The following is a 243,793-nucleotide window of genomic DNA, read 5'->3' on the forward strand; positions in this document are numbered from 1 at the left end:
GCTCCCTACCTTGTCTCATGCAATAGGAATTTGAAAACCCAGAATGTTTAATGGTTTGTTTGAACTGATGTCACCAAGATATACAAACACCTCTTTAAAACAGTGCCCTGAGAACAGAACAAAAATCAATCCTTTCCATGTGAAAACTCACTTCTTTAGTTTTTTCTTTCGGGCGGCAGTGTTCTTGTATCCTCTTCCTGCAATAAGCAGAAGGACACAACCCAAACTAGAGGCAATGTTTCCAAGCATGTTTCCTTTCCTTTTAGATTAATCCTTACAGCTCTGGAAAATGTATGCTGCTATAACTTTGCAGCCAGCTGCTGCTGGCTGTAGCAGCCCTGTCTGAACCCAGTCCAGTGTAGGTCACCAAGAGTCAATGCTGGAACAAGCACTTCTTCACTCTTAGAATTGCATCACCACATCACTTCCCAGCACTGTCTTATCACTGATCATCTGGGGACAGAGATTTTTGTTAATTTGCCAGATGGAGCTTAGTAAAGCAAGAACTTCCTGGAATACCTGAAGGAGACAAAAGCTATGTGTGGCCTTCTCTCTCTTTTTTATTTTTTATTGAAAAGTAAAGCAATCACTGTTAGCTTTGCAGGAAGATCCTCAGGGTTAGCCACAAAACCAGAGAACCTCAAGTAAGTAAAGGTCTAAAATAAAACAAAATCCAGTAACAAATGCATTGTTTTCTCTTGCTTCTAACACAATACATCCCACTAAGCCCCTAAACCCAATCCTGCATGTATTTAATTGTGATTATGCTGAACGCAAGATTACCGGAGCCAGAAAATGTCTTGGACTTGGATCAACAATTGTTTTCCATTTTGAAAACTTCACAATGAACATGGCTGGAGACTTGGCTTCCACTCCCTGAATGAAACCCAACATCAGCTCTGGGTCCTGAGAGTCCCAAAACTGAAGCGACTCAGATACTGCAAAGGTCAGTGCAACCAAGAACCACTGCTGAATTTACTATTTTTGCTATCATCATGTCTTTAGCCCTTAGCCAGGACCCCTACTGCATTAAGGAATGTGCAAGTCATCTTGAAAAAGTAGTCCCTGCACCAAAGACCTTACAGTACAAGTTTCAGCAGGCTCTATCAACTACACAGAACAAGCAATGGGGGCAGGAGGGACCTGGTAACCCAAACACAAGCACATACTGGCACAATAAGCATTAGTCATGGCTTACCACCAACTAATCACAAAAAAAAAAAAAATTTCCAGTAATAGTTCTCACTTTTACCAATAAGAGACCCAACAGAGCTTGTTTTGTTTCTTTTTTTAACCTCTCTGCACTCTCAGTACAGAACCACCTACAGACAGAAAACCCTTCTCTTTCATACTAGCACCATGACATTTACTGCATCTTGTGCACTGGGCAGGGGGAGGGGAGGTAAACCATGGCAAGCCAATCAATTAGAAGCAGACTGGCCCTTCTTTTTATAGTGAAAAGGGTTTATTTTTTTCTCCTAAGAGTGAGAAGACTCCAAAACTTATTCTTATAAGGAGGTGTCCATAAGGTCTTTGATGTGAAAGCTCTGGGCAAACCTACAGTTCTCAAAAGCACACTAATTTTTCCTCTCATGTGCTTTGTTCTGTGCCTGCTGCTCTAAGTGCACTCACCAGACCAGCTTTTATTAATAAGATTTAGTACTCTGCACAATAGCTCAGAAAGAGTCGATGATCTTCTATGTGCTATTTATTATTTTACTAAATTTGAAGCTTATATGCTTATGCTCCCAAGGTCCTTGCTGGGTTGGAAAGGCAAGCCACCAATGATGGTGCAAGGTACAGTTTGGCTCCAAAGGGGGTTGTGAACACATCCTGAGGGCTCTTCTCCTGATGGGACATGAGCACAGAAGACCAGCTTTGCTCAGCCAAGGTCTACCTCGTGTTGGCTGGAAGCACTGTAGTTATGTGATTGAGTCCACCAATTTTTGTTTCTGCCTTGGGCTGGGAACTGCAAAAAGGGGTTTACCTCTGGAATTCCTGGATCTTGAAGCAGACCTTCAAAAAACGCAGAAGGAGAGACTGGACTCACCTTGAAAAGTCATGTTACTGTAACACACAAGCTTCTATCCTCTATCAAATTAGAGAGGCCTTCTAATTATTAAATTATAAAGGGCTGTCTCCATTTCTCCCTAAAGTGAGACTTGCTAGGTGTGCCAAGCAAAGTAAGTGGATTCATGTGCTCTAAAAGCACACCATCCAAGCAGACATTAATCCTTTTTCCATTCAAAGCAAGGCATTGTTTGTGAGCTAACTATATATTCCCCATGGTCACAGGGCAAGAAAAATGTTCATTCTGTCTTTGACATGATACTATAATTCTCTAGGCTTCCTCACTGTAGCGGGTTCAGGGTAAATTCCCCGTTTGTCCTGGCCTCACAGTTCCCAACAAATGAGTCCTAGAATGACAGAACACCATTTCACTGAACTAACTAGCTGCTTTTGGCTTTCTTCTCATTTCTCCCCTGTAACACAGGGCCTTTTATCTTGGGGCTGTCTCCTCCTGGGCATGCCTCCAGCTAGCCTCAGTGCCTGCTGCACACGAGCACTGTCTAGGCAATATCAGCATTGCTGTAAAGTGTACCAAATGCAGCAAAACAGTTCCTTTCTCTCCCTCCCACCTCCCCTTTTAAATAAGAATTTTTCCGTGTGGTTAGAGAAATAACATCTGGAATTACTGAAGGCTGCCAAAATGAGAGAATTAAAACAATGAGTTGAGTCACACTTGAACCTGCCAACTTCATATAATTCAGAACTTCTTGAGGCAGTTTGAAAAAGAAAAAAAAAATTAAATGTTTTAGTTTGCCTTTGACAATGCAATTAAAAAAAAAAATCTGCTGATGTCAGTTACAGAGTTGTCCCAGTCATAGCACTGTGGTATGGGCATTCATCCTTGGAACACTGACATCACAATATTTCTGTATTTCATCTGTACATATGCAAGAGCAGATCAAAGTTTCTCTTACTAAGCAGAGACCCACTGAACTAGTAGAATCTCACACAGGAAGAGATGTTGATCCTCATTGGACATTTTTACTCCATCTCACAATGCAGTACAGAGAATTTGAAATTGTCCTAAAAATCCCTTCATTTTTCACACTCATGAACAGTACTGGGGTGCTCTAATACACTTTAAAATGGTTGCATACTGTTCCAATGTAGTCTCTGTAAAAGATCTGCTTCTGTATGATACCCTAACCCTTATTAAGGACATTATATTTATCTGTCTAGTCTAGGAAGGACTTTCAAGTGCTTCCATGGTCTGAATTTTTCACTTCAAGCAGTTATGCTGTGCCAGCACACAAGCCCAGTAAGGCTGCACTGCCAGGACCCATAAAATGGAGAGTTAAGCTGTTTAATGAAACAAGAAACTCAGGTGGTACAAAACACCCACAAAATATTCTGTGAAAAAAAACCACAATATTAATCAAGCCAGGCAGCCTGAGGAGTATTCCTTGGAATTTAAATGCAAATGTAAGTGCGTCAGGTGGAGGAAGAAAAGAGCAAACTGGAGCCTTGCATATATGAGAGAGAAGACCAGCAAAGCACAGCAATCAATAGAGAGCAGAGAAGGACTTGTAGCAATACTCTGGGAAAACTCTAACAAAGAACTCTGGAGGACAAGTTTAGCTAGAAAGAAGTACAATCAGGCAGGAAACTTTCCGCTGCTGATTAATACACAATATGTTCAGGGATTTATAGATATTGTTTGTAATCTGCTTGTATCCAAGACATACCAAACTTCATCATACATCCATTCCATTATTTTTTTCTCTTTAAAGAAACCACTCCAAAGACTTAAGTGAAGCTGACTGCTGGGTCAAGCAGGGTTGCGTAGTTCATATCTCAGCAAAGCACAAGAAATTATTATCAATCCTGTGTGGTATCATCTGACAATGGAAAAAGATGATGCAGAGTCATGCAGGATTACCACAGGAGATGCTACATGGTCATCATGAGAGCAGCTACAGTAGCAACCCTTTTACAAAAGTGCTTTAACTGGTGTTTCAAAAAGCCCTTAGACACAACCCCATTATAATTTGTACTAACAGTCCCCTTGTCTGACCTTATCTTACTGCTATTGTTACTCTTACTCCCATGGCAGGAGCAGGAGACACTCACAGCAGCTTCCACAGCAGTGCACCAGTGTGATAACTCCACCTTGGCTTCACCAGCCCGTTACTGGCTCAGGCAGAAGGCACACACTCCCCTCCTTTCCTTTCTCAAAAGCTGCCATTTCACCAGGCTATGGCAAGGTACTTTCTGCACAGCTATCACAGTCCCCTTCCCTCAGAGCAAACCTACTGGAAACTCTTATCAAGCTTGCCCACTCCATTGTTCCACGCTATCACGTGTTATCTCAGAAGTGACTGCACATTCAGCACATGGCAGCTTTTTCTTTTCACTAGGTCCCCTGGCAACCGTTCCAGTAGCTCTCCTCACCTCAAAGGCTTTAAACAATCCTACCAAGATGGCTGAGCAGCTAGAGATCCATTAACACAACTCCATTACGTGGAGAGACCTTTGTTCCAGGATCAGGCAGGGTAAGACTCACTATTTAGTTTAAAAGGCTTCATAAACAGTAAACTAAAAGAGCCCCATCTGGTTTAATATCAAAAAGGGAATGTCTACAAGATGTGGCTACACTGATGGAGTTTTGCTCTTTTAAACTCACTCCTTATCTTACACCAAGAGGTTTCCCATTTAGACAGTGCTAGGCTGCTAAACGGTACTTAACCACCCACTGTTTTGTACTTATTAACTTACTGTCATTTAACATAAAATGCTTAGGCAAACCATGAGAGAGATCAGAATTCTGATCCTCATATTAAAAAGAAAAGGGCTCCAGGCATTAGATTGTGAAATATGATTTCCCAGGATATATTAAATTCTGGGTTAGTCTTCTTTTTGATATCACAGAAAGTCAAACCTCATTTCATAAGAGGGCACTTCAATATGCTTTGCATACAGCATGCTTTCCCTTGATAAAGGCTCTGTGCTGCAGCAAACTTGGAATTCGACCAGAACCTCTGGAGCACCCAACAGTGGGTGTGGAGGAGAGCAAAACCCACACCATGAACCTCACCTCACCAAAGTTCCTTAGATAATTCTACAACCAACACAAACAAGAGGAATGAGCCAAGGGGCTCAGCAGAAAGCACCACAGACTTGCACTATGCTGCAGGACAGACTGCAGATGCAGAGCTAGCTGGTACAGCACACATCACCTCTGTAGTACCATGTTAACTGTATTTCTGCAAGAGCCACAGCAGAATGGCAAACAAAGCATGCATTTAGGATCATTGGGAACCAAAAGCATACTGAGGCCTGGACTTTTTCACATACCATCAGTCTAGCTGCAGAAGATCTGTTGAGAAATGCTTATGACCAAACCCTAGTTGCAATATATATGTTTGGGACTCAGATTCTCAGAGTTTCAGAGGGAAGTTCTCCTCAGTCCTCACAGTCTTGCATAATTTGTTCATATGTTCCTTTAGTTTTAGCATATTTCAAGGTGAAACATGGGTTGAAACACAAAAGCACAATTGTTTACAAGATAACCTACCATGACTGATGTTATTAGAGATCAGCAGGAGACTGCATAGGGAAGGAAAGCTGGGAACAAAATGGAGAGAATGCCATGATAATCTGGGGGTAGACAAATCACTAAAATGCACCACCAACCACTCTAAACTCCTCCTCCTCTTTTCCTGCTTGGGCACATAGTTCTCCAGAAGCAGAGGGTTCCTCAAATTAATGGTACTATCCTGAGGTCAACAGAGTAGGTTTTTACCCAACAAGTTTAAAGTGAAGGTCCACCACTGACAGTCTGACTTTTAGATGTATTACTTCGATTGTGCCATGCTCTGAACCAACTCCCTGTATAGGTGGTTGCTAAATTTGCAGGCTGACAGAGCCACATGTGGCATGTTAAACAAGTCCCTTCACAGGGCCATTCTCATCTGGCTGCAATTGCTGAAGAGGGGCAGCCAAGCCAAGGGTGGCATGGCCAAGAGCCTTTCACCACCCTCCAGCTTTCCTCAAGCTGGAGCATCCTCCCTGACACACACTGGCACACCCCCTGCCCTCCAGTGAGATGCTGCTGGCAGAAAGATTTCAGCTGCCCTCCTGCAAATACCTGCTCTTCCTTGGCAGAAAACCTCGCTGCTATGGGACCTGGTGTTGCTCTAATGCAGTGGCTGTGGTTGGGTATTTCCTGTGCTTCTCCCACAGCAAGCTTGGAATAGGCAAAAGTGAATTTTCAGGACATCCTTATCAGCAGGTCACGACTTGTAGCAAAAAGTAAGGTCTTCATAGCAGACCATATGGAAGAAATAAGGGACAATGCCAAGGCAGGGCTTGCTCAGAAGTCAGCAACACTGGGCTTTGTTGCAGAGCACTCTAGAATTGGACTCTGGGCAGTGGATTTTAATAACCACTTAGCCAAAGATCCCTGTATCTTCTAGATCAATTTATATACTTATTGAAAACTCTTACAGATAATATAGATAAAAAGCAATAATATGAGATTATTTATATTTTATTAACATCATTTGTTAATTAATGAATTTCACTGTGTTTTGTAGCAGATTAAGACTCTTCTATATTAATTCTTGTAAAACAAATTGCAAGCCTCACCTCCAGTGAAATTTTATTCCCTTCTTTCACCTTCCCATACAGAAGCGTGCTTTGTAAATTGTGATTATCTTTTATCACACAGTTCTTTTATTTGTTATAACTCACTTTTATGGATACCTTGATGTGTAATGTGATACTTGCTTTTTTAGAAAAGAACACATGCAGCATCAGAAATTTTCTTATATTAAGTCATTGTTCTATTGCTTCTTCCTGTGTTTCAAGCTTCCCCTTGCCTGCCCTTACTGATGATCCTTTCTAATGAAGGAGAGAAAAGGAGGGGTAAAGGGAATATTTATGAGTATCATCAGGTTCAGTATTCTTTGTAAGCCCACATTTAGTTTGAAAGAACACGAGACCTAGACAGACTCTCTCTCTCCGTTTTAGTAGTCTCCACCACTGAAAAATAAGAGTATTCCCAAGGGAAAATCACCATTGCCAATTAAATTGGGACCACAGTCTTGTCAGGCGGGCAACCTACTCTGCTCTAAGTTGTGCTATTCTAAGAAATCACAAGGTCTTTGTTAGTGGGCTACTGCAAAAGTGGCCCAAGTTTCCATGTGCACAAGAATGCGATTAGCCACTGCAATAATTTCTGCATTTAGAAATTGTTACTGCAAATATTTCTGCATAGGTTTAAAATCTATTTTTGGCCAACATATATGCCATGGATGGAAAAGTAAACTATGAGAGGAACTAAGCAATTGTTTAACAAAGAGTCAAGTGAAAACATTTGAACAAGACAAAACACTTTTAGTTCACTTTTTGTGAAGAGTAGCTATTCAGAGAGAGCCATGCAAGACAAAAAAAAACCCAAACAACTCTGAAAAATATTCATGTTTACACCAAAGTTCTTGTAATAACATTTTTAAAGCATCTTGCAGACTTTACAAGCCATTGGTGCCAGTGCTTATCAGAGCCCTCATATCAAACAACAGGTGCTTTACTATGAACTAGAGTACAAATCTCATTTTGATTACCCTTTTTTAGTAGTTCTTATGCTATTCCTGAAGTTTCTTCAAACCTTGCATCTAGATGATGAGTTGAGCTACTCAGCTTTTGTTTGGGGAGTGGGCGTGGATGGATTGTTTCTAAACAAATACAGCTCTAGCCTTTGTGGCTGTGGCAAATAACTTAAAAACATGACCAAGGATGCACCTCCACAACCTCAAATGCATAGGGGAAAAAAGGGAAAAAAAGAAAAAAGAAAAAATTGGTGGGTTTTGAATTCATTTAACTGTAATAAGGATGAGTTTTACAATGCGAGGACATAGTGTAGAGCACAGCTGTAAATCAGAAACTCTCAGGCCCCATGAAGCAAAGCAAACTGTACTTCCCTTACCCTCAGCCTGAAGACACATTAGGCAGTGGTATCCTATACCAGCCTGGCCCTGCTTCATGGCTAAGCAATCCAGCCCTTTTCATTCTTTTGCCTAAATTCTTTTCACTCTCTCCAGAGACAGCTCAGCTACAACACACTAAAACAAAAGAGCAGGGAGTAGATCAAGCCTCAAACAGGCTTTTGCCTCTAAAACTACCCACAAACATGTTGGACATATAACACTACAATTTAAAGAGTCTCTCCTCCATCAACTAGTACATCACCTTTATTAACCTGACCTATGGAAGAGACTGTATTTAAAAAAAAGGAGGGGTGGGAGGGGAAGCAGGATCTCTATGTATGAGTTCCTTTCTTCTCTCAGATAAACAACATACTTATGTTGCATCTGGGACAATTATGGGACTTTTCCCAAGATATTAAAAATAATTCAACGATTTATCTCTGTATCATGGTTAATGTTGTGTAATTATTACAAGGAGACAACATACAACAATCCTAGCTTGTAGTCAGATGTCCAGTGTGCCAGTAGCTCCTGTCACAATAATGGAAATAAGAAGAGTTGCCATTATTAACTGAAATCTAAGCTCACAGACGCCTGAAATGCATGCCAGGTTAAAACAGACCAGGTGTTCCTGAACCCTAGCCTCCTCCTATATCCAGTGGTCAGCAAAGTCCCCCCTGACTGACAAGAAGTTTGAACTGTGTTTTAAGACTGAGTGGAAAAGTGTCTGGGAGGGTTGAAACAGATTAGCACGGAGCTGTGAGGTGATGAATGGAGCCTGCCCCTGCAAGTCTTCCAGGCTATCTTCATCTTCATGCCCACTGGGGACTGACTCACAGGTGTTTTAGGAAGAAGCAGCTGCCTGCTTTGTGACATTTCAGCTTTTGCCTCCAGGTTGAGAAGAATTTACAGGATGAGATACGCAACAGAGAAGAGACAGTCTGCTGGAGATATCAAACTGCATCTGCTACATCCAACATGCAGCTTGTCTAGCAAGTGAGAAGAAAGGTTTCCACATTTCAAACTCAAAAGGAGACCAGCCCCATCCCACTGACAAAGGGCAGAGATTCTGAAAGGGGAAATGCATTTAAAGTAAGTTAATGCCATTAGCAAATTTAGAGCTGCGGAAAGCTGCTTGACACGGGCTGACATTTCTGGAGAAGGGCATTCTCCACTTGCAGGGCAAACAAAACAGGAGGTGGCATTGCCCAGTTTCCCCCTCTGCAGGTTGTAGGGCAGAGAGGGAGGGTGGGAACATGCATGTGAAAAGTCCAGCCCAGCACGGAGCAGGACCTCCACACTAAGCAGCTGCGTAGGGCATCGCTGTGCCGTGCTCCACACCAAGCCCCTCAGCTCTTCCTCCTGTGGGTAAGAAGCACACAAGAAAACTGCACATCAATTGAGCATACTTATTTTCTCAGTGCAGTCTGAACCAGTGAATTTAAATTTAATCTTAATTTAAAGCAATGGATTGAGAAATCAACACAACTTAAAGGAAACTCTAGAAGTTGTATGGGTTTCTAATTAATTAGTCAGTCATCAGTAGTCATGGCAGTATTCATGTAAAACAAGATCACACTTTTTGATGGAGTTTTCCTTTTCACAAGCATAAAACAGACTCATAGCATACCTGCTAGTTAGAAGATAAACCCAGCAGATATGAATCTGAGCTTGCCTTGCCCTACGCTAATCAATATGGTATTATCCTATCTTCTAAGATAAATTGGTGAAGAAGTAAGTGAAAATGTGATTATTCTGATCTGGCACATGTTCGGTCTGAGGTGTGAGAAAAAGTGAAAGAACAAAAGAAAGAACAAATTAATAGAAGAGAAAAAGAGAGAGAAAAGGGAGAGAGAAAGAAAAGGAAAGAGAAAGAGAGAAAGAGGGAAGAAGGAGGGAAAAAGAAGGAGGGAAAAAGAAGGAGGGAAAAAGAAGGAGGGAAAAAGAAGGAGGGAAAAAGAAGGAGGGAAAAAGAAGGAGGGAAAAAGAAGGAGGGAAAAAGAAGGAGGGAAAAAGAAGGAGGGAAAAAGAAGGAGGGAAAAAGAAGGAGGGAAAAAGAAGGAGGGAAAAAGAAGGAGGGAAAAAGAAGGAGGGAAAAAGAAGGAGGGAAAAAGAAGGAGGGAAAAAGAAGGAGGGAAAAAGAAGGAGGGAAAAAGAAGGAGGGAAAAAGAAGGAGGGAAAAAGAAGGAGGGAAAAAGAAGGAGGGAAAAAGAAGGAGGGAAAAAAGGAGAAAAAAAAAAGGAAAAAAAACCGAGATTAAAAAAAAAACCGAGAAAAAAACCCGAGAAAAAAATGAGGGAAAAAAAAAAAAAACCGAGAAAAAAAAAAAAAGAGAAAAAATAAACGAGAAAATAAACGTGAAAAAAAACAAAACCCGAGAGGCTGCGTTTTAAAGACAGTACGACAGTACTGAACTAGCAATATCTGTAGCCATAATCTATAAAATTTGCAAGTCATATGGTTTTGCAGTTTTACTGTAACCTTTGTCTAGGAGGATTACTTTATCTGCAAGTCAAGAGCAACACAACTTTATGAAGCATTCAACAAAATCAAAGGAAATTCTCCCCTCCCCCAGCCTTACTCCCAACCACACAACTCCAATCTCCAAAGTCACATTAAGTCCAGAACCACGCTAAATCCCCCCAGAAGCGTGTGAGCAGAGAAGAAAGAGCTGAATGACCAGGAAAGGGGCGTTCCTTGGTTCAAAGAGTCACCGAATCTATTTACAAGGGAGCCTGAGAGGTCGGGGCAGGGTCCGTGCAGACATTCAGAATTACCCCGGCCAGAAACAGACCCTGCATCGCTCTGCAGTGTGCAAACCTTGTTCTGTCCGTGAAACTATAGTAACTACATGACCACTGAGGATTAGTGTGACCCTGGGTCATAAAACTTGATGGCCACAGATTAGCGAAAGATCAGGTCTGCACTGGACAGGAAGGCTTTTTTCTTTCTTTTAAGGAAAGAGCATCAGAAGCGGGATGCTAATTCTGCTTCGGATCTGCCGTAAAACACACCCATGACAAACCAAATGTGTGCTTACAAATATTTTGTCATATTAGATTAAATTATAGCATACAGACTAAACAGAGAAATCTGAAAAGCAGGGTCCTATGTTTGGGATATCCTTGGAGCTTTTATACAAAGAAAGAGAGAAGTTTATACTTTGGCATTGCACGGTGCACAGTCATCCCATACCTGCTGCCTAACACAAACACAGCTCACTGCATGGCAGCAATGTATCTGTCAGTGCAGGAACACAGAGGTTTAACACTCAAAATCCTTCTCCTTGGCTACCAATTAGGCTATGCTGCCTTTTGTGGTGCTTCTTGTCCTTTCCAGATAAATAGCAGCCTGCCCTCTCTTCCCCAAGGCTGAGTTTTAGTCCATCTGCCCTTATTTTCACCTTGATTTTGTCTATTTTTATCTCTGCACATACTGCATTGGCCTTGTCTAATAGGTAAGGCAGCCTCCTGCCTTCTCCCTGCCTTGGTCTCTTGTGAGCACCACTCCCTTGTGTGAAGCTTCCTGAGGCCCATCTCCTCCCCAAGAACACTTGCACACACTCCTACCTGTTGTGTCCCTGCACACCAGGGTGGTGTGAGCCAAGGGAAGCCTGACAGGGTGGTGAGCTGGCAGAGGCAGTGACACACAAACAGGGTCAGGCAGAGAGCCAGCTCGGCCAGGCAGCAGGCACAGGGAGCAAGGGGTACCCAGGCACTCAGTTCAGCTGGGTGTGCAGGGGAACATCTCCTGGAAGCAGAGATATGGCACTGTTACCTCTGTCAGGCAGAGGAAACTGCAGGACAGTGCTACATTTGATGTCAGCTTGATGTTGGGAGGGGTGCTGGTGTTAAGAATTCGAAGAAAGGTACTAGTCACCATTCTGGTGCCCTGACTTCCTTGTAGGGTTTTGGCCCAAAAAAACAAACATACTTTGCTTTTAGAAAAAAAAACTCATGAATTTCAGAAAAGGATCACTCACATGCAACCTGCCTGCTGAGACAGGAGTGCCCAGAGTCATTAACCCTGGAGGTTTTTCCCAGTTCTGCATGTCTCTTTTCCCCAGAAGCAAGAGGTGAGGAGTAAGGGATCTTGTTGGACTGGTATAGTTTCACAAGGTGGAAGGAGGAGGAGACTGCAAAGCAGTGACTGAGCTTCAGGGCCTTTTTTAAGAAGGAAGTTTCAACCTTTTCTTCTCCTTTTTTTTTTAAATACCTAATGACCCAGCTTTCTGTTCACACTTATCCTGTAAAACAGTATGCACTAAACTCCCAAATGAGCCCTTTGCTCCAACATCTTCTGTTCCTAGGGCTGCTGAAGGATGAAGAAGAGTACGGTGGAGTTCAGTGGGGCCAGCACATCCAAGGAGATAAACTGGGTAGTCACCCAGGCTGACAGAACTGGAGGGGCAGCATTTCTGGGATGCTTTCTTCAGAGCTGCTGACTGGTCAGCACGGCTGACTATGCAAATGTGGGGGGAATAACAACAAAAATTGATTTTGCCAGAACCGCAAAATAATTAGGACAATTCCTGCCCTGCAGAAAAGGTATCTAGGAGAAGTTAATTGCATCGGTGGAGGGTTAAAAGCCTGTGCTAACTGTACTCAGAACAGCATCAGCAAGAGGAGCAGAGCTATACCAGCTACACATGCCCAGAAAGGACTTCTCTTCCTTCTGGCTGCCCACTGCCCAGAATTCCCCCTCCTGCCTCACCTCCATTTCCCCAGTGCCTCCTCCAGGAGGGCACCTCCTTTCCCAGCTGCTGATAAACACAGGCAGGGCTCCCATTCTTCCTCACAGAAAAACACCTCTCCATGTTGATGGTGCAGGGAGGAACATTGAAGGGCAACCAGGAGGTCTCTGGCACAGCAGCACTAATGAGACACTCAGTCATTCCCTAGAGGAGAAATAACCCAAAATCCATGGGGTTAAAAAACTTCCCAGAGGAGGCCTGGTGGAGTCTCAGCATTTCTTGTCAGCATCCAGCAAGGACATGTAACCACAGTGTACACACTCCTTCCTTGGCAAAAGGAAGGGCAGGTGCCTGGAAATGTTTGTCCCACCCCTATGCATCTTTCCCCTTGCCCACCCTCACAGCACTCCTCCAGTCCTCTGGTGCCACTGCCCCCCTGGCTCAGTGTTTTCCACCCTCCTCCTGCCAGCAGCACCCAAACACAGCCACCACTGCTGGCTCTGGGTGCCATGGCCGCTGCCTCCAACCCCTCACTACAACTCACAGCAACCAAAGCCCAAAACATCCCTAAATCTGCCAATCTCCCTCTTCACTGTGAGGCCTCCTGCATGGGTTTGTCTTTCACAAGGCAGACACCTCCAGCATAAAATACTTTCCCTACTCCCATCTGCAGAGGTGTGCCTGAAATGTTCTCCTGTTCCCCCAGCCCCAGGCCCTGAATGCCCACTGAGGAGGGTTTGTGAGACCACTCAGGCTCCCACCTCAAGGGTATAATGGCAATGCAGACAGCTCTGCAGAAATGGCTGATATGAATCGGACCATAGAGTCTTTGGTGTCTGATAACTTCAAAAAAAAACCCTCTTCCTGATGTCTGTGGTTGAACAACGTTTGTGCCAAGTGCCATTCATCTGGTAGCTATAGCTACATATATATATTTATATTTAACTTGCACTTAGCACCACACGAACTGGTGACAGTGAGAGGACATTGATCTCCACAGCTTTGCTTCACAACCAAGGCTGTGATGACACAAGGCATGGGTGCACCACAGCATGTTCTTGGAGTGCAGTTTGGGCAGAAACAGTTTGTAAACATCAGAAGAAACAGCAAAAAGCCATTTGTGTTGTGAAACAGTAACATGTGCCACTAACAGACAGTTTACTTTTCAGACATGTACAGTGCTCCACATTGTTCCCATGCTTTTCAAAGGAAATTATTAGTGTTATTAGCACAGCAGTCCTCCTTTACAAAAGCAACTCTAGCCACAGTTAATGTTTAAGAAGGAATTAAATATTAACTCAAAGGAAAGCATAGAAGTCATGGTTTCAGACCATACATCAGACACGCAAAGAAATATTGCTGTGAAAGCAGGGGGGAAATTTAAATTAAAAAAAAAAAAGAAACCAACAAACAAAACAAAACACCCCAGGTTTGGTTCGCAAAGCTAAAAACAAATTTAAAATAAAATCCAAGTTCTCCTGCTTCATCACCTTCAGGTTCCCCAAGACTGAAGGACAGCATTGCTTTTCTGCTTTTCACCCCAGGACAGGTAATTTTCCTCCTGCATTTGGTTTAGCAATGACTCCTTAACAATAGGAGGTGGATCACAGTGACTTAACCTGCTGAGGAGGGCTGCAATTTGATTCTCAGCCTGAGATTTGCAGGTAAGATAAAGTGCAAAGGTGACTAAACATCACAACAAGCAAGGTCTAGCCCTGTGGCTTTGCCTGGAAGGGAAAACGGATTATTATTATTATTATTGCAGCAGCAAACCTACCAAGATCTGTTCCTTTTTGCCTGTTCCAGCTCCAGTACAAGAAAATCCTTGCAGCTGTCTGAAGATGGTTTTATAGTGGCAAAATGACTTGTTAAATGAGTTCATAACATACATTCTGCCATGTTCTACAATAATCCCTTATTCTCTTTCACATCTCTGCATTCACTGCAAACTTATGAGCTGAAAAATATTAATGAATATTAACTAACTGCACCACTATGAATGGACTTTTTAAATATTGCATATTGTGCTGAACTTCCAGAATATTATTCTCATTAATAATTGTGTTTGATCCTAGACTAAATCTAAAGCATACTTTTCATCTTCAAAATTTAAAAAATTTAAAATATATTAACCAGTTTATCCGTTCAAACCCTTGTGGGGAAAGCAAACTATCACCATCATGTTGCTGTTAAGTTTTTAGAGGGAAGAGTCAGAGAAGTAAAAAAAATAAAAATATTCAAGAAAAGCAAAAAGAGAAAAGGAAAGGGAAAGGGAAAGGGAAAGGGAAAGGGAAAGGGAAAGGGAAAGGGAAAGGGAAAGGGAAAGGGAAAGGGAAAGGGAAAGGGAAAGGGAAAGGGAAAGGGAAAGGGAAAGGGAAAGGGAAAGGGAAAGGGAAAGGGAAAGTAGAGGCCAAAACAGCTTCATAACCAAAGTGACAAACCACTGGGACCAAGCCAACTTCATGGGCTGCCCATTTCAGCCTGGAAAGACACTGGCAGGGACTGACCATTACCTGAGTGGTATGGGCTCTTAGTGAGCAAGTGGATGAAAAGCCCCCTTATCTAAAAGATCCAAGAAGTACAAAATGAAATTTCAATCCAGAGGATTTGTTTATAGGAATGGATATATCTGTGGGCTGTCTCTGAACCCAGAAGGGCTACTAATGTGCATAAACAGAAATGCTACATATTCCAGTTTAAAAGATGAAAGAAAAAGCTTCCATGATGTTTCATTGCCCACTAAGTGCACGTCTCTGTGAGGCCCAGACCGCTTGGAATTTTGCTCTGAGAGGCCTTTTCCTCTTTCACCAGTGAGTTTGTTATATTTGTCAAGTTTCTTTAATCACTTGTCTTATAGGCAAAATTAGCAAAACTACTACTAAGTTTCTTCCCTACAGTTCACCCTCTGCAAACCAGTGCATGCTTCATCTTGAGGCATGAAAAACTAGGTTGGTCCTTAAAAGCTAATCTTTTAGGAGTCAAAGGCTAAATAAATAATGATTTTCACAGGGAACCACCTATACAGAACCTGGGAATATTTGTCTAAATAGACTTTACGTAGCACTGAGACACAATTGTTCCTCAGACAGTTGTTGCAAGTTTGAGTAATAGGCACCTAAGTCCAAGCACAGCTTGACATCAATTTTTGCAGCAGGATGCTCTTATATTTTCTCCAAGTGCTTTCTGTGGGCAAGAAAAGCTTTCCGTCTACTTCCTTCCCTTGCTGCAGCTCGGTCTAGGAGAACTTTAGCAGCCTAGAAATGCAGGTTTAGTCCCACCACTTGAACAGTTGCAGAATGACAACAACGTGCTATGGCCAATTTTTCTTTGCCAAGCAAATTGCTGAAACTCAACACCAGCACAGTGGAGTTCACCAATGGAAAATCAAAGTCTGGAACACCACATTACCTGAAAACATCACTGATCTACAAGGTAAAGCTGAGTGAATTGAGTTTGCTTAGCCTGGGAAAGAGACAGGGTGACCTAATTTGGGGCAACCCAAATGCAGCCTTCTGGCACCCAAAGGAAGCCTACAAGAAAAATGGAGAGGAACTTTTTAGAAGAGCATGTATTGACAGGACAAGGGGTAATGAACACAAGCTAAAAGAGAGTAGGTTTAGTTTAGATTAGATATTATGAAAAAATTCTTTGCTGTGAGGGTGGTGAGGCACTGGAACAGGTTGTCCAGAGAAGTCCCATAATTGGAGACATTCAAGGCCAGGTTGGATGGAGCTCTGAGCAACCTGGTCTAGTGAAAAGTGCCTGTGCCCATGGCAGAAAGTGGGTGTGACTGTGAGGGGTGTGTGTGTGAAACTACATGATCTTTAAGGTCTCCTCCAACTCAAGCCATTCCATGATTTTATGATCTGTCCACTACAGACACAATAACAACATCTAACAATTCAATGGATTTCTCAAAATCCAAACAGCAAATTGCAACAATGAGGCAATTCCTATGGCTTCAGGTGAAAAGGTCTCCAAGGTCTTTCAGAAACTGTGTACTTCTTTATCTTTTTTCCTTTGGCTTCATTGCATCATGCTTTACAACTGCTCATCAGGTGTTGGCTAACCAGGGTTATTATGACAAGAATATGACATCGCCAGCATTTTAATACATTGCTTCACTATATCTTTCTTAGATATTTTCTGCTCTCAACAGACTGATCCAGCTGCTGTCAGATGATGTTATCGTGGGCTTTTTGTTCATTGTAATAACTTTGGGAGACACGAGCAACTCCTCCCCTTCGTCCATCCCCCTCTTACACATCTGTCTGCACTGAGTGGCTTGTTCCACAAATCTTCCCAGTCACTGCCCACACACTGGCCCATATCTGGCTTGGCTTACTCTCTATCAGGCCAGAGATCTCCCAATCTCAGTTGCACAATTTCTTACTACAACCTCTTTTTACACCAGGTTGGTAATCATATACTCATCAGTCTCTTTTACAGTACTCCACACTTTGTTTGAAACGCTGTTCTCCCCAAAAGTCTTGTAGGATTACTGTCAGGAGCTCTAGTGACCTGTTTTCTTGTGGCTGATGGTCATTTTTTGCTCAAATGCCTTGACTCTCTTACTAGAGCAGGGCAGGTGAGCAGATCTGCAGCTAGACTCACCAGGGTAGCACACAGGGCTGCTTCTCCAGCACGTCCCCAACCACAGCAGAAGCGCCAGGCTAAGGCAGGAGACAGGCAATTCCCAAAAAAGCCTTTTTCAGAGAAAGTAGAGCTGCCCAGTTCAGGGGAGACATTTCCATCATTAAAATTCACACAGCCTAGTGTCAAAGTTTCCTCAGGTGCTTACATTGCCTGTCATCATTATGTTTATATTACAATATATGACTGCCTTCATATAGATGAATTATAAAGGGCACACACAGCTATCAAAATACAAACATGGGAAGCTAAAAGCTTAAAAAGCTTTTCAAAACTTTAAAAGCTTTTTTAAAAGCTACAGGGTGCAAATGGTTCAACGTCCCTGTACCCAAAATTCACATTTCTGGCCCAAAAAACCCTCCCAACTTACTACTAAAATCACTTTTCAACATGCTTGACTCTTCCCTCTGATAATCAGAGCAGTATGATATAAAAGCAACTAATTAATTTTTTTCAAGAACATCTCAAGAACAATCTCCCTGGCACCATATTTGGTATAATTCCAGAAGAAACAGCAGGGTCACCAGCACATTGATGTAAGTGATGGTTGTACCACTGTCTGTGGGTGGCACAGGTAATTGTATCAGGTGCAGGAAGTCTGGAAAATATCCCATGATACATGTTTGCATCCAGATCTCCAAGTGGCTGCTGAGAAGCTAGGAATAAATACTCTCAGGAAGAACCTGAGACAGGGTAAGAGCTTAAATTGATCAAGGAGGTATAAAATACCAGTTCACTGAGTGTAGCTACCATGGCACTGCTGGGTCAGGACGTCACAAACTGGAAACTCCACCTTAAACAGATTATTGCAGACAGCCATGGTTTTGTCTTACTTCCATTCTGCCATGGAGTAACATCCCTGTCTCCAAGGTGAGCTTGAGATTTTGATTTGAAACAGTTTCCACTCCTGTGGAATCAGTTCCTGTATCAGTCTACAAAAGCATCATTAGCAACAGATCCAGTAAGCTGAAATATATTATTGGCAGCCCTGTTAACCTTTATTTTAGCTTTGATCTTAAATGCCATCCTCAACCACCTCCATTTACTTGCCAATGCCCAAAATGTGGTAAGGTCAGTGTTATCTGCATCCAGTAGAAATGCTGGATATTTCCAATACCCTCAATACTCAGTGTCACAGATGGTTGCTTTTCATTTCTGCCATTGGTTCCCCACTCACACTTTGTAGCTCAGCTTCTCAAAATTACAACTCAGTTGTCTTTCCATGATGGCCACATGCTGATTGCCTGTGTAGACTTTACAACTGGCTTTACTACCTCCCCCCCGCCCCACAATTTCTCTATCTCTCACAGTTTTTCCTCCTCATACAGCAATTACTCTGTGGGGCAAACCTTATAGAAGCTTAATTCTTTAATCTTTTTCCAGGTGCAGAGTGCCTGGAAGAAAACTCAGACTTTCAAAAACATTTTGATAAACTTTCAGAAGTTTTGCTGTAGGGATATCACAATGTATGTCTGCTCAAACTAGATTTTTAGAGATCTTTGTCTCTTTATATGAATTATTTGTCTGTCCCATACTGCATGCCACAAGTATTATGAAATTATTAGTATGTAGATGAGTAGTAACACAAGGACTAACTGCACCTCCCCTTGGTGTCTGTCCTGAGTTGGTCATTAGCAAATATTGACTAATATTTGCAGTGCTTGATTATATTTTCACATTATCCCTTTAACAGTGCAACGACTTTGCTGATAATGCCCTCACCACATGACAGTTTCCTGTCTGCATGCAGCTGCCCTGTCTGGCATTACATTCAGGTTTACAGCCATTCCACGTTGTTATTGTAGAGCTGGAGCACTATCTTGTACAGACTATTTTTGTCCACACATGCTTACAAAACTTTTCAATAGTGATAGCATCTGCTACAATCGATGCAGGTGGCACTGCACTTGGAGCATTTTTCACTACAGCAGCATTTCTTCTCCCCAGAACTTCCTTTTCATTTGTTTATCTTTTCCTGCTTTCTTCTATGTGTTCGTCCCTACAAAAAACTTAGCTTATATTTATTCTTTTTCTCTCTTTGTTTACACTGTGTTTCATGTGAGCTGCCTCATTCTCTTGGAACACAAGCTGTCATGTTTGTCAGGTTTATTCATAGCTTTTGGTGCAGTCAGTTCTGTTCAGAATTACCTCATTTCTGTCCTCATCACTGAAGCACACTTTGAGATTTGCTGTTCACACAAATCATCTGGTTTGCACCAATGATATTAATAAAGCACTTTCCAGCAATGGCTGGTGAAAGCCTTTTGCATGTGATACCTTCTGAATTTCCTTAGTTTGAAGATGTTTCTGGAGTGCACTTGGAATTTTACAAAGGCTCCTTCAAGCTTCCACTCCCTGGTCCTTCTAGAATCTATAGCAGGTACTGTGCATCAATGTTCAACAGGATCTGACCCTCCCTTTCTTTTTCCAGCATACTTAGAGCAATGTCAAAGCCTTCTTGGCTCGTACAGTTGGCACTTGGGTTCTTTTCTTATGTGCATTAGAAAGATCCCAAAGCTTCTGATGTCACATATTCACAGGAGGCCACTTATTTCTGACACCAAGTTTGGTGAGAAATACTGATGTTATAAATTCAAAACTTCTGCTTTGACAAGTCTCAGAGTGGAGTCTCTTAACATAACAACACATATAGGAGTACCAAAGATATGTCAGAGTGCAAAAGATATAAGACAAATTTTAAATAGGTCCTTCTGTAGTAGCACAGGATGTGTCTACTCTGCCTTGGGTAACCTGACAGCTTCATGTGTGAAGCTGTGCTGTGAAATGCTGTTTTATTTCCTGCCTGCCTGGACCTTTTCAGACCCTGAGTTTGGTCTGGAAGGACCAAAAGCATCATCAAGGAGCTTTCCTGATAACCACAGCATGTATTCCTTTATTCCTGTATCAAGTAATCTAACAGCAGATCTTGTTCATCTGCCTTGAGCAGATAAAGTAAAACCCTTTGAGTACAAAATGGCCATAAACCACAAGTGAATATGTTGCAAGACTTATTGATAGCAGCCCCAAAACTTCTAGAGTGTATTACAAGAGTTACAAACATACCAGGTCACACATGAGCTCAATGTTTCTTCTACCTGTGTTGGTAGAAGTAACAGACAAAAAGGAAGAGACATGCAAATTTCAAAGTCTTTGCTATCTGATAAGGCCTGTCAGAACGAAAACCAGGAGGTACTGCCAGAATTAAATTATTTCCTCAGGACAAATCCTGCATTTGCAATCAAGCAACACGGGTTGAACAGATAAAACCCATTTGTATAACATAATAATGGACAGGCATATATTTCACCAAAATAGTAAATACATACACTCTGTACCAACACAGGGCAAAACCACAGACATGGCAGACAACACTACATCCTTTCTGCTGAGACTTGAACAGCAAGACACAAAGGAAAAGCTAAAAAGCAACTGGCTAATAGATATGCATAAACTTTCTGAAAACCCTATGCCTCTAAAAAAAAATTCAAAAAACAGTCAAAGCTGTCTCCCCTCTTGCAAAGAGGGATTACACTTGCCTCAACATGAAACTACCTTCAAAGACTACTCAAGAATTTCTAAAATACCAAGGCATGAAATTAAAAAGAAAACAAAAAACACAACCAAAACCCAAACTAGAAAAAGGAATTTTTTTCAGGTAAATGAGGGCTAGTCAAAACAAACAGTTCAAGCATAGAGTGTGTTGCATATGTGATGAGACAAATTTTAAGGGACCATAGGTAATATGTAAGCAGCCTTCAGTAATTACATGGAATTTTCCTATCTTGATGGAGACAAAAGGGCTGCTGCAATAGGCGTCTCTACAGGAGGGCTTTATGAACAAATGGGGCTGCATGTAGGAACTTGGAGTGCTCCCATTTCAGAAAGTGTCCGATAAGGACGGGAGCCTTCCCAGGTACACTGTCTCCACTCAGCAGGGTGGGGCAGGAACCAGGACCCTACCAGAGGGCTCTGCCAGGCCATGTCCATCACCAAACAACCAGGCCTTGCTGCCAGACCAGCTCCACTCTGCTCTCTGCTCTGGGACAATCACATATGCTGCAAATTCTGCTCCTGTTTTGCCAGTACAGAGAGGTCTTATTTCCAGTGAGCAGTGATGTGAAACAGGCAGGATTCACCCTGCTATTGACCCTTCATTTCTCCAAAAGCATCTGAGCTCAATAGCCCAGAGTTCCCCTTGCTCTGTAGTGAAAGTTTAAAGAATATATTATTTTCAGCTCATGAAAATACATCCTTACCTGTGATAGGTGATGAAGATCTCATTTTTAAAAGCATAGAGGTGCTGCTTTTCCCAGCTACATGTATATTGGAGGAAACAGTACAGCAGGGGAAATCAGAAATATCTACAGATATCTATTCCAGAAACCCCTACATATTCTCAGTGTTCAAGCTTTCTTTTCATAAGCTTACTGCAAACATGCATAACAATTTAGTTCCATCTTCCAGAAGTTTCACAAACATGGATAACACTGAGGTTCTCGTGCAAACATATATCCATTCATGAAGATATGCTAAAAAACTGGCATAACAATTTGCATTGAAAGCATTTGCAGAGCTAATGTAAAAGTTTCTTGTGGCTTGGGAATCCCCAAGGCACGTATCAAAAAATGAAGAGGAAAAAAAGGTAGTAAAAAAATTACAGCTCATTGCAAGCAACCAACAGAGGTAAAACAAATAACAAATATTCAAATCACGTACAAGTACTCTCCAGACTCAGCTATGCTCCCTCTAACCATTCACTGAGCAAGATGAAAAGCTGGTTAAAATAAAAAAAAAAAAAGTTTGCATAATACTGGTAAACAGAAAGGATATATCTGCCAAATACATGTTTGCTGCAGTTAGTTCACCTTTCTTAGCCAGATCCTTCATTGTTCTGCCTACAAGAACCTCTGCTTATTCCTTCATGCTCAGCTGCCCACTGGACTCAGTTTTGTTGCAGGTAAATGAAGACAAGGGTGCGCTAACAGGGTGGGATGAGCCAATACAGGATGGCAGCATCATCCAGCCTGCAGCACCGCACCCCAGGGTTTGTGCATTCTGGTTCTGACCCTTCAGAAAATGCCACCTTAGCACTGCGCTTCCAACAGCAAAAGGACAGACAGGAGAGATCCCTGCTGCCTACCCAGACCTTGGGAGATTCCTGGGACACCAGGAACCTTTCCCCCTCTGTGCTGGGGAGGAGGGTACAGGCCACAGAGAGAGTTTGCAGCTGCCTTTGCAAACCATCCCAGCCCTGCAGTGGTGGGCCAGCTCCCTCTCTGCACTGCAGGTCCCACAGACCTGGGGGGCTGGTCAGGATTTAATTCAGGTGTCTCTCAGCAGGTCACTCAGCACCAGCACACAGGCTGGCACAGCCCAGGCAGCAGCAAAGCCTGACGTGGGACAGGGAGGAGGAGAGCAGGGCTGGGAAATGTTCTCAGCCAGGTCTACCACTGAAGCCTCCACATTGTACAGCCTCATCCTGCAAGGCTGCAGCAGCTCAAGGACCCCGAAGAAATCATCCTTTGCTGCCAAGACATGTTTCTCTCTAGCAGGGACAGAGAATTTCTATTTCCTGGGAACAAGGGAAGCTCACTAAAAACTGTTGCATGTGTATGACCTGCTGTCCATTGTAGCTTCTCTAATAAAAGAACCTACTTCAATCAACATTCAAAAGTCAGGGCCTAAAAAATTTATAATTTAACTTGAAATCAGGGATATTTTTCTTTAAAATGTATCAAGAGGCAAACTTAGAGCTCTGTTTTTCTCTTTACCTCTAGATTAAACCAAAAGCCAGCCACATCTGTTTAACCTCAGGCTTTGGTGGGCTGACATGCCTGAGCAGACCTGAACACTGCCAGGGCTGCACATGCTGAGGTAACAGGAGAAGAGCAGAAAGCTCCAGCCTGTTGCTAAGATCAGGCAGCTTCCAAGTCCTAACCACGACCACAACAGACATCCCATTTAAAGGAGGAGCACAAAGGAAGGAGAGAGCAGCTGAGTTTATGCTGGATCCTTCACCAGCACTCCTAAAAGCAAGCAGAAAAAGGAGGGTGGGGAAGGGATGAAGGCAATGGGGTCACAGGGAAAACTCTGGAGAAATTTGATTTTGTTCTTTAGCTGGCAAAAAATTACACTATATACATCTACAATGACTTATGTTGTTAATTGTGCATTGAGATAAAGTGGGTTTCAAATACTAAGAATCTAAAATTACAGTGTACAGAAACAATTTCCCCTTAATCCTTACAGACAGTTAATGTCCTCCTCCTCAAGATGCTAGTAGCAATAAAAATATTGGATTGGGTTTGAGTTGTGTGTATTGCAGGAGAATGTACACGCAGAAAAACATCTGGTTTTCAAAACTTCTGGTTCCTGCCTACACAGGCACCAGTCAGTCCAAAGGCAGTCAAAACTGATAGCAAAATTCAAGTTGAGTTGTGTTGAAACTGCACCAAGAGGAACTATTTTAGCAGAAAATATAGGTGGGAGGGGAAAGGGTTTCAGTTGAAGGAGCTCCTCACTCCATAAAATTGGAGAAATACACCATTTGGGTCAACTGAAATCAAACATTCTTCTCCTACTCAACTAAAACTATGTAAATATTTATGCCAGATGGGATACCATTTCTCTTTTTTTTTTAACTCTACAGCCAACCAGCCCTGCAGCCATGTGCATGCATGCACCCCTCCATCCTGTGTTACCAGTTATTCTCTGTAAGACTCTCCTAGATACCCACAAAAATAAGAAATTGGCGCTGTTTGCCTAAGCGTGGCATTTCTCAGAGCTGAACACATAACCTGCTTACCAGCTTTCCTACTGCCCTCCATCTTTTAACTGTACTTAACTTTACCAGGTACAAAAATATTTAGAGTGGGAACAACAATCAAAGCTTATTAGACAAACTGAAGCAGCAGCATCTGTCCCCATCCAGTTGGAAAGCTCAGGCAGAGGAAGGAACCTGAGTGATTGGGAATGGATCATGGCAGCTCGCACACAAGCTGCAAACACCTCCAGGGTGCTGGGTCCCCAGGGCCAGCAGCCTCAGCCCTGGGCACACACATGTCCAGCACCCTGCCAGGAGCTCCCCACGCTCCACAGGCACGGCCAGCACCCCTGGATGCGTGCTGGGCATGGATGATTCACTGCCGAAGCCAAAAGCAGTGCACAATTAAACAGCAGCTCATTTAGCTCAGCAGTAAATGCTGCTTGTGAAAGGGCTGGGGCAGGAGGAGCTCTAACCTGAACACTCAGGCTGTGATGCTGCCCCAGCCTGATTCCTGCTGCATGCCACCTCCTTGGCCTTCCCTTTGGCTCTGGGAAAGTGCCCAGGCTGCACCTCAAACTGGGTTATCAGCAACCTCATTACACCCAGCACAAAACAAACCGGGTCTGGAAAGGGTTAAGGAGGCAGCTGAAATCATCTATCTCTATTAAAATATCAATAACCTCTATGCAGCTTTGGGCCACAGATACAGTGGGAAAATAACTTGTTTTTTACCCGTCTGTGCTTTGTGAGTGGCAAAATATTGCATGTACATTATACCTTTTATTAAAAGGGACTAACTGCAGTCAATAAATTTTCAAAAATGCATATGCATTTGTTTTAACTATTGTTTTAGACAGACTGAACATTTTTGACCAGCATTAACATGCTAACCAACATATTTTTAAAATTCTGTTTTCATGGTCTAAATATGACCTGCAGGAGAACATGTGTTTAATATGGTTTATGATGATGGTTAAGACCTGGTTGAGGTCAAATCTGCATTAGAAAAAAGATTTTTCCAGGAACTCAGGGGATACTGGTTCACCCACCTTAAAGCCCTTTCTTACTGCAGAGGAGGTCAGTCACTGCACTTGGGTTTTGCCTCTCCCTTGTAACAATGCTGTAGTTACAAAGGTGGCTCAGCAGGTTCCTCTAATATCATAATTCATTCCTACTACCTACCCAATTTTCAGCAAGCTTTTCATATGCTAAGTGACAGCAAATCAGATATAACCATCCTTCTAATGTATCCCCTCATCCTCCTATACAAGAGGCATCATCATCATAGAACATTGTCCTTGTGAAGGAATGCTAGGCTCAGCAGACTGTGCTATCAGATCTTGTTTTCTGCTTTTCTTTCTAAAAGGCATGTTTTGTTTCCCTCCCAGAGTGCTCAGGAACATGGGCCTCCGTGCATTTTCTCATGTTTATTTCTAAGGGCACTTTGAGGCCAGGTGAGCAGCTCTGCTGGCACAGGGGTCATGCCCACACAGTCCCCAATAAAGGTGTGTGTTTGTCTCAGGTAGCTGCTGCACCCGTGTCTCTCAGCGAGCACTGAGTCACGCAGGCAAAGGGCTTACCCTGCAACTTCTGCTGTGGCTCCCCAGGTTTCCCTCCCACACCTGCACCAGAGATTTTCACCCTTCCTGCCAGGACAGCTCTGCTGCTCCTGAAATAACAGCTGATCTGCCACAGCTCACAGTCCAAAACATGACAGCAAACCATACCTGGCAAAGGTGCAGCGTCACAGTCCTCACCGCAAGCTAGGCTGTCCCTATTTCTCCATCTAACCCTCCATGAGGTACTGCTTCTTCCAGGGGAGTGGTTACAGAGGGTTGCTGTGGCTAAAACCTCCTTCCTGGCTTAGAAGATACAAATCACAGCTGCACAACATTGTATCTGTGTTCTTTTAACTAAGGAGCTAAGATACAAATCTCTTTTGAGTCACGTCACCTAGAGCTCTCTATGTGCCATGTAAGTAACCAGCATCAGCTGAATTCTGTCTTTGCTTATCCCGGGCAGTTAGCCAAAATTGTTTCCATTAAGTGGAAAAGTTTATGACAGAGTCTGTTCTCTCATTGATGCAATAATATTTCTGTAAAATAATAATTTCAAAGTCTTACTGTTTTTGAACAAAGACTTGGGAGATAGTTACTTCGCCAAGCTTCAAGCCTCAGAGTGAATATTTAGCACACAAACCTTTTTCTGATTTTTACTTCCTTTAGTGCCATTTAAACAGACTTCAACAGTTATGTCTACCTGGCAATTATTGTTTCCCTCTGGTTCAATTTCCCCAAGAAAAATCCCACAGAGCTTTAAGCTCTGCCCCCCACCCAGATCCTTCTTATTTGCTCATATCCATATCTTAAAGGAAAAGTGGCTGGTTTTCATCAGATTAGAAGCCAGCCTACAAAAACATGCTGCCTTTCATCCTGCTTCCCTTCAAGGCCCACTTTGTGCTGGCAGTAAGGAAGCACAGGGGTTTCTAGCAGAGCTCCAGCACTGTCACCCCTGAATGGTCAGAAATGACAAGGTGAGCCCCGCAGGACTGTGAATTTACAATGTCGTGAAGGCCAGCAACACAGCCAGATGGGCCCTGCTAACTTCTTTCAAACTTTGAAGAGTTCAGACACTAAGCAAGAAGGCGAGTTTGCCATCCTATGCCATGGAAAGGGGCTCTGGCCAGTCAGGATCCTCCCCCACACTCCTGGCTTTCAAATGGCAAGCTGATGCCAAGAAAGTCACAAGGAAAGGGAAGCTTGGGTTCTTCCTGAAACCCAGGGACAGATTTTGCTGGCCACTACACAGGATTGAGTCTCACCAAAATACCTCCCTGCAGTCTGTTTATGTACACAAAGAGCTGTGTGCCACAGAGATCCTGCCACCCAAACCCCTGTTCAGCATCAGGTGCTGCTGGAGGTACCACTGTACAAGATTGTCTCTACTCTCTTTCTAGACTTTTCCCTTCATGTTACTCTCACTCAACTACCCTCTCCTTATAACTGATTTGAAAAACCTATTTTTTTTTTTCCTTTATGGGAAAAAACAGCATTGCTATTTAAAAAGTAAGAAAAAAAAGGAAATAAATCAAACACCGCTAATTAACAAATGCATTATTAAAAAGAGCAAAAGTTAAACAGAAATTGAAAATCCCAGCTAATCAAAATTTCAAAACAGCCTGAATAATATCAAAGACAAAGTTGCAGTAATTTCAAAACTTCAAAGGTAGACTGTAATGTTATGGAAGTGGTTTTCAATCACTCCTTCTAAATAAGGTTTATTTGAAATTAACACCTTTCGCAAAGGGCTGGATGAATCAGCATTTTCCATTGGAAAAAACCTTCCACCCAAAGATTTTCAGCTCGTTCTACAGCTTTCACTGAACTTGACTTTCCTGCCTTTCCTACACCATGTTTATTTTAGTATTATTACATCATATTTTGTCTCATTCTTGAAGTTCTCTTTTCTGCTTCTTCCCAGCTTGACAGGATCAATATTTAAATAAGGTTTAGCAAATATAACAGCGAAGGGCTACTAGAAGTAGCAGACAGCAAGGCACAGGGCTCAACACATTCCCCAGTTACATGGGTGTAAATCCCATAAGAAGAGAGGAATGAGTACAACTGTCCCACTTAAATCATTCACCTTCTGCTGCTAACCAAACACAGTTTGACGGCTTTCCTAAAAATTCCTCCCTCTGAATTAATTTTGTATATGGGTCACAGAAATTGACTACTTCTCTATATGACAATGAGCACCACATGGAATTTCATTTGATATCATATAGCTGTTGAACACATTCAAATGTATGCAGACTGAAGCACTATGTTATGCTAGAGAAAGGAGGAGAAGGGGAACACAAAGCAGCAAGGGATAAAAGAGGAGTGATGGTAATCTAGAAAAAGAAGCAGGTCTTGTGTATGACCAGCCAGTACCTTCTTCACATAATTATGGATGTTCTTATTCATCTGCTCGCATACAAATGAGCTTCCCTTTCTTTACAGTATCCTGCAAAAGCCTTGAGTTTGTTGATTCCTTGTAGCAATAAGATCCCCAGCTTAGCTACATGTCATAACTTGGAATCAACACTAGTCAGCTCTGCCAAGTTCTTCTAAGCCAGAAGTATCAGGCAGAGGGAATATGTAGGGGAGAACAATGATCCTAGAGACCACTGTCTTAAAACTCAGGCAAAAAAGGGAATTTCTATGGCAGGCAGAATATAGTTCTTGCCCCTCTAATAATTAAACTCCAAGATATTGGACATAATATGTAAAATATGCAAGTGGCAAAGTGATCTCTGTCTTACAGAAGTCCCTGATTTCACAAGTTCCTTTACAGAGTCCCACTAGAACCAGCAGTTCCTCATAACCCACTGAGGGCTCACACCAGGCTCAGACCAGCAGCACCATGGCCTTCAGCCACAACCTGTGCTCCTGGTGAAATCCTACAGCTGGCTATATTGTTGTCAGTACACTCCAACACATATTAATCATCAAAATATATATATATATATATATTAAAAATGCAGGTAACACTAGAAAGTGATGAAACACAATAAGCACTAACAAAAACTGACCAGTCTAGGGTCAACAGCATAGGGTAGGTCCTATGAGGAGCAGCTGAGGGAGCTGAGGATGTTTAGCTTGGAGAAGGAGGCTCAGGGGAGACTCTATTGCCCTCTATATTTCCCTAAAAGTAGTTTGTGGGGGTCAGCTCCTCTCCCAGGCAACCAGCAGCAGGATGAGAGGACAGTCCCAATCTGCAACAGGAAAGGCTCAGGTTGGACATCAGGAGGCACAGAGGTCATACAGATAGATCTATAATTTGGCAACAAATTACAGTGTCTGGAAGCTGAAACAGAAATAGAGCTCAGATCAAAACAGAGCAACAAGCCTTGGACCAGGAAAGAAAGTATCAGTAGAACAGCTTAGCCTGGAGTGTGATAGCACTCCACCACCTGAGCTCCCCTACCACCCATGCCCTTATAACATTGAAGGCATAATTATTCTCTTACAGAAACAGACAATTCCCTTTGGCCTGCATAATACAGCAATTCATAGCAGCATGTGCCTGTGGCCCATGTTATCCCCATTAATAATGCTAGTGCTAAAAGTTCCAAGCAGGAATTAAACACAGGATCAGGACAAGCACCCCTAGTGGCATCCTACTACTACTACTACAACATTTGATGTTTCAGACAAAAAGAAGCCCCGAATCAAACAATGAAAAAAAACCAAAACCATACCAACAAATAAACAAACCCAAACAAGCCCTGCAAACGGCATTTTCCAAGTGTGACCAGCATTTTCCAAAAGCACAAAATGAAAAAAAGCTCAGCAGATAAATAATAAGCATGGTCAGAACAGCTTTCCAAAAGTCTGATTTGATAAAAGCACAATTTCTTGTTAAAATTCAGCTAATGGCAGGGAAAGCCTAATTGGGATAGGTATATAAAATTTAACTGAGGAAATTTCAGGAATGTCATCTAAAATCCTGGTGTATGACCTTTCTTCTTTTTTATTCCTATACTATTTCCTACAACATGGGCACAGAATAGCTTAATTAGTTCATGCCTATGTGTGTTTGTTAGGAAACCTACCATGATTCCAATTCATCTATTGATTGAAATAACTTTCCTATTCTAAGTCAAAATATGATGTGTTTGGCACTGAAACACCTTGACACTGTCTCAAACATAGAAAAGAACTTGGAATTTAAAACCTATGGGAAATGGTGGCAAGGGAAGAGTCAAAAATGTTTCAACTGCAGAGCAGGAACCATTTTCAAAATGTCATGATTCTTCACAGAACTGATATTATAGGGCTGACTGGCTCTACAGGACAGTTTTGGTTGGTGTTTTTGCAGGGGGGGGTGGCTGGATGGGTTTTTTTTTGTGTAGTTGGTTGATTTGGTTTCTTGGAGTTTTTTAGGGAAAGCTGCCCATTGCAGAGAAAAATAACATCATTGCCTACTTGATTGGGCTTGAAGAAATATTTGATCCAGTAATGGCTAGCTTATCCCCACTTAGAAAGATAGTTCAGATTCTTCCTCCCACAGAAAAGTCATCTGTGCCCCTCCTTTTACAGTCTATATCTATGAATCAACAAGAGAAACAGTGTCTGGTCAAAGGAGTCCTTTCTTATCTTGCATTTTGTGACCTAATCAAAGACCTTCTGTTGAAATAATGTTGAGTGACCTGGCAGACTCAGAAAATTCAGACACATCTCTTGTGTATGCTCAGGAATGCAAAGCTGGTTACTGTCCGACCATAACCACAACCACATAAACACAACTTTCCATTTGAGGGTATGCATGTGCTCTGCTCTCCCTTTCACCTTACTATGCATGTTGGCAAGATGCTGGGGAGATTGAGCTGCAGATAAAAGCACCAGTCTCACTATTACAAAGGGCCTTGCTGCAGTGTAATATCACGGATTTCATGGAGGCAGGAGCTGAGTGAAAACTAGGCCTGGGAGGAGAGACAAGAAATCCTGATATGCATGAGCCAGGATGGAATAAAGAGAGAGGTGGGTCATCCTCAAGAGCATTTGTTTTCATGGGGTACACTCCAGACTTACTGAAGAACATGAAATAAATACAGTTTCTTTCATCTATACTATCCCTGAAAACGATCCTCATAGTACATGCATTGCCACAGAGGGGGCAAGAACCTGAGACCTCTCTGCTACAAACGCTGTGTCCAATTACAAACCAAAATGAAGTGGGTGACAGCAAACACAGCTTTTCTTGAAACCTCCTAGAATATCAAAATATAGACATTTTGTTATTTATGGCTATGTAAGGGACTTTTTCTCTGTATGTCTGCATGCACACCTTCCCTTAAATCTCTAAAAGACATGTTTATAGAAGGAAGGATAAATATTTTTCCATAGCTTCATGGAAAATTACTATGAGAAACCTTGGAGTAACACAGCTGTGGGGTCCCTCATTACCTCAGCACTAGCAGAGCCTTCTACACACTGAAATTTCATTGTGCTTTGCTGGGCATGGGCCTGCAGTTGCGTGCCCAGCCTTTCCAAAACACCTCATCAAAAGGATCAATCATTTTCAGTCTCATTCGTATTTTAGAGGGAACCACCAAGGGACAAAACTGCTTTCTGACCCAGACTGCGTACTGCTTCCCAAACCTATATCTGATTTTATAAGCAGGGAAAAGGGATCAGGGAGATGCCCTCTCTCAGGTAACACTCAGACTTTGTACATCCTCTCTATTTTCAGAAACTTAACATCCTAGAAATTCACCTCCCAGTGCTCCATGCTCTGAGTTCAGGCAGATATTTTTGTCACACACTTTGTCCCAAGCTGTAAAAATAACACCTTCTTCCTCAGAGGTGGCTGCATTTTTGCAACACATTAAAAACTTGTTTGGTGCTTCTCAGTAAATTTACTGAAGGTGTCAGGGATTCTGCAAAGAAGGGCTCTTTATAGAAATAAATTTTTTAAATCCTATAAACAAAGCCATGCAGTAGAGAAAAACCCACACAGTTTTCACTGTGTCTTATCCCTCAAATGAGGGTGACCAAGGCTGGCATGAAGCTGATGGGCAAGCTGTAAAATAAGGAAATGAGAAAAAATAAAACAAAATTGGGATTAAAAAAATATTTATCATTACAAGTTTGCTGCCTACTTAACAGTTGCTGACACAGATGAAAACACTGTTCACACTAAAATACACTTGAGCCACTGTTCCTTCATAGTGTCCCTGTCAGTGCACACATCCAAACAGCTGACTGAATAACTAGGAGGATACTGAGGTTTATATACTAAAAATTTTATAGTGTGAATATTTTCATTCTGTATAAATATTGGTTTAAATGGAAAGCCGGAAGCTTGAATGTACAAGGCAGGCTAGTGATTTTAGGAGTGAATAAGACCTTGATATCTACCTGTAGCCTTCTTTAACATCTTTGTATGTGCTCACTGACACATCAGCCTGACTCTCTGAAGTGCTGCAACTCTGAATTCAGTAACCTTCCAGTTCTGAGCAGCCCCATGGACAGTGACTGCTGAACTGGAGATGGATGATAAAAAAATTGACAACACTTTTGCCCCATAGATTTCAAATTACTTGGAGATCTGAACAAACTGAACTCCCCTGCGTGCTGTCAACGTGCCTGAGGGATGAGATGCCATGCAGAGGGACAAGGACAAGCTGTGGAAATTCCATCAGGTTTAACAAGGCCAAGAGCAAGTTGCTGCACCTGGACTGGGGAAACTCCCCCATATGAATCCATGCTGTGGAATGAACAGACAGAGAGCAGCCCTGGGGACAAGGACTTGGGGGTGCTGCTGGGTGAGAGGCTGGACATGAGCTGGAAATGTGCACTCCCAGCCCAGAAAGCCAAACCTGTCCTGGGCTGCAGCCAAAGCAGCGTGGGCAGCAGTGCCAGGGAGGGGATTCTGCACCTCTGCTCTGCTGAGACCCACCTGGAACCCTGCATCCAGCTCAGGAGAGACATGGACCTGCTGGAGAGAGCCCAGAGGAGGAGCACAGAGATGATCAGGGGTATGGAACAGCTCTCCTTATGAAAACAGGCTGAGAGAGTTGGGGTTGCTCCTCCTGGAGAAGAGAAGGCTCTGGGGTGACCTTATTGCATCCTTCCAGCACATAAAGCTGGCTCACAAAAAGACAGGAACTTTTTAGCAGGGCTGTTGCAACAGGACGCAGGTTAATGCTCTTAAACTACCAAAAGGTAGACTCAGACTAGAATTGTTTGACAGCGAGGGTTGTGAAACTGTGCAACAGGTTGCTCAGAGAGGTAGCAGGTGTCCCATTCCTGGAAGCATTCACAGTCAGGCCAGACAGGGCTTTGAGCAACCCAATCTAATTGAGGTCCCTGTGCATTGCAGGGAGGCTGGACTAGGTGACCTTTCCAACCCGAACCATTCTAGGATTCTTCCTCCTCCTCCTCCTGACTACCTAGAATTCCTATGAGCTCTACTTAAGTCAGAGGGAAGAAGTTGGTGACACTGTATAAACGGATTTTTTTTTTTCTTTGGGACTCTCAAGACACTCAATTTCAAAAGCCTCTTACTGAAAAAGAAGTTAATAATTACTCCTTTTATTCCTTCCCTTATAGCTTTTTAAAGGGGAGATAGGACAAAATAATAAATAAGAAATATAAACACACCAAAAAATCTGTATTTTTTTCATTCAATCATAAAAAATTTCCTAAAAAAGTAACCATATTTATGCAAAAATATGCATTCTGTTTTTAAAAAAGATATTTTCTAAAAAGAAAAGGTTTTTTACGGACCAAAATTAATTGCAAGGAAAGGATGCTGAACTGGCCATTGCCCTTCTGCTCACCATGACAATCATGAAATATTTGGGAAAAAAATATCCTGGCCCTAAATGGCACAATCCCTTAAGTCAACAAGGTTCTTCTGACTTTACTGGAGCTTGGACTAGCTCCTACATGAGAAAAGGAAACTAATTAAGTACACAGATGGTCAGACATATCCCTCCAAGCTCAGCCAAGTTCAGTGATTTGTTTTACCCATCCAAAAGCAACGCACTTGACACGTCACCCCAAATGTAGCTGTGCAAGCAGCTGCCTCTCCAGCCTTCCCACCACTAACCTCAGGAGCTCCCTCCATCTCTAAGTTGCTCTGGGCCTCTCCCAGGGACATGCCTGCACTGCCTGTCCCATTCCCTGACACCAAACCTTCCAACATCACAGGCACTCCCTGTTCTCCCACACTCCCACAGGAGTTGTGCAAACTTTTCCATCCTCTTCTCAGCCCCATGGAGGCCAGCTCCCTCACCATGCCTTGTGCTGCACAGGCCATGAGCTGGGGGGGGCTGGAAAGGCCTCTGGGCCTGCTCTGAGAGAAGCCATGGCCTAAGCTGGGCAGGGCAGCAGCGATGCTGAGGCCATGGCTGAGCAGGCAGAGGGTGCCCACCCAGCCCCTGGTCTTTCCCCTGGGGCAGTTCTGGCTCTGCCCCACAACAGAGGTGCACCAGGCAGGGCTGAAGTGAGGCCACCAGAGCTGATCACCACATGTACACAAGCTGACATCACCAGCAAAGGAGCCCTTGGCTGCTGCTATGAGTTACTGCTTCCTCTGCCTCCTCCTGCTCTGCATGCAACTCTGGACCTGCTGCTGAATTTCCTCAGCTTTCATTGCTCTAAGCCTAGGCCTGAATGCTGTCATTCTCTCTGTCATTCTCTCTTTTCTCTTCCTTCATGCATAAGTAGCAGGCAGCATTAAAATGATAAGATTGTCAGAGAAAAAAAAAAAAAATGTTTCCCCTAGAGCCTCCCATTTCAGGCCTGTAATTGAGAAAAGCAAATACATATTATATTACTTTGATTGGTATTGAGTGAAACAAGCTCTCATCTTCTCTTTCATCTAAGTCTTTTCATGGAAGACTGCAGATAAGCTGTTCTCTGCCTGCAGAATAGGTTGAGGCAGGTTTTCATATATGCAACTACTCAGTACACACCTTCATAGAAGGTAAATAATACAGCAAAAAAGGGGGGAAAAAAGGAAAAAAGGGTAAAAATGCTGTCACTACTTATCTTTGCTGCTGAGTGCTGCTGTGTTTTTACCAACAGCCAAGAGATGGGAGTCCTGCCCCTTCCCCTGGCAGAGGCTGGCTTAGTGGCACTCTCTTGTCACAGACACTGAGTTGCCTCGAGCACTTGGATGATCTGGAGCTATAGCTACGGTAACCAAGCAAGTGTTTAAGGCCTGCTCTCTGCTAACCAGCTCATTGCTGTAATTTATTACCAGCACAGTCCTATTATAGGCATCAATGGCAGAAGCTGCTGCTTGTTTGAGGCCCTAGTGTTCTCTGTGAAGTGACAGGGTTGCAGAAAGTTAAAAAAAAACAACAAACCAAACACTGCACGTCTTCCCTTTTCTGTGTGTGCTGATACACATTCACACACCAAACACTCATGAACCAGCATGCAAAATGTTTCCCATTCCCTGGTCCCCTTCCTTCTTTCCCCCTCTCAGCAGCAGTGGGAAGCCAAGAGTGCATTTGGGCCTGCCTTGCTTCCCAGTGTGGCAGCCCCGCTCCAGCCATCTCCTGCAGCCATGGGAGGCCGGCTGCACAGACTGAGCAGTGAACTCTGAGATGTTTATGGGGACCTCTCTGACCATTTGGCCGCTTGTTTTATTGCCCTGTGCCTATGCAAAGGCCAGTCCAGCCCCCTCATCTCCTTCAGGGAAAACACCAGGAACATCTGAGCAGATCCCCCAGTTCTCATTGTAGGGCAAAAGGAATTATTTACACAAACATCTGAAAATCCAAGTAATGGATTTCTACTTTTCTGACCTGCAGGATCTGAAATGGCTTAAAATTACTGACATGGAATTATTTACTGGCAAAAATAGCCATCTGAACTCACAATTTTCACCAGCTCTTTTCTTTTCATATTTGAAAGTATTGGTTTTTTTTACTAAATAAACAAAAATACTCTATTAATTTAGTTGCATTAGTCAAAAAGCATATTTTTTTGCCTCACAGGGTATTCTTTTTCTTCCTCTCTGTGGCTATGAAAATATGGGAAAAAAAAGAAAAAAACATACAGCAGAGAAATTATAAAAGGTGTTATATAAAAATAAGAGATAATTAGAAGGTTTTCATTTGTGCATAGAGGTAGATTTCTTCCTGGCATTGCAAATGTGCTGCTCAGTCTAAGCTCTGTGGTATTCAGAGAAGGGGAAAATGCTGAGCATGTCACAGCCCTCGCTGTTTAATTAGGCTGTGGTTGCCACCGCAGCTGAGCTTGGTCTAACAGCCACTGTTGACTAAAGGGACAGCCCTTCCTCCTCCTCCTCGCCAATCCTACCACCTCTGCAAGGCTGCCCCCCTCACCAGCCCCCCAGAGCCAGCTCAGATCACTACACCTAGGGGGGAAACAACCAAACAAAAACAAAAAGCAAAACCCAAAACCCCAACGCAACTCAGCCCCCTAAAAACTAATATCGTTTTTTTGCTCATCATGTTAACCGAACCAACAGGTGCTAATCCCACTGCAAGGAGGAAAGACCACAAGTGAAGGGTGGGAGGGAAGAGGAGGGACATCCCTTTTGGTGGTGAAAAGCCACTGGACTGACACAGTTGTGTCACCACAGAAGAACCCTCTGGCACAACCCCTGCCAAAGTCTGCCTGAGCCACAGCTGCTCACCCAGGCATCTGAGATGGATGTATGCCCTCATCCTGTCCCACCTCCACCTTTACCATTCTGAAATCTTCAGTGGAAAAGCAGCAAGAAACACCTGGGACAGCAACTTCTTCCACTCCCCCCTGACCTTTCTTAATCTGCTCTTTTCCTCAAGCACACCAAGGGATCCGTGCCAGGCTTGCTAAATCCATCACTTCAGAGGCATGCCAGACTGCAGAGGTGCACTGTGGTGGATCATTTCTGTGCAACTCACAGGTATTTAAGGAAAGTCTTCAGAGGAAAGAGGAGAAAAAATAAACCACAGCTGGCCCTCGCAATATTTTTACCGCTGTTTGCCAGAGGAAGAGGTTATGGTTGTGTGGTGTACCTGCTGCAGAGGGCCAAGCAGCAGTGCAGGAACAGCAAGTGACACTCACAGCCCAAGGCAGGCTTGCCAAGGGGAGCCCTGACATGGGAGATTCAGGGCAATCATTGGCAAGAAGCCCTGAGTCAGAAGCACCACCACCAGCACCTTCTCGGGGCAGAGCTTCTCTTGCTTTCCATGGAGTGGAACATCAGCCTCAGATTAAGTGAAATTGAAAAGCTACCAGCAACACACCCATCAGTGAGGAAAAATGATGATTTTTTTGTTTTTTTTTTAACATTAAAAACTGGGTTTTGGTCTCAAAGTGAGCTTCAGGACCCTTGTGAAACCCATGCCTCTGGGACCATTGAACAAACAGCATCTGACACCTCAGCTTGCAGCTGCCACATGCCAGCAGCTGATGCTGGCACACCCCATAACAAGCCAGGGCAGAGGGCAAGTGGGAATTTTCCATGTGCCATTGTACTTGATGTCAATAAAGCAGACCCTGACAATACCAGACTACACTTTTTGCTCCAAAAGTTGCCCTGGACTTCATCTTCTCTGCTAATGCATAGCCATCTATAGTTTCTCTGAGAGATAAAATAAAAAAGTGGTTGAAGACCAGATAGAAACAGGAAATGCAATGTCAGAGACTCCAGTCCTCTGTCTCCTACCCTGTGAGCCCAGCCTGGAGCCTGTTTGAAAGGACAGAAGAGAATTCTATGTTTTTCCTTCCCAATTAAACCATTGTGCCTTGCATGAGACAACATTGACCAGGCCAGGGAAAGAGAGCAAGACAGACACACACAGCCCCCATGGATAAGGTGTGCAGGGAGAAGGGCTGCTGTCCCCTTGCCAAGCCATCCTACAGCAGGATCCTTCCTGGATCAGAAGTGGGACCCAGTAGCTTTCCCTGCTGAAATCAGATTAGATGACAAATTGGGACAAATGCTGTAAGCACTGAGTAAAGCACTGATCTCCTAAAGGGGCATTGCCCTTCTCCCTCCCTCTGCTGTGACCTGACAGCAGCAGCCACCAAAGCAGCTGTGGCTCATTGCAGGCAGGGCCACCCAGCTGCCACCACTGCCACCAAGGAACATCTGGGCACAAACACATGGGGCAGAGGAGAGCTCCACGTGCCTGGGGATCCAGAGAGCTTAGGCATCAGGCAAGCAGAAGCTTCCATAATTACAACTCTATCTCTCTATCTCTCATCCAGAGTTTCTTCTGGCTCTGACGCAGCCTCCCTAGAGCTTTCTCACCGGCAATTTTTCCCCAGGTATTTTTTGCAAATCCAGGACAGAGATTGTGTTATCTCTCAACAAAACATAAAATATTCAAATATCCTAGCAGCTGGCCCTGGGACATAATCTATGGGACTCTGGTTGCTTATGGCCCAGTTTACAGTCAGCTTCCCAGAAACATTTGCATGGCTGGGTAGAGTTGAATACAGCAATTAATCTTCAGTTCCAAGTAATCAGAAACATTTAGTCAGAGGCAAACTTATTGAAAGACAAAAGAGGCTCCAGGACTGTCAACAAAACAGGATAAATTTCTGAAATATCATGCACTTAATATTCTCCATCATTGTTTAATTGAATATGCAAAACAAGAAAAAGAATATTCATTATCAGGAAAAAAGGCCTTGTTTAATTGAGCCCAATACTCCAGAGCACAGAAGGATTTTCTGGATTGTTGTTATCTGGTTAGAAAGTATTTTCCCAACTATAGCTTAATTCCCATTTCACAGCAGCCCTTTGCATTCTAAATAACATTTCTGGATTTCAGAAGGGAAAATGAAGGATAACTGGCCAAGATTAAAGGTCTGAATCAATTAAAATCTGCCTCTCAGTTTCCCAGGAATAAGTGAACTCAGAATTAAATTTCCAAAGACTGGTCCTTTCTGACAGCTGAAAGCAGCCATTTGCCGGGCTGAATTTGGAACATCAGCAACACCACCACAATCAAACATCTGGGGAGGAAATTGGCTCTTCTGTGAAGGGTTTGGCCAGGACACAGAGAGCTCAGCTTTGCTCTTCTCCTCTTTATGATAGCAGCAAGGTGCAAAGCAGATACTAAGGCGTTCACAGCTCCTCCAAGTGTGATGGTTCTAACACCTCCCAGACCTGATGCTAGCACTCTATGCATCTATTGCCAGATTTGCAACTCTGCAGTACTAACACAGAAGTCATCAGAGTAAGACAGAGGGGAAACATCACATTTTCCAAAGCTGCTTGGGCAGCCAGCCCTGTCATGCTGCTGCAGAAACACACCATACTGAATGACTCCACCACAGTATGGTGAGAGCTGCATTCTCTGGTGCAGTTTATAAGCCAAATGTCTCCTATCAGAGTAGCAATTAGGAAACTTTTATACTGGTTTAAGGGTAGCATTAAGCCTGTGGCTGACACAATACAGAAAGCATGACTCTTTGAAGTACAGCTGTTGGAATTTTCCCCTAAAAGACACAAAAGGACAGATTTTTATCTGCCACCAGGTGTGTAGCTCCCACACAAAGCTACACCAATTTATACCAAAAAAGAATGTATCCCACTGTCTCCAAATCTGTCCAGATTAGCAAGGTACACCATTTTTTGAAAGCAATTAAATATTACCACAAAAGTGAGAGAATTTTCTTACAGTACAAGCAACAACTTTCCTAAAAATTCCAATATTGCCTGCTTTCCCCTTTCTTCCTTTGCAAACTAAAAATATCACTTGACATTTTTGCTGTGACAAACATCTTCAGAAGTTTTTTACTGCACCTCCATTCTGTCTCTTTACCATCTTTTTCCTTGAAAGAAAGAAGACAAGCCCACAGACAGACTGCCATTAACTGCAGTGGAATTTAGGCCAACTCAGATTACCCACTTGCCTTTTGGCAATCCTCAGACTTGTACCAAAGCCACAGGAACTGGAGGAAACTGTAGATAAGGTAAGTATCAGGGCAGGTTACATGGACACTGTCTATATCCATGTACAAATTTAAGCAACAGTGATACTCAAGTCTAAAAAGCTGCATAAAAGCTTTAAACCAAGATTACAGCCACGATAGCTAATGTCCTCCACACCATGGGTTATATTCCTTAATTTCACCATAGCCTGGCCTTGGCATTCTGCTGGACTTCCTGAAACCCCTTTGATGGAGTGGTCACTGGAAATGCTGTTAATCTGAGGATGCAACAATCATCTCCTGTTGAGGGACTGTGTAAAAACGGCATTGAAACTGCCTTATGAGACAGATAACCAGAACTAGAGCAGTCACCACCCAAAACAGAGGCCACATGCAGGGCTGGAATAGGAGCAGAGCTGTGCTGAGTGTCTCAGGGTGTTTCTGGAGGGTTTGAGAGCTATTGCTTAGAGCTGCATGTGTGTAAGAGATAAGCAGCAAAAAAATACCACAAGAGCACAGAAAGAAGGCAGCAAGGACACATCAGATATAGCTGGAGAGGCATGTGACCAGGAATACCAAGATGGGACTGATGTTTCCACTAAAAGGTGGGCAGGATCTATGACAAAAGTCACTTTCCCTGAACACAGTGGGATGATTTACGCAGCAGAAGAAAAAAAAGTTAAGTAGTGCCCCACAAAAATAATCAGACCCAGAGATACTTAACTAAGTCATCAACAAACACAACCCAGAAAAGCTTCCAATACTAGTTTAAACAAAAAGTGTGACACCTTTTTTTTTCTGTTTCTCTCCTCCCCACCACTTTAAATCAGCTTTGTTACTCCAGTAATCATGAGCCTCGTTTGATAAAGAGTGGAGTCCAAGTTGGCAAGGACAGTTAGGCTAGATTTTGGTTGGCAGCTTCACAGCTATCTTTATTCTCCAGACTCCTGAAAAGCACATCCAAAAGTATGTAGTTACACTTGTGCATCACCACAGACACCCAGCCAGACACTCACAGGTCTGGGTACCACTGTCTAATTCCACTGCAGACCAAGTCAGGAGAAACCTTCCTCATGGAAAGATACTTTTAATGGGATTCCTCCATCTAAGCCAGTGCCTGTGAAGAAGCAGGAGCCAAGGCACCACAAATAGAACCATCATCCATTCCACTCAGAGTCTCTGTGTAGGCACTGGGGCAATGATGACAGGCCAAAGAGAGTTGCCAGAATCAGGGCACAGCAGCTCTTGCCAGAAGCTGAGGCTCCCATGAGCAGTAGTTCCTTTCAGCAGCACCCAGCAGAACAACGTGCAAATTCAGGGCAGCTCCATCCCCACGGGAGCCGGAAAAAGCGAGAAGCCACAGGCAGGACCAGCCTTGCCCAGAGCCCCAGATGGCCTCTGCTGTGCCCTTTGCCTGCCTGCTCCCATAGGGGCTGTCTGAACTCCTTCCCTTCTCCTCCTCACATCCTGTAGCTTCAGCTCCCACTTTATAAAATTAAAAGCTTAACTTTACTATTTGGGCCCCTCATCACAGTTGATATCCATGGCCTGACTTCCTTCCAAGGGGCATTCTCCCCTTCTCTGTCAAGCCTGAAGCAGCAAGACAAGTTACTCCTGAGAAGGAAAAACAACTGGCCTGCAATGTCAATAATGAACTTCAGTACCTCCAGGGTTAAACTTGGTAGCAAAGCAAAGCTTAGGTCAGCAGACTCTTAAATATATTTATTAAGCATGTGTTTAAGCAATCAGCTAAAACAGGGTCAGAGGTGCCATAGTATCATCTAAGGAAGCTCCTTTTATTTTCCTCTCATTTTTGCCTTTGGAAAAAGCAGAGTCATAGCTAGATCTCATATGTTGCACAATAATTGAAATTTTCATAGAGAATTCCAGAGTAAATTGGTAAATTGTTAGCAGACTGTATTGCCACAACCTTGTCAGCGTTTCTATTTTCTTTTTCTTTTTTTTTTTTTAATTCGGTTTAAATTTGTGCTCCATCATCATTTTGTTTCATAATTTGTGTGTCATCAACTCTGGTCATCTTGTGACCCTCTGATTTGAGAAAAGCATTTAAAAAAAAAGCTATTTCTAAAGCAAACAGGATTTTCCCCCTTCACTATTCCAGGAAAATTCTTCCCAAAAGCCATCATTAAGGAAAAGTCAGAAAGAGTTCAGATTTTTATGAGAGAATAAATAAGCTGCTACAGTATTAAAAACAATCTGGAATTTAGCTTACAAAGTTCTAGGTCTTTTGGTAGAAAAGAAACCACTGACTGATAGTGTTTCCTTCTCATGAAAATAAATTTTGTTCAAAGTATTTCAAGCAGCTTTTGGGTAGATTTTTAGTTAAAGGTATGGAAGTAAGTAGTGCTTGACTTTGCTCCTCCACTTGCCATCTGTAATCACCTTACCCAAAAGCAAATATTTTTTTCTTGACAATTTTGGTCCTTGTCTGTTGGAAGTGGCAAAAGTCTCCACCCTTTGGGCTGTACTGACTCTTCACATAAGCAATCAAGACATGGCAATTTTGGTCTCTGTGGATCAATGCCCAAGTGAGGTCTCCCAAGGAAAATTTGGAGGTGGAATGAGAGCCAGCAGAGGGAGTATCATAATAGCTCCCCTGTGGGAACATTTCTTGCAGAAGAATCCAGAGACTTCAGTTGGTCTCAGGACCCTATTGTGTTAAGAAATATACATGCCTACAAGTAAGCACGCTTACATTGTTCCACTACATTTTCCATGCAGGCGATGGATTTTTTGCAAAGGTCATTGGGTCCAAGCCAGTCACCACTGGGAATATAAATTGTGTGTTCTTCACATTGAATCATAGAGAGTGGGTGGGTGGGAGAAGTGAGAGACAGATTTGTAGCTTTCTTCTTATTATTATTTAAAATTAATACAGCTATTTCTCATTATAACACCAATATTCCTGGTTATTATATAGCATTTGATATCCCCTAGTCTCAAAATATATTAAAAAGAAAGTAGTACTGCCCTTGAAAAAAAAAATTTAAGCCCAGAAAAGCGCTTCGATATTCATGCACCTCAGCAAATCAAATATGTACCAGGAGGAAGAAAAACTATTTCAAGAACAAACATATGCTATGCCCTCAAATATCTGAAAACAGTTTTTGCCCTCCAATAAAACTAAGGATGCCCATAGGGAGAAATCCAGACCTTCACCAGTGGGAACCTGACTTCAGTAGAGTGGCCATTTCATAATGGAGGGAACTACAGTTTATGCTCATCTACCACCTCCATAATAAGATTTTTTTCCAGTAGATCCACCTATTTTTTGATTTTCATCTGCTCTCAGAGGTTTACAGGCAGTAACTCCCATTTGATTTCCCTCCCAATGGGTAATTTAATGGCTTCAACTCTGGGACCAAGTTTGCAACTGGAAGAAACTCATCCCTGATGAGCGCTGCCATGAAGGAGCCTGGCCTGCAATGGGACACCGAATAGCAATTCCACTGCCTATTCAACAAGCTGAAAGCCCAGCTCTTATACATCCATCAAAGTCCATTTTAATTGGGAGCCTAAAGCTATTTTACTCATCAGTAATAAAGGAGCAATTAAGTTCACGGCCAAAAATGAATTAATGAGATACTGCAAACAAGTTAATTAACTCCTTCATGGGTATTCAGATAGAAACCACACAAAAAAACCCACAGGGTGCACTAATTACTTCAGGGGTCTGACTAAAACGAAACAAAAATTAGATAACCACAACATTTGGAGCAAAGGCTAGAAGTCTGTCATTAAGCCATCTTCTCTGCCATGCAGTGAGCATAGGAAGCTGTGTATGACACTGCACACAGGGGAACTCCCACATCCCTGAGTACAGCTCATCAGTAACACCAAATTCCCTAACACTAAAACTGAACCCACTTGCTCCACTTGCCTTGGCAAATGCTCTGCTGGGGGGCACTCTCCTTACCCTAAGGAGAAGAGTTTGGCAAAAGAGTTGGTCTGTTTAAACACCCTTTAAGGGAAAGTAGAGGTGTGGGAAGGATGGCCTGGAACAGACAGCATGAGGTATGTGATGTTGTGCAGTGCCTGGCCAAGGCTGACTTACGTGGCACAGCTTGAGGAAGAACAAGAGGGTCTCTGTGTATATGTTTAGGAGGTTAAACTGTCATCCCTGACAATTTACATTAACTTTACAATATTTCATTGCCATGAGCTCAGGAATCCATAAAACCATTGCGCCAAATTTGCTCATCCCTGTGTTTTGGTCATTTATGGCCACACAAAGGACGGATAAAATTCCACCAGTACAGGCAGAGTTTTACTGAGGCTTTTCTTCCCTGGTCCAAACATTATACTTGAAATTTGGAGAAGCAGAAAAACAAGCCCTTTCCACATGGTGGCAAAACACAGCTGCTTTTAAAATCTCAAAACTTGGGCTATTTTTAAGGAAAAAGCTGAAGGTTCCCAGGGCTCACAGCAGAGTGTCAGCCTGCAGAATTCAATAACCAACCCAGGAAACCCATTTTGACATCTAGTTTCAAAGAGGGTATTGTAAACAAAGAGCAAGCCCACAGAACAATATCATTCTTGATCCCCATTTAAGTAGCAGGAACACAGAAAAGCCTCAGAAGTGGAGACATCTGTATTTATGTAGAGTGCTTTCCCTGTCTCTTTGTACTCCATTAAATTGCAAATGGCAAAATGGAATTTCTTTTTTGAGTAGATTAGCCCTTGCATCTTAAATCACCCCAAACACAACAATGCCACTACTAAAATGTGAGAAGGACACTTTCTGAAATCTGCAGAAGCATTACAGTATTTGTTTACAGTTAATATCATGGTATTTCAGCCTGGGCTCAAAAGAGCTCTCAGCAGCCGCTACCGGCTTTATTGGGGTTTGGTTTAAGTTAGAGAGGAATGAGACCAGAATCAGACCATGAGGACAGCATTTATATATGACAGCTTGTTCAGAACCTCACCTCAAAAGTATTTTTCTTTATTTGGATTTAGTCTGGAGAAGGACTTCTCATTCATATACATGTACACACACTTTTTATTTTTTCCTGTTAGGGCAAGCTAGGGCTAAAGGCTATCACACAAAGCCAGGTGTAACAAACAAAAAGACAATGAGTTGTTATTGACAAGACTGGGAGGAAAAAAAAAGGTTTTCTTCTTACTCTCTACATGTGCTTAGCTAAACAAAGGCTACCAAGCCTATAAAATAATGTTTTGCAAGAAATAGAGCTTGGGATTCATCTTGTCAAAATGATGTTTAAGTCTTCTGTCTGCCTGTCAGCACAAGTATTATCCATAGACTGACAGAAAGCATTTGTCAACTAACTTGGGTTTAGTATAGCAAAAACTCTTTATTGCATGCAATATGCTTTTCTACAGGAAATACGTTAATGCTTATTGTGGTCACCAAACCAACCTGCCTGACACCAAGTAGGTTGGGCTTAGGGACAAAGACATGATTTTTATTGCTGCAAATCACCTTCATTACCAGATCAAAATTATTCTGCTTGCATGTATTTATTTTCCTTTCTAGTGTATTTTGGCTGATTTCAAAGGGAGGTTGGTGAAGTCACCAGCACACCCAAAGTTCATATGTGTTCTGAGCACCAGATTGTGACCCCACTGCTTGCATGTGTGCATTACTGCTATAACTCTGCACTGTCTCAGTGACTAGTTTGCTGCAGTTTGCCCTGGGGAAGATAAGCAAAAGCATAATCTATGCACCCTGTAGGTCTTGAGGCTGTTGAAATGCACATGCTATCTCTTAGGGACGAAAAAAAACCACCCCAAAAACACAGGGCTCCAAACTGATGTTCAGCTGTATCAAAACAACGAAACAGAGGCAAAATAATTACTGACTCCTGTTTTTACTATTCTCAAAATTTCTCATTCAGTGCAACCAGAGAAAAAAGTGCGCCTTTCTGGCCCATTAAAAGGATGTGTGACTATTTTTTATTTATTTATGAAGTTGCCAGCCAAATTAACGGCAGTAGGACATTAATGGTAGCAGGGCTTTTCTTCTTGGAATCAAGACAGAGGAGTAGGAACTCTTCCCTTCTGCTGAGAGAAATACTCACATGGCTTCCATGCCTGCCTCTTGAGGAGGCGCAGTTATAAAAATATAGCACCACAGTCATGCTAAATAAACACAGCTTAGTGGAAAATCTGGTGGAAGTACCAGATTCAGGGGCACGTGGACTTTACTCCAGTATGGTCATTGACCTTAGCAGCATGGAGTGACTGCCTCTTTGTCTGCTCCCCTCCCCCAGCCTCTAGTAAATAAATTGTAGTCATAACTGCTTATAAATAGCATTTAGGCTGCAGAAATATTACACTGACCTGCAAGCCTACTGTCAGCTCTGACTAACGTTTGAAGCACACAGTGAGCAGGGCAAAGTGCTGCTGCTAACAGTCATAAACTGCTGGGCTTGGAGCTGTGCTGATATGGCAGTGCTTTGGTCTCAGCTTCATGTTTTACAGCCACACTCTCCTGCTCTTATCAGAGTGTGGTGTATAACTGCCAGCCCTGGGGAGTTCCTGCGCACAAACCCCTGCCAAGCTGGTGCCACATTCCCCACTCAGCATCACCTCCTGAGCCCCTGCTCTGCACGTAGGAGACAGGGCTCACTCTGACAAAGAAAGCACTAAGGATTATTTAAAAAGGCTGCACAAACACTTGCTTTCCTGGCACTTCCTTTGGGCTGAACAGTACTCACTTCCACTCCCTGAAAGCAGCAAAGATATTCTTTTGAAATTTGTTCCTCCTTCTCTGACTAATAAATATACATATTTTCAGATAAATCTTGTGGTTTTCTTATGGAAGAATCAAAAACCTGCATGGGAAGTATGAAGTGTGCTTATCAGTGGTCAGGGAAAATAGGTCTGCTCTTCTCTTGAAGGTGTAGTATTTCAATATTAACACAACATAGACACCCAAAAAGATCTAACCCTAGTCTATTCCCAATAGCAGACCTTCCCAGCACAATGGCAAAGAGGAAAAAAAAAAGACAACTTTAAAAAAATAGTAACAGATCAAAGCCCAAGAAGACTAGCTCTTTTTTCTTTTCCAAACAAAGCTTTTTTTTTTTTTTTTCTCTCCAGACCACATAATTCTGGATTTTTCCCTGCTGTGGAAAAAATAAATGTTTTAAACAAAGTTGGTATTCCAATGGTTTAAAATTAAACATCTTCTTAATTTGCATTGATATACATGCTGGTCTCAGGCCATGAGATTAAGGACCTGTACCTAGTATTTCAGTTCTTTCTAGGGACTAGCTTTTGGAGAGGAAGAAAAAAAACATTGGCACCACAGCTATGTCAAAAGTTTGTTAACCTGGCTTATTCAGCATTTTCTATTCCTGCCTTGACTCACTCTATCTGCTGTCAAAAACACCACATTTCAGCACCATCCAAGGGAGATCTGCTCCTTCTCACAGCACAGGACCTTTGGTTCTGACAACTCCTAGGAGTATTTTTCACGTTGCAGCAGAGACCTGCGATCAGCATTGCCTCTCTGCATTCTCTCAGCTGTCTCCTGCTCATAGCAGCTTAAGCAAGATGAATCTCCCTCTGCCTCCCCTGCAGTAATGGTTTATTTACATTGCCTGTCTGACACAATTTAGACTGGATTAAACCTCTGTGCAACCACATCTCAAACTGACTTACAGCCCTATGGTGCTCCCACTCCCTGGCACGCTCCTGACCATGCAGAAAGCTGTGCCAAGCACCCTTGCTATCAGAAAATTAATTATCAAAATTAAAAAAAAAAAAAATTAAAGAAAGGCAACTGGCTTTCTGCTGGCTTAGAGAGCTACATCAGCTCCACACATGGTCGTGGGGCAAGAGCAGGGCGGGGAGGAGTGACTGGGGAAGAGCCATGCCAGCCCCCAGTTAGATCAGCTGCAACAGAAACGGCTCCCTAACCTCAGGTTATTTGGAAAATGGGACTGTAGCTTTAAGTGCCATTGTCAGGAGTGGCCAGGGGCACAGACACAAACCAGGTGCCTCTGGCTTAATGAATTACAGGCCAGATCATCCATTCAGGCAGGGTCTGCCCGTGCTCTTTGCCCACAGCAAGTACAAGGCAACTCGAGCCATCCTCACCTTCGTGCTCAGGCTTAACCTTGACACCCAAACCCGGGGTTTAACCCTTCAGCTCCCCTGGCTCAACTCAAGGCACCTCCCACTGGCCGAGGGCAGGCAGAGAGCCCAGCTGACCCGTGTGCTGTCACACAGCTGCACAACACACCTCAGAATTCCTATTGCGGGAGCAGCAATTACTCAGTGCTCTCAGGGCAGACTGGCACCCATCCCTGGAAGCCTCCTGAGCAGGGCTGGAGAGCAGAGACTGCACTAGGACAGAAGGAACAGCTCTGCAGCTGAGGCACGGACACACACACAAAGCTCTGTGGCTGAGCTTATTTTTCAAAGCTAAATTCAACATTAAATACAGAAATATACTTAGAGTTATTCTCTTAAACACACACACAAAACTTTTGAGCCCTTCCAAGCGATTCTCCATGAAAATTTAAAGAAACACAATCTAAATATTCACAGACATAATAAGCAGGAGTTGAATTAATGTAACCATTGAAAGCAGCAGTAGGAAAAGTAGCAGAGGAATAACAGGTTTCACTTGTCATTCTAGAAAAAGTCTCTCTGCAGTTTATTAAACTAAAACTGAAATAGCTGCTTTTTCCAAAACTATTTTGTGATCTCACTGAAGAAACAGACAGTTGCAGCTCAGTATGCCACTAAAAAAACTATATTTATTTCTCACGTGCTCCATCAGATTATCACAATTAATTCACTTCTAGAGAAGAAAGGAAAGAAATAATTCTTAAGGTTATACAAGTTGGTACAGTGCACCACCCTGTAATTTTAAAGACTTTAAAGAAATCCCTCCATACTAGAGCTCAAGGTGTCAGAGCTGCCCTCTTCAACAGTTCCCTCACTGTGGTTTGCAGCAAGGAAAAAAATAAATCTTAGAACAAAAATAACCCATATAGCAGCCAACAGATGGGAAAAAGAGAAAGAGGGGGAGCAATATGGAAAGAAAAAGGAAAAAAAAAGAAAAACATAACCCAGAGAGCATTACATCAGTTCTCCTCCCAGTTTTATTTAAAACACACGTGCCATCACTCACAGCTCTGTGGTTACTGGAAAATATGACTGTAACTTCCATGGTGTGGGTGTGTGGGTTGTATTGAAAAAAATAAATTAAAAAAAAGGACTTTTCTTTGGCACAGCTGACTTTGGCTACTGATGGAAGGAAAAAGTGTGGCATATTTGTACAAAACCCTTGTGTTTTGGCAGGGAGGATAGTCCTGCATGAGCCACCTAGCTATGTTTTGTTCTTTAGCAGAAGCATACACACCATTTCACTTCAGCACAAAGAACACCACAGAAAGACCACAGCATCAAGCACAACAGAGAATGTTTCCACCCCTATGCAAACAGTAATTCTATTAGATTACCAGTGGGAAAAAAAGCCTCTATGAAATAAATTATTTAGGCCAACATTTGTTTCAGATTTGACCACCTATGGAGCAAGGATAGGCAGGGTAAAACATTCATCCTGAAACCAAAACACCACTCAATTTTGTGCTCTAAAGATGAGTCAGCAAACACCCCTCAGGCTGTTACAGTACAGGCAAGATGCTCAAAATAAGAGCCAAAAAGAAATGAAGAATTTTTTAAATTCCAGCAAAGCCCAGGTGGTACCCCACTTCACGAGAGACTTGATTTTGTGTGGCGCATACAAGAGGAGCAAAGACACAGGGTGAAAGACATCTAGATGATTTTCTGTGCTTATCAACAGCTCATGGTGAAACTAATCACCATGTCAGTTGAAGTCTGACTTCAGAGACAAGTATTTTCAGAAGGGCCCAGGCTAACCATACAAAGTCCTTAGCCAGCTATTTTGAGAGGGGCTCCAAAATACTCTTGGGACTTAAACAAACAAACAAACAAACAAAAACACAAAAAAATCCACCAAAAAAACCCAAAAACAACAACAACAACAACAAAAAAAAAAAAAAAACCAAAAAAAAAAACCAACAAAAAAACCCCAAACAAATAAAAATAAAATACCCCACAAACAAACAAACAAAAAAAACCCCTGTAATTTTCTCCTGCTTTTCTTGCAGAGGTTTAGGGCTTACATTTTCAACTTCTCCATTCAGTGTTTTTAATCAAAAGGTGAATTTTTTCAGGCTTCCATCTTTAGAAAAGCACCAGGTAGCAAGAAAAGGCAGTAAACTGGGCAGCCCTGTGCCTCCCCTGACTCCAGCTGCAAGCACAGCACAAACTATCCCTGCTCTTGTAGGTTCCCAGGGGCTTTCTATGTCAGGAGTTCAAGCCCAATTCTGACACACAAATGAAGTCATACCCACTAACAGCAGCATTTCTGGCCTCTGCTTGCCACAGGCTGAGTCACAGTGGTCCATGGAGCATTCCACACTTGCATTTCCAGCACCAGGACTGCACAACTCTCAGGGGAGAAGGACGGGAAGCAGCTGGCTGCTGCAGAGGGGTATGAGGGTGGACTCCTCCCAGGGGATGCCCTCCTCTGGAGAGCCATGGTGAACCTGCTGAGCTGTCTACATGCATCCCTAGGGAAGATGGGGGAGCAGGTCTTAGCTGGCTTTCTTCCAAGAATGGCCCTCCTTCTCTGCACCTGTGTTTTGTTTGGTTTTTTTCTCCAAGCCACAAATTAGGTGATGTAAACACACAGCAGGAGCTGTGGCCTATGATTATCATTTTTCCTCAGTGAATGGGTAGCAATGATGTCTAATTAAAAGAACAGCTATGAGGAGCAAGGCAGAGTGAAGCCAGCCCTCAACTTCCAAACTCATTAATGCTCTGCACTCTCAATGGAGACATCACACTAAAGTGACCTTGGCAAAAGGTGCCTCAAGTCAACATTTGTGTTGGTGAAATCTTGGTGCAGGTACTGTCTTCAGCTACAGCTTCTTGCAAGCTGCCCATCTACAGCAGTGGCAGTAAAAACATCTAGCTACATTAGAACTATGAGGGAAGTTGTCCTGGTGACAAATTTCCAACCTGAAAAAATGGTGGTGAAGGAAAGTGACGTGGTTTTAATTTTGTATAGATCTAGGATGCCAATCTCTTTCACACAACTCCACTGCTGCTCCTTTCATTATTATCCAAGAACACCAGACAAAAACAGACAAGAGACCTATGCATAGGGGTTTTTTTTTAAACAGTTGCAACAACCCCCAAAACTTACTGCAAACATAACACATGAAATGCAAGATCACACACAGCTTTTCTGAAATGTGATCATACTTACAGATACGAGTCAAGAACTGTTAATTACAACTGGGCACAATCTCAGTGAGCTTTAAAACAAATAATGAAAGATAAAATTCCAAGACACAAGGAGGTTTTTCTAGCTGTTTCTTTTTTTTTTAAGACTTGCCAAAAAAAAGGCCCGTTCAGTTGAGGCGTTCACCACTGGACACTAACCTATTGATGAGCGTCAAGAGGGCAATTATCTCTAAAATAAAGACTTTTGTATATCATGGGGTCCCACATTCTAAATTCAGCCTGAGAAGCAGGAGGAAAAAACGATTCAGACGTCAAGAGTGAATTGGCCAAAGGTCTCAGTGTTACAGATATACCACTGTTACATTTTACATGGCTTTAGGAAGCGTGGCAGTCACTTGACCCACCAAACAGCAAGCACTTTTGATGCAAAGCCTAATTGTCACTTATACTTTGTCACGCCATTTAGTTTCAATGATTTTTCTCAACTCTTCAAGGAACTATGCTAATGCTCCAGTTTTACTTTTGTCAGCACCAATGAGAGCCTCATTAAAACCAAACTCCCGAAATTGTTTTGATGCCGCTTTCCTTGACAACATCTGCTCCGTTTCCCCTGTTGTTTCCTTGACTGTGGGAAATAAGAGAAAAAAATCTTGACAAAAATACCATGACTATATTTTATCTGCAAGAGACATTAATCAGTGTGGGAATTGAGGTTTGGAGTGCTCTCTTCAAGAGCACAAGTCTTAAATGAGAATTAATAAAATGGTATTCCATGGAGTCCTAATCTAAACTAGATTTCCTCCATGCTGATTGCAAGAAAGAGTAACAGCTTACAAATCATGTCCTCATTCACTCTGTTTAAGGAACCCAGAATATTTTACTTTCAATTCTGTTCCCCATTTTCCCCAAGCAGATTTAGGAAATGGAAAACTGACCTGGCAAACTACAGCCAAAATGCAGTAGAGTTTTACATGCACGGTATGAACTGTTGGGGCTGGGAGGAAAATCTCATCCAGCCAGTGCAGCACAAACACAAGAATCTCAGGGACAGACACACAGCCCATTGGGATGGACGACAGCTTGGGCATTTCCAGCTAAATCCACCAGCAAACATGAATTCAGCATCTAAGAAAGGGTGACTGGAAAAAGGTTTAGCTATAGTTTGCTTTTCCTCTAATGACATTCACCACCATTTATAGGCTTCTACAATCTCTTAACACTGCCTCAAGCTGTGTGAATTTAAGAATGGAACTAAATTTCTCTACATCTCCTAAGAGAAATCAAAATTCATTATTTTTACAATATCTGATTAATATAACTAAAAATTAAGTCACTCCAACAGGAAGACTTGCATAGAATCACTTTAAGTTTTCCTGATTCTAACACCCATGATCTCCAGCTTGGAGATGGAGGGAGTAAGACATTTCATGTATTAGGTGTTCAGTCTCTGGTTTCTGTCTCATGTGACAAAGATGGAAGTGTTTGTCTTGGCTAAAGTCTTTGTCTTTGATAAGTCTTTTCTAAATTAAAAAATACAAACTAAGAAAAAAAAAAAATCCACACCATTTTAAGCAAGGGTCAGTTACCCATGGTTTCAATTTGAAGTCACTTTGTCTAAATGTGAAGCAGTACCAGCTTTGAAACAGCATCTTATTCTGTATTGGATTTTTATCGCAGATTTTAAATATGAGGCTAAGGGAGTCTAAACAGCAATCTTTAATAAGTTAAGCGGAAAGTTTGGCTTAAATGGTTAAATTGCCTAAAAATAATTTTCAAGTCAGTAAATAAAATTTCTTTTTCAAAGGACATTAACTTCAAATGCCTTTTGTTAAAATCTGGAAGCCTAAGTGTTACAGATGTTCTGGTTTTCAGTGGCCTTCTCCAAATCAGTATCCAGCCTGATACATCAGCCAGCCTTCTTTTTTAAAAAGAGCCTGAAGGTGAAGGTACTTCTCTATTCAAGTCCCAGCTTCTGCATTTTTTGTTAATACTCTCAGTTTTCATTTAAAATACAGGCAACATTAATATACTAATCTATTTAAGATTTCCAGATAAACCCTAGAAAATTCCAAAGGTGCAAACAGGGCAATGACACCCCCATGCCAAACTACCAAGTTTTTAAACACAGCTTCATGATTCCCAAATGGACCAAATTAGCAATACCAGCTACAACCCTAACCCTTAACCCTGGTGATATCACCACACCAAGCACTTGTGAATCACAAGCCAGCATTCAGGAGAAATTCTTTCCCTGTGCTTTACAGCTCCCTTAAACCAATTGCATCATGTAAGACTGCAATACACTTACAGCTCTGATCCTACTGCTTTCTACAGTACTTTTTGTAAAAAAAAAATTAAAAATTAAATTTCTAAGCAGATTTAACAGTTCATTCCTAAGTAAAAAATAAGGAGGACTCTCCTAATGATGGTGCACAGTTGCATGCTGTTCTATATGAGCAAACCTCTTCAGTGATGCCACCGGGAGCCCTGCAGTGTCTGAGAGGTAACAAGGACAGTGGGGGATGTCCACAAGATTTAAAATACAGCGGCTCCCTGCCTGGGCTCACTCAGCAGTGCAGAACAGGCTCCAGACTCACAGCAGGGAGGGCTGAGGGAATACCAGGCAGGATGAGCCTTCCAGGGAGCAGCACAATGCCCAGTTTGCTGTTCTGGTGGGATATGGATTACACCAGAGGAAGGGTCCCTCCTACTGAATGTGCACAAACTGTTAATGCTGCTAAAACATCAGCATTCTGCTGCTTGGCCTATGTAGAGTCCCAGCTGAAATAATTCTGGCCTCAGCTGGCCCTAGGGGTGAACCCTTTTGGAAGAACAGACTGGTATTAAAATACAAAGGGAATAAAAAAGTGAATAAAAAGGTAACCTACATGTCACCCAGTCACACACTTTACAGACAGTATGGCCTATAATTAAGGTCATTAAGGCTTGGCATCATAAAATTCTACCAATTAACAACTTTGCTATATTCTTATTGTTTAGGCAGAAGTTCTCCATTCCAGGCATCTGCCCTTGGTTGGTATTTCTGTTTTCAAGAGAAAACTTTAACTCTGACAGCTTAGTACTAAAAATGTGATTAAAAAAAAATTAATAGTCTCTTTCCTCAGCCTACCATATTCCCTATAGCCTTTTTCTTCAAGCAGTACTAAATATCTACAAATTCTGAAGTCAAGAAAATAAACCTACCTTTGCCTCTTCTCTAGTAGTTCCATCAACTAAAGAAAACAGAACATAGGAACTTCCCAGAAACCAAACTGAGCTATCCTGCACAGTCATTAAAAGCGTATTCTGATTTCCTGGGCAAATAATTCAACATTATGATGCAGTTTGCAGAACTGCTGAACACTCCCAGTAACAACTGATGTCCAGGTAAGGGGCTTTGACAATATTCAAGGCTTAATAAACACTGACACAGCACTGCAGTCCATACATTGGATCTGCTCAAGTAGTACAATTCATCCTTCTGTTGGCTTTCCCCACATTAGTGTCTTTCCCAAGCAGGCTGTCATGGCCCCTTGTCACAGCCACATCTAACCATGGCAGACACGAGGCTGACATGCACAATAGCCTGGGTAAAGGCTTTACCTCACTAACCTTTATTGAGGTAAATTCTGTCCAGTTAGGTGTTGTCATGGCCATTTCTAGCAAACAGGTAACACAGAGCTAAAACAGGAAAAGCACTGCTGCAGGGGTTCCCTCAGGAGAGGAAAAGGGCAGGCAGGCCAGCCACCCAATTTAGAGGTGTGTAACACCCATCTACTCACCTCACCCTCTGTTTATCACCCCTCTTGTGGAAATGAAGCAAAGAACGATAGTTTACTTCTTTTTACCCCTGCAATTCAGGCACCTGTCCGTGCCCTGGTAGGATTCACTCCTTCCCTGTCACTCAACACAGCAGCTTGGCTGCACAGAGGGCAGAAAGGGGAGCGAGTTCCCCTTCCACCATCACAGGTCACAGATTAGCATCCGCATTCACACTGCTGGGAGCAGCTGAAGGCTGGCCCCATGCCATCTTCGTGACACCTCTCCCAGAGGGCAGCAGGGCAGGGCAGGGCAGCAGCTCACACTGCCAGCAGCAGCCCTTGTGGTGCCCTTTCTTATCCAGACAGCAATCCTGTACCTGCCTGGGGCAGTGGAAAAACCTTGCAGACATGCACTTGAACCAAGTGATACACCACAGTGGTGACATTAATTACTTCAGCTGCTCTGGGCAAAAGTGTAAACTTTTGCAATGGCCCCTAGTGACAGGGAGATTATTTTGCTGTGAAACCAATGGCAGCAGGAGTAACTACAAAACATGGCCATCCTACTCCCTAAGAAAGGAAATGTGCCACTACATGTGCATATATATTCCATATATAGAGAGGTTATAGACACAGGCCCATAGTATAGCTCCCTGGCATTTTTTTAATTATTTCTTCTCAGTGCCATCATGCTGATTAGATAATACGTATCATAGGAAAATAATGAACAGAAAAACAAGCCCTTTGAAAACCTCTCAGGATTAATTTCCCCATTTTTTTTTAATGCACAAGCTGCGATTTTGCCTAATTTGGAAATATATCAAGGACAAGTCAAGCTTTAAGTCAGCACTTGCTCCCTCTGAAATGCCTGAGCTTAGCCCAAAGCTCAGCTTTGATGCCAGGACTGCTCACTATAGAGCTGCTAGGCAGAAGATGGTAGGGAAGCGGAAGGTTCCAAGCTTCCAGCAGAGTTCCTGGAAAGTTAGGGTACCTCATTAATTTTGAGCAAGTTATCCACCTCTAAGACCAGGTGATGGGTGATGTTTTAATTCAAATTATATTTTGATAGTATTTATTGAATATGTTTTATATTAACATATCTATGCACACATATATAATATCTAAGAGAAATTTTATTATTTAAGTTACAAAGAGTAATTTCTCCATTATTAACTTAAGGTGCAGTTTCTTCTCTTTGGGGAACCTAGAAGTAAAAATTTTTTGGTTTTGGAAAATTAAGCCCACCTTCCCCCAAAGCACTGTGGACGCTGGCCAGGAGCTGGTCAGCTGGCAGCTCTCCAGCCAACACAAACAACTAAAGAATATTTGTATCTGCTCCTTTACACCTGATTTAAAGTTAATAATAACTCTGCACAAACAGACTGACATAAAGGGCAACGAAGGTGCATATTTTAGACTGTGGAGATACCGCCCTCCCCCTTGCAATGCTGCCTGCAAGATCTCATGCTGCTGAAACATCACCTCCTCCAATCTTACTCAGCTGCCTCTACTAAGAGCCATAGATTTTTTTGCTCCAGTACAAAGCTCCACCCTTCAATGTAATTAATATACAAAACTGAGGAGTCCTAACCCTAACTTGCAACACTTCTTCAGATGCTGTCACACTCCCCATCTCACTGTCCATGTTTGGTTTACTTTGACCATTTCTGACTCACAGAAGTCAACAACTCCTAAATCTATACAGCAATATGTTTATCACCAATTCCATATACACACATCATCCTTTCATCAAGCTCGCAAAATCCCTGACAGAAACCAGTGACCATTATCTGACAACACTGCTCCACTCATCCTTGAGCAAACAGCATGAGCTTGGCATCCACCAGGAATGGATGAACATTCATGGACAAATGCAGGAACACAGCCGGGAGCATCTGCCTTCAAGCCACACTTACAGAAGGACTTCCCAAATGCTGATGAACTTACAGATTTTAAACACTTTGGTGAATCAGTTAATTAAGTCACAAACCTTATGGAAGCATGTTCTAGATACGTATTCGTACAGGGAAAAATGCAACTTATGAAAACTGCTGCTGTACCCTGGAGAGGGAAAACAAGAAGAAAGCCGAGCCCAGGGCCCTGGCTGAAGGCAATGCTCCCACAGGAAGGAAAGCACCTTCTGCAAAGAGAACCATGCACTTGTACAACCAGTATCATCCCCAGTCCAGACAGGCATGGAGTTGGCCTAGTAAGCACTGTGCCAGCCAAATACTCATACCCACAGCACTGCTGCAGACTGGCACAGCTGAAATGCAAATGCACTGTTATGTACACAGCCCATGCCAAAACATCAAGGTGTCCCTGCTCAAGTAAGCTTTAAAAACATCCCTGCTTCATTATTTTTCTGAAAACAGCAGGCTGACCATTGAAAGGAAGAGGGAAAGGTCATATGCTCAGAGCTTTCCAGCCGCATCCCACGGGCACAGGAGTCTCCCCAGGATGGGAACATGAAGGCAAGATTTGTCAGCATCCCTCACTGTGCCTGAATGTGCCCCCCAGCAGAATGGGCAGCCCTGCAGCAGGGAGCTGGGCCTGGGGCAAGGGGAAGCTGCAGCCTGCAGCTGTGTACAGACACACACCCAGAATATGTGGGGCAGAAACATTGCACAGATGGAGGCTTGCTCTGCAGCTTCCACTGGTGGTGAGACACTTGTGGTAGGAAGGATGTACGAGACTCCCTTATAGCCTTCAGGAGGAGACAGAGTAGGAACTCTTGGGGAAAAATTTAAAAAATAACCAGTACCCAGATAAAAATCTATTCTACCAACATGTTCAAAGACTTTAATACAAATTGCTTTCCAATGGATGAGACTGATAGATAAGAAAACAAAGGAAGAAGTTTTAGGCACATAAAATGCAAGTGCCTTGTCTACGAAATAGGCATAGGAAGCCCTATATTCCACTTTTCTGCTTACTTTGAGACTTACGGTCGGGAAAATATATTTATGCATAAATGTATTTTTTTGCATAGTTTGGCTGATTCAGTTACAGTCTTACTGCTACATGAAATGCACGTGGGCAAATGATACTTGATTTCCAGGGAACGTAGATCTTCCTATTGGTTCAATTTCCTAAGCATTTCTTATTAATAATTGAGTTGGAAAAGACCTCAATAAGGTTTCTCCTACCCAAGGGAGACGCTCCACACAGCCTTTGGCAGTATCCAGCACCCCTTTGTGCAAACCACCATGGGAATTACTGATTTCAAAAGCTACACACAGGCACTGGCCCAAGCACTAGTGACATAGGTGACATAGTACACTGACATTAGCCCTTCCAAATCAGGAGCCAGCCTTTCCCAGCTGTTCCTGCATCCAGAGATGCCACAAGACCTCCAAGCAGAGCCGGGCATTGCAAGACCTGGAATAGGCAATGGCACCAACCCAGCTCCACTCACGGTCCCTGCCCCACTCCAACAGGCATTGCAATCTTAATGAGAACCTGGTACCAAAAGTTTACTCTGTTCCAAAATGGTGTCATCTGTTGGTGACATGGTGCTGCCACCTGCCCTGACACCTTAGAGCAGAGAGCAGGGGTGTGCAAGGAGCAGCTCTGTGCTGCACCACCGGCAGAGCAAAGGGGACACACACACTGTCTCCAGCAGGGACAGGAGCCACCAGCTGCTGCAGGGACAGTCTATCCCAAGTGGCCTTTTGACACTTTTCTGGGCTGTTTGGTGATCCTGGATACATCTTGGCTAGTGCTGCAGCCAACAGTCTTCCCAATCCAAGCCTAAGTCTTACCTTCCTCTCAGTCCCACACCGTCATGGGAGATCTGCTCCCACCATGGTCTATTCCCACCACAACTATTACCATTCCAAAACACCATTTTCCTTTTCCAGAAAGCTTCAGGGTGACCAAGATCTCACTTGAACAAAGCTTGTTAGAAAGCCTTTTTCCTTTGTACAATGGAGCACTGGTCCAGAATGGAGGTGCCAGCATCCCGCAGGAAGGCAAGCAAACATCTGGGACTGGGCAAGGAAAAGTCTGTCAGACACAGGCCCTTCCAGCAGCCAGGCAGGAAGACAGAGTGGAAATGGAGAGGGGAGAAGTGTTCATCACCTGGCTGTGCCAAGCTCAATAAAAAACAATAAGAGGCAAAAAAAAAAAAAGTTTTAATTGCCCTGGGATTTAGTAAACAAGCAGTTGAGTCTGGGAGTTAATGCCAACACAACAGCTGGCCTTCAGAAGGCATTTACTAATATAGCAACTTGTAATTAACACAAGGTCATCTCTAAAAATTACTAGGCCAATTTGCTGTAAAATAGCTTCCTCCAGGGGACGTGGCCCTGTTGGAGTACGAGCGGCTGCATTGTGTCCATGAGGACAGACAGCTGGACAAGAGCCGTGTTTCCCTGAGGAGACAGGGTCACCACACGGGGCTCTCTGTGCTCCCCACATCAATTCATGCCCAGGCCCCCTGTTCCCTCACTGCCCCACAGATCAAAGCAGCCTTCTGTTCCCTTGCAGAGGGATGTGCTACAGCACCCACGGCATCCGAGCCCACCAGAGGCCTCTGTCGAGGATGACAGCAATGAGCCAACTCCTGTAAAATTGTGCAACAGCCTTTGGGCTGGTTCCACCAGCAGTCACTTGCCCAGGCATCACAGCCATATAGAGAATCATGGAATGACAGAATTGTTTAGGTTGGAAAAGACCTTGAAGATCATGGAGTCCAACAGTTGACTCAGCACTGCCAAGTCCACCACTAACCCATTTCCCTAAGCACCACATCCAAGCATACTTTAAATACCTCCAGGGATGGTGACTCAACCACTTCCCTGGGCAGCCTGTTTCAGGCTTTGACAACCCGGAGAATTTTTGCAGAATGTCACACCTAAACCTTCACTGGTTCAACCTGAGGTCACTTCCTCTCATCCTGTCACTTGTTTCTTGGGAGAAGAGATCAACTCCCACCTCACCATATCCTCCTTTCAGGTAGATGCAGAGAGTGATATGGTGTCCCCTGGACCTCCTTATCTCAGGCTGAACAACCCCAGCTTCCTCAGCTGCTCCTCACAGGACCTGTGCTTTAGACCCTACGTGTCCCCATGACCATCAGCAGGACGTCACCACAGGCCATAATGTATTCCTCACACAATTCCTTCTGCAAGGTGCTTCCCACTGTGGATCAAGGTCTTCCCAAACTACTTCATCTCTGAGTCACTTTATCCTGGAAACCTTCCTCTGAGATGAAGTGCACTTACATGGAAGTTCCAAGCAGCTGATGCAGAGGAGCATTTCATTTTTTAGGCAGCAGGTTTTCTGCTTCCTTCAGATACACAAATTTTTGTACCTAATTTTATGCAGAGGGCTGGCATGGCATGTCTAGGAGAGCATTATCACATTATGGCTGTTTGCCTAAACTTTGCAACCTCACCCCTGGTTTCAATATGCAGATTAGAACATCCAATTTGTCACTTATTTTCCAGAATTCAGAAGAACCCTCTTGTGAAGTCAGGCAGCCAAACCAGTCCTTTTTCTGCCCTAAGGACAGAGGCAGCTTGAGCTGCCAAGTGCCTTTTGCCTTTCAGAGTCTTTCTTACACAATTGCTGCAAAGGATGTCCAGCACTCACTGCCTTTGTGAGAGAGAAATTACAGAGCCACTGCTAATAGCAGGAGGTGGATAGATGCTGAGGTCCTTGATTGCCATTCCCCATGCTGCATCAGCATGGAGGCAGGATAAAAGTTTCACAGATGGTTTCTGTTCCTGCACGAAGACATGGCAGGATCAGTGCCCGCTGCTCAGCCAGACCTGACAGCAGGATGGCGAGAGAGAGAAGGCAGGAGGAGAGACAGGGCACCTGAGTGGGGAGGATTCCCCTCACCCTTTGGGGGCAACTCCTACCTGGACTTTTGCAATAGAAAGGAGCACGTTAAAACAGCTATAAAGTGAAGCAAATCCAAGACTGGAAGTACCAGAGGAGAGGAAATCCAGAGTCCATCCATTACTGCCATATGCCAGCAGTAATTGTCCCAGCAATCTTCTCAGCCTTGCCTCATCATCTACCAGTAAACCACATATCAAGGTCCAGGTTCATTACCTCTGTACACCCTTGTGCTCAGGAGAACAAATAACAGATGATTTCATAGCACTTAAACACCAGCTTTAGTCTTGCTTGACTCTTTCCCCTCTGCTTCACTTAGAGGCATTCAAAAAAGGAACAGGATTGGTAGCTCAAAAGATAAAGTTTTCAGAAGTCTTTTATGCTAAAATAATTACCCTATAAATCAGGGTAGGCATGAGGAACTAGACTACTCGAGACCAAACCCTGCCTTGTACCTTTTCTCAAGTAAGTCAGAAGATTTGCAAAGGCCTTTGACTCCAGGGCAGCAGAGTTAAGTATTTTCCAGTTTTGCAACATACTGCACTTTAGGGGTAAATAAGCTCCTTTCCAGTTGTCAATTCAACATGTAAAACACCTCACAGAGATTCTGCTAAGCAGCTCTTTATAGGGCAAGAAAATAAATGATTCTTTTTATCCTGTCTGAAAACTTCATATTCTTGAAACCCTTACAAGTCAGGGAGGGTGGAATTCATTTGTAAATAAAGTCCTGGGAAACACACATGGCCACAGCTTGGCAGGACCCCAGCCCTGAATGAGTCCTTTCATTTCCAGCATGTTTGGCAACTTGGGTTAAAGAGCAAAGGGGGGGTTTGACAGAATATTTCAAACACAGAGCAACTAGAGTGCTACAGTCACCTTTCCCTAAAAAAAAAAAAATCCTATAATAATAAATAATACCTGATTTTTCAAGGCATTCTTCACCATATCCTCCTAAAGTAAGCAGAGGTGCTACAAAAACACTAGCAGCAGTGGTATCATTTAGCTGGGCCAAGTGCAAGGTTGAAAACAAGTGCAGAAAAAAGGAGCTTTGCAGTAGATTAACCAGAACAAAATTCACAGAAAGTTGCAAGTGGAAAGGTTTATTCATTTGCTGGTTTCTCTCTGTAAATTACCATATATCATTGCTGCTAGGACAAAACTGATGGGCCTACTCATGAACTGCACCAAAACCACACAGGTTCATTGATTTATGACCTTTATAATGATTCCCTCTGTGCATTTAGAGATAAATCAGGCTACTCCTGGATGCTTGGCTAGAAGAATTCAGTTGTAGCATTGTTGTCTGTATTTGGAAAAAAAATATAAGAAATATAGAAGGTAATAAAATACTTCAGGCTGCAAATAAAGCTGGCTGATCTCATGCTGTAAATGCACTGAAGATAAATCCACAGAAGGAGCTGCCAAGTCCTGGAGGGTTTGGGGTGCAACACACAGCAAAACCCACTCATCCCCCCGAGAGCCAAATGCCCAATAAAACATTTGCAGATGGGAACTGTGGTGATTCCATCCCACATGCTCCATCTCGGAGCATCATTTGAAGATCTGAACCTCACTAATTCAATTGTAGTTCAAAATGAAATCTGAATTTAAAGAACCTGGAAGTGAAGCTCACCCACACTGAGAGCTGCAAGTCAAGTGGCCTGCCCTGAAACCTGGAGAGAAAGAAAAAGAAATTCCTGAAAATTATAAGCACAAGCTGCAACCTGAAGTTTATAAAAATATCAGCATCAAGTTACTGGATGGTCCAGAGATTCTGTTCTTCAGAGGATCATGTTATATTCTCCTCTTTATAGAATATTTTTATTCTAGCTTTGACTGTATTTACATAATTTTTTAAAAATTATTATTATTTAAAGGTATATTCCAGGTCAGCTGTTTGAACAGCCATATATCTAACTAAAGCCTAAACAGGAAGTAAAGGAGAAAAAAATTAACTTTTTCTGGCTAACTTCAAATTATCTCAGGTAATTTTTCCCAGAATGTCAAAGCTGGAGAAGACTATTAATAAATTTAGCACCAATATCCTGTCACAACTGTTTATTCTGGCCAGATAAAACCACATTTAGTGGAAAAAACATTGATTTCCTTTCAGCATCATAGTCTGGAACAGCAAAAGCTTTGTTTATAAAAGCCCAAATAGCTTTTTCTCTCCAACCTGCCCAGTTGGCTTACATATAACAGCCCTTGCTGTAGGGGACAGAATGAGCATTTACAGTCTGAATTGCAGACCATCCAATTTCTGCAACTGAATTACACCCCAAAACGCTTGACATGTACTGGATAAAGATTATCAAGGCTTCAGCATCCTTCCCCCTTCTAACATGAACTCACTAGATTACTGACCTTAAAAAAATAAATTACTGTATTTATGGGAAGATGCTTTTCACGAGATACCTCAGATAACCATTTTGTTGCTGTTCAAAAGGCAATCTATACACAAGAGAGGCACTGGAGTTGGGGCAAGAGCAGCTGCCAGGCATCTGGCAGGTTTGTCAGCATTGGCACACACGCTGGATATCTGGCAGTTGGCTTCTGCATCTGCTAGTTTCAGCCACAGCCATAGCTACATCAAAACCCACAAAGGCATGTCCTGGTTATTTTTCATGGTGTCTGCATTGATCTAACACATTCTAGGTTCACTGCCCAGGTTTTTTGTTGTTGTTGTTGCTGTCTTTTGGGTTTGGCTTCCCCCTGCCAAAAAAGAAAGTGTGAAAGAAGAGGGAAAGTGCTGGGTGATAACTGGAAGCAATCCACTCTTACTATACCAGGGCTTTGTACAGAGATGCACATATATAAATATATGTTTGTCAAGGTCCTCTAAACAGGGGAACGAATGACTGTCTCTCAGAGGCAGTTCTCCACACCAGAGTGCCCACCAAAAATAAATGATCCACATTAAAAAAAATTGAATAATTTCTTTTAACACAATTCCACGTGGTTTAGCTTGTAACATTTTAATTGATTTTGGGCAATGTTATCCTCTATAGGTGTTTAATTAATCTGTTGGCTTAATGCTGTGATGAACACTGCTGGCTAGCCTAGGGCCACTAGTGCTCTTCCCTGAATACTAAAGAGGCAAACACTTCACTAAAAAACCACATTTTAGCAAACCTGAAGTCAGGTTTCAGGAGAGTCTTGGGGGCAGTGTAAGGCCATACTGATCCTGAATGCACAACCTGACCCTGTCCAGCTTCTCACCCCACTGTGAGACCAGCCCAAACAGCCAGCAGGCCACACAGCACACCAGAACTGAGAAGCTAATCTCAGCAAAAGCAAAGTGCTTGGGCTATATTTGCTAAGCTGGTTTCATTTGGATCAGTTTCCCCAGCTGCCTTCCAGGTGCGTCTGTGCACAGGGGATGTGTTTGGGGTAGGGGCTGCGCCTCTGGCACTGTCACAGAACAGGAGCCCCGGGGTGGTGAGGGGCACGCTGAGCCCTGCAGGGTGGCAGAGGTGCTGGGGACCCTGGCCCTGCCAGCACAGCCCTGGCTGTGAGCTTGGAGCAGGGCAGTGCCCCCAGAGTGCCTCAGGCCAGCAGGGAGGCAGTGCCAGCACCCGAGTCACGCCGGCTGCGCCCTCAGCAGCTGATGGCTCTGTGCTTCCACCAGGCAAATCCCAAAGTCTGCACTTGTCTGGTGCCTGTGCTTGGGCGCACTCAGACCAAAGAGCCCTCACCCTGCCAATGGTGTCAGTGTGAGCAGACCAGTCTTATCAGGTAGGTTGTGAAGTAGCTGAGGCCAAATTGACCTTCATGCCAAGGTGATGTTTTGCACTTCTTGTCTCTCACACAGCTCCTGCACACAGAAGAGAGATCATCAAGATATCTGGAGAGAAGCTGGCCCTTTACCTATGTCAGGTGTTTAAAATAGATGCAACTTTTTTTAGCTTTCTAGTTAAAGACTGCTTTCAGAAATACAGACCTTGCTAAGGACACTGCCCCAGCATGTACCAGTGAGGTTCTGGGGATTTTGATGTCTCTACCAATATATCCTTGCCACTCATGAATTCTGCAATGTTCTACATTCCCAGAGAAGTTACCTGTAGTGGCTGTCTAAGGTGATTTGATTACCATGATACTGCATTGCTTGCCATCACTATACTGCAAGGAAGTATTTACAGTCAAATTTGTAATGCAGAGAGAAGTGAAGTTGATTTTCTTTGCTGTTGGATCAATAGGGAACTCATCAGATTTAATACTTGCAAAGAACTTGGAAAACATATCGAAGAGAAAAACAGAAGCATACTAAGCCTGGTAATGCTACAGGATAAGTATAGGTAGGGGAAAACAAACAACCAAACAAGACCTATGCAGGTTTTTTTGGGAGTGCTGTTTGATTTTTTTATTTGTACTGCAAAATCAAGAGATCCAGAATTAGAGCAGATACTCTTTACATTTCTCACCTGCCCCATCTTTTTTTAGCACACTTCATGCAGCTCCCTAGTCAGTGATCTCTGAGCCACTTCACTCCTGGCCCCCTTGGCAGGACATGAAAGAAACTGTTTTTCTACCTTCACTCTTGGCAATCTGAGGCTCTTCAGTCTGTGGGTATCTCACCTATTTCTCCCTCTTTACAAGCATCTTCCCAAAAGTTTGGATGATGGTAACGCTCCCTCCACAACCTCGACCCAACTCACATGCCTGAGCACAGAGGGATAGGGTTTGCCTCATCCTAGGCAGTCCTTTGTAAACCTGGGAATGGGGGCGAAAAGCCCTCAAGCCTTAAGTTATACAACAGATAGCATTCAGGGGCAGCTGTTTATACTAGCTAGAGCTCTAGAGCTTCAGGGGAACGAGTCTCAGGCAAGAAAAACAAGGCTTTTAACACTAAGCCACAGTAAGATCACATTCGACAGCTCAGGTTTCAAAACCTGCTCCAGCAAAACTGTGTGCACAGGCACTCGCTGCAGGTGTCCCAGCATTTAACACTTCAAGTGGTGCCACCGGTATCACCTCAAAAACAACCAGCACATTCATCCTGCTCTCAGGCCTGTGGGGGATTTCTCAAGAAACATCTCCAAAATCCTAGGTGTGCCCTCAGAGCCCGCGGAGGGAAGCTCACACAACACCAGTTTCCAAGAGACCGCGCTCTCAGTGTCATGGGCAAGCAGACACAAGCAATGGCAAACAATGAAGGGAGCTAGGACAAAGTTGATTTACATTTTGCCACTTTTCATCTGTCTCTTCAGTGACCTATAGTTAATCAAACGAACACCCCTTCTCCCTGTGTCACAGGCGCAAGAAAGGAGGAGGCACTGTACATCCTTCCTGCTATTCTCTTGCAAATGGGGCCACAGCAGAATTCAAAAGTAGTGCACAGAGGCCAAGTGAATTATGCATTTGGCTCCTCTCAAAAGCCAAGGAAAACTTAAACGCCAGATTTTCTTAAAAGCAAAACATCCCGTCAGCAAAACGACACTGACTGTCTGTATTGGGGGCAGGGGGCTTTTTCTTTTCAGAAATAGCATCCATTCATCGGTTGTTTTTTTTTTAATTAGAAAAACTGATAAATACAAAACCAATGGGGGAAAACAAATACAAAAATAACAAAGGCACATTTATCTGCTAAAGGGAAGTGGCAAAGAGCAGCTGTCCTTTAATGATCACCAGGCCTGTGAAATTAATCCACATCTTTATTACAAATTTAAACCAACAAAATAAATAAATCTCAAATTAGACCAGGAACCCAGGTGGGGAAGGAATAAGCAAAGCTCAGTTTACTCCCAGCCTGGCCAGTCATCTCTGCAAAAATAAGTACCTTTGTCTGCTGCCACCACAATTACTCTCTCATCGCCCTGGCTGAAGATGAGATAGGGAAGGCACGGCCCCGCTGGAACAACGGCTGCTCTGCGCCAGCCCGGGAGATGAATGGCTCCAATTATCCACAGCAGCTACGCATACATGTGGCCTACAAGTTTCATTTTTAAATTTCCATGAAATGCGTGCTTTTAAATATAGCATAAGGAACAATAGTGCATTGATCTAGGCCTTCTCCCAAGTCAGGCTTTTCCATTAGAGGCATCCAATCTGGCACTAGCAAAATTCCCACTGAGTCCGGGGAGATTTGCATGAGGGAATATTGCATTGTTCAGCTGCACGTCCCCCATGCTAGATCCTGCACACTGAGGCACCAAACAAGGCCCAAAGCAGAGGAGTGGCTGCTGGCATTAAGGGAAGGAAGGGGACAGCCTCCTCCCTGTTCCCAGTAACCCCATCCTGCAGACAGACATCCCTCCAAAATGCTCCCGGTGAAAGCCCATCCACATGTCATCCTCTGCATCTGCAGTCCAGCCTCCCCTCCTGCAAGCCCTCACCCATCCAGAATCAGTGGATTTTTCCCCCAGTGGCTGAGGACACATTGAATTCACACTCAGCAAAAGCCTGTGGGTTGTTTGAGCACCATCCTGCCAAGTCCACTGCATCATTTTATTATTTATGAGTTCCTCAGTTTTTAAACACTGGCAAAAGGAGCTTACCAAAGATTTTAATACAGATTCTACTTGTGCCTACAAGTCAGCAGAACATTTAAAAGTACACTAGATACATCTCAATTCAATATCAACTGTGGTGGGGAAAGGAACAGGATTAGCTTTATTTAGTGAAAAAATTTCAATGGATTCACGCAAATAGATGTGGTTTTGGTCTTTTCAAAAAAAATAGTAAGGTCATTTGTTTCTATAAAAGGCCTTTAGAATGTACCAGACAAAAGTGTCAGTTTTATAAATCAGCAATTTTAATACATTTGAAAAAAACCAAAGAAGAACAACCCAAAATAACCAAACAGTAGATAACTCCTAAAAGCTTTCTTTTTTTTTTTTTTTTTAGTTCTCCTAGAGCTTTAGAATCAAGCTCAGAAATTTGTATTTCACTACAAAAGCCTTGACTTTTATTATAGTACAAATGGTAGCTGTAGCTTCCACTTTTTTTTTTTTTTGCATGAGGACACTTCAAGGCAGCAGGACACATTTGTATATGGAGAGTGAATGAAGTAATGACAGGTAGCATTTAGCATCACATAGATCATAAGCCACTCTGATTATCTCATAATTTTCCTTGAGATGAAAATATCCACTGCCCTCACCACACGCTTTTTGTGGAGCAGTACCCCCAGCTCCTAACCAGAATCAGAATCTCACGCTCAGCAGAATAGGGCACAAAAGAACAAAAAACAACAATTAGAAGCTAATCCGTGGTGGTTCTGGAGGGGCTGCAATCTAAATTAAGTAAGAAGACAACACCATTACTCCATTTAACAAAAGTGGGGCTGAAAACCAGAGAGATTAAGGGTTTTTACACACTAAGGCATTTCACAGTTTTGCTTTCTTCCCTGCTTCGTGTACCCTGTTTATTTAGATTTCAACTCATCAAAACAGGATTATCTCCCATTTGTGTTTATACCCTGTCCAACACAAAGCAGCCATCAATAAATAGCTACACAAGAATTGGTTTTCAAGCAGCAATAGCTACAGGTGATTAATAACGACACGACTGCAGGCATGGCGCTGGCAATACGGTGTTTTCTTTTCTGGGTTACAAAGATTAGCACTTGGAGTCATGATCCACTGATACTTGTGTAAACAACCCGCACAGAGAGGGAAGAGGAACGCTGCAGCCCTGATCCTGGAGCTGGGAGGGCTCACAAGCTGACAGGAGAGGAATAAAAGAAATAGCTCAGAAGAAGTCTCTATCCAGGAGAAGAACGTGCTCACCAGCCCTTGCTTCTAGACTTATTCCTCAGGGATATTAGAAAAGGAAGAGCAGAAGGGAAGATAATACAGGGTTAATAAGTGCAAATTAGCAAAGAAACAGAGGACTGCTGATACCCCATTTTTACAACACATACTTATATTGTCATCATCAGGGGCTCTAAGCTCCTCTCCTGTCTTTTACCAGGCTGTTACACTTACTACACGTTACCTACACAATGCACCAACATGTAGGCATTTAGTGTCATTTGACCTGCCCTGATGTGTCTGGGGACATTTGCACAGGGCTGACAGATAAGCCCTGAGAGCTGCAGAAGACCCAGCCATTCTGGGGCAGCAGCTGCAAACCTGCTCCGCCAGGTTTGACTGTCCTTACCCCACAGCAGACAAGTGACATTAAATGTCTGCACTTACAGAGCTGCATCACATCCCCACTGAGGACCTGGGCTTTGGCTCTGCAGCTCGTGCCAAGGTCTCAGGCAGCCAGCTCCCAGAAAACCAAAAGGATTGTGCTGCCAGGATGGTCCATCCAGCCCTGGCCCTGCCCACCCTGCAGGGTCCCAGGACAGGCAGCACATCAGGGCAGCACTCCTGACCACACAGCCCACACCACTGCCCCTACTGCCAGCCCTGCAACGATTCAAAGGCCTTTGCTTCACTCAAAATGCACAAAAAGGACTCTCAGAATGAGGGGCATTCTTTCTGCATTGCTCTTGGGGTGCAAAGAAAGCTGTACAAAACAGATTTTATTAATCAGATTTAAATGAGTTAAATTTAAATTAGTTCAGGGCACTCCATTAAGTATCTGGATTGAAAACACTGTAGCATCATCCCTGCCCAAATTCCCAGTCTTTCCACACAGAAAGTTACAAAAGGAGTGATATATATATATATATATATATATATATATATATATATAAACATTGAAAATACAGACAAAGAGAATATATTAAAGAATGATATTTCTTATTTACAACCCAGAGTTCATTTACTTTGAAATCAGGACTTCAGGCAGATACTTCAGCATGAGCACAGCCCTCAGGAATGCTGAAATCAGCCATCAATAACTCTTTTCACAAGACAAGCCTCCCGAGGGCAGAGGGATAATACCAAGCTGGGTGGTAGTTTTTAAGCAGCTGGACACAAATTGGGACTTGTCAGTTGTTGTTCCCAGGCACTGCATGTCAAATTGGAATAACCTGTTGTGCTCTTGCTAATTTTTTTCCATGACTGCAGAATGCAGAAGAGGCACCTGTTGACTCCTGAGTAAGTTTCCCTGTGATGAACAGCTCTTATCAATCACCACTCATCAAAAGATTTCAAAATAATAGTTTCTTCTCATCTTCCCCACAGTGAGAGACATTCAGTGCTCACAGCAACCAAGCTGAAATCTGCTTTTGGGACATCTGAGCTCTGCTGAGAAAGATTCTTCATGGACTGGTTTTAGATTCTTGTTGCCATAGCAGGAACCAAGCTCAGGAAGCTTCCAATTCGCTCCCTCTCGCTCAACACCTCCAAACTCCTTCACTGAAAATGGGTTCAACATCATCATCTGCTTGAATCTCCCAACTTGCTCTGAGATCCAACATGGCCCAATGGATAACAATCAAGTTACCTTTCCCATGTCCAGTGTCAGTAGCTCCTCACTGCTGTGCCAGATATTTGGCATTAACACCTAAACAAATCCTACAGAGCATGAATTTCCACAGTAACTCGTGAGGCTGCTTTTAACAATCATCTTTACAACAAACAGTGGCTGCTGCAGCAGAAAACCTTTCCAAGCCTTGAGCCCCCAGCAAACTGAGGATGCTTTGTCAGTGCAATTTACTCCTTTGAGTGGTGGGTGCCCACCCCAGGCTTGGCTTGGTCCAGCTACTATTTCCCTGGCTATTGCACCTCAGCTCTGTATCCTAAAGATGCAGGCACAGCCAACATACCCCAGTATTGAAAAATTAATTTACTCTCCTTTGAAACCTTAGCTGGAGAGACTCTTGGAAAACTCAAAGGAAGAGTTTTGCTGCAGGAACAACCCACGGATGGAAACTGCCCAGCAGGACAGAGAACATGGACAGCCAGACACTGATGGAGATGTGCTGATCAATCTCTTAGCATGAGCAAATACTTCCATTATTTGTGTAGGTGCAATCTATACTGCTTTGACCCTCTAAGTAAGCTCTGTTAGACAAACACTGAGCTGAAATGAGATTAGGCTAAACAGCCCCTCTGGGTTTAGCAAACAGGAGGCAAACAACCACTCCCTGTCTTAATCCACCAAAATCCCACATATAAAATATAAGCTCCAATTTACAAAAAAGTCAAGGAAGACAAAATATTATTTGAAAGTTTAAAAAGGCCCAACCACTGAATGCAGCTCCCAGTTTGAATACAATTGTTCTGGGTGGTCTGCAAAGCACTGAGCTGGCTGTGCAGAAAAGAGTATTTTAAGAACAAAGCAGTGGGGTACCAGAGTGTAGAAAAGATGAATTCATGTTAGAAAAACACTTTGTGAAGTCATACACAGAATGCAAATGTTGAAAAAATAAATAATAGCTTCCCTTACCTATTTATTTTCATTTCTTATGCCAAGGTCATAACTCCTTTTTATATATTTTGAGGATAAATATTAAGATTAATAGATCATCAAAATTATGAAGGCTTAGTCTGTGGGACACAAGGTCATTGGGAAGCTGAGATCCGCAGTCACTGAACACAGCGGTAATAAAAGCAGAAAACTCCATAACTTACTTTCATTACAGACACAAAATGGTTTTGCATCCCAAATGTGCAAAACAGCTAGATTCCTGCCCTATAGACCCTAGAAGTTTTAAAGACTTTTGCCAAGGCTTTGTAGACTGGGCTTTCTTTCTGCATTGGTGAGTGCATATGTAGACCAAGCTCATAATGTCAAGTGAAAAACAACCAAGAAAAAAAACCTGCCTGGAGGGATTGTTCTACATCCTTGTCATTGGGGCACAGTCATCACAACTCTAGCCAAGGCTTATTCTCCAAAAACTGCCCCACATGCCTTTTGCTCTCACTCATCAGAGCTGTGGCACAGTCCCCAGCAGCAGCTGTGGCTCCTCCAGCCTGGAAATGCAGCTCACAAGGTTCACGTGGGTGTAAGGGCTGGACAATGGATACACAGAACACAGAAGGGTGATTTTCCATGGCAGAGGTGTTCCTCTGGTCTGCAGCTTTCAAAATGCTTTGCAAAGCAGGTGTGCATTGGCCCACCTATACTGAGGGGAAATAAACACGGGAAAGGGCAAGTTTGTGCAAGATGACAAAAAACTAAATATTTAGGAGCCTAGAGTCAGTACATGGTATTAAACACCACAGTGGTCTTCAGTAGACACAGAGTATAAATCCTAAGAAAGTAGAGATTTTGACCAGAACTGGCATTAAACATACTGAGGCATTAAATGAAAACATGAGCTATTGTTTTCCCACTCTCACATCAAACCACATCCGCTGCTCTTTAATGATGCCCACTTCCAACAGAGCCAGCATTAGCAGCTTAGGGAATGTCCTTCATGGCTACAGACCAAAGGAAACTCCTGGGCAATTCTGCTCAGAGATGCACCTTGTATGCCAAACTCCAATTTACAACTACAAGAGTCCACAGTTCCCTAAAACACTAATTGTCCCTAAAGCAGTAACAGTTTCACAGGTAAGAAAGGTAAGGATGGAAGGGAGCACTGGAGGTCCTCAAGTCCCTCCCCAAACAGGTGCCTAGAAAAAAAAAAAGGAAGATTTTTCCTTCAGGTCAGCAGAACAAAGCCCTGTACATGCCACAAGTCATCCAGTTCAAGATGAGTCTCTGGCACAGAGGCTGCAGATGTGATTAACTCAGAAAATTGTGCTCCTTCTGGAACACCAGGTTCCCAAGAGCTGATAGGAAGAGGCAGGCATGATGGTCTCCAGTTGGTTTCTGACATCTGAACGTCCTGACTAAGGACTACTTTCCCAAAACTCATTGATGACAGCTGAATAACCTCTTATTAGAGCTGGCATCAATAACAACATCTCTGAGTCCCTCCATAACCAAGAAAATAATCACTGACAAACCACTCAGCAATTACAAGCACCAAGTGTTACTTATACAGGAGACATTAGGGGCTGAGGAGCCAGGGATGAGTCAGTTTGGGTGGATGGAAGGGGAGGGAAAGAGGCAAAACTGTGCAATGTCTGCTTGAATTAACCTTGTTTTCAGTACAGCACTTCAGACTGAGAGGTGAATATTTTAACATCACATCCACCTAGAAACTGCCACATGAGAGGCACTGCAATGTCACCTCATCATGATAATGACAAAGGGGCGATTGAATATTAACCATGCCAACCACCAGGGCTTCTCCAAACACAAACACACCTAAATCAAAGCCTCCAGCCAGTCCCTCAATTTCTTTCAATAGAGGTCAGTGAAAAGATAGGGATATGATCTACCTGGTGTCTAATAGGAAAACAGACACCCCAAATCCTGCTGTTAAAACTTTGTCTCAATATAAAGCAATACACGAAGAAGCTTTCTTCTCAAAAAGGCCTTTATAAGTACAGAGTAGATTTCAGCATCCCACACCAATGGAAGAAAGAAAAAAGTGAGGACTGAAGCACTCAGACTGTGCCAAGATGAGTCAGAACAGCAAAACAAACAATTGATTCCTTGAGGGCTGCAAAAGGTAGCACCCAGCACCCCAGGTTAAATAATTAGTAGATCAGGAAACTCATCATTTTGGGGCACAGCATACATAAATTGAACTAGACTAGAAATAAATTACCTCAAGAATGGCAAAGCTGCCACTCTAAACAAGGTTTGGATAAATAGTTATAATGCTGCAGAGCAGAGTCAGGTGCCTGGTGATTCCCAAATTATTAATATGCCTTCTCTTCTGTTTGAAAACACAGGATATACAAGGCAAGTACACTCTTTTAAGTCATGTAAAGTTTGTTTTGGAACTGCAGAATCTCTTCCCTACTTCTTCACAAATGATCCAAGTTCACCTTCAGCAGCACCTCAGCATCTGCTGGAAGTTGTGCCAGCAGAATAGCGAGAAGTGTCCAGCACTTGTTTTTATCTTGATGATGACTCCAAGGGGGCACAAGTGTCCCATCCATAAACCTGTCACACATCGTGCCCATGACTCATCAGCCACACACCCAGGGTGGTGAGAGCTCATCAGGCAGCAAAAGTAAAATGATCTGTTGGAAAAACAAAAACCCCTCCATGACTTTACCTCAAACTTTTCAGGAAGCAGAGCTGGTGTCCCAGGTCACAGAACAGCCACAATTAAATGACTTGTGTGAGTACTATCAAACAGCACCATGAGCAGCCATGGGCTCTATCCTCACACAAGGAATTTTACCTCTGTGAGTATCCTGTGAGCACATCATGGCCAGCCAGGGTGTTTGCCCATACTGAAACCAAAAGGACAGCAGGATTCTCAAGCTGATATTATTAAAAGCATATACATTACTAATCTACATTAAATAACTATGCAGCTGTACTTAAATATAGAAACTATAAATAAATAAGACACATGTAAATCTATACAGCCACACATACCACACACCAGCCCAGCTAACACACAAGCACCTCTTTCATTTCTACAATCACAAGATCAATAAACAGCTTTGCACAGCTTGGTACAGGGTAGCTCATCCACTACCAAAATCTGCTGTTCCTGCCCCTAACACCAGGCTGCACATTTCCCACCAGGGAACGTGTGAAAAGACAAAAAGTAAGGTTAATGCTAAGAACAACATGCTGAGGAAGATGATAAATTTTAAATCGGAGGCCAGGCAAATAACCCCACAAACTGCAGCAACTGCACTCAGATTTTAGCAACCAGATCCGAGTCTGGCCTGGGAAAGTTCAGTCAGCACATGCAAAGACAGACAGCAAACAAGTGTCATTGCACTTATGCATATCTTTGGTCAAATAAAGTGGGGGGAAAAAAAGCTTCTGCCTTGGTCCTTCAGACATCAAAAGGTAATTTTTAACTGAAGCAGAACATACACAACAGAGATACAAGGCATCCAACATTACGGGTGTGTCCTATAGCCATAAGCTAGAAATTGTTAAAGCAGTTTTGCTGGAAGGCAGAGGGATTTACAGCACTCTTTGGAGAGCACTGTTTTTGGAAATAGGAAGGTGACAGTTCAGTGTACTCAATGACAGACTGGAAGTGACCAGTGAAGCTGCTGAACATCCAGTTGAAGACACAATTAAACTATTCCCATAACTTTGCCCAGGTCAGGGTTGGCAAGAGAACAATAACAGACATGAGCAGAGCACACAGCCCATGGGAATGAAGGACACTGGCCAGCACAGGACACCCTCAGGGTGTGGGACTGGCAGGTGTGGGGCTCCCCTTTGATTGAGGGAAAACCATGCTGGATGGCAGCAAGCCACGAGAAGCAGCTCTGGCTGCACTGCCTACTCCAGGATGCACTGCGGATGAGAGAGGGGCTGGTGCTCATCTCCCCACATTGCTTTGGAGCCCCAGCCTGACCCAAGCCCTGCAGAATGGGGCATTCCTTCCCAGGCCCACCAGAAGGAGTTACAGCTTCCTGAGCGACCACAACACACATAGGCAATCTCTGAACACAGGCAGTGTCACTGGAATGCTACTAGTGGATGAGAAAGATGAATTCAGCAAAAGAGTTCCCCACTCAGAGGTACTTAATAGTTTTGATGGGGCATTACCCTTTTCGTCCACCTCTTATTCAGAAAGAGAGATTCTCCAAACAGCCCAGTGAGACTAGAGAGAAACAGGAGCTCCAACAAACATGGAGATGTAGGGAGCTCTATCAACAGAGAAGGATCTGGTGTGACCCATTCCATACAGACAGTGAACCAGGATGGACAGCACAGGCTGCAGTCACAGCCAAGGAGAGCTCAGTCATGCAGGAGCTTTATCTTAGAAGCTTTCACTTTACTCAGCTTTTCCCATTTGTTTCCATTTGGTTAAACAACAAAACAAACCACACAACAAAAACTCACAAGGATTACATTATTCCAGGATTTCCAGAATCTTCCAGATCCTAAACCACCACAGCTCATTTAGGCCACTCCCATCCAGGTACATGGCACACTAGAAATTAAATTTATTTAAAAGTCAACAAGTTCTGGGAAGGGGGAGTGTGTGTTTGAAGCCAACAGAGACACCAAAGGCTAAACATGAAAGGTTTGGGCTCTCCCAGGACAGGGTCTGAGTCCCTGTCAGTGCTCCCAGCAGTTTGCCTGGGGCTGCAACACAACTCCAAGCTCACCCTTGAAAAGAGCTCATTCTTTGAAAGCAGGTTTTCTCTCATTTCACTGAAGCACTTACATTTATCAGGTATCATGATATTTACCAACTAAATTAGGATTTCTCTTACTTTTCTTGGCCCTCTCCAAATACCAGCTGCATTCCTCTCATCCTGAGTGATTGCAGAGAGCCCTTTACAAGAGGGCTTCAGGCTGAAGGAGAAAACTTTCTTGTGAACCCAAATCCACCACTACAGCCCAGCTCTGGTCACTGTGAATTCTGCCACACCAGAATTCAAATACAAATTCAAGCCACATGTACAGCTGACATTACAGAACACTGATGGTGGGATAAGAGAGCTCCACCAACAAGGGCACCAGCATTGCCCTAAATTCCCCCACTCATCCCAATTAGTACAACAAATTCTTCAGAAAATCAAGACTTGCATTCCTCAAGATTCTCAAATTCCCCAGAGAAGATTTTCTAAGAAATCACATACTTACATATTTTGTTGAGTCATGGCAGAGCAGCCCCTGGAGCTCACAGACACAATTACAGAGCAGGTTTCAGAACAGCCTGACCTTCCTCTCACCCAAACCTCCCCAGGACAGCTGGCTCTCTGCAAGTCATTTTGAAGCACAAGTATTTCCACCTGTGCTTAATCAGGCTCATTAAGAGAACTGAGAACAAATTAATTCAATAAGATTGAGTTCTGTTGGAACATCTTAGTCCCTGAGAATTGTCCATTTCATAAAATGATGGACCATTTGCATCATAAAAGCCAACTACACTAGGAAGTTGTGGGGTGCTTAAATTATTTTTTTTTTATGCTGGCTGCAGTATGAGAGGAAGGGGAAGTTGCACACAACAGTATTTACATTTTTTTTTGCTTTTCTCCCCGCAGCCAAGGCAACACACTGCAGTTTGTAACTCACAAGATGCTGTCCCTCACTTCCGTAACGCTGGCACCATTAGGACATATTTTCCTGTGCTATTGTAATCCTAACCATCTGATTTTCACCCTCCCTCTTTTTCCTTTTCTACAACTAATTCTGGAGTTACAGAAAGTGCATTTCCTATCATTTCAAGAAAACTTTTCCAAGGCAGTTAGCATGTGCTTTTCCATCTGGATAGCACTATCTGCTTGGTCTCCATGAATTCCACACAGCTTTAACAATTGCTCTTTCCAGTGAGCTTCCAGAGCTGAAAGGTGACAATATTCCATGTTACAAAGTGCTTTTGGAAGTGCTCAAGGCCAGGTTGGATGGGGCTCTGAGCAACCTGGGAAGGTGTCCCTGTGCCTGGCAGAGAGGCAGAACTACATGATCTTTAAGGACCCTTTCAATCCAAACTATTCTGTGATTCTATAAATTTCTGTGTTCTGAAAAGCTTTGGTAACATGCATTTTAAGAAATAAATCTGTAAATCACATCTAAACTGCCCATCCCTACAGCTATTAACTTTAATTAAGAAATCATTTAATTTTATTTGTTCCTACCAACATAACAGCATCTATTCTTCAATAAACTAGAAGGAACTGCTCCCCAGATCAGAATTTAGTACCCACTAACACACCTATGTACCACTGTACATTCATTTTATGAATGTACCACTGTCAATGGTACTCCAGTTGCTTCTTTGAGAGCTGATATTTACCAGTGGTTTGAAAGAACCCCTTTCCAAACTCTCACCATAATTCTTGCAACAATAGGTTATACTCACCAGTCAGGCTGCATTTCTGTAATTGCTTTAAGAATAAGGATTTCTTCCACAAGTCCTCCTAACTCCCCAGGTGCTGAACTTTTGGGACATATTTGTTTTAGTCATAAGAACCCAATTCACACTCGTCCCTCACTGTGTGCTCATATCTACTGTAGGATGGGAAGTCAGAGGGAAACTTTTAATGTTACATTCTTCTGTAGAGCTGGAGATTTCAGGTGAATCGTCCCTTCACTTCTTGTGATTGTTCATTTGAGAAAGTCAAAGAGTTGCATTTTTGCAAATATTCACTGTGCTTTGTTCAAGCAAAGCCTTAAATTTTGGCTTGCCTCATATTTGCAGATGAAGATAGACCCCTAAAAAGAGACATTTACTACTTGCTTTGCAACACCCTTGTAGTGAACAGTTTACTCACAACTTTTGTGCTGTGAATTCTAAATTCCATCTTGAATTTTATTTTAAGATGCAGGTTACTATAAGAAATATTTGGAATAAACAGGAGAGGTCATGACTCGGTGTTCACAATGGTGACCAAAGCTGTGCACCATTTCCCAAGGAGTCAGCCTTTCCAAGTTTCTGGGCTTCTCCTTCCTCGACATCATTTCCCCAGTCTCCCTATCCACACATGCCCAAATGCTGAACAGCAACACTGAAGTAAAATATTGAGGTTCAGCTCTAGAAAACTCAACACAGCTCAATGAATGAGGCTCTGCCTCTCCCTGTTCTGCGGATATAATTTGATAAATCCTGGGATTTCAGGTGCATGTGAAGAAAACAGAACACAGCTTAGGCTGTGGTTTCACGGGCATCTCAAGCCAATATAAAGTTGCCCTGATGGTGAAAGCAGAGCTCTGAGCCTCATGTAACTCACACACTCCTGCCCTCCATCCTGCTTTTGTTGCACAGCCATAAGGCGATGGGATGAGTCCAGATCAGAGCACTAATCTAGCAGAAAACAAATTCCTGTCTTTTTTGAGTTAGTGCTCATTTGGATTGGCAAATCACTGCATTCCTCATCTAACATGACCTTTAGAAAAAGTATTTGTTAACTCTGAAGTCATCTCCTGAGATTTACACTGTCCTGTTAGCACTCTTAGCACAGCAGCAGAGCCAGCACTGTGGCTGGAGCCCTCCCTGTCCGTGCTGCTGTGCCACTTCTGCAGCAGAGCCAAGGGGCACCCACACAAGGAACAATTTGCCTTCATCCAGGTGCAGGATGGCACAGGACAGGCACAAACTGACCCAGGGCTCTGCTGCCCATGGAGGGATATCTGGGCATTCCCTTTGGCAGATGCCCACCCTTCCCACCACACTGCTGGGCAGCAGCAAGGCATCAGCCCAGCTCATGGACACTCCCAGGGCAGGCAGCTGGAAGGGCAAGAGTCCTCCTCTTCCTTCCCCATGCTCCCTCAGCCATGGGAAGAGTAAACCACTGCCCAAGGGCATCAGCAGGAGTACAGACCCTACCAAGAAGAGGAAGCCCAGTTTCAGATTTGATGGTATTTAGGAGGTTCAGCACTGTACCTGTATGCCCCAGCCAGCCAGAGCTCTGAGATCACTGCAGGGCCAGAGCCACCTGCCACCTCCACCAGCAAAGCCACAATTTTAAAGCAATGAAAAATTAAGGTGAAAAATGTTCATCCACAGAAGACCCAGAAGGTTCACATATATAAGTGAACACAAGATAGGCTAAAAAATTACAAAAGCCAGTTGTTTGTGCTCCTCTATAATGAGGCAATGGTTTTCACAATGCTATTCTGCTCTCTCTGCATACAGTACAGGGAATCCTTTCCCAACATTTAGGTGCAGTTGAAGGCTAATCAAGATCTCATAAGTCACCAGGCCTCTTACTGTTATTGAATTTCCTTCCATTTCTTATCTTGAGTAGCTATTACGATTCCAGGTATTCAAGTGAACGTCATTCAGAAAAGATAAAGTAATAATCCATTGATACAGGACCCTCGTATTTAGATTTCAGCATACCCAGCTCCCTGTTTATGTTATTAACCATGGCAGAAAAAAGGGGGTTTGAATTACCCTGTATTTCCTTCTCAGATGGTGTACAGAATGGAAATTACTCAGCAGATGTCATCTATCCCTCTTCAGCAACAGAGAGGAGATTTGTCAGAGTAATTTTCCCTGGTTTCCTGAGGAATGCAAATTTTGCAGGGTTCACCCCAAAATGCCTCCATTAACACATCCATTATAGCCCTTTGAAAAGAGAGATGAAATGACTCATATAAGTTTGACTAAGCTTTGAAACAAAAAAATTCTTTTTAGAGACAAGGCCCTCTAGACCTTAAGGGAGGAATCTCATTCCTCCACTCTCCTCTCCAATATTAAATTAATTTTAATAAAAGAATTAGACCTATAAACCAATGTTCTTTAGTACAAAACTCACACAACCTGCTAAATCTATGTCAGCTGATAACAAGTGTTTCCTTAACACTGAGAACTTCTCAGAAGATGCTGTGTATTGCCATATAACCATTGCTTGATTTCCAGTAAATCAAACTATTCAGGGATACAGTCACATTAATCATTAATTAAACTCTGTGTTGAAATGAGCCTTCCCTTAAATGCTGGTGTGTGTTCAAATGGCACAAGAAGTACTCAAGGTTCCTGTGAGTGATTTATAATCACCAATATAAAAAAACCAGTTCTAACATGGGCACACTGAGGATTTCCCAAAGAGCTGTGAGGAAACAATGTTTCTTCAAACAAAACAAATCTACACAGGAGGAGGGATAAACCTATCCAGCAGCTTGGTGGGGAGACCTTGTCCTCTATCCCATCACTCCTGCCTCTGTCCAGGATGTGGGGCTCTTCCTCATCCTCCTCCTCCTTCTCCCTTGCACCAGCTCTGAATCAGACTCCTGACTGACCCACTTCAACTCCACTCCAGGAGAAAACACCAGGGTTTTTTTGCCTGGTTAATAAAATGCATCAACACCCAGGCAAACGTGGCAAGCAGCAGAGCTGGCTGGGGGCGAGGGGACCTTGTGGTGGCAGTGGACAGAGCACCCACGCCCCTGGGCCCTGTGGTGTGAGCAGGGTGCCAGGATGCTCTCCCAGAGCAGGGTCAGAAAGGGCCAGGGAGGAGCAGAGTGGAGAAACTGCTATATCACCTTGAGTAAGCAACTTTCATCCCAGTCCTTCGCTTACTTCTTCAGCAGATGAGCACTCAGGTCCCTGGCTGTGGTCATTCGGGATATTCCTGCCCCTCCCTGCACTGGTACCAACCTGCTGCACACTTGGCAAAGGGAAGAGGTAACTGTATTTCAGATGCAATAAAGCAGGAGGCCCAGTATCTTCACCTTAAAACTCTGAGGATCTGAGCTTAAGCTGAAGGGTCAGAAAATTAAGTTTCAGTTTCCAGAGTTAATATGCTGCCGAGGTCTGTAGGCTCAGCAGGCAAAACCTGAAATGTTCTGTCTTATTAATGACACAGCACCACTGCCTGAAGCTCCTTCAAATATTCACACTCAAGGTCAGCAAGAAGAGATGGACAACACGGTTAAAAATATATAGTGGAAGTCCTTTAGCTTTAATGCTATAGTAGCAAAAGGAAAAAGATAAAAGCACATTTTGGTCATAAACATAACTAAAATCTCAGGCCTTCTTTGAAAACAAGGTTGTCAAATGCACCCTTTCTTTGAAAAAATCAAAACTGCACACCTAATGATGAGATGGGGTGGGGGCAGTAAATGGAAGGAGGGCAGCAGCTTCTTTTTCAAAATGATGTGGAGTTGCACTGGACATTTAAATGATGCTCCGGAAAAGGGCTCCCTTCCCACCTATGTATTTAACCCCTGGTTTTTTGCCTTCTGCATCCAGCAGCACAGCAGAGAGGAGCCAGCAGCCCATCAGCTCCTCCTGTGGCCACTGCCCTTGTGGACGAGTGACACAGTGACACAGCCCGTTCTGCACCCCAGGCTCTAGAGCTGAAATGAAGGGAATCCTGGATTACAGTGGAATCAGCTCATGCTTCAGCCAGGATGCAGCTGGTGAGGAGCAGCATCCCCCTGCTCCATGGCACTCTGCTGGGAGTGTGTGTGTCTGGTGGTGGGCAATCCCTCCACTCAACAGGAGTCACAGCACACCACTATACCTGACACAGGCGACCTGAGAAAAGCCAAACAAATAAAAATGCCCCCAAAACCTTACAAGATTAGGGAATAAAAATCAAAAGTAATAATTCAATAAATTTGAAAATCTCCTAATGATCATACCAAACCATTTAAAATCAAACCAAATTTTGAAACCTATACCATTACATCCATTTCTACCAGTTTAAGACTCTGACACAATTCCTTTCAGACTATAAAATAAAACAAGCATGCAAGCCTCAGTCCTAATCAATGATTAGTAAAGGCCCCATTTTCCAGACTTTTAAAGTAATTTTAAGTGCTCCAGGGATTAAGAGATCTATCACAACTCTGATGGGCAATAGCAGAAACCTTAGAGTTCCTTCTTAACACAAAGCTCTTGAAAAAAAACCAGTTTATTTTTTACACAGTATTTATCGATTTATTGCAATGTATCAGAAAGTTCTGAATGGCCTGACCAGCTTTACACGCTTTGCTGAATTTTGAAATGAAAGCAAGAGAACATTTGCTTAAGCCAACAACATAAGTCACCAGTTTAAAGGTTAACACTTGATTGTGCAGCACAAGAAACAGATGCTTTATCTTCCCAGTTCAAGGACTCGTGGGTTTCTGAGCAGTGGAACCCAGAGGGGCCAGGCTGCAGCACCCTCTGGGACACACACAGAGCAGGGTGCAGCACACAGTGTCACTGGGGCACAGAGCAGCAGCTGTCCCCACACGCTGGCATGCCAGCAGCCAGCTGGGAGACACCGCTGGGCCATCACCCCTCCTGTCCTGGCAGCAGCTCCCTAACACACAGAACACTGGCACTGACACCAGCACGGCTGTGATTCATGTGGGGCAGCTGCTCTAAAGCTTCCAGAGCTCCTCTTCCAGCCAGGAGACACCAAAGCCAAGCCCAGCACCCTCACCAAGGTCCCGTTCAACCAACAGAAAACCAGAGGGAAGATGGAAGTACTGCACTGTTGTGAGTACAGCTGTCCCAGATAAGAGAAATACAGAAAATAAATCAGGTCCTTATCTACCGTGGCAAGGAAAAGGCAGGCTCAGGGAAATGGGTGGGTGAGTGAGAGAAGCAAAAACTGTACCTAGAGAAGAAAGAAAATCTGAAATTAAATGAGGCATGCACTCCTTATATATGCAGTTTTAGTGTGAAAATTAATCTCAAAATCCCAAAAGTGAGTTAAGACATCAGCTTAGACACCGGTCAAACCAACAGCCACTCTCTGTTCCCTCAAAACACTGACATGGGCCTGCTCCTTGCAGCCAAAGCATCTGTACCAGGGATGCCTGGGGAAGGACCCATCAGAGCTCAGTGCCACTGTGCAGACAGCAACAAAAAGAAGTTTCATCAGAAGTCAGTCTGGAAATCAAAGGGAGCAATTCTGAGCCAAAATGTCAGACTGGATCCATTAAAAAAAGAGGTGATTGCTGTAGCTGGGCTGTGTTGTCATACATTGCTTACGTTTGTTTTAATTTTAAACTAAGTGTCAGTCCAAGGTTTGTTACACAAACATATGGCACTGGTATTACATTCTATCTTGTATTTATAGAAAGTGCTGTGGCGGCCCAGGCAGCGCAGAAATTCCATAATGTTAACAACATTTATTATTAGTATGACAAAAGAACAAAAATAAGCTGGTAGAAATCGTGACTTAAAAGTTTAAGGGACTGATTGGAATAGGGTGCCAAACTGTGGAGATATTAGCTAAAATTCTTCCAGTAATAATACTCACACAGTCCCCAGGCTGCCAAGTATTTAGTTATATAAATACAGCCTCGAAAAGGTAATTTGTTTAAAACCCAGGCCCTGAAAACTGATTAGCACATTTAATGCTAGCCCGATTAACACAGATATGCCCTCAGCTGGGTGATGGGAGCATTGAGGCAGAAGTCCGCATTCCTGTGAGTGAAGAGGAACAAAGCTTTTGGGACAAAGGGTAAACCTTAATTATGGGTTTTTATTACCCAAACTGCCATTTCCTCCTTAGCCCAAACAAGGCAGGAAGGCTAATGGCACATTCACATAGCCCCATAAGCGATGTGATTTATAAATGCCACTGCTAGGTTTTTCCACTCCAGCTGTTACACTAGAAGCAGCAGAGGTTTGATTCTCCATCCTCTTAAATATAATAAAAAAAATTGAGGGAAAAAAAAAAAAAAAAAAGGAAAAGAAAAAAGAAAAGCAAAGCAGGATACAGTACAGCGCTGACATTCCCGAACCTTCTGGAAGCGTTTATTAACTTTGGCCAGGGACCAGCGAGGGCTGCAGGAGCGGCAGCGCAAACTGGTTAATCTGTAGCTAGACATATCTGTGATTGGGGGCGGTGGTGTTCAGCAAGAAACACTCCTGCCTGGCAGCCAGGGCACTTTGAAGGGTTACTGGGGTTGTTGATGTTTTTTTTTTTTTTCCAAAACATTTTATTGGGAGAACTACAAAACATTTACAGTACAAAGTTTACAGTCTCACATAATCTGTAGTGAACTGACTCCCGAAAAATATATTACAACTCAAGTTGACTTATCCTTTAGTTACATTCAAAACATACTTCTGTTAAAGTAGTCCAAAAGAGTACATAGTGCTCAATCTGTACCTATGTACAAACAAAACTAAGCTACTGCTCATTCATCCACCGTCCAGGAAACTTTTGGAAAACTCCCAACTTTCTACATAAGGAAAAAAAAAATTACAGGTTTTGGAATTCAATAAACAAGATATGTTCCTGTATTATAGAAAGTTTCAGATCCAAAGATGGCCTCTGTTCTTACAAAATAGAGTGGCGAAATTTTGCTGTACTTAAAACCCATCCCTACATTCAAATTATCTCAAGCATTAGAAAAAATACTTATTTGGTTGAGAGATATTTAAGGCAAGCGTGGACCCTCAAGAAGGCACTGTGAGACATAATACTGGGACCCCCAATTATTGCTACATACTTTGAGACTATATCACAGTGTGATTCGTGGAGCTAGGCAACAAAAATACTTTTTGGTTATTTTTAACAAGTCTGAATTAGATTTGCCACTTTGAAGTCTGATTGCTAAGTCAGTCTTTTTTTTCTTTTTTTTTCTTTTCTCTCGTTTTTCAACTCGGACGGGCTACAACCATTTACATTCTAAAAAAAACCCATAGAAATTCCGCAAACTACTTCCACAGCATCGAGACCGATTTCTATAAAGAAACCATGCAATCTTTCAGATTTACGTAAACAAAGAAAGAAATTAATGAAATAAATATTACATACCATCTCTTAAATTAAGAATTTTACTCATTTACAATAAAATAACCAAGTGAAAGTTACAAAAAGGCATATATTACTGTGAAAAGAACACACTCCACATTTTGCCGATTAATAATGAAAATCATAATTTAACATAATAAAAGAATATATATCTATTGCTTTTCATCATACCCGATAAATACAGTATGAACAAATTACCAATGTATACTTTTCACAAGATAATAAATAAGTTAAATAGTTTCATATTGAGTTGTGTGCAGTGACTCATACATGCAATCAACTCAAACAGCTAAAAAAAATTTTAAAAAAATCAGCAGTTATTCTCCAACAATTACAAACTAAACTCAGTTGAGTGCTTCCAAATAAAGCAACAACAAAAAATTGTTCTAAAAGCCAAACATCCACTAAGTGGTGGCAATGGAACCAATATTAAACTTTGGAATGAAGGTTTTAGCATTTGTTATAATAATAATATATAGATATATATAAAAAAGAAGGTTGTTATCAAGGCATATTCTTGGCAGGATGTTGGATTTTTCTTTTTTTTTTTTCCTAAAAAAAAAAGCTTATAGGTTTAGTATGTTCTGTGTTTTTATTTGAACTGGATTGAAAGACAAACTAGTTTGTAACTTTTTTTCTGTGTGTCTGCAGGATTGGAGGAGCTGAGCTGGCGAACCGGCGCTCCCCGGATTGTTTGTTGCTTTCTGGTGCTGTCTTTTCTAATGCTGTTTTGTTTGTTTCTTTTTTTTTTTTTCGAACACAGATGGAATGGCTGCTGCTGGTGCGTATCATAACTTGTCTCCAAAGAACGACAACAACAAAAAATCCCGAAACAAAAATCCCCTTCTTCCAAGGTCTCTCTATAAAAATAGGTTTGTTCAGTTCGTGTCATTTGCCCTTTTGCAAAATGCTTTGTTTCTCGTTTTGTTCAGCTCTCGGTGTATAGATAGATAGATATATAAAATAAAACCAACCAAAAATAGAGAGGAAGGAGAGGTTTCGCTTTCTTCGCTCGGTAACTTACTTGCAGGGCCGCCGCGGGGCCCCCCGGCCGCCGCCCCGCGCTCCCTCAGTCGTCGGAGATGGAGAGGCGGCTGAAGATGGGCAGGCGGCGGCCCGAGTCCAGGCTGGGCGACTCGGAGCCGCTGAGGGAGCCGGAGCTGAGCGAGCCGCTCAGGTAACTCTCCCGGTCGGAGAGCGAGTCCGGCGGGCTGGGCGGCGCGTCGAAGACGGGCGACTCGGAGAGGCGGCGGAGGGGCTGGAAGCTGAAGGGCGGCGAGGCGGGGGGCGGCGGGCAGGCCCCGCCGGGCGGCGGCGGCTGCTGCTGGCAGCGGTAATAGGCGGCGGCGGCCGCGGCCGCGGCGGCGGCAGCGGCGAAGTTCTGGGTGTGCAGGGCGAGGGGGGCGATGAGGCTGCCCAGCTCCTGCCCCGAGAAGGCGAAAGCGTTGTTGGCGCAGGGCGGCGAGAGCAGCTCCTCGCAGTAGGAGGCGGAGGCGGGCGGCGGCGGCGTGCGCGAACCGCCGGGGCTCTCCAGCAGGGCGGCGTCCAGGCGGCCCCCGGGCGGCGGCGGCGGCGGGGCGGTGCCGTGGGGGTGCGGAGGGTGATGGTGGTGGTGGTGGGCGGAGAAGCCGGAGAAGCTCAGGCTGTGGTGCAGCTTGGGCCGCTCGCCGCCGCGCGGGTGCCCGAAGCCGCCGCCGCCCAGCGGGTGCTCGCGGGGGGCGAAGGCGCGGAGGTCGCCGGTGCTGCCGGCGGGGTGCGGGGCCGCGTGGTGCGGGTGGTGGTGCGGCCCGGCCGCGGCGGCGGGCGGGGGGGCGGCCGTGCCCCCGCCGGGCGCCGGGCGGCGCTCGTCGGCGTTGTGGATGAAGTGGCAGCGCGGGCCGTAGGGGCAGAAGCCGATGGTGTGGAAGGTGCGGCAGAGCTCAGTCTTGTACTTGGGATGGCGGGTGAGGCTGCGCAGCTCGTGGAAGCCGTGAGCGAACTGGCACTTCTCGCCGTACTTGCAGGCGCCGCTCTCCTCGAAGGGGCGGCACAGCTCCGTCTTGTAGCGCGTCGAGTTGATGGGGGCCCCGCCGCCGCCGCCGGAGCCGCTCCCCTTGCCGGCCGCCTGCTGCTGCTGCTGAAGCTGCTGCATGAGGTGCTGGCTGCGCTCGCCGTTCTCGCTGAAGGAGCGGTCCCGGAACTTGTTCTCCTTGTTGAGCAGGGCCGTGGGGCTGCTGCTGCCGCCGCCTCCGCCGGAGCCCGTCTCCTTCAGATTGCCGAATGAGGAGGAGGAGGAGGATGACGAGGAGGACGAGGATGTGGAAGAAGAGCTGGAGCCGGTAGGGCTGGGGAACTTGGAGCCGCCGGCCAGCGCCGTCAGGTTGCTGGTTGAGTGCCGCCGCAGGAAGCCCGGCGCGAAGCTGGAGCTGGGAGGGGTCACCGGGGTCCCTACGGCTTTCTTGTCCAGCATGCTGCTGAGGTTGGTCAGGGACTTCTCCGTCTGCCGGGGCGGGGAGAGGGGAGGGGGTGGGGGAGACAGCGGGAGAGAGAGAGGGAGTTGCGGGTGACCGCCTGCCCACGGCCACGGCTCCCCACCGCCACGGGAGTCGAGGCGGGGGTCGCGCCGCCCGGCCGCCCCGCAAAGCGGGTCTGCCGGTAGCGCCGGCGGGCAGCACAGCGCCGGGGAGAAGCTCCCGCGCCAGCTCTGCTGCATTTGCAACTTTTTTCAAAAGTTCCTCCTAGCAGCGCAACATGCGGGCAGGGGTTGCAGGGCGGCCCGGCTCCCCCGCGGCTGCAGGAGCAGCCCGCCCCGAACGCGGCCGCCGGGAGGCCATGGGGCGGCATTCCGGGGCTCGCAGCCTTGCGTCAGCCGCTGTCCCCGGCCGGCTGTCAGACCGTGACCCGCCCGCAGAGCCCGGCCCGGCACGGGCCTCCCGCCCCGCCGCGCTGCCCCGGTAGCCCGGAGCGCCGCTGTGCACATGGCGGCAGACCGCGTCCCGCCCAGCCAAACGCGCTCGTCCCTACCTTGCACAAGAAGTCAATGTCGTAGAAGGCAGATAAAAGTGTCGTCGACATTTCTAGATCCTGTAATGGTCGGATATACAGGAAGGACCGAAAGATCCCGCTCTCCTCGGAGGGTTTGGAAAAGCCACGACTAAATAGGAGAGGGCCGTCTGCTTGAGATCCGAAACGGTCCCGACTCCTTCCCGGCGGGACGGCGGGTGCCGGGCCGAGGCGGCGACGGCGGCTGCACAGCAGCGGGCGAACTGCGGGAACTCGGCGGCTCCCCGCGCCGCTCCCATATAAACGCGGCCGCCGCTGGTCGCGGGGGCGGTGCCGCGCTCCGCCCGCCCCGCTCCAGCCCGCCGGGCCCGCCCCGCTCCACCCCGCCGCCGGGCCGCCCCGAGTCTCACAGAGGGCGCTGGCAGCGGCGGCGGGGCAGGTTCGTGGAGAGTGTCTGTGCTGCAGTGCGCCCGCAGCGCGGGCGGGACGAGGCGGGGGCAGCGGGGAACCAGCCGGGGCAGCGCTCACGGCACCCTACGGGCTCGGCCCCTCGGAGCGCCTCGCTTCTCCCCGACGCTCCCGCTGCCCGCGCACGGCGGCCGCGTCCCCGGCCGGGTGGCGGCTCCGCCGAGGGCAGGACGCGCGGGGCCGCGGGAGAGGCGCGGCAGCGCCGGGACACTTCTTCCCCGCGCCCCGCCGAAAATAAACTTTTGCCACGTAATTGCTTGAAACAAAGGTCGGGACCGCGCTGCCCCGGTGCGGCTGGCGGGACGGGGCCAGGCGCGGGTTGCGCGCCCCGCCGCTTCTTCCCTCTTTTCAGGGACCTCGGGTTTGGCGCTTACTTTCTTTAAAAAGTTTGGGAGAGATTGGCGGCCAGGCGCGGAGGCGAGCTGGCATTATCCTCCCAGCGGCCTGACTGATAAACTACCCCCACCTAACCCTGTCTGCATCTCCTTCCCGCGCCCCGCAGCCCTCCCACGTCTCTCCTCCACGTTCGGCCCTTTCCTCCCTCATCCCCGCCAAGGTCCTGTGAGACCCATCCGAGTCCCCCGGCCGCCGCCCCAGGTGCCCGCCCCCGCCGGTGCCCGCGGCGAGGCGCCCTCCCGGGACCGAGCCGGCCGCCGGCCAAGGCGGGCCGGGAGCCGCCGTGCAAAACACCCCCGCCCCCCCCCCCCGTGCCGATAAGGCCTCGCAAACACGACGTGGGAACGGCGGCGGCTCCCCTGCACCCCCGTCCCCTCCCGCGTTTGCTCGGCCCCGGGACAAATGGGAAGGAGAACAGAGCCGGGCGGACGGACGGACGTGTAAAGTTTTATGGCCGCTAAAGCCAGCAGAGGCGTTTGATCCTCTTTAGCTTCCGAGCCGGGATGGCAGTCCCGCGCACTCCAAGGGAGCAAACCCGACCACGTCAGCAGGAGCGGGCGCTGTGCAAACACATTTGCAGAGGAAAGGAACCTCGGGCTGGGGGCGGGGGTGTCACCAGAGCCCCTCGCCACGGGTTTGGCGCTCGCCCCCCGCTGCCCGGCGGCTCACGCGTTCCTCTGCTTCCTCCCCCCGTCCTGCACCTCGCACGCCGCTGCGGGAGGGAGGCTGCGGCGGGACCCCGCCCGGACCCCGCACGCCCGGGAGCCGTCACCCACGGCCGGCCGAGCCCGGAAACCGGGATCGAAATCTCCCGGGAAAGACGAGGAGCTGGGGGAAGGAAAGCCCAGACCTCGCTCCCTCCCGCGTCCCGGCAGTCCCCTGGGGCCCGTCCCCCGCTCGGCGAGCGCTGCTGGGCCCGGCCGGGCCGGCTCCTGGCCCCGCTGCCGGCCCCTCCCGCTGCCCGCCGGCCGGCGGGGACGTGCCGCCCCCCAGCGGCCGCCGGCTCCTCCGCCCCGCGGTGCCGGGACACGTCCCACGTTCCTGCTCCTTCCCCTCCTCCCGCCCTGCCGGGGCCACGGCTCCCGGCCCGGCGACAGGCGCTGCCCCGCACACGGGGAACGCGGGGCTGCTGCCATAACGCGTATCGCTTCCCATAACCTTCTCCGGGCCCGGTCGGAGTCGCCTCCGCACTGACCCGAGTTCAAACTCTTCCTCCTCCCACACAACTCTGCGATGGAAACATCACCTCGGAGCTGATCCTGCCCGCCAGACAACCGAGGGAACAGTTTACTGTGACAACCATGCACGGATCAATGTGTCAACGCCATTGGGAGGAATACTTTGATAAACTGACTTTGATCAAACACACGGCCGATAAGGGCTCTGGCATCAGGTTTTGCTCTCTCTCCTGCAATCGCTCCTCGGGGTCTAAAGGTTCTTCATTGAGTAGTTACACAGTAACCCATCATCAGCACCGTGTGGTAAAATGTATGTGCACTGATATAATTCTTATTTGCTCTCTTATAAACTCAAGCGGGATGACAGAGGTTCCAGTTGCGTCTTAAAACCACAATAAGGAAGACCAAGTTTTGGAGCTGTTTGGTAACTGATTAACCAAGTCCTCAAGGCTTCACAGAGTTTTACAGTCACTGTGGGTCTATAACTGTGCTGTCACCTGGCTGCATGTATCGATTTGCCAGTATCAAATATATATGTATATGCATTTTAAATTCTACCCAGTTAAAAAAGAAGCCAATGTTACTACATAGTCTTATGCTACCCACTGACATGAGCAAGGTCTCAGAACTTTACAGTGATTTTGATACATACAAAGTTCTTTTTGTCTCCTACTACAGAAGCTGTTGCCACACTAGTTCAGGAATGATGGAAAGATGTGGCAGAATCAGCAGCTGTTAATTAATTGTACAGGTCTTGACTATTTTTTAAGAGTGGCTTCCAGACACAATCTGGGCTATTCTTTCCCCAGGAGCTCAAACCAGATGCATACAAATTAATTTTTAGCCTAACTCACAGCATGGCTCGTTAAGTTGGATAGCAAGCATTCTATGAAAGATCATTTCAAATTCCAGCATTTCTCTTTTGCCTATTGAAGCCTCAAGTTTCACCATAAATTACTTCTTATATAAGTAACACTGAATCCTGGAAACTTAGAGCAAATACTACACTTTTATTCCTAAATTCTGTTTGTTGGTGTTTTTTTTAAGTGGTGACTGCAGTGTTCAGATGTCCACTAGACCCAACTCGGCTGCTCAGCTCTACTTTGAGCAGAGTATCTAAAGTCAAGAGAGCAGCGATCGGCTGTGGGGCACCGCAGCACTGCGAGCAGCGCCCCTCAAGCTTTACCCTGTCCGGGCCGAGCCCGATCCCGATGCCGGCACTCCCGGATCCCGATCCCGTATACCGGTGGGAGCGCGGGCCCGGCCCGTGCGCGGCGGTGCTGTGGCGCCACCTGGCGGCCGCGCGGCGCACCGACCGAGCTGCTGTGGCGGGCCCGGCCGCGGGCCGAGCGCTCGGGCAGTACCGGGGCGGCACCGAGATTTGGGGCTAAACTGCGCTCATCACCATCAGCTGAAGAGGCTGAAAGCAACCAGGCGTTCATCGGACATGTTCTTCTTCCAAGGACACCGAAATGACGGCGTACAGGGCCGCACATCCGTGCTGTGGCGGGCCCAGCCACACGTCCGGTCACAGCCCTTGGCTATGGGAAGGTAACACATTTCACATCACTGTTTATTTATTTTTGATGTCTCATTTTTATATCAAAACCCAATTCCAGTTCAGAGAAAGAAACCATTCGGTGCCCAACAAGCTTTTTTGTGCTTTAGACACAGCAAGGCCCTGGAGCACTCAGAACAGTCCCTACAGCTGCCCCAGCTGGTGGAGCATCTCCAGCATCTCCCAGAAGCGAGGGCAGCAGCGCAGAAACACCTCTGGAACCCTTCCCTGCTCCTCGGCAGGACTTGCTTTGCAGGCCTGCTTGCAGAGCAAGGTGTTTGAAGGAAAGATGGAACTGTTTCATTTGCAATGGAACAGCTGCTTCCTTTTGAACACAGCAAGTCTTCATTTCAGAGCCATTTTATGAAAGTAGTTATTTGATTTAAAGGAGAAAAGAGACATGCAGAAATCTAACTAGTGCTGTTTCAATGTGCAAAACAAGGTTACTACCAAAGTGAAAATCCTTGTCTTCCTCCAGAGGAAAATGCAGTAAAATTTAAAATATACTCTAAAAATTGCCATAAACAAAGAAGTCACGATGTGTTTTTCTATTAGAAACACTTAAAGGTTTTTAAAAAGCATATTAATTTCATAAGTCACAAGCTACATCTTGAAATGAGACCAAAAAAATAAACTTTTTCTTGGTATTAAAATACAGGAGGTAAAAATGTGGAACAAAACATAACAGAACTACAGGTGGCCTGCACCTGGATGAATGGAAAATATTAAGTTTAGCTGCTTTACTTCCTACAGTAGTTGTAATAAACAATGCTCAGCTGAATGAAATTAACAAATGCATTTAAAAGGAAAAGTCTTCCACTGCACGTCCCATTAAAAAAAAAAATCAATGCACAATTAATTAATACAAAAAATGTAGTTCTAGCCTGAATACTGAAGGTACTGCAGGTTTCCTGAAGTCATCACAGCAATCCCTGATTCCTTGAACATTGCTGGAATACAGTCTCCCTGCCCATCCAGTAATGTGTGCAGCTCCTTGAGGATGAAGTTTTAGTAATTTACTTTTCCAGATTTTCAGTTTTGCAAGTGTCATCAGGCTTCAGCAGATTTAATATTTTAAGACAGACTGATACTCTCTCCCTTTGAATAGCCAATCTTGTGAATTCTGGAGTTCTGGAGAACTCTGGAACTGGAGGTAGGGCTCCAAGAAGGTGTTCAATGCGCTGGGCTTGGTCCAGTGCTATTCCTGATAGATGATTAAGCTCCCCATGATCTGGTAAGGTGAGGTGAGTCACTGATACAAGATGTAGAAGGTGCTTACTCAGTTGTTTCACATGAGTCAGCTTCTCTGCCCAAAAATTCACTTCTCCTTTATCAAACAGGGAATCATCTTCTTCCTTAACAAAAAGAAAACCGACTGTGATTAGAAAATGACTTGTGGTTTGATAACAACATGAAAATCATAAAAGATATGGACAAGGATATATATAGAAATGATGACTGAGGCTGTCATAGAACAGCTTTTTATATTAAAAAACAAGGTAAACATTTATATGCCTTTTCTTAAAGGTGTGGGAAAACACAGTATAAAGGTTCCTACTTTACCCAAGAAATTTTACCTTCAAAGATGAGGCAGTTATGGCACAAGTCTTGGGAAACAGTGGAAGTAAATAGCAGCCCTAATCCTTCCCATGTGCTTGCCTTCCCCTATGAAATAGTTTTATATTTCACAAAGACCTCTGTAAGCAGTATGGTAATTTGCTATATCATGGAGCTTTTTGACTGGATTAAATGAAAATTGCATCAGTCAGTCAAACATCAGAAATGCACACCTAAACTACAGACTTGAGAAAAGATTCATTATATATTTCATGGGTCATATTAATTGCCAACAAACTTCTAAAAGATGTAGCTGCTTCTGCTGGTTTACCTGCCAGCATTATTTTGACTTTTCCAGTCTTTTCAAGACAAAAAGAACAAAGTGTATTTATACAGTAACACCTTTCACAGAACCAGTGTGGCAAAGCTTTACAGAAACAATCCTGAAGTCAATGACTGATGTAAGCAAGACTGTTTCATGTGTTGTACAGAACCAGTCACATGGATGATGGCATAAAGTTACCAAATATTTAAATGCCATCTCTGGGAAAGCCAGCATTGGTAGAACACTGTTCTTGAATACCCAGATGTGCCTGGCATCCCCAACAACAGTTTAAATTCAAGGGAAACCATCATCTGCAATAATACTGAATGTAATTACATCACAGCCTCAGAATGTTTCGGTCAACAATGCCTTATGAAGTAACTTGATTTATTTCAATGTTTGCTTATTGATCTCTTTAATTTTATGCTGGTATTACCAGGAAACAGACATAAAACTCTTTTCATTCTAAATAATATCCATGTGAATTCTTTAAAAGACTGTAAATCAGTTAGTACTGCAGTAGCAATTATCAGGTTTCATCAGATGAGACATTTCATTCTATTCCTACCACAAGACTGCAGAACTGTAGTGCTTCTAACATGCTCTAGCAATGCTTGTTAAAATTACCAGGGCAGAAGTGTCCCCATCTCTTTGCAGGTCAGTGTCTCCCAAAAGCCACTCCAGCAGGACTGGGACACCGGCATGGATCTCCCCCCACCGCTGGAGCAGCTCACACACAATGCCACAGGCTAAATCCAGGGCCATTGGAGCATTCACTATCCTAAAGGCAAACTCTGTTGAGAGAAAATATGTGTAAGAATATAGAGTAAGACCGCAAACATTTTCAAATAAAATCAGCACAAAAATGATTTCTTGAAAACAGATGCTGAATTTACACAAACACGTGCAGAATGATAAATTATACTGCAAATAAATTAGACGGGTGTTTACTTCTGTGCCACTTGGGGCCTTCACTCAATTCCAGAATAATACATGAAGCAACTCAAAATGCTGATGCTTTATTTTTTTTCCTCCTGCCCATGTAGTGACATTTATTAATCTGGGTTTAAATATACAGATATGTCTCTTAGAAACATCTCCACACAGTCCTGTCACTATTACATGGTGACCAATTTTGCCATACAAGAACTATGGCTTAGATCTCATGTAAGGTTTTCACTGGAACTCAAAACCTACAACACATGTTATGTTTTTAAAGGGCTGGGATATAAAATGAGTAATTATGCAGTGTGTAATCTCTTTATATATAATAAGATATACATATACACACACACACACATGTAAGAGAGATCAGGCATGAAGACAGGCTTAGAAAAGATGTTTGAGAAGGAAAAGGCAGACACTGTTGATGACCCCATCACAGAGCTATATTTATACAGGTTTTGGCATCATGCCAGAGCTGTACACAAAGCTATCATCCACACTGCATTTCTTCCTTGAACTTCCTCACTGCTCTCATTTGGGGACATGCTGATTTAGCTCTCTGGGTCCTACTCTGCTTTGAAAACAGAGTATATAAAAATGCCACAAGTCCTGTGTGTCCACAGGTAGGAGTTTCTTCACTTGTAACTTTAATGCAATTTTTTTTCTTTTTAAAAGGGCTGCAGGAAGAGGACCAGAAGAGGACAGTTAGTGGACAAGCCTCTTTAAAATCCCTATTACTGTAAAAAGGATTTTGGCAAAACTAATCCTCGTCCATAGTTACCTGCAAACTGAAAAATGTTCATTGAATGGTCTAAGTGGTGGTACATAAGGACATGCCATTCTTGATGGCTGTAATCTGGGAGCAGACAACACAGCAGAGTCAGAATTTGGTAAGAATCCACACAGATATGGAAGGCACACTTTACTTTTTTGTGTGACTGTATTTAGGAATTTCTCCTGAAGGAGAACAACCATCTACACGGAAGAGGCACAGCAGTGCCACCCAGACTTCTCCCTCAGAACCCACATTCAGAGCTAGAGCATGGACCCCTGTGCTGTGACTCCTCCCAAGGCCTCAGGACAGCTGCAGCTTTTCTGGGGCACATTGGCACAGCAGAGAAACTCACATTAAAACACCAGGATTAGGCAAATACACATGCCAAAGAGTAAGGAAACATCTAAGGGCACAACAGACCGATGGAAAGATGAGTGCATGCACTTGACAGACCAGGCAATGTAGTGAGGGGGAGAATGAATTAGTATTTGAGATGATGAGGACAAAGGACCATAATAAGGAAGGGAGTGAAGGAGAAGGAACAGATGGTCCCTTCTTTATCTTGGAGTTAGATGAGGGTAAATGGAAATCTCCTTGAACAAGCAACAGGAAGGCAGGCAGTCAATCTCTTAGTGACACTAATAATGTTACATACACAGTTTGTCTCTGCTAGACAGCAAAATCAAATGTTCAAATCTGTTTTCTTCATATCAGGAATTATCATATTATCAGGACACCCCTGAGTTTTTTCTGTGAGGGAGTGCTTGAGAAGTGGTGTAGTGCAACATTTCCATCCCATTTATTTTAGGTATTGGGGTTTTTAAGTATTGTTTTTGATGACACTCCTTTCCAGGAATTTGTTGGGGATTGTTTTTTTCTTTTTTTTTTTTGGGGGGGGGGTGGGTGTGTTTGTTTGCTTGAGGGGTTTTTTTTGGTGGTTTTTTTTTTTTGTTTTTTTGGGTTTTTTGTTTTGGTTTTTTTTCTTTTTTTTTTTTTTTTGTTTTGTTTTGTTTTTTTTTTAAAAAACTTGCTTTCCCTGTTGCTGTGTCCCATTTGGTACCAGTCTGATACTCTAAATAATGGACACAGTGATTGTCTTCTTTGTTTTGGCTTGCTTAGGCTTAGATAGGAAACAGTTTTATTCAAGTGCAATAGGGACACCTCAGCAGTACTGGCAATCTTCAGAGCTGAAAAAACAGAGATCAAAATGGAGTGTGGTGTTCTGAGCCTGAAACAAACATCCTGGTTATGAATGCTTACAAAACACAATAGTTTAAACTCAGCTTGTTTGAATTCTTACGATATTTTTGAATTTTATGATGATTCCTGAATGCCTAGGATTTTAAGTATTTATATAAGGCCTCTTTCCTTATGCCACTTTATTTGTATTGGAATACTTAGCAAATTAGGTGATGTTGGGAGCTAGAAACCAAACATGATACTTCCCACTGCTGAGTTAGCTGTTGCTTTGGAGGACCAATTATAGATAGCACTGCCAGTTCTGGGGCCTTTTTAACATTTAGTCTCCTTAAGTGTAAATACATACAGTGATGCTCTTTTTGTGGATGAGAACGCTGAACTGCTGAGAAATGCATCAAGAAATAGATGGGAGCCTCTAATTGTGGTATTACGTGACCATGCTGAAAACTACCAAGAGGTAGCAAAACAAGTAATGCTGAGGTTCTGCTTAGACTAAACTTGCTTGCTAGCAGTTTTTCAACAGTATGACACAGAAGAAAAGGCAGTTTTGTGGTCACAGAGTATAGCAGTCTAGTAGAGAATCCTACAAGTTGCAACAAAGGAAATGGCAAGTCCTTTTTTCTTGCCTTTTTTTTTTTTTTTCTTCAAACTAAAAAAGAATACAGGAAAGGATATGTAACATCCAGGAAAAACTTGAAGATCCTGAACACACTGGCCACCTTTCTGTGAACTGCAGATGCCATTTAACTGATCAACAAAACTTGTGTGTCAGTTCTGGTGTTGGGACCAGAGAAAACAAAGCAACATCGCTTTGAAACAACTTTAACTTAGGGTTCCAAAATCTGGCTAAGAGTCTGCCTACCTTGCAAGGGCTTTGTGTTAGAGAAGCTGGTATAGCAGTATCTTGGTACTTCAGGTGCTCACAGAGACTCATACATACCAGTGTCTGGCAGATGAAGAATTTTCACTTCCATCTGCTCATTCCATCCCACTCCTGCAGAGTATCAGGAATGGCTCCGTGATTTCTGAAATGCTGCTGTTACTTACAGAACACCCTGATATTAACTGACTTTGATATCAGTTTACACAAATCTGATGCTAGACTATTTCAGGATTACATTTGTGGACAGTCAATGCTACACAGATAATTAAGAGATATAGCATAAATCCAAAAAAGAAGTGTATTAACTCTCCTAAGCTTGGAGTGCTGAAATAATGCAAATGGGTAACAGCAAGCAAATTTACATAGGTACCCATGATTTAACAGGTAAAAAACACTTCTACAGGGGGAAAATGTTTTATTGCAACTCTAAAAGTAACTGCCAGGGATGCTGTAAGCATGCATAGAATCTTTGAAGATAGCCACAAAAGATGTGTGTCTTGTCAAAAGAAATGTACAGTCTTCACTGTTTACAAGAAGTGCTCCTCACATCATCATCTGCCTGCAAAGGCAGGGCTGATTTTCAGGAAGCCACATATTACACATGATGCTGTGTTTGTGACTCATGCTGTGACTTCAGAGAGTGCTCTGAGCAAGATGCAAGTTCACCAGGGGCAAAAAGGGCAGGTGGCTTCCCTTTCACCACAGCCCCACAGGCCCCTGATGCTTAGCTGGGAGCCAGCTCAGGTACTCTGCTGATCACCTGGTAAATGAAGGCTCAGAAGAGCACAAAAGGCATTTGGCATGCAGCTCTGGCGTGTGGGCTCTTCTGCTTGGCTGGCAAGCTGAGCTGGTTGCCCTGCAGTCACAACTGGGGTAGCTGGGGGCCGGGGAAGGGCAGATCACAGGACAGCAGGAGGAAGGAGAGAAGCCAAAGGGAGAGCGAGACCTCCCCGTTCAGCAAGCTGCTAGCCCAGGTCAGCTATCATCCCAAATGCCCCCATCAGAGCCTTGCAAACAAAATGCTGAGATTATTTAAATGAGTGAGTGTTAATAGCCTTTCATAATGCAACTATTTAAAGTAACTGAATAAAAACCCAATTCAAATAGCCAGGGCTCACAGCTGATTACTGCCACAAGAACTAAACCTGCAAAAACAAAACCTGAAGATGCAGCTAGTGCTATAAACCAAAAATACAGCAGAGTTCCTTCCACAGCAGTTCTACAGACTATCAAAACTGTGTTAAAATATGAGTTTCTTTAAATTTGAACATGTGCATATGTTCCAACATGCAAAAACATCATTAGCAAGATAAGCATCTTAGTAAATAAGCCACTACAGGGGTTGAAATACTAAAAAAATTCTCTATGACTTAAAACAAGTAGTTACAAGCAGAATAGTTAATACTACTCATCGAAATGAAAAATAAAGATAAGAATCAGGTACTACATACTTTTTTCATTTTGAGGAATTGAATTTTCATAAAGGGAAAGGGGTTAAGTACTGCAGTGTTTTGGTCTTTGTGAACCCGCCCACATAAAAATTAGACCTCCCACATACACATTCATATAGTCCAAAAGCTTTGATCATGCCAGATGTAAATATTTCTTCTAGTAGCCTATTACGTGTCCTTCAACTATACAATTGTTCTCTGTTAAAGCCTCAGTGATATTATGGGGAACTGAAAGGATGTATTAAGAGCATATATACACATATTTTATGGACAACCATGATAAAATATAGACAAAGGAGAAAAGCAGAACATATTCCTTGCCTAACAGCATTTTGTAATTTTTATACCACAAATTGTTCACTGAAGTTCATTCTAGATCAAAGAGCAATCCAATTTTTGTAAACATGTACTGTGTTTGGAGGAAAGAGAGAGAAGTGAATCTGCAAGGAAGCTTTGTATAACAGCTCAGAGATAAAATCTCACAAAAAACAGTATACCAACAGTAGTGATGTTTTCAAGGAAAATATATAGGGTATGTTCTTCAACTGAAATTACAGAAAGTATTTTAGGTAGACCATTACCATCTGAACTGGTAAAACAATTTTTACTTTCTTGCACAAAGTGCTGTCCAAAAAGTTATAAATATTAGTACATCACTATCATTATGGTACCTCATAACATCCCAGTAAAATGAGGTAGGAAAACTTCAGAGGAAAGTTGACAAAGGCATGGATCTTTAAAGCAACAAAGATCATTGAATGATTGCTTGGCAAAACTGGGGATTTATCTCATGTTTTCTGATACATCACTGTAAAAGATGATGAGTATCAAGCAAGACATCAGGTTTCATCCAAATGATGGCAGATTCAGCATCATGGTCACTAATACCTTTGCAAATGGAAAATTTCACCTAAACACTAATCACTTCTTTGTTGTATAAAGATAGTCTTCCTTTTGGTGTTCAGTAATAATCAAACTTATTCTATTCTCAGCATATGAAATATAAGAGAGCTGAGTGAGGCAGTGCTACAGATATATTTTTTACTTAAAATGGTGTGTTTATGTATGCCTAGACTTCATAAAATTTAAAAAGCCTCCGAATTTAAGAGAGAAAAACATCCCATTGGCACAACCCAAGAGTTAAAAGAGCTGGTAAATAAAGTGAGGCTAGAAAATGCAATTCCTATGTTGAAATACATTCTACTTTGAGGTAGGCAGGAATTGTGTAACTCCACAGCAAGACACTGCATAGGTGTCACCAGACATGAAATGCTCCCACTGAAAAAACAGCAGGGCAGAATTAAAGTAAGTAAAGGGGTGTTCATACCCACCCAGTCTCCACAATATCACCCTTCTGGGCACTAGGATTAAAAGAAGATAGTTGAGAAGCAAAACAAAAGGAAAAAAAAAAACACCAAAAAACCAAAAAACTAACCAACCAAAAATAAAAAGAAAGAAAATGCAGAAATGGTAACTGTTGCATCTGGATGGTTGGCAGATGGCTCTTGCAATTGCTTGGTGTCAATTTAAGTTACAAACATCAAACTTTCCACTTTTTAAAATGACCATTTATGTAAAATCTAATATATAAGCAGATTCCTTTTCATAGTGTTTCATAAAATCAAAGGCAATTAGATCATTTCTATCCTCTCGAGAAATACCATTCCCTAGATGACGTACAACTGCTTCATATGTTTTCCATTTCCCTGCCTGAGTCTGTTTTATAGCCAAGCTTTTTCAGGATGGCTTTAAAAAGAGGCCCTTCCTGACATCACGCAACACGATGTCAAAACACAACACCATTACAAAACAAACTAATCAAAACTAATTTCTTAATAGTTGCAGTCCCTGACTAGAGCGGCGGTGATGCTGCTCTCAGCTTTGACTTTGATTATAAACAGATCTGAGTTAATAACATGTCTGATTAGCATGGAAACTTACAGCTCAGGACTCAACAGAAAATTAAAGTCCCTTCTTGTGCAAAAGAGCACACACATATTCATCATCTTTTCAAGCTCTTTTTTGGAATGTGAACCGAAGAGTATTTTTCAACTCAGTAACTACATTATTTTTCCTTTTTAGCTATATATGTATGTATACATAAGCTTTTCCCATGTAAGCCATGCTCCTGTACACGAAGGGTTTTATTACAAAACAACCACAGCTCACAGATCTGTCAGAGGAAATGAGCATTTGGACTTTACCTCTTACATTACCACTTTTGCAAAGCCTCCCCCACTCCGAGCCATTTTCTAATTTAAACAGCAAAAAGACAGTATCCCCTGCCTAACCCCACAGAACTCATGCTTTTCCTTTTTATAAGGTAAAAATATTATTCAGCTAATTTTTAAAACACTGCCAGTGAGAACATATGGTTTTTTAAAGTCAAATTATGTACTTACTGGAAAAAATGAAGGTAAATATGGCTTCTAAACTATTACCAATGACTAGAATTAAATGTATAACTGAAGACTTGTTACTGCATGTACCAACTATACAGAAGTTTTTGCTTAGCACTGATGAAGATTACTAAATGTGAAAGAGCTCTATGCTGTAGGAACACAGGAGACACATTTACTTCTGTATCATAGATGGAATTTTAGAGTGACATCTGGGGAATGATGGTAAGAGGCTTATTATTTAAAGGATAAAGGAATAAGGAAAGAAGGGCTAATGAGTATAAAAACTTTAAAAAATATTATAGTTATTATTATTATGCATATAATTTGGACATAGCAAAAAAAAATAAAATAAAAAGGAAATTATTTAAAATGCAGTAATAGAAAGGCAAACTTTCCTTTATTGCTGTGGAGCCACAGCCATGACCATCACAGCCTGCATGAGGAGCCTATCAAGATCTGTAAGCTGCTGTCCTGTTTACTCACTCACAATTAAAATGCTGATAAGAAAAAGCACATTTAATAGATTATTCACATGAACACTCTGTTTAACATTTACCACTTCCAGACTCCAGCACTGAGTGCATAAAATAATTTTTCACGTATTCTTTCCTAATTTTTCAAGCATGACCTTTACATAACAGTGCCACTGAGTAATTAATAGAGCTAAATGAAGCACTGTCAGTAAATAATCAGTAGCCAGTCTTTGATGGATGAGCTGATTCTAATTCAGTCCATTCACTTTCAACTTTAATTAGTGGCATTGTATTCTAGAAAGCAAACAGTTCCTTCATCCATGTGATGATCTAATGTTGTATAAGTGGGCTGACAACAACTTTTTAAGGTGTTGACATAAATTTGGGAATACAAAGTAAAAAATCACAGTACTCACACATTTTCTATATAATATAATTCTTAAAAAAGATGTAATATAAAGTTCCCCCTGCAAAACCCACTGATTCTAATGAGTTCCAGAAACACCAGTAAATTTTGCTAAGACAATTATAAGTCTCAATGCAAAAGTTCTCTCTCCTCCTTCTTTAATTAAGCCAATTCATGAGAATTATTAAGTGTATCATGGTGAATTTTCTGCAAGACATAAAAACAAGCATAAAAATGCTGTTTATTTCTACATGAGTACTGATACAACACTAAACCTTTTTGGCACTATAACTCTCGTTCTAGATGCAAGCTTGACTTAGCTGATGACAACTGCTAAGGAAACTCTGCATTTTTGAATTACTGGAAATTAATTTTACATTATTGAAAAATGTTCTGATTTTCAAGGTCTCTTAGGTTACAACATGTTTTGATCTTGTTCTACACTTTCTCCTAAATGCTACCTTACATTGTATTTCTCATCCTTCTTCCAGCAGTTCTCTCTAAAGGGTGGAACAAGGCAGATTTGGAGATTCCTGCAAACTGTGGCTACGGAGCACATCTGAGCAGAGAAGACACTTGCTAACTTACTGCAACACATCTGATTCAAGTGCATGTGTGACTTACTGAAGGAAGGCATTTTTGAGCAGAATAGCAAAAAAAAAAAAAAAACAACTCAGAAACCTCTGTAACTCAGTCTTTGCATCACTTCTGATACCTCCTATAAAATGCTATGGGGGGACACTGTTTTTAGGATGGTTTATATTTAATTTTTTTCTTAGTTTCATATTACTTGTTAAAAGAGGGTGACATTCAAAAAGAAGTGGCCATAAAATTGCTCTTACAGAAAGCACCATAAACCTTTTGTATAATAATGTAAAAAATATTCATAATATAGCCTCAACTTCTTTACTGGCCAATTTTCTAAACCCCTTTCCTCACCATGTAAGAGAATACACTTAAAGAGCAAAATGCCACAGAAACCATTAACTACCTGAATGCCTGATGGAAAAAAGCCCAGCCACCCTTACATGAAAAGCTTCCAATGCAGTCCAGATTGTCTTTTCTTACTGAGATGTCATCTAAGGGATGAAATGTGTGTAAAGAACAGCTCACATTATTTTTATCTTTTTGCTGATATATGGACACAGATACACAATGCTGTGAAAATACAACTAAATTTGCAAATGGTCTGAAATGTGAGAAGCTACCAGGACCACAAAACATGCACACTGCAGGTGCTAAGTACAAATGACCAAGAGAATTTTCTTGCTTTTTTCTGTCAAGATAAAAACACCTTCCAATGCCAACTTGCAAACTGCTTTCAATGCAGTATAGTGGGATCTGTTGTAAGTTTTCTGACATTCCAATAAAAAAGTCAGCCAGGCTATTGAGCTGCAGTCAAACAGGCAGGTGCTGTTTATCCTATTCAACAACTCAGTGATTACAGGTCATTAGGGGCAGTGATCTAAGGAGAACTTAGGGGCAGTTCCCCTGCAGGTGTGTAATAGGTAAACAGCCCCAAGTCTCAATCCTGAATGGAAAATATCTATCTCCAAAGATTTTTTTTCAAGAGCATTTCCACTCCATGAGAGAACCACTGCCTCTTTTCAATGGGAAGATGATGCACCAGTGATTTATCTCAAGAGCAAATTGGTTTTTTCCCTTTCTTTCAGAAATACTCTGAAATGAGATTACACATACACATTCCTCACTCTACTACCACAAGTTTTGATTCACATTGAAGACCTGCTGATCCTAACCATCCTGTTATAACTGAGGCACTTCTAGAATCAGGACTCTGTGTTTCTTCCCAACATGATATTCACATTAAAGAAATCCTAAGGAGTGGCTCACACCCTTTCTCCTTCACACAGTTCCTGCCACCTAGGTGACTTCTGGATTTTGCACCTTCAGTGACCCAGGACACTCTATTTACATGGGCAGGTCTACACCTCTCTGGAAGTCGCATGACTTACTTGTAGCTCTCTGACTGAAATACCTCAGGCTCTGGCATTTCCATACAGCTGTAGTCTGAATGTGTTAACAGCTGGCCCAAGATTTGCTAGGAAACTTCTAGCTGTCATCAGGGCATCCTCTGGCAAGCTCCAAGGGACTTGGATAGTGTATCTCCACCTCAGATATTGGTGGGGTGGCTCCCTGCAACTTCATCTGCATCTTCAGCAGACATGGCATTCCAGAGGCCTTGGCATGCTCAGGTGGATAAGTAAATTCTAACATGGTCTGTATGAGTTACTTCAAGGACTTTGTCCAAGTAAATTTATGTAAGGAACTGGAGCTGCTTAGTTTTGCATAAAGTGTAAATATGTACACAAATTCTTTGACTGATAAGTAGTATTCAGTTGGTAACCAGAGTTCTTCAACAGAAAATCCAACATAGATACCAATATATTTATCTAATACAGATTTTACATTTGTTTTTCCATTTCCTTCAAAGTTGTTTGAGGAGTTGTTTTGTGCCTCTCCAACTTGAGAAGGAACTAAGTGCTAAGTGCTCTCCCCAATGTGCTGAATGCAAGTGTTCCCTGCACAAGACAAAAATTAAAAACATTTGTGTCTCACATAGTAATGCAGACATGAACTATGCAACACCAGGGACTTCCCCATCACAGGGAAGAAATCTCTCTTTCTATTCTCTACATATTTAATACGTGGCTTGGAACCTTTCTTATTATAATATTCCAAAATATTCTAAATAGGCATGGAAGACAGAATGGCTGAGTAACCTGGGGCTCTCAAGTCATTCATCGCGATATGGAGTGCTTCATAAATCACTTACAACCATGTGCATGGAAAGAAGGAATGGCACTATCTACTCTGCAGGAAGAGCAGACAGTCATGAAGATTAAAAAATCTTGACTGGTTTTAGATGTCTGATCTGAGACATTATGACTTGTTTCACTGAGGAGTCAGCACCCCATAATGCTTTAATATTCAAAATGCACTTCCCTCTGGCTTCAGCTGTGTGTGCCCTGAACTCCTGCAAATCATGCCTGCAAGGTATCCAGCTAAGCATTCAGCATGGTGACTTCTTTTCCCAACTCTGCTTGGAATGACTTGCTTAGCTGCACAAAACAGCTCTCTGGGAGAGGCAGCGACAGAATGCAAAATCACAAGGGCAAAACTAAATAGCTTTGGTATGCCCCTTCTTGTAATCCTGGTCTTACTCTCTTTATCACATTCAACTTGCAGCTGAGGTAGCAGCTGAATTTCCTAACACTTGGATACCTGACCTTGCAATCTTCCAAATATTCTTGGTGTGGGGAAAGGCTGGAGGAGGAAGATGGCAACATGTATGTATAATTTGCCAAGGTCCAAAAAGGAAAAGAAATCTATACCTTCATCATTTCAAGTATCAAAACACAGCCTGGAGCAGAGCTACCTAGAGCCACAGTTGCACAATCCTGAGGCCCTGTTCTGGCACTGAGCATCCTCAGGAGCCCTGCTCAGAATCAGGCAACCATTTCAGGAGCAGAGATATTTAAACTGCTTTGTGAACACAAAAATCTTCAGATGTTTTAGCTTTTAGGCTCCTTTCACTCTCTATTGAGTGTGTGTGTATGTATATATATATATGAAAAGTATAGCATTTTATAGTACTATTTCTCAGTCAAATTTTTACATATTTTACCAGAAATGCATAATCAAAGCATACATGTGTAACAGCATTCAAAGAAAAGGCCTTCAATTTTTTTCACAGCTTGCATAAATATAGCATTTCCTCTTAATTTCATATGCAGAATCCTGTTTACAGTAATAAAACCTAAATAATTAAAGTTTACCAGAAATACTCACAATATAGAAAAATCTCAGTACCAACTAGTAAGGATTAACACAAGTAGTTGAAAACCAGGATTTTACAATGAGTCATATTAGGCAACCCTAACAACAACAGCCCATCAGCACTCCTTATAAAAATATTCAGTTCACATAATTAAATTTACAAAGCAAATCAGGAAGAGACAAATGAGACAGAAAAGCAGAAGGCTGTAAGTTTACAGAGGTCAATTCAAGATATGGTGAAAAGGTGAAAGAACCACAGAGAATGAAATATGAGTGCAGGTAGAGAGCAAGGGAGCACTCAGTGCACAGAAAAAAATAACAGCTCTAGTATATTTTATTGAATCAGACTGGCAATATGAAAGAATAAACAACATCAAAGGGATTTTTCCCCCATTTTTAAACAAAATAAGGAAATCAGGAGGCATACTTCTGTGTGTGTGTTTCCCACTACAACTTGTGAGCCAGTTTCGATCCAGTTTGACAAAAAAGGATACGGGAATATGAAACACTAAGTTTTATTTCTATGAAATAGCCAACTGGGTAAAGAAGAGAGACCCTACTGCACTCATGCCTATTGAAAGGATGAAACTTGAGTCATCAGACATGAGAAAATCCACTTACCTGCAAAACAAATCCATTAGAAAAAGCCCTACCAAACCTATGCTTCCTTCACAGCTCAAGGAACTTTTTACCTTTTTCACTTAGTAATGCCATTTGAAGTAACAGTACACACTGACTGACACATGTGTCTTTAACCTGAAGACTTTTTCTGTCTTTAACATCTTATTTTTCCATCTCTGTATTTCAAATGAGTTTCCTTCAGCAAAGGCCACATTCTTCTTAACCTTGCCATGGCACTAGGTGAGCCTTAATCACAAATTGCGAGAATCAAGTAAAACCCCTAATTTGGAGAATTTACCTCTGCCCTGTGACAGCCTTTCACAGCAGCACACAGAGGTCCATGCTAAAAACCAAAACACATTGCAAAAAAAGGCAGCTAACAAGCAAAGGCTGCCTGTACTGCCTCTACTCCTATGAATTTGAAAAGGAACCACTGTTGAGTTCTACAGACCAGCCCAAAATAATTCAGTCTGTGTGCATGTAAGTAATACTTCACCCCTGAGATCATTTTATCCCTAGGCTTCTCCCTACACCTACTGTATTTGAACTCCAAGATCTGTGCTGACCTTGCTTTAGGGGAACATGAGGTCACTGACTCCAAAGTATCAAATAATCTGTATTTTGGTACATACCCTTAAAGACTCTTGCTCACCTGAGTATGATCTTGCCTAATTAAAGTGACCTACCCAGCACACCTTGCTTTCACAGAACCCTCACAGCTGGAAGGAAGGGACCTCTGGAGATCATCCAGTCCAACCCCCAAGGAGTTTGCTTTAGGGGATGGAAATCAGTATTGTGAACATCTTTTCTAAAAGGCCCTTCCTTAACACAGGTTACGTGATCCTATAGCTGTTAAGCCTCAGAGAACGTGGCACATGCCTGTTTTCCTGATGTTTCTCAGAGGTGGTATGTTGGTATTCTCTATTGCAAAATGGCAATTGACTGGAATATTTACATTTGGGGAATCTGAATTAAAGAAGGAAGATATTCTGGAAATTCAGTTTTTAGTTGTGCTTCTTAATGCATGTACATAAGACAGTGAGCTTTCAGTAAGTATGAGAAAGTATAAAAAAATTAAAAGATCCTTCTTCGGCTGTTTATAGTAAGGGTAGGTTTAATAGAACACCTAAATGCAAAAATCAATAGTCTTGAAGGTCTACTATTATAATATATGGATTCTGGAATTAGGGAAGGTTAGGTTTGTTTGGGTGGGAACTTTTAAGTACAGCAAGAAGTCTAAAAATGTAACTGCAGTCTTCAACACAAACATGAAATCGGCCTCTGTGTGTCTGCCCATGAGGGAAAGTAAAAGGGTAATTAACACAGTACATGAAAAAATGAATGGGTTTTACTAGGTCTGGTAACAAGATATTGTAAGTCTAAGCTTCACTGTGATCAAGCCAAGTGTATAAGTTAATCAAGACCTTCACTGAAGTATTTCTGTTAACACTTTCATCTTACCAGGGGGAATTATTTATAAAACTGTTTTCCACTGGCAGCATGACAAGGTGATCATTAACACAGCACAGACCATGTGAAGGAACCAAATTAAAAACATGCAGAAGTGGCATTACACTGGTACAGTAAGCAGCTGCCATAAATAATTCTGCTCCTCAAGGTGGTTTCAACAATCTTGCTCTAAATCTAATAAATCAAAACCCCTTTATAAAAAGTCTAGTTCTCAAAATTTACATTTCTAGGCTTCCCAAGGATGTTTAACTTTACTTTCTCAAGCATGAGAAATCAATTTGTTCAACTAAGCCAGTTCCTAGTCCTCCTTGAAAGCGCTCATTTGGAACTGATTATAGGAAAAAAAAAAAAGACATTGAGTTTTACACTTCTCAGGTTTTGAAGTAAGAGCCCATTGTGTCCCACAACTGCTCCCCCCACCTCCCCTCCACCAACACACCAGGAATTAAAGTAACCAAATCAGTGGGAAGGCTGTGGCACAGGAAATCAGTAATACAATAAAACCAACTTTCATTCTAAGGTGCTGCTTTGACTTCATCACAGGTAGGAATTATCTTGGTCATTACAAATTTCAAGTGCTGACTTAGGTGAAAACAAGGTGGTGGTTTAGGTTAGTTTGCAAAGGTATTTATATCCTCTACCTCACTCCCACCCACAAACACACTAATGAAATTCTGTGTGCAAAACTCTGCTTGCAGGAATGGATCATCTCCTCACTCTTGGTGAAATACCTCTGGTATCTGATGGGAATTCTAGCCCAGCCTTTATAAGGAGCTCCATGTGTGTATAGATCTGCCTGCCTGCCTGCCCAGGGCTCTCCCAAGTCCTTCCCTTCAGAACTCCCAGCATTCCAGTACTCAACCGCACTGTGTGGGAAGTTAATATGCAGGATCCCAAAAATATCAGAGATGCTGGTCCATGTCCATTTGGAGTCCTGCATCTGAAGCAATCTGAGGAGGAGTGGGGCAGTCACAGGCTGTGGATAACCAAAGCCTTTTTGTGCACTCCCAGTTAGAATAGCATTTGTTCTAGCTTTCACCTGCGCCAGGCAACAAAGGATCAGAAAGCTACCACCAACTTCTATATCCCAGTTTCTAACTATGCCTAATCTCTAGATGAATGCTCTGAGAAAGTGAGCTCCATTTAAAATGAAATTATTTTCTTTTAATTTGTATGCAACCTCCCTTAATTCCTCCAGTATTCTTCTTTTCTTATTCCCTTTTCTCAGTTGCTAACCAATGAACAATCCTTCTTGAAGTAACAATATTTCTATTGTTGCTTGGCTACTTTTCAATATAATCTAGCTTTAAAAATTACTTGTACCTGTCCTGTAAATCAGATTACTCAGGTAGCCATTGTTTTTTTGGGACATCTTTGTCCTTTCATAGTACCAGTGAAACAGAAGAAGCAGTATCAATAAAAGAAGTGCAGCAACTGGTCAGCAAAATAACACAATTTGTGCCCAGATTTCATTTTTAGAGATAAAGGACAAGCTACAACCTTGTAAGTGCAAGTTTCATTTCATTGTTTTTAACTAATAAAATTGGAGTCAATTAATTCAAATAAAACACCTAAACCTTGGTGTAACAAGAGTTGAATACAGTGGCAAAATGCCATAGAGACTACAGGCCAACTGTTGCAAACTTCTTGTATCACGGAACTTCAATTATGACTCTAATTAATCCGTTAAAATAATATTTCACAAGTCTAGATATTATTTTAGAGTTTAATATTTTTCTTGATTATTAGCATGCCCACAGTTAGCAATGTAGAATGCCAGCTACAAAAAGCAAACAAGAAACCAAAACAGCAAACCCTCGCAACTCTTCCTGGCCTAGGTGTAAAAACTAGCCAATGCAGGGTGAATTGAACAATTTCTTTTCCCCTGGCCTTCCCTGACAATCTGCCATGCTATTGTGGAGCAGAGTACATTTGCTCCAAAGCACTGAGTCTTCTGCACTTCCAGCTTGTTTAGAGAAAGCACAAAATAGCTCTGTTCAGAAGAATATCATCAGTCCTTCAGTTTTTGTTTACTTCTGCAGAGGCTGATTTCACAGTTTACTGGCCTAGTTTGCAAAATTACTTTTTCAATGAAGATAATTAAGACTGCTGCTTACTTCTTCTATGATTAATCAGGAGTAAAAATCAAAGCAATTTTTGTTAGACTGAAATACCATGGATCTCTCTCAGAAATAAAATGAAATGCTTTCAAAGCAGATGATCATCAGTGGTGCTATTTTGCTTATATCAAAAGGGCACACACTTGTTAAGCTAACAGGAACAACACTTTTACACTTTTATAAGAAAACCTGGCTTCATAACCTTAGGAAGTTTCATACAGAACTGCAGGAGTATGTGTATTCACTCTGGCTTCAAGTCACTGCTTCTTCATTAATTTTACTCACACACAAAGACTTCCAAGTTTAGGAGGTAAGCTGTGGATAACAAACAGCCTTACTCTACACTCGCATCAGAAAGGAATAAAAAAAAGCAGTCAGCGAATTCAGTGATGGGTCCCTGAGCCCAAAAGTAACCACCAAAGAGTTTCTGAACAAAAATATTTAAGTCATATTTTCATCCAACTCTTCCTCTGTATCTAAGGAAGATTATTCAAGAGTCACCATTAAACATTATTCAAGAGTCACCATTAAACCAGGAAGCGATCGTACTACAAATGCAATTTTAAGACCTAATTACTTTCCAATCAGATCTTCCAAAAGTTTTCGTAACAACAGGAGGTATTTTAAGGATGCAAAAGCAGAATGCCACACATAACATAAATACTATTACAAAGACAAAAAATATACCTATTAGCATAAAAATATTATGCAACCAGGCTATAAGTCAAATCTGCTTCTGAAACAGCCCTGGATTTATTCCAGCAGAAAGACCAGATGAATTCATTTACACTCCTACACCTCAATTCTTTCATCCTTGCAACTGACATGTAATTGTTACCTTCTCAGAATTACTACAGAAGATGTAAAAAACCCCAAATTACAGCTTCTAGCCACAGTAAGTGTTTCATAATCTTTACCACGTGTCATTTTGCTCTCTGGAAGAAACTTCTTAAATGTGAGGTCATCATAGTCATCGAGTAGTCACCAAATGGCACAGGTATTTGCCACTTACTTAGTTTGCCAAGATTTAAATGGTCATCATTACATATTTTTCTCTCCACATAAATCCTTCTCCATGCAGGTGCATGAGAAGTATTGACCATTAAAAGCTTGGAAAAGATGAAATGATGCAGCCAGAGTCAGGGTCCCTTAAGCAGAAGGTTCAACACTGAGCATTTTAAGGAGAATGCTGTCTTTTTTTCTGTTTGAACCCTATCTACTTATGATCCTACAATTACAGACAGCTTAAGGGTGCCTATCAGTGATGTTCCCTTTCACGGATTACACTACTCTTCAGTAACATGTGGTGCACTTCACCCTGCAGAGTGTTCTGGTCATTCCGGGCAGCACCCACCGCCTCCTTTGCCAGGGCCCACGTCAGAGCATTCCCAGAATACACACCTAGCTGTGTGACCTTCCCCCTGTCCTCAACAGGCCTTATCTAATGGAACTGAAGAGATCTCATCACCTTACAGTGTCTCAATACAAAGTCCTACACCGTGTTTGAACAGAACACTGCAAACTACTACCACTGCTTTACACCTCTCCACTGAGGCCTCAAGACATATTCCTTGTAACAGGGTATCACAGAGATTCCACACACAATCTTCTGAAAATAAACCTAACATTGTAGAAAATCATTCTGCAACAGGAGCAGCTCTGCTTTGCTGTGATTTTTTTCTACTTTTGACTGTATTGCATCTTTTTCATATTCTCTTCTGCCTGGATGGGTCTTGTCTATGTCTATTCTGCTTTCTACTGCTTAAAGGCCATTTGGATAAATGCCTCCCATTTAAATCCTAACATTCAGTTCAAAAGGCTCCTCTTTCATAGCAGGCTCAGAAATTCTGTTTAGTGAGCTGCACATCTAGTTACCAGAATGCAGTTATCAAGAATATTCACAAAGCGGAAGAAATCCTTGAGCTGATTCCAGAAAAAAATTTCATTAACCTTCTTTCCAATTGTCCCCAGTACAGGGAACATAAACATATTTTGGCTAATATGATTAGCAGTTTTCCATTAGTAACCCAGACAACACTGTGAGAACTTCTGGACTGTGCCCAAGAACCCGTGGCATATCACAAGATCTGTCTGGGAGATTTTTCTCACCAACAAGTTCCAAAATTATAAGCAATTCTCAAGGCAGCTTGAAAATCATGAAAGGTAATAAGTGCATTTTAAATGGTCTTTCCAAAACGCTGTTTTTACCTACCCATGGCATTAGCAAGGACCTGAAATTGATCCATTTGAGGGAAGCTGTTAACTTTCCACACCATAGCAGCTGTATCACAGCAAGTCACGTGTCTAGAAGGAAAGTGTTCAGAATTCTGTGTGCAGCTGTAGCCGCCCACCCACAGCACTACCAACCACTCCACTCCCAGGCTGGCCAGTGGAAGAGCTCCAGGCAGCAGTATCAGCAAGCTCTTTCTACAGCCAGGTTCTTCTGACTTCATACTTTTTGTAACCCCTCCATCAAACCTCTAAACAGAGGAAAATCAAATGTCAGAATAGAGAAGAAAATGCACAAGTTTGACTTCAATCAAGCAAAGGAAATTTCATCATCTATGATCTTGCCAGTTAATGCATCTTTAAACCAGTCTGCATGCATGCAATTCCCTAGTTTATGTTTGGGCAATTACCACTTATTCCTCAAAGCCAGGCAGCTGCCAGAACTGGTTTTAAGAGCCACAACTAAAGGAGCTGTCTGGGGCCTCAGAGGCCCATTAGCCTAACCTGAACATCAGGGCAAGTCACCTAGTGCATGAGAAAAGTAGAACCCTCCACACTAATCTTTGCCCAGGATCAGAGTAACCTGACATTTGTTTTATTCACCACAGCCCTCCCACCTGCCTCACTGGAAGGCTACACCTCCAGCATGGAAGTAGAGTAAAAGGTGGGTGTAATCCATCCCCTATCTGGCAAGAGCATGAACACACCAATCACATGAAAAGGACAGTTCTGAACAGTTTGCTGGCATCTCCTCTTTATATTTTGTTGAGAGAGACACAGTGACTTAAACCATGTATACTGCACACAGCAGTGGGGCACAGCTTCTAACCCCCAGTTATATTCTGATCTCCAATCCCACAGCATGGATTTAGGACTTGGCAAGGTCTGGGGAGAGGGGTTAACTTGACATGTTCGTGAACTAAAGCTTTAAGAAATCTATTTAATGCATTTACCCAATAATAAACATGAGCAAGAAAAGCCTTTTCTGCTATGGACAAAGCTGGCATTTACTTTAATGAATAGTTTGAACACAGTTTCTAATGCCAACAAGCAAATGAGGCAATGAATAAAGTAAAATATCTTTCTTCACTGTTTCCCATGCAATATGTAGGATGCTTTAATTGTGCAGCTAAACACCACCAATGTTAATGGTATTTTTAGCATTTAAACACTACCAAGGTCCATTTAGCATTTTAGGTTTTCCCAGCACTTACTCATAGCTGTTTCACTAGCAACTGGAGTAGATGAAATCTGAGCCACTTGTCCTGAAATGCTTCACAGACTAGTTGTAAAGGACATTTGGGGTACAAGTTTTGGGATCATGCCAGTCACCCACAATTTGCTGATATCACCTGTGGTGTTGATGATGACTGCCAGACCATTGTGCTGCATTAACATCACACAGACTGCTTATCTCTTATCTCTTCCTCAAGTGCATGTAAGAAACCTTCTGCACAGCTTTGGGTTCAACAAGGAAGATTTTTAGAGGACAGGAACAAGAAACATAAATCTGAGCAGGATTTCTTCTCCCCTTGTTTCTTTCAGATGTTAATATAGCAAGTCTGATCGTCCCTGAACTTCCCCTACCTCTGCTAAGGCTTATTTACACCATCACTGTGCCAAAAAAACCCCCCACACATAAACCTTTCTTCACTCACAATCATGACAGCCACACCTACTCTAGGCTCATGAAGCAGTTTGGTTTGAATTTGCCTTGACTTTTACACTAATGATGTGTGAAAAAGAAAATTGAGGTGCAAGCAACAAGCAGCTTTGCTGTTCTCCAAGCTGAGGTGACAGCATGGTTGACAGAGAAAGGTTCTACCCAGTCAGATGGTGAGGTCTAAAGTCTTTCTAAGTCTTTAAGAGAATTCAGGGACACCTTGAAAATTTTTCAGCGCTTCAATCTAATTTAATGATATTTTTTCTTCCCCCACCACCACCTCAAGCAGCACATTTTAACTTCTCCCTTTACACACACTTATACCCGCTGGCAAATAAACAAAATAAAAGTTTCTGAAATGCTCCTACATGCCTGAAACAATAAGGTAAACCTGAAGTAGTGTGGGCCATTAAAACAGTCAACACCCAGCAGTAAAGACTTCCACAGGAATCTTAACTCAATCTGCTCTGTAGTGCCATCCCCTTCCCAACAGGATGGTGAAAAGTCAGTTCAGAAGGTGGAGTCAGCTTCTTTAAACCAGACAGTTAATAAATTCAGTTTTCCTTGCTGGTGAATCAAAAAAGCAGGACACTTGTCACTTTCACTGATCATTTTCACCGAAGATAAAAAGTAGACTCTATCAAGAAGGGAGCAACCATCAAGAGAAGAAAAGAGAACTTTGTCTTTTGCTCAGAAACTCCTGGCACAGGAGTATCGCCTATTGCAATTTCTTAAGCATGTGAAATGGAACCAAAGAAACAGAGTTAATATATCTGAAATTTTAGCCAGTGGATTAAAACTGACTACATCATGTTCAGAATTACTCAAAAACATAGAGCTGTAACAATAACATTGGACTGATTTTCAAAGATGCTCCCACTGCACGCAGTGAAGGGAGTGCTCAGCACGGGCCTGGGCTGCTCAAGCTCCGCTGCAGCCACACAGCCGAGCCCAGGAGCTAACTTGCTCATCTCGGTACAAAACTGCTACTTCACAACAAAAGTAGCAAAAAGCCCCTGAAGTCCTCAATTATATTCCAGAAGAGTATTTAGGCTGCTAAATCATTCAGGCACTTTCAAAAGATTTCCTCAAGTTTGCAAATCTAATTGCTCATCTAAGCTTAATTCAGCTCAATTTAAAAAATCAGCTAAATTGGTGCTAATGCTGATGACACTAAAAATGCCCTTAAACTCATTTAAGGTTAATTTGGTAATTTACCAACATAAAGGTTAAGCTGACTAAAGGTGATTTTTTTTAATACAGAATTTTATAGAATTTGATTGGCTTGGCTATAATGGTAGAAAAATAGTTTATTCAAACTTCTATAATACTGTTAAGCTCATAGCTTTACTTCATATAATTCTTCTCTAAAAAAAAAAGTCATAGAGGAAAATGACACCAAAAAATACAGTTTTTGTTCTAACACAGATACTTGCATTTTTCAGGATATTTAGCAAAGTGATCACCAGTAGGGAAAAAGCACTCTTGTTTCCCCAACTTAAATCATCTTTCTTGTAAGGAGTAACTCTCCTGTATAAAAAAAGCTGCTGTGAATAGGTCTAGACTTTACACAGCCATGGGTCACTAATTTAATTAGATTTCAAAGCAACTATTCTACCTTTACACTGAATACAATACTTCCTGTACCCTCCCTCATACTAAAAGGAATAAAACAATCTGCCAGAGGTTTACACCTCAATGCATGAGGAAACAAAAACAAAGTGTACACACAATACCCTGAGTTACAGATGGGGATTATATTGTTCCACTTATTAGGAAAACCTTAACTACCTGTTAAGTTGGTATTTTTAGCAAGGAAACAGAAGCTTTCCTCCCTTCTGGTGAGAGAGGATTCTGTTTGACCGGCCCTGCTCAGAAATGACTGCCATCATCCAACCTCAGTAACTTCCCCTACTGAATGTGAGCTTTTGCACATACTAAAAACATAAAACAAGCTTCTCTGTATGAATAAAATACATTTTAGAAGTGAACTTTACTGGTAACAGTAGAGGCTCTTGCCTTCTATAAGAAAACAGTAGGGCTTGTAGGGTTTTGCTTGGGGGTAAATAGCAGGGTGGGGTGAGGATAGGGGCCCTGCAGTGTACCAGCCTTTGGTCTTTTGAACTTTTCTCCTGGGGCTGCAATTTTCACAGGGTTCTTGTATCACACGTGTTACCACACATTTCTGACCCCACTGCTTACTGCCTTCCTAATTTCAGTGATCCAAAGCTGCATGGATTAGTTACCTGAGGAGGCTGGGGGTTTTGCCCTCAACAAAACCATGAGGGAAAAACAAGAAACCAAGTTCATATTCTCCTCCAGGAGAGCCATGTAGCATTTCAAAGAATTACACAAGATAGGAGCTGTTACTGGAAGTGAAAGCACACTATAATAGTCAGGATCATTTGCCTCCAGTTTCACCATCTCTAAATGACATTAAAACACCTATTATTTGACACTTTCATCCTGCCACACATTTCTGCTGTTATTCAGCAACAGGCATGTAAAGGAGAACCATGCTACAAAAACCCTATGAACAGTCTATGTAAATAGACTTTGCTACTGTTAACAACAATTCAACTTCACCTTACTCTGCTGAACAGGATGCTAATTCAGCCTTGGTCTGACCGTAACACACAAGTACATCACCTTTCCCACTCTTCCACATGAAAACAAGATGCCAGCTAGTATTACACAGGAAGGGCAGGGGCAGTTGCCAGGCTATAATCACCAATTCTTCTGGATCTCAATAAAAATGAAGCACTTATGACATTGATTCCCTAAGCTGACAATAAATGCAGATCTTCTGCAGGCAGCTATAGGCTATTCTTTCCTTGCATGCTGTGCACACAGTGAGAAAAGAGAATTTTGTGAGGACTGGATATGAAGATGCTAGCACCAAAATTTCTGGCAAGTCCAGAGCTTGTATTTTGTGAACAGCATTCCTCCTCTCTGTATGGCAAATTAAGAGCAGTAAAAGATGAAACACACCATAACCCATTCCTACAGTGCAGCATTTCTGGAAATATAATGGCTACTAGGACACAACACTTTTGATGCACAAATGAAGCTGAAATTATAATTGTCTCTTTACTCTCTCCTGTTAGCTAGTGGTAATGGTAATGACATAAAAGTGAAACAATTACAGAATGTATAAAAACTGGTTTCTAAACATCCATTCCTATTTCTGATCTCAAGTCGTCTTTCTGATCTCATGACAAAACTACTGGGCCACAATACTAATTTATCATTGTGTAATGGAAATGAAAAGTCAGTTAATTTACCATATCCAGTAATTTGTTACAAAGTAAGAATTTTAAAGAGACCTGTTTCACAACTTCTATCTATTTCAGTCTGTGGGTTCAGTTATCTTAAAGTCAGTGCTGTGATGAAAAATCAGACTTTCATGGTATGAAAACTTGAAAAAAAAAAGCAGATATTTGAATGTAATTTAAAAATTCCCATGACAGAGAGGTCTAGTGATCCATGAAAAGTCTAAACCACAGACACAAACATATTGCATACTCTCACAGGAACATGAAAAGAAAGGGGGTAAATGAAAGTAAACAAACAACATACAAAGATGAGTTTATTTTAATCTGATTATAAATAAAAACCACAAGGGCAAAATTGCTCCCCCAAAAGCTAGGAAGCAAATCACAAAAAGTGAAAAGAGTTAAGTGGGGAAAAAAGCTCACAAGAAAGAATACCAATGATGAAAAATGGATATAAAAGGAAACTGAATTATCTCTTTTCAAATGCAGCATTCTCTTCTAGTCACAGAAGACAGACATTCATTTCACTGCAAGAAGTTTAAATGAAAAAACAGGAAGGCACAGCTAAGTGTAACTAAGGGGTTAACAGAAGTTTGGGGAGTGGGGTCCCTATCCTAATTAGGAACATAACAAATAAAAAACAATTATTATGTTATCTTCTAAATTATGGTCACTTCAGCTTTACAAAGTGGTAAGCTATAAGAGCAAGCACTGAGGTGACCTTAGCATTAACTAGGAGACAGAGGACAGAGCTCTCACCCAGTTACAGGAAAATATCCCTTGGCACCAGGATACAACAGGGAAGAAGGGAGGAGATACAGGGCTCAGAGAGACAATCCAGCACCATATCATTCCCAAAGAAAGGACCATCTTGAGACATTTGAGGATGTCCCCAAAGGCCAGCACTGGGGACCTGAGGCACACGCACACAGAGCCCCTTGATACTCCAGAGAGCTGTAGCTGGGACTAGAGAAACTGTCAGAGCTGTGGGATTTACCAGGAAGATGAAAGCTGCTCATGCCATATTCCTCCTTTTACCTTCTTCTACCCCACAGCTCTGTGCCTGAACAGTGCCAGCTCTAAACCACACCTGCCACATGAGCAGATTCCTGGCTACCTCTATCTAAAACAGTGCCAAACATCATTTTACTGCCTTTTCTTATTTTTTTCTAAACTAGAGAGCTGCTTTATCTCCAACCTAGCAGAAGTTCACATGGAGAGGGCTGACTAATTTGAACTGACTGCAGACAAGTTGGTACAGGCATTACTGAGTAGCACAGAGCAGGGACCACCAGAGAGTGATGAGCTTGGTAGTAAACTCTAATTTATTCCCAACACACGGAAGAATGTGTCAGCAAAGACTCTCAAAGTGAAGCATGCTAATTAGTTAAGCCTACTCAAGTTTTGTGGCTATTTTAAAATTAACAGGGTTGAGTAAATTAGGGCAAGCAGACAAAAGGCCCACATCCTTAGAAGCATATTGTGGGTATACTGTGAATTAATTGTCTTTGTTGATCTGGATCTAAATGGATTTCAAGGTCTAATAATGAATCAATGAGTTGAATACTGCTTCCCAGATTCCTATCTGTGATTAGGCTCTTATAACAACGTGGGATTCAAGGAGTGTCTTGCATTGTATTATTAGACCAGAGCTGGTATTGAAGAGCTTTCAAACTGAAATTATGTGAACATTGACTCATCACAGCACAAACCATAAAGCTGAGTCCTGCTGTTGTCTTTTTTACATCTCCATGTAATCATATGCAAATTAAACTAAGAACAGTCAAGGTAAAATAATAAAGCATGGTGGGCATCAAATTTGGTGTTATTTTTTATGGTACATAATTCTAGAAGATGGATGAAGCGCCTTAGCAAGAAATTTGTGATGAGAAGAGAAACACTTTTGCCTCCAAAACATTCAATACTATTTAAAAGTAATGTTAACGTACCTGTTCCTTCATTGCTCTTTTTTTCTGACTGTGCCACTTGTATCACTTCAGCAGCAGCATCCCTTACTACCAAGTCTTCATTCTGCAGCAGGAGAATCACACATTTCCACAAACCAAGGGTATCAGACAGTCCTATATTTATTTGTGGAGAAAAATTAGAGCTTTATTTCTTATATGCATTCAAAGAAGTTAGAAAGCTGTTTCCACACCTAAACACAAGACATGAAAGGGATTGGCAAACCACTGGGAGAAAGACTGGCAATAAAACCAAAGTATTTTCAGCATCTGTGAACCTTATCTAGGTGGCAGACTCAGCTTGGTTTAAACAGTGGGCAACAGATAAGAGAATGGGCCTCTCTATCTGGGTTCAACTTTAGTCATGAATGCTCTCCATTTTCTACAATTTCTAAGAGTGCAGAATTCCTGTTTAGAACTTCAAAAATTCTGCAGCTGGAGATTGATCACTGATTAACACACTGCTCATGGATTTGCTGCTGCAATCTGCCTGGAGCAGAGGCTGCCAAACCAAGCTCTCTTCAGATACTGCCAGTGGCGCTGGACAGAAATGCCATTCCCTGCTGGAAACAGCCACTGACCACACCTTCCAGGGATCTACTGTCACCTCCTTCTCCCACATCCAGTGTCCCCAGCACCCACCAGCAGGCCCTGCCAGCCCTACACCCACTCTCTGTTGGAAACCAGTTCAATCCATGGGGTGATTGCACGGACACAGCCGAGACTAACCAGAGAGAAGTGCCAAGAGGGAGGTGCTGATCTGGTACTGCCCAAGCAGGCAGACAGCACACACCACCCCAGTGGCAACCCACACCTCACAAGCCATGCATGACTAGCTCAAGTCACATGTCACATACTCCTAGGTATTTTTCAGCTGACTTTTCAGGTCTTGTTGAACATCCTGACTGAAGGAATCCACTGGAAGCTCACTTCAAGATGCAGCCAGCTGGGAGATATTACTTTCTGGGGACCACAGACAACACAAGAGTTGTGTTTCACTGCTGGTTTTTCTTCTACCATGTTTTCAGCAGGTTTGTCAGAGATTTGTATTACAAGGCTAGGCAGACAAATACATAGCTGTATTTCGCTGCTTGGCCAAAGTAAATTGCTCCAGGCTTTACTACACATTCCTGTATTACCTGTAACTTCTCTATGTGGCAATGGCATGAAGTATAACTACTTCAGGAAGAAGTTGCTTTTTTTCCTAGCATGACACACTCAATAATATTATACTGGTACAGCTAGAGCAGAGTAATTATTACCCTAGAGATTCAATATTCAGATTTCCCACCTAAACAAGTTTCTATGGTATCTCCAGAAGCAGTGGAAGTCTACAAAGGGAATTTGCATAAAACCCTTTTCTGAACCCTCGAGCAGCTTGATGAAGAGATGATGGGGTCACCCAGAACATACAGACTGCCATTCACCCTCTTTCTCATAGGAACACAGTAATGGAAGCTCTTGGGACTGACTACAATTCCATTTCATACAACCACAGTTTCCTTTAACTCCTACTTTTTACTATTTGTGGTCAAGCAAGCTGATGTAGAAGAAGGCACAGAAGTCAGAGCTGTTTATATGCACACAGACCCTTCAAGGGAATTATCCTGGGTTTATATCACTACAACTAATCACCAGCCCATGCCCTTGATTTGCCAGACTCCCCACTGCAGTACTGACAGTTTCACAGTTGTGAACATCCCCAGACTGACAATTCTAGGTACTATGAAAGGTGAGATCTGCATCTTTCTTCCCCTGGATCAATTTTCAGAGCAAAGAGCTAATTCAGATGGTTTGCCCACTGAGGACTTGGGGCTCTGTATTCTGGGCTGTTTGGGGAGCATTTATTTTTGTTTACTTGTCTGTTTTCATTTGTTTTGTTAGGATTTTACACACAGGATACAAACTGCTGCTATGTTTTATTTCAGACCTTCACATCTGCCTGACTGGAAAGCATGGAAATCAGCAACTGTTTTGACAAGATCAAAGAGGAAAGTGTTGTCCATCATCTATGGACCACATCCAAATAACAACAGATGAGTAGCACAGCATTTGGGGGGTTTTCACTCCAATACTTCCACTGTCTTCATTTGACATAAAATGGTAATGATGTCTGTATTATGAAGAGCTTTATCTAGATGGTGAAGGTTAAGATTTCCAGAGCCAATACTATGAACACTTAATACTGCAATGTCTACCTCATATAGATTTAGCTCTGGTCAATGTTACCAATACCTCTTTTAAAAGGCACATCTCAAAATAATACCTAATTTTCCCCCAAACCACTATCTACAGATTAGGAAATACACTGTTCTTTTTGTATAACAGAGATTTGTATCCAGGCCACATGGATGGACTGAAGCTACTTAAACTAAAAACATTTACATAACTACACTGGAATGAAGTATCATGGAGTTAAAAGTATCTAAAACTGTCTTGTTCAGGATGCAAAAGAACTTCTTTACCCTCTGGTACTACCTATTCTTGCCTATCTCCTGTCCCTTTAGTCACAAAATCTCCCCATTTTCTATTCACAGAAGGCAGGGGGGGGAAAAGCTAAAAGAAAAACCCCATCTATTCTCCAGAACAGAAACTTAGCTTTGCCTCCCATTCGCTATATGTACTATTGAATAAGGCCATGTAGGGTTTTTTGTTCTCCTTCTTTCTTTGTTTTCTAAAGAGACAGTCTAATATTAACTTCAAACAAAAATCCTTATACCTGGGAGATATAATGTGATCCAATTATTAATTATTCTCATAGTAGAACGTGTCTCTCATTTCTAGACCAAAGACCTTCATGCCAACATTCAGCCAGCACAGCTTTGTTACACTCCCAGTGTTCACCTAAACTATGTCCAGCCCACCAACAGAGTACTACAGAAAGATTCAAGTACAGAACAATTGCAAGCCGGTAATTCTGTACACCAGTGTATAGTGACCTGAAGACACAACAACACATCATGTGCCCCTTCTGCTGAGTTATTGCCAGAGGCTGGGCACCTGTGCTTTTTCTACCAGAATTTAAATAAATCTCTATGTTTAGTAATTAAATCCTAATAAAATTTTCAAAAAATCCTCTTTGATGTAATTATGTTTTGACTGTGCATACACATACATTTGAAATCATGTATTAATGGATTTCAGAAAAAAAAATCCAGAAAATTACTTTCAGGCTACTTACCAAGAATGAGCTTCTCACTGCTCAGAAGGAATGATGTTATACTCTTAAGAACTTCAGCAGCTGCTAACAGCATCTCTGTCTCTTGCTCATCTTCACAAAAATACATTATCAGCTGAACCCATTTTTTCAAGACTTCTTCTGGAATCTGAAGGCACAGAACATGTGAGAAGTATGCTGCACCTCTTACCATCACATTGAACCATGGCCTGTCTAAGGGGGACTGCTCACTAGTAAATGTCCAGTTTTTTTGAAGTGGTGAAACCCACAGGAACATTTAAAAGTTGGGAAATTCTCTTTTAGTTAGAGCAGTATACACAGGCAAGTCTTTGACTCTGTCCCTTCACAGCAGAGTCACCAATGACCACACAAGTCAAGGAGTATTTTGGTGTCCTCAGTCCTTCTACACATGCATGCCAAGGACAAATACACTGGTCCTTTGCCTAATTTCAGGGGGTTCCTCTCTGCCCATGCCTCCAGCCTGTCCAGGTCCTTCTGAAGGGCTGCAGAGCCCTCTGGGGTATCATCCACTGCTCCCAGCTTTGTGCTGTCAGTGAACCTGCTGAGGAGGCACCTGCCCCTTCACCCAAGTCATTGATGAGGAAGTTAAACAATACTGGGGCCAGTACTGACCCTTGGGACACCACAAGTGACAGGGCTCCAGCTAGACCCTGTGACACTGCTAATGGCCCTCTGGGATGTGCCATTCAGCCAGCTCTCAACCCACCTCATTAACTGAGGAGTAAATGAACCCTCAGTCATACTCTGCCTCATTCTGCCTGGTGCAGGGCCATGTACCTGCACTGCACAAAGGGACACAGATAGAGTGTGTCCTACAGATTCTGTAACAGGTGAAAACAAAAAATAAAAATCTCCCAAGATGTTACAATGACTCAAATTTCAAGCAGACACATGGATGAACTATCTAGAAGGACAGAACTTAAGTTTTACCTCATGGAAGAGAAAATCCCTTCCACAGATGTAAATACTGAATGCAAGCTCAAAGAAAGAATTTAGATGGAAATCTGATGTACCTGGCCTTTCCCAAAGCCAAAAGCTCTCTCTGTAAGTATATCTTAGATCTCCCATGATTTGTATGCTTATTAGAGAAAGTTGTTGCAGCATTTCTATTTAAGATTTTTACAGCATTTTTCATTAATTCTGCTTTGTTATGTTAACTTCAAGTACTCACTATGCCTTTCCTTAAACTAAAAAGTTTTAATATCATAATTCATGTTCCTCAATTGTGTGCAAATGTGATATTATATTTTTTAAAATGAGACATGGTTATTAGCATATAAAAAGAAACCATTCTGCTGTTCATTCTAAGAAAAATACTAGCTTTGTAAGGAAAATAATCTTCCTTTTAAAACAGATCATGAGAGTTTTGTTTATTTTAAAATACCCACTAAGTGGATTTGTAAATATTTTTTTAAATATCTAGCACTAAAGCTGCTTTTGCACTGCTCTACACATACATATGTGACATCACAGACTGACAATTTAAAATCAAAAAAATCTGAGCTGGCTGGGAATTGCACCCAACCACTGCTTCAGCTTCATGCCTTCACACCCGATGTGCTCTCCTGTGGGCTCTCCAAAAATCAAGAAACCACAACAAAGCTGCAGCTCAGTAAATGGGGTGAATTCAGAACAAGCATTAAACACCACAGGCATTTCCCTTTCTACGTTATAGTGACCATTCTGGATGAGCTCAGAAGCTGAAATTACTCCATCAAAAATATTTATGTATGTATTTAACTTGAAATTACTTTGAGAGGGAGGTACTGAGATGATATTCATGGCTGTGTCATTTCAGAACATGGCAGTGTATTCAGAGAGGAAGACATAAAGATGAATGTCAAAAATGATGAATGGACACAAGAAAACACAAGATTGGGGTCTTTATCTAAAAGAAGCCACATTACTGCAATCACTAAAAACTCCAGGATTACAAAACTGTTAATTAGCTCTATTTGCCTTACCTGCTGATGATTCTGCAAAAGGTGGATAATCAATTTGGAGGCAAATTTCAGAGCTATGGTTTGACCTTCAGGGCTGAGAAAAAAAGGCAAATGACATATCAGAAAGCCAGCTATTTCTGTCATATTTTCACTTCTAGAAGAAAACCAGCCAGCTCTTAATTATTTCTGATGATCACCAATGGATATTTTTCAAGCTGAGCACTTGAAGCTTTCACATTAGAGATCTAGATGTTAGCTAAGTTCTCAGCTGATATGCAAACAAAACATGCCCTTACTTTCACTTCTCTCACGTTTACTTTCTATTTACATATTTCTCATAGAAGAACACACTTGAAAATGGAACCTGAGTCAAAGAAACCAGACATTATTTTAAATTGTGAACAAATGCATCTCTTGAAGCTTGTGTTTAGCTGCAGGAATATCTCTTCTACAGCTGCCAAGCAGGATCTAAGGATATGGCTCAGGGCACTGTGGCTGCTGAAGCCTATTCCCACCATGGGGAATGGCAACACCTGAGCAGCAAGGCCTGCTATTCCAGCCCCTTCCCTCCAACAGCACCAGTCAGAGGTATTTTACCTCCAGTACCTTACTTCATCCCAGAAATAACCACTCCCCATTACCATAATTTGAACTTGAACAATTTAGTGCAAATCAGCAGTAAATATGCACAGCTATAAAATGCAGTTCTACACTCTCTATATTCCATGTTTGTAATACTGGACTGCAATGTTTGCATGGCTTAAAAAACCATCAGAAACAGGATGTCATATCCTTAGTCTGGACACTGTAAGCCTGTTTGAGCATTCCACTGTGAATGCATGGGCACAGCTCTAATTCAGTAGGAGCTACAATCTGGCTCCAGATTTCCAGTGCTTTCTGCTGACTTTACAGTCTGTGTAAGGAGTGCAAACCCTAAGGATTAGGATTAACCATTTCTGCCAATCCAACAAGTTAAATGAGATCTGCTGTTCTTTCTACAAACCATCTGCCTATAAACCAGGATAGGAGGGATGGCAGATTCACAGCAAATGAGTGTAGAGCTGCACCATTAACACTAATTGTTAATTCTACAGTAAAGTGGGTGTTTCCCAGTTACCATTCAGGAAGAACTATGCTCACTGGCTATCACTGGACAGCCAAAGTAACTTCTCGTTTCAGGAACTGTACAACTGGACATTTACAGGATGCTAGCATTACTTGCAGGCCTTTTGAATAATTCAGATAAAGGTCTTACTTCTCTGAAAAATTCTCATGAACCCACTTTGTTCAAATACACCACACTCTCTTTTCTGAAACACAGATTTTTAAATGAAAGTGCAGCCCCAAACCAATATATTAATGTTTTCAAAATTGAAAGTTTTTAAAAGGTAAGTATTTCAACATGCATGACAGACCACACCTGCTGGAGATATCTGCAAGGTTTAAACTCCAGGTTAAGAGCTGATTTGGATTCATTTTTATAGAACGTTCAGTCTTTGGAAGAACATTTCTGAGATCCATATTATAAAGAATTTCCAGCACCTGCAGACACAATCCACAAACAAAGAATTTACAGACAGTCTCAACAGGAATGTGCACATTTGAGATCAATAAAACACTGGCTTAAGCTCCACTCCAAGAACAAAAGGAATCTCTCTGGACAGTTCTAAGAAAAGAAAGAGGAAGTTCTTGCTTTTACACAGGAACATCTGTTACAAAATTACTGCACAGCTCCTGTTCAGCGTAAAAAAACCCCAACCACTCAACTACTATTTAAAAAGCACAATGCATGTTTGAAATATATTTTTGAAAATTACAAATATTATCTAAAAATTAAAAACATATTAATTTACTGAAAACATACAAAATGTCAACAAAAAAGCACTCTCGTACCTTGCAAAAACACTGGGGATTTGTTTCCTTCAGAGCCATTGTGAGAAGAGTGTCTTCCAAATCAATGGGTAAACATAATGCACCTCCTCTTCCTTCTGCAATCTGCTTGGAATTTCTTTGTCTCAGGGCCAGCAGAATTGCCTCCAACGCCAGCAGCCGCACCTCATGGAACTCACAGAGCAGGAGATGAGCCACTGACAGCGAGGGCTTGGCCATGTCCTCTGCAGCTGCTGAAGCACAGCTCTGCAGGTCAGGCCCTGCAGTCACTGACAGCACTGATATTACAAGTCTGGTGATGCTCTGGAGATACTGTATCAGTCCTGGTACTGCAGGTGAGTAGGGAATACCAGACACCAATTCAGAATCTGAAATGACTCTCCTTATCTCTTCCCAAAAGTCATGGAATTGCATTCCTGCAATGAGAGTAACACTTAGTAAAGTGAACAAATAGATGATGTTACCATGTGCTCCAGACTGTGAAGCTGAACAATTATCAGGTATGCAAAAAGTACCATAAGGTAAATTCAGGCATGAAATGAAATGAAATCAGTTCTCCTTCATTTCAAATTAGAAAAAAGCTTTGCTAGATATCATATACATTCATATTTAAATCAAAAGAAACAAAGACACAAAATTTTCTGAAAACTATGATTGCTCAACACATGAGCTGGAAGTTTCAAACAACTTAAAAATGCTACAGCACCTTGCAGACTGCCTGCAATCTTTACCAATTACATCTGTTTGGTACATATTTCTTTCACCCAAGCTAGTAATACAATATTGCCAATTGTACAAGCTTCCCATTTCTACCATTGCAGAAAGTTATTAACACAAATAAGCTACCAAATATATGTGGGAAAAATGTGGGTAGCTAGCTCTAAAATCAGAGACCAGACTGAACAAAGTGCTGTCTGTCAGACTACTCAGCTGCAACTGAAATCAGGAGAAATGATGACAGAGGCCATTCTGATAACACTGAAACTCTCATGCCTTCATAGTTTTAGTCAGAAAAAATTGCTACGAAGAAGATGACCCTTCAAGATAAACAGACCTGTCCTGTGTGTATCAGTCTAAAGAATTTACTTACTAAAAAAACCAGGATACTTTTCCTATTGTTACTCATTTTGAACAGTTAATCTAGGTAGGAAAACAAAGGAGCTGCACTGTAACCCCTCTTATGTATCAGCCCAGGAACTGTGACACTTCAGCCATTTACACTGGTGCAACCTTGTGCACACGGTCCAGCACAGCCTGAGAACCTTCTTTAGTGCTTGGCCACCTCCTGGAGCCAACAGAGGCCACTGCCATCTGTGACACCAGAGGGTTTCAGGCTTTAGCAGAGCTGGCAATGTAGACACTAAACAAAGGAAAAAGTCCTCAATGGTCCTATTTCACACCCACACACACTGAAATACTCATGTGCCTTGAGTTCAACCTTCTCCATCATCAGCAGGAATAAACCATTTTATAATATTGAAACCATTTTGCCCAGTTCGGTGTCTGTACAGCTTGTACTGCAAGAAAATAAACATCCTATAGCCCACAAAATTCAAATGCAAGCAGGGGAAAATCAAAAAAGAACAGAGAACAGTGCCACTAGTGCTAGGGGATGTAAGAAGTTTAGGTATTTTAAAGGTAAAAATGCACTAAAGGCAAATACAAAGATTAAAAAAACTTACATTTCTCCAGTATCTGTAAGAAGACAATTCATTGCCATGTAACTTTGCTATTTATAATTAAACACGAAGCACTGCTAAAAGCCTGTCCAAATAGTCCTATTAAATTCCTGAATTTGACATGAAGCCACAGCACAAATATAGATTCATTTTGTTGTCCATGAAGACATTTCCCTAAGCCTTCTATTTACAGTTAAATATCCTGCCCTTTCATATTCAGATTCTTCTAAAGCCATCTTAATTTGTTTGACATTTACACAGAAAGTTGACATGGTTGTACACTGTCTAGCACATAAGACAGAACCATTTCTGAGTAATTCTGGACACACTTCAAAGAAATTTATAAAAAATTTCTTTGTATTTATAAAAAATTTTCAGACATATTGCCCAGCCGCTAGCTCTGTCATTCACATTTTGACTCCAGTTTCTTTTCTGAAGGGATTTGATGCAGTCAGAGGAACCTCAGGATCACTGCAAAGCCATCTCACAGCATTATCCTCTACATGACACAGCTGATTTCTGGCTGATAGCAATGCAAACTTGTATCTGTTACTGGCTACATTTCTAAAACCCCTCCAAACACGCTGGCATCACAGCACAACCTAGCATTAATGCCCGTGTCACACGACACGTATCCAACTGCCAGAATTCCTTAATTTCTGAACTGTCTGGTTGCCTTGGAGAGGGATTAGGCCTTCGTCTCACTTATTACACAGCCTGAGTCCACAGACAGCAGTTTAACAACAGAAATAATCCCAGGCAGCTGAAAGGAAAAGGTTCAAGGTCAAGCACCTCAGTTCCAGAAGAGAAACAGCTTCGGTTTCGGAGCCCTGCACCCTCTCCTGTTCCTGCCTGCTCCCCTCCTCAGCTGCCTTTCAGCAACACACACACCCACTGCTCAGCTCTCCAAACCAAGAGTTTATTTGTAAGTATACTGCAAGAGAAAGGCTTTCATCTCCTGTCCACACTGCTTTACACTGAGGTAAGCTACATGCAAGCAGTAATGGGAAAGCTGGCAGGATGGAAGGGTCAAAGCTCCAGAGCAGGGAAAGGGAGAGTAGTATTAGGTACACACAGAAAGAGATAGAGAGGGAGCAAGAAAGAGAGAAAAAAAAATAGGGGAAAGTGGGGAGGGTGTCCTCCATTTTGTTGATGTCAATGCTGCCAACTTTGCCAGAGCCTGCAACTCAGTATCAGAGAGAGTGGTGACCCTCCCATGGACTCCAGCAGGCCATGAACTGACCTTCCGACTCAGCAAACTTCCACTTGTATTTTGCAAGGCCAGCACAACTTATCTTTATGTCTTCATCTTTGAAGGGGAAAACCACTTGCATATAAAAAACATAGCAGAGCTACTAGCTTGCAGAGACTGTGATACAAGAGTCTCTGGCAACAGATCCTCTTTTTCTGTACATATCAAATACTTCTGCTTTGGATAACTTCTTTTTTTCCCATGCAATTGTGAAAGACTGGACACTGTGGCTCATCTATTTTACAGCAAGTCTCTTTAAAACTGGATGTCTCAATGGCAAGGCCGTCAGCAAAATAAGACTGTCTGAATATTTGCTTAGCCTCAACACACCAGAAAGCAAATCCTCCTGCATTCATCTTCTGCTCCACATGCTCTCCAACACTCTTTTTTCACACAAATATGTACAAAAGGAAAGAATGCCCCTGTCTTATTACAGTGCAGTGGAAATATTCCTGCTTTCAACTTCATCACTAAGAAGTCTTTCCAGGCTTTCATGTAAATGTTTTGTCATCTGCTTAGCTTTAAGTAAACTCTTTCCTTTGGCTTACATCAAAATATCCAACTAAACCAGAACACCACACTGGTTCCCAAAGTAAATGTCAGCCTCTGTTGTTAAGATACAGTAACAACATACTTTTATTTACAAACAAACATCACTGTAGAGTTTGAATGACCAGCTGCTGTGAGAAGGGAGAACAAATTTTGGCTAACCAAAGAAGGGTCCTGGCAAACAGCAGTCTCTCCAGGATGCTGACAGATGCAAATGAACCTTCAAGAATTAAGTGGATTTAATTTTATTTTTTCCCCGTTAAGGATTGCTTCATTTGTGGGACAGGAAGAATTTCAGCCTGCTTCTAGTACAGGAGACATCTTACACAACCACTTGGTTCTCTTCAACACCCAACACAAACATCCTCAGTCCCCCACACTGATACATGCACACATCATCTATGTCACGGCATCTCGGTTTGAGGGGCTGGATTTTTAATCCTATTTGTGATCAACTGATGTTCTGTCATGTGTATGAAGTAAAATGGTCTTTCACCATCTGAAAATAAAGAGGAAAGGAAGAGGAGCAGAATGGAGTTAGCAGACTGGAGCAATCTCCAGTTATAAACCTCCTCAAAATTTAGCAGCTCCCTGCACCCTGCCTGTCCCTCTTCTGCTCCTCCCTGCAGTGGCAGGCAGGATCTATTCAGCCTGTTCCCAGAGCAAGCAGATACATGGAGCAATGACAGAAAAACCTCCCTGCTCAGGGAGTAACAAACCATCAGCTGATGCACAGCTCAGCTGATACTTCATCTCACAGGCACTACAGTCTGTTCAAAAGTGACAGAAGTAATCTGAATTCCTTCCATACTTAAATCTAAACTTGCTTCACCTCCTTGCAGAGTTGATACATTTCTGTAGGACTTGGTAATTTCGCAGTGATTATTTAGCTACTGCCAAGTGGACAACTCTCCTGATCATCAGGTGTATGGTGTGAGGGGCTTCCTTCTGTACATGTGATTAGTATAGCTCTAAGTATTTGATCTAGATAAATATTGAGATTAAATCCTATATGCAGGCCCTCAAGCATCCAAACCATCTTCCTTGTTCCTTCCACAGGCTCCAGAAGAAAAGAACAAAGCAGGGGAAAAGGGGGGAAGTTACTACCAGCACCAGAAAACTTACTGACCCTCTGCAAGGGCAGACAAAAACTGCAAGAGCAGCAATAAAATGCTGCTTTGCCTGCAGTTATGGGAAGGGGCTCTGAGCATCAAAAATCTGGATATTCATCATTATTCAACAAGACCTACAAGAAAGCACAATTGTTTATGAACTGAGGTTAAAATCCACTCTCTAACTACCATCCACAGACATCTGAACAGATCATATGAATAGGGAGTAGGCTGAGAGCTAATCAGTGCCAAGAAGAGATTTTCCTAGACAAATACTAAAGATCATCCTATTTAGATCATCCTATAAATGTTTTAAATCTTCACCTTTCTTAACTCAAAATAAAAACATTTACACCCAGTGCCACAGTCAATATACCAGCAAACTTTATATAGTTTCTGATATAATAAACAAAAACTGCCTTCAGTATGTTAAGAGTAAATTTAACTATAATCTAATTAGACCAAATAACCAAAACACACATTAACAAGTTGCCAGTGTTTTTATTCAAATAATTTTTGGCCATACTTCTTAGGGATCTAGGAAAAGAAAATTCAAGTATGGCTAAAATAATTAACCCAGTTACCCTGTCACATTTTTATCATTCCAAAATCATGAGTTTGTAAGTTAGCCTTCAGGAAAAACTTGGCTACCATCTTGCTTCTTACCAGAATAAGAAAAGATTAGGAACTATGATACAGAAAACAACATGGCCACAACCTTCAAATGCTATTTAAAAGACCTACAAATCATGTAATTCAGGCAAACATTTAAGAGATTCCTATGTAAAGAGCAATTTGTGCTTTGCATTGCAAAGCACGGCAAAGCATCCATAAGTTTGATAACTCATACTATTTCTATCAATGTATTTTTTAACTTCCAATTAATAAGGACAAATATAACCAAGAGAATGATATTTGCTCTGTATGTTATTTTAAAAAGTATTGTATTTGAGGACAAAATCAGCAGACAGTTGAAACAGGACCTCATGTTTCTCATCACACACACACACATGTGTAGTGCACAATATTTTTGCAACCATTTCTTTAGTTCATGAGCAGAATATAAGAATCTTAACCTACAAATACAGATGGTTTAGGTATTCAGAAGAAAGCAAGAAAATGGAATTATGCTTTTGCAAAACTCAAGGAAAGAAAATAAGTTAGAGTAGATTACTGGCTACTCCATTTTGGTATCAAAACAATCTCTCTATGAACTGGATTAATCATGTACATACTAAGGAACTGTTCCCATGGTTAACCACAACACTGGAGTTTGGTTAATTTCAAGAACTTTTATAAACTCTTCCACCTCAAATGGAAAAAGGAAAAATGCTTAGTTAGACTACAAGTGGCATCTTTTCCTAAAACATAGATTCAACCTATCTGACATCCTGTTTAAATGTTTTCTCTTTCCCACCAAACTTGAATTTTGAAGACACTACACTTGACAACAGGCCAAACCAGATTGACAGCATATACACAGGACAAAGCAACAACTTGGCAGGATTATCTTTAGCAAAATTTTCGTTCATCTTTTCCCTCTTCTGTTCTACATCCTACTTCACTTACACTGACAGAGCTCTATCAACAAGTGCCATTTTTGGGAACACAACCCTGGCCAAAATGCACTTCTATTAGTCAAGTCCATTATAGAGAGTTCCATCAATTTTTCCCCTCACAAAACTACAAAATACTACAAGAAAACTTTTTCAAGATGTGAGCAAGAAGGAAAATGTGACCTCTGTCTTGTGGCATTCTTCATCTGTTACAGAGAGACAGAGCATGGCAGATCTGAGCTTTCGCTGCAATTCAACACTCTGGCTCCTGCATGAGCAGCACTGCGGATCACAGTAATGATCTCATCTTGTTGTTTTGCTGCAAACACCAATTGCCAGAAGATCTGAAGGCAGAATGTCTACGACAGATCCTCTCAGAAGTTCATATATTCAACAGAGGAATCCTATTTAGTGAAACAGTGTATCACAGCAGTCCTGTATCCCATCTCTTGCAAAGCCCATCTCTGAGAGCGCAGCAAAGTGTGTAACCTCAGATGCACACATGGATCTGGAGCTCTACAGACCTCTGCTTCTAACTCCTCCTGACCAAAACTTGTGAATTTGCAAATAACCATATACACAGCTAAGGCTGAACATGTTCTCACCTGGACTTGAGGTCATTTTCCCCACTCCAATCTGCCTACAAATGCTACTTTATTCCTCTGTAATATTTGAAGCAGGATAGAAGTGCCAGAATATTCTCTGCAAAAGGACTGCATTGTTCTCCCAGGAGAATGAAAAGGTCTAAACATCTGTGATTTCTGATCTATAAAACAGTTAATGTGGAGAAAATACATCAAAGAGGTCTGCAAGAACAAATTCCCTGAACACTACTAATAACTATTAGTAGTGACAATAGACATTAGCTCATCAAATAATCCTATAGCTGGTAAGAACTTTCTTTACTCTCAATAAAGGTAAAATAGTATTTCTATATTTCTATTTTTTTTTTTTTTAAGGCTTGCTTCCAACCACAATTGATAACAGAATCAAAATATTTTTAAGTTTATATAGTCTTGGCTATATGTACTGTCTCAGCACATCTGAAAGCCCTTAGACATATCAGGAGCTGAGAAAAAAGTTCTAGATTTTGCCTATCACCTCAAGGAAAGAAAACTGTCTTTTCCCAGTGACATGAATCAGGCAACACTTCCATCCAGTCCAGCAAACAGGAATAACTATGGGGTTTGCGGGTTGTTTTGTTTTGTTTAAGATAAATAATCATCATTTAACCAGCAGTACATTTTTAGCTGGACAAGATGCTTTTGGTATCCATTACTCCCTGCCTTCCTTAGCCAACATTTTAAAGATGATGTTTTCTGAATTTGTGAAGTAAATTCCCTAAGGGTTATCCTGCACTTTAAGAGACAGATTTTATTAATTGAAAACAACAAATCACTTACAGAAAATAATCATAATGTAGGAAAGGTCTAGGCAGAGCTGTTCTCTGAAAACCTCTTTGTAATTGTAGCCTCTTTAGACAGGCATAATCAATTAGAAGTGGTCTGATTTTAACCAGTTGCAGGCTCATTACATTGCATTCCCATTTCTGTTGATGAAAATCAGTTTCAGCCTGTGGCCTGGAACTCATATACAGCACTTCCTGGGGCCTCTTAGATAAACACATCAAGAAACAGTTTTATTTGGATTTGTCCCTCACCCTTTATTCATTGAAACAACTTTACAAATCAAGATTAGAACAGAGAAAAATTGGCTCATAACCAGAGATATGCATATATGAGTAAGATATTTAATCTGAGAAAAGTATAACGCTTCAATTAATAATTATATCTTTAAAACATTTAAGTGGGAGACTCAAAACATTCAGTTTTAACTGGTGAGTTTAGTCTTTCTCTAACTGTGTCATGGGACACTCAGTTTCTATTTAATATAAACACATAACTCCTTCCTTTCAGAAGGGCTTCTTGCCTGTGATACATAAAATTGTCCCAAATGTATCTTTAGGTTTTCAAAACAGTACTTCCAGCCTAAATTTTTACTCTCTGTAGACACTGCCTGAAATATGTAATTTTAAACCTACCTAGGAATAAAACTTTTAAACAAAACAAAACTGATGAACTGTGCCCAAGCAGAGAGACTCTGCAAAAATAATTGCTTTCCTTCTGCGGAAATTGTACCTTACAGCACCCAGGTTTGGTACAGTCCACATGAGCTTTGAAAAAGAAATGAATTCACTACAGTTGGTAATCCAGCCACAGCACGGTGCAGCCCCTCAGGCTCAAAGGGCTATTCACAAGTCAGGGGCATTAAAAAAAAGGAAGGGAGTTTCCTGGTGTGGAGAGCTCCATAAAAGTCTTTGCAAATGTGCAGCAATTGTTTAAAAACCAGAACAGACAAAAAACCCCAAGGATAACTGAAATAGGAAAGAGACTGATAAAGGAAATGCAATGCCCAGTAAGTAAGCAAAAGCAGGAGCCCTCCCCTGGAGTACTGGCTGTTCCTTCCTAAAAGAAAATACAAAAATAGAGCTGAAGGGCAAGTGGCAAGAATAATCAGAAGATGAAAAAAATCTTCAGATGAAGAGAATACAGAAAAACCAGGATGATTCATACCATAAAGGATCTGAACAGTGGTAGAGGACCATGTTAAAAAACTGGAAAAAATAATATTCCCAAAAGGATCTCTCTTTTAAAAAGTAGTATTCAAAGTAAAAGCGTGATGAGCCCAAATATGGTTGAACGAGGTTTTGGAGGTTGTTTTTGTTTATTTTGTAGTTGTGATACACAGCTAGACTTTTTAATGTACTGCAAAGGATTATCTCTAAGGCCAATGGCATATGAAGATCTAAAAAGCTTTATTCTGTAGCAATAAAAAAAAAGAAAATATATTTTTAATAGAAGAATTATTGTTGGTAGGTATAGCTTAGCTCGAGAAAAACCAGTAAATAGCCAGGAAAAAAATCATCCTTGAAGACATGTTATATTGAAACTGCTTTAGATAAAGTGGTGCATTTCACCCTATAAAGCATGTGGCCCTTCCCTAGTCACTCTGTATGCCTGTCCTTCTGTTGTAAGGGCTAATTCTGCATCAATCTGTCTGAAGAAGTTGATTGCAGACATGTTCATCACCAATTTGCTTTCCTAAAAACTATCCCTATTTGAACTGTACATTTACAAGAAATCACACTAATAGCAATTTTTAAATTAGAATGGAACTACCTCAACTAAAGGTCTAGGCAAAAAAAAAAAAAAAGCAAAAGGAATTGGTTTTAAAATTAATAATGCTCACAACATGTCTCTGAAATAAAGAATGGTTCCAGTGACTTAAATGCAGCATTAAAATTTTAAATAAAATGACAGAACTATTTACTAATTGCCTTCCTGGACTGACAAGGTAATTTATTACTCACTTCTTCATAAGAGAACAAAACAGGCCCACAAGGAAGCTACTTACAGCTGACTGAAAGCTGCCCACACACTGGCACACGTGAAAGGCTGTACCTTCCTCCCTGCCTTTGTTTTTTCTTATTGTTCACAGCTTGTTTTGTACTGTTGCTAACAGTAATCCACAACATTAAAACCACTGATAGTTCTTACTGGTCCTTCAAAAAATTCCCATTGATAAAGAATCAAAATGAAAAAAGAAACTGAAAGAATCTCTCAGAGTTGTTTTTTATAAAACTTCTGAACATTAGAAAACCCTTTCCCTGAAATTATTTCAGGTGTCTCACGAAAAAAACATTTCTGTGGTTTTCTGGAAAGGTTAAAGTTGCAATAGTCCAGGATGTGGATTTTGGATTAAAAAACCATTTTGGAACATGAAAAGGAACTTTTTTGTTGCTAGCCATTCTAGGACTAGGAATACTGCAAGATCATCACTTCAAGCCTTGACATGGAACTGTGCCTCAGTTTTCTCCTCAACAAAACCTAGGACAAGTTCTTGAGAAAGGCAGAATAAAGGGCTTTCTTCCACAAGGCAGCTAAAAGATTCCACAAGCCAGTAGATACCCTAAGCACAAGTAATATACTGTTGTTTCTCCAGGTTAAACAGAGCTCAGAAATAGATATAAATATTAAATCTGATGTATAGAACAGTATACTCACTTACCTTGCTTTTGAAACTTCTCCAGGTGAGTACTCAACATCACAAGAACATCAAGATAGGCAGCTCTGGTCACTAAACAAGGATTTAGCCTAAAAGAAAAAAAAATCATGTTTTTAAAGCTTAAATCCTTATAACCTTATGCTCAGATACAGCAGAAAACAAACTAGTTTGGCATGTCTGCTTTAATTGACGAAGATAAACTACTGGTCAAATTAGAATGCATAAATAAAATAACTAGGACAAGTTATCTAAGCTTCACTTCCTGGTCCATTCTGAGTGACAGTCTCCCTTGCAGAATTGCAACACCTTCCTTCTCCAGCCATTGCACTGAATGACATTTGATACATTTCATTATTACTGGATGAACCAGCTTGTTGTAGCACCTACTAGGTCTTTTTGTTTATAAATAATGTGTGTAATTAAATGCATCAGCAAAAAGAAGTCTTCAGTTCTTACTTTTACAGCTCATGAACGAGAAACTTCCCTTGCAAGGTACCTGCTACACCTTTTTAATGGCCATAGCTCTCTCACAGTTCTGATGAAGACCAGAGGCGTTCATGTTTTTAAAATCAGGTATTTCTTTTTCCAAACAAGGATATTTGGGATTTTGTGTATATAATGGAAATTGGTAATAAGCTACTTCCTGCTCCACCTTTTCAATCTGCAAGTGAGAAACATCTATTTTCTCTCCAATTAGAAAAATAAAATTAGGTTAAAAACTTCATTTTTCTTTGTATTACTATCACTGAAACATACTTAGCCATAAAAACTCTTTATAGATATAACTTAAAATGTGAACAAACAGGAAATCTAGTTCAAAACACAGAAATTATTCTGAAGAGCCCAATGGGACTTGTACTAAAACAAAAACTTTCAGAATCAAGCAACACAAGCTTGAGTTATGACTAATTCTGTTCAGTATTTCATTTTTATTTTATCTGGCACTTTCTTTGTATGCTTATCTTAATGTTTGAAACTCTTTCAAAAATTGTTAATTAAAAATGTTCCAACAAATATTCTGAACTCTAGCATCTTTAAAATTCAAGAAAAAAAAGCTTTTTCAAGTAAGATAAGTGATGATGACACAAAAATGAAAGGTTTGAGGCTCTTGCATAGTTTGGTCTCTGTATTTGCCTATGGAGAGTTAGCCTGTGAACCTATTAAAACAGACAACTTTAACCAGAAATATTGCTCTCACCTTCAGTAATAAACTCTGCAAGAAGCCTAAAATACTTATGCTTTGTTTTATGGCCTACAATATAAGGCATCCACACAACACACAGCAGAATATGTGCTACCAGGATCTCTCTTCAGAAGAGCTTTCTTCTCCTTTTGCATAAAAAGAGACTTTTTGGACACTTTCTCGCTAGTGAAGTAGTCTAAGTTCATACCTCCCCAAACTTCTTCATGCTTGCCTCCAAGCTCAAGAACTACAAGCTGCCTGATGAGAAGATGCATCATCAACAAGAACCAAAGCCTTAAGAAGCCAAAGCAATTTTAACATGGCCTATTTTTGCAGAGTCATATTAGGCAGACTTAATTTCTATCCCCTCTGATTAAGCAAAGATTTTTCCTCTGTCTTGGGCATTCAGTTGCTGCCTAAGTTGTTCTTCACAAAAGTGAATGAAAACACAAGCAAGAAATACTCATGGAGTTGGGAGCTCAAGCCATGAGAAAACAGAGGGATCAGTCAAAGGCTCAGAAGAAAAACAAACTACAAGAGGTCTCTCACAAATGGATGAAAGCAGCCACAAGTTTCCAGCCAATATGAGGAACCTAATGGATCTACTGCACTTCTGCTCCCTCAAAAAAATGGAAGACTCGCTTATCATTCCATGTTTTCAGTGGAAAGAAAATTTCCAACATACAAACTGTGCCCTGGGCAAAACATGGCTGATGCAACTTTTACTGAAGAAGAGGCAACAGCAACACTGGCATGTTTGTTATTCTGGTCCACCTTTTAAGCACTTACCACTTCATTTAAAGTATGTGCATATGCATGCTTTGATTTTGAAATGAGACTTTTCCAGCATAAAACATGCCAAATGTTTGTCCTTGGCTGGTTCTGTTGCACTGGTGAATTCTCATCCATATGTGCCAGAGGATACAACAGGAAATTCAGTTTTCCAAAACAAAGTGCTGTTCAGTGTTGTTCAGATTGTAGCAGAAAGCTCAGTCTTGAAGACAATCAAACTGTGATTTATGTAACAGATCTGACAGCCAAAAATCACAATGCTAAACACTTCAAGTGATGCACTGCACAGTATTTAACACGACCTGTTCGTGCAGAACTTCAGCAACACAAGGGGGAACAGTACAAGATGTTTCCTTTTTAACACCAAGACCAATAAAGTGGTGTTCTCATTAACAAGATTTGAGGAAGTCCGTCTCCAAACAAGAAAGTCGCATCAGTAGCAAAAGGTGGGAGCTCCAGACATCTGGAACAGCATCCCTTTTTTCTGTCCAAAATCCAAAAATTATTTCATTTCCCCTCCAACCTGGTTATTAATGGAAACAAATACATCATAGGCTCACTCCAGATGATAAACTGTACATGACTCTGAATGGGGTAGAGCTAGCGACAGTTAGGACTCTCCTATCTAAGGGTATATCTACACAGAAATATCAAATAGCTATCAAAACAATATTCATACTATACACATCTATACTAATAGCAGCCATGTGATGCCAGGGCACAGATCCACACCTGATTAAAGCAATGCTCTGTCTATGCTAGCCAGTAGTTTAGTGTAACAACAGCACATCTGGAAGTCAAAGAGCTGACACCAAAGACCCAATGGCCACCTGACGTACTGTGTCCAAATGCCTTAAACCATCATTTTCACAAGTTCAAATTGTTGTTTTGTGTTTGGATATAGAGCTTATAGCCAGCCTGCTCCTGGAATCTTACTGCACTTAGAAGCTTGCCCCACACTTTTTAGTACTTCTTCATAGTGGTCTCACTTGGAGCTTGACTGTCCAGCTGGAAATAAAAATCAGGTCCCAGCCAACTGTGGCATTAAACTGCACTAACAGCTAATGCTGCAGAATGTTTCAATGCACTGGACCAAAGAGAGGCCAAAGGCTGTCTGCCCTGGGTATTATGTGAAAGTCAAGGCACAGACTGGACCTGCCAGGCAGAGGGAAGGAAAACTCCTGCAACAGGCAGGAACAGAAAGGATTATTACTTTGGATTACTACTTAGCAAGAATAAGATGCAGAGAAAACATATTTCTAATGTAATCAAGGAGACAAAATGACTATGGGAGGAGCTGCTGTGTCCTCACCAGATCATCCTATGAGGATGGGCTATGGGAATTGGGATTGCTCAGCCTCAAAAATACTGCAGCCTTCCAGTACCTAAAGGCAGCCTGCAAGAGAGAGACTTTACAAGAGCCTGAAGCAACAGGACAAGGGGGAATGGATTCAAACTCAGTGAGAGCAGGCTTAGATTATATATTAAGAGGAAATCCTTTGCTGTGAGGGTGATGAGGCACTGGAATAGGCTGCCCAGAGCAGCTGTGGATGCCCCATCCCTGGAGGTGTTCAAGGCCAGGTTGGATGGGGCTATGAAGAGCCTCTTCTAGTGGAAGGTGTCCCAAGCTCACAGCAGAGGAGTAGGAACCAGGTGATCTTTAAGGTCCCTTTCAACCTAGGTGATGTTATGATTCTACGATCACAAAAGCCCACAGAATATACAAGACCATTGAAAGGACACAAGTCAGTAAAGTTGGACTGAAGATTTTAAAGGGCTTACGCCTTTATTTTTTTGGAATTGCCCAAAGGTCTGGCCTAACAGTATCTTCACTAAGATGGAAACAGATGTCTTTTTTTCCTAACTATTTTAGGTAGGCCTGGCTGAACAGTAGAAAATCTGAAAACACAGGTGCCAGTTTGCATAATATTGACACTTCACAGCAGATTTCTGGATTAATCCTGAAATAAAAGTCTTCCAAACTTACTCAACTTCTTGTCATTAATGATGAACAAGTGATTGGGGATAGAATAGAGAGACTTCTTTGCAATTGCATTTTCAATTCTGGCATGTGAATATAAAATTTAAAAAGAGTTCAAGACGCTTGCAGGAGGAAACCTTTTGTTAGCTGTTAGGAGTCCAGGGAGTTTTTTTCAAAGACAAAGGTTAATGGAGTTAGAGTCAGTTAAAATTCACAGGCTCCCATTCACAGGCCTTTGAAGAGGCCTAGGTTAAGCATTTATAGAATATTATATGACCAGAGTAACAAAGAGCTATTTGTTTCCAACAAGGAACTGCCTGGTAGGTGAATGAGGAAGCATTCCCTGCAGGAGATGCAAATCAGATTGGGCAGGCTCAGAAGCTCCATGTGCAACACTGGGGTTTGCTCCAGCTGGCCTTGGCTACCTACAGTAGCAGTAGGGCTGATTTGATTTCTGCTCTGCCTTTACCTCCACTAAGCACCACTGATTGCAGCTTAGGACTATGCAACTGAAATCCATCCTAGACTATCACAGCTTGCAGCTCTACAAATATTATCTTTAAAATGTTTGATTCACCTTTTATAGTTAAGTCATGCTGAATTTGAGGTAGTCATTGGTTTGCTTATTTTGGATGGCAGATCTAATGCAAACCAAGCTGGCATTTATTGAAGAAATCAGCAATATGTGGTCACAGACCTCCCATGTACTTGGCTCCCACAACTTCATTGCTTCAACTCTATCAGAAACACATGGCTTAACTTTTAAAAATTCAGTTTCTCCTGTATTACTGTTTAATTTAAACAAGATCAACATTAATGAATTATGGAGCAAATTACCTTTTTTTTCCAAGAGAAACAACAAGGAGCAAAGAACATGGAAAGCTCACACATTTGGCCTCAATTCTGTCAGAACACAGGGGAAAAGACAATCTCTTGCTTCTGTAACCACCAAGATTTGAAGAGGCCCTTAAACAGCATTTCTGCTTATTAAAGGGTACCATTTATAACCATCCAGATTTCTGTATTAAAGTCAGGATGCCAACACTCCTTTATAGCAAGGACCAAAGAATTTTGATGCACAGCTTCTGCAGATTCTCGTTATCTTCCCAAACCCCCAATTTGCAATGACAGTCAGATGACTTAAGAAGCTGACAGCTATTTTATCCTGGATCATTCCTCTTTTTCCACCTCACTTCAAGATGAGCAACAACAACTGTAACATTCATTTATTGCATTTGTTACATAAATAAGACAGATACAAGCTAGTGATTATGAAATCAAAGCAGTTCGTGTTAATGTTTATTACATTAGCTTTTGGTTATTCTAGAAATTCAATGTTTTCCAAAGAGCTCGTTTATTTTGCTCATATTTTTCCTCATTAGGAAGCAGATGTTGGAAAACTGCTAGCAGCACAAGCACTATTTAATATACAGCGACTTACAATATTTACTAAAAATGTAACAACATAAAAATCAAAGCATATTTCCTCAAACTCTCAATGAGCACTAAGAAATTTCAAATGCATCTGGACAACTAATGTCTTTCAAATAAAAATCCATAATATCTCTCTTGTGAATGAGGTTAGCTACAGGTATCTTAGTGTAGTTAGCTGTCTTAGGAATTCCTAAAACCTTTTATAAGAGGTCTCATAAAAGCTCTGAATTTTGGAGTCTCCAAGCTTTTAGAAATATCTGAAAGACTGCAGATTTTTTACCCAGTGCTGCCTTATGAATCTTTTAAACTTCTAATCTTATTTCTGAAATGGGAATATCACTTTATTAACTAACTATCAAAATAGAATTTCCTCCTAATAATGTAACATGTACATTACAGGTCTGGTCACAGTAAAACAGTAAATAATTAACAGTGTCTTACAATATTTTTTAATACAGTGTTTAAGTGACTCTTAGCAACTCAGATTGGTTAATTTCAGCTCCAAACTTTAAAAACTGGTGACAAGATTTGGATAATGAATCAAGTTGATGTAGAACTTTAGTCAAAATTATACAACTTACAAGTCACCTACAAATCCTTGTATTTTGTCCAAAACCATCAAAACACACTCTTAAGCATCAGGGTTAAGACGCCAGAACTGGCAAGATCACAATGGCAACCCCTTCAGAGGTCAATCACAGCTACCTTGTGAAGAAGAAGAGATTCATCTTAATCACTTGCGTGATTGCTTTCATTTCAATTTTTAAAGTGATCAATTAATTAAATGAACTGCTTACTCCCTCTCCGGTCTTCAATGAAAAAGCCACTCTTACTGTAATGCTGTATGCTTCTGGAGCCTGTAGAAAGGCTGGAAAGGACTAAAGTTCCTGGAAGGAAGACCTGTTCTTATGATTAAACTTACCAATATAATTTAAGGAAAAGTCCCATAATAAAAGAAACACTATAATTACTAAACACTGCCCTACTCTTCTGTGCATATAACATGTCATTGTTAAAGAAATTAATATTTTAGTTGGCAGAAAATAGATCAGCTTACTGGTCATGAATTTAAACCCCAAATTCTCCTACTTTCTAGCCACCAGTATTACAAACAGTTTTTTATTCCAACAGATCAATAGAATTTGTTTCCTGAACATCATATTCAAGTTAATGCACAGGATGCAATTGCACAAATTATTGTATTTCTGAACTGTATAAACATTTCCGGTAAGTCAAAATTATAGGAACATTAGAGGCTGGATTTTCATCTTTAGCACTACATAAACACAGGAAAGAATTTTTATTAAGTCCAACATGACAAAGATGGTATTTAGGGATGGGATCTGTGCAACTTCCTATTATGAGTTTCCCACTGTGCCTTTGTCTTCCATAATCTCAGCTTTTGTGGCTGGCACACTGGCAACTAAATTTTGGGTTTAAGTTTATCTTCCCCTCTCTGCCAACTCCCAGCGGAATGCCCAATCTCCAAAAGTATTCCTCCTTCTGGTGGCCAGATTCTTCTGATATGTGACCTGCCATTGTGTCAGCTAAAACACCTTCTAAACACACCAAAAAGTGATGTCTTGAGTCTTAATCTGTGACATCTGTTATGTCTTGAGTCTTGATACAGTCAACTCTACATAATCCTTGAGGGCTGTCCATGGGGAGGTCTATCCTTGGAGAGTTGCTGATGAACTGTAGCAGCCTGAATTGCTGCTAGTAAAGCCCAGGGTAAGAAATCAAAAAGGGCCTTTGCATGGCATCCAGAGATGTTTAATTCAGCTGTGTGGTGAGATGTTCAGAGTCCCCAGCACACAAACATAGAGGGTCCAAGCTTATCAGAGGCAGAGGGGCCTGGCTGTGAACCTGTTCTTGGGGGAGTACAAAGATAAGGACCAGTCAGGGAATAGGGAGGGAGTGGCCCAGGGACATAGGAACAGACATAGGAACAGGGGATCGAGCCAATGGGGTCTTAACAGCTTTTTGAGGTAAGTTTCTTGTGTCTCTCTAAACCAAGGAATGCCCCCCAGGGTCTCCACAATGAACCAGGTCAAGCTGGCTTTGGGCTGACCACATTTTACCTGCAGGGTCATCTGGTGAAGGATCAGTTGTCATTTATGGAGGTGACAAAGCTTATGGAAATCACTCCTACACGTAGAGCAAGCAGCTGATTAAAAGATTAAATCTTCTCCTGTTGTTTTGGTTATTAACTTTCAAATTCTGCAGTATTCTAAAGACTGAGGTTTTCGGGGGTGTATTTGTTTAGAGGGCAGCATTCATATTTTAATCTGTTTTCTCTCAGAGCCCACATCTGCAGCACTGAATCAACATGCATGGCCTTCCTCTTGTCTTCTTAAGGAGACATTAATAATGGATTTAATTATTAAACTTTGTCCATAGCATTTTTAACCATGTAATACAAAACCAGCCCATCAATGAACATCACGGCCAACAGACCTACATTTAATGGAAAGCATTTTAAAAAGTAATAATGAAGCCTGCACTACCAAGTAAACCTTGCTGAGTTCCTGGAAGTGCAGGAACATGCACATAGAAACAGAAATACAAACATCAGTAAAAGTGCATCTGCTTGCCTACTTGGTGCTGTTGAGATCCTCTCCAAGTAATTACCATGTGCACAGTCCCCTCACTTGCCCATTCTATAGGGACAGCTCATCCAGCATCAGAGCAGGCATTGTCTCAAAGGGAGTTGCTAGTCTGGTGATTTAAGTTTTTCTACCATCCTCAAAGGCAGACTATTATGTTGTTATTAGTTTCCTGGTAAAGGCAGAGAATTTATTGCTTCAAAAAGAAGCTACACAAATCATTTTTTCATTGTGATACCACCAAGAACATCCTGAGTTTCAGCTATTAAGAAAAACTAATTTGTGCTCCAGCTGTTCTTGGTGAATGATATTGAAAGGCTGTGTTTTGTTGGTGTTGTTTTTAACATACCTGAATGATAAAATAATCCTGGCTGTTCTCTTTTGTGTTCTCTTAATGAGAACCTCATGTGATCCCTAAGCAACATCCTAAAAAACTTAAGCGGTCAAACTAATCCCATGTGCAAATTTAATGAATTTTATACAATTAAATCAAGGGGCTTATGCACAAAGAAAAAGCTAGGAAAACTCTAATGCTTATTTACTGAAAAGCATTTTCAAATATAAGTGAGGATTTATGCCCAAAATTTGTAATTGTACATTGTTTTTGCCTACTCCAAATGTTGCACTGGTGGAGGGAACACCTTAAACAACCTCATCCAAAACTTAGTATTTGTGGAATGTTCCTAGTTAAGTTAGGAATATACCTATGAACCAGAGTCAAACACTATTTTATTTTATGCAAAGTACATCTTAAACTTCAGCCTGAAGTCCAAATATCTCTACTGATATCCAAAGTGGGTGTTCCAAAACAAGCAATCATCAACTGCCTAAATAAACAGTCTGTAGCTGTGTTAAACATACTGTTATCAAAACTGGTGAAAGAGTGGACTTGGAGCAGCAGAGAAACCTAAATTAGCCTGCTAAAAGCACATAAGATTTAAATTAGTGCCTCTAGGAATACATTTATGAGCAATGACGTGCTATGACTGTTCCCAAAAACAAAGACAAACGAGGCTAAACAAGGCCCATGGGTTAGAACGTGCAGATTAACAAATTACTGGTGAGTCAGCACCAAGCCTGACAGAGCTCAAGAAGTATTTGGACAATGCTCTCAGGCACATGGTGTGACTCTTGGGGATGGCCAGGAGCTGGACTCGATGATCCTTGCGGGTCCCTTCCAACTCAGCATTTTCTGTGATTCTGTGAGCTGTTCATACTGGTACACCTCATTTTCAGCTGGAACAGGACAACAAAAATTTCCTTTCACATTTTGTGTGTACAAGGGTAAACAGAAATTATTGCTCCAGCTTACAAGAAGTTAAGTTCTCAATTTGAAATCTGGTAAATAAACTTCTGCAGAGAAAGGCTCAATCATTAAAACTATTTTCAAGTTTTGAACTTGGCTGTACAAGACATACAGACCTAATGAACAAAGATAAATAACTGCAGTTCTCAATGTGTAGATTTTAAAGACAGAAATGAAAAAGTGGAAAGGTTAGAAAACAGGGAGATGTCAAGTGCAAACATGGCCTCAGAAGGACAAGAAGGTTCATCTAGATGTAGTAGAAGAAGAAGAGGCAAGAGTATTAAAACAAGAGGAGACTTCCCTCTCTGCCAAGGAGGATAATCTTACATTCTCCCCACTTCTTGCTGTTTTCAAAGTACAAAAAACCATTTCAACTCCCAAATAAGGACCACTTCAAAAATCACAGAGAGGCTGCTTGCAAAGCTGCAGAGAGCAATGGGCATATTGCACCTCTGGCTAGGTATGCCTGCATGTGCCCCTGCTTTGTCTGTAATAGTGTGCTCACTAGAAGTCACCACTGTCTCTCCTAAGAGCTCCAGGAGAAAAAAATGCATATTTAGGTTACAGTCTGAGCCATAAAATCCTGAAACCACAAAGAGGCCACATTCTTGCTTTCTAAACAGATGGCCTAAAGGCACCTCGCATGAAGTTCCTCCTAGGAAGGACCCAAGACTGCTCATCTGCCTGCTGTCACTCACACAGCGCTGCCAAAAGCAGAGGGGGAAAAGGGATATAACAGGCTTGATGGAGTGCCATGGCCATCAAAACTTGGCAAGTCACCATACTCTGTAGGGCTATAAAATACTGAGGAGAAAGATTTTCCTCAATCAAAGCAGTCATAGCTGGATCATGGGGTAATCAGCCAGGGGAAAAGCAAGCAGCACCTATCTCAGTGAACAGTAAACCTCGTGTTGAGCCCGTGCCTAAAATAACTTCTGCATCTATTTGTTCTGCGAGCTTGAATCTTGTGCAGGACCCATTTGTATTTTTAACGGTGCCAACCATAAAGCAGAGAGCTGTAAGCAGCAGCACTGCAGAGCACTACAGGGTCATTTGATTTACAAAAACACCGCAGGTGGTCCATTCCAGATGAACCCGCGACTCCTTGCAAAACGCAAAGCCAACTGGTTTTATACACGGCTGTTCCCCACAGGTCAGTTTCAAGAAAGCCACCTTCTTAGAAGTAAACTCTCCCAGCGCAGACAAGCTCTCAGCTAAGAAATGGCACATGGCTAGAGGTTAGCAGAGTATGTTATTTGATTTCTGGCAGAACCTCAAAGTCTTTTCCCCCTCCTGTGGTCTCCAGTAAGTAGGAAGGCGGAAAAAGAAAATCCAACTCAAAGTGCTGAAAAGCAGCATCCTACAGCAAAGCCATGCAATGACATGACCTCTCAAATTTTCCAATACCAATACTTTGCCATGCCAAAGGCTACAAATTAAACAAGAGAGATATTTCTGAGACTTCTGTACAACACGTTACCAAATCCAAAGGCTGCTCTTCTAGCGTTCTGTATTTGTTAAGCAGAAGGCATCTCAAGTTAGACTTGTAACTCCCTGGTACGCAGTTGAGGTAAAAACTTTTTTTAAAGTTTTTAATTATTTTTTTAATTTATTAAAAAAATAATTCATGACTCTTTCAAAGATTTAGCTTGATAAATGGATCATATTTCAAAGCTTTCATCAGACTAATTTACATCATTTCATTCCATCACAGTTCTCCAACAAAACAGATTCAATATATTTTTTAAAATTTCTGTTGTCAAAGACCCTGCATCTTCCACATTTGCAAAAACTGTAGTAAACAAACTCTGGTGCGGAGGTGAAGGAAAGCAGTAACATTACTAAACCACTTTAGACTAACTAACAGGTATATTCAAAACTAAAAAAAAACTACCAAGTGAAGTATAAACATACACCTTCAACCACCGCCTTGAGAAGCGGATAAAAGGCAGGTCTCATTCAAAACATCAAAAATGAAAATATTGGTTTTGAAATGTTAATGTTTGGAAGGTATAAAAAAAAAAACCAAGAAGAAAAAGCAACCATGCCCCATCAGTATGAGAAGTCTGCCTTCACAACAGACAGAAAATAGCAGCTGAAAAAGTGAATGCTTCATGAAATTCGATTTGGGGAATGTGACCCATTATTTTATTCTCTAAAGGAAAATCAGGGCATAGCACGGAGAAGAAAAAAGAGATTAGTATATTACATGGAATGTGCAACAGAATCTTGAGCTATTCTACACCAATAAATCCTGATGAAAGGAAATAACATTCTGGCACTGAAAAGGCAAAGAAAACCCTAAAACCAAAACCCAAACAAAAAAAAAACCCATCCAGCTCAGGAAACCATTGAAAACTATAATCTTTCCTCCAAATACATACACATGACAACTGAGCCTCATTTTAAGAGCTACATATGCAATCCAAAGTTTTGTAATTCAAGATTTTCAGAGAAGTTTGTTCCACAGTACAAAGGAAGTACATAGTTGAAAGAACACCAGCAAGAACTTAACAGAACTAGCACAGAAATGTGATTGAAAATTGATGTTTGGAAATAATTCCCCAGATTCACAAACCACTTTCCTGTTATTTTAACTTTCTTTTAGCCATTTAAGATTAACAGTGAGTGCCTCTTACACCCTCTTTTCAAACAGTCTCTGCCCTGCAGTATCGGTGACATGGTAAATTATCTCCTTATGGAAAAGGCAGAAAAGCCAGATGGGGATCCATTAACTTCTCTCTGTGGTGCTCATTCTCTTTGCCTGAACAGAAATAAGGTAGGAATGTCTGTACATGACTGAGGGTCCAGCCAGCCATCACCCTCTCTGACAGCAGCAGATGCATACCAAGAAGTCCAACAACAGGGCAAGAATAAAGTGCTGGTTTCCTAATAGGCTCTCCCAATACCCAGAAAACCCACACACACAAACAGTTTCACAACTCAGTTTCCAAGCAACCTTCTACAACTCCTTTAGAACAAGTAAAGGAAAAGCAAGAACAAGACCCTCACACTCCACTGCTGATCACAGAGCAGTTGTTCAACTTCACCCAGTCAACTACCAACAGTAAAGCTGCACCCTGAATGTGGGACACTAAAACAACCAGAAAACACCGTTTCAATATCCTTTTTTGTTTGGGTTGCTTCTTGGAGGTTTTTCCCTTTGCTTTTTTTATTTTTAATTACACCACCACACTGAATACATTTATTTAAAGCAAAAGTTAAGGGAATTACGGAGTCAGTCAGTCAGGAAGGAAGGACACTTTAGCTCAAAGTGTGCAAGAACGTAAAGTACATTAGAAATTTGCAAAAATAGTTCCCACCAGTTAAAATCCCCATGCTTTAAGTTAGTGTTGCAAGGCTGCATGCCCGTAATACAAAATTTTACTGTCTGGGGAAAAAGACATTCTAAAATCCTTTATGTATAGCATTAACTGCATTGTTGAGAACTATGACGAGGCTACAACAAACTGACAAAATTAAAATGTGCTCCTGACAGGGAGCTAATATCAGCACATACAGCTGTGAGTTTTTACAGGCAAGTGAAAGAGAAAACAATTCTTTTCAGGAAAATACCTGTACTGTGCACAAGAATTTCTTGGGGAGGGTCTGAAAAGCTTTGAATTTCAGAGATGATAATAAAATAATAAAAAAAAACTTACTAAAAACCCAACCAGTCATCAATCAGTGATTGATGCATTAAAAAGGGAGGCTCTGAAAAAATACTTTGGAAATAGAATTTATTTAAAAACTCTAATGAACCGACCCTGGCCTTTAGGTATTTGCTGCAAGATAAAGAGGCTTGAATTACTTAGCATGAGTTTCTTTCTACTGAATTTGGTCTCTAGTGTTTGAGTTTTTACTCTTTATAACAGTATCAGTTATTAACTATAAATTAGTTATGCAAATTAATATTCTCATTTAAACACTTCAAAATGTTTATGCTGATTCGAGTGAACAGCTCCACCAAATCCACCATGATGTCTCCAGCTGGGGCAGAGAGCAGATGCACAGGAAATGCAGGCATAACAATAATGACATTTGCCTAAACCTCTGTCTCAACCATCAAGGTTGCTGAAGAATTTCTGGAGCCAATTGTGATGCCTACATACTCAGTAACCTCACTGGACTTTCCTTCCATGACTCCATTAAATCGTTGTTTAAAAATTTAGACAGGCTTAAAACCAAGACTATCTTGTATCATAGGGTTCCATAGCCAAATTAAAATTACATTAAAAACTTCATTAGTTAGTTTCTTTTACATCTGCCACCTTGGACAGAATGTTAATTTCCTGTCCCTTTCTATGTGACTCATATTTCACATCCCTCTGTTGTCCTTTTTCCATTATTAAACAAAATCTCAGCCTATTTAATCAGTCCCCAAGTAGAAACTGTTCTATGCTTGTCAGTCTTTATACTGCTTCTGATTCCTACTGTATCTTCTTTGGGATTTACACAATATTTAAATATCCAACATAGATTAATACACAAACACAGATTGGGGGGGGGTTTCTGTGTTTTTCTTCAGTCTTTTTATGATATTTGCCCCCTCCTCTACTGGACATTCCCAAGAACAAGAGGAACTTTTTTCAAACAAAAAAACCTCAGTCAACCCTTCTTTCCCCAGGTAAAGTCCAGACTTTGTTTATGAGCACCATTTTCCAATTATTTGCACCAAGTTTTATCTGCCATATCACCACTATCACTCTTTGAGGAGACACTTCTGTAATTCCCAAAGATCAACTCTATCTTCATTACCCCAACTCAGTTAACACTAATAGATTTCCCCCACCCACTAGATACCTCTCTTCTCCAAACTTCTAAGGATTTTGGTTTTGATGATCAGAAAATGACTCAGGTTTTATCAGAGATCCACACTAGCTGCACTGGTGGCCTCATGCCACAGTGCAAAATGTGGGATATTCCCAATTATCTATCTATGCAAAGACCGGTGCTCTTGTTCCCAACGGATTCCTTTAGAGTTTTGGCTAGGAATTCTCCTGGGTAGAAATTCTCAAAAGCAATTGCTGAGATAAAGTAGAGAAGGAAAGAGGGAAAGAAAGACAGAAAGAGGGAGAGAGAGAAGAAAAAAAGAGCAAGAGAGAGAGCAAGAGAGACAGCAAGAGAGCTTGTTAGTTAGTTATACAAAGGTCACCTGAAGATGAACTTATGAAAAATGTTTCCCAATCTATCTTGGATTGTTTGTGGGTAGCTAAACACTTTTAGTTTAAACAACTGCTGTGACATTTTCCCACTAATTTTCTGTAAAGGTCAAAGTCAGAAAAACAGTAACATAAAAACCTCATATATATGTGGCATATTTTTCTTAGCCAAGAAGCATCAGTTATCCTCAAAATGTCTATTTCTGTGGTAATGTTCATTCATAGTTATTTTTTTTCTTTAATGACTAGACTACAATGTTTGGGGAAAAAAAAATCTTACTTTTGGAAAAGAAAAAAATCACCTCGATTAAAAATCAGCAAGTCAATAAGGCATCTAAATTTTACATATTTTAACACAATCTGTCCACCTTGCTAAAATAATAGCTCAAAAAATCAACCAAGTCTTCCAAACATTAGTAAACTGTTTATAAATCTTACCTTTTAGCCAGCCACAGCTTGGTTCCCACACAGGTAATGATGTCACGCAGTCCCTGCTGGAAGTCCAAACTAACAAACTGGTTTGATTCTAGGTACGACTGCAGCAAGTGAAAAACCTACATTTAAAAAAAAAAAAAATCAAATTAAGAGTTTCTAGCCACTGCTTTTCCTTCAATTAACTCTAAGATGAAACAGTTGTCTGCAAAATGAACAACCATTACTCAAGGAAAAACATGTATTCACTTGGCCTCACAGCAGATAGAATCCTTAAATCCTTAAGTTGCCCCATTTTTAAAACCCATTTTTCACACAAAACAAGAGAAAGTGCTGGAAGATGTTAACCTCCATGAAGTCAAAAGAAGGCAGCTGGATGAACACCACTCCTCTAGCCTTTTTCAACTTGAGCATCCCTCAACTTTCAGCTTTCTTGCTGTGCCATTTGCTCCCCAGTGCCAGCACAACTGCCTGGGGAGCAGACTGGCAGCCTGGCACACTGGATGGAGCAGGGCTGCTTGCACTGTACCAAGGGAAGGGAATTAGCATCTATAACCACTCTGAAGTGCTGACAGAAAGGTATCTCTATTGCTGCTCCTGAGAATCTTCATTCCAAGCCCCACAGAGCAGGGAGATACTCACATTTTCCCTTTCTGAGGACTGAGCTCCTGCACTGGGGTTCTGCACTTTCTCCTCCAGAGTTTCATGTAAAAGCCTAATAGACATGTCCAAGCTTTGATGAAGGAAAGAATTCAAGGTACCAAAACAGAAAGCAAGACTGTAGCTTTCTGGTCAGACAGTTAAAACAAAAAAATGTACATTCTCAGAGACCCTCCTTGCTATTTAAAAACTGGTTTCTCCAAGTAGCATTGAATACATAGAAAAGCGTTAAGAAAAAAAATTGTAAAAAAAAAAAGTACGGTCATCTAAGCATGAAATACTGAGTAGTATAAGAAAGCTGATACCAACTGCACAGTGGAGAGGGGCTCTTCAAGCCCAGTCCCTGTAGTGCCATCCTGCATGTGGCAGAGGGTGCATGACACACACCTGACACGAGTGACACCACCCCTATCATCCCACTTGGTTTCAACCTTCCAGTCACACACAAGTGAACAGGAAACACCTGGGTGAGGTAATTTCTAAAGGGGAACACATGGAAAGGTGTGTTGCACTAGTGAAGCCTAATGGAAAAGATCTTACTTAGCAAAAGGAATTTTGCCTTACAGCCTCAAAATTGGAAATCCTGTTTGCTTACACAGCTAAGTTACAGAAAGGGCTTCTATGCAAATTGAAAATGTACATCCCCCATGATTTACTGAAACTGACCATGTGCAGAATTTAGGAAGCTTAAGAGATATTATCAGATCATTTCTGAAAATACATATTGTGAGCATTTCATATGGAAACACTCTTGATACGTAAGAGTATCAGCACTTCATACTTGCAAAGTGACAATTTAATGACTAATAGATCAAGCTGGGGCCTTCACTCCACTCTGGGAAAAGAAAAACCTTTGTATGCAGACTTTTAGATCTCAGATCATGATTTCCCACATTCCAGCTGTCACTTGCTCTGGGGTTTCTATTTTTTTGTTTGTTTGCTTGTTTTGGAAACACAAGCACTGCCACATAGCATTAACTTGACACAATTTCATCTGGGTTATTTTTTGTGAAATTGTTCAAGTGGAAAAACAGCTGCAGTCATCTCAAATAAGCACAGAAACAGAAGAGATGTCAAGAGACTATCTAATCCATACAAACACTGAGGCAGGGTCTAAACATTCTTCCATGAAACAAATGCCTGACTGTCCCAATCGTGAAAACAACCAAGAAACCAGATTCCAGAACACTTGTATGCAACTCCTCTAGTCTTTCACCCTCAAAATCCAAGCTCTTGAGTTAAGGAGTTCCTGTCTGCTCCCACTCCTGCCCTCACAGCAAACAACTTTTCTCTGGACACTATTCAGTCAGTCCAGATTTTTTCCTAGTGAGGCACTTATTAAACACAGAGATCCCACTGGGGCCCTTTGACAGGAACAATGAAATAAACTCCTGTCTCCCTTTGTCAGCAGGTGCTCTGTAGGCAAGACACATCCTGGAAAAGTGGTTTGTCTACTGTTTCTTTAAACTCTTCTGAAGTCCTCGGAACTGAACATCATTTTGTTGACACCATCTTTCTACGATGACCTTTCCAAGATCTTCTTGAATCTTTATCTTTCAATTCCAAGACCTTTTGAATCTTTGAATCTTTATCTTTTTCTACAAAACACTTTGCAGAGGCGCAAGCTTGCAAACATTTTGAAGTGTCACCAGAGATGTCTACCTTGTCCTCTCCTTTAGTCTGCTCTTTCCTGGGCAAGTGTTTGCTTATTAAAAGGGTTTACGTAAATACATACTCAAATTAACCTTCTCCATCAAAACCAAGGCACTCAGCTGCCACTACTAATAGCTTCCCTATATTTTTTGTGGCTTGCCCTTAATGCCTGTTAAGTCATAGACACGACAGAAGAAGGAGAACGAAAATGGAAAATAATATTTATGCAGAAGCTTTTTATATCCTCTGCTAATTGAAAACCATTTGGTGCCTTAACCTTTCCAATTTCATTCTTCTGTGCTTGTATTCATTTCCAGGAACGACACTGGATTTACCTCTAAGCAATAATATAAAATCTGTTACACAATTATAAAGGGCTATCATACTTTTTCTAACAGCTTAAATTAATTTAATCTCTTCAGCTCTGAAAACAATTCTCAAAGTGCTTTCCATGTAATGCAGAAGTAGTTTGATAGTTCAAACTAAAGGTCTTGAAAGAGAAAGAACTGTGTATACAAAGGAGGTAAAATTGGTGGATTTAAATTTGTCCAGGTAGGAAACCCAGTACTGAAAATGCAACCAAAACTCCTCTGGAGTTAATTCTTTGTATGAACCAACCCTTTCAATACTATTCAGATGGTAAAAATCATAAGACATGAGCCCTACTTGAACAGTAGAATTAGAAGGTGCAACTCATGTGAGAGTTTGAAAAGTGTTTGCATCCATTAAAGAAAACGTTCAACTACAATTTATCCTGCTCTTACTTTTTCTGATATACACAGAATTCTAATTTTCTTGTTATTTCACCACAAGCCCTCTTTTATTTAGGCACCCTCACCATATTTTAGACAACTAAAAAGCTTCTCCCACAAAGAAATTATTTTCTCAGCATGAGATGTTAGAATGCCTAAGCTAAAGTGGAAATTGTAATTGACATCAGCATGTTCTATACAAAGCCTTACTCTATGTAAGTGAAAACCATAGGCAACCAAACAAGCAATGTGTAAAAGTTAACCTCAGCAGCTCCTCACTTCCATCTCATGTGATGTGTCATTCTTTGGCTTCCATGATCCAAGACTACAAGCCAGGCAATGAGGAGTTTGCCAGCTTGCATGAGGAGGTAGCAAGTTTTATGAGACTGTTCGATATAGCCAATAAAACAGACAGGCTTTCCAGTGCATGGCTCTCCTCAAGTCTAAAATACTACAAGATTTAAAACCCTCTGCTGAATTCCTCAGACATAAATGCAGTGAGGTCATGGTGTTCCTTGTGTATGTGGCATTGTTTTTTTATTACACAAAGGCAATATATTAAAGATTTTTTTTCTTTTTTAAAGGTAGTTTTACCAAAGATTTGCACTATCTGTTGAGGAAGGTTTATGCTGGCTGAGAGTGGTTCTCTTTAATAGGTACAACACTTCACTGAGACAAAGCATTGTTTATAGTTCTGTGGAATCCTGCATTAAAGATGGTGAGTACATGGATGCCCAGAAACCTTTTCCTCCCCTATGCAGGCTGTTCAGGAGCCAGGATACTGCACCAACAGGACAGCAGAGATGTGGGAACCCAGGACATCCCTCTGGCTGCCCAGAATGGCCAAGACCCCCTGCCAAGGGGCTCAGAAGCCCTGGCACAGAGCCCAGAACACCTGTGGATTTGATTATGACCCATGGAGCAAATTACCAACCTTGTATGAAGATCAGCAAGCCACAACAGTTTAGGTAGAATAATAGTGAAGTTATCAGGGAGTGGAAAAGTAGATTTTGGGGTTTTTGGTATGGGGGTTCAGGGGGCAAGATGGAGGGATCTTGGCATGTCCAGCCTTTCTCCTCCTTCTTCTTGGCCTCCATCTTCTGCTGTGACATTGGCACTTACAGATTGGTTTAGATTAGAAGCTCACTGTCTAACATAGGTGATAGGTATTGGAAAGTAATTGCAAACACTGTAAATGTAGTTTTTAGTATAAAGACTAAAAGTGTGCCTGGAACTGTCCTGCTGGACGGACCTCGGCAGGGCAGGAGAAAGTTTTTTATAGATAAGATTCAATAAACAACCCTAAGACCAAGAAATTAAGAGCTCCAACTCATTCTTCAAGCACTCAGGTTGGGAAGAGACTTTTAACATTTCACGGGGTCACGGCAATCAGCAAAAGATCCCGAGACAGAGACTGTCCATCAACCCGGACAAGGTTTGTCAAAACACTGCAAGCCATGGGAAGTCCAGATACTTGGATACATGATGGGACATCTGAGACCACTCAGTCCACGAGGTTCTGACTCTGACTCAGCATGTCCTAAGCTGCTGCAGGTAAAACCACCTGCATGGGAGAACTACTTAGTGCAAAACAGACAGAAAAACCCAAACAAGCCAGCCCAGGTGTGACACTATATCCTAATGAGCAAAACCCAAGGACTCGGCACGCCATTCCCAACTTCCAGTACCTTCCTTGGAGTTACCAATGTTTCACCCTGGCTTTTCAGCTGTAGAATCTTCAAGAAAAGGGGGAAAAGCAGAGAAGGGTGGGGGAAGAAATAGAAGAAAAGGAACAGCCAGCTTGGTTCCCCTTTGGTCAATCAGCACATATATCCTTCTGTCCTGTTCACATCCATCCCCCACCCAACAGCTTTAAGCTGCAACACACTGTCCTGACATGAGAAAGCTGAGTGTTTTCTTTGTACCCAAGCAGGCCTTAAGACATAACATCTGCTATTTTCTAAGTGTTCATTTTGGATGATTAAGTGAAAAAAAATGCACATTGCTTTTTTAAAAAATAAAAACAAATACTTAAATAGTTAGACATCAGCTAAGTCAAAAATGTAAATCAGCAAGATATATTTTCTCCCCCACACTAACTTTGATTTCATATGCAGCAAATCATTGTCTTTAGCAGCTTTCCTATCAGCTTGAATCGCTGGGAAATACACAATTAAAATAATGAAGCAATGGAGTGATGGAGGAAAACTTATATCAAACACAAAATTGTCCTAGTGCAGATTTATTTTGGTGGCAAGAATTCTCCTGCATACATACAGAGACATTGCAAATACAGCACAACCTTTCAATAGCCACAAAGTTAATCTAGCATGACACACTTTCTAACAAATTAAAATTAACATTTCAGAGCATTAGCAATAGTTTTATAGGAGGAACTACGGTTTTTGAAATTTATAATAAACTTTTAATTTCCAACATAAAACAATGATTAGCTGGATACCTGGTATACATGAGCACATTTGCATTTGAAAGAAAGCACAGCCTTCAGCGTGTTGCTGCACCAAATGCCTTTTTCAAATAATGAAATTTTCCAAAAACAGGTTATCCAGTTGCATACTTCTCAGTGAAGTAGCAACATTGAGCTTTCTTCCCCCCTTAAGATGACCTGAAGCAACAAAAACCTTTTCATGCATGCTCTCAGCTATGTTAAGTACACAGTACAAATATTCACATTCCTAGGTGCAAAACTGAAACAATGCTCCCAGTGTTCATTGCAGTGCTTACTAGGGGGGAAAAAAATACAAACCAAAAAACCAAACTGACATCACCCGAAACTTAACATTCTCAACATATATCCTTTAACTCCCTAAAAAAATACAAAGAATACAGATGTTTCACCAGAAAGAAAACACTGTGTAAATACTCAGCTTTCAAAAACATGCCACTCATCAAGTTATGAAGGTTGAAGTAACATGGGAGGGAAAAAAAAAAAAAAAAAAAGTGTTTGCAAAATGGCCGCAGTAAGATTTACTGAGCTAGATGTGGGTTTTCTGAACAGTCCCATCAAAAGCTTTCACCTGAGTATTAATGTGCTGGTAAAAAACCCTCAAACACAATTTTTCTTTCCTTCTCTCATTTAAAGACAGATAAAATTTTATTCTTCTTCTATGATAAATACATCTGCCAACTTATCTCTGTATTCTGAAACTTAGGTCCAATGTTTTTTTACTACAACCATGTAGATAAAAACTGGCAAGCTGCTGCGACAGGTGAAGGCATTTTTATAAGTATGATAACAAGTTCAAAGTTACAATAATTAGCTCTAGGGAAAAACAAGTCTTAAAAATCCCCTTTTTTTTCTTAAAGATGAAAAGCGCCAGTGTGATAATTACAATGGGACCAAAAACCCTCACCTACCCCCACCCGTTTTCCAGTGAGATATCTATACAAAAATAGATGGGAGGGTTTATAACTATCTGCTTTACCACCCTGCTCTGTTAGAAATTGGTATTTGTGGAAAAGAAATATAATGTTTTATCACCAGAGTGTGGTATGAGCACAGTGCCTGCAGTCCATGCTGACGTCCCAGGCAAAAGCAGCCACTTGCATGGCAGAGTTTAAAATGAGTCCAGAGCCACACAAAGGTGCTGCACAGGTGGCACCCTGTGCTCTGTGTCCTCATGACCCAGACTCTGCCACACTGAGCTTTAACAACTCTGTAGATAGATCAACCCTATTACAGTCATTAAGGATTTTCTTCACCTGAGGTATTTAATTATGAGAGAAGTTTTTATCTGGAGCTTGTGGGAGAGAGTAAATATTCTGAATTTATTTCCCCATTTAAATGACAATATATTGAAGAGGAATTATAAATGTTTATCAATTCTCTTGTCACCCCAAACAAATGTGTTAGAAAAGCCATCATTCACCTCACAGTCCTAGGTCATTTAGATATACCAAATTATTATAGCATCACCCCCTCTTCTCCTACCATTTCCTTTCTTAGAAGTCTTTCATTACATAATAGTAGTTTCACAACTAACAGATCAGATTATCATTTCTGCCAGAGATACATTATGTGATTGCATGTGGATATTGCTTCCTTAAAATTGTTTTGCACGGACTAATAAATGTAGTCTGAGGTTCAACAATTTCCTTCTGCAAACAATTTTATGAAAACTGTATAAAATCTTTTTCTTTCTTTAAAGCAACAGCTGGCTCACAATTCAATTTTTCCAGAATTTTAGCTTTGTTTTGTCAGAACATTTCATTATCTAATTACCCCATTTTGCTTTACTATTCATGAGAAATTATGGAACTTGAATCCTTTTTCCAAATATATCCACCAAAATTCATGAAGCTGGGTTTATACATTAATTAAAAGTTCTTTTGATTAAAATGAAGGGAAGCATGTTTTGATTGAATTAAGAAGTAAAAAAAGGCTTGAAAACATCTAAATTAATGAATACAATATCAGTTAACTCTGTATAACTCAGCAAGAATAACACAGCTATTTAATAAGCTGAAAATTATGAATGTGGCATAATTAATGAAAGTTAGAAGATGCTGAAAAATAGCAAAGTTGCTTTCTTCTCAGTAACTGACATATATCAGACATAAAACATCCCTCATTAAAAACATGTTCTTCACATTTAAGATAAATGCATTTTTGCCTAAAAGAAGCCCAACAAAATGTGAAATTTCACAGATCAGAATTCTTGCAGTGCAATTTTTATTAGGTTTTTCTCCAGGTTTTCCTTCCTATTTCAGTCTGATGAAAGTGAATTGAGGCTTAAAATTTGTGTATGTGACTCAAAATTTTCACTGGGAGAAAATGAAACAGTGAGAAGTTTGCTGCCAGGAAACAGCAGATTCATTTCACTTGGAAGACCCAGCTGAATCTTCTCTTTGTAGATGTTTTGCCTATTCACACAGAAACCTGGTATGAGGTCCCACTTCATCATTATCAGGACTTTTTTACCATTAGGATTTAAGCTACTTTTTAAGCTGTCGTTCAACCAAAGGTACATGTGCTGGGCAGAGAAACCCAACCAGAAGGACTGGCTGATGAGCACAGAGAAAACCCCAATAAGCAGGCAGGGCTAAGAAAAGGAAATCTGCCTGATGAGTCAAAGAAAGAAAAGGCAAACCTGAGTGGGTGTCACACACATCCTCCTCAGCAGCCAGCCTGACCAGGGATGAAAGAGGCTACTGTGGAGCTGGTGGCATTTCCACTCTCTGCAAACCTCCCTATTACCTTCCCACAACATGTAACTAAAACCTGTAAGTCTAGAGAAATGAACAAACCAGGCTGGTGGGAGCAGTTTAGAACTGTCCTCAGCCTGCATTTCTAATCAAACAGCAGCAAGGATACAATGAAGTCTCTTCTTCCAAATCTAACTCTGTCATCCTAAAACCCCAGCCATCATTTCTCAATCCAGCTACCTCAAAGGATATAAAGCCAGACACATACACACCCCAGCTTTCCTTTCCCTCTTCCTTTTTTTGGAGGGATGGCAGTGAAACAATTTGAAATTCTTTTTTCCCAGGCCATGACTTCATAACAGCTCTCCTGTACATACCTACATGAAGGAAACAAATGCAAATAAAAGACCAAGGCCCACATTCCTGTTTACTGAGGGATATTTACAATTAGGAGGATTATTGTCAGCTACCCCACTGACACAAGGAAGCTGACAAGTAAGAGACACAGTATGAACATGTTTATCAAGAGTGCTCAGAAGTACACTGCCACTTGACCCCACAGCTCTGCTGGTTTCAGCAGAGGTGATCTTCTGCCTCAGGAACGTCTGTATTAACACACAAGCTGAGAAAATAATTAGAAATCAATCTGATGCTTTTAGTTCCCGAGTTCACATTATAAAATAAAATGAAGTAAAGCTTGCAGCTACAGAAAGTTATCTACTTCTATCCACTAATAATTTTAAACTTACAGAGGAGAAAATATATACACAGGTCTCTCTAAAACATGAGAAAAATATTCAGTATTTTTAAAGTCTGAGGAATAATTTGACACGTGAAAAGTCCCAGTGCGGCTTGCTATAACCATGGTAATAAAATTATTGAAAAAAAAAAAAAAGGTGATGTCTTTCAAGGTTGTATTACAATTTCTGGAAGTTTTTCCCCATTTGTACATTGTCAGTCATTACCTGTGACTGTACATGTCTCTGTGCATGAGGATCAACTTCCACTGCTGCTTATTTACAAGAATTTTGTCCATTTGCATCTGAGGAACTCAATATTAGCAACTGTATTCTTTTGTTTGAACTCTAAGTCAACATTTCAAACCCTGCTGAACTTAGGTAAAATGGATTGCTCTTCCACGCAGGGATTGCTGCACCTGAGTGCAAACAATAGGGCAAATGTCCCTTCCTTAAAGAAAATTCTCACCCAGTTAGATGCAGGGAACAGGGGGAACATGGGGGCCACAGCTCTGCAGATCCATCAAACCCCATCCACACTGACCCCCAGCTCAAATGCCAAACTCCTCCAACATACAGCAACACAGCTGAATGAATGGAAGTAAAACTCACAAGAATTTTCCTCTGTCAAAACTATCCCTATAAAAGGGAACATACAACTGAAACATGCAATAAAAGCAACTTTATGTCTAGACAGCATAGCTGATCGTGGGCTTAACTTGCAGATAAGTTAAATTGAATTCCAAGCATAAACATTAATAAGTAGTTCAGCTTTACAAGGGTAGTACATAAGACAACGGGATAAAGGAAGGTGCATTTAATGCAAACTGTTTTCTTTTTTACTTCTTTTATTACAGTAACATCTAAAAATTAAATTGTGTGAGAGGATCCTACTTAGCTGCAACATGGGGGAAAAAAAGACAATCCTCAACCCAACAGCCCCTCTGTATTTTCAGTCTCACTGGACTGCAAGGCAGCACTGTTCAGCCCAGGTGTGTGTGGATCCAGGCACCCTCCAACAAGGAAGACCATCTGAGAGGAAAGAGGACTGGCTCCTTGAAATACACAACATCTCCACTTATTTTCTATAAATGATGTAGAAATAAAGCTTTTACTTATGTAACTACATATTGTTTCTCAATATGACCTCCCTCTCCCATTTTATAAAAGATTATAGAATAAAGTCTTGCAGGCAAGGAAATAGCGATTGAGTGATTTATTTGAAATACAAAAAGTATGCATCTCAGAGACAGACAATTTAGATCCCATAAGTTCCAATTCATAGATAGTAGGCATGTGCATGAGAATTTAGGGGTGAGAAAAAAATACCAAAACTATGTTTTAAGTATACTTTTTTGGAAGCACTTGGCTCTTCAGAAAACACAGAGGGGAGAATACCTAAGTGTCAGTACAATATAGATTGTACAATCAAAACTGGACAGAAAATAATCAACAGGATTTCCTCAGAGTTCTGTCAGTTTTGGACCACTGATCTTCCTGACGTTTCTGAAACTACAAAGTTCAAAGAAACACAGAAAACTCACAATGAAGTTTAAACTACAGCAAATACATGAATCATCCTGTTGCTGAAGATCAGCAGATTTTTGCCTTACACATATGGACAAGCTATTTATAAATTTTCACTTCCCATCAGGCTCAGCATGATGTCAGCTTACAATAACAAGTTAATGTTAATGTTTTCCAGTAATTTCCACAGTGCCATTTAACTGCAAGTGCCCCAGCCAAGGTAAACTTAAGGGCAAGGAAAGGGCTAACTGCATAATCAGAGAGCAACATTAATGAATTTTTCATCTCTGCTTTGAACATTTGGAATTGTACCTGCAATGTATTTGCCTTTTGTTCCCCAAGTCTAATCTCACTAGTCAGCTGATTACATCTCCCCCAAATGGCTCAAGTATTCCTTCTGATTGTAATTACTGACAGTGCTTCATCGCCTTGTGGATTTTCTCCCCAGACAAACAAGCATCCCACGCTATTGCAGCAAGTGCCAAACTCAAAGCGAGCAAACATTTTCCAAGCTCTAGTAAGATCATGCTCTTTATTTTACAATCAGCAGCACCACACCAGATGAACACCTCCTTTGTGAATTCACCACTAACAGACAATATCCAGAATAAAATGACGAAATTTCCTGGGGGTCTTCTCTACAGATGAATTGAAAGCTGGTCAGAAAGATCTGCTCTTTATTGTTATTTTTCCCTCTTCTCTCTTCCACTTGCATGCAATAGATGTGTTTTTGATATAAGGGAATGTCAACAGCAACAGTTTTTATGTCTGAAAAGACTTTTTTGAAAAATAAGTTCTTCCAACACTTTCCCTTACTCAAGACCACCCTCTCCAACATTTGCACATGCTTGCCTTTGATTTTATTATCCCAGAGGAGTACAGCTGTCTCACTGTCTCTAAGAACAGCTTTTTAAAGCCACTTAACCGTCTGCTCAGCTTTGGATATTGAACTGCTGCCTTCTGAACACACTGGTGCCAGTGGCAGATGTTACCATGCCCACCACTTTTTTTGACACCACATCCAGCTGATGTTTGACAATTTCAAACATCCTACCCAGGCTTCTAATGAAAGCAAACTCCCCATTCCGTTCAGTCACATCAATTAGGTTAGCAGAGGCCTGATACTGAAATTAGAATATTTAAATTTATTTAAATAACATCCAAATATTTAAATCTTATTTGGTTTTGCTGAAATGGCTCCAAGAGGACCACCAGCTGATCGGTGGCCGCTGCAACACCCAGCAGCCAGAGGACAGTGATGATCAGCTGCATGTGGACTGCTGTGCACAAGCTGTTTGCAGAGCATGAGCCTACACAAATCCTCTGGCATTAGGGCCTCAAAACTGGCAATGAGAACAAGTAGGAACCCACTTTACCAGAAGACAGATTGGCTCAAGGCAGCTGAAAACCACCCAGCATCATGGAAGGGACTATGAGGATACTTCATGCCCTTTTGCATTCAAATAAACACCGAACACAAGTGCTAAGAGTACCTCAATGGGTTCCTCACCGTGTTATCCCTTTGCAATCAGTACCAATCTGGTCATGCTTGTGGTCATCTCCAACCACCACTCCACAGGCCATGTCCTGCTGCTTCTGTAGTTTACCAGTGGCTACAATTGCAAAATCACCCACTAAAATCAACAGTTTCTTTAGTTAACAGATTAAACACTTTATTTTACTACCTTTACATAAACTAAACCAGAATCCAGGGAGAGCTTGTGGTTTCAAGTCCCTTCACAGTGTGAATTTGGCAGAACAGAAATGAGTGGAAGGCCCTCCTACCCTCACTCATAGCTCCATTCTTTGTTCATAATCTCTGGTACAAAGCAGATAAGAGGTGCCGCACATTGAATGGCTCCTCAGCACACAGATCTTGTGTGCATCTCCCTCATCACCATTTTTAGAGAGGTGCCAGTTCCATACCCTGTCCTCAATCCTAATCACAAAGTATCCACTGGTCATCAACAGATTATGCTGGGGATTGATGGTTTATGTTGAAGAAACATTCCATAAACATGCATTTCTTTGTTGTTTTTAAGCAGCAAAATTTACTACAGATCTAAAACTACAATAAAGCACATATAACAGTATGACTGCTTCAAATAAACTCAAACACTAAAAATATTTCAATTTGGCAAAAAAAAAAACCTAACAACAAAATGAACTAGCCAAGAACATGTCAGAAGTTAGGGAATCCACAGAGGTAGTTAAAGAGTCTACTAAAAGTCCACAGAACCCCATGGTTTAACTGCACTTGGAAAAACAAATTTATTTGAAACCAAGCTTCTTCTTCCCCTCTCCAAACACCATTATGCATTTTCTGTGCACTTGATCAGTCTTTTTGGCTTTACAATACATTAAATATTATCAGCCAGCTGAAAAAGGGGAGCCCACCTATTTACAAATTTATTTACTTGATGTTAAGGTGGATGAGTTCTCTTCTTGTTACAGAGAACAACAAAGTAAAAGCTCTTTGGTGAACAAGGTGAAAGGTAAAACTAAAATATTTTTTGGTGACATTACAATTTTAACTACATAAAGTTCTTTCTGTGAAAAGATGCCTTACCAACAGCATTGTTTACAATACAGTAGCAATAATGAGTATGAAAGTTTTGCATTAGAAACTGTGAAAGAAGTGAAAAAAAATCCTCAAATTTATCACCTTTGTTTTAGTTACTGTACAAACTGTGAAAATTTCATACTTGTCACCCAAAATAACCCACTTAATTCCTAAGAAACCAGGCTAATTAAGGAAAAAGACCCAAATCAAGTTTGTCTAATTCAATTCTGTGACAGCACCTCCTGCTCACAGCACTGCAATGGAATGACATCATCCAGGGACACCTCCCAAGTGCATCATGCTTCTACAACTGCAACCCAGCAACTGCCTTGAGGATTTTTGTGGTGCATAATCATGGTGCTGTAATTCTATTCAAAAAAGTTGTCTGTGTAAAACCCCAGGGATTTCTTACATAGATAAAAAACCATTACAAACTTGATGTTCATAACTGAATGCAAAAAATATACAAGTGACTCCCAGCTTTCTAAACCCTTCTCCCTGTTGTCATATCCAACCTTTATAAATATCACTGAAATAAAACTGAATTAAAAGATAACATGTGAATGGAACATTAATTCCTCTGAAAGGAAAAGGCTGATGGAATACCATTAGCAACTCTCTACTACTCAAAGAGTTGATGAAGAAAGTATTAAAGGCTGTGGTTACAAATGTCTCACTTTCTGAGGAAATCAAATAGCCTACTGCACTCTGAGAGAAAAAAAAAAAACAAGAAGTTACTGCTGTAATAATTTGAGAGCTGGACATGATCAGTTTAGGAACATTTGCAACTTGACTTAAGAAATATTTAGGATTAAATCATTTATTTGGACCATGTGATCACAGAACTTCAAAAACTCAACTTTACAGGAAATTAACTTCAACTGTTCACAAATTACCACATTACGTAAGACTAAAAACAGCTTTAAATGTCATTAGAACTCTTAACTCTTGTGTCAAATTGAATTAAGTGACAATGCTATATATTCAATGTATCTGTCTGAAAGACTAAATTAAACAATTTTTTTTCTTCTCTACAATAGGGCTTTTCAGAAAAATGAAAAATTATGAAAATTAAACAACTCTAAGAGCTACATTACTTTGTAGTTATATTTCCTTCTTTAATACTGTGTCTCTATCATTTTTACTAACACTTCCTATTTTTTTAGAGAAAACAATATTCTCCTTTTATTGCTAAAGGCAGTGTGATGTTGCAAAGATAGCACTTTTTTCTCACCAGTGATCACTGAGTACCAAGAGAACATATTGTGCATATTTCAAATCTAGTTAAACATAAAAAGCTCATTTTGGCTTTCACTTCCAACAACTGAAGATGCTTGATACCCTGAGGTGATTACACCAAGTCTCTTCCTTTTGAAATGCTTCAGGTTTTCCATGGGCTGCAGTTTTACGCTGCAAGACAGCACAGACACACAGAGCATATGTTTTTTATTAGATGTTACATCAGGAAATAACAAAGCCTAACAAAAATCTGGCAATAGGGTGTGTATGTGAAGTCTTTGAGTGTTACTATGTCCATCTCTACATCTTCCAGAGCCTTTTTATGGAAGTGGGTAGTATTCACTAGATGGGGAAACAGGAGAATCACCAGAGCACACACATATTTTTATGCTGATATGACTAACTTTTCTATTAACATAATAACCTAAAAAGTATTAAGCATGTAGCATGTTTCACATAAGATACTGACAACCTGATTTAATTTTTCTTCTTTGTCTTGAGTTGGTTTGGGTTCATAAGTGACTTCATTCCATAGAATGAAGGCTCTACCTTATTCTTATGGCACAAAATAATTCAATAGGTACAAAAATCAAGCATGCACTCGAGCATGGCTCCAGCTGTATTTTCTGTGGGGGAAAAAAAAAGTGAACATTGTGGTCTTTACATTTCCTGTTGTATTTGCCAGCAGTGTCTCTTTCACCAATGAAACAAGAGGAACAGAACCTTGGAAGAATAAATGAAAGATCTTCTGCACTTTACAAATGTGAGCCGAGCATTTGTAATTTGTGAGATGTGAGTTTGCTATAGAAGTGTTTCATAGGGACCGAGAGAAGTTGGCTTTTCCTACCTTACTTTTCTCTTTTAAGACTATAAATTTAATATTATAAAGCTAAAAAAATGCATGCATTTGGACTGGTGAAAGGAAGAAAAGGCGCTAAGAGAATTCAACTATACTCAAGTAAAACTCAGTATGAACTATAAATGCTTGATATCTTCCATTTATGTCAGATGTTTTAGTGTTGAATTCATAAGCAATTTCTCCAAGTGAAAAGGAAGGTTTAATCTTGATGCATTTGCACCAAAAAAGGATGAATCAGATTTTCAAGATGTAAACGTTTCCCAGTGTATACCTCTGCCACAAAGAGCTTTCTGCAGCTTTGAAAATACCTCTGTATTTGAGGGGAAAAAATTAATAACTATTGCTTATTTTTCACAATAAAAACAGGCCAGAATGAACAACTACAATCTGCAGAGGTAACCTGCCAAACAGAGATTGAGACATTCATTGCAGATGTGAAGATGCACTGAATCTGAAGTTTACACTTCTGAATGAAATCAATATACAGATACATTTGGCCAGCATTTCTGACAGCATTAATTAATGGCAATTACTCCGGTGCAATAAGCAACAAAATACCACAACAGCAGCTATTCTGTAAGAGGATGAGGTCCAAAACAGAGATAAAAAGGAGCAAACATCTGAAACAAGAGCTGGTGGGAGTGAGTTGATAGTGAGGGTGCCAGAGGAAACAGAGTAAACAGAGGCACAAGCAGCTAGGGAGGGCAGAATAGAAGCACCTGCTGCTTATCATTCCCTCAGAAGCCTTATTAATTCTTTGGTTGTTTAAAGCTGTGGGGGAGGTTTCCACACTCCCAAATATCAAGGAGACTCTGATGATCCAAAGACAACTGGCACCTTTTATGAAGCAGAGAAAAGAAGGAATCTTGACAGGTGATAAATTTAGAAGCATCCCTCACCCTCTCAGCATCTCCCCTTGCTCTCTTCTGCAGTTAGACCACACCTAGACAGCTTCCAGCACCTAAGAAAGGCTCTGCAGGGTATACCAAGTCCAAGGGAAGCCATATTTTTTCATCACCCAACTTACAATCCACATTATTGTCACTTCTGGCCTTGCACAGGACCATCCCCAAGAGTCACACCATGTGCTTGAGAGCATTGTCCAAATGCTCCCTGAACTCTGTCAGGCTGCTGCTGTGCCCATTCTCAGGGGAGTCTGTTCCAGTGCCCAGCCACACTCTCTGCTGTTTTCCTGATATCCAACAGAAACCTCTCCCAGCTCAGCCTCATCCTGTTTCCTTGATTACTGGGCACACAAGTGAAGAGGCCAATACCTGCTCCTCCTCTTCCCCTCACAAGGAAATTGTAATTGCAATGAGGTCTCCTCTCAGACTCCTCTTCCCCAGGCTGAATAGACCAAGTGACCTCAGCCACTCTCACATGGCTTCCCCTCAAGGCCCTTCAACCTCAGGGACCTGCTCTGGACACTCCCTAACAGTTTCATATCCTTCTTACATTGTGTCACCCAGAACTGCCCCAGCGCTGGCAGTGAGGCCACTCCAGATCGGAGCATAGGGGACAATCCCCTCCCTTGCCCAGCTGTGATGCTGTGCCTGATGCTCCCCAGGACAGGGATGGCCCTCCTGGCTGCCAGGGCATTGCTGGCTCAGATTCCACTTGCCATTGACCAAGTGGAATATGAGTCAAGGTCCCAGGGTCCCTTTCCATGGAGCTGTTCTCCAACTTTTCATTTCCCAGTCTATACACACAACCAGGGCTGCCCTGTCCCAAGGGCAGAATTGGGCACTTGTCACTGTTAAACTTCACAGAGTTGGTGGTTGCCCATCTCTCTAATTTGCTGAGGTCTCTCGGCAGGGCCTCTCTGTCCTCAAGGGAGTTGACAGCTCCTCCCACTTTACTGTCACTGACTTTTAGTTGAGGGTTTTAGCAGAAAGGCCCCAGAACTGGAATCATGAAGAACTAGACAGTGGAAAACAAACTGTGCTTCAGTAGAGCTTTGCTCCTCACACTGCCCCTGACCTAAAAGCAAAACATGCAGACAGACCTTACAAGGAAGGCACCACTTCTACTCCTCCAAATAAATTCTCCACTACTAGGTACAACCGTAACACAGCTTCTCCTTGTTAATCACACACCCACATAAACTTTCTGTCCCATGTACTCTCTTTATGTCTGTGAAATGTCTGTACAACTCTTCCTACGCCTGCATATCCATTTATTGTTCTTTTCTGGCCTATGCATAAACACCAGTGGAGGAACAAAACCAGAGGAACACATTTACAGAGTATGTTCAAGTTCAGATTCAGCCATTTAGAGCCTCAGTAAAAAAAAAACCAACACACTAAGTAGTCAAACAGCCATGTGAAAAATATTCCTAGCAAATTTTAGCACAACAATATCTACTTCAAAAATGCTGATATTTTAAAATACCTAAATACATAAAGGCAAGAAAAAACAGTATTAAGAAACACTACTGAAAGAAATGTCTGTGACATACAAACATTTTAAAAAACCAAAGCAATTAACATGCATTAAATTGGTTAAGACAGAGAAAGCACACTATGTGATTTGATGCATTAACACCCTTGATATATATTTTCACACACTGGAAAAGTGTCTTCTTGTTTTGGTTTATTTTGTCTCACTTCCTTAGATTTCCAGGTTTTTCCTCCTTTCTTCCTTTCAATTTTTTTGTTCCACTATTCAAGATTCTTGCATCCTGGTCCTCAACACTGTTAAGTCTTTACTGAGTAGTTACCCACTTACAAACACTCATCCATCTTCATTTCAGTTCTCTCACCCAGCATTCTTTTGAAAGCCTGTTTTCCCAGCTTTCTCTTCTTTTCATGGAGAATATTCTTCTCTTTTGTAAACAGGCTGAGAGAGCTTCCAAAAAACACAGAAGGCACCTTCCCCTATTTCTCACTATAACCTGAACTTCTGTAAACACAGAATAGTAAAAAGGCCTCACTGTATGTAAGAATTTTTCATACATCCTCAAGCAGTCAGAACTTATCATGGATGGGTATTTTTAAAAGTATATCCATAAAGTGTATTCAGAATTGTCTTTCATCTGGCTCTGAAAATTTTAAAGACATGGTTCCTAGATCAAAAGGAAGGGGAAAAATCCTGTGTGGGTTGGATGGAAAATATGTTTTGGGAGATGAAAAATGAACTCCATGGAGTACTAAATTAATCCACTGCACCACCTAGGAGAATATTATATCTTCAGTAAGCTTTACAAGTTTCAGCTTTTCCCTTCCCAACTGTAAAAACATCCTCTGCCAGCGACAGAGTGATAGGATTGCTTTCCTGACTAATCATGAGGGATACTTATAGATTCATAATGCAAAACAGGTGCAAGAAATATGCACAGAATGGAACACTTAAAAATTCAGACTTCACAACAGTTCAATTCTTGCTCTGGGAGGTCTAAATCAAATTACTCAGCCAGTGCCTAGAATAGTTCAACTCTCTTCAGGAAGACTTCAGTAATGAAAAGCAAAACACTGTGCTGAAAGTTGTTTTTCACATGTCCATCATTTAAAGACAAAATAACATATTCACTGTGAAAACTGTACCTATAAAGAGGATTTCTCTTTATTAACACCTAATTAAAGTTGTTTTATGTAACCACACTCACAGATAGTGTTTTCAGTCCCTGCACTACTATCCACAAACACAACTAGAGGTGCCAGGTTGTATGGATGGCTGTAACTGAGCACCAGGCAGAGTACATCAAACGGCCACACACACAGGCACCCAAAACTTCTGCTAGCAAGGCTGCAGGAGCTTTTATTCATAAAGGAGTGGAACTAGGTGCACTACAACAGCAGGGCGAAAACATTTGCAAAGCAACTGCTTACCATAATCAGAGTAACAAGTGTCAAAATCTAGGATATGGGAGAGAGGGAAGCAGTGCATCCATCAAGGCATCTCTCTCCCTGCACAGAGGGGACAATTGACAGGCTCTCCCTGGCACTACCCAGAGTAATCATTATTACAGTTACCTCTCAATCAAAACAGTAGTTGTTTTCACTGACTGATAAATGTTGCTTATTCTGTACTAAACCATGTCTTTTTTTGTTTTCACTAGAAAGAGGTGACCCCACAAGGTTTAAAACAACAGCATCTTTGCATATCCTTAGCTGCTGTAGGAGGGAACTCAATTTTGCAGAAACTGAAGAGACCTAATAGAGTTTTAAGAGCTGTGTACATCTATGTCCTTCTGAAAAGTGGTGACATGTCTTAGGAAGTCAGAGACAATATTTGGGAGCATTACTAATTACAGTTAAAGCAACTTCAAAGCAGTGTACAACCAGCAGGGCTGCCCAGTCAATCAGTCGGATTACGTGTCTTTTTCTCAGTTTTTTTTAATTAAAAAAACAGCTGAAAGAAAACTTCTGGCAAGATCTCATCAATGACTCTCTTTCAGAGATTGCCTCCTCCCATTCCTGGAACTCAGCTGTATTTCTGTTGCATTCATAGATACAAATCTCATTCTCAAATGCTCACTGCCTTCTTCTATCAGTGTACCCTTACATAACAGTCAATACAAATTTACAACATAAAGAAATGAGACAACTGTTCTGTTATTGCCAGCTCCATATAAATGATGGTTCCAACCTGACATCGGTATTTCTTTTTTGTTTGTACTAATCTTAAAAGTAAGGCTTATCTTGAAATTGAGGTTAGAAGAGAAACAGCTGAAAGGAAGTTTCCCTGGAAAACATTTAATTTTAGCAGGTTTATTTCTTTGATCAGTAGACAATGCAAGGTTTGTTTACTAGATTGAGTTTTTATAAGCCAACATTGAACTGCTACACTTCAAACTTTACTGCCAAGACAAACAAAATGTAATTCACCATAGACAATGTTTCTAGGCTACTGAATAAAGCCAAGAAAACAATACACTGCTTCCACAATCATTCCCTCAGAATCTGGAGATCCTCTGTCTTCAAAACAAAAGAGGAAAAAAATATGGTCACTGCCAACACTGCTGCTAACTCACATTAAGGATTTTTAGGTGAAACTCATAAATAGTGCACCTCTCTCTTTTGCCCAGCAACAAGGATCAGAATCCTTCAAAACATATTTGACTTGTCTCCTCATATTCTCACACCCTAGTCACCAGAGTCCATGGGGTTTTATTACCTATTCAGTCCAATAAAGGGCAGGTCCAGTGACTGCTTGTGAGTTCTCCTTCATGCCTCATTCTTCCCTGCTTTATTTTCATATTATTTAAACTGCATTTAGTCCTCTGAGTAAGTATTCAAGTATTAAACTCATAAAACACAAGAGTGATCACAATCTGAAATACCTAAAGCTTGACCTTCCTTTGGAGCCATTTCAGCTAAAATCCTCCTCCTCAAAGGAAGGAAAGAGGCATCTGCATTCATTAAGCAGACTACTTGCATCAACAACAACCTGTCTTAATACAACTCTGCCAGATAATTAAACTGCCTAACATACTGATGTTTTCATCATGAATTGCTGCTTTTCATCACTACAACCATGTACTGAATTTTTATCTTCCAAAAAGTCATATCCATCCATCTCTGGCTCAAAAGTGCTGGAAGCTAAGATAGCACATGCAGATGTTTCTCCAGCTGCTTTATCTGTCTTACTCCTTTTCCTAGGCTTGTGCTATCAGTCCTTGCTGGAGGGAGCACCCTGACTCAAATCTTTACATGACCCAGTATGGCTGTTACAAGGTTGTGTTCTTGTCCTGATTTTCTTGCTGCTCTAATGAAGGCTCCAACCATCCTTTAAATCAATTAAATAATCTTAAATCCCTTCTTCCCGCTCTCCATTAAGATTTAAAGAATCACCATACCCCAAAGAGTTGATACACATAATTCAAAGTTCTACCATTGCACAAATCTTGATGTATTCAATAAACTCCAGAAATATTAAAAAAAAAGAAATAGTACATGACTTTCATAGTATTCAAGGCCAGGCTAGATGGGTCTCTGAACAACCTGGTGCAGGAGAAGGTGTCCCTGCCCAGGGCTGAGGGTTGGAACCTGTTTTTTAAAGTCTCTTCCAACCCAAACAATTCCATGATTCTATGATAGAAGTCCTGTACAGAAAAACCTACTATGCAATCATGAAACTGTTTCAATCATATTATTATTTTTTAATACAAGGACTCTAGATTCTTCCATTTTAAGAATTTTCAGAGAGATGGAACTAGTTTTATAAGATGCTGCTATTCCCTGAAAAGTTACTGGTAACTTCTTGACCCAATAAAGTCAGTAGGAAGTTTAATTTTTACAATGAATGTTAAATAATGTAAAGAGTTATGAAGCCAAATATCTCCTATAAGTCTAATTTCTGTCACATGCAACTGAGTCAATGTGACTCATTCTGTTCTTCAGATTTGAGATGCAAGTGTTGCTTGTTCCAAAAACTAAACAAAAAAGGTTCAAAATCTCAAAACAGCATTCCTTGCATGAGACATTGCATTCATATGTCTAACAGAACTGTTTGAATTAATGATCACAAAAAACAAACAAACAAGGAAAAATCAATCTCACACACACACAAACACACACTTTGAATCAGCTGGCTGCTCTAGCACCACAGAATTTTGTGGAGAAAAATTAACTTTGGAGAAAGTTTGAATACTAAGCATAACAATTTGTGAAGAGCAAACGACTGCTGATTGCTAAAACTCAAAGCAATATTAAGTAAGTGATTTTCCATTTTTACCTTCATGAAGTTTAACCCTGCACCAAAGCATAACAAATTCTCCATTTCATCTGCCAGTTCTATTTTGTATGTCTTTAAGAACAGATCCCCACAGAGAAGGAATACAGTTTTTCTCTTGCAATGCAAAACATTGGCATATGCTCAGGGAACAAATCTCAGGACAAATCAGTAGGAGTGACAAAGTAACAGGAGTTAAGTGGGAAGATGGCAGCAAAGAGAAGAGAAGCTACCAGCCAGGCCTCAGATGAGAAGATGGGGGACAGACAGAAATGTTCCTGGGGACCACAGCAGAGCAAGCAGAATTTCTGTGACTTTTGAGTTATAGCAGAGACCAAAACCAATCACAACAGGAAGGATCCACCTGCAAGAACATGCTAGACCAGCAGAGGATTTTTTTTTTTTTAATTTTACTCTATGTAGTTTTTTGATTGCTTGTACACAGCACCACCAAAAATGTAAATACTCATCATGACCAAGGCAGATTCCAGAAAAAAAATGTTCTTCAATGGTATGTGCTGGAAAAAGCTGGGAACTTTTGATAAAAGCTTTATTTTGGATTGTGCAATCTATCTCCTGGTGAAGGCAGCAAATGGAAGCACACAGACAAAGTCATGTAGTCCCCTCCATATATAAGCAGCAAGTGATGAGGGAGAAGTCACTGAATCCTCCTTCCTCCTAATCCACGCTTTAAAAATGCAAAGAGATTGCAAAAAGCTCTTCAAATAGAATGGCCAAATAAGAGAAGCAAACTTGTTTGTCCTAGTGTGTATCCCAAGCTCAAGCTAGACACTGTCAGCATGTAGAAAGTAAGGCAGCACCTTCAACATTTCAGAACAAGGCACAGACAAGTTAATGAAAACACAATGTCTCTTTTAATAACTTTCATTGACCTAATCCCCTGTGTTCTGAAAATATGTAACTGTAAGCTTGCCAAAGTGAATGTGAAGATCAAACTGATAAAACAAGACAATGAGTCAATTGATGTGCAGATTCATTCATTTGAAAAACAAATAAACCTTAACAGTAATTATGTCTGCTCATGATTAATGGCAGCTGCCCAATGGATTCTTCTTGATATGACCAGCATTTAAGGGTATATACATTCTCACTGGAGTACAGATTTTTCCAGTATACAAATGTGAAAAAGATTTCTGGAAACTAATGAGTGCAGAACTGTGATTGAAAGCACCAGTCATACCATTGCTATTCCACTGTACTAAAAACAACTGGATTCTCCATCTATGAACATCATACAGGCTTTGAAATCCAGCATCAATCATGTTAACTGATTCTCTCAAGATAAAAACAAAAGCTGAAGTCTAACATCTGCTCTCCCTGGCAAACCAATCTGAAAGTTTATGCATTTGGGAGGGTTTTTTAATCATCAACCAGATGAATTAATGGTGCTGCCTTGTTTTCTGGACAAATCTTTATAGAGTCCCTGTAACTTTTTTTCACTTTGAAGCACTCAGAGGAAGGGTTTAAAGAATTAGAGTAATTAAAAGGTCCATGTCCAGATGCAGTCTGTGATCCTGCTGGGATGACTGAGGCAAGATACAATTGCTGACATGTCTGGGGTAAGGCAATGGAGGGACACAGGTCCTTTAGGAAGGACAGGTAGGGGACATGAGAAAATGGGGGAGACCTCTCTGTGGCAGAACAACTGGAATGGCAGAGCTTTGCCTGGGGGTGGGTGATGAGCCAGCTGGGAGCTCACAGATAAGAACTGAACTGGGGGTGACACTGCAGGGGGTGTCTGCTATGAGCTGCCAAACAAAGCAGGACACAGCCTAGTGTCACCAGGCCCTGCTCCTCATGGGGGGCTTCAACCACCCTGGCAGCTGCTGGGTGACCAACACAGCACCATGCAAGCAACCCAGAGGCCTCCAAGAGAGCACTGGTGACAAAAGTCATCACCTTGATTAAAGCAGCAGAGGAAACAAGGAGAGGAGCTCTGCTGGAACTCAATCACCCCCAAGGAATGACTGAGTGAGGAGTGAAGGTAAAAGGCAGCCTTGCCTGGCTCATTCTACATTTCTCCTTTTTTTCTGGAAAGACTGAATATATACTGCAGAAATTCCAATCCAAGAGGCAGAAGGTCAAAAGACATTTGATACTCTGATAAGGAAACCTCACAAACTTCCTAAATATTTGTAAGTTCCTTGGCAACTGCTAAAAGTCAAAGATACACAAGCCTTTAGGCTTCCCTAGTCAAATTTTGATACTCTTTCAGAAGTCCCTACATAAAGCTCTGGATGAGATCTTCCTTTCAGCTAATCACGTAAAAAGCTGAGATCTTAAAACAAAACAAGCCAGAAAGATTTCCTTATTCAAGAAAGCTAGTACAAAATGTTTGCATTTTCTTGTGAATTACAAACTTTATTTCCTTCCCCCAAGCCATGCCAATTTGGTTTATGGAGCAAAGCAGAAACTGTACTCATAAAGGAAACATTAAGCATAGAAAACATTTTTTGGTTGCCTTATTTAAGTCAGTGCATTTGCTTATGATGCAGAACTGCTTCTTGCAGAATATCATCAGCTCCCCAAGTGTTAGAAAACAGCAGCACCCCCTCATAATTCTTGAAAAGAATTATTCTGTAAAACCTGTAAAGCATAACATTATTTTATCCTCATGGACATTCATATTCCTCTGCAAATCGAGCCACAGTTAAAACACTATGGTGAAAAGGACATGTTTTCACATAATGCAGAGGTCTCAAGTTGAACACAACACATTACACCCACTGTCAAAAAAGCACGTCTTGGCAACCTCAGCATTTTGAAAACCAAGCCATGTCTGGACAAGCACTACATGCTGAACTGTTTTTGAATTATATTTCTATAAATTACATAACTCTGAAACATAACTGAAATATACCTTCATAATTTACTACATCTAGCACTGCCACCTAATTCTGAATAATTCCAGCCTTCCTTTTCAGAACTGGACAGTACATGAATACTGAAATTAAAAAAAAAAAAAAAAAAAAAATCGAGCAATGAACCTAGTAGCTTTTCATGTCACTGAACAAATCAAATTACTGAATTCCATTTTCATAAGATATTGGCCTTGTATTGCTGGAAAAACGTATATTTTAGTGAGTTTTGTACAGACTTGCTCTTTTTAGTAGAGATTTTTGTCTTGCTTTTATATCAAGGAGGATGATAAATCCTCCACTGTGTCATGGAAAAGCAGCGCAAATAGTTTCAAACACTGCCAGATCACCATCTCTTCAAGTAAGCCTTCTGAGAAATAGTGCTTTAACCAATAGTCCCCATAACATATTTCTACATTTCAATAGGCCTTACCAGCAGATTTGCAAGTCCCAATTAACACTGATAAAAAGGAAACTGAAACCAGGCATCTAGCAACCCCTAAAAAGTCACAATACTTCCTTCTCTGTACTGCCTACCAAAAGTGAGAGCTAACTACAGCTTAAACGACCTGGCATTGGTAATTTGGAGCTACAACAAACACCACTGCCTTGCCTCCATTTTTTGCACATCTTTACCACCCTAAAATATTTCTTCTGAATGTTTTCTTATTTTAAATTAGCAACAGAGAGTTGTCATACATGTCAGGCATACACTAAATTAAATTAAACATTAATTAAAGATTTTGAGTACCCTTGATTCATAAGCAATAACAGCAAAGCCCATGACAAATGTGAGAAACCAAACCACTGAACTGTTATGGTAAGACTGACATTTTTTGGAAGAATATAATTCTCTGACAGCATGGTCTCTCCTTGTGCAGTACAAATTGAAGAAGTAGCTCCTAGCAACTGCTCAAAACTGATGAAAAATCAGGTTAAAACTCTGGGACTATCTCCCACCTCATAGGTGTGGAAAGCTCCCTACAGCTATGCATAAGATCTCATTAGCAACACTGAATTAAAAAACTAGATCATTGGGCTTTTTCATATCTACCCTCCATTATTATTATTTTTTACTATCTTTCTTCTCCAGGTAACTGAAAAGAAGGCAATTAACTCTATGCGCTAGTGCCAGTCCATACCCTCATGAGTAGCTATAATCATTCTGGATTGAGGAAGCATTTCATTCCCACTGTTGGAAGAACCCTCTCTTCCTACCCCTTCAGGAGCTGTGACACAGCAGGGCTGCCAGCCAATGTGAGGATGGCAATCCCCCCTTCCCATACAGAAACAGCATGTATCCCCTGAAGGTATCATGTGCACCAACTGCTTTCCTGAGCAGGAGCCCATCCCATACCCTGCAAAACCCTCTACTGTGACCAAACGTCATTCAAATCCAGATTCAACTGCCTGAAACTCTTTATAGGTAAAGGTGACATGAACAGCTCTAGAGGGACTTCACCCATTTCCTAGATTTCCTGAAAGTCTTGATTTTAAGGGGAAATAATATGCCTGAAAAGATATAATTAGAACCCAAATCAAAACAACCATACACACCCCAGCACAGAGCTGACAGTGGGAACACGTCCCTAGAAAGCTTGCCAACTAAGACAGACCAATAGAGCCGATCGTGTACAATATGGCTTTGTTGGAGGGCTGCTTGTGAAAAACAGGCAATAAAAATCAGTAACTTATTACCATGATAGCTTGAAAATGAAACACAGTGAACTGACTGCCATAAACCAGGGGAATGATATATGGAGAATGAAGAAATTTCTGATAAGTGAGCTGTTCTCCAGAATGTTTCCAGAATACAACAGTATAAAGCTTACCACAACTTGTACAGCACACTGACAGAAAGCTGCTGGTATAGCAGGAAAAGCAAATGGAGTGATAAATAATTATGTGGGTCAGTAGCAAGTCTGAATATATATACAATGCTATTGGTGCACGGAGTTCAGCTTTGCCTCAGATGTGCTCAATCATTTTGGGCAAGTCACACAGATCTCTCTGTAAATACGTTCAGATAGGGATATTTGCTTTTCAAGCACTTTAAGCTCTGGAGATGAAACATTATATGAAATGTAAATGTTACTACTTACAGCTTACTGCCTTCAAATGACAGCTGAAATGTGCATTCCACATTTATCATCTGGCAGAATAAACTCAAAAGCAGTCTTCATCTATGTTTTGACAACGTGTGAATGTTAAGCACAACTCATGGTATGTTATCTGGCTGTCAAGTATGACCAAAACCTTTTTTTAAAACCCCAACAGTAAAAAAAAAAAAAGATGAAAAACACTCCCAAAACAAAAACAAATGAATGCAAAACAAGCTTACTTGCAGCAGGGTTCCATGAACAGCGTTCTGCCTCATGCCAGGAGCAGCAGAGTCCGGGAGCCCCCGCAGCAGGGCCAGCGCCGTGTGAGGAACCTCAGTGGCCACAAGGAAGGGAACCAGGGCCCGGCCCGACATCTCCCGGCAGCGGAACACGGGGCTGTGCCCACACCTGCAGAAACCACACATACCCCATGGGCACGGGCCATCCAGTAAGCCACCAGGCTGCCCACAACAGGACAAAGGACAGGGCAAAGAAACCAAAACATATTTCTCACAAATTCAATATACAGTCTTGCCATAGTGAAAGGTAAGTCACACCAGAGCTACACCAGAGGATTTGTTGTCATTCACAAGTTCTGGTGTTTACATAAAAGAAAACAAAAAGGAAATAATGCAATTATTTCCTTTTCTTTCTGGATGTTTATGTTACTAATCACATTCAAGTGTATTATGAGTTTGGCTTAAACTGTTAGCTCCATGTAGTTAATCAGACATTTCCATGAGAACACAACATGGTGTCTACTGAACTTTGGGCCAAATGTCCCACTGATTTTCAGAATACATTTAAAGGCAGAAATAGAAGTCTCATTATTAGACATTAAATAAAATTTTAAAATAATTTCCCATTATTTATAATTAGTATTAAAAAACCCCCACTTTTTATTTAAAATTAACTGCTAAGATGCAAGACTCTATATAAAGCAAATGCCAAAAAGAATCCTTTATCTTTAGTGCTATTAAGGTTTTGGTGACTAGCTGTAGATTTATGAAAATACATGGAGAATGAGTAACAGTAACACATTAACCAGTCATATTCTACTTTATTACTACGTATACTGAATTTACATGAGTAGGAGTCCTTAATTAGCTAAGTAGGTTAGACTAAGTCTTCCAAAGCCAGCATGTGTCAATTTTGGTATTGCAGGTATAATTGAGCCACACAGAGGAAACTACCTATAGGGTTTAGACATGAAAGGCCAAATGTCATAGGTGATGGAAAATGCAGTAAGGCTGAAGTTCTGCTCTGCTACCTCCTAGATGATTGTGATGACTTGAGCGATGGCCTTCCCTACTCCAGTACTCTCATCCCTTCCCTCAATTGCTTCCTATGTCTTTTCAGCTTACACAATCCCAGGTAGATGAGATTATCCCCTGCCAAAATGATTTTGTTTTTTGCTGAAAAAAACAAATCCAAAAAACTCTGCAGTGTCACACCCACATATTTAAAAATTAAAAGAAATTAAAAGATAGTCTAAATTTTCAAGTATCTGTATCAAATTTAAATCAATACTCAAAGTAGTAGTTTACTTTAGTTCACGTGAAAGAAATACAGAGAACAAGTTCCATCTTGAACAAGCAACCAAATTGATAGGGTTTTGAAGACTAAGAAACTAAACAGTCTTAACTGAAATAGATACATTATGCCATGGCATGCCTGAAAGCCACAGATCTCCTTCAGAGGATCTAGACAGAGGAACTACCCCCCAGAACCACAGGTTTTTAAAGCAATTTTCAGCCTTGAAAATATGGTTGGATGTTCTATCATGATTTTTACAAAGACCATCTTTACATTTCCTTTTCACAGACTTGCTATCCTTCACAAGAGGATGCTAAAGGAGAACAGTACCAATTAGAAGCTCTGCCACAGGGATAAGCTTCAATCCTATATTGACAAGGTGCAAGAAGAAATTCAGTTTGGCTGTTCCTGAAAGAACTTCCTTTTTCTTAATAACAAACATTTTAATTCTACTCCACAGTAAACTGAAACCTAAGCAGAGATTATTTGCAACCATTCTTTCAGCACTGCTGAAACACATTTTCTTAATTTTGTTTATGACCTTTTACAGATCCCAAGGAATCTGTCATGTTTCCACAGGAGGAGTGGAAAATGGGTAAAATTCCAGGCTTTCCTCTAACTTGTGCAAGGGTACTTTCTAACACTACATGCTTCAAGAGGAGTTTTTTTCCTCAAACACAATGCAATGAATTACTACATATTTTTAATAAACTAATTCATTCATTCATTCATTTTCTTTCTGGATGTTTATGTTACTTACTAATCACATTCAAATGTATTATGAATTTGACTTAAACTGTTAGCTCCATGCAGTTAATCAGATGTTTGTTGTCTTTAACTTTTTTGTCTTGTAAAAACATCAAAGACTTACAATACATGCACCTACATATATGGAGATATAGTATTTTATATGCCAAATTTTGTTCCACTCTATTATTTTATCAAATTTATAATGAAAATAGAAATGACTGCTGTATATTTAGAAAGAAGAAAATAGTTTCATGTTACAGGCAAAATTTTCTCAGCTGTCTGAAGTCCTTCTGCAGAGAAGCCACACAGGTGCCCAGTCATAGTCATGGAAAGCTCCCCCAGGATGCCATGGACCCGGCTCTGCAACTTTCTGTGCCTGAGGGAAATGCAATGCCACAGTCCTACGTGCCCAAAGGGCAAGCCAGCCCCCAGCCTGGCCCTGTCCTACACAGCTGCTGCACACTCATGCACATTTCTCACACTCCAGGGCGCAGGGACTCACTCCTTAGTGGGAGCCCTGAGAACAGCAGGCCCATAAAGTCTGTACTAAGGAACAAAAGCATCACAAAAGTTTAGGAACAAGAAAGCATCTGCTTTATAGGAACGTAAATGGGAACACATGGAAGGTATTTCACATCAACAAATAGCTTCCCAAATCTGACAGGGGTTAAAATTCCTACTGTTTCTTCTCATTTATTGAAAATATTTGTTTAAACATCTAACACTCAAAGAAAATCAATTGTTTTCAATCCCCATCCCCCAGCAAGAAATAGCACTGATAATATTTCAAAACTACTCCTCATTTCACATGCATAAGCCAGATGTCATGCCAAGTCACCACCAGTGACCTATCCCTGAACTTCTGCATACCCTGAAGGCACTTAGGTGTACATCTCTCATGTTTTGAAGGCACTTGGCTTCATTCCTGAATCATGCAAGAAGTTTGCCAGGAGAATGTCAAAACCTGCACTAGTTTTTCCATCCTCTAGCAGCACCCTAAAACAGAGAGTTTTGATATTTACTGGATCCCACTTACATTTAACCTCTCACCTGTAAATAAAACTAAACAGGATCAATTCTCAAAAAGGGATAGAAAGACTGAATGCAAATAAAACAATTAAGCAACACGAAAATAACGTTCCAACCAAATCCAGCAATTTTTTGCTCATTGTTATTTCAAGCTCTAAACCATATACTTTAACACTGAGTCTATTACCTGTATTGTTAAAAAATTTTATCTTGAATTTAGCAACCATTATGGGAAGCAATCTCACAAACTGCATCAAGAAATATTATTGCACAATTCTGGTAATCACAGTAACTTAGTTTCTATCTGCAGCAAAACCCAGCAGCTTCAGAAAGAAACATTTTAAGGCTATGAAACCATTCAGGTTACTCCTCCTGCAGCAGTTTAGCACACTGCCATCCCTGAGATGAGTCTCATTTATGTGACAGCAGTTGTCTTGTGGGGGTACTGGCAGAAAAGGGACCTCCAAACACTTCACCATACAGGCTCTGCGCTTCACCTGGCAACAGCACAATGCAATTCTGCTGCAGGCTCTTCCTCCATGCAGGAAACACCAGCAATGGAGCCTTGCACCCATTTGGACGGCATGGATGTGTGTGCAAAGCTGCATTTAAAACTGCTCCATCTCCTTGGATTTGAAAGGTGCTTGGGGGTAGTGGAGGGGAAGTGCTTCAACTCTGTGACACTACTTTTACATGCAGGTCTGATATAAGTCAACTTCAAAATCTAGGAATTATCTAAAATGTTGTCATATGTAAAAACATACATTATGTCAGCCAAATTTTATTACACTTCAAGGCAGCAACAAGAACGGAACTTGCAAAATCCTCATGTGATACACTTCTATTCAATCCTGAGAGCTATTAACAACTGTAGTATTTCACCTTGAACTCAGTTTATCACTTGAACTGTTTATCTAGGTGCATGTGCATGAGGAACTGGATGTAAACATGTTTACTTGAAACAGTCCATGATCAAGAACAAAAAGTCAATAAATCTGAGAAGGTTTCGCTCCGTGTAACCGTAGATTCAATTCAATGCATTTCCAGTGCTCCGTTCCAGCTCCAACACTCAGATCCTGAACCACCCTCCCAACTGATGTGATTCATGACCAGCTCTCATAAGGCACAAAGATTCCCTACTCCTCTGCACACATCAAAGTATCTAATTTATTACTCTGGCTGCAAACAACAGAACACTAGCTGTAAATAATAATATCTTAAGCTTCTTCTGGAAAAAAAAAAAAAAAACAAAGAAAAAAAAACTGCAGGTGTTCCCTATGTCCTTATTTTCCATCCTTTTTCATTTCTCCCCAGTAACAGACTTCATATTACCCAAATTAACAATGCAAATAAGGATTACCTTTTAGATAAAGGTCACAGGAACAAATGAGTAGAATTAATTTGAAAAAATACACTTGTTGCTGAGAATACGTTCATTATACTAAATTCCTACAGTTGTGAGAAGGACTAACAGGGAGAAGAATGTCTATTTCCAGGTTTTACTGGCTGTTGTCACCCCATCTGTGCTTTACTAACAAAGTCATTGCTAATTAATGAAAACAGCCAGTGTTCTGCAGAAGGGGCCTCTGAGCTTCTAAGTCAAAGCAAGTATCCTACCAATCACAAAGAGCTTGGAAGAAGAGTCCAGCACGAGGCAGGAGAGGCTTTGCAATTCAAACTAATCACCTCTGCCTGCAAGTTAAAGCCTTTTAACAGGCACCAGGGCTTTTCAAAGATAAAAGTGATTGAAATATATAAATAAACAAAAATCACATACATGGTACTCTTTGAATCCTCACAGCTAGCTGTGCCACAAGGTCCTAACAAATGCATACTAAGAAAAAATGGTGGTAAATCTTCTGTCTGATTCTGTATGGACAAGGTAGATAGTACGAGAAGGAGATTTTGCCTTTCCTCCATGACACAGCTATACAGTCCCAGTTATGTCATCAGTTCTAAAGCAAGAATTAAAACCAAGAAATTAGAGCAGGGGAAAACATGGATTCTGGTCAAAGCTCAGAGAGAAAAGTATTTAGCAACAGATTCAGCTCCTATTACAAGAAGTTGGTTATTAAGATTCAAGAGCATTGTATGCATTCCTCATGATTATACACCAGTTCATTTTTTCCCCTTCAAATTACCTCCTAAAGGAATACCTTTAGTAACTTCAAATGCAGTGTGACAGGCTTCCAAGCTAAGTGAGGTCCAAAAATAGAATTAAAAGCAACACTCATGCTTCCACACAATTAAACAACTTGGACTTCTTCATGTAGATCAATCAGCAGGATACTACCTATTTCTTACTGGGAGAGTAAGGTTTCTGCAATACCAATGATAATTTACTACACATGTTACCCACAGCTTCTTTGGTTCATTTATTGATTTTCTTAGGTTTATGGGGTTTTTTTAAGGAAATGCAACCATTTTCCATTTTGTTTTTTCATGTTTCTTAGCAATTAAAGTCTCCATAGCATTTAATTTTAAAAACTTACTTCTCTGTGGAAACCTGTATTGTAATTGGCCTGTTTTGTTCTTTAATCCAAGATTAAGATTAAAAAAAAAAAAAAACAAAAAAAAAACAGAAAAACCTGAGACTTGATATAACTTCTCATTATTTACCTGAAGAGTAGGAAAATATTACAGAACTACCAGCAGTTTGCTGGAGGTTTTAGATCTACAATCGACACATACATATAGCTCAGAAAGTGTTTGAACAAAAACCATGGACAGAAACAAGCCAAATTTAATTTCACATTATTTATGCAGTACTAATCCTCTAAATTCTTATCTATTTCCTTTAAAGTGAAGTTAATGGTTGCCCAAACTTCTAGTCTCTTTATACACTGTGTTAAGTATTTTATTCTTCCAACTTGGGCAATTAAGATAAAACCCTATGTTTTTGTAAGGGCAGTATTTTCCACAAGCATTTAATGAAGCAGAGTAGCCATAAATACTGCAGAAGGTATGTAGGCAAAGTACACAGGCTTTTATTTGTGAAAGCTGTCCACAAGCTCTGCCAGGAGCTGTTTCTCCATATGTTTCCAAGGCCTTTCTAAGGAAAAATTATAGACATTTCTCTCTTCTTGTCACCAAGGTCCAGGTTAACGTAAACAAGTGGCCAACTGATACCAAGCTGAATCAACATCAGAAACTTGAATTGTTGTGGTTTAGCAAGCCAAAACACCTAGGATCCCTCACATCTGAGTCTATGAAAACTATTACTAATGCTGTGTATAAACTTCAGAGAAGCAGAAATATGTTCTTGTCAAATGGAGATTTCCTATGGAACATGCTGACGCAATTTAAATGGAATCTGTTCTTGAAATCCCATCAAGAAATCTCAAAGAGTTTGTCTAGGTAGGAAGCCTCTAGGTTTATTTAGCTACCACTGAAGTTACATGAGGGTAGAGCCTCCATTTTGGTTCACAGCACTCTAGAGAAAAAAACAACTGCTCTTAATGCAAGGTCATGTAAAAGACAATTTCATTCACAATCATACTTCTACTTTGTTAATTTGTGAATAGTTACCATGATGTTTCACAACTGCAGAATAACAGACAGAAAAACACACCACTTACTATCCAAACAGTTGGGAAAAAACCAAAACAAAGACTACTTTCTGTCTTAACAACTCTGTCATTATTTTGAACTCTGTGAAAGGGAAGTTGAATGGAAAAATCAAGTCTCAGCACCTTGCAATGATTTTCAAAGCTTCAGATGACTGTAAGCAAAACTGCAACATGAGCAATTTAAAAAAACATATCATCAGACCTGTGAAAACATCCAAAAGATCTGGGTTCTCAAAGACACTTCCCTTTCAGCCATCCCACCAAAAGTATCTAGGCCATTACCAAAAACCCTTCCCAGTATTGACTCTTCTCAAACTCAGACTGTTCTTTTTAAAGAATATTGCCTTTTTAAAATATCATTATACTTAGTTCCCTGTATCATTGTCTGGATAGTCAATGTATTATTTCTCTCTATTTTCATATTTCTTCGTGCAAATACTTTTCCAGAATAAGCTAAATGTTATTTTTTGGATACTTATCTTGACCACTAGAGTACTTGCTGGTTAATTTTAAGTATATAAATGAATAATAAAATTACTTCACCAATCATATTTTTACAGGATCATGTTTCGAGTAAGCATACAACAAATTCAACACACATCACATTTTAACCCAGGATCCCAGCCACTAGTCCTCTTCAGGAGTCTGCAACATTGGAAAAAGAGAATTACTCTCAGTACTCATGAATGCCTTTCTGCTAAGTGTCACCCTTTATTTCCCATGAATCTGACAGCTCCCTGCAGTTTGTGCATATTTCCTAAACTGCTTCAGACAATAATCTGCCAATGACTGATGAAAACAGTGAAAACTGGAATAAAAAATTAATAACAAATACCTAAGGGTTGTTCTTTCCCATCAACATGACTTGGATATGACACATCTGTCTACAGTTCCAGAGGAAAGACAGGAATACTGTAAAGAATGTACAAGATTAATAAAGAGTTTTAGTAGCTCAGAAGGTCTTGAGCAGCCTACTGCCAATCAAGACCTTTGCATTCTTCCCTAGCATTACAATTTTAACTTAGCCAAATTGGAAAAAAATACAGCCTGTTTACAACTTATTTAAAATTGCTAAAAGGATTAAAAGGACTGAAACTCTTCTTATTAATAAATATTTACAGTGACCCATAAATATTTTTAGAGATCAGTATTAATCACTATGCAATCAGGACTGCACAGAGAATAGACTAACTAGAAATGGGAGACTTCCAAGACAGTCCCAATTCATTAGTGACAAGCTTAGTGGGGAAATTAATTCCTGTCATTCCCTCCTTCTCCTCCAGCTATGCAAAATTTCCACTTTAGATGTCAAGCAAGAGATAAAAGATAATAAAAATCTAAAAGACAATGTATGCTTTAGGAGTGCACACTGCTTCTTTTTTCCAAATGTCTAGACCAGCCCATGTTTTGGGAACCTTGCCCATAATAAAAGGGGTGATCTGTCTTCATCTTGCAATGACTGGCCAGCCTCATGAGCTTCCTCAAGGAGGACAGGGCATTCCAGTGAGTCAGAGCCTGCTCCCAGCCTCACAGGGATTCCATATAATGCAGTATTTGCAAACAGTTATAATGCTGAGCACTTATACTAAACAAACAATAGGAACTAAAAAAATCCCAAAACAAATTTAAAAACCAGAGACCAAAGACTGAGAAGATGTGCAATTGAAAAGGGAAGCCAGGGAGATGCTTTCATAAAGAACTGTAATCAAAAGGAGCTATTGTAATACAACAAGGCTGCAGCACACAGCTTGTTGGATATTTTAATCTATTATGAAAAGACATTCCCACAAAAGCTCTTTCCTTATCATCAGACCCCTGGTAAGATTCCCAGTCTTACAGAAATGACAGCTGAAACCAGGGATGTTTTAATATTAATTCTTCTAGCGCTGCCATGCCACACTAAAATACAGGGAAAAGAGGAGAAAGGCAGAGGAAGTACACTCAGCACAGTCATCTACCTTGTCTGGCCACTTACCAAAAGATACCAGTGCTCAGCCTACAGAAAATCAGATGGCTGCTTTCAAGGCAGACTCAGGATGATATACCAAACCCACACACATAAATGCACATGTGTGAAACAAAACAAACACCAGCAAATCTGCATTTAAACTTACATAAACAGCAATTTCAGCTTATAAAATATATATACATGAATTATTTCCACCAAGCTCTTCTCAAACAAATTGAGGATATCTGGTTACTAGAAATTCACCAATGGCCTGTTTCTTGAGCTTCTCTTCCTATGTAGCCCATACAGACTTTGTCGCAGGGCTACAGTGGAACAGAACCAGTCACCTGACAGACTGGATATAATTTCACATAATCAAACACAATACAGAGCAATCAAACTTATTAACACAAGTCAACAAAGAGTAACTTTCTCAAATGAGCAACGTATATGCAAGTAACATAACTGACTGGTAAAAATTCAAATTCACACTTCCTTTTGCAATATTAATACTACTACATCTGAGTTCTTTTCCTTAAGGAGTGAGCTCTCTCACATTTATGAAATAGTAGGACACAACTGAAACTCAGAGAGAGCCTCAGAATTCATGGTCAACTGCTCTGCTTGCTAGGAAGCCAAACTAAACCCAGATCAATCTATTTCTAAACTCATAAGTGATAAGAATTTTCTGTCTCCTTCCCTAAACATTCTGTTATGAATGGCTACAGGTTTGTTTTTTTTTAATTAAAAAATGACAATGCTCCATCCCACAGAAACTTTTTCCTCACCACATACAGTTTTATTTCCCTTGCATCTTAGTGTCCATCATTACCTACCAGTCACAGTGATCATCCTTGCACATCAATGACAAGCTCTTAAGCACAAAACCAAAACCCCATCAGTCCAGAGTGGTGGATGGAGAAGGGCAGAAAGGGAAAGAGGACAGCTGTAAAGTGCTTCCCTCTGCCATCCACCCAGGTCTCTGACTGGAAACAGCATCAGGGCACTTGGGAATTTCACTCCTCCATTTTCCATGAAGATGCATTACAGATTACAAAATTCTGCCCATGAAAACGGTGTCTATTTAATAACTGTTAATTTCATGGGAAGATGTTCACATTTCTTGCAACATAACACACCTAGAAGCAGCACTGCTTTGAAATCTATTTGCTGAACTTCTAAAAAGGAAATTTCATGAAGAATTAAGTTTTGTCAAGCAGAAGCCAAGGCACATACATCCAATAAGGTTTTAAAACCTTACACTGTTTTAAGTTTTAAAGGTAATTTTTATAAAACTTTCTAAAAGATTACAAAGTCACTCTCTTAAACAGAAGGTAACTATTCAATTTTTTTCAATTAGTGAAAAAGTATTCAAGTTAATAAAGCAATACCCATTTTACTCCTTCAGAGCATTTGGCCCAGAACATTTCACAATAAACAAACACTGTCAGTGCCATGGTACGAGAGGACATAAGGTAACTCAATTCTAGATCATTCTGAAGAGATTACAGGTCTTTGAAAAAGAGAGAGGGAGGCAAAAGGGAGGTTATGTTTTTGTTTCATACTTAAAACATTACCTCCCGATTACCTCCCTTGTTAATCAAAAACATGCTGTACATTCTTTCATCTTAGAAAGTAACCATTAAAACAGACCTATCTAGCTCTTTAAAAAAAATAAAAAGTGAGGTAATAAGTTGTGAATCAAAGTGTTCCCTTCCAAATAAAACATCTGCAGGGGGAAAAATAGCTTAATAGAACTGCAGATAGGTAATCAAATGCCCTAGTTCAACAGGGAGTAACAACTATGTGCCAGAGACTGAGATTTGTCCTTGCAGCATTTAATCCTGCTCACATTGTGCAATTCATCTCGGCACGGTCAGAGCAACCACAGCTCTACTCCCACCAGATGGAAAATTCCACTCGAGCTTAAGGGAAACTCCTCAAAAGCCCAACTTGAATTCCTTCTGCTCAACCCAGTTTTGTTCATAGAACTGCTTGCCTGCAAGCAATATTCTGTTCATCTTCTCAGTGCAACAAGTGGATGTTGCTTCCCTGCAGGCTCAGCCCTGGAAGGGGTATTAGGACCTCGTATGGGTCACACTCACCTTTCCTGTCTCCTCACCACATGGCTGCATCCCTCCCTGACACTGGTACACCATCCTCAACAAAAATCTCATGGTGAGGCACGGTATGGCATGGCAATCACGTGTTATCATTGCATTGGACTACCATGTAGTTATATGTGTATGCAGACGCTATAGAACACAACATTGCACTGAGAAATACAAAGAGACAGTTTATATACCCAATTTAATGAATTGGTACACAGGGCCCTTGGCACCAGACCTTCTCTTTGATCCTCTCTAATAGGCTACTTCATTACCACCTTCTGAAGAACAACCAAATGAATAAGAAACAATTTTATTTTTGTTCATCTGCTACAACATAATGAAAAATAGAAAGGGAAATAGAAGGGAAAATAGCAACTTATTTGTTTTACCAAGATACATCAAATGCAGTCAAAATGAACTGAAAACACTTACAACATCCAAAGAACAAGGGTGTAAAAATTGCAGACAGAAATATAGACAGTAACAACACACTGAGCTGTATCATAAATACATTCACCTCTGCAGAATCCTTGGTATTGTCCCTGGGCAACCATAAAAATTTCAACACTTATGCTAAGTAACAAGACAGAAAATGTACATCTGTACACCCATCTACAACTTTTTGTCACAAATACGTAGTAATTTTATGCTGGTTTTACACCTGCATCCCCAGCATTTACTACCAAAATCAATGGAAAGGAAATGCAGAATACAGCATCTTTACCTGCCACATAATTCCTCTTTAGGAACACATTTAAAGGAAAGTAGGTCCCACAGTACAGGTCTCTTAAATATTCCAGGTTCTTAGCTTAAAGATTTTATTGGGATTCTCCCCCTACATCTTCTGAATGAATGTAAATAACCTCAAAACAATAAGCTAGGTAACTGTGAAAAGTTATTTGGCTGGTGTATGTACCTTGCAAAAAGTAGTGGTCATAACAGAAACAAAGACAAAACTAAAAAGTTGCAACCAAAAGCTTATCAAAAGGTAATCTATTAGCAATAACCAAAATTATGCTGAAAGATTGCATTAAAAAAAAACCACAAACAAGCATTCTTCATTGCATTAATAAAGGCATCAAAACAGAGCCAATTACTGATGTAACAAATAATTTTAAATTATTAAAATTAATAATTTTAATAATTTAATTAATAATTTTTCCTGAAAGAGCATTTCGGATTCAGATACAGCAGAAAGCCAAACACATTTTATTGTTAAATACAGTGTGTTTAAAAACTGCTACTGCAGATTTTCTCCTTTCAGAAAAAATGGTTATTAGCATTTATTCTTGAAAATTCATGACAAATTATAAAAGGCAACAGATACATCACCTCTGATGTGAAAAAGAAGCAGACAGAGATGCTATTTTCTGTCCAAAAGTAGTTAAAAAATTGAAATATCTTATGATAACAACCTTGTCTTGTTTCACTACTAGATGAGCAAGATTAAGCATGTAAGTTTCCCACCCTACTGCACTGAAGCTTTCACACAGTTAGCAGGACTTGCTCTCAAATAGTGGTGATGCTCATTTCCTCCTACCCACCACAGCTCTGACTTAGGAGGCTCCTAATCCCAAACAGGAGTCATACAGAGTAGCAAAATATCTGCTGAATATCTTCTTGTAACCACCATATAAATGAAAGTTACACTGTATTAATATTTGAAAAGTCATCTTAGAAACACATTAGATAAAGGAGATAAAGATCCCTATCTTTATCTATCTAAGTATATTCATGGGTGGATATGGAAAGAGATACATACACACATCTACAAACCTACATATTAGACATTACATTTATGTGTTACAATCAATCATTCTGCAGGACTGAAAAAAAACATCAGAAGCTTGTATAGCAAATCCTGCACTGCTAAAATCTGTCAAACTCACCAGTTTTAATCTACCCTCTCAGGGGCAGCAGTGAGGCCATACAGCATTTGCAGATGAAGACTTTCAAACAAATCATACAATGACTTACGTAAGTTAATATTCTTTCTAATTCTCCAAAACAATAAGAATACAGGAAAGTACAACCAATGAATACCAATTTTTCATTTAAGGACTAAAACTGAAGAGAAACTTTAAAAAGGCATTTTATTAAAAAAAATCTGAAGATTGAAGAAACAACTCCCATCACATAAGAAAGCACTACAAAATCACCTTACCTTATAATAAAGGGGACAAAAGGTGCTATGCTGAGAGCTGATTGAGAGCCATCCATTGGAGATGGATACAGTCTTCCCAGGATTAAGAGCAAAAGAAACAGGCTTGGATGGATTTTCAACTCTTCAGTTTCACTAAATGAAAAGGTGTAAGAAGCATTTGGTGAAAAAAAAGCATCCTCCTTCACACTAGACTTGAGCCTCTTTCCCACAAAAGAGGCTTCTGCATCTCTAGTTCAAGGAGTTATCCTAGGCTGATCATTGCATGGGAGTGCAAACCCTGCTGGGATCAAATATGGCATCCAGTTCTTCTGCAGAGCACCCCTCTAATGAAGACACTCATGGCTGTACTGCCTTCACTTTCCCACATTATTCCAAGCCTCCTTTATTCCCAAATGTGGTGAGCTGCCTTCATTTCTAAAGAATATTAAAAACCTGCAGATAAGGTTTTCCTATGAACCAGGAAACAAAGATCTGAGTTACAAAAAGGTGGTTTAAAAAAGTACTTTTATCAGTTTGAAAGGAAATGTGTGTTTAGTAAATAACATGTTTGACTGAAGAATAGCTCTTGTCATTGACACCAAAGGTCTACTATTCATATAGTATAAACAATCAGAAAACCAAGTTAAAATCAATACTTTTTGATTTATTTAACAACTAATAATAAGATACAAGTCTTAATCCACGTTGAAAAAGCATTCATGACCAACACTTCAGACAGCAGTTTTCAATCTTTTTCAACTGAAAAACTTCCCAAAATTTGCAGTGATGACACTGTCACCTTTTGTAAAGTCAGGTAGAGTGGAAAATACACAAGCAGAAAATACACAAGCTCTTTTCCTAGAGCAGAGACTGCAAAACATGGAATGACTGGCAAAACTTCTGCTTCCTAGGCCCATTAAACAGTCAGCTGAACCTCACCCATAAATCAGCTGCTCAATTTCCACAGTTTATATCATAGCATTTCAAGAAAAAACAAAGCCAGCACTGGTTTACTTTAGAAGTTCGTGAACCTGGAGGTAACAGCGTCATCCCAAATGGTATCATCTGCATTGATCAAATTGTAGCTCTCAGCCACCATTTGTGGAGTCTTAAGATCAAGGACCTTCCCCAGAGTCAGTGTGCCACAGGCTGGAAAGTGTTCATGTGGTGTTACTTGAGGCCTATGACCCCATATCACTTAAACATGCTGGGAAGCATCATTGTTAAATGTGAGACACTCAAATACCCGGGCTCTGTTTCCCTGAAAAACAGAAGTTCCTTAACATCTGATCCTAAGAACACAGAAACTCTTAATTAGCCAACAGTAGTTCAATCTTCAGAGACTTCATGCAATGTGCCAAAGTTAAAAGAAAAAAGCCTTAGCAAAAACATTAGAACTGTATCATTTCAAGAAGTACTGATGCATACAACGGCACTAGGGTGTGTGTGTGTGACACAAATCAATTTAACCTTTTCACTTCACTTTGTATCTCAAAGTTTTCTCAGACATCATCTTACCTGTTCAAAGTGCTGGTTACAACCTCTAACTGCTTGAGAAAGAAAGCATAAAGGCTTGGAAACCGAGAGAAAAACTCCCTTCCCGTCATTCTGCAGAAACGAATGAAGAAGAGTCATAATTAACATTCCACAGTAATTAATTCCACTCAAAATATCAGCTTATTTGTTGTATTTCTGATGCTACAGTGAAGCTGGAGAGGCAGAAGAACCACGCACACACAAAGAAATCACAAAAAAGGCATAATGTTTTCATGAAAAATAGTGATAAGAGTGCAGTTTACACAAGTTAAGTGACTGTCTCTATATGTGCTCACTGACGCTTTGTCAGCTAAATTGGGAAAAAGGGATCTTAGTCCCTTGACCACACCAAAAAGAAAAAGATACAACAGTTTAAATTCTGACAGTATTTTAACAATATTCTGGTTGAACAAGAGAAGATGACACTTGCTTCAGCATGGCTCATGTCCTAAATAGCTAACAGAATACACTTAGTAGACATGTACTAACAGATAACTCGATGATACTAAAAAGCACCTCATAGAAGTAATTCATGGAAGATTTGTCAAATGCAGTGTCAGAAGAGTCTGAGCTTCCATTAGCCCTCTTTCCACACTGCTGCTTCCAGCACATGGCATTAGTGACACTGCAGGCCACTTCTGCTTCCTTAGATGGAGCAAGCATGTTCAAAACAGAGCAACGTACAAACACCTCAGGAACTCATCCCTAGCCAGAACCACTAAGGTGGCACAGTAAAGCTGCAACAACAGCAAACCAATCCAAGCTAAAAAGATGTAAGTAAAAATCTTCTGTATTTGTTTTACAATCTTTTCATCAGATGGCTTCATGGTTTATATGAAACCACTCAGCATCATCCAAGCAAGAACCACTTGAATGTTACTGTGGGGGAAGCTCTAATTAGACATAGATGGTATGCAGATTAAAAAGACTTCCTTTAAAAATAAATAAATGAAAGGCCATCATTTAGAAAAACAAAGCCAACTGCAGAGTTTGCTTGCCACAAGATCAACCAAGATAAATGTTCCATGTTAGCATGACTCCAATGCAAAGCTTCCAATAAGCAGACAGATCCAGGTTTGGAAAAATTACACAATGAGATGGCAAGACTGAATGTGCATAAAAATAAGCAGACAAAAAAAAAATCATGCACAAGTAAATGAGCACATGGCAAACATCAGCACAGCTCCTTCCAGCACTCAGCTAACATAACATGCCTTAGCCACAGGCCACAGAATAAACACAGCAAAACCAGACTGTTAGGTGGAAACAAATGTTCAAAGAGGGACAGGAAACTTTCCCAAGGCACTTAAGAAAAATTCTGTGAATATATATATACAATATAGTGAATTGCTAGAACTAAAAGGAAGGAATCTGCAGTAGCTGTCATAGCTACAAAGATTTCAGCTTATATTAATTCAGTTTTAATGTTTCCATGTATTTTATTTAATTGAAGGCTAATGAGAACAGTTTAAAGACATCAATATTGATAATAACTGGTTATTTAAGCAGAAGACACCCATGCAATTTTTTTCTAACAGTGTCCTCAAAACTACTTCAATTTCTTTGCACATAAAGTAAGTAGCAAACTGAAGATGCAAAGCCAGAGACAGCATAAAACCTAAGATCTATCAGGTCAAACAGCCCATCCTACTGAATTTCCCTATGCAAAACATTAAGAACTCAGTATTTAAAAAGAAAAGGTCCTACCCAAAAATGCTGTGACCTCTTCATCTCTTGTGCTACAGAGTGCAAAAAGCAAAAGCAGAATTTGGGTCAAGTTTCCTATGGAATGGATGGCCACTGCTGAAATATTTAAGAGAAGACTACATCCAAGTAGCACCTCACAAGTACTTTTAACCAGGTTCATTTTTAACATATTAAAAATTCAGCAGCCACATTTGAATCAATATTAAATAATGGAACTGAATATCTTGACAAAGCCTCAAAATTCTATGCAATTAGCATGGTTTCATAAATCTTTTTGACAGGAAAAGAAAATTGTAACTACTGAAGTGGGTAACTTACATAACCTACATAACCTCCTACTTGCTTTACTGCTCCAGAGTTTATTGATAGAAGGCAGCCTAATCAAAACCACTGACAGGCAGTATCTGCAGAGAAGATGTCCACAAGCATTTTCAGAAAAAAGGAGACACAACTGTCTGAGCAGACTGTAAAAGGGCCTCCAGTTCAGAGGGGAAACAAGAAACACTACACTTTATCAGAAGTGCTGCAAAATTAAAAAGTGTGCTCAAAATACAAGGCATTAATTTAAGTGTGAATCCACTGCTTGGGGATGTCAAGGCAAGGAGATGCACAACTGGGAATAAGCAGGAAGCAAAACAGCTAGACAGTATGGAACACAGGAATTCAGTTGTTTCACTTTTTAATGCTGACCATGCTTTTTGCTCCTGGAAACATGTACACACAACTATTTGTGTAGCGTAATTGAGACTGGAACAACAAAAAGTATAATGGTTGTGCTCTTCAAAACTGCTCATGACACTAAGCCACATATTTTATATTAATTTCAACAAAAAACATACTCCTTTAAAAAACAAAAACATGAGATATGTCCCATGAATCTATCACTTGCATGCATGCATGTACATATGCACACAATGTGAGTTAGGGATAGCTTATTCCCTGTGAACCTATCTTTAAAAGAAGACAAATCCCTGACATAGCTATAAAAGAACATATCAAGTAAACGTGGACTAAAACAACCCAAAAGCCACTGCCAACAGTCTTCATGAAACAAACTTGTTCTTCCTACTCTATGACAGATCTGACAGGGAACACTAAGTTCAAATTAAAAATACAGATAACTACCTTCCCATTAGTCACTGCCATAGTTCAAACACAGATTTTTGGCAAAAGAGCTACCATAATTAAAATCCTAAACCAAACATTGTGCAGATCACAAGATTTTACATCTACTCCCCCTAAAATGTGTTTATAAGAGAAGTAACTGAGAAGAGCCTTAAGATACTACTATTTTACCCCATGTCCAGCTGGAACTATTTTTATATTGCTTCAGAGATCATCTTCAACAGTACGTTCAACCACAGACTCGATAATAGTATTTTCTTTTTTCCTTTTAGTAACTCTAAGAAGCATAATTTCACAATCCAGAATTTCAAACAGGATTGCTGAGACTCAGTATTTACCTCTCACAGAGTTTCCAGTTTAACAATATAATGTTTTTTTCATGCAAGCAATTCTGCACAAAAGCCAGATGACAGAGTACAACCCATTCACAAAAGATTTCCTTTTGATGGCTAGACACAGCAGTCATGGTTTAACACTCAGAAGACTGACTGAAAAAATAATGTTTATTTAGAGAGACATACAATAGTTTCTTTGCCATTTTCATTCAGTTCTCCCTACCTGAAAAGATGTTCCATTAACAAGAAACAGTTATACAGAAGTTTCTTCTGTACCATGTAATACAGAATCAGGCTACACCCACCACTCCTAACACTTGTCTGTGTACCCTTGAGTCAAACTCTTCCTCCTAAACAGATTCTGCAGCAGGCAAAACTGGGGGGAAGAAAAATCTTTCACCAAATATAGATGTCCCATCAACTGGCAAGAAGTTACTTTGAAGGCATATGATGATAGGAAGGACAGAATTTAACAGCTAGCAATAAACACTTGGAAAACAACTGAATCACAGCTAAGTTACAGAAAACCAACTAGTGCTAGAGGTAAAAATTAAAAAAAAAAAAACACTCAAAGCAGACTGTAAGTCTGTAAGACTTCAGGGAAGGTTTGGATTAAGCATGATACACAGTTTAGAGTGTTGATAACGGTTCTTCAGAAAAGAGGCAAAAACTGGTTCTACTTCCGCTGAAATAACCCAACTCAGAAGCCCTTATTATACTCTTGAGTGTCAGCAGTTCTTCCATTCATTTAGCACCAGTTCTTTGGCTTTATCATTTTTCAGAACTGAACCTGGAGTGGCTTAAATTAAGCCAAAATCACGAGTTTTCAAGTTTTCATGTGATGTGCTCGTGGAGATGTCAATAACATCTAACTTCTAGAACCAATTCATAAATGCTTCTAAAAACTGACATCTCCAGAGATTAAACATTGTGTTTGTTTCAGTAGCAACTTGATGCTACACAATTCCAGCATCTATGTTTATTCAATTAATGTCTTTCTAACAAAATATTCCACCTTTATACATAACAAGTGGGTGGACTGTTTAAAAATACATTTAAGAATAAAACTATGGATGTTGCAGTGTTCTTTTTAAAACTGTGCTGTACACTTAAGAGAACACTCCAGGAGATTAAAATTCTGCTGTGACACTGGGGCATACATATCATTTTACTGTGACGTGTCAGAGATTAGCTGCTTCTGTTCTTTCATTTATTTTTCAGAAGAATGAAGCTTTCTAACCTTGTGGGCTGTTTTTAGTAACTGACACGTAAAAGAACATCAGCAAACATGTTCATATTTGAGTATAGCACAGGTGAGATTTAGAGACAATCTTCTGAGGGCAGCAAAGGTTTCTGGTGTTCTTTTTGAAACACAAATATTGCTAACATCTCATGTCAGCTGACAAATACATGGTCATATTTTACAGGGGAAAAAATACTACATTTAAAAATAAAAAATACAACTGGAATGTGAACAAAATATAGACAAGTCACACTTGGATCAGGACCAAGAATATAGCTTTGATGAAATTACAGAAATACTTTTAGTTGTCTCCTGTAAAACCTACTTGTGTAGTAACAATCCTTACACTGGAATCATTAACCCCATGTCAGATGATCCTTTATGTTAAAGAGCAGTAGTGCAGAAACAGAACCCAACATACTCCTGGCACTGCAAGAACAACTGCTGCTGAAAGAACTTGAAAACCAGGACACACTTTGGCAAACTGTCATTCAAAATGACAGATTTATGTAAACAATATACTTCTACACATTTGCTACTTCTGACATTGCTGAATTATGAAAAAATCCCACAATGCAACTTAACTAGGCTAACCTGACTAGACTAGGTTTTAGTTGCCCATTTTAACATTTGTGTTCTTTCCCTGACCTTTATCACTTATTAAACAGCTGGATGCTGTCTCAAAATATAGAAACCTATTTCCCTACTAACAAAGATAGATTTCAGAAACATAAACTCAAAATAAATGGGAAACCTTTTCTTTTATAACTACATAGAAAACACCAAGAAAAAAATGTATGGCAGATTGATTTATGCTGAGGTTATGGTAAAGACCAAAGCTAATTTCCGATATGCTTTAAGAATTACATTAATTTTTTGCTCCTTTAATAGGACTAAATTATATGACAATCATCTGCATGCCATGACAGGACAAGTAACAGCAATAAAGGTACAGAAAACAAAAAGGTTTTAACTACAGGGGAAGCAAAACTCAAGAGAATTTACTATATTTGACACCAAGGGTAATGCTATCTTTTATTTTAGAACACAGCAAAACAGCATAATATTATATAACTACAAAGGCAAACATGTAACACTTGAAATTATTCAAAAGTGGTAGTAAGGAGAACAATTCACAAAACGACACACTTTGCATCTGGGATGAATAATCCTGAGCATCAGCACAGGGTGAAAAATGGATCAGAAACCAACAGCCCCAAGAGAAAAAATATATGGGTTAGAGTGGATGCCAAGGGCACATCCTCACTGCTCACAGGGCAAACCACACATGGGAATGTGTTCATTAGAACAAAAGCAGGAGCAGATCAGTGAGGCTGCACATGGAATCCCCATCACATTCTGGTTGCCAAGTCCAGAAGAGATCAGAACACACAAGAGAGGGTCCAGCAAAGAGCTGCCCAGATGGACATGGCCTACAGAACATGCCCAGTAAGAAGCTGAAGGAGCCAGGTTTGCTCTGTTGAACAAAGAGGAGGTCCAGGGTAGTTGTAACAGCAGCCTACTACCACTTGAAGGAATCAAAGAGTAGAGAGCTAATAATCTTCTTGCAGTAGCTGCAGAGACTACAGAAAGGACCAATGGTCACAAATCACAGCCTGGAAGTTTTAAATTGTGCAGGGGAATGAAGCACTCTTACTCAGAATAGTTATGAAATGTTTTTGAAACTCCAGAGGTTTTAACTCATCCAAAGACACCGCTGACCTGATGTAGTGTTGCTAGCAGTCACACTCTCAATGGGAATCCAGGACACAGGACAAAGAGATCCCTTTACAGTTTGTATGGTTCCACTTAGCCACTTCCCACTCTGCCACCGTGGTTTTAAAACTGCCTTCTTAAAAGATCAATGTTTTTCTTGTCTTCCTGCATTTGCTGGTCATCACAAGCCACTGCAAGTGCAGTAAAGAATAGATCCTGCTCAGAACAAAATTCTCGTTTTTTATTAAGTCTTCAAGACTAAGTTAGTAACTTGGCTTTAATTCAGCACAAACTATTATTTTTGCCACATTGTACAATAAGAGAAACATAGGAATAAAAATAATCACTTAAAATTTTATTTCAGAAGTAGTACATATTTATGAAATATCTTGATTAACAGTCCCTCTGGATGACCACTAGAGAACCATCACTATTTTTACTCAGACAGACAATAGGAGCAGGCAAGTTCCTTTAGAAATAGAGATTATACACAAATTTTAATTTGCCTCAGATAATTTTGTTTAAAGAATATACCTCAGAATTAAATTCCTGAAATCACATACTGTTTCAGGACTCATGACAAACTGCTTTCAATAAAACATTTCACACGCAAAAGAGAATTTTAGGGCTGCCTCAGAAGGCAAAATGGCCATGTAATTTTGTGGGAGGCCACAATGAAGCCTGGAAAAAACAACTTTAAAAAAAAAACAAAAAAACTGGTGTAATGCATTGGCTAATAAGCCCAAGAGGAGCAAGGATACAGAAGATTATTGCATACTTGTTTTTCTAGACCTAGCATGACACAGGACACCTCTTCTGTGACAAAAAGGCACAACTTTTGTGTAACCTCATCAAATCAGTTAGAAAAAAGAATTCAGATTTCATTTCTACCCCCATGAAATGGAAAACACTATGAAGGGGAAAGAAGCATCATCATAAACATGTGGGGACCTTTAATAAAGATGTGGTGACTCTGTACCTTCAATAAATCTAACATTTGCTTTGTTAGTAAGTAGAAAACACTTAATCCCAGAACAGTAAGCAAAATAGTTTAAGTTCACTGACTTGAAAAAACATTCTTTTATGCTACAGAGACCTAAAATAAATACTTAAAAGGAACTAAGAATATGCCACTATATCTTGGTTTTCATTTTCCTTCAGATAGAAGTGCTAGAATAAACATTTGTACTAGTTTACACTGCTCTGTTTTTATGAGGTTAATAACTGAACTGCCAATCAAAACCTGTATAAATACAGCAGGTAAATACCTTCTGCTTTAGAGGCACTTTTATTTACAAGGGACCTAGCCAAGATTTCTAAAGGACTGCATGGTCTGGTTTGCTTTGATCTCTTAAGCACAAGTTTCTTTATACCTCTTGTTTTGCTATTTATTACACTCTTTGTGTTATCAGGTATGGAAAGAGCACCTGCATAGAACAAAAAAAAAAAAAAAATTCAGGAAAAGTGTGACTTAAGAGGAATAATTATGCAACACACAGTTCAATAAAGTAACTTGTGAAGAGCACTTTGACAAGAGCACTTTTGCTGTGATGCTAGATAAAGAAGTATGCATACAATGGGCTCAGAATAAAAACAGGGGACCAGCACTTCAACCCAACATCACAGATACGACCTGGTACCTACAGCAACACATTAATCACCACTCAACTTTGATACACATAGACAAAAGTATCTTCATATATATATATATATGCATGTATATAAAACTGTATCTAAAACTGAGGTGAATTATTTTACATATAATTACTTCTAACAAACTTTTTTTAGGACATTGAACTGTGCATGTATGTCCATGAAAATGAATGTACACAAAAAGATGCAACTAAAATTAAGAGATATGCATATATGCATCTAGAAAGTTTCCAAGAATTCTGTTCAACCACTATCTCTAACACTGTTATCTTTAATCTCTTACCACAAATTTAGCATTGTAAATTTCAGCTCCAATAATCCACACTTTCTCTCTCTGGCAGTATTTTGTGAGGAGTAGCTGCTTTTTACTTAGCATAGTTAATGAATAAGGGATATATATAATATGCACAGATCAAAATAGAATAATTACCACCATTCACACTAATTAAAACTTTTATCACTACAGGAGAAATGAAATTACGTACTCATGTGGCTAGTTTACACTAATTTTTGTTTTATGGAATGAATTTCATTCACTTGTTAGAAACAAATATTAACATTATGCCCCTAGTTTATTTAAAACAAATGAATGAACTGGAGTTACCTTGGGCCAGCATATATAGTTTAAGGATGTTTCACTTTGGGTAAACTCATTCAGCTAATTTTACCACATTCATCTTTCTATTTTCTGGGGCTGACTTAAGACAGGATATTATGAAGATACTCCCAGAGATACATGTTTGCACTGAATTAAAGCAATGATTTAACTGTGTTTTAGGCCCCAGAAATGTGACTGGGATTTATGGAGGTTATTGCTTTTCTGACTCTGTATAGACAAGGTAAGATCTTGAACTAAAAATGGCTCTGTAGATTTTAGGTACTTTATCAAAAAGAGAAAGACACACACTGTGTTCCTAAAACCAGCAGAAATCATACAGACAAGAGTTTCTTCAGCCTTGAGAAGAAAAATCCCTATTTTCTGCTACAGAGGATTTTAGGGTTTTAGTTTAGCCCTGCAAAACAAACAGAGTAATTAAGCAAATAACACAGAGGGAAACAGATTTGTTTAGGAGCTTGTTTTCAGTTTGTTTCTGTTTCTGCACAAAACTTTCATAAATTTTACCTTCAACTTACAAGTTAATAGTACCTTATCATCATTATTCTTGCTATAAAGGCACTTAGGGAGCCTGCTCAAAATAAAGTTTAAACAAGCATATTGTTATTGAACTATTAATCAGCAAAAGCCGTAACGGTTATCTGAGTCAGCCTGAACTTTTGCATGTTTTCTTGAGACAGTTCTAAGATTAAGTCTTCTAAATCTGTCAAAGTCAATAAAAAAGGAGAGATGGAGTATTAAAAACAAAAAGTTGAACAAAATAAATGTGGTCTACTTTTGGCACACAGAAAGGCAAGGGGGTTTTTCCCCTTAACAAAAACAACCCCCTCACAAGGCAATGTACTGCAACAAATCCTTAATAACTACTTTGAAAGCATTCACCAGAACAACTGAGGTGCCACGGAAGGAACAAGCAGCAAAAAGTGAAACAGAAGGAGCCAGGAGAAAAGCACCAGAGGCACTGAAATGGCTCAGTCACCTCACAAAACCTCACTGTCAGTGACACAGTATTTCAACTGGAGAGCTGCAACAGGCCAAGGCTGCCAGAGAAAATCCACTAGGGAATCACTAATGGGATCCAAGTTCAGCAATCCCAAGCCCTGCTCAGCACACAGGCCAGAGCTCAGTGAGGCCAGTCCTGTGAATGGAGTTCATCCCTGCTGGAGCCAGCACAAGAGGCTCAGCCTTCCTGGAGCCACAGCCCTGGTCACCATCCCTCACATGGAGCTGGACCTCAGCTGGCACATGGGAATTCTGCCACTGGTGTGTCTCCAAGTTGGCACCAAGCGTTTAAGGGCTGGAGTCACTGTGAGCATCCCCTCAGGGCACCCACCTAAGAGCTATCCCCTTTTACCACTCTGATGTGCCACTACAGCCTGACCACGTTAGTAGCACCCATGTTTCTTTTGGCTTATCCCAAAACAGGACTGGCCACTCCTCTGTGAGCAACACTGACCCATCCCAGAAGTCGTGCAGAGCTTAGCACAATCTACTGAAAATGTCTAACAAGTTTGCTGTTAAGGCTGACAAAACATCCTTGATTTAGACAGACTTTTCAGGTGCTATGTTAGAAATACTGGAAGTGTTAGCCTGCCAGGAGTGGGATCTGTAACAGGAATCATGTACATATGATGTAGCCTATGTTTTTGAAGCTACAACTCAAAAGAAGCTTAGAGAAAAGGAAGCTAATACCAGAATCATTTAATTTAGGGATAATGTTATGAAAAGAGAGGTTTGCATAAGAACATTCACTTTTTAGTGTTTTCCTCTAACTTTTCACAGCATTAAATGTGATTCTTTATGGTCTTAAGTCTTAACATTAAAGAAAGAACAAAAAATAGACCAATTTAAATGGTTTTAGAAGTTAATTTGATTTCACTCTGTGCCCTTCAAGTGTGCGAGCAACCACTTACTGAGCAACCACCGCTGAACACTCAACTTGCAATAAAAACAAGGAAAGCAGAGGGCAGTCATGCAGGGCATCTTCATAACCTGTTAACATCCACATAGTTTTCCTCTTATTGTAATTAAAAAGGTAAGTTTTCCCCTTCCAGAGTTTGAAGTCATTGACATCTATTGACAAGCTATAAATTAAAATAAAGGCAATGTAGATGGCAAAAAAAGTTTTCTTTCTTTACAAACAGATCTAAACCAACACAGCAGCAAACATGGCAGCATTCATTCTCAAATTCCAGGCAGCATGAGTATTAACTACACAGAAAATCTGCGCTGACAATAAAATATTTTCCAGCATATGCATTATCCCTTCACTACACTATAAATACACAGGAGCTTCCCTCCTCCCAAAATGCAAAAATATATACATATACACACACCAGTTTTGAAATGGAAAAATCATCAGGTTGCACAGTACCGTCTCAGCCTTGCTTAGAACTCTGGCTTTTACTTAAACAGTTGAAGCTTTTCCTTCTTGAAACCTCCTCCACCAAAGGTGAGAAGCAGAAGGAATTCTCCCATTCCACACTCTTTCTTTTAATCCCAGCCCATACCTGAGGCCACTGGCCACTCTTCCTAAGGACTCTGCAATATTTGTATCCCACATCAAAAAAATTCATTTTCAGATAAACTAGGATGATCCTTTTTTATTACCATCAAGACTGAAACTTGTTCTAAGTCAAATGACAAAGGCCTCAAAGGCAATTCCTGATCATGCTTATCCTTTGGGATGGGGGGAGGAGGAAATTTAAAAAAAAAAAAGTCTGAAATACCAAGGATTTGATAAGAAGAGTCTCATCAAATATCTGATGACAAGTGTCTTGTTCACTAACAAGCAGTAAATTGGCATTGTACTACAGACCAAAAAGATATTTGACATATACATATATAAATACATATACATATATGTGAAAGTACCATTATTATTACTGGAACTCCTTTGGACAGAAAATAATTCCTCTACGATGAGAAATTTCATTTCAAAATTAATTTCAGTTAACTGCACATGTAAGTTATTTTCATTTTCAGGTCTGCATTAACTATCATAATACACATGTATCTTCAAATCAAGACATCCTAATTTTTTATGTGACACTGGAAACTACAATCACCTACAACAAAAATCTACTTTAGATTATTTGCAATCTGTAGCAAAACTAAGATAAAAAAGAAATGACCATGAAAGAAACAGAACTATGAAGCACACACTATACTCCAGCTTCTTCAAAAGTGCATGGAATAAGCAAATCTACATTGCAAATTGACTGCACAAGAAAAAAAGAAGTGGTTATTTAATCAAAAAAATCATTAGCCTACAGAACTCCTTGCTGTCCTAAGTACCATTCAATCAATTCACATTAAACCAAGCACAGTACTCAGATCTTCAATGGACCCCTCAGAGCAGTGTCTCCAAGAGAGCTGCCGAGGAACTTTTTGTAAGGGTGTGTAGGGATAGGACAAGAGAGAATGGCTTTACACTGACAGAGGACAGGATTAGATCAGGTATTAGAGATAAATTCTTCACTGTGAAGCACTGGAACAGGTGGCCCAGAGAATTTATGGATGTCCTGTCCCTCAAAGTGTTCAAGGCCAGGTTGGATAGGGCTTGGAGCAATCTGGTCTAGTGGAAGGTGTCCCTTTCCATGGCAGGGGCACTGGAACAAGCTGTTCTTTCAGCTCTCTTGCAATCGATGTCAGTCTGTGACACCAGAGCAGGCAGAGGGAGGATGTGCCTGGAAGCTGGGACCCCCCTCCTGAGTCACTGCCTGGGTGGAGGGCAGATCCCAGGGCACAGCCCAAGTGCTGAACACCAGTGGGGCTGGGGGACAGCTCACAGCTGGCCCCACCTTAGCCAGGCAAGCCAGGATGCAGGAGGCACAGCAATGTGTCTGAGGGCACCAACAAACACCTGTGCTGTGAAGGGCTCAGAAAAGGGGGGTATTTTCTCTAAAGCGCACCATGATGTGTCTGTGCAGAACACACTTCCTGTAACCAAATATCAACAGGCACAACACAAAGATTTCTATCCAATCTTCCTCAGTTCTTTGAATTTATATGGCTAGAATTTCACTCCAAGTCTTGTAGACTTTAAATTATCATAGCATTTAAGAAAGTTGTATTGACAAATCAAGTATATGAAATCTAAACTAAACCCTCTGTAAGAAAGTGCTAACTGGGCCATTTTACAAATGTAAATTCTCTTAAATTCAGAACATCATTTAGCCAAATACACACCCATACACCATCACACACACTTGCAGCAGCATTAGAAGTTTTGATACAGTCTTTCTCAGAAAGAGAAAAGCCAGAGAAGAGTTCTAACTTTATTTTCCCTAGAAGAAAATGCTCAACATGGATAGTTACACGGACCACTGTAAAGAGCCTTCACATAACTCCTCTCTCTTCTACTTGCAAGACTGCACACAGCTGTTATTTTTTCACATATTAATTTTCCAACTCATCATCCTTTTCATCTATGCTAAAATTTAAAAGATGCATCAATACTTCATGTTCCAGCAAAGCTTCTTTCTGAAAGTCTACAAAAACCACCCCAATTCTATCACTATTATAGGAACTCTTTTTGAGAAATCAGTCAGAAAGGTTATTACTGGGGATCTTTATAGAAGAGAATTGACTAACTCCCTGCTGACACAAAAATGACAGATTTAACCTCTTAATCTGAAGCCTAGATTAGGAAACCTAGGCAGGGTGCTAATGGGAGAGTTGGTCTTTGGACAGACTGTCCCTTAATGTAAACAGAACATCCTCAAGGCAACAGAACAAGCAGTCTAAAGCCAGGTAACTTTCACAAAAGCTCCTATAGATTGAAATTGCTAAAATGCCAGTGCTTTGGAAGTGGGGAAAAATTACTTGGTTTTAACAGATTAATTTTGTCTGAGCAAAACACTCCTTGAGTTTAAAGCTCCAGAAGAGAAGCACCCAAGCACAGCTGCACCCAGGGATGAGGCTGCAAGGAGCTGCGCAGTAATGGTGACACCTCGTGGTGCCAAACCACAGAAACACAGACCTCTCTCTTCCCAAACACAGCCCACCTCATACCCACCTGTGGGGCTCTCCTGCAGGGACAGGAACTACAAATCAAATCTCTGCCTGTTTTCATAACTCCTCTATCTCAGAGACCTGCCTTAAATGTGTCTTCCTAATCCCTGTGTCACAGTTCTGACAAGCACACATGGAAAACAGCACAAGTGATTTCATGCAATGTTTAATGCACAACCATTAATCAAATGATGAAGAAAATAAAGTCGGCCCAGTTTTAACATTTTTTGGTTAAAATTAATACAGAGAAATTACTGTAAACAAAAGTTTCAGAGAAGCAAGTCAACAGGGCCAGTTACATAAAAATTAACATTGTCATTAAAAATTTTAATTTAGCTACATAAAAGATCCTTTGTTCTGGTATCTCCCATATCCAACAGAAGCTCAAATGCATTATTTTCTGCAGCTTCACAAACAGAAATCTCAGATTCCACAGATCATCACACTGCATACATTTGAGAAGTCACTTTGCCTCCCCACTGCAGAAGTTAGTGCCAAGTTTTTTCCCAAAGATACAAGTTTTAAAAAGCAGGGTGTCTATCTCTTTCAGTAAGTGCTCAATATAAAAATTAAAGGAAAAAAGCAACTATAAATGCTGTTATATAACAAAAGTAGGAAGGCAAGAAGTGAAAAACACTTTTTACTGCTCTGCTTGAGCTACAAGAGGGTTACAGGACTGAATTTAGAAATTATTTGGATATGTGACAAAACAAGAATAATTTCATGCAGTAGAGCAGTTAACATCTCAAATTGTTTTGGGAAAGAGTTATTTTCTTAGGCAAATCTCCCTTCAGTTTCCCACCTGTATTTCTTCCTCATGTTCATACATGCAAAGTAACAAAGTTTTTCAAGTGACACCTGAAATCAACTATTTCATTCAGCTAAAATGGGATCTATGTAGCATTTAAAAGATGGCAGACCAGTATCATCCCAAGACATCTAGTTTTTCAAAATATGCATGAAAAATTTATTAGTTACACAGATCAACAGTAAGGAACCACCATAAAAGGGGTGGAATTTCTGAAGGTAAATTGTAACAACTGCCTTCTTTCAGAAACTGCATGCCTTGCCTGTGATGTGAAAATCCATTAGGAATTTCTGAAATGGTTACCATAATATCCATACCATGACCACTCTATGGCCCCACAGGCTTACCCAGGAATACTTTTTAATGAGTTTATTCTACATCCAGGGTTATTTTCACATCCCTCCTAGAGCAGAAACCTCAGTTACAGAGAGCAGGGCATGGATATGCTTCGTTTGCTGAAAAAGCTCAAGGAAGAGGCCAAAGAAAACAGAGGGGTCCTTGTGCAGTAACTGGAGGGTGCAAAGAAATTGGAATGATCAGGACTAGGGAGTTTTAAGAGTTAGAGGAGAACTGTTTTTACATAAAGTGAAATAGTAAGGGATTTGAAGCAGGACTACAGAATCCAAGGCAGTGTCCCTTGGAAGAGAAATGGCTCTGCAAGCTGCAATTTTTAGAGTTCGGAGGAAAGAGATGACAGTGTTCTAGAGTAGGAAGACTAAAGAGGAAAATCAAATAAGTAGGGGCGAAATTAACTCCAGGCCTGCCCTAGAAGGAAGTGAACACGTGTAACCACTGTACCTCTCCTCTTTTACCCCCTTTCTCTTTGCTCTTAAGAGCAAGAGGTCTGTTTTGTGACCATGAGAGCCCCTGGCTTTGGGAAGAGCCACTGGCAGCAAAACCTCCCAGCAACGTTCCACTCCTGACAAATTGCACCTGAGTACAAATTAACTCTCTGTTTAACAACAGACATTTTTGGCCCTACCACTTACCTCTTGACAGCATGATATAAGCACAGCTAGACGTTCCTCTAACATCCTGATTCAAATATATCCATAAAGCAAGCAACATTTTCAAATTGCTGTTGGCTAAGGTCATGTTTTGCAAATTTGTATCTGATACAAAGTGAAACTTACCTATTTTTTTTGGAATTTTCATCTTTCTCTCTTTTAACTCCAAAAATTCTTGTAATCAGGGCACTAAAAAGAAGTGTAGATGAATTTCGTACCTAGAGGAAAAAGTAAGAACTATGTTTGAAAAATCCCTTTGAAATGTATGATTTTTTTTTTTAAATACAGCCATTAATGTACAGTAAAAAAAAAAAAAAATAACAGCTGAGTGAAAAGCAAGCTACAGGGGTCAGCACATGGAAACTATTAATTCAGAGCATCCTTCCAAGGAAGATGATTCTACTGGAAAGGTCAGGTTCTTTGGAGATGCCTATCTGTATTACAGGGAATGTATCCAGATTTTTAGTGGTTCAAAGCATTCACCCTTATGCAGAGAAGATCATGAAGTGTTCTACCTGAACATGCCATATGGGATCTTTAATTCAAGAGCAAAGTAACAGTGAGAATGAATGCAAATGCACTTCTTACTAGCTAAGTGCACTGACTCAAAATTTAACAGCCAGAGAGACTTTAACCTATAAGGTAATCTTTGTCCCTATTTTTTGTGGATATCAGCACTTCACATTAAGAAAAATTAAACAAAACCAAAAAAACAAGACCAAAATTATGACTTAATTTTGCAGGTCTACAATATTTTTTACTGTACCTTAACATATTACATTTCAGAAATTATGGTACTGCCATTTATAAATATGACCAAAGCTTCACTGAACAGGACCACTCTATATCCTGGTAAACTGGAGAAGCAAAATGAAGAATTAACTTACTGCCCAGACAGGTGACATAAACCCTAGAACTGATGCTTTTAGTCCATCTGCAACATAAGGCATGATGTTTTCACCTAAACGTGTATCCCTATACAGTGCTCGGAGGATATTTAAAGCATGAACCTGTGGTGGGAGAAGAAATATATGAAAAGTATAAATTCATAAGCAAATATCTTAAATTTCATTTATGTAATTACAGTGAAGATTTAAATTTTTACATAAATTTCATTTATGTAAAAACAGTGAATATGCAAAGCAAAAACAATCTATACTCACATTTACAGCACTTTATTTCCATATTAAATACAAGCAATACTGCTGCTTAAAAACACATTAAAATAGTGCTGCAGTAAACCCAGTTAATAGCAGTTATAGTTTAAAAATATATTCCTCTAATAATTATAGTCCAGGCATTGCAAGTGAAGGCCAACATTCTTTTATCCTTAGCTTATCATGGCTGTAAAAATAACTTTTGAAGTTCAGAATCATCTTTTCCAACATTCTTCACACACTGTGGATACTGTGAGAAAAAATAAACTACAGCTCACAGGAGGGCAATATTAAGCTAAAACTGACAACCAGGCTTGCTCTACCGCGTGGAGCATTTTCTGACATTTCTCTACCCTCTGTAAGGGAAGGTGGCAATACACATAGTTTCACAGACTTTGACAAGGCTACATAAATTTATACCAGCAGTAAATCTGGCAGAGTCATTAGGACATCCTTATGGGATGGGAACAAATTATGGCTTGCACTTACAAACAGACAGGAAGCAAATTATAACATTTTGAAGATAAAGGTCTTGCCTTTAAAATATTTTTAATGTATGTATTTAAGTTTTAGAAGTTACTAAGTATGACTAAAATCAGTTTTCATGTAGTGTTTTACTATGATTCATGCATAAATAACTCATTTATTTACTTTAAATGTAAGCAAAGCTTGCTTGTTCAGCTACAAACTTGTAGAAAGGAAGTTACTTATCTGTTTAAAAATATACTCAAGGCAGTAAATTGCTCATATATGACTTCATTGGCTGTACCAGAAAAAAACTATGGAATTATGCCCAATCCACTTTTTAGTATGTTTTACAGTAACTTTGTAACCTTTACACATGCAAAGCTTTTAAAATCTAGCTATAGACAGTTAGAACAGAATATCCTCATTAAAAACACACACTCTCCTTAACTGCTTAAAATCTTTTTCTTTTTCAGTGTAAACACACTTTTGAGATTTGCCTTTTGATGAGAGGCTGAATTTTACCTGTGGAATTACACTTAAAGATTCATTCAAAGGTGCAGCCAGAGATATCAATTCTTTCATTGCCATTTTCAGCAAATTTGTTTTGCCCTTCTTTGGTTCTGATGCCAACAAAGCCTATAGAAAGGAGAAAAAAAATTAAAAATCAGGTGCTTCTAGCCTTTTTTTTTTACTACCAGTTCTTCTCTCATTGCTGTATTTACCATATCACAGCCTAGCTTCTGACCATAAAGAATGACTAAGAAAAATTAACAAAAAATGAAGTTTCAGTTTCAACTCAGCCTTGTTCAAAGCTTGTCAGTATACAAGTCACAGCATTTTGGACAGCAAAAGTATCTGCTGTACTACATATACTTACACTTCCTAGTATGGATTTTTTTTAAGGTTAATAACACTGTATAACATGACAAGGGCTGGCCAAATAATAAATTCTGGTCTGCAACACAGGATAAAACAAGCAGCACGTTTTTGAAATAAAGGAAGAGATGTATCCCTCTCCAAACAATATTTCAGTGGATTGGACAGCCAGCTGAGATGAAAATACTCTAAATTAGTTCTCTAAACTTCAGGACTGAATTTAGAACAGCCTCTCTCTTTATCTAGCAGCTCTTGTTGAATTTTTCCAAGTTAGGACAAGTGGATAATCATAAATCATTTATTACCAATAAAAGATTATTATCTATTTGAGCTTTGGGGCCTAGAGTCTGTTCAGCATCAGTAAGAACCAAATGAATTTCAGAGTTTAGGCAGAAACCCAGGAGTAGTTTCTGTCAGTTTATCAGTATCTTTAATGATAGGAGAAACAGAGAGGGCAGGTGGGGAAAAAAAAGGTGTTCATGAAGTATGAAAGAGAGAAGAATGACCTGAAGACTAAAATTTCATAATGTTAAAGCTGAAAACCATATTTTCCCACCCACTAAATGGAGCTGCACCTTTGCAGTAATAACATTCCTATTTAAAAGAGGTCATGGAATGGTTATAATCTAAAAAATTACATATTCTCATTAAAATAGATCTATTTAAGTTCACAAGAACACAGCATAGGATGTAAATAGCAAAGAGACCACACTGCAGTAATAAAATATCCTTCTTTTACTGCTGTTAGGATACACATTACAGTTCATATTTTTATTATCTAAATGCCACAAGGCATTGTAGGTTCAACTCATTTTACTGAATCTACAGACACATTCAAAACTATTTCCAAAAAACACTGCCATCCCTCTTTACTATAAAATTAAAGTATGAAAACAGTTTATTTCAGACTAATCCCAATGTTAATTTTAAACTTTCTTCCTGCTAATTGACTAAACTCTGTACTCTTCCAGAGCTGTCAAAAAAGAAGCCTCTGATCTGTTTATCCACAATGCAAGCTTTGCCCTATGGAACCAGTAGGCCAACTGCAGACTACACAAGCAGAGGGATATCACTAGGCCCACCTAGTCCTTCCAGTAACCTAAATTTTTGCATACAAGACTGATTCAAACATGCTGCTTTTTTTCCACATTAATAAGATTAAAACTAGATAATGTCCATTAGATTCAAACTGTGTGGTGTGAATGGGGAAACCAGAAAACATGAAATCATCAAATTTCTTCTGCACACAACTTACTCTTAGAAGTGAGAAAGATATTTAAGTGCTGAAACTGAACAGGAAAAATGTCTCTAAAGCCAGTGCCCTACTTCTGATCTCTGCTGCCTTGCACACACATCTAGCAAAGCCAGGAGCAGGCTGTGACTGACATTAGAGGTCAGTCAGAAGCTGGCTGCCTCAACTTTCTCAGGGCAAACTCAGAGTGGAAAACAAGCAGGATGAATTATTCTGGCAGGGAGAGCTTGCTCCCAGCAGTCCCTCAGATCCTTGGAACGTGCTTGAGACTGTACTTCTGAGAGTGGAGAAAGTTACAAACCATACTGTTACTCTTGGACTTCTGTCTTAGAAAACTGGTTGAAAATCAAGATCATGGAGGTTAATTTAGGGGAAAGCAAATATGGCTGCTTTAAGGAACAAAGGAATGAAAATGGGTGAAGTGTAATCTGCAGAACAAACTCTGCAGTGACTGATCCCACAAGGATGCAGATGAGGTGCTGCTTACTAATGTGGGGCACTCAGCAAGAGGTGACACTTCAAGCAGAGACAAAACTCTGGCACCCTGCCATCAGTTCTGAACTTGGCAGAAGTCAAAGGGGCTGGGATTGATGGAGCTGAAGGTAACACAGGGAGTGGGAAGAATGTGGGAGCATGACCCCATGTTCTCAGATAGAAGTCTTCAGCAATGGACTCCATCATTGCACTTGAGACTCCAGTCAACACCAGTCAGTGTGACACTATTACTTGTGCTTTATTGCTGGTGAGTGGCCTTCCCAAGTTCTTTCCAGTCTTTAACAGGTCACCATTTTGCAATTCTGTGAAGGTTTGTTCATATTCTGCTACTTCACACTGAAGCAGCAGACATAGTTAAAGCCTGACTTAATCTGTGAATTAATTTGTGAATTTGCCAGAATTATTACAGTTGCAACATAAAGCCTAAACACAGTCTTTAGAAATGCCATTGCAATCTACCAGAAGCCAAAAATCTCAAGTCAACAGAACTGAGGCGCCAAACATAGCTTAATTACCAACAGCTTCTTGGTTGCACAAAGGCAATAAAAATCTCTATAAAAAAACCAAACAATTGATCAAAAGGGGCTGAAGTGGGAAAACTAAATATGTAATTCCCTTCTTTTTATTGTCCTTTCTGGAGAATATATTAAATCAGAGGCAGTGACACAAGTTGGTACCTGTATGTAGAATGGAATTCCTGCACTCCGTCGGGTTGCACACAGTGTGGAAGAAGGATCACAAGATTTGATTTCTTCTAACACACAGCTTAGCCAGTGCTCTGGCATCTTGTGCAGACTCTCACTGTTACATCTACATCAAACAGATACATAAGAAACATGAAACAAGTGAATAAAACAAGGACAAAGTCAAAGAAAGCATTGAGCAACCTGAATAAGTATTTCTTACTGTATGTTAACATCTCCAATTTTTTTTATGAAATCAGCTTAAATTTAAACAAAAGTGTGTATTTTTTCCAGTGTTGGTACAAATAATATTAACCCTACTTATAAAGTGCCATTAGCAAAATACATTTAACTGTACAGAAAACAAGATTCTGTGTTTTGCTGCAACAAGTCTCTTCTGCCAAAAATTATTACCATGTTCTGGAGAAAAAAGGCAAGGACATATGCACATCAGCCACTGTGCAGGAAGTGACACTTCACAAATTCATATCTCTGCTGCCACACAGTAGTTGATGTATGCCCCTTTATACTATTATTGATGTTTATAAACATACAAACTGAATCTGAAGCCTCTCAAAGTAAGTACACATTATGTAAATAACCCTGCAAAGCTCAGAGCAATGGAAGGAATGAAAAACAAGACATTGTGCTCTTTTCAATACCAAGTCAGTCAAACTTCTCGTAAAGCCCCTCAACTGCTCTCCTATCATCAAATACTCCTCCTCTGCAGTTATAAAACTCAGCATTGCCTGAAAGCAAACAACTTCCAAGGAAAAACTCAAGTCTACTTCAATTACTGGTGCTGTTCAGTTAAATAAAATGTACCACACTCAGTGTGCAACACCAGCCCATTAATCTCATGTCAATGTTCCAAAGGCTCATTCATTGTTACAAAAATTTCTATCAACAGGACATTGTTATTAAAACCTGTCACACTGGTTTGATAGGTGATTCAGAGTAGAAGAAACAATTCATCACTGTGGGCAATACAGCTGCAACTATCTCAACCATGCAGGACTTGCCTTTCCTAAAAATATAAACTATAATTAAATTCATTATGAGGTAGTGAGACCTACAGTAAGACTACAATCAAGTTTTCTACCTGGGTGACTGAAATAAAGAATTTAAAAGCAGAGGTAAAAGGCAGCAGGTACTGGTGTGAAAAGCAAAATCTAATGGAAGGTCTACATCTATTCCTTTCTTCATCCTCCTCTTATTAAAGCAAGAATATACTTTGTCTAAAAACCTGATCATGAACAATAAATGAGGCTTTAATCTCCAGTGAAACACACCTTTCCTTCTTTTACAAAAAAACGCAGAAAAATAGTAATGCAGAAACCTGAGGTCACAGGAAGTGCCAGACAGGTCAGCAGAAAACACAGGACACTTCTTACTCTTCAATAATTCCTGCAGGATTTCCACCACATTTCCTACACTGCTGCCAGGCATTCTCCACATTTTTTAAGGGCAGCACCTCTTCAAAAGGGCAGTCAGAATGCAAAGCACCAGTCCAGAGCTCAAGAAGAACTGGGCATCACAAGCAATTCCTCATCTCATACCATGGCATAAAGAAAGGCACTTCCTGCCCCAAGCCCATGACAGAGGCAATCAGACTAACCTGGAAACTCAGAGTGAGTTCTCTTTTCTTTTAACTACTCTCTTTTGCTGATAAGTGTTTGCCCTGGGTTACTTTCAGGATGCATTCCTTTGCTCACTTTTGGGTACACAATGAGGATACAACTCTAGGATTGAGGCCACACAAAATTTCTTACAAATCTCCTCCATGAGTCTCAGCAGTTAAGACACTACTTTGCAGTTCTGTTCATCCACATCAACACATTCTGCAAAATCTGCTCCTTCTGATCATGGAGACACCTGGTCTTACCTCCCTAACTAAGCAGAATTTAAATGTCTCCATTCAATCACTCAGAGAACAGTGCTCATCTCACTTCAGTGTGTTATCTTAGTATTAACATGAACACCCATGAGAAATACCTACATCTGCTGGGGTGCAGAGAAGCACAAAGCAAAGCATTAAGGAAATATTTAGAATTTGCTATGTAGCACACTGAATATTTTATTCTTAAGTAAACTGAGGGATCCTTCTCCTCTCAGTATTAGTAGAAAGAGGAGAAGCATACTCAAGTCAAATAAACTTCAGTCTCCCTTAAAGCCAAACTGCTTTGATCTTACCACAAGTAATTCTACCTTGTTCAGTCACCCACCAATGCATTTTTATTTATTAGAAGGTGAAAGAGTTACTGCTGTAGAGTTAGAAACATTAGAGACTATTGACTTTGCAATGGAGATGACTACTCCCTTCCACTTGGCAGCTCTGTCTCCTTGTGGCCTGGCAAGAAGAATATTGTCATAAGAAGCAGGTGGCCCTAAATTTTAAGAATAATGAAGCTTTACAACAAAAAAAATTAAGGCCTCAAGATGAAATGTAATTTTCCAGAATGAAACAGTAATTATTTCTACCAGATCGAACAAATATTGGTGATAATGAAAATGCAACCCAGTAAGTTGATACACAAATTACTTAAGATGCAGTACATTAAGTGTAATCCACAATTTTCTCTCTGTTCATCTGTCAGCTTAAACAATTTCATAAATGCCCCAAACCCCTTCTGTGTTCAGTATCAATGAGTACAAAAGCCTGACAATCCTAAGTTAAAGCTTAACTCCTCTCCATAAGTCATATATCTGTATTTTCTCCTGTCTGAAATAAATGATGTGTTAACAACGGGTCAATCTTGAATTTGGCCCTCCTGAATGCAAGTGCCATGTGGCATAAACATCTCATGACCAGAAGCATTATTCTACATGTGTATATCCAGAATTCAGTGATTCCAATCCCTGTAAGCAGTTCCTCTCTAGGAAAGAAGTGGGTTTCTTTCACCATTTTTCTTCTCTCTCAACAGGCCTGCAGTATTATTCTTTTTCACATAAGTAATGTGATTCCCATTTTTTTATAGACATAATATTGCCCCTGGTACTTCTGAGACCAAAATCTAACCTCAAAAACACTACTATTCCAGTTACAAGTCTGCTTTTAAGAACAACTCCTCTGAAACTACCAAGTCCTTCCACTTGCATCCTCCTTTTCATAGCATCCACTCTACAGGAAACAAAATTTTCCAGATTATACAGGTGCACTGAGAAGGGTTTGAGGTTTCTCTTTGGGCAAAGCAGAGCAGAGAGAACCTTGGGTGCCTTCAAAATTTCAGACAGCATCATTTCCCCATATCTCTCTCACAGCAAGCAGGGAAAGATATGGGAGGTAAAACATGAACAGTGTTAAAAATTAATACATCTCCAACCTGAGCAGTGCCTTAACATTGTATCTCATGCTTCCTTATGCCATGTATTTCCTAACACTACAAGCATCTCAATATATAAGAGCAGTGTTTCTCCCCACTTTCTTTCTCTCCCTTCAACACTCTTTCCTTCACATCTGTGATTATGCTTTTGCTAAAAAGCTATTTACAATATTGGTAAGTTTCACTAGAAAGTCCATTAGCAATATTTCCATTTTACAAGCCCTCCTGGCAGATCATAGCAGGCTGGGAAAGCAAAGAGCAACAGTCACTTCTGAGCAAGAAAATGAGATAGAAGCAGAGTTTGCTGCTAAGGATTAGTGTTCCCCAAATGAAATATTACAGAAAACCAGACACTGACTAGGTACAGATAAGTAATTTTCACTGATACTGACAGATAAAACATTTTTAAAATAAAAGCATGATTTTCACCATGCAGTAAATTACAGCTTTCCACAAAACTGTTATGAACCTAACTTACTGCACCCCCTAAAATAGTGCTCACCCCTATTTAAGTTCCAATCAAATATTTGAAAGTTTTCAAAATAAATTATTCCTAAGTAAACACATTGCACTGTATGACATTACTCTTTCCAAACCTTACACTTGCATTCTGCAACTTTAGTGAAGCAAAGCACTACCACCATAACTATGCAACACCATTTCAGATTTCCAGAAATCTACCTGATCTCTCAGCAAAGAGATCACTGAATAAAAGAAATGCAAAGCAGGCAAAATGTCATTTGGGACAGAGAAATTGCTTGAGTAATAAGGACTACAGGAGATTCAAGTTCTCAAGTTTAAAACAGATTTCTGACTTTCCTGAACCACCACGGTATCAGACCAAATGAGCATTTTTTAATTTCTCCAGGCCTTTGACAGGAAATACCCTTTTTAAAAACATATTGCTTATTTCATTGATATGAATGTTGCTTGTTATGTAACTGTATGGTTTTCTGAAGGTGCAGCTGCAGACAACATTAAGCAGGCATGAAAAAGGGAGCAGGACACTCCCAGAAGGAGTATCAACAGGGAAACAGAAGAATGGTAACCTGCATATTAGAGCAGACTCAGCAATTTACATCCCAATTTCAAGACAGATCAATTTCATCAAGTTTCTAAGAAATCTCTGCAGAGGAAATATTTTTCTTTCACCACTAACTCAAACAGGTCTGAATACCATCATTCTGTCTAGAAAACAAGTCTGTTCTTGGTTCTTATAAGGACTGGTGTTTAAGGGTTGTAAGCTAAAAGCAAGGTCAGATAAAGACACTGCAGCAAAAAGTCTTTAAAACAGTGCTTGGCTAGAAATAAGTGAAGGACTATGTTCAATTGGAGTCATTCATAAATGCCTGGCACAGTCTTAGTGACAGGTTTTTCACTGTGTTTTACAGAAAGAACAAATTCAAGTGTCAGGGATGCTTCTGCACATCTAGAATTCAATCCTGTTCAACAAGTTATCAAAAGCTGTACATTATTTATTATAAGCTGCACCAGACAAAAGCTTTCTGCTCTGGCATTTGTGGACACAGCAGTAAATTAATACAGATTCTGACACACATGCTCCAGGACTGCCCATGAGCCTCTCAGCAGTGGAGAGAGGCAGGCCAGCTGAGATTCAGGGCAGAATGGAGCCCCCAGCTGCAGCAGGGGACATGGAAAGGCTCCATGACAATCAACAGACCTGCAAGGCAGCTGCAATCACTGAGACTTAATTCCTCCCTTTTGGAGGAGAGTCTCAAAATATTCCTCATGTCCCCGGAGACCAAATCAAAGAGTCATTTCCTGTTCTGGTATCAGTCTCCTTTCTCCTTTGTTTTAAATACAAATATAAGCCTTGAGACCTGTAGTTCCTGGAAAATATTGTCTTTCCTTGAAACTAATGTACATCCACAGAGCTGCTCTCCAGTTCTTATAAATTTTTTTCCCAAAGGAACACTTGCTCTGCTTGAAGTATCTTAACTTAAAAAATGCTAGGCAATATGGATAACCAAAAAAATTGTAACAGACATCTGCTAATTCAAAAGAGGAAACTTCTTTAATTTTGGAGGGCTTTTGTTTTCGATGATACATACATATCACTTAATGTTTGAATAATTTTCAGGCAAGCAGAGTTCTCTTGGGCTTGGCTCTTCATTTTTCAACCTAACATAAGGCTGCTGTTAAGTGGATTCTGCTCCATTAAATACAATGGCAGAAAGCAGGAGGGGCACCAAACACATCAACAACTTTTCCAAAATCTAGACATATTTGCTCTACTCTATTTGCCTCAGCTTCTAAAAGAAATTTCAAAACTGAAAATCAAAGAAAAATAGTGAGTCTGCTATAAACTGACTGCATGTTTTAGATGTCTTGCATTATTCCCTGCTTTTTATTTTGCCTTTGCTACAAGAGAGTCCTGATATTCATTGAGATCAGACCAGGGGGGCTGTACCTGCCTGGATTACTTTCTTTCTTTCTCCCAAACAGATTCGTGGTAGTAAAAAGTCTGTTTGCTGGTTGTTTGTTTTTTTTTTTATAAACTGTATTACTGTGATGGCCAGACTCTCTCTTCACACTGATGGGAGAAAACTTACATCACTTCAGAACTTCCTGCACCAAGTTTCCATGGTACAGAAGAACACCCCAATGTTTAAATAAGGAAACAAAATTTTCCAGATTATATAGGTGCGCTGAGAAGGGTTTGAGGCTTCTCTATCAGAAAAGCAGAAACAAAATAAGGAAACAAGTGTATGTAAAACATATGGACAGGCAAGAAGATAAGCAATAAGTTTCTTTTTATTTCTTTTTGAGTAAACAACCAAGTGTAAAGCAAGGTTGTGTGAACACTCAAACTCCTCAATCCAATTTGAAATCCCTCAGATTGCTAATACCTGAAAGAAAATAATGTACCTGGGAGAGAGAGAGAGATCACCAAGAGAATCATGGCATGCAGTTTAACATCCCTCTGGCACACAGAACCAACACCACCACGTGTCAAATACCATTTCTGCAGCATTGCTGCTACACAGATGCAGCAGCCTCACCCAGCATCCTGTAGCAGAGACCAAGCCTCAGCTCTGCTGGGAAAATCTTCTGAGGGGACACACCAGATCAGCCAGCCAGTCTGTACTAAAAGCACCAAAACTGTTTCCAGTATGAAACAAAGAAGAAACAGATCTGCACCTCAAACTGGCTCAGGTGGGGCAAAAGGGGAACATTGGTTACTTAGCCTACCATTGGCATGAAAATACATGTACTTCAAATTGAAAATCTGACTGGTCTTTCATATTAAAAAAAAACCCCAACAATAAAAAAACCTACCAAACTCTACCTAGTCAGTAGAAATTTTAGTTTGTCTTATTAAAACATGGATAGGATATAAACGCTGTATACCACAAAGAAACATAACCAGCACTTGGAATCAGTGGCTAAGCATGTAATGGAAATTCCAATGATCTTGCCCAGACCTCAGGACAATTCTGTTCACTTAGTTCTTCTAGGAAATGATAAAGTTACAAGGGAAAAGAAAAAAGCCAGAGTGCATATCACACCCTGTGATGCACTGTCAGGTAGTCTTCCAAATGTCACAATAACCAACTCTGTGACAGGTAATACAAGTTTCCAAGAAAATGTCCTGGCTAAAGCAAAAAGTCTGGCATACATTTTCACAAAGGACCAGAAAAGGGGAGTGAAATGGAAGAACTCTACACTCCTACTTTCCCCAAGAGCTTTTAAGAGCTGTTCAGGAAACTAAGATGCCAGAAATGAAGAAAAATGCAGCAAGCATTATATGTCTGTATCATTTTTCAATGCCTAAGCACCATTTCTAACCATAAGTATTGTAGTCCAAGTCACAGACATCATGTAACTGTCATAATCATGCCTACACCAAACTTAAATAAAATCCACATGAAAGCAAGGATCTGCCTGCACAGCTCAACTTCAGGGACAATGCCAAAATTGGTAAAAACTTGTATTAAAAGCACAGCAAGTTGTCCATCCTCTACCTGGAAAGCATTTCTGTAAGTTGCACGAAGCCAGCATACGCCAATTCAAATGCACCCCTGTGCCTTGATTGCAGCAGATGATGTTTAAAGTAGTCACCAATATTTTTAACCTGAAAGAGAAAGAAAAAATTACTAAGCCATTTGGAATTACATGCACATAATTTATTTATAGATGTAAAATATTTTGCAGTTCAAAGCAACAATCCTCCCCCTGGCTGGAAGGGTCACTGGTACAAGCAAAAAGCAACTAGAAGCACTATAAAAAACACCCACTTAATTTAATGATAACAAATATTATACTTCTTTTTTAGGTTAAGGGGGTAGTTCTGTGTCCTTTCAAAAAGTCCAAAAATATGAAATTGGTTATTTGTCTGTGATGGACATACTCAGATTTTAAGACAAGAAAGGGACAACTCTGATTTTCAGGGGAAACAAATGCAGATACCTTCTTGTTTGCTACACTCTTGCCAAAAACACCAAAGAAAATGTCAACTACAGCACAACAGCAGAAAACAAATCTTAAACTATTCAAGATATGAAATTCAAATTCCAAAAATTGTATCAAAGGGAAACAAATCTACATTAGATTAGATAATGCATATATAAATAAAAATTTCTAGCATTCCAGAATTCTGCATAATTGCTGTTGACCATTGGAAACAATTTTAAAATGAAGATGATGTTGGAATGTGAGCTATTTTTAAAAGCATTAAAATTGTAAGTGTGATACCTCAACTTTCACTTACAGTTTATTTTCTAGAATTCTATTACAACACAAAATTTTTAAATCTGTTTGCAAGTTTACAGATCCACACAACCTCATTCCATGAAGGATAAATTGCCTTGTTTGTTGGGTTTTTTCTTGTAATTCTCATCAACTTTTATGGTCTAAATCCAACTTGCCACTTAATTTGTTTACAATGCATAGCACATCCATAATGGCCTTATGCAAAATTTACTTCAGGAATTTTTCCTAGAAGTTCTCCAGTGAAAGTTTCTTTAAACCCTTTATATAAAAATATGCATAAAATCACATCTAGTTGCTTATAAAATTCTGCTTGTTCTGTTACTTATACAATTGCTCTAATACTTTAATAGCCTGACAAGTAATTAAGTTGTCAGGGAAGTTAATGTCATATCTACCTTTATGGTTTTTCAACCTCTGTTAACTAATTTGCATCACCCAAGCAATGAGATGGCATTAATTAAAAAAAACAAATCTGAGACCATCTACATATTATTTCCTGCAGCTAAAACTTACCTAATGTGAAACACACAGTAACTGGAGATATGGAGATATCTAAAAAAGTTATTTCTGAGTAGATTTTAAGGTAGCTTATGTAGCCACAGGGTTTCATTTCAGCTTTCTAGTCCAAAAAAGAGAAGTAAGTGCCCTTTATTCACAAGGAACTGACCCACAGACAGGGCAATTCTCCAGGTGTGTAAACAAAACCAAATCAAGAAATCCATACACATGTAAATCAATTTACCAGCCTGTCCCAGCACCATGCTTACGCTTCTAGAATTCAAAGCAATTTTTTTTTGGGAGGGAGGGTCACATAACTTCCGACTTTACTATTTATACTTCTGAGTTTCTTCCAACAGCCACACTGACTAGAAGCTTGCATCAAACTGAACTCAGACTAGAAGCAGCACTACCATAACTCAGTTCTTGGTCAGAAATTTAGAATATAACAGGTGAACCTTACTAATAAAACAATGTACAGGGCCAGACTTGCTGCTGAGGGCAAGAATTTGGGTATTCAAGATATAAATTCTCTCCAAGGTGTTCCAAAAGATTATTACAGGCCATGGGACAACTCAGTCTTTACTTCTGCTGCCTGTTTCTTTTCACTGTGGCACACAGCTGTGGCAAGCTTATCTCCTAAAATGGTCTTAAAACTTCCCAGGTGAGATAAACAGGAGATTGAGGAAGAACTAAATGTTCCTCCAGACTTGGAGCACTCATAATTTGCATTTCATATGGCAAAAAAACCCACAGAATCTTTATTAGATGCCATTTTGGTGGTTACATGATACTATTTATATGGATTTCATTAACAGGCAGAGCTCTGAGCCTGCCATCGCTGGACTTTCAGGATCAGAGGGAAAATGAAAATAATGCATTTGGATAGAGAGATTCCTCCAGCATTTGAACAGAGAGATTCCTCCAGCTATATTCTGCACTTCCTATGTCTGTCTATATCTGTACCATACAGTTACTGACCTAGATGGGGAGCATGGTACAACAAGAGGAAGGTTTGCAACAGCCTGGCACATCCTGGCCAAGAGGTGCTACCAGATTTTTCTCAACAATTACTTAGCCCGGCTCAAGGCAAGCTGACCAAGGTTTCTCTCAAAGTTTTCCTTCTCTGTATTCTTAAATCTCTTCCAATAGTTCCAAAATTAAGCAAAAGAATGAGCAACTTGAAAGAAAAGTTCTACATGCATAAGACAAAATCCAACTTGCTTATTTGTCAGCACTGATAAGTGGTTAATAAGTCTGAAGCCCTAGCAGCTATGGTATTGACATTTTTTGTCATTTCTGATGAAACCCTTCTTTTTTTTGTACAAAACACAGTAATGACCCAAAGTTACAAAAGAAAATGCCCAAAGTTTTCTTTGTGTATTTCTTGCAAGCCTGAGGAAAATCAGGACTTCAAACTGACTTCTCATCCATTAGCATTCTTCTTCTGTTTTACAGGAATTATCTGAAGCATTATCAAGCTGAAGAGGTATCAATAGGAAAAGAAGGCATCTTTATAGAATCACAGAAAATCCTGAGCTGGAAGGGACCCAAAAGATCATGGAAGTCCAACTCCTTCCTTAATAATGTATTATTTCTGAAAGAGCACCTATCTAATGCTGCTTTCCAAAAACAGATGCTGCAGTCAGAACTGACTCATTTTAAAACACCAATTCCTCTGTGACTTAGTGCAGATTAAGGAACATAATGGTGGAAATGCATATCTGTTCTCTCATCTGCCCTCCAGACCCCAGCAACAAAGCAAGCACAGCTGTTAACCAGATGAAAACATGAGCACTGGAGACAATACAAGAATCAAGACACCAACACTATTTCCATGGCACCACAACATTAGATAAGAAATAAAATCTGGAGTACATAATACTGTGTTTTATTTTAAAATGTAGAGTTCTAACACCTAAGGAAGAATTAAGTAACTGTTTTCTGTTGGAAAGAAAAGGAGGTTAAAAGGTAGCTGGCCTTTCATATTTCAGTCTTCTACGCAAATTGATTTTGTTGAAACATATGTAAATGAAAAGGTCATCAATTAAAACAGAAATTCAATAAACACAAAATATTTCCCAAATAAATGCCTGTGGTAATCTAATTTCTTGAAAACACTGAACTCAACGTTCTGCAAGAGACCCAGATGGCACATTAACATTTCTGATCTCTCATATTAAAAAAATCAGAGGAAAAAGATACAATCACACTACATACAAATTATTCATAACAATGGATAGGAGGAAGACAAGACTAGGACTATTCAGCATGTTTGACTTTCAGAACCCTTGACTCTGATGCTAATTAAGGAAGAGCTTTAAGAAGAATCCCAATATGTAGAGCTCAAAATGAGACAAAAGAGACTTCAAATAGGAAGTCAGTTTAGGAGATTTTAGCAATTTGATTAGTGACTAATATATCCTGAGAGAGAGACAACAGGGAGGGTGGCAGACAGGCATTGGTATCCCTAAACACATCACACATCTCATAAATAACCCAATACCATTAGAATGAATGAGTTTTTTAGTAATATATAGTAACTTCTTCATTTATCTGTTTTTACAGATACCACTGGACCAAAACAGGGCTGATAACCAAGTATAGCAAAGAAAACTCTTACTATGGCAATTCAAAGAAATTTAAAATGCACTTTTCCCAAACAGAACACAGACTTAAGGGAAAAAATTCTGAAAACTGCCTTTGCCTCACCACCACCCAAGAGGAAATTACAGGTTTTCTTATAAAAATTATTTCCCTACCTGTTCTACAGTAATCAACCCCTCTGAAGGTTCAGATGTAGTCTGTGAGGGCAAAAGTTTACACAGTGTCCCTAAGAGCAGAGATACTTCCTTCATGCTTCTCCAGCAGCAGACAAGAACCATTTGAGCTGTGACATCACATGCTTGCTTGTCTTTGCCTTAAAAACAAAAACACAACAAATGCAATAGTGTAACTCAAGGTTCTCAGATGTAGGTGTGTAATTTAAACTTCACTTAGCCTGTCTTAAAAAACACAAGTAACTATGAAAAAATTTCTAAAGTTCCCTGCCCAAAAGATAATTTAATCTTGTTGAAACTAATTGCCGGCTCAACAGTTGCTTTACTTTCTTACACTCGGAAAAGGCAGTACTATAAACATTTTACCAGAGAAGGGCTGTTTTAAAGAGTCACAACTGGTATTTACTCGCAGTCCGAGGCACAGAAGCAGGCACACCTCCGCAGGCAGGCATTCACTGCCCATCCATTGCCCATCCATGGATCCCGGACGGCTCCGGGCGCCTCCCGAAGCCAGACGCGTTTGTGACGCGCCGCCGCCACCTGGCGGCCACTGCGGCACCTGCACGCGTTTGTCCCTTCTCGTGAAAAACAAAACATGGGGCCCCAAACATTTCCAACGTACGAAAAGCAGCCGGGGAAAGGAAGGTCAAAACTTGCATAAACTATTAAATTTTCAAGTGTATGGATGTTCTGGCCCACACTAAAGATGCCAAAGTTTACCATTTCTTTATCACCATAAGGTTCAGTTTCATAGCTGCTATTCATTAAAACAGACAAGTACTACCTAACATTTTACCACTAGAATCTTTCAAGCTGAAGTTTCTGCTATGTAATTTCATGCAACAAGTTGTATTGCATTAACATAGTCTCCACTAGCCTTGTGTAAACTGGAGAGGAAAATCACAATAACACTTCTCAACAACAAATACATTAACATTGCTTGATAGAAAAGGTGCTCAGGATTACCTGCCAGTGCATTTAAGGCAACAGAGTCTAGGCCAATATCAAAAGAATTGATTTTCACTTGTGTCTTAAGAGAGATTAATCCCAATCTTCCAGAAGTTAATTATTTTATTGTGGGGGTGTTCACAGGGGTCCCAGGACCAGGAAAGAGATGAGAATCTGGCTCCATGTTTCAGAAGGCTGGCTTATTATTTTATGATATATATATATTATATTAAAAGTAGATGATATATTAAAACTATACTAAAAGAATAGAAGAAAGGATTTCATCAGAAGGCTAGCAAGGAGAGAAACAAGTATGGAATGAATAACAAAAGCTTATGTCTGACCGAGAGTCTGAGACAGCAGGGCTGTGATTGCCCATTAATTAGAAAAAACCACATGAGACCAATCACAGATGCACCTGCTGCATTCCACAGCAGCAGACAATCATTGTTTATATTTTGCTCCTGAGGCCTCTCAGCTTCTCAGGAGAAAAAATTCTAAGGAAAGGATTTTTCATAAAACATGTCTGTGACAGTTTCTAAAGCCAAGTCCATGGATTACAAGCTTCTGACAGGCAAGAACTAAAATGTTACACAAGCAAGTAATTTCCAACTGATCATCCACATAAAATGACTCCTCTATAAAAAATACCTTGATTTAATTACTTATATAGCCTTGGATTTACCTCTCATTTCCATGCAAGTATTTTTCATCAGCCTCTGGTCAGCCAGCTTTTCAGATTCTTCTTTGCAGTGTTCTTTCAGGATTTTTGCTTGCATAAAATAATCATTTGTGTCCTGTGGTTGTATCTCGTGCAGAATCATCTGCAGGCGATCTGCACTTTCTGCACATTAAACAAGAGGGATATTTAAGATAGGAGACAAAACTATTTCCATTTCTTTATACTGATGTAATTAATTTTGGGTGCATAAGTACAGAAGAAAGCTATAAGCATTAAAAAAGAAAAACCAATAGGTTCTATGCTGATTAGAATGATCAAGGAAAAAACACTGAATTTACAGCCCCTGTTTTGAAAGAGCTGTAACAATGCACTCCACAAATGTTTGTGGGTTTTTTTAGTGAAGAAGTCAAGAAAACTTTATCAGAAATCAAAACAGTGACCAAAAATTATGACATAAAATGAGAAGCTGAAAGGGAGGGGTGCTCAGTCTAGTTCTGAATGACTGCAAGACAAACAGACCTTCAGAAGCATCAGATTAGAAAATAATTGTTTTGGGATTCTGTTTGGTTCTTTACCTGGATCACTGTCCATTGGAATAAGACCCTCTGGAGATGAGCTCTGTACAACTGGTGATACCACAGCAGAGAGGCTGTATGACATCAGAATGAGCCTGGTCACTATTTCCTTCCATTCAGACACCAGGGTCAAGTCACTTAAAGAAAAAAAGTCAAAATCACAACCAAAACAAAACATGGATTAAAAATAATTTTATATTTAAAAGAAAGAACCAAAATTACAAACACTTCTGCAACAATATTTATGAAAACTATGAATAGGGTAGAGTTTGAAAAGTCTTTAAGGCTGAGTTTACCACATACAAAGGAAGTATCAAACACTGCAGCAGCCAGCAAGAGTTCTAAAAGCCACAGGTACTGGATTTCCTTATAAATAATACTGCATGATTTTCTCTTCTCCTTAACAGCTCTTCCACTGCATTTAAACATGGAGTTACAGCTTTCCATTTAGTGTGTTTTCCTTAAAATATGGAGTTACAACTTATTTAGTGTGTTTTACTTACTTGAAGGGTAATTGCTGCAAAGCCCCATTTATACAGTGCACTCTCCCATACATGGGGAAGGATGCTGCTGCTTGAAGCAGAGACTTCTTGGCTTGGAATATTTCTTCTTCAACTTCCACCAACAAAAGCTTGATAACTAAAATATTTTGAAGCACAGATTTACATTGAACATTCATATACTGATTTTCTAAGAAGTCAGTCTGCTTTAAGAAACAGGAATAAAATCTGTGTACACAACAATTCAATGGAATATAAACAGCAATTTCCTTTATTATACTCTTCTCTCTTGTCATTGAAATATGTTACCCTTGATTTTCAGTTACCTAAATCCCAGCAACATTTGTTATAGTCAATTTAATCTATCTCTCTGAACCAAATGGCAGCTGTGAAAAGCACAGCCCACATCCTATGCTCAGGGAAAATCCCACAGCTCATGATGAAGTCACAAGGAATTACCTACTCCATACTGCAAAGTCAGACTTCACACCCTTACAGCCACAATAATACAATGATGAGTACAACAGAATATTAAAGATTGAAAGTTCACAATTATACATTTGAACTTTGTTTTCCACTAAGCAACCTGACCAATTTAAGGACACGTGTCTATTTTAATTCTGTTTATAGCTTGTGACATCTCAGTGCCAGAATCAGAACAAACTGCAGATCCTAATGAGGAACCATGGATCACCACCAGCAGCAGATGCCCCAGAGCAATGAGACATGAGGTTACCCACACATTTCCTTCACTTACGGCAACCACAACCATGTCTCAAAATTGTTATTTCACTGCATATCAAGACAGGATTAACAGGCATCTGTAGAGAAGCCAAGAATGGCACAAAAAAGTATCAAAAAATGAGTTCACTGCAAATTACATAAAATATTTTACTACAAATAATGAACTTAAGTGTTTTAATTTCACTGAAGATTACTTTAAGTGGAGAAAGCTTGGTGAACAAATTTGGCAAACCTGCCAGATCTAGAGCCCTGTTATCTTTCATCCAGGGACACTTAACCAAAGAAAATGATTCTGTATGTCAACAAAGCTTCATTACTGTGGGTGTGTATTCACAGGACTGCAAATCACACAGAAAAATGGGGCCAGGTGAACAGAGCTCCAAGAGGCAGGGTTGCAAACATCAAGTATTGAAACACAGACTAACTACAGCTGCCTTCCCCCTGGGTGAGTGAGCTCTCAGGGGAAGCAGAGGGCTCTTCCCTGTGCTTTATGCACCCAGCTTCACCAGGCTCACTGCCTGGGCCTCCACAGCACTTTCAAATGTCACTGCTCAAAAAAATGACAAAAGCCATCTTATAGAATATTCAACAGCCTCAACACCAACAGGACTAGATGGAGATCTTACTAAAGAACATGGCTTCTTAACAGCAAAATACAATATACTTAAAATCCTGTTGGAAATAAGCCTATCTTACTAACCCTCCTACCAAAAGCCTTATTGAAAAGCAGCAAACTTTCAACCAATATAAAAAAAACTTTCCTCAAAATCTTACCTGCCAAAGTGTTCTTCTCCACTGTACTCACTGATGTGCTCTCATCCAGCTGGGGGTTATGCTCAAGCCGTTTTCCTAAACAAATGTGCTGCAGTCCTTTGTGATATACTAAAAAGTTCAACAAATATGAAGCAGTGACACAATCATATGGCTTGGTGCTTGTGCTAAGATCAATTGCTGCTTGGAACAGAAGATCTAGATTTTCAGAACCCTGAAAAGAAACCAAATCAGTAATATTGCTCATTTAATTGAGCTTCCAGATTGATTTAATTAAGCTTCTTACAACCCTGGAATCTGAGAACCTGCTTTTAATTAAGTTTGCTGGTACATATTTCTTGAGAAACACTTGTTTTGTGCACTGATGACCTTACACTCAAAACATGCATGTGCATGTATTTAGCAAGGATACAATTACATAGACATTGAGGATGGGGACAGCCATTTACAAAGCAGTGTTCAATTACACTGCACCTCACAGGAAATTTCTTTTTTCAAGTTAATGTGTTTTATCTGCTAATGGACATTAAAGAGAAGCACAATTTACTTGGTAGCAGTATTTGTTCATCTGTACTAATGAATTTTAAAATAAATTTTCATCAAGTTATTACAGACAAATCAGTATCAATTCAAAGGGCAAAATTTGTCAGAAATCAATAAAACCAATCAGACAATGAAACCTGAGATCAATTAGAAAGGAAAGGAAACAGGGAGCTGCATTTCCTAAAAGTACAAGAGAAACCAAGTTAAAATGCCCCAATCATTTAGAAAGATAAGTCACAAGTAAGCCAAGTGCTTGCATTAACTATTTTTCTGACAGTTCACAGTCATACCCAAAGAACTTCCCAAACTCCTCCATCCATTAGTGAAACAAGCCTCCATAGGCAAGGGCAGCAGCTGCGTAAAATTATACAGAAGGTGTTAGTGATGAACACTGCTGCAGGCAGCTTGGACTGGCTTCTAAGGCTCAGGATTCCTGCTCTGTACCTAACACAAGCACCTGGTGTACTACACAACATCCATCTTCCACAAAATGACTCCCTCTAAACTCTTCAAGTTCATACCTGTAAATTCAATGCAACATCACGTAGTTTCATCAGAAGTCTAAATGCCAGAATTTTTACTTCCTCAAAAGTACTGGCAAAACACTGGATCAGAGTCTGGACACGAGCAGAATCCATCTCCTGATCCAGCTGGAAAACTTGTGCCTGGCCTGTTCAAAGAAATTAAAGCCTTAGATAGTTGTGCTGTAACTCTTTCCAGAATAAGCACTCTCCTCACATTCTGCTTTGCTATACTAAAAGAAGCATTAAATTTTAGCCAAATTATTATTTTAATATTATTTCTCTTAATAGGTTTTAAAATACCATATTTAACATTGTTAGGAATAAAAAAAAAGGCTTACCTTATTTAGAAAAATTACTCTTAGTAATACAGAAAATAACTTGTTGCCAAAACCAGAACCCATTTACTCCCTTTAAATTTAGCATTAAAAAACCTTTTATTTAGTCTTGCTTAAAAACTCTTTTCCTGTAAGTATGTAATATTAGAAAATAATTCCTTTCAATAAAGTGGTTGAAAGCTTCGGTGTATTTTGGCACTTGGTGTTTTGAGTTATTTTGTCATAGGAACAATCCCTTAAAATGTAAGCCATTACAATTTCTTCTGGTTTTAATTTAGATATAAATGAGTTGTGAATTCTGGTGATTTGACCTAATGCTGTAAAGAAGGCAGAAATTTTAGGATGTAAACAACTGCACCATAATACAGCACAGAATACAACAGCTGAATTGCCTTTATAGAAGTAATGTCCAATCTACAAAACCCTCAGCTGCTATTATAAACAACTGAGGAGAACTTTCTGGTTTTAAAAACAACAGTAATAATATACTACATACTCATAACAATAACATTGTGTTCATTTATCAAGTGGTTTTGAGAAATTATTTAGCAAGATGGCCATTTTATTCCCTCTCAAAATCAACTTTAATATTAGACAACTAATTTCTTTAAAGAAAAGGTTACAATTTAGGACTGAAACATATTTTTATGTTGACCGCGTGATCCAGAGACAAGATTTAGCAAGACAATCAATACCCCAAAGCTCTAAATACTTATTGAATTAAGACTGCCATTAAATCATGAAGAAAACTTAAAATAACATCAGCACATCATTAACTGGACAATAAAACTGGATTTTATTTAGCATAGTATCAGGAGGATATGCAATATTTTTCAACCAAGAGTTTTTACTCAATTCAGCATTTCAAGCTATCAAGATATATGAGCAGGAAAAAGGAGAGAAGTTACCAAATGATTGACACTTGCCCAGACATTTTCCTCATAATAAAAAAAAAAATAAGCCTTCCTAAAAAACAGGCTATGCAGTAAAATCTAAATTTATAGAAGACATGCAACAGGCAATTAGTAGCATTTACTTCAATATTCCTTTTTCCATAAAAACTTACCATCCTCCCTTGAGGTAAAACAAAAGCAGTCCAGGAAATGCCATAGAAATAAAGGACTAAGAATACCCTTTGACAGAAACTGACTAGCTGGCATAAAAGACATTTCTTCAATACCTCCCATTCCTACAGTCTATTAAAGTCTATAAATTAGAAATCTTACCTTTTGGAACAGAAAATATTTCTGCTATTGATTCCAAAATACTCAGTGCACAAAACCTGGTTGGGTGCGATGAACCAGGAAACAATACCTCAAAAAGTCTGGCACATACAGATGACATGAAATCCTGGGGGAAAAAAAATTGCAGGAAAAAAATTAAGACTGTTTACTTGCTGCCCTACAAAGAAAAGCCTAAGTAACTGAACTCAGGACATTCTGCTTTACCCCAAAAATTATGACCTTACAGTTAATTTTGGAAAAACAGGAGGCCAACATTCACAGTGCAGACAGTTTCTTGTTTCTTAGAGTACAGGGAAGGCTGGACGATCATTTGGGTTTTTAAATAGAACAGTTTCCTTTCCTCAGGCCCACAGAAAGACAGCCATTGTATCTAATCCTGAAAATTAGCTGACCAAGAAAAGCAGAACTCAAGGAACAGATTGGCACAAAGATACTGATGATGTGAGCCCTTAAATAAGATAAAAAGGACAAATACAGAAGAAGTCTTCATGCTAAAGCTCTTGTCATTCATTCTCTCACTCACTGATTATTCTGGAGACCTAGAAAAAGACTGAAGCTCAACTGATCTCTATTTTAATCCCAATAACACACATCATTTAAAGCTCACTACTAAATGGCCAACAGATGACAAGACATTTGCCCAATTTTTTTTTTTTTTTTTTTGATTGAGGGTACATCTCCAGCTGTTCCTCACTCACTGCTGTTTTAATGCACATCACAGAGCAATCCCTCATTACCTTTATTGGTTTCAAACCAAATTTACCTTAAAGGCACCCTCCAAATATCAATGGGCATTCAGTTCATCAACAACAGCATATTTAGTCAAAATAAACTTGCTCAAGAGCATCAGAGTGGACAAGCTCCCCAGTACTGTTTGACTTCATAGGTTTTTTCTATTTCTGCACTGAACTATTGCCTAACACAGAGTGCCTAACTTACCCAGTGATAGTCAGGAACAAAGAACTCTCAGAAGTGCTATCCCCACCCTCTATTACCTGCATCTCTAGCAGTCTACTTACTTTGTATTGCTGCAAAGTCCTTAAAGGAGGCATTTTCGTTGACTTCTCAACTAACTCTTGCTTGGTTTTATTTTGCTCCAATTTATAAAGCACTTGAGAACTTTCTTGTATCCTGCAAAATAACTTTTAAAACAAAAGAAAACATAGGTGAGACAAGAATCATTGACATTGAAATCAGGGAAAGGTAGATTTTCAGCTTATTTTCCAAATCACACTGCTTATAATTTTTAGGAAGTTTGCATACAGCATAACACAAAACAGATCCTCCTCTCTTCACTCTAAATCCAAGGTTTTGCTTCCCACCTCTCTTGTGACAAATTTCTTCTCTCCTCCCTCTACACCTCCAAAACCTTCTTCCATCTCCCTCCTTAAATTCATGCCAAGCCTTCTCCTCCTGCCTCATTTTTGTGGAACTGAATTCATCTATAAAAACACTCAATGCAGATAATTTCTACAGCCTCAGTGTCCCTTAGAGTTTGACTCACTTCAGAAGTGCTTCCTCCACCTTTTTTAGCGCCCATAAGTAGTATTTCCTTCCTTATCACACTCCCATCTAGCACAACTTTTCCATCCCATGCTCCTCAGTCTGCACCAGGTAGGAAAGGAAAGAGATGGGACTTCTCGTTTGGTTTTGCCAAACTGACTCCCTCATTTTTCTCCCTTCTCAAATTAATTATTTTCTCCTTCCACACTGCCTTCTTTTGCCATAAACATCTTCCAATATGTTCTTTATACATGCATGGTTCCTCATTTTATCCCCATCCTTCTACCATGAGCTACATGTGACCTTGGCAACTTCCACCAAACGGAGAGACTCATTCCCTGCAGACTGTAATGGCACAATCACATCATAGTGAATATTCTTCTACTTTGTTTTCCAGGTCAGGTTTCTGAGGGTGACGAAGTGACTGAATTTGCCTGAGGTGTGACAAGTCCATGGAAGCACAGCTTTAGGCCCCAGCAAAGGCAACACAAGGCTCACTGCTGACTCCAGGGCACATTGCTTTGCTATTGGCAAAGTGTGCAGGGGCTGGCAGGTCAAGCAACACCCACCACCACCCATGAAGTCACCCTGCCTCTGCCACTTAATATTTTGTTTAAGCCATCCTTGCCTGTGATGACTTAACACCATTCAGTTGGGTAATACATAAAGCATACTCCTGGCCTTAAAGCTTCTACTCTTTCCAATGAGCAACTTTGTAACATACTCATTATTTCCTTTAAAAGGGAGTTATAACTAAAATAAGAGGCATGTTAGACATTGCTCATAGTTTGAAATTACCTTTCTCAGCAGAGAAATGATCTGTTGCCTTACAGAAGGAGACTGGTTGTTCAAGTTGTACAGGATAAAAAATTGAATTAGCTGCATTTCTTCCAGAGACACAATTTCTGTAGTACGATGGGTTTCACAGAGCAAACCTAAAGCATCAATGCAAACCTGAAAGATATTTAAAAGTTCAGCACAAAAGAGTTACTGACACCTATAATGACACCTTTGCTTTAATACAACACTACCACAGTAATCAGGACCAAAGCAATTATTCTAATTTTTAGGATACATAAATGGCTGTCCTTTACCTGGCTGTGCTGATGAACCAGACCCTGTTTTATACACTCAGTGGATACAAGACCACTGCTCATGATATTTGAAAGTTCCAGATGTCCATGAGCCCTGGCTGTTCTCAAGCAGGCCATTAATGCTCCAAGAGCTCCTCTAGTTCTGCAAGAGCCTAAGGAAAATGAAAACCAGTAATAATTACTGTTTGATTAATAGAAGCAATGTACTATTCGCAGTGCTCATCAGAAATCCCGATACTTTCAACACATGGACCCACCCCCTCTTTATTTCTACTCCATAAATCCCAAAAGATTGTGCTGCTATAGATTAAACTAGTTCTAAATCCCAAAAAATTTCATTACAAATGTGTCATATGACAAAAAGACCTTGTGAGGTCTCAATGCCATTATTTTAGAGTCCACTAAATTACTCCAAAACAAGAGAATCATAAATCTCGTATTCACATATTTACAAGAAAAAAAAAAACATCTGTTACTGGACACACCTGCTTAAAAAAGAAAAACAGTAGTAGAAAATACATAAACCTAACAAACCCTGGTAAAGAGAACCATAAGGTACCCACAGAAGGATTTTGCTCATGGCACAAAGACACACTTATAATTATCATGACTTTCACCTTGAAATACTAATAGCAATAATAAGCAACTGGAATTTTTCTTCCAAATTAATTTTAACAATAATAATAGACCAGAAATCACATGGTTACGATTTTTTTTAATCCAATCATAATTACAAATACAGAGTTTATTTTCTTACCCAGATTAGCATCTGCAGAGGCCTGAAGAATTCTTATCATGTAGCTCAGACTGTCAGGGTTACATTTGAGCAATTTTGGTAAATAGTAATCTATTATATAAGTAGTTTGGTCATGGTTCCCCTCACACAGTATTACCAGAAGAGGAGAAACCCAGATGTTGTGCCACTGGTCAATCCAGGTGCCCTTCTGAAAACTCAAAGTAAAATGGGCCTTGTGATTTGTAAACATGGTTTCCAGAAGATCACTGGCATAAGGTGCAAGAGATTGATCACTCATCACATCCAGGATCTGCACTGGAATTGTCCTGTCCAACTGCAGTATATTTTCAGTGCCCACACATTCCACCAGAGAGCCAAGAGAAGCATATTTCCCTTTTACATGCCAATCCAAGCTCAGTAAATGCTTTATCAGCCTTGCAAAGAATGGGTCTGATTTTCCATTGGATCCAGCAATGGTGGTTTGGTGTATCTGAAGAAGATGCTTGAAAATCAATTTGGTTTGGTGTCTGATGGCATCCAGAGGGTGGTCCCAGTGTGTATAAATGTATTCCAGCAGCTTCCCAATTATATCAGAGCTCCCATTAAGTTTGAGTTTTATATCTGGAGACCCTGAAACAAGGGCAGCCAGTGCTGAATTAGTCCAAATAACAAGAATTCTAGACAAAGATGTTGCCATGCTGGGTTCTTTTAACCTTTTAAAAAGAACAAACAAAAAAAAAATTCATTATCTTCATTTATCAGTAGTTTTTAAAAATACATTTTCTATTTCAGAATAACTATTCATCACATTCATTTACCTTACATGAAAACAGATTAGGAGACTCAACACATTCATGGAGGAAAAGGAATGAACACAGAAGTAATCAACTGGATGTTGCCAAGTACATGCTTAGTTACCTGATGTGCTATTAAGTGGTTGCAGCTAAACCCCCTAACAATGGGGAAAAGAAACCACACAAGCTCCACAACAATAAAACAAAAAAAATTAGTATGCACCTGCTAACATTTGAGCAGCATTATGACGTTGCATGCTTCTTGAAAACGTAAGGACAAAATTTCACTGCCATATAAAACCATGAGAATTGAGTATCCTATGTGCAAAAACAAGATCACAAAACTGATCTCCAAGGCACAATCAAAGACTGAACTGAATGCACATTTTAATCTCCAATCCAATCGTGCTGGTGGGCCCTTAGATGCAAGCAGCCAGGAAAAAAAAGACAAATAAAACTCATATTACTTCAAGTATTCCATGCACTGGCACACTTTGCTTTCCTCTGAACTTTCAGCAGGAGAGGACGTGATGTCCTGAAACTGAAGTTTATCTGTCTACATAAGAACTGATCCTGACACACCTTAACCATAAGGGAATTGATAAATTTATCCCATTCATGTCAGAAAACAAAATTTTAGCATGCAAGAAAAACTGAAACTTAGAACTACACATGCAACATCAATATATTTTTTCAAATTTACAAAGCTTTTATGAATATATTAAAAAGACTGCATTTTTGACAGAACCTATTATCATTACACTGAAAACAGAGATATTCCACCAGGACCACAGGAGTCATGCAAAAATAGAGTTAGAAAACATGAAACAACACAGAACACAAACTTACTCTGAACTCAATGACAGCAAGACTGATGCAATATCTAACAACAGCTTCTCTCCATTTTCACCCATGCTGCCATTTTTCCAATCCAGCATAGCCAGGGCTCCGTGGCAAAGGAAGAGCAGCACCGAGCCCGGGAGTCGTGGCGCGCACAGAACCCCACAGCTCCTCAGGAACCACACTGGCACACCCGAGTGTTCCACTGTCCCAAGCAGCAAGCCACTGATCTGCAACACCAAAACACACCCATCACAGCACCTCAGCACAGCACATAACCTGTTTTATGCATAGCTTAGAAGATCTGAAGGGATTTGTTGTAAATAGTGTGTTTGTCAAATTCCAAGCCCAAGTCTTACTACTTCATATAGCAAGGAGAGAAGAAAGGACTACATTCCAGCTAAGGACTGAGAGAGGCTGGCAAGTCCTGGTATGTGCATCAGCAAAGCCTCCAGACAACACTGACAGCACAGGGTAACAACACCATGATACTGCACAGTCTTCAGCCAAGAAACACTTACCAATGACGGTAATTCCTCAACTGGCTCATACATAGCTCTGGTGAAGAGAACAACAGCCAGTCCTGAGGTAGTCTGAACAGTCTGCAGGAGCGTTGCTACACAGCAGAGATACTGTACATTAGAATGCAGCAAACACTGAGTGCTAGAACTGCAGGGCAAAATTATAAAATATGGCATTGAATTTTGCTAGGCTACTTGTAGTTAGTTGTACCATCACAAATCTGCAGTGCCCACTTGGATAGCAAATATTAATAACTTGATCCTCCAGTGTAATAAGAAATTGCTAATATCTTTAACAGAAGAAAACACAGGACTGCCCACTAAGGCAAGGAGGGCTGTGGCAGAGACTACTGACATGTTAAATTCTACTACATAAAAACATCTGTATGTTTTTAGAAAAGAAAACACTATCAATTATGGTGTGCCCATAAATAGTTCTGACAGCATGTTTCATGGAGGTGTAGATATTTCTGGTAGGCACAGACATTTGGTGACTCTCAAAAGCATTTCTGTTAGTTTTTGAATTATTAATAACAGCATTAATCTTGGTATTTGTAGTGGGACAAGTTAAACTGTACACTCTAAAACTGCCACCTACAACTCATAGCTCACCAAAAAAACAACTACTGCTCTTACTCACATTGATTTCAGTAGTTCAATTTCCATGCAAGGTAAAATAAGTTTTATACCTACAGGTTGCTTACTACAAAGACAACAGGTTAATGAAAAGATCACGGTTTTAATGTTATTAAACTTACCATCCATTAGGAAGTTTGTGCAACTTTTCAGTAAACTACGCATACTTTGCCAAACAGAAGATTCACTGTCTTTCCAAAGACTTCCCTGGATATTTTCTTGCAATTTCTGTATAAGCATCATTGAAACTTTAATGGCTATCAGTAAATCGTGCATCAGCTGAGTCTGAACAATACGATTTCCATGATTCTTTCTGTGGAAAAATAAAGAGACAAGTAAGCACACAAAAAACAAATTAAAATCATTCTTCACCATCCCCAGAGAACCACCTTCTGCCAACTTTAGATAGGATTAATGGTGAAAACTAATGTATTGCTTGAGTTGATCAATAGGTAACTACAGGAAAACAAGGAGCAGACTCAAGGGTTGTTTGTTAAAATGAAGTTAACAAATGAAAATGACAAATTGTGCTACATTTTCTGCAGGTTCCTGTGACAAACTTTCATTCATGTTATTCTGCCTGAGCAGAACTGAACTTTACCAGAAACTTTCCAAAAAGGCCAACATAATGCAGTGCTGCTCTTTTCTAATTTTTCAAGTAGTTCCTCCATGTATGAAGGACATTTCTATGATTTGACTTTCTTCTAACATGAAGGCAGAAAGTATCTAATCTTTCAGTGTACAAAGCACTTCATTAAGTGCCCCTCTCCTCTCAGTTCAGAATGAGAGACCACAATGAAGCTGCTTCACTTAATGAAATGCTGGAAAATGTCAAGTATATCAATACTGAATTAAACACTCATGGAACATGAAAGAGTTTTACTCTACCTGAATTTTACATTTACTAATTTCACTCTTTAGCCACAATTCAGATAGCAAAACCTTAACTCAAAGGCCTCCCTTAGTAGCAGCTCTAACAGTATCATTGCCTTACCTCTATTATATTATCATATTGCCACAAAATAAAAGAATCAATCAGTTTTTATTTAAAATCTGCACCACTGTAAAATAATATTTCTATCTTTCATCAATGTATGGCTACCAAAGTGATATTTTCAACCAAACCAAATTATCTTGCAAGAGTAAAATAAAACCAGATAAAACAGAGCATCAATTGAATTCACTTGCCTGTTTTCTTCCTGTAAGTCAAGCAGCAACTTCTGCAGAAACTGAAGAACTAGTGAAAATAATTATGGTATAAATTTACTTACAAGAGAAATAGAACAGAAAATTTCCAGCAAAGCCATCACACATACATCTCAAGACATCACACATACCCAGCTGCAATGAATAGTTACCCATACAGTGGTGATTCTTGCATTACACCAACAAATTGAACTGGTATTTCAGTACAGACAAACACAAGCAATGTTAAAACAAAATCTCAAACTGCTTTGCAACAACCTGATACAAAACAAGTTTCCAATCTACTTGGCCTCATCTGTGAGATATTGACTCTCCCTACCACAATTGCTCACTGCTACTCAGATTTGTATCAGGGATGCCCAGTAAAGCAAAACTGACCCCTGGAAATTAAAGGTATGAATCAGTCTTGTCTTTCACAAAAAAGTACCATTTAAGGCTACTAGTTTTTTGAAAATTAGCCAGGAGGAGATCAGATCTGATAGATCTCCATGCCTGCTTCATGTCACTCTTCTCCACACACAACCCTCCCACAGTAATGTGCAGTGAAGCATATTTTACTATAAATGTGACTTTACCTTCTTCAAACAGGTTCTTAATACAGGCTCTACCTAGAGGAAAGAAAATACATTTTAAGTGCTGAGTACTAGCCAGCACTATCTATTTTACATAACTGCCAACATCACTATCAGGTGTGGCCCCAGTGCTGAGCAAGTTTAACCAGAGGAACACTTGATGTCACTGCACCTAAGCTGAAGTCCTCCATACAGGAAGCCAGGTTGTCCAGCACTTTTCTGTACAAATACACATCTGTGGTTTTCAGCTCTTCCCGAAGGCAGCACACAAAGCTTTGCACAGCTGGCACCATCACATGTCCAGGAAGACCATTCAGTGAACTGCAACATGAAGAAACAGCACACTTAGCTCGGTTTTCCTGAGGTATTGTAACATTCACTGCACCAAAATCCATGTCAACTAAAACTCCAATACACAGATGTTACTTCCTGCATGAAAACATCATCTGTTTTAAAATTAACATGCACATTTTCAGTTTGCAGCTAGAAAACCTGTCAGAGGGGTGCACAGCTTGGGGATGGCTGCCACCAAATCCAGGATGGAAGCCCCTGCATCTCAGTGGGACAGGGAATGTTTTCAGACAAAGAAAGGAAGGCAGCTCAGCACCAGATCTTAAAAAATGCTGAGGCTATAAAAAAATTCATTAAAGAAATACAGCAATAATTGTGCAATAAAAAAACTATAATTGCAATAAAAATAGGCACAAGAAACCACAATTTAGTTAGGAATCCTCTGAACCATCTTCTATTGACAAAGCTGAGACTTTGCGTATTAAATTTCTATTCTAACATTGTATTTTAAAGTTCAAACTGCTAATTACACACTGTGTTGTCTTTCCAATAATGAAATGGGCCAAAACAATGCTTCACTTTGAAGTTATCCAATAATATGTTATTTATAATTAAGATTTTTAACTTAGAAAGAAAAACTGTACATATGCACATTTTAAGTATTGCAAATTTTCATAATTAAGTTACAGCAATTTATAGTGAATTACAAATTACTGACTTAGAGATAAGGAAAACATTAAAAAAATGAAGGCTAACTACTCAATCTTTTACCTTGCCAATACTTTCTTCAAAGGATTCTTTGCACCCAGTGAAAAATATGTCTCCCCCAAAACATCCAAACAAGCTTTAACCATGGGATCACCTGCAGAACTCTGATCCATCTGCTTCACCAGTGGCATAATCTGTAATCAAAAGAACACATGATGAAGAAAAAACTCTGGATATATCATTTTCAACAGTGGCAGATTTCCCTCTCATCCAAGCATATGGCACAAAACTGTCTCCCTCTTTACCATTCCCCTTTGAGTTTCAAGTTCAAATAATGTTCTAAGAACACCTCTAAAAAAAATGCCCACAAAATAATAAACTTGGTGTCATTTGCCTTCCCCCATTTTCAGTAGGCCCTTGCTAATAAAGTACTAGAACTGCATTTCTACCTGATGCATGTGCAGCTGTTTTTCCTGTGTTTCCAGGGATGTAGAAAACATTAGGAGTTTATTTTAGAGCTGTATTTGCCATTAACAGTGCACAGGACACGCTCTCAGTTACCAAAAGCCACATTTCCAACAGTGAAACTGTACCTGTTTAATAGACTGGATCTGCTGGATGCCATTTCTCAGCTCTGCACAGTGCACAAGCAGAGATGCCAGATTTTGCTCTTCAGCCTTTGAAAACCCTACATTTGGAAGAAGAATATCTTTTTATAAAGTAATTACAACAAGCAGTATAAATAACACATCATTTATAAGAAGAAGAAATGACTGCTTGATTCTTAGGTTTTTTTCCAGTTCCAGTAAACCTATTGATGCCACAAACCCTTAAGTCTCCTAACACCTTAACACTTTTTTTTTCCCCTAACAAATGTAAAATATCAGTTTCACTGGAACACAATAGTAAGGGACCTCTGGGGGTCACCTGGTCCAAGCCCACTGCTTAAATATGGTCACCTGGAGCTGGCTGCCCAGGACCATGGCCAGGTGGCTTTGGAATACCTCCAAGGCTGGAGACTCCCCAACCTCCCTATTGAAGCTGTGCCTGTCCTCAGTCACCCTCACATTAATAAAGTGTTTCCCTTCACATTAAAATAGATGTTTAGAGGGAATCTTTAGTGTTTCAGTTTGTGCCCATGCCTTCCTGTCACTATTTAGCACAGAAGAAATGCTGGCTCTGCCTCCCTTATGTCCTCCCTTCAAGTATTTTTTACACATTGCTATGATTCCCCTGAGCCTTCTCTTCACCAGGCCAATGAGTCCCAGGCCCTTCAACATTTTAGCCCTTAGCTGGAGTCTCTCCATATTATTCTTGTACTGGGGAGCCAAGAACTGGATCAGCAATCCAGGTGGGACCTCACCAGCGCTCCCTCATAGTAACTTTAGCATATAAATCTTGTATTACTTCATTTTCAGGGTTTTACAGTAAATATCACTGGAAGCTTCCCTCATCAAACAAAAAAGTCCCCACAATAGAAAACACCATTTGAACAGTAGCTTTAAAACAAATTAACTACAGAAGACACAAAGACTGGGAAAGCGACCTCCAGAGAACCCTTCCAACTTCAATCATTCTGTAACTCTTGGAAATTCAGTGTTATCCCACATATTAAGGCTAACACACCAGATATCACTGCATTACAGGCCTACAAGTAGGATTACAAATAGGACCTTCTACTACCTTCACACTGCAGATAAAACAAAGTCAAGAGTTTTCAAACCAAAGCCACAATGCTCTAAAGGATTTTTTTGACTCTGCCAAGGTAAGAAGTCATTGTCATTACACAACAAAAACAAACCACAGACGAGCAAACACACCTAAAACTCACAAAACAAAACCACTAGAAATGAAACATAACAAGCAAAAAAACAGATCAATTTCAGTAACTACTCAAAGGCAAGAGAAAGCACACATTAGTTCAGAAAAAAACACCATACTTACTCTGAAGTTTTTCAAGCTGATGGTGATCAAGAAAAAATGCATCCACCTGAATTTCCTTCTTCTTCTTTAAAACCATTTTAGCTGATTTCGAAATGCCTGCTTAAAAAACAAACAAAACAAAAAATCAAAACAACAGGTCACATGGTTTTAAAAACATAATTACAAACATTTCCTACAATAATGGTCTTTTTATTGTCCTACTGTCTTGAAATGCTTGTTGCATTATCTGTGCAATTTTTCTCAAGGAAATAGCTCTCTTTGATTATAACAACTTTAGCTATTTCCAGCATTTCATCCAAATTCATCCAAACTTCACTGTGCAAAATGGAAGCAATAGAAAAGGGGAATTGCTGTACACATGACACTGAGATTTCACTGCACTTGTTACATCGTTTGTGGCAGGACCCTGGATCACCGCTTGGAAACACCATACAGAGGCGAGGAATTAATGCCACAAAACTTCCCTTGCTCAGTTTTCCTGTTCAAAACTCATTCAGCTTGTAATAACGTCAAGTAAGAACAGTGCAGCAAACCGAACAGCTCTGCTATTATGGATGTTACAAATAGCAAGTTCTTATTTGAGTGGCAATGGAGATTTAATATGTGCTACAGCGTCACCGAAGCGCGTTACCATGGAACAGCTGAGGTCGGAAGGAGCCTTTGGAGCCCATCTGGACCAACCTCCTGCTAAAGCGGGGCCACCTGGAGCCAGCTAGCCAGGCCCATGCCCAGGCGTCCTTCCAATGTTTCCAGGGATGGAAACTCCGCAGGAGCTTCTCTGGCCCAGCTGTGCCAGTGCTCGGCCACCTTCACTCCACACCTGGCGCTTCCGATGGCCTCAGAGACCCGCCGTGTTTCAGTCTGTACCCACGGCCCCTGCCCCGCCACCGAGCACCACGGAATGGAGCCGGGCCGTATCTTGTCCGCGCCTCCTCTGCACACAGCGATGAGCTCTGGGAAGCTCTCCAGATCCCCTCTCCCGCCCCACCTGTGGGCCCATCGCGGCCGCCCCCCGGCGCCTCCGGCCGCTCAGATCAGACAGGAGCCGGCCCGCCCGGCCTCAGAGGTGGCGGCGGCCGGGCCCCGCTGCTGCTCCGTGCCCTCCCCGCCCGAACAGCCCCGCGCCCACGGCGGCACCGAGCGCTCCGATGGACCCCGGGCCAGGCCGGGCCACGCCGCCCCCGGCACCCGCCCGGGGCCTCCCTCGCCCCGGCGGCAGCGCGGGCCCGGAGCACGGCGGCGCCGCCTGGGAAAGCGGCTGCACACAGAGCGCCACAGCAGCAGCAGGCAGGAAAAGCACCGAGGGAACGCCGCCCACCCCTTACCCCAGCGGACCCTCACCCGCGGCGCCGCGTCCCTTCCCGGTGCCCGCTCCCCGCCCCACCACGTGCCGGCCGCCGCCAACCGCGGCGCGCCCCGCCCCCGGCCCGGCCCCGCAGCCGCGCCGCCTCACGCCGGAGGCCGGGGAGTCGCTGCTTCCTGCGGTACTGCGCGGCCGGGCTGCAGCGACTGCCGCCTTTCCGTGGCAAATCCCTGTCCTAACTCAAAGATGAACCTGCGTGAGCCTCCGAGTCACAGAATCGATGGTGTTGGAAAATCGCTCTGAGGTCATCGCGTCCAGCCCGTGACCGAACGCCGCCATGTAAACAGACCCACGGCACCGAGCGCCACGTCCGGTCTTTCCTTAAACGCCTCCAGCGACTCCACCACCCCCTGAGCAGCCCATCCCAGTGTCTAATCTCCCTTTCTCTGAATTAATTTTTCCTAATGTCCAACCTGAACCTCCCGGTACTGCTTAAGGCTGTGTCCTCTTGTCCTATCTTTAGTTGCCTGGGAGAAGGGGCCGACACTCACCTGGCTACAGCCTCCTTTCAGGCAGTTGTAGAGACTGAAAATGCCATCCTTGAGTCTCCCTTTCCTCCTGGGTAAACAACCTTGTACCCCTCAGCAGCTCCTCCTAGGATGTGTGCTCCAGACCCTTCACCAGTTCCACTGCCCTTCTCTGGACTCACTCCCGAGTCACTGGACTTTGTAAGACACAGCTGTCTTACCTTATTTTAAATGTATTCTCAACTGTGGAAAAAATTGGTGGTGACTTTGATGTATCCCATGATGGCCTTAGCTTGTGTTTCTTGCCATGCAGTCACTCTCCCTCCTCAGGTCCTGAATGTCCTCAGCAGATTTAAAGGGATGCTGTGTCTTTCAGAGCCTCATCTGTCAGGTGCCCTTGCTGCACACAGTGGCTGCTTGGCTTCCCTCCAGAGCCAACTACATTTCAGAGCCAGAGGAAGCAAATGCTATTTTGCATCCAATGCAAATCAAGCTGTTCTAGTCACAAACCCTCTATCTAAGGAGCAGAAAGAGGCTTGACTACACACTTCACAAAAATCCAATAAACTTAATTTGAAAAGCATACTCCATTTGTTTCTTC

General features: G+C 40.7%; 2 protein-coding genes and 1 long non-coding RNA gene across 3 annotated transcripts; 1 reads left to right on the plus strand and 2 right to left on the minus strand.

The window, feature by feature from the left end:
* Positions 1-83,591: 83,591 nt before the first annotated feature.
* Positions 83,592-87,699, minus strand: ZFP36L2 (ZFP36 ring finger protein like 2). Its single transcript, XM_059469144.1, has 2 exons — positions 87,449-87,699; positions 83,592-86,924 (listed from the first exon to the last, which is right to left on the minus strand). Exons 1-2 carry the CDS (start codon positions 87,497-87,499, stop codon positions 85,515-85,517), a joined length of 1,461 nt encoding a protein of 486 aa, XP_059325127.1. The 5' UTR covers positions 87,500-87,699; the 3' UTR covers positions 83,592-85,514.
* Positions 87,700-91,028: 3,329 nt separating this feature from the next.
* Positions 91,029-242,748, minus strand: THADA (THADA armadillo repeat containing). Its single transcript, XM_059469077.1, has 38 exons — positions 242,704-242,748; positions 241,363-241,458; positions 240,012-240,106; positions 239,482-239,612; positions 238,592-238,740; positions 238,423-238,455; positions 237,830-237,878; positions 236,764-236,954; positions 236,006-236,100; positions 235,494-235,714; positions 233,872-234,563; positions 233,115-233,266; positions 232,819-232,974; positions 231,537-231,659; positions 230,500-230,623; positions 228,936-229,084; positions 227,875-228,085; positions 226,360-226,495; positions 225,857-225,993; positions 225,285-225,443; positions 223,634-223,791; positions 219,626-219,735; positions 212,311-212,443; positions 209,533-209,646; positions 208,273-208,395; positions 207,512-207,603; positions 192,142-192,231; positions 190,645-190,776; positions 177,777-177,945; positions 150,735-150,850; positions 135,836-135,921; positions 125,623-126,035; positions 125,150-125,271; positions 123,751-123,823; positions 121,769-121,913; positions 118,573-118,704; positions 93,537-93,703; positions 91,029-92,382 (listed from the first exon to the last, which is right to left on the minus strand). Exons 2-38 carry the CDS (start codon positions 241,436-241,438, stop codon positions 92,044-92,046), a joined length of 5,793 nt encoding a protein of 1,930 aa, XP_059325060.1. The 5' UTR covers positions 241,439-241,458; positions 242,704-242,748; the 3' UTR covers positions 91,029-92,043.
* LOC132071479 (uncharacterized) lies at positions 94,499-102,334 on the plus strand. Its single transcript, XR_009418122.1, has 2 exons — positions 94,499-94,744; positions 101,936-102,334. It is a non-coding gene; the product is annotated as an uncharacterized LOC132071479 (long non-coding RNA).
* Positions 242,749-243,793: the final 1,045 nt, after the last annotated feature.

Source organism: Ammospiza nelsoni, chromosome 3 (assembly GCF_027579445.1).
Source record: "Ammospiza nelsoni isolate bAmmNel1 chromosome 3, bAmmNel1.pri, whole genome shotgun sequence".
In the NCBI taxonomy this organism is placed as follows: Eukaryota; Metazoa; Chordata; class Aves; order Passeriformes; family Passerellidae; genus Ammospiza; species Ammospiza nelsoni.

What these genes read in the sequence shown, in the direction of transcription:
- ZFP36L2 (XM_059469144.1), bottom strand. Translation starts at nt 87,499, where the DNA reads ATGTCGACGACACTTTTATCTGCCTTCTACGACATTGACTTCTTGTGC. An exon ending in ACATTGACTTCTTGTGCAAG is followed by an intron (nt 86,925 to 87,448) that starts GTAGGGACGAGC and finishes CCGCCCCGGCAG; the next exon opens with ACGGAGAAGTCCCTGACCAA.
- THADA (XM_059469077.1), bottom strand. Translation starts at nt 241,438, where the DNA reads ATGGTTTTAAAGAAGAAGAAGGAAATTCAGGTGGATGCATTTTTTCTT. An exon ending in TGGTTCATCAGCACAGCCAG is followed by an intron (nt 232,975 to 233,114) that starts GTAAAGGACAGC and finishes AATATCTTTCAG; the next exon opens with GTTTGCATTGATGCTTTAGG. An exon ending in TCCAATGGACAGTGATCCAG is followed by an intron (nt 225,444 to 225,856) that starts GTAAAGAACCAA and finishes TTTAATGTGCAG; the next exon opens with AAAGTGCAGATCGCCTGCAG.